General features: G+C 43.2%; 5 protein-coding genes and 1 non-coding gene across 17 annotated transcripts; 3 read left to right on the top strand and 3 right to left on the bottom strand.

The window, feature by feature from the left end:
* Positions 1-21296: 21296 nt before the first annotated feature.
* On the bottom strand, positions 21297-70157 carry METTL6 (methyltransferase 6, tRNA N3-cytidine). Of its 6 annotated transcripts, none has more exons than XM_072651289.1 (6): positions 69152-69311; positions 67471-67838; positions 66682-66816; positions 63158-63328; positions 62263-62404; positions 21297-21621 (listed from the first exon to the last, which is right to left on the bottom strand). In XM_072651289.1, exons 2-6 carry the CDS (start codon positions 67741-67743, stop codon positions 21551-21553), a joined length of 792 nt encoding a protein of 263 aa, XP_072507390.1. In that variant the 5' UTR covers positions 67744-67838; positions 69152-69311; the 3' UTR covers positions 21297-21550. The 6 variants fall into 6 exon arrangements, with proteins under 6 accessions (XP_072507390.1, XP_072507387.1, XP_072507385.1 ...); XM_072651286.1 differs by having other exon boundaries at positions 69156-69309; XM_072651284.1 differs by lacking the exons at positions 21297-21621; positions 69152-69311 and adding exons at positions 44944-45239; positions 69956-70157.
* Positions 45963-46036, top strand: TRNAT-AGU (transfer RNA threonine (anticodon AGU)). Its single transcript has one exon. It is a non-coding gene; the product is annotated as a tRNA-Thr (tRNA).
* EAF1 (ELL associated factor 1) lies at positions 69398-79440 on the top strand. The gene is made up of 6 exons (XM_072651290.1): positions 69398-69741; positions 70352-70446; positions 71949-72085; positions 72964-73130; positions 74819-75052; positions 76420-79440. The coding sequence occupies exons 1-6, from the start codon at positions 69639-69641 to the stop codon at positions 76464-76466; spliced, it is 783 nt and encodes a 260-aa protein (XP_072507391.1). The 5' UTR covers positions 69398-69638; the 3' UTR covers positions 76467-79440.
* A 12311-nt stretch (positions 79441-91751) lies between these two features.
* Positions 91752-161190, bottom strand: COLQ (collagen like tail subunit of asymmetric acetylcholinesterase). Of its 7 annotated transcripts, none has more exons than XR_011976601.1 (17): positions 138144-138339; positions 131701-131813; positions 130640-130741; positions 127149-127193; positions 126067-126093; positions 124411-124482; positions 122831-122893; positions 119897-119923; positions 116899-116943; positions 116504-116539; positions 113845-113925; positions 104583-104670; positions 102488-102627; positions 102061-102180; positions 100897-100983; positions 100106-100208; positions 93379-94472 (listed from the first exon to the last, which is right to left on the bottom strand). XR_011976601.1 is itself a non-coding variant. In XM_072651276.1 (17 exons), exons 1-17 carry the CDS (start codon positions 161154-161156, stop codon positions 94403-94405), a joined length of 1356 nt encoding a protein of 451 aa, XP_072507377.1. In that variant the 5' UTR covers positions 161157-161177; the 3' UTR covers positions 94119-94402. The 7 variants fall into 7 exon arrangements, 6 of the variants coding, with proteins under 6 accessions (XP_072507382.1, XP_072507377.1, XP_072507383.1 ...); XM_072651276.1 differs by lacking the exon at positions 138144-138339 and adding an exon at positions 161054-161177 and having other exon boundaries at positions 94119-94472; positions 100897-101017; XM_072651282.1 differs by having other exon boundaries at positions 94119-94472; positions 100897-101017; positions 138144-138453.
* Positions 161191-182713: 21523 nt separating this feature from the next.
* On the bottom strand, positions 182714-221254 carry HACL1 (2-hydroxyacyl-CoA lyase 1). Its single transcript, XM_072651274.1, has 17 exons — positions 220696-221254; positions 220410-220514; positions 216566-216606; positions 213953-214033; positions 209026-209098; positions 206004-206081; positions 204069-204163; positions 201250-201362; positions 199757-199892; positions 197139-197244; positions 195412-195495; positions 194175-194276; positions 193397-193551; positions 192710-192868; positions 190143-190250; positions 186101-186287; positions 182714-183169 (listed from the first exon to the last, which is right to left on the bottom strand). The coding sequence occupies exons 1-17, from the start codon at positions 220780-220782 to the stop codon at positions 183137-183139; spliced, it is 1743 nt and encodes a 580-aa protein (XP_072507375.1). The 5' UTR covers positions 220783-221254; the 3' UTR covers positions 182714-183136.
* Positions 220970-244963, top strand: BTD (biotinidase). The gene is made up of 4 exons (XM_072651275.1): positions 220970-221051; positions 234575-234809; positions 239503-239652; positions 242412-244963. Exons 2-4 carry the CDS (start codon positions 234591-234593, stop codon positions 243570-243572), a joined length of 1530 nt encoding a protein of 509 aa, XP_072507376.1. The 5' UTR covers positions 220970-221051; positions 234575-234590; the 3' UTR covers positions 243573-244963.
* The last annotated feature ends 5901 nt before the right edge of the window (positions 244964-250864 follow it).

Here is a 250864-nt window from a genome sequence, read left to right as displayed (position 1 = left end):
TGTATATACATACATACAACCTAAGTATCTTTTAAAATGCCTTTTTAGAGAGGGAAGAATCTGTTTGTCTCACTATTTAACCTTGGGTAATGGGGCAGCAGGAGACACCTGGTTTCTAAACCTGCTCCTGCCACTGGAGCCTCATGAGTTAGAACAGGAAGGAGCCTTAGGGATCGATCAAACAGTCCAAGAGATGAGGGCTGCTGGGTGGAGGTATCTCTGAACTTGGCGGGGCGGGTATCCATCTTATTTTCACTAATCTCCAACCGAAATCCAGCATTTCTTTCAACTACTTAAAAACTGTGACTCTAAGAAGGGGTCTATAGACTTTTTCAGATGGGCAAAGCAGCATATGAATCAATAAATATTTATGCTTAATATTTATGCCTACTATGTACCAGGCACCCAGTGCTAAGCCCAGAGGATACCAAAAGATACCCCACTAAAATGGTCCTTGATACAGTCCAACCCATGCCAGGTGCTGGGGATACAAACCATAGGCTCCTACATCCAGACTTGGAAGGGCCCTCAGAGAAGGAAACTGAGACCCAGGTTGAGATAATACATTGAAATGCTTTACAAACCTTATATAAATGCAGCCTGTTATGCTTGAGTCACATGCCCAAAGTCACACTAATAGTAAGCATTCAGGAGGGCTCTGAAGCCTCTGTGACTTAATAGCTAGTCTTTCCACACCTACCCTCAAGACAAAAAACCACAGTCCTGGCCCTCAAGCATCTCCCTTTCTATATGGAATACATTTTTATAGCTGAGAAAACCAGGTGCAGAAGAATGAAGTGACTTGGCCCAGTTAGGTATCTGTAATCTTGTTTCTAATTGACCCTCCTGAGGGGTTTGGACTAAAAGGTCTGAAAGTTTCCTTCTCATTCTGTATCGGTACCTGGAATGGAGCCCCCCAGTATGAGTCTATGGTGCTCCGTTCTCCTTCATTTACCTTCTCCAATCATCCTCCTTCCAGACTTCAGTCAGACTGTTCGTGAATATCTCAGATTGGCCAGACCAATTTCCTGATACAAAGGGGTGAAAGCAGGGATGTGCTGGTAAATGTTTAACACCCAGCTCTCCTGTGGGGAAGGAAATGTAGTTAGACACATTTTAAAGTTTTATCTGCATTATTAACATTTTTTCCATCACTTTCTCAAATCTAGACAATCAGCAAATCAATACATCAAGCCATAACTTGTAGTTTGCCAATTTCCAAATTATGAAGTCTCACCCTTTAAATAGTCTGGATTTGAACTTGTGAAGATGAATTTTCCTGACTCCAAACAGGGCACTCTATCCACTATGCCATCTAGCTGTCCCAAGTTGATCCATAGGTCCATCCATTGATCTGACCTTTCCAGAAGCAATTAATCAATCAACAAACATCTATTTAGGCCTACCACGTGCCAGGCTCCTTGCCAGGCTCTAAGGACAAAAGTACAAACAATGGAATGATCGATACTCACCATGAACTCATGTTCCATTGGGGAGACAAGAAGGACATTTAAAAATAGATAAAACATAATTATAAAATTTATAAATACATGTTGACAAATAGACTAAATACAAAGTAGTTTGGGAGGGAGGCCACTAGTGGTTGGGGAGATCAAGAAAGGCCTTATGCAGAAGATGGCACCTGAGCAACGTCATAAAAGAGAGGGACTTTACGTTGGAAAGAATGGATTTCATGAATGTTGGACAGTCAGCACAAGAAGATGGCCTGGAGATGGGAGGAGAGTTGGTATTGATTTGATTACTCTACCCAAAGTAAGAGATAAAAAGGTACAGGACACCTCGTAGTGACCAGACCAATACAAGAGGGCTGGATGGGATGTGCAGTCTGGTCTGCTCTGGGGCCTGTAGTCACCAAGGGGAATTCTCTCACCAATCCCAGCTGAGGGTCAGAAGCCCAGCCTAGGGCTGGAGCTCCAAAAGCTGAGTAGATTCACTCCCCTAGGGACTTGGGGCATAGTTTCTGGAAGTATCAGTGAACCACTTCTTTACCTGGATGAAACACTGGAGAAGGACTTTAGTGAAACAATTGTCCATCTCTCTGATTCATTTGATGCCAAGTCCTCAGTCACAGGCACAATCTTAAGCATAATATAGTTGTTACTAGAAAATACAAACTGGGAGCCAAGATGGCAGAGTAACAGCATGGACTTGCTAGTGCTTTCCCCCCAAACCTAGCCAAATATATGTAAAAAATTACTCTAAACAAATTATGGAGCTACAGAACCCACAGAATGACAGACTGAAGCAAATTTCCAGCCCAAGACAGCCTGGATGGTCTCCAGGAAGTGTCTATCATGCCACACTGGGAGCAGAACGCAGGACAGTGTGGGCCATGCCAGCACAGATGGGACCTGAGCAAGCCTTGGAAGGACTGAATCTCAGGCACCTGTGGCGATTTCCAGACTTCATGACCCCAAAATGCTGAGGACAAATTGGAAGGTCAGTGGAAAAAACCTGTGAGACCAGTGTGAGAGAGTAGAGTGGTCTGACCCCAGCCCCGGGGTGGTGGAGGGGGTGGAGCAGCCTGCAGAGGAGGAGCCCAAGGCAGCAGGAGCAGGGGCAAGGGCAGCAACAGAGACTGTTTCTGGAGCTCTAGGTCCACAAATTGTGAGGGGATCAATCAGCTGACAGTACACCCCCAACACCACTGGAATCAGAGAACTACTATGACAAAGAGATCACGAGTCAAGTAAATGGCTGGGAAAATGAGCAAAAGCAGAAAAAGAATCAGACTATAGAATCTGACTTTTGTGACAAGGAAGACCAAAGCATACAAACAGAAGATAGCAAGGTCAAGGCTCCTACATCCAAAGCCTCCTAAAAATATATGAATTGGTCTCAGACCATGGAAGAACTCACAAAGGATTTTGAAAATCAAGTAAGAGAAGTAGAGGAAAAATCAGGAAGAGAAATGAGAGTGATGCAAGAAAATCATGAAAAAAGGAGTCAACTGCTTGCTAAAGGAGACCCCCCCAAAATACTGAAGAAAATAACACTTTAAAAAATAGACTAACCCAAATGGCAAAAGAGATCCCAAAAGCCAATGAGGAGAAGAATGCCTAAAAAGCCAGATGGAAGAGGAGGTTTGAAAGCTCACTAAAGAAAATAATTCCTTAAAGATTAGAATGGAGCAGATAGAAGCTAACGGCTTTATGAAAAATCAAGAAATTATAAAACAAAGCCAAAGGAATGAAAAAATAGCAGACAATCTCATTAGAAAAAACAACTGACCTGGAAAATAGATCCAGGAGAGAAAATTTTAAAATTATTAGACTACCTGAAAGCCATGATCAAAAAAAGAGCCTAGATATTGTCAAGAAATTGTCAAGGAAAACTGCCCTGATATTCTAGAACCAGAGGGTAAAATAAATATTGAAAGAATCCACCAATCACCTCCAGAAAGAGATCCCAAAAGGAAAACTCCTAGGAATGTTGTAGCCAAATTCCAAAGCTCCCAGGTCAAGGAGAAAATGTTGCAAGCAACCAGAAAAAAAAAACCAATTTGATTATTATGGAAATATAATCAGGATAACACAAGATCTAGCAGCTTCTACATTAAGGGATCACAGGGCTTGGAATATGATATTCTAGAGGTCAAAGGAGATAGGATTAAAACCAAGAATCACCTACCCAGAAAAACTGAGTATAATACTTCAGAGGAACAAATGGTCATTCAGTAAAATAGAGGACTTTCAAACATTCTTGTTGAAATGACCAGAGCTGAATAGAAAATTTGACTTTCAAACACAAGAAGAAAGAGAAGCATGAAAAGGTAAACAGGAAAGAGAAATCATAAGGGACTTATTAAAAGATCATGTTTGTAACTCTTGAGACTTTTCTCATTATTAGGTTAGTTGGAGGGATTAAATACATATAGACAGAGGGCACAGGGTGAATTGAATAAGTAGGGATAATATCTAAAAACATTAAATTAAGGGGTGAGAGAGGAATATATTGGGAAGAGAAAGAGAGAAATAGAATGGGGCAAATTATCTCTCACTTAAAAGAGGCAAGAAAAAGCTTTTTCAATGGAGGGGAAGAGAGGAGAGGTGAGAGGGAAAGAGTGAATCTTACTCTCATCACATTTGACTTGAGGGAATAATATGCACACTCAATTTGGTATGAAAATCTATCTTACACTACAGGAAAGTAGGGGAGAAAAGTGGGTGATACAATGGAGGGCAAATGGGAGGAGGAGGTAATTAGAAGTAAACAATTTTGAGGAAGGATAGGGTCAAAAGAGAGAAGAGAATAAATGGGGGGCAGGATAGGATGGAGGGAAATATAGTTAGTCTTTCACAATATGACTGTTATGGAAGTGTTTTGCATAACTACACATATATAACCTATATTGAATTGCTTCCCTTTTCAGTGGGTATGGGTAGGGAGGGAAGAAGGGAAAGAAGCTGGGACTCAAAGTTTTAAAAACAAATGTTAAAAATTGTTTTTATATTCAATTGGGAAATAAGATAAATAGGCAATGGGGTATAGAAATCTATCTTGCCCTACAAGAAAATAGAGGAGATGGGGATAAGAGAAGGGAGGGGTGTGATAGAAAGGAGGGCAGATTGGGGGAAGTGGTAATCAGAATTCATGATCTTTTAGGGTGGGCAGAGAGGAGAGATGGGGAGAAAATATGGAACTCAAAATCTTGTGGAAATGTCTGTTGAAAACTGAAACTAACTAAATAAATAGTAAGAAAAGAAAAGAAAATACAAGCCACTTGTTTATGATCCACTCCTGAAACCCACTGCAGCAAAACCAAGGGACCTCCTGCAGCTGCTTTTATTTACAGTGAGTTAGGCTTGCTTTGAAACAACAAACAGCCTTGCCCTTGCCCCTGGGTGTGGGACCAGTCATATTGGTGCCCAGGCGGAAGCAAATTGACAGATAGCTGAGGCCCTGTGGAAAATTCTGAAAAATGATGTTTGGATATGGCATTTCTGGCACCTACTGAAATCCTATTTATTTTTGTAACTTCATTTCTGTTTGTTTCTGTCCTGAGAACACTGGCACAGAAATATGGTATGTATCTCTTCCTTGTCCCCTCCCTCCCTCAAGTCACAACTCATACTTGGCCCCCTAGAGCCTCCATTGGCCATTTAAAATGAAGAATGAAATCTGGCAGGAAGGAGACACGCAATATGTGACTGTGTCTATGTTTTTATCTGACTGCTATGGGTTCTTATCAGTTTCAAGGTCCTGCTCCTGCTGTAGCTCCCACAATGCCACAGCACCCTGATGTCTAGTGGGATGGATTTAAATTTTGAGGCCCAAAACAAAGACTTTGGAAGAAGCCATTTTATTACCCTTTGATAACTGAAAATTGAACAGGACCTTAATAGATTGAACAGTTAGGATGCTGAAAGGTCTTGGGTCTATGCCATCTCCAAAAAGGTTGGAAGATCAACTTAGAAAAGGCCCCTAATTTTACAGATGTCCAAACAGAAGTCCAGAAGGTTAAATGACTTGTCCAAAGGGAGTAAACACTAAGATGCAGACTATGAAACAGGTTCTTTGACTCCAGAACCAGAGTTCTTTCCGCTGGCTTAGCCAATCAATCAATCAATCAGTCAGCACGTATTCGTCACACCTCTACTGTTTCAGGCACTGTGCTATTTTCTAAGGATACAGACACAATGAAAAGTAATAGCTAATTGTTTTATAGTGCTTTAAGGTTTACAAGGCATTTCATAAATATCATCTCATTCGATATTCACAACAATCCTGGAAGAAAGGGACTATTATTACTTCCATCTGACAAGAAACTGAGGCAAACAGGTTAAGGGACTTGCCCAGGGTCACACAAGTCTGAGGTTAGATTTGAACTCAGGTATTCCTGAATCCTGATCTAACTGCTTCAAAATAATAAATACAATAAATCCATCCTACTCCAAAGGAGATCACTGTCTAACGGGGAACACAAGAGGTATGTAGAGCAATAAATACTGCATAAATTTCAAGTGAATAAATGCAAATATATATGCAAGGTTGCTTGGGAAGGAAGAGAGACGCTAGTGTTCGAGGGAATCAGGAAAGACTTCTTGCAGAAGACGGGCCGGTCAGCCTCTTGGATGGTGAGAAGTGGGGAGAGAAGAAGGCAGAGGATAGGCCAGGTGAAAGGCTCTCCTTCTTGGCCTCAGAAGGCAGGACCAAGAGCAGCAGGTAAGAGTGACAGAAACAGATTTTGGCTGAATATAAGGAAGCACATCCTAACAATTAGAATTCCCTCCTCCTCCAGTGTCATGGGCTGCCATTAAAGAAGAAATTTCACTCCCTTGAGATCTTCCAAACAGAAGCTGGATGATGATTTTGGGGCATGTTGAAGGAAGAGATTCTTATTCAGGTAGGGTTTGGACTAGTGGGCCCCAGAGATCAATCAATCACCATTTATTAAGTGCCTACTATATACCAGAGGCAAAAGGACAGGCCCTGGGCTTTGAGGCTTGCTCAAACACTAGTGAGAAAGAAATTAAATCTAGGTCTTACTCGTCTTACTGACTCCAGAGCCAGCTCTCTACTCACTGTACCACACTGCCTTTTCATGTCATTCTATCCAACTACAAAGCCATTACTCTACTTCTGTCCCACAGAACAACGGAGACCAGTTTGGCCTATCAGTGTTTTCCTATACCCTACATAGTCTAAAAGGTCTTCAAGTTTTCTTTTCACGGCCAAAATCAATCCAATATTTATCAGCAGAGCCTTGTCCACGGCCCTGTGCCAGATTTCACAAAAGAAGTCGGGCTATCGTCTGAGCCCACAAAGAGCTCAGGGTTTCTGGAGGGAGTTCACACAAGCCAGACACCCCGGACACATTCTGAGAATGTGTCCGTCTGTTCTTCCAAAGTCTCTTCATCATTTTTGGTTGCTTTTCTCTGGTCTTTCTCCAAGGGGCGCTAGAAATCAATAATAATTACAATAGCTAACACTTATATGGTGCCTACTATGTGCTAGACAATGGGCTCAACACTTTACAGATATCATCTCATTCGATCCTCCAAGCGGAGCAGTGACTCTTCAAAATGTCCGACTCTAATGGCCTGGTGGGCACAGGAGTTCAATCACACTTGTATTTTTGTCGATGACATGATCTTATCCTCTTGAACTCTTCTTCCTGCAGTAACCCCAATCCCACCACAGCACCTGAGGGCCTAGTAGGGTGGGTTTCACTTCAGGACTCCAGAGCAAATATTTCAGAAGGACTTTTTTCTTTTGAGATTGGGTCTCCCTATCTCCCCCAGTCCGGAAATATTGCTTCCGTTTTGTGGTGGGTCCCATTGCAGATCAGTTGGGGAGCATTCACTTACCCTGTTTCTATCCCTTCTCAAGCAGCCTAGTGTTTCCTCCCCCACCTCCCACCCAAGGGGCCCACCATGTTGGCACATTCTTTAGGCCTGGTCCACTGAAGCTCTCCAGATGAAGAGGTCCACCACCCTCAGTCTCCCCTGGAACAGATGTTACAGGTCTGCACAACCATCATCAGGACAGAATGGACTGTTTATCTTTCAATTACTACAAGCTGTACAGATCTTCAACAGAAAAGGCAATGAGTAGGATGGGGATCTTGAGTCCTTGACACTTGACAATTAGTTGAAGGAATGGGATGGTACAGCTTGGAAAAGAAAAGGCTAATGGAAGGGCTTCCTGTGGAGGAGGGGTTACCTGGGTACTATTTGTTCTCTGAGGGTAGAACCAGGAACAGCAGGGGGAAGTTACAGAGAGTGAAGTACAAGGGCTAAGTCTGGAAAAACTTCCTGAAAATTAGAGTTATTTGAAAAATGCAATGGGCTGTTTTCAGGAGGCCCCTCCCTCATCAGTGCAGACGTTAGTCATGTTAAAGCAGGGTTGGACCAGATGGCTATGAAAGTCTGTGATTATGAAGTAGCTAACACAGTCTGGGCAGCTAGGAGGTGCACTAGTGTGCCAGAGCCCTGAGTCATGAAGATCTGAGTTCAGATTCGGACTTTAGACACTTACTAGCTGTGTGACCCTGAACAAGTCACTGCCTCAAACGAGCTGGAGAAAGAAATGGCAAGTCACTCCAGTATCTTTGCCAAGAAAAGCCCATCAGGGGTCATGAAGAGTCAGATATGACTGAAACAACTGAACAACAACACAACAGATAGTCCCCTTCCAATGGCAAGCCAGTGTTATGAAGTGGGTAGAAAGCAGGTCCTGGAATCAGAGAGACTCAGATTTGAACTCCTGAATTTGAAGACCTGAGTTTAAATGTGGCCTTGGACACTTACTAGCTTCATGACCTGGGGCAAGTCCCTTAACCTCTCTGAGACTCAGTTTCCTTATTTGTATAATGGAAAGATTTTGGCACCTACCTCACAAGATTATTGAGAAGATCAAATGGGGTCATGACTATAAATCAATTAATGACCAACCATTTATTAGATGCTTACTATTTGCCATGCATTGTGCTGGGCTCTGGGGACACAGAGACAAAAGTCTAACAATCCTTACTTCCAAGGAGTGTGTATTCTTTTTTTAAATTAATTTATTTTTAGTTTTCAACATTCATTTCCCCAAGATCTTGAGTTCCAAATTTTCTCCCCATTTCCCCTCTACCCCAAGATGGCATGCATTCTGATTACCCCTCCCCCACTCTACAAGGAGTGTATATTCTATAGGAGACAATATTATACATATTGTGTTATACATACGTGTGTATGAGATAAATACATGGTACTTACTGTATTTATTTAATAAATACATCATTACATTTACTAATACATACATGGTATTCATGATATAGGGCTTTTAAGGAAGAAGTTCATTCCAGACCTGGAGACTAGTTCAAGGATGGATAATGGTGCCCTGTGTCTGGGGAAAGCCAAAGCCAGCTTGGCTGGACCACAGAGTTGATGAAAGGGTGTACAACATAAAATAAGTCTGGAAAAGCAGGTTGGATCCAGGGTGTCAAGGGCTTCCCAGGACAAATAAAGGCGTTTGTGTTCGATTCTAGCAGTAATAGGAAGCCTCTGGGGTTTATGGAGCAAGGAGCGTGACAAAGTCTGTCTGTGCTCTATCCTGTGTGGGGTAGGAGCCAAGATATCGTGCTTCAGAAATATCCCTGTAGGATCCCAATGGTGGAGGAGAAACTGGAGATGGGGAAAGCCTTGTGCAAAGAGACCAGTTAACAGGAGATAGACTGAAAGAGTCCTGATATGAAAATGATGAGGCCGAAGCCTAGGTGGTACTCAGAGGGGAAGGCTGGAATGGAAGGCATCTGGCAAACTCTTAGAGCCATAATTCATGGAGAGAGGGCTATGTGTTGGGTGGGAGAAGAAAGTCAGTAGGTATGGTTTTTGGTTTTTAACATAAGCAGTCTCTAAAGACTTTTTCTCTTTTCTCACCCCTTCTATCCAAACTATGGTTGGTAACTGCCTTGGGTAACTTGAATAATCCCACCCAGTTACCCTAGAGAGATTCTTTGGGATTTGAGCAAGACAGTTGAGGAGAAATCCAGCTGTTTTGTCTCCCTGTCTTTCCAGGCTGATTCCACATTCATTTCCCTTCTCAATCAAGCAACAAACATTTATTAAGCCCCATCCCCCATGGCCTCTGTGCCCCAGCCATATGGACCTGCTCACCGATCCAGGGCACATTCTGTCCCACCTCCGGCACCTGAATGTTCTCCCCCTTTGCCTCTATTCTTAGACGGCCTCAATACCCAGCTTGAGGCACTTCTCACAGGAGGCCTTTCATGCCTCCCCAGTCATTAGCCCATCCTCCACCAATTCCTCTGCATTTATATGGTACTTATGTGTTTCCCCTCTACAGAAGGTAAGCTATGGGAAGGCAGGAACATTTTTGTCTGTATCGTAGTACTGTGTCCGGCATACAGCAGGTACTTCATAAGTGCTCAGTGAAATAAACCTAAAGATGAATCAGACATGGTTCTTCCCCTTCTCCCGTCCTGCACAGAGACCTTACAGTCTGGTTAGTAGATAAGACACGGAAAACAATTAAAATCTAGAGCAATAGATCAAGGATGCTGCCGCTGTTTATTTGGTTGTGTTCAGTCATGTCTGACTCTTCGTGACCCCATTTTGAGATTTTCTTGGCAGATACCCTGGAGTGCTTTGCCATTTCCTTCTCCAGCTCATTTGACAGATGAAGAAACTGAGGTAAACAGGGTGAAGGGACTTGCCCAGGGTCACATAGCTAGGAAGCGTCTGAGGCCAGGTTTGAATTCAAGTTCTCCTGACTCCAGGTTAGGTGCTCTACCCACTGAGCCACTTACAAATTCCTAAATACCAAGCCAGCTACTCTTCCACAAAGTTTTGTTGCCCTACCAGGGACCTGAGCTTTGTCAGCTCTAGGTGAGAAGAGTTACACATCTGTTTATATTACAAAGAAAAAGATCCTGCAGCTCCCAGGAAGGTGTGGTCTAGAAGGAAAGTGTGGCTGCTGTTGTCTACCAAAGAAGGAGAGGTTCATTAGGCCTGCTGTGTCCTGACAGAAGCCCAGTGCATTTAGCGCTTTTTCCACTGTGATACCTTGAGAGATAGAGCTGCTTCTTACCTCTGGGCATTCCCTTCCTCCCAACAAAAAAATATGATGAATAATAAGTAGCCAGGAGGCCAAGAGAGGATTTGCCAATTAGGTTCTAGGTAGTAGGAAGAGCCTTGAACTTGGAAGACCTGAGTTCAGAATCTGCCTCTCCTACCTACGTGATATTGGCCAAGTCCAAATTCTCTCTGTCTCAGTTTCCTCATCTGTAAAAAGAGGAGATGGATCTTTAAGGTCTCTTCTCATTCTGATTCCTGTGGTGGTGACCTTATCGGACATGCAAGTTACTCAGTCAGGAAATGATTATCTACAAATAGGTATCTAGTTTCATCTTTCCCAAGAGACTTATAAAGAACCATCATTTCTAAAGATGGAAAGGACCTAGACGTCATGTAACCCAATCCTCTCTTTTTACAGATGAGTGATTTTTCCCAAATCACAAAACAAATAAATGACAGAACCAGAATTCAAACTCAGGTCCTCCAAAAGCAAATCTAATACTGTCCAGCCCAGTACATGCATGTAAGTGGCACTGTGCTCTCATAGGAACAACTCAGGAAGACTCACCTGCCTAAGTTCAAATCCAGCCTCATATTCCTACCGACTACGTGACCCTGGGCAAGTCATTCAACTCTGTTTGCCTCAGTTTCTTCATCTGCAAAACGAGCTGGAGAAGGAAGTGGCAAACCACTCCATATCTTTGCAAATGGGGTCACAAAGAATCAGACACAACTGAGCAACAACTGTGTTCTCAGACAGATAGTTTTTCCTCAAAATTGAGAAATCATTTGGATCAGCAATAAAACACGTTCATTCTCCCTGCCAGCTTTGTTCCTCACTCCTATCATTTCCAATCACCTGTTTCCTCAACTATAAAATGCAGATAAGTGCATCTGGCAACCCTACTTCTCAGGGTTGTTGTGAGGATCAGATGAAAAGCACTTGCCACAGTGGCTGGCATACAGTAAGTACTTAATAAATGTTTGGTTCCTTCCTAAATCCAGGGATAAATACAAGTGTCTGTGCCCGTGGTGCCCAGAAACACAAACAGCAACTGCAACACAGCCGGCAAGCACTTTTCTACCCCTTGGAAAAAAAATGTGATACAGAGAGCAGAGAGCTAGTCGTGGAGTCAGGAAGACCTGAGTTCTAGTCCCACCACCTGCTGGTTATGTGATCCTAGGCAAGCTGTCGGACCTCTCCATGCCCAGGTAACATTCTCAGACTAGAAATCACAGAGGAGTGGCCCATCTGATTGGTGGAGGGAGTTTTCATCCCTGGCATTCCATAGACCAACATAATCCCAAATTCCAGCAAAAAAAAAAAAAATTCAAGAAATAAAAAAAAAAGGCAAAGTTGAGTTTTCAAAAGACTTCAAGAAGAAACAGGAGCCAACCCTTAAAAAAAATCCCAGAGGTCGAGTTAAAGGTTTTCTTGCATGACCTCACGCCTCACCAAACTTCCTGTTGTTCCGAGCAGCCTCTCTGAGGCTGGCCTTGATTTGGGCTTCGGGCTGCACCAGCTTCCCCCCTGGGTCCAGTTTCATGCTACTTGCCATCCAGCTGTTGATTAATTTCATCTGAGCAGCTCATCAGTATGCGGGAAGCAGCCAAGCACAAATCCATCTTTAGATACACCATAACGATGGGGAACAGAATCACAGAAAGGAGTCTGCAGCTGCTGAGAAGCAAGAGATCTGCAAATTGGCTTTTCCCATCTGTAGGGAGGCTAACCAGCACATGCCCCAGTGCGCTCCTTTCTTGCTGGAGGTGGTGCTGCCAACCTGCCATGGATGCTTTCCCAAGGACACTTGTGAGCACAGCCTTCTAGCACTGGCTGTTAAAAAGAAAAGGGGGGCTCAGTGAAAAGCAAGACAGTTTTCACAAACAAGGCATTGATTTTTTTGTTGGAGAATCCAAAGCGATGTTTTCTTCTCAACATTTTGCTATTTTCTCTGGAAACTCTTGGATTTTTGTGGCATATACCCAGGATAGCACATGCATGTACACACACACGTACACACACACACAGAGTGATAGGGAAACAGTAATTGAATATAATTGTGTCCAAGCACCAGATTCTGAATATAGAATATAGTCTAGTTGTATTTCCAGTTCAGATCATGGGTTGGGTCAAATAGGAAAGCTGTAGAAAATTGCATGATGGGCCCAAGAGTTTGTCTGGAATGAACAGTCACAGTGATTTTCTTCCATGGACAGAAATCAAAGAAAACATGATGTAAGTAATCCATTTATCATTAGGTCTTTTGAACTTGAGAGGCAAGAAGCCTAGAACACACAGGCAACTGCCTCCCATGAAGTAGACTGGCCTTTGCCCCCAACCAACCCCTGGACCCATCTAAACTTGCCCATAAGTCTGCAAGCTGTTGACTGCTGTCACAACTGCCTGCTCAGCTCATGTTGCTCCCAAACTCAAGCTGCCTGGGAGTTGCCCTCTTCCGCAACAAACCTCTCTGAAGTTTGGCACTTCTGGGCTACCAGGAGAAGAGCGATGATTTGCCTCTGCAACGTTAAGAGCAGAAGGTTTCGTGAAAGAATGAGGTCACTGTCACACGTCAGGGTGGGAAGGGATCCTAGAGGCTCCTACTGGAGCAACCTCCCCTCACTACAGTCTCCCGACAAGTTATCTGCAGCCCTCCAGTGAGGGGGACCCCAGTATTTACCGATTTCACAGAAGGGTAGTTCTGGTTGTTAGGAAATTTTTCCTGGCTTTAAAACTAAGTCCCCTCTCTGTAACTTCTACTCACTCCCTCTGGAGCCAAGCAAACAAAACCAACACCCCTTCCACATGACCAATGAGCAAATTCTTCAAGGCAACCAGCATGGCCTATCTAAGGATTCTTTTGTCTGGTCTCAACATGCCCAGTTCCTTCAACCTGTGCTCATGTACCATGGGTTAAAGGCCATTCCCAGTCCTAATCACCCTTCTCTGGAACCCTTATTAATGCTCTTCCTAAAATAAGGCACCCAGAGACCAAAATGTCTCTCATCTAGACAGAATCTCAGACCAGTAAGGTGGCCTCACATATCATCTCATGATAACAAGATTTTACACCTAACAAATGATCATCTAGCCTTTGCTCAAGGCTTTTCAAAGAGGAGGAACCCAAAACTTCCCAATTATTGGGATTTTTCCCCCAATTCATCTGCCCTTTCCCCTGCCTCCAACTCCCATCCATTCATCCTCCTTCTGCATACTAGACTGAAAGTCAGGAAACCTGGTTCTCATCCCAACCTTCTCATAGACTGGATTCCCTTAAGCAAGTTACTTAATCTCCCAGTGTTTCCTTTTCTGAAAAATGAGGGTGTTGCACCAGAGGATGACCAAGTCCCTTAGACCTGTAACATCTGATGATTCTTTAAGTAACCACTAGTTCTGAAGGCATCACAGGAAGTGGGGAGGTCATTATCCCATGGATATTATATTAGCTTTGTCACTTTCATCCAACTATGTTGGCCTTGTGCCAGCTTCCATTCATAACTGAAATGTATGGTTTCCATCTAAATCGGCTGCCTTACAAACTGGCTGTCAAGGGATGTCCAAGGACATGGCCATCCAATCCAAAACACTGATCTGCAAGTGATGTTCAAGGTTGTGGGTGATGCTGACTTTCTTTTCATCTCTGCTTTCAGACAAAACCAGACACAGGATTAGGAGACTATGAAGGAAATAGGGAACACAGACTCATAGATTTATAACTGAAAAGGAGTCTTAAAGATCATCGAAGTCCAGGGGTTCTTATCCTCTGGAGTTCATGAACTTGTTTTTTCAACATTGCATTTCAACGTAAATATCAATCAATAAATAAATACATACGTGTGTGTGTGTGTGTATAAAATCCTATATATTTTATTTTATATATTTAAAAAAACTTGCTTCTGAGAATGGTCCACAGGCTTACCAGACACTGTCATAAGTTGCTTAAGAAATCCTCGTTAGTCCACCCCATCTGCCTTTTACAGATTATGAAACTGAGGCCAAGAGAATTGAAGTTTCTTGCCAACATCATATAGGCAGTAAACGGCACTGATTAAAGGTCTCTGGACCTCAAATGTGTTCATATTCATAAAGTGCTTAGCACAATGGCAGGTGCTTCGTAAACGGTTTTTCCTCTCCCTCCCCCACTTCTCCCTGTTAGCTTTGATCTGACATTTGGTAAACTCATGGTCCACTGAGCAGGTACCATGGTATCATGAAAAGCATGATGAATTTGGCAGTTGGGAAGATGTGTATATTGAAATCTCTGCTCAGCTATTTATTAACTTTGTGACCCGGAGCTTATCACCCACCACCCTCAGTTTATTTACCTGTAATGTGAAGGAAGTGAACAATTCAATTCAAATCAATTTCACAAACATCTATTAAAAAGTTAGTAGTGCCAGGCACTACTACGAGATTGGTCAAGCAATCAACGAACATTTATCGATTGTTGCTACGGGCCTCTGTGCTAGGTACTAGGGACACAGAAACAAAAATGAAACAGTCTTTCCTCTCAAGAAATTTACAATCTATCAGAAACATATTTACATAAATTTTAAATTTTATGTATATTTATTTATATAAGTACACATAAATGTAAAAGTTATAAAATAAAAAATATTAAAAATTTGAATTTATGTATACTTATTTATGTAAATAGCTACACACAAAACATGTATTAAATAGTAGATAATCTCTAAGGTCTCTTCTTGTTTTAAAATATTATGATCCCTGCAGTACCCAAGGTTTTTTCTCAGGCCTTTCAGGAAAGGTAGGGTCCAAAGAAAGCATTAAGTAGGGTTACTGTAATGGTTCCCTTTTTATACCCTGAAACTTTCTTTTAGTTGTTGTTTCAGTCATATCCAATTCTTCGTGACCCCATTTGGGGTTTTCTTGGCAAAGATACTGGAGTGGTTTGTCATTTCTTTTTTTTTTTTTTTTTAATTTATCTATTTAACTTTTAACATTCATTTTCACAAAATTTTGGGTTCCAAATTTTCTCCCCATTTCTCCCCTTCCCCCACCCCAAAACGCCAAGCATTCTAATTGCCCCTATCACCAATCTGTCCTCTCTTCTAACATCCCTCCCTTTCCTTGTCCCCATCTTCTCTTTTGTCCTGTAGGGCCAGATAACTTTCTATAATCCATTACCTGTATTTCTTATTTCCTAGTTGCAAGAACAATACTCATCAGCTGTTCCTAAAACTTTGAGTTCCAGCTTCTCTTCATCCCTCCCTCCCCACCTATTCCCTTTGGGAAGGTAAGCAATTCAATATAGGCCATATCTGTGTAGTTTTGCAAATGACTTCCATAATAGTCATGTTGTGTAAAACTAACTATATTTCCCTCCATCCTATCCTGCCCCACATTGCTTCTATTCTCTCTTTTGATCCTGTCCCTCCTCAAGAGTGTTGACTTCAAATTGCTCCTTCTTCCCATTGCACTCCCTTCCATCATCCCCTCCACCTGCTTGTCCCCTTCTCCCCCACTTTCCTGAATTGTAAGATAGGTTTTCATACCAAAATGAGTGTGCATTTTATTCCTTCCTTTAGTCGAATGTGATGAGAGTAAGCTTCATGTTTTTCTCTCACCTCCCCTCTTTTTCCCTCCACTGAAAAGTCTTTTGCTTACCTCTTTTATGAGAGATAATTTGCCCCATTCTCTTTCTCCTTTTCTCCTCCCAATATATTTCTCTCTTACTGCTTAATTTCATTTTTTTAAGATATGATCCCATCCTATTCAATTCATTCTGTGCTCTCTGTCTCTCCTTGTGTGTGTGTATGTGTGTGTACAATCCCACCAACTACCCAGATACTGAAAAGTTTCAAGAGTTACAAATATTGTCTTTCCATGTAGGAATGTAAACAGTTCAACTTTACTAAGTCCCTTATGACTTCTCTTTGCTGTTTACCTTTTCATGCTTCTCTTCATTCTTGTGTTTGAAAGTCAAATTTTCTTTTCAGCTCTGGTCTTTTCATCAAGAATGCTTGAAAGTCCTCTATTTCATTGAAAGACCATTTTTTCCCCTGAAGTATTATACTCAGTTTTGCTGGGTAGGTGATTCTTGGTTTTAGTACTAGTTCCTTTGACTTCTGGAATATCCTATTCCAAGCCCTTCGATCCCTTAATGTAGAAGCTGCTAGATCTTGTGTTATCCTGATTGTATTTCCACAATACTTGAATTGTTTCTTTCTAGCTGCTTGCAATATTTTCTCCTTGACCAGGAAACTCTGGAATTTGGCCACAATGTTCCTAGGAGTTTCTCTTTTTGGATCTCTTTCAGGCAGTGTTCTGTGGATTCCTTGAATATTTATTTTGTCCTCTGGTTCTAGAATCTCAGGGCAGTTTTCCTTGATAATTTCATGAAAGATGATGTCTAGGCTCTTTTTTTGATCATGGCTTTCAGGCAGTCCCATAATTTTTAAATTGTCTCTCCTGGATCTATTTTCCAGGTCAGTTGTTTTTCCAATGAGATATTTCACATGATCTTCCATTTTTTCATTCTTTTGGTTTTGTTTTGTGATTTCTTGGTTTTTCATAAAGTCATTAGCCTCCATCTGTTCCATTCTAACTTTGAAAGAACTATTTTCTTCAGTGAGCTTTTGAACCTCCTTTTCCATTTGGCTAATTCTGCTTTTAAAGCATTCTTCTCCTCATTGGCTTTTTGAACTTCTTTTGCCAGTTGAGTTAACCTATTTTTCAAGGTGTTATTTTCTTCAGCATTTTTTTGGGGTCTCCTTTAGCAAGGTGTTGACCTGCTTTTCATGCTTTTCTTGCATCTCTCTCATTTCTTTTCCCAGTTTTTCCTCCACCTCTCTAACTTGATTTTCAAATTCCTTTTTGAGCTCTTCCATGGCCTGGGCCCATTGAATATTTATTTTGGATGTTTGGGATACAGAAGCCTTGACTTTTATATCTTTCCCTGATGGTAAGCATTGTTCTTCCTCATCAGAAAGGATGGTTCACCAAGAAAGTAACCTTCTATAGTCTTGTTTTTTTCCCTTTTTTGGGCATTTTCCCAACCAGTTACTTGACTTTTGGGTCCTTTATCAAGAGCAGGGTATACTCTGGGAATCTGTGAGATCTCAGTTCCTGAGGTGGCACGATCGAGCGTGTACTGGTCTGGATGCAGAGAGGGATTTTTATACCCAGAATCTTAACATTTACCTCTCCACAGCCACCTGGCCTCCAGTTCCACTAAGTCAGCACTAGGGGCTGGTTTTCAGATAAGCTGGATGGGCAAGCTCTCCATTCAGTGTGAGACAAAGACCAGCTTGGCCAGAGCCTCCACCCAGGGCTGAGGTAAGACTCAGCTCTTCAATGCCCCCAGGGGTTTTTACACTCCAACAATGGAGCTTCCCTATGGGCTTCTGTGCAGCCTCTGTGGCCGCTGCTTGCTGCCAGAGCTATGGGAAAGCCATTCTCCCTTCCTGGCCAGCTGATAAAACCCTGTCACTGACCTTTGGTGCCTGTGGGTTGAGGGATCCGAGGACCTGCTACCGGGACTAAAGATTCTGCCCCCAAGGTGTCCTCCTCCCAGAGTCTCATCGCGCCACACGGCTCAGCCAAGGCTGGGCTGGGCTCTGCGCTGGGCTCTGTGTCCAGTGCAACCAACCTTTCCCGTGGGCCTTTCAGGTCACCCTGGTCTGGAAATCTCCTCCACTCAGTTGTTCTCAACTTCTTCTGCTCCAAAATTTGTTTAGAGTCCCTCTCTACGGGTATTTTATGGGCTGTGGGGAGAGACCCTGCGTAAGTGTGTCTTTCTAGTCTGCCATCTTGGCTCCACCCCCCCAGTTTGTCATTTCTTTCTTCAGTTGATTTTACGGATGAGGAAAGTAAGGCAGGGTCACACAGCCAGTAAGTGTCTAAGGTCAGATTTGAGCTCAGAAAGATGAGTCTTTCTAACTCAGGCCAGGTGCTCTATCTACTGCAGCACCACCTAGCTGGTCCTGCTACTTTCTAGTTAATCACTATTTATGCATCAACAAACATATAGAAACTCCCCCCCACCTCCTCCTCCTTACATTTGAAAATAAAGTTGCCTGTTTATTTAACAAGAGAAAAAACTCACTAGAACCAGGTAGCCAGGCTGCCCATGATAAAAGAAACAGAAACTCTGTTCTGATCACTGAGGAGAAGAGTTCATTTAAGTTCATCAAATTTGGGGTCAGTTAGATGAAAGCTTTAGGTTCAAAGGGCCCCCTCCCCAATTTCCCAGGAATCCTGGCGACTCTAATAACAAGGGTTAAGAAAGCATCCTGACCCCAGCTCTGTTTTTATGAGAGAGAAAAGGAAGTGAGACCTTAAGAAAGGGCTAACAGAAGGCAATCATGAGGAGTAAGGCAGCCCCCTCCTCCCAGGGGCCTCCTTTCAATTCACAGAAAGGAAGTACCAAGCCCATCATTACTATGGGCTGTTCCAAGGAGAATTGGCAATAACCTGAGAAATCAAGCCATTTTCAGCTTCTCTCTGGGTGATTTCAGGACAAGTGGTCATTTGTGGAACCGTGGTTCAACAAAGAGGTTAATTTCTGAAAACTTCATTTTCTAGATGAAACAAAGGCAGATCTCATTTAACTAGCAAATAACCCTTTACAAACAAAAAATTCATCTGACACTCATAAATGACCCCCATTTTACAACAGAGGAAACTGAGGAGCTTAAATAACTTTCCCAAGGTCATTTAGCTGGTAAATGCCTGAAGGAGAATCTGAATGTGGATTTTCCTGCAGATGCAATGCTCTAACCGTTATGCCACACCACCTTTCAGTTCTTCAAGCGGTACAGTTGGATGACTGAAAGTATATTGATGGGGACAGACTAATTACCCTTTACTAGTGAGGTTGTCTGCTAAAAGAGAAACTTCTCTTTAGACAGTTCTGACATTGCTTAGTAAAGTAACTATCACCCAAATTAGCCTTCAGAACAAAGCATAGGATGCCCCTGTTAAAAAAAAAATGAGGTCTTCATTCACAGCCTTGCATTCTAGATGACTATCAGCTTTCCTATGAGTAATTCTAAAAATCAAGTAAATCTAATCAATAAAGTAAATCGAGTAATTACAGTAATCAATCATTCCAGAGAGATAAGACCTGTCATGTATCCAACCAATAAACCAATTAACAAGTCTTTATGACATAACTTATTGTGGGCCAGGCACAGAGCTAAAGGCTAGGTATACAAAGAGAAAAATTAAACAGCTCCTACCCTCCAGGAGCTTACCTTGTAATGGATGAGTCAACCCAAACACAACTAGAGATGTCTGCAGAGAAAATGGAAGGTTGACAGCAAGGCCCTGACTGTAATCATGGATGGAAAGACCCAGGCAGTTGGGGAAGCAGAAAAGGCCTTCTGAAGAAGGCAGTCTGGTAGCTGAGTCTTGAAGGAAGCCAGGGAATCCAGGAGGCAGAAGTGAAGTGAAAGAACATGAGGGAAAGCCAGTGGAAAACAGATGCAATGGGGTATACAAGGAAAGCAGGTCATCATATTTGAACCAAACGTTGTGCAGAGGGGGAAATTTTGTAGAAAAATAGGAAGGGGGCAGGTTGTGAAACCTTTTAAATGTCAAATGGAGAAGTATGTATTTGAGCCTAAAGGAAAGAAGGAATCATTAGAGTTTATTAAGTAGAGAGTGACATGATCAAACCCGCCATTTATGAAAATCACTTGGGCAGCTGAATGGTAGATGGACTGGCACTCCTGAAGCAGGAGACCAAGGAGAAGGCTAATGTAATAGCATCCAGGTGACAGGTTATGAAGACCTATACTAGGGAAGGTCCCTGTATGTAGGGAGAGAAAGGGACATCTCTACTGAGAGATGTAGAGGTGGAACAGAAAGATCTGGTATCTGATTGGATATATGAGGTGAGAGAGGTTGTGAACCTGGGGACTAGGAAATTGGCAACACTGGACAGTAATATAAAAATTTAGAGCAGCTTTTAAGGGAAATGTAACGAGTTTTGTTTGGGACATGTTATTTTTGAGCTGCCTATGGGATATCCCATTCAGAACTGGAAGGAACTTTGGACATCATCTAATGGAATCCCATTACTTTACAGATGAAGGAACTGAGGTCAAAAAAGGTCGTGACTTGTCCAATATCCTACTGGAAGTAAGATATCTTTCTGCTGTATCTCATTACTTCCTTTTGTCTATTACATAGAGCAATATTACATAGATGGCCCCCTTATTTAACAGATGAAGAGACTGTGGCCCAAAGATGTGAAGGAATTTGTCCAGGGTCACTCAGGTTGTAAGTGGCCAAGCCTGGATTCCAACCCAGCCCATCTGACCGCAGAGCAAGCCCACCATCTTGCCTCCCATCAGTTCTGTTCTACCGGGATAGGAAGTCAATCTTTGGACAAAGGTTATGATCTGACTGCAGTAACAGGCCCCACTTCACAACATTTGGCTTCTCAGGAACAGGAATGTGATCCATATGGTCAAAAAAGAAAGACAAATGTCCAGAATATAATTCATTCACTGGGGATCACTCACCATCCACAAAAGAAAACCCCCCAAAAATCTTAGAAGAGATAAATTTGCTTATGTCAAATAGACTTTTGACAATTAACTTTTTTTCTTTTAAATTACTTGTGGAACTTTAATAGTATGTGGATTATAGAATGACCATCTATGGTTCCAGAGGCCCAACAAAGCAGCAGGCTATCTACCTCTTTACTGAGAGACAGCTGATTAATTCAGACTGCAGAAAGAGACACCCATTCTTGGACACAATCAATGTGAGAATTTGTTTTGCTTGATTCTGCATATTATTACATGCATTTTATTTTTCTTTCTTTTTTATCTACTGTGAAATAGAGAGGAAAAAAAATCAATGCTTGCTAATTGAAAAAAAAGTTTAAGAAATGGTTTTAATTTACTGCGGACATTTAGAGGCAAGTAGAATCTCTCCAGACAAGTCTCTCAGTCCTTCCCATTAGGCCAGTAATCTTCATGCTTTGCAGCAATGCAGCAAGATGCTGACTGCTGTTATCTTGCACTTAAAATCCACTCTGACGTTCCCCATTTTCCAGCCTTCCGCAGTTGTGAGTTTCTTTCTTCTCCTGAATCTCTGAAGTAAACAAAGATGGATGGGTTAGAGATTCTGTGAAATGATTCAGAGGCTTAGTCTCTGAGCTAATCCAGAAGACGCACCGAGGTCAACTATAAACACAGACTGAAAAAACAAACGAAATGAGCATCATGCTGCCCTCTGCTACTGACCCACCTTCAATGTCTGTGCTGTTTTCGTACATCAGTGACAACAGCTTTGTCCTCTCCCAATCAGGCCCTTGCTCCAGAGGCCTGCTGGGCCCAAGGGCACGTCCATTTTTGAGATAGCAGGCTGTGGACGTGAGCCAGCCAGCTGGGCCTTGTCAATCACGATCCATAACCTTGGCCTTCTTTACCCTTAAAGCTGCTTTTTAATTTGACCCCAAATCAAAACATCATGATCCAACAACAACAAAACGAGCAAGAGAAGCTGGCAGAGGAGTTCGTTTGCTACATTCATGGCGCTCGGAATGAAATGTTTCTAACGTCCTTATCCTTAATATAAAACATATGCGGAGGTGATCTTCGACTCCTCTGTGTGAATCAGGAAAAAATAAAAAAGATCGAATCCATTGAGATGGTAACTGACACCTTAATTCTGCAGAATGAGAGAGGGTATGTGACTGGTGCATGATCCCACGGCTAAGAAATGTCAGGGACAAGGTTCAGAACCAAGTCTTCCTGAGTCTAGTTCTGGGACTCTCTCCGTGTCTCAAGCTAGGCAAGGTCTCCACAGAGTGGATGATTACAATTCTGGATAAGCACATCTTCCAAAGCAAGAGATCTTAATCTTTTTTGTTTCCCAGATCCCTTTGGCGTCTAGGGAAACCTAGAGGTCCCTTCTCGGCATCATGGGTCTAAACCCATAAAATAAAATACAAAGGCATACAAAGGAAATCAATGATACTGAAGAACATTAATCCAAATATTTCTAAAACCAAGTGGTCAGGCCCCAGGTTATATTATCTGACATGTAACAGACCCTCTAAAAGCTTAGGAAGCAACACAACAAAAATCCAGGAGACAGAAGTAAAATAGAAGTTAAGAGGTTTATAAGGACATGCCAGTGCCCATACACACATGCACACATACCGTTCCATTTTAATCTAATGAAGTAAAAGAAATCCCGTCTGCTTCATTTCTCCTTCACTCAATATTTGCAAGTATGGTTAAACCCACATCCTCTGCCAGGGCTCTAGAGTTAAAGCTTTGAGAAGTCACTACTCTGATTTCTTAGCAGAAATCTTTGGTTTCCCTTTGACAGGGGTCAGGGAAGAGCAACCAAAACGAAAAGAGAGGGCTAGCATGCTCTCTGACGGTGTGGGGCAGGGGGACTGGCTTGTCCTAGCCCTTAACTAAGCCACAGGTCACTGGTGGGCTCAGACCACAGCTTGCGTTCATTTGGCTACTCTTGTCTGCAGAACCTACCTCTACCAGAGCACCGTTGGTAGTCAACAGCTGCTGGGCAGCTAGGTGCTGCTATGGATAGAGCTCTGGCCCTGGAGTCAGGAAGACAGCCTCAGGCATTCACTAGACACTTATTGACCCTGGACAAGTCACTTAACCCTGTCTGACTCAGTTTCCTTATATGTAAAATGAGCCGGAGAAGGAAATGACAAAGCACCCCAGTATTTCTGCCAAGAAACTCCCAAATGGGGTCACAGAGAGTCAGACATAACAAGAAGTCAACATGTATCAGACTGATTCGTTCTTTCATTGATTTAGCCTTTTAATCCTGAATGCAGGAAAAGATTACAGGGCCTTTAAGAGGACATTAACAGGCTGCTATCCATGTCCACGAAGGGCAAAATTAGGATCTTAAACTGCAGTCAGCACCAGGAAAATAATATGTTTGGACCCAAATAAGGGGTATGAGAAAACATTTCATCTCCCACCACACATCCACCCATGGGGATGTCAGTGAATGGGGAACATTGCCTATGTTGTCAGAAGTTTTTTTATTTATTCACTGCTTTTGCTGGATTTTTTCACTCTTTTTCTTTTAAAAAAATTATTTACTATAATGGATGGCTTTCTGGGAGGGGGAAAAGGAAAGAAGTAGGGAGAAATTTTGTTGTTGTAAAAACGAAAGCTATCAATAAAAAATTTAAGAGAAACTGAATGTTGTAAAATTATAAAGAATTAACCAGCCCCACAGAAGAAATATAAGGAGACCCCTCTCCCCACTCCTTTGCAAAGATCATGTTCCATGGGAATGAAACACTTCACATAATGCCAGCACTTTTTATGTTTTGAACATTTTGTTGATTTTACTCTCTCTTTTTCCTTTAAAAAAAGTTCTTTGTTATAAGAGCTGGCTCTTTGGGAGGGGGAAAAGGGAGGTATACAGGGACATTTTGTTCACTGAAGAACAAAAGACATTGTAAAAATCTATTTGTAAAATATTCCAAATTTGAGAATTTCAGGATTGGGACCTTAAGTAAGAAATTCCCTGATCTAGTATGCTCCTTGGAAAGAGAATGGGATTGTCCAAATGGTTCCTATGCAATACCCTATCTAACTGGAGAGCAGTCAGTAGTTTGTTTGGATAGAAAGGAGTTATAGAGATGAATGGTGGCAACCATATAGGGTTGGAGGATCAAGGGTTAAAACCATTTCTGCAGGGCTACAAAATTCCCAACAGCCTATTTAGGCAAGAGAATAGAAAGAGTGACCTATTAACAAGGAGTAATAAAGTTTTGCATGAAAATAGAGAGAGAAATCTTGCTACCCCCTTTGTTCTCAAAATTCTACAAGAATACTTTGGTCTATTTTTCCAGAGACATCCAAAAACCTCTAGAATATGTTGATATCTGGGATCTTTGTCCTTGTAACAATTTTGTACATGTTACATTATAAAGTGCCAAATCTAAAAAGCAGTAGAGCAAAGATAAAAGTTTTTGTGGGAAAAAAAGTCAAAAAACTTAATTCTATGTAATTTGTGGCCTATGGTTGACATGGATTGGATACTGGGGAGATATAACTCTAAAGGGTCAGGTCCTATCCTTGGCTCATTGTCCCTACTTGGAATGTTCCAGGAAAATCTTTAAATTTATTAATGTATAGCTAATGAAAATATTTCCCCAAATATGGATAATAGGGTCCCCTACTCATATAGAAATATTCATGGGACAGCTTTGATTTTTCCTCATAGAAAATGCAAAAGATACAAAATAAACAGATGCACAAACATATAGAATATTCAACGAGCTCCTCTCAAGGAGAGAAGTACACCAGGAGTCACCATCAGGGCAGCACTCTGACATTCCAGCAGAATCTCTCTCTGCCACAGCATCATTTATGATCTATCCTTTCCAGACCCAAAGTGCCATGCTGCTGCTTAGACTCCCCTAGAGGTTCTGTCTACTTTGAGATCGGTTGAACAAGCAATTACCTTTCTATGGGACTTGGTCTTGCTCCCCAGATAGGATGCTTCTCAGGAACTTTTGTGAACCATCTTTTCCATACTGTACCAGAAAATCTCTTTCTAGAAGGTCCAATCCTAGAACTCGTGGACTTGAGAGCTCTCAGACTTGGAATACCCACAAAGGTAATGCTGCCTAGGAAATCTCCCTTCTCTGGTCAGATTAGATTCCAGGATGAAGCCACCCTCTTCTATGCAACAGTATGGGGTTCAGGAACAATGTCCTTGAACTCCTCTATGCATGATAATCTTACAGATCACCACTTCCTGACTCTGGGATGGAATGAGTGAAGATGGGAGAGAGGAAGAAATATCTTCCTTTCTTTGCTTCACTCCAAAAGGGAAAGAAAAAGTTCTGTAAAGAGTGAGAGCCATCCTCTAGCTGGCTCCCTTTCATAAGGGAGGCAAGGGGTCAGTCAGATGTTCAGTCAGACATCCATTCAGACGATGGTCTCCACCATTTTTATTTGGTTGCTTCTCATCCAAAGAACATTGTGCTTGGCAAAGATAACAGAAGACAAAAAGAGCTGAGCATCTCTGCTTTCTCTCTCTGTTGTCTGTTATTGTCTATCATCCCATCCTTACCATACAGAAAGAAGATCCCCTGACAAAAAAAAGCCCAAACTCGTCTGCTGATCCTAGGTTTTCCTCATCAGCCTTTGTTCATCGCATTTGCACTCTTGACAATGATCTTGCAAAACCACGACATGTGCTTGTAGCCTCCTTGTGTTACATGCCCTTCCTTTCTAGCTTCACTACATGCCTGAATATTAAATTGTTTAGAGAGCTGCCTTAGATGGTCCCTCTTTTTATTTCTGATTAGAGTTTGTCTTGGAGCTGAATGATACCTTAGAGGTCATCCAATCCAATCCCCTCATTTTACAGATGAAGAAACTGAGATTCAAAGTGGTCAGCTAACTAACCCAAAGTCACACAAATAGCAAGTGGCTGAGCTGGTAGACTTCAAATCCAGCCCCTATTCCATCACTTTCTTTTTTTTTCCTTTGTGTCACCAACATTTCATTCTTGAAAGTGTATTGTCTCTGCTAGGCTGACTCTTGGGCCAAGTGATCCTGCTTTTCCTTTCTATGAACACTATGAAATCTGTTTTCCAAAAGTCTAGACTTTTGTGAATTTAAATGTAAAATTATGCTAGGTTTTTTTCTCTTCTCTAACAAATTCTTCAGTGGAACAGTCACAAACCCCAAGGTTTGTATCATTTCCACTTAAACAACCTTGTTGTTGAAAATCTGGTTCAAAGTAGAATTCCCTTCTTCTTGGTTCATTAATTTTTTAAAGGAAGAAATGATCATTAGAGGTGTTGACTTGAAAACTTTGTTAAGAAAAGGCAACAGGCTGAATGCATACATTTTATGATTTAATTAATTAATCAATTAATTCCCCATAAAGAAAACAGTTACATAGCGCTATGGAGTCAGAGGTGACTCTGACTACCTAGTACAGAAATTATCTGTCTTAAGTACATTTTGGCGTGAGAAAGAAACTCTCCTAATTAAGCAAATCATAAATTCAGTAAGACAGGACAATTAACAAAGAATGTCAGTCAGGTCTTGAGATTCCAAGCTGGGTAAACATATGTCTCGGAAATCCCACCACTAGTAAGTGGCAGGCTTCCTGCCCCAAACAGATAACTGATGCAGGAAAGGGCAAACAATGTTCAATAGAAACCCAGGATGCCTATTTTTCTTTACCATTAATATGCCATAACATAGTATGTGTCTATAGATAATAAGATACAAAGGAAAGTCCCATTATTCAAGATATGTCATAGGTTAAAGGTCTCCCAAGGAGTGCAGAGTCAGCTTTGGCTGGCTTTTGCTGACATAGGAAGAGGCATTCTCTGAGTTTGCTTCAGAGAGAACAAAGAGATTATTCCAAAATTTTATATTAAACATTATCAGAGGAAATCAGGAAATTATTAACTGCTTTTCTTTTGCCTACACCAGAATTCCAGCAGAATTGAAAGAATTAAAAGAAATTCTCTAATCATTATATAATGCCTCAGTGCAAGCTTCTGATCTATTTTCTAAACCAACTCTAGACAAAATGGTAGGAGGCAAAGTTTATATTGACTAGTAACTAATTCTCATCTTGACAGTCCCTTGCTTTTTCGGTATCTCCCCCTATATACTACCCAAGTAACTTGCATCCATACACTGATCCATGGATCTCCATCTCTCTCCTCCCCTCATCAGCCAACACACACATAGGTATAGTCACACTCTTTTTCCAATGCCACCCTAATCTACCACCTATGGAGTAGAAAGAACATTGGATTATAGCCACAAGCAACTGTTCATACTTCAATTCTACAAAAGTATTGTATTGTATATGTTGTTACATGTACAATAACTACAATTCTGGAAATCAAGACCCCAAAAATGGAGACAAAGTGTAGGTCAAATACAATGATCAAGGTTGGTTCCAGATGACTGAGGTTAAAACACACCTTTCTTTTTTGTTAAGAAATGGTTAACTCTGAAGAGTGGGAAGTTATATGTGCTATCTGCACAAATTGTCAAAATTATTTTTCTTAACTACTATTTACAGGAAGGGAGGGTGGTTCATTAGGAGCTGATTGATATGTCAAAAAATGCCAATAAAAATATTTGTTAAATTCTGGTTCTTTGAGTTCCTGTCAGCATGACTTGAGCAAGTCAATCCTGCCTGGTCTTTTATATTTCTTCATCTGAAAAATGAAAGAATTAGATTAGATGATCTCCTAGTTACTTCCCTTCAGTAAAGCTAACTAATCTGATAATCTATGCTAATGTAAGTGGGCATTTATGAGATTAAGAGATTCCGAGATGGGAGTTAGAAGTGATTAATCCCAGGATTAATGAGAGGAGACCATCAGTAACTGGCACCCAGGCCTGCCCTCCTGGGGCCACTTGGGTAAACCCCAGCACCGGCCGTGCTGTTTCTTGCACACACGACTTCATGTCCCTGGTGTGTGTCTTTGTACCAGTCCTCTCCCATGCCTGGAAGGCTCTCCCTCTTCTCCTTTGTCTCTTGACTTCCATCATGACTCAGCTCAAATCCCCTCCTCTACAGGAGGCCTTTCCCACTCCCTCTAGTTACTAGAGCCTCCCTCTCTCAGACTGCCTTCCATTTGGGCTGCAATTGTCTCACGTTTACATGTGGTCTCTCCCAGTAGACAGTGACCTCTCTGAGGACAGGGACCATGATTTTGCCTTTCTTTATATTCCCTAACATATAACCTGGAGCATGTGGTACAGGCCTGATAAATGCTAACTGACAGACAGTGACTCCAGCCTGACCTGGAGCTATATCATGGCATCATAGACATAGATCTGAATGGGACCTCAGAGGTCATTTAGCCCAGTTCCCCTGAGGCCCAGGGAGATTATGTAACTTGCCCCAAATCACATGGGTCTTAAGCATCCAAAACCGGACTTGAACTCTCAGATCCTAGTGCTGGTGCTATCTGTATTGGACAATATGGCCTCCCTACAACCTTCAGAGATAGATGACATGACATCCCTTGGCCTCCTTTACAGAAGAAATCGAAGTGCTTTCCACATTCATGGTTAAACTAATTCTAGCTGGCTTGCAGTCATTCAACTCTAAACTCAGCAGAAGGGAGAAAAGAGGAGACCCACCTAAGGAGCCTGGGAAATGGGCTAGGCTTCCTGACCTCTTTACCTTGCCAGATCAAGGAGAGAGCTCTGTTTTTCCCCTTGGCCAGCTCCCTGCTGGCTGCCCCTGAGTGTGCTGCCAGAAGGACCCAGTCCAAATTCCTTAGCTTGAAATTCAAGGTCCTTCCCAACCTGGGCCCACCCTACCTTGATTTATTGCCTTATCGCCTTGGAACATTCCCACCTACAATACACATGAACACACCCTGGATTCTAGCCACAGGAGATGCCCCTGTGCTCCCCACCTTCACTGATGTCATTCTCCACTCTAGAAAGATGCTTTCTCCCTTCCCCCTCCCTCTAGTCAGCCAATCAATAAGCCGAGGTTGGGTTCAAAGACAGACAAAAAATAATTCTAAAACCCGGGAGGAGGCTGGAAAATCTTGGGCTGAAGAAAGTCTACAGAATGTGGTATCTGAACAGAAGTGAGAAGGGAGAGCATTCTAGGTATGGGGGAAGGTGAAGACAAAATCTCTGAAATGGGAATCCAGCACGCTTGGAATCACTGATTGAGAGCTGGAGCTGATCTCAGAGGTCTTCTAGTCTGGCCCCCTCATTCAAAGGGGAGAAAAGCACCTACTGTAAAAGCACCTGGGGCAGCCAGGTGGTGCCATGGTGTGCAGAGCCCAGGGCCTGGAATCACAACTCAGAATTCCTTTTCAGCCATGGGTTGGACCAGACAGTCATGAACAAGACTCTGACTCTGTGACAGGGTTCATCTTCCTGGGTCTTACTTATCAAATGATGAGTCAGAGAGTGGGCTTGAAGCCAAAGCAAAAAAGTAAACCTGAAAACAAGCTCGTGGTGTCCCATCATCTGCGGTGGCTCCTTCTCTGTGAGGGCTCTGTCTTTATGATCCGTAAAAGCCTTCTTTCTTGGTAGAAATGCAAGGTAATTATTCAGTGGTGTGAAAATAACACAGTCATACTGGAAATAACAGTAATTGTGGAGTAACTCCTCTTCAGTCCTGTGACAGCTCCCCAGAGTCCCAGTAATTATCTTCTGACTTGGATTTGCACAGCCCACCTACCATCCTTGTTCCAGGACACTGATGCTTATGCAAGCTTCTCCCACTGGCACAAGCACCCAACCCCAGTGGACGGAGGGAAATAACCAATGCCAAGGAAACTAAAGATGCTCTCAATAGCACATAGACCCATTGGTCTTAAAGATGTCCCCGTTTTCAGAAAATGAGAAATAGCTCTCTGTTGGCTTTTAGGTCATGATTGTCCTTGGCTCTGTACTACTGAAGATTTCTAGGTGGCACAGTGGACAGCTCTGGAGTTAGAACGACCTGAGTTCAAATCCAGCCTCAGACGCTTCCTAATTGTGTGACCCTGGGTAAGTCACTTCACCCTGTTTGTCTCAGTTCCTCATCTGTGAAATGAGCTGGAGAAAGAAGTGGTAAAGCACTCCAGTATCTCTGCCAAGAAAACCCCAAATGGGATCACAAAGAGTCACCCATGACTGACAAACAGCCAAACAACACCACCACCACGGATGTGGATAATAGAATATATGAAATATTTATCAAATTTGTTGATGACACAAAGCTGGAAGAGTTAGCTGATGATAAAGTTAAGATGATAAAGTTAGGATGATAAAGCTGAAATTTTAAAAAGTACTGACAAGCTAGAAATAAAACCTGAAAGAAATAAGATGAAATTTAATGAGGATGAAGTCATACATGTATATCCAAAGAATCAGCTTCCCAGTTGCAAGTTAGGGAAGGTATAGTCAAACAACGTTTTATCTGAAAATGATTTGGGGGTTTTAATGAGTCTGTAGTGTGATATGACCCACAAAAACAACAAAAAAAGGCTAACACAATCTTAGGTTATGTTAAGAAAGGAATATTGACTGAAATTAGGAAAGTAGTCCTCACTCCCAGTACTCTCCTCTGGTCAGTCTAGACCAGGGGTGGGGAACCTGTGGCCTGGAGGCCACTTCACAAAGTTTGTATTCTGTCAAAGGGATGCACTTGAGGACCTAGAGGGCCATATGTGGCCTCAAGGCCGCAGGTTCCCCACCCCGGTCTCAACTACTGCATTCAGTTCTAGGCACCTATTGATAATACAGGGAGCATATAGAAGAGAATGACCAGTACAATACAGAGACTTGACATTGTGCCACATGAGTTTGGTTGATGGAACTAGAGAGAGTAAACCAGAGAAGACTGGGGAAGAGGTAGGGATCTAGTAATTGTCTTCAAGTGTTTGAAGTATTCTTTTGTGGAAGAAATATTAAACTTCATTTTGCTTTGTTCCAGACAGCAGAACAAGGAACAAGGAGTAGAAGAAGCAAGAGACAAATTTGGAATTCATATAAGGAAAGATTTCCCAAGTACTTGAGTCATCCAAAAGCACAAAGGGATTCCTAGAAAGGTAGCTGGTTCCCATTCACTATGGAGACTACGTAACTACCTGGGTCTGTTCTAGAGAGACTGATGTTAGGAGGATTGAACAAGACATCCTCGAAGGACCCTTCCAAGGCTGAGTTTATGGGCCTACGATTTATCATTTACCAGACATTCGATAGCATGCAAAATTTTACAGAGATCAGAGCTGGACACAGTCCAAATCTAAGAGATGGACCAAACCTGCAGGCAGGGAAGAAACAGAAGGAGAGTCCACTTAAGGGTATCACCTCGTCCTACCTAGCCAAAATAAACCAAGAGTTTGTGAAGGGAGAAGACTCTTGAGGGTTTATGTTGGCCAGGGTGAGAAAACTCTCAGCTGAGCACTACCAAACAAAAAACAAAAAACAAACCCTGGATACAGATGAAAACAAACAAATTCAGATGGGCATCATGGAAAAACTTAGCAATCTGTATAATTTAACAGTATGAGTCATCTCAAAGATTTGGGAAATTGCAAAATTAGAAAATGTGTAGGTTTGGCAATAATTATTTAAATGAGCTGCTTACTGGGAAAAAAGCAGCATACTGTTTGCTTTTTTGTTTTTTAATTTAAGTATTGAGCTGTGTCGGGATTGGGAGGATGATTCCCTTGAGACTTCAGCTAGTTAATGTAAAGGAGAAGTCTTAGGTTATTTCTGTCAGTTTCAATTTTAGAATCAATAATGCTCTAAGATACTCCAGACCCACATACAGCTAGTGAAGAGAGATTGCCGGTCTTGGAGTCAGGAAGACCTGAGTTCAAATCTGGCCCCAGACACCAATTAGCTGTGTAATGCTGGGAAAGTCACTTCACTTCTGTCCGCCCCAGTTTCCTCATCTGTAAAATGATAATAACAGAATGTTCCTCCCACAGTTGTGAGGATAAAATGAGGTAATATTTGTCAAAGTGATTTGCAAACCTTCGAGAACTATATAAATGCTAGCTATTATTATTATTTTGATTATGGTACAATACTGTAAAAATGAGTTACCTCCAAGTCCCTCCAGACCTTGGCAAAAACTTGCAAAGAAATTTTGTTCTCCCAGAGCCATGAAAAAGCAGAGCCATCTGCCCTGGCCCAGAACCCAAGACATTGGTCCAAAATGAAACACACAGCCTTCTGATACAGGGGGAAAGGGATCCGTAGACAGAGATTACCCAGGAGAAGAAATACACTTCAGGCAAGCTCTCCCCAGCTCTTTACCAAACTGAAGCCCAGTCCTGCCAATGTGGCAGGAGCAAAGGAAGGTTGGCTTTTCTGAAACTGGAAAAGGAGGGCATTTTATGCTGGTTCTTCTCAACTGTGGTGGGAAGGACCGAAATGGGCATGGGACTTGAGTCAGGAAGACCCGAGTTCTGTTACTAACTCAAATATCTACTAGCTGTGTAACCCTGGACAAGTTATGTGCCCTTTAGTGCTTCAGTTTACTCATCTGAAAAATGCGAGGACTGGATATAAATGACCATTAGGGTTCCTTCCGGTTTTTAATCTGCAATTCCCCTCTGTTTCCAGGTGAGGGAGACTCCTTTATGGTCTGTCAGCTGCTTTCTGTGGATGCTCCAGGATAGATAGTTCATTCTGCACTTAGTGCCACAAAAGTGACAGCTTCAGCTCATGTTGCTTCCTGTCCCCATACTTATTTCTTACCTGGGTATCACAGAGCTTCAGATTTTACCATTAGACATTCATTCCCCTTGGGTTAAACATTGATCAAGTCTCCTCTTTTGAAATGTTATTTAATAATACATTAGAATGTTGGAATATAAACTTGAGTAGAATATAACCTCGTTGAGGGCAGGCACTTCATCGGTTTGTGGGGGGTTTTTTTTAATCTTTTTTCTTTCTGGAACCTTAGCATAGTGCCTTTCACACAGTAGGTGCTTAATAAAGATTAATCATATTGTACTGAACTTTAGAGCTAATTTCTCTACCAATTTGCTTTCTTCCCTGAAGGGAAAAACCTGAAGTTCCAGGAAAAGATCCAAGAAATTATCAAGCTCAATCAGAATCATTGATTCAGAGCCATATGGAAGATGGAATGCCTACCTGCTCCCCATGTTAAAGGGGCAGAGGGGCTTTCCTGGCCCTCTTGACTGGGCTTATGAATAGATGTGATTTCAGGGTGACAGGAAAGCCCACTGCAATGTATTTCATCAGCCTTATGTAAATCAAGCCCACACAGGATCCCAGTTGAATGAAGTCCAATAATAATAACAGCTAATATTTATATAATGCTTTCAAGTTTGTAAAGAGCTTCATACATGTGCTCTCATTTGATCTCCCAACAACCCTGTGAGGTAGGTGCTGTTTTTATCCCCATTTTTCAGATGAGAAATGAAGTGGACAGAGGTTAAGTGACTTGCCCAGGGTTCCATAGGTAGTAAACGTCTGCCGCAGGATTTGAATTCAGGTCTTCATGACTCCAGGTCCACCATTCTATCTCCAAGGTGTCACCTCCTACCTCTAAAGACCTTTAGGGTCTTTTCCGACTCAGAGATTCTGTGATTCTTGGGTCCCAGTGTCCCCTGAGTTGGGAACCGACACTTGCGGGGAAGCAGCAGCAACAGAATATCAGAGAGTTCTGAAATGAAGCATCTTCTGCTGAGTGAAGTGAGCAGAACCAGGAGGACGCTGTGGGCAGTAACAGCAGCATTGGGCGATGATCAGCCTTGAGAGACTCAGCCCTGCTCAGCCATGCAATGATCTAAGACAACTACAAAGACTCCTGATGGAAAATGCTGTCCACATCCAGAGAAAGAGCTATGGAGTCCAGGGCCGATTGAAGCAGACTCTTTGCTCTCTCTTTTTTCTTTCTCATGGTTTTTTCCCTTTTGTTCTGCTTCTTCTTTCACAACATGACCAGCGTGGAAATGTGTTTAATATGATTGTACACGTATAGCTGTTTTGAGGAGGGGGAGGAGAAGGGAGAGAGGGAGAAAAAAATTTGAAACTCTTTACATGTAATTGGAAAAAATCAAATACTATCAAGAGGGAGAAAAAAGAAATTAAGCATCCTCTAGGTCATACTCTATAAAGTTTGGCTGAAAAAGCTGGGGATGTGGAGCTAGAGAAGAATTTGAGGGGGAGGGCCTGAGCAGATCATGGTTATCTCCAAATATTTGAACATATGTCCTGTGCATATAGGATCAGACTTGTCCTGCTTGGCCCCAGAAGGCAGAACTGGAAGCAACAGAAGTTGCAGAGGAGCAAATTTCTAGTGAGATTTAGATTTAGAGCTAGAAGAGTCTCTAGGGACCACTGAGTCCAACCCCCTCATTTTACAAGTGGGGAAACTGCGGCCCAGAGAAATTTAGTGACCTGCCCAAGGTTACACAGGGAATAAATGATCCAACAAGGACCAAGGTCCCTTGACTCCAAATATAACTGAGTATTTGAGGAATAACCAGCAGTCAATGGAGCCAATCTTGCCCAGATATATGTCACTCAAACACAAGGTCCTTAACCTCAGGTCTATAGACCCTCAGGGGACCATGGATGGATGTCAGAAGGTCCATGAATTTTGATGGCCAAACAAAATCCTTATTTTCTTTTTAAAAAATATTAATTAATTTTTAGTTTTCAGCATTCACTTCCATGAGATTTTGAGCTTCAAATTTTCTCCCCTCCCTCTCCTTCCCCCATCCCAAGAGAACATTCAATCTGATACAGGCTCTACATATACATTCATAAGAAATCTTTATTTTTCACTAGCCTCTCAGTGAAATTTAGCATTTCTTTCAAATATGAATTTTAAAAAAAAACCACACCATTATTCTGAGATGGGTTCCATACTGCCATAGAGGTCCACAATACAAAAAAGGTTAAAAACCTCTGGTCTCCTTGAGGAGATGACATTTTCCAGTAGGGACTCCCTGAAAGGCCCTACTGCCTTAGCATCAGAGAGGTGGTGTCCTTTCCCAGGGGAATTGCTGCAGGTCAAGTGACTTCCTCTCTGCAGGGACACTGAGTACAAATGCCAGGCTCCACTTCCTTGTAGTTCCCCATGTGATCTACATGAATATTCACGACCACGAAAGCCTGTGGTAGCCAGTCAGCAGATGCCAAGAAAGGAACATGTGTATGTGGTGCCATTAGAAAGTCACATAGGGTTTCTGAATAGGACAATAATCCTGAACTTTGCCGTTAGTCACTCTTCTCAACATGATATTCAGCTTAGCCAACGTGAGAACAGACCCACAGAGTGGATCAAGGAAACTTTAGGTCTGGTTCTTCCTATGAATTTAACTTTATGTGTGACAGTTCTTAACAAAAATAAATAATAACAATCCCCCATATACGTAACCGAGGCTTGTAAGTTACTTGTGTCATTGCTTTCCACTACTACATACTACCAATCAGTCAACAAGCATTTATAAAGCACCTACTATGTGCCTGCTATGTGCTAAAGATATAAAAACAAAAATGAAACAATCCCTGTTCTTCAGGAGCTTAAAACACCTATTCAAGAATGAAGTACTACAATGTACCAAGTACTGTGCTAGGGATACAAAATCTAAAATGAATCAATCCTGGAATCGGGAAGACCTGAGTTCGAATTCAGCCTCAGACACTTTTTAGCTGAGTGACCCTAGGTAAGTCACTTAACTCTGCTTAAAAAAATGAATCAATACCTGTCCTCAAGGAGCTTAAATCACTCAATCAATCCAGGTGGATACATCTACTATGTGTCAAGCATTGTGCTAGCTATATCAAGAGAAAAATAAAATATTCTTTCACTCAAGGAGTTTATATTTCATAGGGGAAGACAGTAGGTATAATCCTCACTCAATCAAGGATTTAGGAAGCACCTACTATGTTCCTCGCATTGTGCTAGGTATATCAAGACAAAAATAAAAATCCCTTCCCTCAAGGAACTTACCTTCCGTAGGTGGAGACAGGAGGTCCAATGGCTCAGTCAAGCATTTATGAAGTACCTACTGTGTGCCGTACTGAGTATACAAGTACAAAGAATGAAGTAATCCCTACCCTAACTGGGAGATAAGTACACGTAAAAATGCAAATGGTATACACATAAACTAAATAAATACAAATGCATACAAAGTAGTAAAATACAAGGTGTTTTGAGAGCAAGGATGCGAGCTTTTTGGAGGGATAAGGAAAGATTTTTTGCAGAAGATGATGCTTCAGTGCATCTTGAAGGAAGAGGGGCACTCTGTGAAGCAGGGATAGGAGAAAATGCATTTTGGGCATGCTGGAGGGTGGGGAGGGCAGGACACAGGTAGAGAGGTGGTAGAGGGAATGTCTTGTGTGAAGAACAGCCTGAAGGTAGGTTTGGTTGAATCCAAGAGCCTGGGAAGGGGAGCAGCATCTAATAAGACTGGAAAGATTGCAGCCAGGTTATGAAGGGCTTTGAATGTCAAACACAGGACTTTGTGTTTGATGCTGGTGGATGGAGGCAGCCTACGGCATTTATTGACTCCAACTCCAGACAGCAAGTCCTTCTTCGGTCCCCAAGTTGGAGCACATTTGGCCCATCGGATGTGGCCAGAGTGCAGGCCCATCATGCGTGGCCCAGCTCCCAGGCCACCAGATGTGGGTGGATTCCCTGATTAGCCCCATCACAGATACAAGAATCACTCAAGTCTAGCCTTAAGTCTGTGACTCCCAGAATCTCATGAGAGCAGCAAGCAGCCCCACGGCAACTGATCTCAGAGGCTTCTGTCCTGTCTCCCTCATCTATGGGCCAGGCCCTGAGTAGGCTCCAATCCAATCCCCTTGGAAGAACAAAGTGAACCAGAAGCAGATGAGCCTCAGATTCAGGGGGTAGTGTGCCAGGTTGTTCTTCAGGCAGGGATGGTACTGCCACGAAGTGGAGAATGAACACCTGTCACTCTCCTGAGCAGCATGTAGCATGGGCTCAACAGAGGTTCCCCCACACAGATCCTTTCCCTTTCTTGCCTTTTCTTCTACCTTTCCCCAAACCAAAGGTCATTTCCTGTGCTTCTGGATCTAAGTGACCTCTGAAAGTGCTGAGATCAGAGAGGTTAGAGCCTAGAGGGACCTCAGATGTTACCTAGCCTTATTCCTTTATTTAGTGGTACAGTGGATAGAGCCCTGGTCCTGGAGTCAGGAAGACCTGAGTTCAAATTTGGCCTCTGACACTTACTACCTGTGTGATTCTAGGCAAGTCATATAATTTCTGCTTGCCTCAGTTTTCTCAACTGTAAAACAGGGATAATTATAGCACCTAGCTCCCAGAGTTGTTGGGAGGATCAAATGAGATAAAAATTGTGAAGCACTAGAACACAGCAGTATATAAATGATAACTATAATTTTTATTAGTATTACAAGTGAGGAAACCGAGGCCCAGATAGGCTACAGACTTTACCAAAGTCACGCTGGGATTTAAGTCCAGGTCTTCTGACTGGGGGTTAAGCATTTCTGCTATTTCTCTCTATGATTTTTCCTTAGACGGCCAACAACAAAGTACAACGCGATAAACTCCAAGCAGGTAAAAGACAGAAAGGTCCCATATATAACAAAATAGTCCTCACAGAACTTTTTGTAGCAGGAAAAAAATGGAGATGTCATCAATTAGGGAATGGCTGAACAAATCATGGCACGTGGACTAAAACCTTATAAAGGCAAGGGTATTATCTGCAGCATGATACAGTAATTTTGCCATCAGGCAGGAGGAAGGTGACCAAATCCAAGAAGCATGGGAAGACTTGTATCAAGTGCTATATAAGAAGAAAGGATCAGAAGTAAAATATATATGATGACCACAAGTCTGGGAAGGTAGCTTGGAGCCTGAACGCAGATGAATTGCAATAATTAATCTTGAACCTTGAAAAAAGATAATGAAACACATTTTCTGCCTTAGTAGAGAGGTGAAGAGCTGGGGGACCAGACTGTTACGTACACTGTGAGATCCAGCCTTTCAGCAATTTGTTTTGCCTCGCTGTTTTTTTTTGTTACCAGGGATAGTTCACCAGGGAAGAGTGGGGAGGGGATGGTCTATTGGGAAATAAACATTAGGTAAAAATAAAAGAGCATTGACAAAAGTCTTTAAAAACTTGATGCAATTCCAAAGGACTCATGATGATAAATGCTATCCACCTCCAAAGAAAGACTTGATGGAGTCTGAATGCAGATCGAAATACATTTTTTTCACTTTCTTTTTCTTGGTTTTTGTTCTTTTTGGTTTTCTTTCACAGTGTGACTAATATGGAAATACATGCCGTGTGACTTCACATGTCAAACTGCTTGCCTTCTCAATAAGGGGAAGAGGAAGGAGGGAAGAAGAGAATTTGGAACTCAATATTTTCAAAAATGAATGTTAAAGTTTTATGCATGTAATTGGGGGTAAAAATTTAAGCAAAAAACCCCAACCACAATGCAAACATTTAATACTAAAAAAGAACCCCATACAAATGAATGGATCAGCTTCACCAAGGAGTCAGCTCAGGTTTATTTAGAGTTTATGCTGTATTTTAACCAATCACCCTTCTATTATCTGCGGGGACAGACCTAAGAAAGGATTGCTCCATGGGGATCCTGTGGGAGGTGCTGTCAGGAAATTAAGTGGGACATGTCACTCTAAAGAGATATCCTCTTGGGAGCTGCTAATCATGGCGAAAGAGCCAAAGCCACAGGACCATCTGCCCTCGCACCTCACTCCTACAATTTGGCCCCCAGAGATTCCAGGCCCTTGCTCATAGACAGCAGAAGGTCCGGGTGAGCAGAGGGCATGGTGGGCACTCCCCCATTCCTAACACACTACAGTGACCCCAGATCAGACAAGGGGTTTTTCACCCTGGTTGTCACTTTGGCAGGGCAGTTGTTCCTCTTTGAAATGAATCCTAGGATTTAGGACAACGAAAGGGGCTTAGATCTCTTCTCGGGCAGTCCCCTCATTTTACAGAGGAGGACATGCAAACAGTCCCAGAAAATCCAGGATGGATGGTTGTGGTGATTTTGACATAATTGTTAGTGTCAGAGACACCACCAGGAATCTTGGCACCCAGGGCAAATCGAGTTGGCATTGGGATGTAGAAAGGTGCAGAAATACCCACTGGCTCATAGCCACTGATCTCAGGAAACCCCTGTGAAAGTTAGGTTGTGGGTCACAGGCCTGGCAAAGGTATGACATGGTCCTGGTTAGGTATAATGATACCAGGAATGGAGTGACACTCCATTCCAGAAGCTCCATCCACCTGACTCCCTGGCACCACCAACAGTTCTCAATTCCCAACTTTCCAAACCCCAGGAGCAAGTGGGAGACACTGCAGTGGGTATGGGGAGGGCAAGGGAGCCCCAGGAGAGGGGTGTTTGACAGAACTGGAACCCTAGAAGTGGCAGCCTAGAGGTGAATGAGAAAATAGGAGCAGCCAAGTGTCTATACTACACCTCATGGAGCTGACGGGCTGGAGGATTGTAACTGGGAGGGTGTGCACTGCCCCACTGCATGCCAGCTCCTGATTACCCCAGCCTAGTTAGGGCTCTGCATGCTGGAGGCAGCACGGTATCCTCAGCAGAATGCTGGACTTGTCAGGGAGACCTAGGCTCCAACCCCTTCCTTCACACGTATCAGGTGCATGGTCAGAACCTCTCTGGGCCTCAGTTTCTTCATCTGTGAAATGGGGATAACAGTAGTACCTTAACATGTTTATTGTGAAGCCCAAGTAAGATAATGTATACAAAGTGCCCTGCAGACATCAAAGTACCACATACATGCCAGTAATTGTCATTATTATACCCTGCCCAAAGCCCATGTGCCCAGTGACGATGTTAGGGCTATCCTGAGGGAGAATAGGACTAGGGCCCAAATTACACTGTGCACCCACCCCACCCCTGCCACCTGCAACATTTCAGTTTGGGTGAAATCAGGTTCAACATGAAGACCAGCCACAGAGGAACAGCATTAAACTTTGGGAACTGGAGGGCTCTGGTGGGATGGGGAAGTCCATGGCACAAGATTCTCTGCTCACTGTATCCAGGAAAAGGGCTGAGGGGCAGCTAAAGAACGGGGGTCCCACAATGCTGACAGATCTGGATCCATGTGAACGTGACAGTGTGGTAAGGTGTTTGGGGCCAGATGGGAAATCCAGAGAGTTGAGTCTGAATCTCAGTTCTGCCCCTTGCAAGCTGTAGGCCGATTGGCTAGCCAGTTAAGTTATCTCTCTCTCCCTCAGCATCCTTATGTGTAAAATGAAAATAGTAATATCTGGACAAACAGTGCCAATAGGAAAAGGAGGAAGGGAGAAGGTTGGACTGCATTTAGGAAACTGTTCAGTGCTTTAAGTGACTGAAATAATAATAATAATAGCTTGCATTTATAAAGTACTTTAAAGGTTGCAAAGTACTTTCCATGGTATGTCATTTAACCCTTACAACAACATGGTGAACTAGATGTTACTATTATTCTCTTTTTACAGATAAGGAAACTGAGGTTGAGAGGTGTTAAGTGACTTGCCCAGGGTCACACAGCCAGTAAGTGTTTGAGACTCCCATAAGTAGGCCCCAAGTGCACAGCTCTGGGGAGTGCTGGCCAAGGATGCCCCAATCTTCCTGGGAATGATGAAGAAAACTGGACTAGGATGAGGGAAGCAGTCCTCAGGTTTGTGATGGCCCGTGCATATTCCTCAATGACAACCTTGGCGGGACTGTGATGCCCTGACCGTTTACCTCCCACGGGGGAAATGCCCTCAGACTTGTCTGGTACTTAAAGAGACAGACTTTCGATTAAATGCACAAACTTGCTTTTTTAAAGCACACAAGTAGTAACTCACTACTTGGCAGGATTGATCCCAGGTTCTTGAAAGTCAACGATCTTTCCACTGTACCATATTGCTTTTCCAATGAGGAAATCAGGAAACAGAATTCCTGAAAGCAAAACCTGTCTTGTGTCACTTTGCTTCATGCTCAACCAAGGTTTCCCTCAGAAAGAATCTATGAGACATTAGAAGCATTGCTTCACCAATGATGATCTCTGGTGACTTGGGAGGGGAGAATCCTGAGGCGAAAGTTCTTGATTTCTCCCCGTAGGGACTTGAATGTCAGGACATCTGTCCTGCCAGAAGCTTTGGGGAAGGGAGGGAGTAAGGAGGTTTACAGGGAACCAGAAAGATCACAGGCTGGGAATGCTCATGTGGTGGGCATTAATATTCACCTGCTATGATTTACCATTCTACCATTACCATCAAAGCAGGGCTTTATGATCTTGGGTCTATGAACTGGTATATTTCTATGTGTATACACACACACACACACACACACACGTATGTATATAAAACTACTTCAATATAATTGATTTCTTTTGTAATTCTTTGTACTTTATTTTACATATTTATCAATATTATCCTAAGGAAGGTCTAAAGGGGTCCATGACACAAAAAGTTAAAAGCCCCTGCATTAAAGTTTTGATACAACTGGCTTTGAGGAAAGTGCTGATGGTGAAAGGCAGTGGTTATCTGAGCAGTGGGGTAGGGGGTTTATAAGCCCTGAGACAGGATCAGAGGATGAAGACATGGCCCCTGTCCAACCAACTCCATGAAAGGATGGAGCCAAAGAGTGAATGACTGAGATAGTGGGAACTTGGTGGATGCCCCAGAGCGCCCTCTGGTGTTTCATACTGCTCATCACATTAGCATCAATATTCTGCTCCTCATGGTGTGTGGCTTCATTCACTGAATCATTTCATTTATAAATACAATGGATCAATAACTACAAGTAATTGCATATTATCCAAAATGCAATTATAATAAACGTAGGGTGGGTGTAAGTACACTGCGGCATACTGCCAACGAATAATTGTGCAAGGGATGAGGTAACATAGTGTGGTTGATAGAGAACAGGAGAACTTAGATTGTAATAGTGGACACTTGGATAATGTCCCCAGACACTGGCTGTGTGATTCAGAGCAAGTCATTCAACCTCTCTGGGCCTCTGTTTCCTCATTTGTAAAAAAAAAAAAGGGGGGGGGGTTAGATTAGAGGACCTTTAAGGTCCCTTCCAGCTCTAAGTCTATGATCCCATGATAAATGGGAGACTGGATCTCGTCAGAGACATAATTCCAGAAAAGAGGGTGAGATGATCACATAACAAGAGCTTTTGACAAATGATGCCCAACCTGAGCATCCCATTAGTGTCTGAGTAACATCAAGTGATCATTCTAGGGGATGTGCCCAAGCAAGGTGGGTGGACAGGAGGATACTCACAAGAGTCATACACATGAATGGGCTATATTCTGCCTCCTGGAGGAAGCACCCATCAAAGTATTCAATAGTTGTACCTTCCACATGACATTGCTATGAGTAAACTGACTCATAAATGTATCATTTATTTAATTTATTTATTAGCATTTGTTAGCAAAATCACCTTCCTTCCCTCCCCTGCTGTCACCAGGTAGTGGGAGGGAACATGAACTCTGGGGAAAGCTTAGTCCTGCTGGGGATAGGCTGGAAATCCACCTGCCTACTTCTCTATATATACTGTCTTACTTGATCTCTTCACCGCCCAGGGATTCAATGATCATTCTCTGAAGATGATTCTCAGATCTATTGATCCACCCCCTCCCTCTACCTTGACTTCCAATCTCCAACTGCCTATTAAACACCCTGAATTGGATGCTCCATAGAGCAGAACACCTCAAACGCAGCAGATCAAAAGTTGAACTCATCTTTTCCCAAAAAGCCTCCCCTGTTCCAACTTCCCTATTACTGCTGAGTGCACCCACAGCCTCCCAGGGTCACAACTATGTGCTGCACTCAATTTCCAATTCTCTCTCACCCTCTCTATCCAACTGATTGTCAAGTCCTGTCATTTGTACCTTTGCAACACGTCTTGTATAAACTCCCTTCTCTCTTCTGACATTGCCATGCCCTCTGGTGTAGCCCCTCCTTGCCTCACACCTGGATCTCTGCAGAAACCTGCCACAAGTCTCTCTCCATTTCAGCCCACCCGCTATTCAGCTGTCAAACCTGTCAAACAGGTCTGACCTCTGTAGTTAATCAATTCCAGTGACGCTCTATCACCTCCATGGTCAAACACAAAATCTTTTGTTTGGCTTTTAAAAACTCTTTATGCTTTTTATAACCTTTCCCACCTTTCTAGATTTCTTACACCTTACTCCCTTCAATGTACTCTGCAATCAAGTGGCTCTCTCTTGTACAACTCTGCATTTCCACCAGCCATCCTTCATGCCTGGAATTCTCTCTGTCTCCTGGCTTCCTTCAAATCCCACTTTCTTACTTTTCCCAAATCCTACTTTCTACAAGAAGCCTTTCCCAATCCTCCCTCAAGGCTAATGCTTTCCCTCTGAGATTTTCTCCAATTTATTCTGCATTTATCTTGTACATAGTTATTGGTATGTTGTCTCTTCTATTAGCATGTAAGCTTCTTGAGGGCAAGCATTATATTTGCCTTTCCTTAAATCTCTGGCATCTAGCATAATGCCTGGCACATAGTAGGCACTTAATAAAGGCACTTATTACCTTAATAAAGGTACTTATTAACTTGACATAAAGTGTTACAGAAACAAGAGCTCTTAACATTATTCAGGAGTGAGATACCACTTCAAAGAGAGGTGGGAAAGGTGGACAACTACCTGTGTATGATACAACACACATCATGTAGGGAGTAGTACATGGCAGGGCACAGTAGACCCTTTCTGAATGAACTTTAAATTCTAGAAAATTCTTCTTTCCATGGCATGGTGGTATTTATTTATGTTAAGCCAAGTCATGTGAGTTACACAAGGAAGAAGTCCCACATATTGTGAAGACTGTGTGGCCAGGGCCTGCCTCCCACCTGTAACATGGGGGTTGTCTATGCATGGCTCCAGTGGAGGCAGAACAGACATCTCTAGCATTGTCTCTCCCCACCCTTCTCTAACAGAAGCTTTAATTCCTATCAGGAGAGGAAGGTTTGCTCTCCTCAAAGAGAGGGGCTTCTGGGCTAGAATTATATCTATTTGCTCCCTTAAGTAGTATTAGTGGGAGGGGGAGGGGATGTTTGAACCTTGGGCCTTGAGACTGCATGTGGCCCTCTAGGTCCTCAAGTGTGGCCCTTTGACTGAATCCAGACTTCATAGCACCAGTAGACATGTGGCCCTACACATGGCCTCCAGGCTGCAGGCTCCCCACTCCTGGTAGGAAATATGATCAGGTTCAGTTTCTAATCACTATTTCTCATTATTAGGAGGAATCAATCAATGACCATTTATTAAGTGCCTATTATATGTCAGGTACTGTGCTAAGTGTTGGGAAAGAAGGAAACTTATATCCAAGCTCTCTATCCAAGTCTTGACCCTTTCCCCACCAAAAACAAAACCTCCACAATGAATATACATAGGTGAAATAGCAAAGAAACCCATTTATCCAAATCATAGGAAAACACAGATCAGAGAAGGTATAGATACACACATATGTATGTGTATGTATATATGTGTATATACATACACCTACATATGCACATATATATGCACATGACAATACAAAGGGCAGGAGCTCTCCCACTGGGATTGAGGTAACTCAGCTCACCCAAGGGAGTGAGTTCCAGATCTCCCCCAAGGGGGAACTCCCCCAAGTCTCTACTGTGGTAAGTTCTAAGCGTTGGAAAGACTGAGCAGCGGCAGGGCAGTATCCCTAAATGAAACCTGTAGTTGGATATTTTTCCTCCCTGACAGAGAGGAAATGCCTTCATCTGCCCTGTTTGGGTTTAGTCAGCTCCCAACCCCCTCCCTCTTTTATGCAAACGCTCAGTTCAGTAACTGGGTCCTGCTAGAGATCCACATTGTACTGAGTGTTGAGGAAGCCACAGACCCAGGGCATGCCTCCTTGGGGTTTTTAGGGAGACCAAAGTGCAGACAAGACAAGAAAATTAATCTCAATCAACGGGCAAGAAAAAAATGGCTTTTAGAGCTGGAAAGGTGTCCATAGGGAAGGCAAGGAAACCAAACTAATTTGTGTATGTTGCCTAAGAAACTCTGGAACCCAAGACCACCAGCGACTAAGCCATCGCCCTCTCCACTACACTTACTGAGCCGGCAAAAAAGAAAGGCCCTCTGCAGTCTTTGTGAATTTAGGATTTCACTTCCGAATGATTTCCCACTGTCGGTCTCCGCCGGCATCTCCCCCCAAACAGCTTTTCCTCTGGAGTTGCCCGAGTCTTCTAGGACCAAGAAAGAATATGAAGCATTTTAAAAAGTGATCGATGGGGCACGGGAGTGAAGGAGCCCCGTGAAAGAGGGGAAGGTGGGCATCTTCAGGCAGCTTTGGGGGCCAAAGAGAAAGAAAGAGGGCGGAAGGGGCCAGTCAGGGCATCCCTTGGAGTTTTTAGCTTGCAGCTTTTCTTACAAAAAAAAAATATTTATCTAATTTTCAGTGGCTTTCTTCTCCAGGTGCTAATAAAAATGAAGAAAAAATAAAAACGAATGGGGAGGATGTTTCTAAGATTTTAAATGTATGTTTAATTTTTAAAATTCACCTATCAGTGAACAGAAATCCTTTCTGGGAGGGGTCCTTTGAAGAACCACCGAATGACCCGTTCTAGGTCAGTGTGAACGCTGGGCTCTACAGCACCCCGAGAAAACAAAGACAAAGCTCTTCCCCTCCCCCACGTCGGCCCCAGCCTTGACAAGCTCTGGGGCCGCCTCCGATACAATGTAACACTCTAGGGCGCCCACCTGGGGCTGCGGCGTCTGCGCGTAACTCAGGGGCAGTTTCCCCTGACTCTGTTGGTTTCGACTTGAGACTTTCAGGTAGCTGATCGATTTCTTAGCCGAACTCTCGAGCTCCTTACTCCCCTTTCCCGCCGGCTCCTCGTCGGGCCCTAACCTTTGGACTTAGGCTTGCTTTCTTTCTTTACCATTCATCTCCTCCTTTTGTCCGCAGCGGCGCCGTGGCTTAGTTGGTTAAAGCGCCTGTCTAGTAAACAGGAGATCCTGGGTTCGAATCCCAGCGGTGCCTGGGTTCCTCTCGAGGGAACGTGCATCTTATTATTCCCCCTCTGTATGTCACGGTCGGATAAGGGCCTCTTGGGAATCGTTAAGAGGTGGGGGGAGCCGGTTCCATTACTAGAAGGTTAAAAGTCCCCCAGGTTCTGAGGCGTTACCTCTTCCTCCAGCATCCCAAGGTCAAAGTGTCGGTCAGTGGGAAGTGTCCCAGCTCACATCCACCCCTTCTCTAGCATCCTTGAACTCTCCCTGCAGACACCGACCAAAACTATTTTCTCGCCTTCTATTACCCACAACTTCTACGTGCTCAGATCATGAGCGGCATTAATCATCTTCTAGTCTCCTAAGTTTTATCTACTTTCCCCCCACCCCCCAACCACCCTACATATATTATTTGAAACTTCCAATCTCAGGCCCCTCCACACCTAACGCCGCAGCTGTGTCACCTCACCTAGATATAAGCCCAGGCACTCTTTGGTCATTGTCTCTTCCCAATCAATCAAGCAATCAATCAGTAAGTAATTAATAAATGCCTCTGGGGCACCGGACTCTCAAGTCCGGAAGCCCTGAGTTCAGATCCCGCCTCAAACTTACTAGCTGTGTGACCCTGGCAAGTTAATCAACCTCCTGTGCCTCAGTGTCCTTAGATGTAAAAGTAGGGAGTTGCAGCAGCTGGCCTCGAAGGTCCATTCCAGTTCCAAACTTAACAATCCTATTATCATACATGTGCGAGACTATAGGGATATGAAGACAATGGGTTGACATCTACAAAACACATATCAATTACAGATATAAATAAATATAAGGTAATTTATATGTAAGGTAATATAAGATAAATATAAGCTAATAAGGGAGCGGCCCTTAAAGGGGAAAGCCCTAGCGAAAGGGGCAGGAAAGCTCTCCAGCAGAAAATGGTGCTTGAGCTAGGCTTTGAAAGGAGATCCTGGACAGACCCCAAATAGTAAAATATTAGCACACCTGCAATTCAGTTACTCTGGCTCCAGCAATACTGGGGGGTTCTTTCAGTCAAAGCAGCAACAAACATTTATTAAATTAATGAAAAAGGTATTAAGATAGATAACAAGTATTTATTAAGAACATACTATGTGCCAGGTACTTCATAATTACTATCTCATTTTATCCTCACAACAACTCTAGGAGGTTGGTGCTATTATTATCCCCATTTTACAGATGAGGAGACTGAGACAGACAGAAGTTAAATGGCTTGCCCAGGGTCACATAGATCAGAAGTGTCTGATACCAGATTTGAATTCAGACTTCCTCAATGCAGAGTTCCATCCACTGGACTATCCAGCAGCCTCTTGGGCCCTTCACCATTCTGAGAGTGGCTATATTTCTTGCTCAAAGAACAAGCCTTAAGCCCAGTTCACTCTGGAGCTCATAGATTGGACACCAGGTCCCTGCCTACCTAGCGCAGAATGAATATAATTACTAAATAGTAACTATTTCTCTTTTACCCAGGAACCCTGAGGGTCTTCCTCTCCCAGTTTGATTTTCTTTGTTATTTTTTTCTTTCTTAAAAGGGGCCATCCTTTGAATAACTACTTAAAGAGGCCTATTCATGGAATGGGTGTATCTCACTAAAAGGGAGAGTCTGATAATACCTTAGACTAAAATGGCCAAGGTCCCACATTGCATCCTGGGCCATCTCCAGTTGTCCTGATGAATATCAGGCCACTCGACCCAGAAGGCTCAAGGGAAGACAGTGAGGTTGGTGACCTTGCATAGCCCTCCCTCACTCAAATCAAAGTCAACTTCAAGTCATGTCATCATTTCGATGTCATGGTCCTCTTTGAGAATGAAGCACAAACACAAATCTGAAATACAAATATAAAAGTGATGCAAATACCTGAATGAATGGAGCTGACATTCTAGCCTGGGCCCTTCCTGCCTTTCCAGTTTGATCCAGTGATACAGGTCTCCAGGCTGTTCCATGGCTCTGGGCATTTTCCCTGGTTGTCCCCCATGCCTAGAAGACTCTCCCCTTCTTTGTCTGACTTGGCTTCCTTTAAGTCCCACGTAGAATCCCACCTCCTCTACGAAGCATTCTTCAACCACCCCCTGTACTTCTAATGTCCTCCTGCTGTTGGTTTTTCCTGTTCATCCTGTATATAGCTTGCTTGGTATATATTGATTTGCTTGTCATCTCCCCCATCAGAGTGTGAGCTCCATGAGGCCAAGGAGTAAGCCCAGTGCTTTCCACAAGGCCTGGCTCTTAGTAGGTGCTTAATCAATGTTGGTTGATTGATTGGAGAGTCCCTTAAAGGTAAATGGTCTTGGAGGGGTATTTCAGAAGGTTACAGGAATGGTAAGGGTAGTCTTTAATGGAATCAAAGATTGTTTTTCTTGATAGGATTATATAGATTTAGAAATAGAAGAGACCTCAAAGCCTATCTAGGAGACAGCTAGGTGACTCAATGGATAGAATGCTAGGCCTGGAGTCAGAAGGACCTAGTTCAGATCCAGCCTCATACACTTACTAGCTGTGTGACCCTGGGCAAGTCACTTAACTCTGTGTACCTTAATTCACTGGAGAAGAAAATGGCAAACCACTACAATATCTTTGCCGGAATGGCCCACAGATGTGACTGAATTGATAGAAGACTGAAAGAAGAAAGTCGATCTGGTCTAGTTCCCTCATATCCCAGAGAGCCTGAGTGACTTGTGCACAGCCACTGAATTGGCAAGCATTAGAAGCAGAACCCAAACCCGGGTCTTCCTAACTTCAAATTGAACATTTTAATCAGGGCACCCCAGAGCCTCAGAGTATAAGCATATTCTCTTGAACATAGTAGGCATGTTTATTGAATTGCTGAATGGGGACTTTTTCTATAAGACAAAAAAAAGTTTGTTGAATTGAAAGTAACAGTGGGAAACATGATTGAGGTGGTGGGAGCAAAATGCAGAAAACAAGGCTTATTTTTTATGATTCTATTCAATGTTTCTAGATCTTGGAAGAGAAGGTGCAGTTCAACAATTTAACGGAAGCATTCATTTAAAACCTGTTCTATGTTAAGTACTAAAGGTTACAATGACAAGGCAAAGCATTTCCTACCCTAAAGGAACATACATTGGGGGGGGGTGAGGGGGAGAGAAGGGAGATACCTTGTACTGGTGAAATGAATACAAAATATATGCCAAGTAATACAAAGTCATTTCTAGTGGAAGAGACCAATTACTAACTGGTGGCTTGGTGGTTGTTGCTTAATTGTGTCTGACTGTTTGTGACCCTGTAGACCATACTGTCTATGGGTTTTCTTCACAAAGATATTGGAGCGGTTTGCCACTTCCTTCTCCAGATGATTAAGGCAAACCAAGATTAAATGACTGGTCCAAGATCTCACAGCTAGTGAATGTCTGGGGTCAGATTTTGAACTCAGGTCTTCCTGACTCCAGCTCTAGCCACCCAGCTGCCTCCAAACACAAACAGGTTAAGTGACTTGCCCAAGGTCACAGAGCTACTAAGTGTGAGGGGCTGGATTTGAACTCGTCTTCCTGGCTCCAGGTCTGATGCTCTATCCACAAGCTGTTCCATGGTCCTGTGGTCCTAGTGGTGGATCAAGAAAAGCCTCTGGAGATGGGTGGTACCTGCAACTGTGTCTTTTTAAAAATTCCAGCTCCAGGTATTACATTTTTCTTCTCAATTTTATTTTTAATTCCTCCAGTCACATCCTGAATTTTAAAATCTTTGACACCCTGCCTCTTAGTATAATGCAGCAAGAAAAAAACAACAGTGAGTAAATAAAACAATTATGAACAGGAGAGAAAAGAAGAGAGAAGACAAACCAGTGTGTTATTGAAAGAATGTTTGGCCACATGTCGAATCGTTTCAGTCACTTCCTGCTCTTTGTGACTCTCTATTTGGGGTCTTTCTGGCAAAGATACCAGAGTGGTTTACCATTTCCTTCTCCACCTCATGTTACAGATGAGGAAACTGAGGCCAACAGGATTAGATGACTTAGGGTCACACAACTCGTGACTGAGATCACATTTGAAGGAAGGTCTTCCTGACTCCTACTACATCTGTGTTATTTATCCCTGCCTGGGCTTCTGCCTCCCTGATGTTCTGCCCTCCTAACTGGTGAGTCCCCAATCCTGACCATGACGTCATGAGAGGCTTCAGCAATGTTCACCTCACTATGGGTTTTGTGCTGTGGGCTGCTAAATGAAGTCGCAGGTACTGGAGCAGTAGGGTACTGGCCCATTCAAATGTGCACCCAACACTGACTTTTCCACATACCCCCTAGTGGTTACAAGAGGACTCAAAAGAGTTCGCAAAGCCTGTGGACTTTTATTTTGTTTTAAATTGATACAACTTGACTCACTCTTCTGACTTCCCCATCTCCTTGGCGTCAGCTACTGTTGCCTGCCCCATCCTCTAATGCAAGCCCCTCCCCCGGCATGTCTTCCCTCATTAGAATATAAACTACTGGAAGGTAAGGATTGTTTTGCTTGCTTGTATATATCTCTAGCACCCTGCCTATGGGGCTCTCCACATACTAAGCCCTTCAACCCACCCTTCTAATCTATCTGTCCATCCATCCATCCAATTATCCATCTATTGCAAAAAATGGAATTAAAGGCAATTTCTTCAATTCCTCTTTCCCACAGCCTTGTTTTTCCCTCTAGAAATTGGGCTGCTAAATAAAGTACCCCCTGCAAGTGGTCTGGAAAAATGAATCCTCAGTGCCCCATTCAAATGTACACCCTCCAAAACTCAGACAACCTGGGTATTGGAGATAAGGAGATCCTTCAGAACAAGTAGGCAGCATCAATCTGCCACCCTGCCATTTTCGCAAAATCTTAAGAGCTGGAAGAGACTTCACTGGCCATCCAGTCTGACCCATACCTGAACAAGAAACCTCTCTCTTTCTTTAATAATACTTGCTGATTTGATTTTATCAAAGTCAACACATTGACAAGACGTGAAAATCCAAAATGTGCACAATTTTTTTAACCAAAAACTTTTTCCCATAAACTGAGGCTATTCAAGTATTCATGAAAAAAAGTCACAATTTCTATCATGGCTCCAAATTATTTATTCTATAATCTTCTCTTCCCTGGCCAGGAACTGTAAAAAAGAAGCAAATCCTGACTGAGATAAAAATGACTAATGTGAGGGAGGTACGTAACCAGACTGTTGACCCTCTGGAATCTTTGCCTGAACCACCTATGAATCTACAGATGAAGAGTAAATGTGTTTGCCTTCCAAGAAAGGAAACCTGGACTTCAGGAAGGTACTTTCATTATCCAAGTGCTAGGAAGCTGGCAGACAGTATAGAGGTTGGCATCTGCTAATTTAGCTATCATTGGCAATATTCTCATAAGACTGACTCCATAGCAATGCTGCACACACACATACACACACACACACACCCCACGACCCCATACTCCCTAACAAACATACATTCAGTTCTCACTGAATTGGTCTCAGAAAATAGTAGTAGCTGTAATTTGTATATGACTGAATTGAAGATGCCACTATTTGCTGTTCAGAGGGTTTGCTCTCAGTTCTAAATTGGCCTCTTCCTTAAAAAGGGATAGACCCTTCCCTCTAACAACCCCACCCCCCATAACCTCTGAACTTGGCATAGAACTTGAAATGCACAATGTTCAACTTTGCTTCCATCTCTCAGGAAAGATTGAAGAGTCTATGATGACCCTCATAAGAGAGAATGATTGATTACACATTCCTTAATTAGACCAGAGGTAGAGGAAGAATTTTAGGGAAGGTACACAAAGACTTTCTGTCTCTCTCTTTTTCATTTCTGTCTCTATCCCTCTTTGTCCTCTGTCTCTTGCCTTTTTTTTTTGGCAGGTCAATCATTCCTTTCTCTTGAGGAATCTCCATTCTTGCTGCCCAGAAGTCACACGGCTACTTTTTCTCAGGCATCATCCCCCTCTTTCTGTGTGACTTCACACTACGCATAGAGGCACTTAGAATGTAATTCCATTCTGTCTGCAAGAATGCTTGGATGTCTACACAGTTAAGATTATCATTAATAATTACGTCTCCAATTTAGAGAACTCATTTTGGAAAGATTTACATGTTTCTATTGAGTTAAGAATTTCCCTGGAAGTCCATAAACATGTAAATATCCCTTCTCTCTTGGTAACAGACTGGTAGAACACAATCATGTCTGTTTTACTGAGTGAGATTCGACTCAACGTAACAGCGTATTGGCTATTTACTAAAATATTCCAAGAACCACAGGCTGGGAAGGGAATTCTTGCCCATTCCTGAGCAATAGTCATAAAAGGGTAATGGGGAGATATGAAGCAGTGTTGGTAGCAGACCGGGAAAGGAATGTGGTTAACATATGCTAATATTCCAGATCAGTTAAGAAGGTAACAAATGTCACTAAGATTCAATGGAAAACAAATCATGTAAGCCTTGAGTTAGGTGGCCTCGGTTTTGTGAAAAGACTTCTCTGTTTTAGTGATGCCTAGACAATAGTCACCTGCCAGGTCAAAAGCATCACAAATTCTCAGTGACAGGAGATGGTAGACAAGGGCTTTGCCAGGATTTGTTGCTTTTCTGTATCACCAAAGAAATGGATGATAGTGTTTGTTGTAATGGTGACTAAGGTGAGGATGGAAGAAGGGAAATGAGAGTGACTGGCCTCTACTGCCACCTGGTGAACACAACACCAACGGCAATGCTTTTCAAGCCCTTTTTGGACCTTCTGTGAAATCTTGGAATGAATCCTGGGGTCCAGTTAACTTGGTTAAGGATGAGTAACTCAAACTTGCCCCGCCTTCTCTAATTGACCTGGTCCCAGGTCTCCCCAGCCTGAAAGGAATGGACCTTTCCCTTACTCCTACCGTTTCCAATCTTTCCCCCAGACAAGGCTAATTAATCTAGTCAGCAATGAACACTGGCTGCCTTGTGGCTCTACTCAGAATCCCTGAGTTTGAGATATAGATTTTTTTCCCCCAAACCTTCCCTTTGTAGTCACCACTGTCAGGTTTCTTGCACTCATCCAGGTCATATCCCATCCTTCAAACCCCCACAGGGGGTTCCTATCTTACTTCTGGAAGTTCTGTCCTACTGACCTCCAAGAAATAACGTTCCATGTATGTTGTATTTACTTATATGTGTGTTTGCCTCCTAATAAACACCTTGAGCTCGGGGTTTATTTTATCTTGTTTTTGTAGCCCTAATACTTAGCATTGTGCCTGGCACATAGTAAGAATTTAACAAATAGTTACTGAATTTTTTTTTTTTGCTATTCTTTTTTTCCTTTTTTTAATTGAATTATTTTATTTGTTTTCAGTGTTTGACAATAACTTCCACATATCTTAGATTTTTTTCTACTCCCTCCCCTTCATTTCCCCCTCCCTCCTCACTCCTTCCCTGAGATGGCATACAATCTTATATAGGTTCTACATAGACATTCCTATTAAATGCATATTGCACAGAAGAATTAAAATGAATGGGAGAAACCATAAAACAAAAAAAACCATAATACTAAAAAAATGGTCTGCTTCTATCTGTGATCCAATTTCATAGTTCTTTCTCTGGATGTGGAAGGCATTTTGCCTCAAGAGTCCAATGGAAATTTTTTAAGTCCATGCATTTCAATGAAGTACTAAGTCTACCAGAAAAATTCCTCACACACTGTGGTTATTGCCACGTACAAAGTTTTCCTGGTTTTGCTCCTTTCACTCAGCATCAGTTCATATAAGTCTTTCCAGGCTTCTCTGAAGTCTTCCTCTTCATCATTTCTTATACTGCAATAGTATTCCATTACATTCATATACCACAACTTGTTCAGCCATTCCCCAATTGATGGGCATTCCCTTGATTTCTAGTTTTTGGCCACCACAAAGAGAGTTGCTATAAATATTTTTGTACATGTGGGACCCTTTCCCATTTCTATGATCTCTTTGGGATAGAGTCCCAGAAGCAATATTGCTGGGTCAAAGGGTATGTGCATTTTTGTAGCCCTTTGGGCATAGTTCCAAATTGCTTTCCAGAATGGTTGGATCAGCTCACAGCTCCACCAACAATGAATTAGTGTTCCAACCCTCCCACATTTTCTCCAACATTTGTCATCTTCCTGTTTTGTCATGTTAGCCAATCTGACAGGTGTGATGTGGTACCTCAGAGTTGTTTTGATTGCATCTCTCTAATCAATAGTGATTTAGAACATTTTTTCATATGATTATAGATACCTTTAATTTCTTCCTCTGAAAATTCTGTATTCATATCCTTTAACCATTTATCAATTGGGGAATGACTGTATTCTTGTACACTTGGCTCTGTTCTCTATATATGTTAGAAATGAGGCCTTTATCACAGATACTAGCTGCAAAAATTCTTTCCCAGTATTCTGCTTCCCTCCTAATCTTGGTTGCATTGGCTTTCTTTGTGCAAAAACTTTTCAGTTTAATGTAATCAAAATTATCCATTTTGCACTTCATGATATTTTTTATCTCTTGTTGGGTCATAAATTTCTCCATTTTCCATAAATCTGACAAATACACTATTCCTTGATCCCCTAATTTGTTTATAGTATCAATCTTTATACCTAGATCATGTATCCATTTGGACTTTATTCTCATGAAGTATCTGACCTTAGTCTATGCCCAGTTTCCGCCACACTGGTATCCAGTTTTCCCAGCAATTTTTGTCAAATGCTGAGGTTTTATCCCAGAAGCTGGGGTCCTTGGGTTTATGAAACAGTAGATTGCTACATTCATTAACTACTCTGTCTTGAGTACCTAACATATTCCACTGATCTACTCCTCTGTTTCTTAGCTAGTACCAAGTGGTTTTGATGGTTGCTGCTTTATAATACAATTTAAGATCTGGTAGGGATAGGCCACCTTTCCTAGCATTTCTTTTCATTAGTTCCCTTGATATTCTAGACCTTTTGTTCTTCCAGATGAATTTTGGTATTATTTTTTCTAGCTTGAGAAAATAATTATCTGGTAGTTTGATTGGAATGGCACTCAATAAGTAAATTAATTTAGGTAGAATTGTCATTTTTATTATATTAGCTCGGCCTACCCATGAGCAACTGATGTTTTTCCACTTACTTAGATCTGACTTTATTTGTGTGAAAAGTGTTTTGTAATTGTGTTCATATAGTCCCTGGGTTTGTTTTGGCAGGTAGACTCCCAGATATTTTATAGTGTCTACCATAGCTTTAAATTGGATTTCTATCTTTTGCTGTTGGGCTTTGTTAGTAATATATAGAAATGCAGATGATTTTTGTGGGTTTATTTTGTAACTTGCAACTTTACCAAAGTTGTTTATTATTTCAAGGAGTTTTTACTTGATTCTTGAGGATTCTCTACGTATATCATCTATTGTCTGCAAAGAGTGATAACTTGGTTCCTTTTTTGCCTATTCTAACTCCTTCAATTTCTTTTCCTTCTCTTATTGCTACAGCTAGCATTTCTAATACCATATTGAATAACAGTGGTGATAAGGGATATCCTTGTTTCACCCCTGATCTTATTGACCAAACATGCATCTAGCTTGTCCCCATTGCATATAATGCTTGCTGAGGGTTTTAGGCACATACTACTTATTATTTTATGAAAAGTTCCATTTATTCCTATGTTTTCAGTCGGAATGGGTGCTGTGTTTTGTCTGAAATTTTTTAAAAAGTCTAATATGACAAATATGAATAGCTCAGGATTGTAAAGCACTTTGTGGTTTGTCTTTCTCTCACAATAAGCCTGTAAGACAGGCACTAGCACTAGACAGCAGTATCCAGCAGTGTTCTTTAAAAGTATCATGGAATATACTTCACATCTCTCTCAACTCTTCCTTCTTCATGTGGATCTGTGGACTCCTAGTGTGGTCTGGTGGATAGACTTAGAATTAGGAAGAACTGGGTTCAAAGCCTGTTTTTAATAGTTCCTAGCTTTGTGGCCCTGGGCAAGCTAGTCACTGGTCCTCTCTGAGTGTCAGTTTCCACATCTATCAAATGGGATGGTTGGATTAGGTGGCCTGTACTTATGCCTTCCGGCTCCAAAGGTAGGATCCAGGAGAGAAATTTTCCTGTGAACTATTTCCACTATTTAGATACAATGATGGATGGTTATTTTCTCTGGGTTGATCTGGAATTAGGATTATGCAGAACAGCCAAAGAATGGGGATTCTTTGACTGAACGAAAATGCCTTTACTCAGTGTCAGGCCCTGTACTAGGTTTGGGGGCAACAATTACAAAAAAGCCTACCCCCAAGGAACTTTATACTCTTATCAGGAAACAGCATATAGAAAGGAATGAATGTTTGGGTTTGGGAGGTCACAGTAGAGACACAGGGCAGGTATGTTTGGAGAATGGAGAGGAAAAGTACATTTAAATATTTAAATGTGTGTGTATTTTATGCCAGAAAAGCCTGTTTTCTCTGCCATGGATTTATCTTGTGGTAAGTCAAGTCCCATGACTAACAAGGAAGGCTCCAGGCTTCAGAAATGTACATGAGCACGGTTCTCCAAAGCAGGTGGTGGGATGGGGTAGGGAGGCACAATCTGTCCTAGCTCTGACCCTGGAAAACGTACACTGCTTTTAAACAATGCCTTATTTCTCTATCAGCTCTGGATTTGTCTGCCTCTCCATGAAGACAAGTCAATGTTGCTCCAATCTCTTCTGACCATCTTTTCTCACCTGTGACCGGAGTTTTGTTATTGGATTATCCAAGAGTGTCCTGGATTTACAAGAGGGCCCTAATGGCCCCTGGGTATTCAATCTGTGAAATCAACTGTTCATATGTCATCTTGCTTTGTGACTAAGCCTTACTGCAATTGTCAAAAGAAGTACTGGCTCAGGTAGCTGGGCACTAAAGCCATCATAGCAGATATAATGAAAACCAGGCCATGGAGAGAAAGGAGAGTTAATGCATTCTGCCTTTATTCTGTTCCCTTTTAGGCTTTTCTTGAAGCATCTGTGTTTGTGGCCAAACACTGTATTTGCTGGAGGCAGATACATCTGCTCCTAGCCCAAGGATGTGGGGAGCAACAAGAGAACACACTTCCGTAGTTACCAGCAAAAGAACAAGTGACAATAACAAGATTCAGAAAACGCCCACAATTCCCCATGCTGAAACATGCACTTGGAGGGTTTTTTCCCTAAAAATGTGTTCCTTCCTCTTCCTCCCATTCCCATAAAAGTTCACAGAAGATTCTGAAATATATTTTATTAGAAAATTTTCCTTTTCAACAAAAATATAAAAAACCTCTACCTTTCTCTTGGCTTGTTTTAAAACAACCATTTCTAGGATCTTCTAGAGCCCAGCGACAGACAGGACTTGGGAACCTGAAGATGGCTATGAAGAACAGAACGATGGCTCTTCAAGCCAGGATGTGGCTGCCACGCTCTCATTGTCCTTCATGCACAGCCTCCCTCCGAGGTCCCGTCATGTGCTGGGGAGGTCCACATTTGTGGTACAATTCAGATGTAATGGGATCCACCCTTGCAAACCAAGTTACCGAAGGTAAGTATATGCTACTTAGCAGCAAGGTACCACACAACAAGACAAGAGACACCAAAATCCTGTCTTTTTGGGCAAGAGCTCTCAGAGGTGTGGGCCTTCTCTTTCTCCAGACTTGGAAAGTGGGACAAAGCCCCATTTCTTTTGTACTCCATTCCTTCCAGCCCAGCCCTGGTATCTCCTGTTGGCATACACACCTTGTGGTGCTGCGTTCCTGAGGGTTAAACACTCCAATATACCAGGGAACTGGCATCACATGACTTCCCCCATCCTTAAGTGATGTCAACTTATGAGAGAAGATGTGGAAGATGATCCAGGCGAGCACAAAGCCATAATGGTGTAACTTAACTTTTCTAAGTCTCAAGTTGCTGCCCATCAAGTTTGAAATATCCTCTAGGAGATGCCTGAACAAGGAGGTGGGCCAGCTGCATGACAGAGCGTGAGGGTTAACAAACATCATAGGCACTGTGGAATGTCAAAAGACCTGGAGCAAGGGTCCTAAACCTCTCTCTGTGTCTCTGATCCCTTGGAACTCTGGTGAAACCTAAACACCTGTTCTCAGAATCATGTTTTTAAATGCCTAAGATACATAGGATTGCAAAGGAGACTACTTATACTGAAATAGTTATTGAAAAACGTTCACAGACACAGGGTAAGAAGCCTGTCCCAGAAGAAGGCCTCCACTGTGCAGTAGGGACTCTCTGTAAAGGAACAGTGAAGAATGAGGTATCATCGATGGTCTGTGTTCTGCACCACTGGAGGAAAGATCCCCATTTGTGAGATAAGAGATTCCCTGAAGAAGTGTATTTCTAAACTGTGACAAAAACATTAATTTTCACTGTGCATCTCTGCCCCAAATTGTGCATTCTGTGAAGGGTTGAGACTTGTGATTACAGCAGTGAGCATCATGGTGTCTTTGGAGGCTTCCGAAATTTGCTCTGCAGAAAAACTCTTGGCACACACAGGCCTTCTTTCTTATTCACAGTTTCTCGAAGCACATACTCATTGACCACTTCTGCATATCCTGCAGCTCTGAAGAGCTGAGCCAGGAATACTAGAAGAGAGAAAGGTAAATGGCACCAACATTCTCTGCCTGAAGAACTTTCCTATCATCTCCCCAGGTCATGGCAGCTGGGAAGTTAAGATCGTGCTTTTATTTTAAACAAGTGAATAGTTTACTTTGACATTTTAGGGTAGTTTTGGCTTTAATGGAAAAGGAAGCTTACATGGTCCCATTTCCTACAAGTTCATTGTTTTTCCTACAAGTTTATTGTTTTTACACACATGGAAATTTTAATTCCCAAGAAATGACTTTCATGGGCTGGTGAGCTAGAAGGGACCTCAGAGATCATAGAGCAACTCCTTCCAAGGGGCACAGTGAAATGACTTCCAAGGCCACATAGGTGGTAAGAAGAGAAGTCAAAAACAACAGAAAAGTTTCCTGACTCCAAGTTCTGAGTTGTTTCCATGACCCCCCTGGTTACTCATCCAAAGACTCCTCCTCCAGACCACACATTTCTAGTATAAAATGGGGTAGCTCAAACCTGCCCCATGTAAGCTGCCTTCCACATGTCCAGGGTAGGCATCCTGTTTTAATTCAATCCAATTATCATCTCAGGGATACCTACTCTGTGTCCAGCACAGCAGACTAATGATTCCTTCAAAAGAACCAATGAACAAGCATTTATTAAGCACCTACTACAATGCCAGGAAGGCACTGTGTTGAACAATGTACAATGTCCCTATTTAACTAAAAAGAAAAGACATGAATCTCAAAGCTGGCTGTGTTAGCAAAATGGCTTTGCACCCTGGAGTGCTTTACTGTTTTACTCTGAGCACATCATTTGTTGTAGGACTCAGGTGGCTGGGCAGGGAAAGCGCATGCGTGCGTGCGTATGTGTGTGTGTGTGCGTGTCCTAAAATCCTTCCCCTGCCAGGAAAGTGAAGGCGAAATCTAAACCACAGTTTGCAACACACAACTGGTCCTAACACAGCAGCCTTGGGATTCAGCTTTACACTTTTTACGTGTGGCCTCCATTTCATGCCTTCCTTGTGAAAAGAAGCAATAACGTCGAAGGCACCAAACACCATTAACAAACTTTCCTCATTCATTTCAACCTTACGACATTTCTATTTTCCAGGGCATCTTTCCCCATCACCCAAAAAGCCTCCCTATCATCCCAGCCTGTTGCCCCCAGGAGCTCCTGCCAATGAAATGTAGCAAACCTGATCACTGCAGCACCATTTCTCTCCTTCTCTACAAGCATCTGTGTTTGCATTTCCTCTTGACAGTGTCCTCCTAGAGCCTTTACATTTGACTCCCCTCTCAACCATTCCACAGAAGCTGCCCTTTGAAAGCTCATGGATGACCCACTGACCCTCAAATCCAGCGCCCTTTTCTCCCCTCTCATCCTCCCTCACCTTAGCTGTATCTGTCCCTACCATCTGTGGTAACATGGATATCTCTTCCTCTCTCACTTATTACTCAGCATTCTCCACTCTGCTTTCTCCATCCACTGTCATGGCATCTACACAGACACCTTCCAAATTCCATCCCACCTTCTTCCTAATCCTTTATCTCTACAGTCTCAGACATTTCTGTTAGATGGCTTGGTTTCACCTCCAAAAACCAAGCTCACTCTCTTTTCCCTGAAGCCAGTTTTTCACTAGCACCGCCATTTCTCCAGGTCCTAAGGCTGCAATTTTGGATTCTCTCTGCCACCCCTATCTTTCATTAATTTGACAAATACTAATTTAGACTTTTCTATGCACAGACACATATGGAGTAGAGATAAATGTGGTCCAGATGAGAGCACCCACCATCTCAAGTCTCTTCTAAGGTGAATCCTGAAGTTTTCAGACTTTTTTTTGGTTGTCAGAAGCCAGGTGCCCCTCACCTGGGCTCTAACTACTCACCTAATCAGTCATTGTCTTCGGGACAGGGAAGGATCCCCTTATGTCTTTGGTGTCTTGATGTCCCCAGTGCCTGATCCCTTGATGAACCAGTCCCACTGCCTTTTGTTCTCCAGGTCCCTGCCCTCTTGTCCTATGGCCCATCTTGCTCTGCCAAGCCTCATCCTTGACTCGAAACCATGATCTGCCACTCTCACTCCTTTTCATGTGCTGTTAAAGAGAAAGTCACAGGACAATGCCATCTGGGTTCTCAACTTGTTTATGTGATGGCAACTCACCTGGACTTTCACTGCCTCAAGGCAATCCTTTCACACCTCCCTGAATCACTCTCCCCCTCTCTACAATGGCTCTTCCAAGCCTTCTCACTTCTCCTCAAAATTCCCATGGCTCTCCCTGCCTCTCCCTCCAGCCAAGACCTTGCCTCATGTTTCATTAAAACAATGGAGGCTCCTTGCCAAGAGCTCCTTCCCCTCCCTCTTCCTCCTCATGCTGCATCACTAAGATGCTTCCCAAGACTTCCTCCTCCTTTACCCCATCTCACATGAAGGTGGTTCTTTCCACTGACCAGGCAAACCCCTTGGCATGCATGACTGAGCCCGTTCTCTCCCTTCTTTTTCAGCAGACTGCCCCATCTATCATCCCCATTCTCTCCCTAATCGCTGTTTGCTCCGAGGCTGCTTCCCCATCACTGCCTATAAACACGCCCATGTTTCCTCCACCTTCCAAAGCCTTCCCCCGACCCCTTCTGGGTTCATTCCTCCCTTTCTTTACAGCTCATTCTATCCAATCCATCATTCAGTGCTACTGACTTCTCCTTGGACACCTCTCCTGACCATCCCTTGTTCTCCATTCTCACTGCCTACCTAGTCTATCAAACACATAGCATTTATTAGGCACCTATTGTGTGCCAGGCCCTAGCAATACAAACACAGCAGCAAGCAGGACCTCATCCAGGTCCCTGCCTGGCTCTTATTTCAGCTGGATGACTTCAGGACACCACACGCTGACTCCAATACACAGCTCACCCCGTCTGCCATCTCCCCTCTCCTCCCCGCAGCTGTCCCCTGACTTCTTAGATGCTGTCTCCAAACTTCTTGGAGAGCCCTGTCCTCTGTGATCCTATAACAGTGTGAGCCACTTCCATGCAATCTACCACGTTACATCCTTGTCTTATATTGAGCTCTCAATGCTTCATGCACATGTATACAAAGACATACAGATATATAGCTGTAGATGGAGAGACAGACGGATCTTCGGATTGTACAGCCTGGTTTTGCCCTGCCACCAACATTAGTGAGTCTTTGAAGGAAGGGACCTCAGCTGTGCCTAACAGAAGGCATTAAATAAACACTTCTGGTTTGATTGCCTTGGGTTCTTCAAGTTTATATGCCCTGTCTACATACAAAGCAGTAAAGAACAGAGGATTTTTCTTGTATAAGGTCTGGCTTTTGTTTCTACAACTATACAAAACAGTAATGTGCTGAGGGGCCCCCTTGGGAGGGCAAAGGATACATTTCAGGCCCTGGATTGTGGAGGTTCATTCCACATCCACTCCAAACACTTATTCCTCACTGCCCTCTCTTGCCTTCAAAGTCCAGAGTTCAGTTAGATGTGTAAATGTTCTCTCTCACGCTTTCCTTTGAAATGTGAAAATCTGACCGGTAAACCATCGGTCTGTACTGATCATGTCATGATCTGTCTAAACACCAGAACAGAAAGGTGAAAAGGGGTTGTACAAACCTCTCACGCACAAACGATGTGAGCTACAACATCAGAATTAATTATAATTCAATGAACAACTGAAAGTGCACAGAAAACACTTTAAAGGGAAATAGCCCTTTCATTTCTCTTACCATCAGTAAAGAAATAGGCCCTGGTCCCGTCTTGTCGAACGTAAAAGTTTTCTGCCAGCTTGTTTCCAGCTTTAAACCGAAGCATCGCATGATCATTCAGCCCATAGTCTCGAAACAAGACACATTTACCTGGCTTTAATACCTGGTGAACACAAACACATATTGCATATTATTTTCATGTATTAAGTAAAAGCACGATAAAAATTGCATGTCAACTGAAATCTCCTTAGCTCAGATACCACTAATTCAAGCTTGTGTAAGTTTGAGGCTGAGTTAAACTGGAGTATTGATGTGACATGTGGCAGAGCAATCAAATGACTGGAAAAAAGGAGATTGCTGCCTCAGCTGTTTAAGAGGATGAGTTTGAAACACTCCTTTTAGTGGGTGTATCCATTCCTGCAAACCTCTAAGAAATGACAAACCACAATGCTGAAAAAAGTCTATGTTTAGGACTTTGCCTGTTACAAAGTTTTCCTCCAAAGGCCACATTCCCCCAACCGTCACTAGAGTCCAATTCATCTGTAGTTGGCCTCAAGCTGACCAGCTTCATCTTCCGGGGACCAAAAGGCATGGGACACTCATTTGCAAGTCATGCAATCTTCCTGTTAAATTCCTGAAATTTGGTACTCTATGTCTACATGGGAAATAGTTTAATTCTTCTTTAAAGTTTATCTTTCGGCAGTACAAAATAATTATTTAATTTTTACAGCAAATTTTCTATTTACAAAAATGGATTTGACCCACATCATCACCTGAGCAAAATCAAAGACCACAGTTTCTGATGTCTGACACATACAGAGCACAACGGACCAAAGGAAAGGTGGTTCCCAAGGGCTTTCCAGAGAGAATGATTTTAAAGCCTCCTCCCCCGATGACAGATCAGGCTCTCATCTACCTTGTAAACATTTTGCAAGACCAGGTGCATCTTGTCTGGGTGAACAGCAGAAAGCACAAATATCAAGGTGACAACGTCGACAGAGGCTGCTGGGACGTGTTCCAGGAGATCATCTTGGGTAAGATCACAGCGGAACGCCTTGCACCGCTCAGCGTCATACAGAGGGTTTTGCTGTTCAGCAGGGAAAAGAGGAAAACATGACAAACGATTTCGTCATTAAATCATGGCCGCCCTGAAGTAATTCAGATTCCACATTTACTGTGCGGACTGTATGTAAGGCACCGTATTAGATGCCAGGGGAACAAGGTTAGAAATGATACTGGCCTTGCCTTTATTCCATGGGGGGGGCAGGAGCTGAATTAACCCAACAGCATGAATTAATTTCATGAAAACATGGTGTCAGGGGAAGCCTTTTGACAGCGACTTTGGTAATAACAGGTATAAATCAGGTAGCCAAATAAATCGATAGCCAAATGCTCTCGGCCGTTTCATTATATTATGGATGATACTAATCATTTTATAACCTTGCACCAAAGTTTTGTGATGTCATAAATTTGGTCACAACACATGTAACTGGTACTATGGGGAGTAAATGTCAGAGCAGTGTTATACAGGATATGGCCATGCTACAGAGGACAGAGAAAAGATTACTTAACAATTGATTAAACAAAGAAGGTGGCAAATTCTCACAAAGTAGCTAGCTCTCCAATGCTCCTAGAAACCACAGGCTCTCATTCCTGCCCCAGGCATTTTATTTACAGAAGTCTTTAACACTTAAAATGTTACAAGTAACAGGATTTAATTGCTACATGTTGCATTTTACTAAATGGCCAACAAAAAATGTGCATTTCATAAGCCTATAGCAGCAGATAAGCTCCTCAAGGTTAGGAAACAGCTTCCCTGTAACTGTAACCTGTAACTCTAGACTGCCTAGCATACAGTACATGCTTGGGAAATGCTTGGTAACTGAGGGATATGGGGCCAAAGAAATGGTAAAAACCCGGGTTACCTCTCGTCAACTCTTGGTCATTTAAGGGCTGACTTTTTCCATTTGGAAAACTAAATCAGCATGGTGGGTATGAGCAAGCAATCAGCAACCAAGGCAGGGTGGGCCCTCGCCTCCTCCCTCCTGATGAGGGTCTTCTGCTCCTGGGGAACCTCATTCTCAGGAACCAAAGGCCGGAGCCAGCTCTGGAGAAGGTATTAGGGCTGGGGGTGGGAGGGGAAGAAAAGTCCTGCTCCTTTCGTTGTGGGACTCAATTGGTCTCTTCTTCCCTACCCACTCAAGTTCTTCCCATCAAGAAGGTACAAATCCACCTCCTCCCCCACCTCTCCCCACTGGCCTTTCTTTCTCCTCACCCAAGCCCCAAATGGTAAATGAATCAAGGGAGAAGGTCCAGACATGGTTGGTGGTTGTGGTGTCAGCTGGGGCCCAGAACTGGGCCATGTTCCCTTCCCTTCCTTCCACACTCATGGCTACCTTGGTATTTGGACTCATGTGGCCCTTAGGCTCTCAGCATGATTTTTTCATGTGTCTTGCTCTTGAGAGATGGCAAAGAACAGTGGATAGAAAGCTGGCCTCAGAGTCAGGAAGACCTGAGTTATAGCCTTGCCTCTACTGGCCCTGGTTGACATGGGGAAAGTCCCTCAGGTTTTCAGGCCCAGGCAAGCTGGAGTGGCCCGTGCTTCAGGTCTAGTATATATACATACAAACATACACATATATGAAGGTGATATTTGTAGAGATGCACCCGTATATGTGTTCTAACATGTCACAAAATATACCTTTCTGCCAGGACAACTTACAGCTTTGTGAAGATATACTTTTGGTTCATGTTTATGACAAGTATTTTCTTCTCTAAAGTTCATTCAAAGTATTTCAACTCTGAGGCTGAAACACACACACAGAAACGCAAATGCATACGAATATACCCCACACACAAATATATACTAAAAACTTGTACGTACTTTTTAATCATAAAGCAAAAACATTTAAAAAAAATTTCTTCAGGCAGGATAAACAGAATATTCCCTGTAAATTTGGTGAACATAAATGCACTTTACACATCAGTTACCTGCTGTCATTTCTACATTTTGCTCCCACAGAATGTGATACTACCTTTCTTATATATCTTACAGTTTGAATCTCTCTTCTGGCAAACAGAGGGCTTTTTTTTTTTTTTTAATGAACAGACAGCAGAGCTTTCAGGCTTCCAGGCTCTGGGAAGGCCTCACGGTGAATCTTCCTCCCCTAGACAGTTTTCTGAATGCTCACAGTCCACCTCACAGTCATCCTTTCATTCTCTTTGAAGCATGGAGGATTGGCAGGGGATCTTTTCCTTCTAAGACTGAGAGGTTTTTCAATGTATTGGAATCCCAAGGAACTCTAGTATTCCTTTTCCATTATCAATAAGGTATCCCAGGACTGTATGTCTTACACCCTGACAGTATGGCTGTAACTCCAGGACTGGGCAGAATCCTGAACTCATAAAATATTTAGACTAAGATTTTCAGAAACCTATTTTATTGATTCTCACATCTATATATTCATTAATCACTGACCAAGATGGAGCAAAAGTCCTCTGCTGGGATCGTAAGATGAGACTAACAAGATGAAAACTTACAGGGAGAAAAGGAAAGACCTGAGTCAAAATCAGCTAAGGGGAGAAGTTTGGGGCACCCAGGCAGTGCAGAGAGTGGTGCTGGGCCTGAAGTCAGGAAGACTCAACACTGGGAGTTCAAACCTGGCCTCAGGCATGTACTGGTTGTGTGACCCCAGGCAAGTCACTTCTGCCTGTTTGCCTCAGTTTCCTCATCTGCAAAATGAGCTGGAGAAGGAAATGGTAAAGCCCTTCAGTGTCCCTGCCAGGCTTCTGGAGCCCTTTTGAAAAGTCCTAGGACAATGACTGCGACGCTATGGGACCTGGTACCACCCAGGCCAAAAGATGAGTCACTGAAGGAAGTGAGTACTCCCTGGGGACTTGAGAGCTACAAGCCAACATCTGAATCCTGACACGTAGCTCTGTCATGCAGGCTCGTCCTGCCTGGCCCTCGGGAATGGAGGGCAATTACAGGAAGGCAGATTTCAAGAAAACATAAGGAAAGATGTTTCACAATCAGTGCTGACAGGCAAGGATCACTGAGACTTCACAATTCACTTGAGGATCCCTCAGCTCGCTTTGTGCTTTGGGGAGGAGTTAAGGCAAAAATTACTTCAAAAGTCTCTTCTATCTGCCACTCTGTGCTTCCAATTCAAGAGTGAGATGTCATGGGTCACGGGAGTGACAAAGTGGGTGAGTAAACCTGTCACCTTCACTCTGCCAGTTACCAAGGGGGTCACCACCTAAAAGCTGCTGGTCAGAGTCTCAGTATATGCATACAACCAACTTATTTTCCCTTTCACAATTTGCACTAATTGGTAACATCAATTGTAACAGAAAAGGATTAATTTAGCCTCCATTGTGCCAAATCAAATGTACATAAATGGGCTTAAAGAAGTATCATCACAGACCTACTATACCAACCTTAACATACTCCACAGCCCGGGGTGAGAAGTCACACGCATAAGCAAAGATATTTCGATCTTCTTCTAAAAGTGGGAATAAACAGTTTCCAACCCCACAGCCAGCTTCAAGGATAATCAACTTCTGATCATCAAACTGAGGGGAAAAAAAAAAGAGTAGATGTTATATTTGCATGATCAGCAAATGAAACTGCTAATTCTCACCTATTCAAAATCTAGGTCTTATTGCTGAATAGAAAGCATGTGATAATTCTATGTTCTATTTGTGTTGTCTTAATTTGTGTTGGATTAAGTTTCACTAGCAGCTTCGAGTAAATGGTTTGCTGGCCAACTGTATTTTTCATGTCACAAGCACCAAGTAAGCCAGATAAGATGTGCAGAGTTTAAGACAGCAGGACAGCAGAAAAGACACCTTCAAGTAGACTGCTAAGCATTTAACGAATCTCCAAAACCTGAGACCCATTCACTGGCATTTACTTAACGCCCACAAAAGCAGAGTCAACTAGCATTCGTTAAATGCTTACTAGGTGCTGGTACTTCTGAGCTAGAGTTGGCCTCAGAAGTCAGGAGGACCTCGGTTAAGTCCCGTGAGTAACTTAATCGCTAATACCATAATTTACAGGGATGTTGGATCAGCACGTTTCCTCCCCAGGAGTCCCATTCAGGCCTTATTTCTCTTATCAGCCCTCCCTCACAAGTCATCATTATTTCTCTGATGGCATGTTTTTCTTTGGCAACGAAAGACAAACACATACTATCTTTCTTATACAGGCAGTATTAGTTGACTTACCTCCCTACATGCCCTCAGTTCCTCAAACTCTCTGGTGGTCCAGTGTCTATCTTTGAAGAAATTTGTACTATTTCTCTTGTAAAACAGGTCCCAATTCTTCTGGGCCTCCTTTTCTAGTTTTGCCTGTTTAAAGGGAGACACAACTGTACCATCTCTGTCTTGAGGCCTGCTCTCTTGTTCTTTCTTCCGAAGTAGATTCTCTCCACTGGTGGACATTACCACGTGTAATCCCATTAAAGAGTCTTCATCCTTGTAATTCCCAGATGAATTCATCTTCCTGCAGCCCTTTTGAGGATAATTTCTTTTAGCTAGGTTTCCTCATGTTCATTTTCAGGCAGCAATTCCCCCGACTCAAACAGGATCAGGAGCTAAAAAAGGAATAAAAATGAGAATACGGTCAGTTGAACATTTTAAGGTGGATAAAATGAGATAGTATTTGTAAAACTGTATTTGCATCACCCAAAAATCAAGTGGGGAAATCCCACTCAGCAAAAATCCAGGTCTTCCTGGATTGTTGAATGAGAGCATGTGATCATTTTATATTCTATTTCTGTTGTTTTAATTTATGTAGATTAGAAGCGACATAGTAACGGGTTCATTGCTGGGCTATAGCTTCCTGTGTCACAAGCGTACAGTGCCTGCACACAGTAGGCACAATATAAATGTTTATCCAAATGAGACGACTACGAAGCAATTTTAGCACAATGTACGTGGCACACAGTCATATAAACAGACGCAATTATTATTGTTGTGGTGATATTTTCTTCCCTTCCCCAGAGGATGGTTCAGCAGAAACAGAATTCCTGAAAAATCCAGTATTTAATAAGTGCCCACTATATGCCAGACTATGTGCCAATGTAATTTTTGTCACACCCACTGTGTGGGAACAAGAAGGAAACCATGGCATCTATTGGGGGAGGGGAGTCTAACCTCAACATCCCCCACCCCAGGCTGCCCCCCTAAACCCTGCTCTGCACCCTGCACCCCAGGCTGCCCCCCTAAACCCCACTCTGCACCCCCCACCCCAGGCTGCCCCCTTAAACACCGCTTTGCACCCCGCACCCCAGGCCACCCCCCAAACCCCGCTCTGCACCCCCCACCCCAGGCTGCCCCCCTAAACACCGCTCTGCACCCCGCACCCCAGGCCACCCCCAAACCCTGCTCTGCACCCCCCACCCCAGGCCGCCCCCCTAAACCCCGCTCTGCACCCCCCACCCCAGGGGGTACAGCCACGTTTTCCAGACCAGGTACCACGGGCCCTAGGGAGGTGCGGCTGGCCTCCAGGGCCTCGAGGGCCTGTCCAAGCGTTACCCCCTGGGGGCAGGCTTGCCTTTGTATTTCCAGGGCTGGGTACCAGGGGCCAGGCTGGGGGCTGGACGGCCCCTCACCCCCACTTTGGCCAAGCTCGTGGGGGGAGCAGAGCTGCAAGGGACGTGGGGTCCAGCCCCCTCGTTTTACAGAAAAGGAAACTGAGGCCCAAGAGTCAGAGAGCCGGGGCTCCTCCCACCCTCATCTTGGAACAGAATTTTTACAAACCGGGAAACTGAGGTCGGGGGGGAGGAGAGGGCTTGCGTGTGGCCATGGGGCTAGTCAGTGGAGGGGCCGGGATGAGGACTCTGGGTCTCCAGGGCCTCAGCTTCCTCGTCTGTAGGATGGGCACAACCTCCCTAACTGGCCTTACCTACCCGGCTTGTGGCGAGCGGCCGAGTCGGCCTGGGGCCGGGGCCGGGGCCGGGGCCGGGGGCGCACGGACAAGGCCCAAGGCTGGCGGAGCAGGTGCGCAGCCCTGTCCCAGAGCAGCTCAGCCCGTACCCTCCCAGGCGCGGACCGGAAGTGTGCTCAGTCCCGGGCCTCGGTCGGAACGCTTTCCCTGTAGCACTGCTCCGCCCCACTTCCGGTAGGGGCGGTGACGCCGGAAGTTCCCTCCCTATTCCCCATAGACCCCGCCCCTGGCGCGGCGGAAGCGTAGAAGGAGATTCCGGCCTCTTTTGGGGGTCGCCCCCGCCCCCGCAGCCTCGGAGCGGAGCGGTGTCCCAGTTGCACCATTCCCCCCTGCCTCTGCCGGAAGTGCCGGCCGGCCCTCAGGGCGGGGGCGGCGCTGAAGAAACCGGCGTAGGGGTCGGACCGGGCGGTAACTGGAGGCCGCCTCCCCCGGCGGGGAAAGGGCCATGAACGGCACCGCGAACCCGCTGCTGGACCGCGAGGAGCACGGCCTGAAGCTCGGCGAGAGCTTCGAGAAGAGGCCCAAGTCCTCCTTCCACACCATCCGCTGTGAGTACCCGCGGGCCGGACCGGCCTCCCGCCCCCGACCGAGCCCCCTCCCCCCCCGCCCCGGGCCCCGGTGGAGTCCTCCGCTCCGCCCTCCCGCTTCCCGGGACCTTCCCAGCGCCCCCCACAGACTCCTCGTAGACGCCCCCGGCGCCCCTCCGCCCCGCCCCCCTCCCGAGGCCCGGCCCAGGGGCTTCCTTTAGCGTCCCGGTCTGACCCGTGAGCCCCGCGCGGGGCGGGGGCGGCCCGGCAGTCCGGACGCGGGAGCGGTCCGCTGGACCCTCCGGACAAAGGAGGACACTGAGGCCCGGGGTCGCGGAGCTCGGCCCGTCACTCCTCGCGCTTTTCTCTCGCCGTCATATCGGGCTGTTGGGTTTTCCTCTTACGCCTCCCAGAAAAGCCCCGTCCGACCCAAAGCCTTCCTCGTGGAGACTCGGGGCGGCTCCGCGCGGGCTCCGTGTGGGGGGCGGCCTAAGACGGCCCCCCCCGTCAGCGGGGGCTCGTGGTGTTGGGCGCTCACCCGAGCCAGGGCGACGTCCGAGCTCTCAGCCGGGCCCGCCAGGGGGCCCCGGGTCAGCGGCCCGGCCGGGCCTGACCGTGTCTGTCCTCCCAGATGACTTCAAGCCGGCGTCCATAGACACCTCGTGCGAAGGAGAGCTGCAGGTGGGCAAAGGGGACGAGGTCACCATCACGCTGCCGCACATCCCGGTGAGTGGGCCTGTGTCTAAGGCCGGGAGTGCCCCGCTGTGCCAGGGCTGTGTCTGTCCTTAATGGTTTTGGGTGGTAATGGGGTAATATTCCTTACAAGGGTCAGCTGCTTAGAGGAAAAGTGGCTAGCACCGCCTTCACCAACACGTGGCTGCCCGGAGCCTTGGGCCAGGCTGGGAGTCACCTGGGTGGAGGGTGGTGGAGGGTGGAGTCCCCCATAAGCACCTAAAGCCCAGGCCGTGCGTGGGTCCAGAATTAAAGGGGATGGACAGAGATGGCAGGCCTAAGGCCACAGGGTCTGGGCAGCTGGGATGGAAGCAGGACGTCTCCGTAAGAGGAGCCCGGGATCAGAGATCAAATCGAGGTGTCGCGTCCCAAAGCAGAACTGATCCAGAGAGGTTTGAGCCCAAGATGCTGAAAAATGGGCACCTGAAGGAAGGTTCCTTGAGAGGGAGGAGACGTGTTTTTGTCCCTGAATCTCCAGGCCCAGTTTGGGGCTCTGCACTTTTTTGTCCAGAATGGGGATGCCACTGGTGTAGGGAATTCTTGGGGAGCAAGGTCTACAGCTTTGGGGGGGAGGGGATGGACCAGAACAGAGAAAGATTTGACTCAGTAAGATAATAGAGATAAAATGCTTTGGCAACTTCGTAGCATGTAACCGATGTCCATTGTTACTGTCTCTGTTAATGAGACAGCATACCAAAATTAATGGGATGCAGCCAAAGCAATTCTTAGGGGAAGTTTTATATCTCTAAATGTGCAGATGAGTAAAATAGAGAAACAGGAGATCAATGACTTGGGCATGCCACTAAAAAAAGCTAGAAAAAGAACAAATTAAAAATCTCCAATTAAATATCAAATTAGAAAATCAAAGGAGAGATTAATAAAATTTGTTTAATTTTTAAAATTAAGAAAACTCGAACTAATGAATAAACCTAAGAACTGGTTTTATGGAAAAAAATCATTAAAATAGATAAATCTTTGGTTAATTTTATTTAAAAAAAGAAAGTCAAATTGCAAGTATCAAAAATGAAAAGGGTGAATTCACCACCAATGAAGAAGAAATTAAAGTAATAATTAGGAGCTGTTTTGCCCAATTGTATGCCAACAGATCTGACAATCTAAACAAAATGGATGAATATTTGCAAAAACATTAATTGCCCAGATTAATAGAAGAGGAAATAAAATACTTAAATTATTACTGTCCCTGTTTTAGGATCATTTAGTCCGCTCAGGGATAATAAACATCATATCACTATTTGTCTTGATCCCCAGGGGGAACCAAAAGCTATCCCAGAAATCAGTACATTTTGTTCTATATGCACAACTTTAACTGGTAAGAAAAGGATGGAAATACTTTAAATTAGTTGGGAGGGCTTTTTAAAATGAGTCTGAGTTACTCATGCTAGCTAACCATTTTAAAAGATAGTCACCTTTTTCTAGTTAGTGGCACATTCCATGTGTCATTTAAGATGACTGTCTTGTGCTTTTACTTTAAATAGGGATCGACACCTCCAATGACTGTGTTCAAAGGAAACAAAAGACCCTATCAGAAAGACTGTGTTCTTATCATTAATCATGACACTGGTGAATACGTGTTGGAAAAACTCAGTAGCAGCATTCAGGTCAAGAAGACAAGGTGAGTATCTGATGAATCCATACCAGCACACATCTGCCATGGGGCAGTTGACAAAGCCCATCCCAGGACCTCTGGTGACATGGGATCTCTGATATCATTAGTTTGAAGAGCTCCCAGCAAAAAAAATGGTTTAGTAGATGATTCCTAGCGAGTTCCCCGAAGCCCCCAGATGTTGGTGACCTGCTCAGGGGCACACAGCTTGGAAGCATTCAGTCCATGGCTGTGCTGCTTCTGTGGGATACCAATGAAGGGACTGAAGGTCAGAGAAGGGCCTCCAATCCAGGCTGTCTCCCTCTAAGCTCTGTGCTCCACCGGGAAAGATGCTTACCTTGTCCTTGATTGCTTCAGTTCAGTAGGCAGGTTCATTTATTCATCTGTTTTTGACTGTCAGTTACTGCTTTTGGTGTAGCTTTCCCTAAACAAAATCTGGACTACACAGGAATAATTTTCTGAATTGTCATTTTGTTGATCTGTAGAAGAAAGCAAATCATTTTCAGAAAGATTGTGTGTTCCAAAGATGGTTAATACTTCATTGATATGTTGTTGTTGAAACAGGAAAATCTGAGACAAGGTTTTGGCACCTGAAGTTCTAATGGCAAAAAAATATTGATTATTATAGAGACCATTTCAACAGAGTGAAAGCACAAACAGCTTTCTAGATGACTATATCATGAAAATAAAACTTCACTGAAGATCTTTGAGTAGTGAACACTATTTCACATGAAACCAGATATTTTATGAACACACTCTTTAACATGCATAATTTAGTCTTTATGTGTAAAAGAACCAGTGAGCTTTAGTTCATTGTAATACAAGACCACATTCCTGGTCTGAAATGTATAATCTAGTTCCATTAAATATTTTTGTCCTTGTTTCAGAGCTGAGGGAAGCAGCAAAATCCAGGCACGCATGGAACAGCCCCCTGCTCGGGCACCACCACCTCCGGTGCCCTTTAGAGCCCCAATGAAACCACCAGTTGGACCAAAAACCTCTCCTGTGAAAGATAACCCTTCACCTGAACCCCAATTAGACGACATTAAGAGAGGTAAGTAATAGTGTGTGGAATCTTTCTCCTCAAGAAAAATAAAAAGGACAGCAGTAGCTGCTAAGGGGTTATATAAGCATCCACGAGCCTATGCTTGCAATTTCCACCTAAGGATTCTGCCTTATAGGATACGCAGCCATGAACTGTACTTGTTCCTCCTGGGGGCCTCCCAGGATGCCCAGGAAGGTTCTTCTGGCTTGAAGTTGGGCCCCCTCGGAAGCCTCATACCTTGGACATGAAACATAAGGCAAAGTGTTAAAGCTCTGCAGTCATTTGTGAGGCCTGAATCCCCTGCAGTTTCCTCTTTTGGGCAGGATGGTCCTGGGAATACAAGGTCATCATCAATGTGGATTGGTTAGTTCATTTACAGTTACCTTATTCCTTGTAGAGGAATGGGTGCAAGAGAGAGCAGGAGAGTGGAGCATTAATAAGCCCTGGTGAATCAGGCCATCTTTGTATGTACACATCCATTAAAATGTAAGTTCTTTGAGGGTAGAGATTGCTTTACTTTTGCCTTTCTAAAAAGGTGGTAACTTTGGGTAACGCTCCCCAATTCATGACCCTCAGATGCTTCCTCTGGAAAATGTAGGCTTTTCTTAGCTTCCAGTCTGAGGGATATTTTGAGCTTGAGCCACGCTACAAGTGGGTAAAATGCTTTAAGCACTGTAGACACTCATGGGCCAGTGGATAGGAGGGGAGTTGATAAATAGCCTCCTCTGGCCAGTGTCCTCTCTGTTAGCAAGGGACTCTACCAGTCAGATAATGAATATAAAAACCCAGGCCCCAGTGTTCAGCTTCAGCTTCCAGCCTCTAGGATCCCGCTGTGACACTTTCCACTGCAGGCATTAGGAGCATGTTTTTAGAGTGCTCAGTCTATTTTTCTGACTTTTTGGGGTGTTAAGGACTCCCTCTGTTTACTTGGATGAGAATTTTGGACCATGAGTGCCTAGGCAATTCTGGTTATACAAAAGAGTGTTGGAAATAAGTGAATAGATTGCATCGTGTGCACGGGAAGGTGTGTTTTATACATGAATGTTAACAGATTTCAGCAATGGATAATGTGTTTGCAAGAAGACCTCACGTACATTTTTTATTTTAAATCATACAGAATAAAGAGTCTTGCAGTTGCATATTGGCCAAATCTGTTGGCAAGACATGGTTCATAAAATGTTAAAGCAGCATTCTGGAGATGATCTTAGCAGTGGAGTTGATGGGGTCACAGATCTAGAGGTGGTGGTGACCTCAGAGGCCATCTACATCTAGTCCAACCCCCTTAAGAGGTGGAAACTGAGTCCCAGGGAGTTTAAGTGACTCACCTGCTATCACCCTGGTGTAAACATCAGAGGCAGGATTTGAACCCAGGTCCTGGACTCCAGAGCCAGCATGCCAGGTTGCCTCATTAGTCTGGCATTTTCTTCTTCGCGTAATCAGCGTCATTTACTTCTTGTTCCTTCTGTTGCTAGAACTTTAAAATACTGTGAGCAGATTCATTCAAGCCCACGAAAAGCAACATTGTATATTGGTGTCTTTCAAGACTTGGACTTTTTTGGCCCATACTTTGAATTCTTTTTCCTCATTAAGAAATTGACAAACCTATAGTTTGAAAAAATTTTTAATATTATGTTTTAAGCAAAGAATGTAGTTTGACTTATTTGTCTTCTGACCCCCAAATTGCCATTTTGTTCCAGAGCTGAGAGCAGAGGTTGAAATCATCGAACAGATGAGCAGTAGCAGCGGGAGCAGCTCATCGGACTCCGAGAGCTCCTCTGGCAGCGATGACGACAGTTCCAGCAGTGAAGGGGACGAGCCAACCGCTCGGGCCTCCCCCTCCCAGCCTCCTCACCAGCAGTTCAGTCACAGAAACCCTGTGGCTAATGGCACTAGCCGGCCCCCAGGAAACAACCAGCTGATGAACACTCTGCGTAAGTGGGGAGCATCCGAGGGTCACTGCTCCCTCATCTGTGACATCCACAGGACTCCCATTAATGTCCCAGCCCAAGCCCAGTCTCTTTTGTGATTGCATTTCACAGTGTTGACTCAGTGCTTAGGAATGTCAGGATTAAAAGGAACATCCTTGTTCACTACAGTCAACCAGAAGGAATATCATGGAGTATCACCAGTTGTGTGTGAACTGGAGGAATCTGGGGGTTGTGGGAGAATCTGGTCATGAAGAGAACTAGTTCTTGACTCAGAATATGTCAGTGGGAACCAGAGGGCAACTGGTATGTTAGCATTCCTCCTGCGTGCACAACTGGATTGCAGATTTTGCACAGCCAAGCATAGGTCCGGTCTGGCCTAGATTAGGCCCTTTGGACTTTTCCACATTTCCTTGAGGGCCTCAGTTGTTCAGCTTGATAGTGGCCTCCCACAAACCCCTCATTTCCTTCAGCGCTCATCTCAGAGGGCACCTCCTCCCTGAGGCTGCCAAAGCCCATCTTGGGTTCCTTGTAGATGCTCCCCAGCAGAGTGCAAGCTGCTAGAAGCAGGGACTGAGTCATTTTTGTGTGGTTAGGCCACCAGCATGTCCCCAGCAGTTGGCATAGGGTACTCCCCATACTAGCCAGTACAGAACAGCAACTGTTGTGGTCTTCTGGGACACAGTCCACAAGACTTTAATCTAGGTCTTCCAGCATACATCCCTGCCTCCTCAGTGGAGGGCACCTTCATTGGCCCAGTGGGCTCTGGCCATGAGGAGTGGACACAGGAAGGTCAGGCATTCGCAGTGTTTGACAGCATTTTAAAAAGAGCCAATTAAAAAGAGAAGAGAGAAGAGGAAGAACACTCTGGGGAGGGGAATGAAAGGATATGTTGGATCTTTCTGTACCCCTAACCTGATTATACTGCTTGCCTTTACTGATAAATACCCTATGCTGGTGTGTTTAAGCTGTGGAGGGATTGGAAACTCTGACAGTAACAGTGGGGAAATTAATTGAGTTAACTTTGCTCCTATTACATGAATTGGTGGTCCAGCTGAGTTAACTCATCACAAGCAAACACAGATTAAGTGTAATGTCTCTCTGCCTGCCCAATACCCATTGTTGATATAAGGATATAATTATAGGCTTTTTACAGTCTCAGCATTACTGAAACCAAGCCCAACAGCATCAGTACACTAAATTAATATAGTTTTGTGATGTGTCATAATACTACCCAAAACAATATTTAAAAAAAAAAAGTGTCCTTGTAAGATTTAAAAGAGAATTCTTAGTGATATTGAAGAATGCGGTCAGCCAAAGAATCTTAAGGGACTATCTTAATTCTCTGATTTTGTTTTGATTTGTTCCTACAGGAAATGACTTACAATTGAGTGAGTCTGGCAGTGACAGTGATGACTAGCCTTGGTGCTTCCTCCATCTGTCTCTTTGGTAAGAGAACACGTGGAGGCAGCGGAACTGGAGCCGAAAGCCCAGCACCAAGGAGAGCACTTGGGGATTAATGAGCATCGAGGAGCTATCACCAAGCTTGAGCAGGAGCACTCTTGTATATATTATGTGAATACAGTTTTACAAGTTTTACCTAGGTCTGTAGAACAAATAACTAGGATGGCTGTTTTTGGTTAACGTTGTGGATGGAAAGCAGTTGCGGGAGGAGGGATCTTGGTTGTTCAAAGGTTCAGTGATAGATATCTGATAGATATCCTTGGCAGTCACAGTTTGGACGTGTCATCTTCATTGCCAAAGCAAATTATTTGGCCTTTGCGGGGAAAGGAGCACCCCCAAAAGTGTGTTCAAGCCTCTTCTAATTACTGCCCATGTGGAGATGAAAAGGCTATAGCCTTTCTTGCCTAATAAGACCTGACCTGATAGGTCAGTGGAGACAGACTTAGGCATAGACTTTCAGAAGTAGAGAGAATGTTGTATGTGATCCAGTCCACGCAGGGAGGCTTAGAGAGGCAGATACACACAGCTGGTTAACAGAGATGGGAGTAAAACCCAAGGCTCCAGCACTTTCTCTGTTGTACCATAATGCCTCCCATTATATTTAATCAAATATTTATTGAACACCTACTGTGTGCAGAGCTTAGGTATGTAGCAAAACCAATGATCTGTGTACACAGAGCAATCAGATACATATTGGAGCTTTGTACCTAGACTGTGAAAGGGATGACTACCATTTTGCTTCTAGTTTGAATGTGGGCCAGTAAAAGTTGGCTCTGTACAGGACAGAAGAACCGCATGTAGTGATGTAGTGATGCAGTGACTGGATGAAATTGGAGGTTTGAATACAGAGTTGATAAGGGAAAACCATGAGCCCATGTTCAGCTTTCATTGGACATAATTGATTCAGTGGATTTTAAAAAAAAAAAAAAAAGAAATAATAGGAATGGCTCTGAGTAGTAGGGGTTAGAGGAGAAAACTACTGAATGTATGAGCTAGAAGTGAGTTTTTAAAAAATATCCTAGGAGGAGTTTGAAAGTATCATATGAGGACCACAACTCTCCTTGATTTGGAGATTTTCCCCTTGTGCTTTTATACAACCGTTTAAATTACAGGTTGTATTCTTATGTAGCTGGAAGCAAGACAAAACATGCCCTGTTTTGAAAAGATCTGCAAAATGCTTAAAATACTGACAAAAATGAAATGTTCTAGGACAGCAGTCCTAAATTACAATTAAGTGTACCTTATTAAGTGAACATGCAGGAGAACTCCATACAGTCTATGTGAACATCACATTGCCTATAATTAGAATGCATATTTCTTAACATGAGAAAATTCTCTTGCTTATGTTCACTGTGCATATGGATTTTAAATTTCTAACCTATTGCCTCCCTGACTTATGCCTCCTTTTCTACCCCACCATTCCCCCACCTATCAGCTCTTCAACACCAGTTAGGAAGCAGAAGAATTTAATTGAAGACATGGGATACAAAACACCTGGGGGAAGCTCAAAGGAATACAGTTAAGTGGAGCCATAATTAGGGGGCAAGAGGAAGGGGAGAAAAACTCTGCTTTCCCCTTACAAATTGTCCAAAGAAAGTTGGCAGTTCAAGTGAGGGGAAATAAACCTCATTGCCTTGTGACCTTTTAAGTACTTTTTGGTTCTTACCCAAATCTCAGGCTTTTAGATTGAATTTAATGGAGTATAAGAATTTATTTATAATGAATTGATAATTTATTTATAATCTGTTGGTAGTGTTGACATTAGAAGTGGACAATACCATTATCAGTTTATATTGTTGCTGGTAATAAGGAATATATAAATATTTCACTGCTATTATTAACTTGCCCAATTCTTTGAGCCAGATTTCAGTCATTTGAACTAAGGTTTCCTGTGTAAGCTTTTAAATTTTAAATAAAAACAAATGCTAAAGGAAACAGGCAGGGCCTTCGTTCTAACATCTCCAAGTCAAGATGTTCATTTGCTAATCTCAAAAAGGATTGTGTAAACGCATTATTTGCACATAGCACTATGGTTAGTTATTCAGATCTAGTAGACTGGTAGGGAAAATATGGAGGGTAGGACATTCCAAGAATATGCACACTTTGAATGACAACTTGGACATGGGAGCCATGGATGTTTTCAACATTCTGAAGCATCTTATGAAATTTTTCAAATTTTCTTTTAATTGTTATTTGTCTCCCATCCTTTTGTGTTTGTTTAGAGACTGGTGGTCATAGTGGATAGTCAGAAATCTCAGAACCCTGCCTTTTGGAAGTATTTGTTGGACAATGCTTAAATTTTACATCTAAAATCATAGTAGGGTTTGGATACTAGCAAACTCGAGATTTTTAGCTGAAACCAAGACTACTTATTCTTTATTTGCCTTTTGTCTATAACAATCTCATGTTTTCCTGTGTGTGCTGTTTATATTTGCTTATCTTTGGTGGTGGGAAAACTTAAGACTCCAAAATCCCTTTTCCTTGATTAAGATAACAGATTCAGTAGGATATGTGTGTGTGTGTGTTTGTGATGTATTTATATGTTGTTTTGAAATAATTCTCATGTGGATGTATATTAGGTTATAGTAAAAATGGAATTATTCCAATGTGGTGTGTGGTAGGTGGCATTTTGGAAACTCAGGTGTAGATTGAAGTAAAAGACTGGTAAGAGTAATGATCATCACTTGCTGTTGCCATTTCCCCATCATCACTTTTGTCCCAAGTTTAACAAGTTAACTTAAAGTTGTCTGGCTCTGTGATTACAATTTTTAAAATCTTGTGCCTAGAGTTTATTTTCATAGCTGCTTTACTATAGGGTAGAAATATGCATGTTTACATTTATGTAAAATATTTGCAGTGTAAAGTTTTATAGTTTACTCTTTTAAAAAAATCACTATATTTAAATAAGAAATTAAAGTCAGCAGTTCTTCTTTTGGCGTCTGTTTTTTTTCCTTAAGGTAGAAATAATGGAAATAATTTCTTACAATAACCTTTATACTTGGATCTAATGATAATGGAATCTTAAAAATGATTCTTAAAACTTGATGTCACTAAATTTAGAATATTTACAAGGCTAGTAAAATTTGAAAATGAATTGTTAAAGGAATGATTTATGAGCACGTTGAAATAGACAAAGGAATGGCTAAGAGCCAGCATGGATTCACCAAGAACAAGTTATGCCAGACTAACTTAATTTCCTTTTTGACAGTGTCCCTAGAGTAGGACAGCAGGGAACTTCCGTGGACACCTAGGTATTAGCAGTTCATTCACCAGAGTTACAGTCTCCTTTTGAACAAGACAAAGGATATGGATTGTAAGCAAAATGGTGTAAGTAAGCTGGTTGGAAAAAGTTGATTGACTAAACCCAGAGCGTGTGAGAGGCCAGCATGAGGTAGTAGAAGCAGCGCTGGATTTTGGGTCATTCAGAGGACTTACCAGCTCTGTGACCCTGGATGAGGCATGGCATCTCTCTGCAATGAGGGAGCTGATTCAAGTGATTTCCGAGGTCATGAGGGGCAGCCAGTTAATGAATGGTACTAAATGGCAATCAGATTGGACAGAACTCTAGTGGAGGGCCACATGGTTCTTTTCCTTGGCTATGTTTTGAACACCTGAAAAAAAATCAGTGACTTGAATGACTATCAATTTTTATGTTTTTTAAATGACAAAGCTAGCACTAGTCATTATATTAGATGATAGAATTAGAATTCAAAAAGATCTTGATGAGCTGGAATGTTAGCTAATGCCAACATGATGAAATGAGATAGGCATAAGATGAAGTCATTCACTTGGGTTAAGGAAAATCAACTACCTACGTGCAGAATGAGGCAAATGAATTTAAAAAGCAGTTCATAAGGGGGAAGGGAAGGTTAGTAGATTGAAAACTCAAATTAGGGGGTTTAAGAGTCAAGGAGGTGATAATGTTATTTCTTTTCCTGGGTCAGCCTAAATATGATCAACTGTGGCCAGTTCCAAGTAAGTATGTTCTAAGGATCATTGACAAGCAGGATAGTTTGGAGGCTTGAAACCATGACACAGACAAGTGGTACAACATGGTGATAATTGGAAGAAGAGAAGACTTTACTAGGGAGGTGATTGCTCTCTTCAAATATTTGAAGAATTGTCATTTGGAAGAGGGATCAATGTCATGCTTCAGAGGGCAGAACTATGACTAATAAAATAAAAAATTAACAGAGGCAGATTTAGAATCAACATAAAATTCCTCATTAGAGGCATCCACATGGGATTAGCTGTCTCAAAAAAGTAGAGAATCCTCTTCACTGGAGGTCTTCATGGAGAGGCTGTATGACTACTTCCTGGATATGGTAGAAAGGATTCTTCTTTTAGCTGATGGTCAAACCTCTGAGGTTCTTCCCAACTCTGATTCTACAATTTTAAAAAGGACAGCTGCAATCTACAATTTTATCTGTTTCACTGATTTATTTTGCCAAACAGGCATGCGAGCAGTAGAAAAACCAAGAACTGCCCTTGGCATAAGCCTGAGATTTGGGAATCCAAAAGGGCTTTCTGGCAAGTTGATCATTTTCCTACAAAGGTAGGCACCCATCCTCAAGCAAGTGCATCACTGGAGGGACTTGTTTTTCGTTCACTCAAAGGGCAGTGGAGAGGCATATGGGATTTGAACAGACCTTCAATCCATTACCAACAAAGACTTTCAGATCTCTGATTAAGAGGGTGATTCTCTCATAAACATTCCAGCAATGATCTCTAAGCACACCAGATTGAAATCCAGAGACCAAAGAGAAACATGAATAAACTCTTCCATCTTGTCCAGGACTGTCCAAGAAGGTGGCCAAAGACCTGCAGGTGCTGAGGGGAGGTAGAAACCAATGCAAGCTACTGTCCTGAAATCGGTGGGAGTTTCAAGCTGGGATGCCCCAGGAGTAAGAAGCCAGGCCAATCTCTAGCAAACTAGTATTGTACCTTGTAGGGTTATGTCTTGGGGATGTGAAAGAAGTGCAAGTTCCCACAAACAAGGGAATCATAACTCTAACCTACTGGAGCAGCTGGTAGGTACAGAGCTAGCTTTTTGATAGGACAGTACAGGGAGACAGAGCCAGGGAATGGAGAACTAGGAGGCAAAGAGGGCAAGGGGAGCTCAATGACCAGGTGTGCAGAGGGATCTTTGCAGGAGGCCTGAGACTTGCCTGTCAATAAAATTTGACTACAGCTTGACCTGCTATAGCAGGTGACAGCGAAGCCCAACATCTGAACTGAACCACCAGGAAAGGGACTGGAACCTTGTACCAGCTACTTCACCTAGAATCACAACAGAAATGGCATTCAGACTACTGAGGAGATAGGACCAAAATTGGGCTTGCCCATCTCATCCAAGAGTGCAGGATAGGGAGTCTGGTCCTGGCATGAAGTCCCCCTCCACAAACTGAGATTGGAGATAGAATTGAATGAAAAATCTCCCAACACAATGAGGAAATGCTATGGGTCAAGGGAAGTCAAGAGGTAAATAGAAGAGAGTGACTCCATAGCAAATGCAAACAGGGCTTGACAGAAAATAATGGTTTGAACACAGGGGCTTCCAAGAGTGACTAGAAGAAATGAAGAGATTTTGAAAATGAAATACAATGAAACAACACTGAGGAAAAAATAAGATGAATAAACAGCTTAGAAGAGAAGGTTGAAAAGCTTACAAGAGAGCTTTTTAAAAAAGAGAATGAACAAACAGAACTTGGTGTCCCAAGTATTTCTTGTTTCATAGGGTCACAGATTTCTGTTGATGCAAATCTGATTTTCAAGGACTCTCTCACTTGAGTTTGGGTTATATCTTGTACTATCGCTGCTTATCCTTTCATTTCTTTCCTTTTCTGTTTCATTTATACTTTCATTTAAAAACTTTTGCTTCATTTTATCAAAGAATTTCTAGTACAGTTTATAGCAAATCTGTGATTTTCTTTTGAGGGCTTGTAAGTAATAAGGATTTGAGTCTCGAGCCTCCCAGGCTCCATAAGATTTCCTTATCATTGATGTTTTCTTCTGTTTATTCATTTTCTAGCCTTTCTAAATTGGGACTTTTATTTTGGGCCAGGCTCTGTGTATTTCTAGAAGGATTGGAGGGGGCCTTCTTTGGCACTGATTCTTATCTGGGTAAGGAGTGCTGTATTCTTTAGGGGTTTCAGGAGCATCTGGCCAGCAAGGGCAGTCTATATTGTGTGAGAAGAAGGAGACAGAAGATGTGTCACAGGCCAGTACCTGACCTGGACCACTGGGAGAGGGAGACAGAAGCAGCCTTCTTATACCATACTTCCTTCCATGAACACTGTACTTGCTGTTCTACAAACACAGCACTCCATCTCCCAGCTCTAATGAGTGTCTTCGTTAGCTGTTGCCTATGCCCTGGAATTCTCTCCTTCGCTCATCTGACTTTTTCCAAGTCCCAGCTGAAGTGTTCCCCACTACAAGAAGCTTTTCCCAGCCCTCCTAATCTTCGTTCCATCCCTCTGAGATGACTCCCAGTTTATCCAGTACATATTTTGTTTTACATAATTGTATGTATGTTTTCTGTCCTATTAGACCATGAGCTCCTTGAAGGCAAGTACTGTTTTTTTGGTTGGTTGTTTTTTGCTTTTCTTTGTATCCCCGGTGCTTAGCATTGTGTGTTGCACATTTTTGTTACTGTTCAGTGGTTTCAGTCTTGTTTCTTTGTGCCCTCTTTTGGGTTTTTCTTGGCAAAGATACTGGAGTGGTTTGCCATTTTCTTCTCTAGCTCATTTGACAAAGGAGGAAACTGAGGCAAAGAGGGTTAAGTGACTTGCCTAGAGTCACATAGCTAAAAAAATCTCTGAGGCCAGATCTGAACTCAAATCTTCCAAACTCCAGGCCTGGTGCTTTATCAACTGTGCCACCTAGCTGCCCTATGTGCCTGGCACATAGTAGAGACTTAATAAATGCTATTTGACTGATTGACTGACAGGCTAAGTACTGAATTGGTCTTCTAGTCCAAATTTCATAGATTTCTGAGCCCTGGTTTAGGGGCAGAACAACATAGCTGTAGGTTCCAAGGGTCCTTGGTTACATTCTGGTTTTGGATCCTTTCTTTCTGCCCCAAGACTAGATTCTAGGCTTCCCTGATTTGCCCCTTGTCCACCACTGTGAAACTTCCATTAAATATACTCTCAAGCCAGCCTTTTCTGTCTGAACCCCTTCTCAGTGCGTGCAGAATTCTGAGCTGCCAAAAATGTATTTATTGTAGTTTCTCCTTAAATTTCTTGTCTCAGTTCAATGCAATTCCTTTTCCTTTTTTTTTTTTTTAAAGCTCTTGCTGGAGTAGTTGTGAGTTATTGCTTAGTCATTTTTCAGCTCTGACTCTCTGTAACCCTACCTGGGGTTTTTCTTGGCCAAGATATTGGAATGGTTTGCCATTTCCTTCTCCAGTTCATTTCACAGATGAGGAAACTGACACTGCTAAGTTACTTGCCCAGGGTCACAAGCTAATAAGCGTAAGGCTGGATTTGAACTCAGGAGGATGAAGTTACCTGACTCTAGACCCAGGACTCTATCCACTGCACCATCTAGCTGCCCAATAGTCATGAGAAAACTTGGCTATTTTGTTTCTCCTTAGTCTACCATCTTGAGGAGACTGATCAACAATTTCTTGAGGAAAGAAACACTACAACAAACTCAAAAGACTAAAAGATTAAAATGTGTGAAGGAATATACTATTGAGAACACAGACTTTAAAAACAGTTCAAGGAGAGATCATTTTAGGTATCACCAATTCTGAAATTTGTGACCAAAAAAACCTGGATATCATATTTTAAAAAAAGACAACTTGCCAGTTCTACTGGGAAGGGCAAGGCAAAGCAAAAATAGAAACTACCAATCATCTCCAGAAAGAAACCCCAAACTGAAAACACCGAGAACCAAAATCCAGAATATCCAAGTCAAAGAAAAAAAATGCAGCAAACAGCCAGAAGTAGAGTTCAAGGTCCAAGGAAACACAGGATCACACAGGACTGCTATACGTACTAACAAAGGAGACTCAATCTTTTAAAAGGTAAAAGAAAGGGCTTTTTATCAGGAATACTTACCTGCAAAACTAAGCATCATAAAACAAAACCAAAAGAATGAAAAAATGGAAGATAATGTGAAATATCTCATTGGAAAAACAATTGACCTGGAAAATAGATCCAGGAGAGACAATTTAAAAATTATGGGACTACCTGAAAGCCATGATCAAAAAAAGAGCCTAGACATCATCTTTCATGAAATTATCAAGGAAAACTGCCCTGATATTCTAGAACCAGAGGGCAAAATAAATATTCAAGGAATCCACAGAACACTGCCTGAAAGAGATCCAAAAAGAGAAACTCCTAGGAACACTGTGGCCAAATTCCAGAGTTCCCTGGTCAAGGAGAAAATATTGCAAGCAGCTAGAAAGAAACAATTCAAGTATTGTGGAAATACAATCAGGATAACACAAGATCTAGCAGCTTCTACGTTAAGGGATAAAAGGGCATGGAATAGGATATTCCAGAAGTCAAAGGAACTAGTACTAAAACCAAGAATCACCTACCCAGCAAAACTGAGTATAATACTTCAGGGGATAAAATGGTCTTTCAATGAAATAGAGGACTTTCAAGCATTCTTGATGAAAAGACCAGAGCTGAAAAGAAAATTTGACTTTCAAACACAAGAATGAAGAGAAGCATGAAAAGCTAAACAGCAAGGAGAAGTCATAAGGGACTTAGTAAAGTTGAACTGTTTACATTCCTACATGGAAAGACAATATTTGTAACTCTTGAAACTTTTCAGTATCTGGGTAGTTGGTGGGATTACACACACACACACACACACACACACACAGAGCACAGAGTGAATTGAATAGGATGGGATCATATCTTTAAAAAAATGAAATTAAACAGTGAGAGAGAAATATATTGGGAGGAGAAAGGGAGAAATGGAATGGGGCAAATTATCTCATAAAAGAGGCAAGTAAAAGACTTTTCAGTGGAGAGAAAAAGGGGGGAGGTGAGAGAAAAACATGAAGCTTACTCATCACATTCGACTCAAGGAAGGAATAAAATGCACACATTTTGGTATGAAAACCTATCTTACAATTCAGGAAAGTGGGGGAGAAGGGGATAAGCAGGGTGCGGGGGATAATGGAAGGGAGGGCAACGGGAGGAGGGAGCAATTTGAAGTCAACACTCTTGGGGAGGGACAGGATCAAAAGAGAATAGAAGTAATGGGGGGCAGGATAGGATGGAGGGAAATATAGTTAGTCTTACACAACATGACTATTATGGAAGTCATTTGCAAAACTACACAGATATGGCCTATAGTGAATTGCCTGCCTTCCCAAAGGGAATGGGTGGGAAGGGAGGGATGAAGAGAAGTTGGAAGTCAAAGTTTTAGGAACAACTGTTGAGTATTGTTCTTGTTACTAGGAAATAAGAAATACAGGTAATGGGGTATAGAAAGTTATCTGGCCCTACAGGACAAAAGAGAAGATGGGGACAAGGGAAGGGAGGGATGTTAGAAGAGAGGACAGATTGGTGATAGGGGCAATTAGAATGCTTGGTGTTTTGGGGTGGGGGAAGGGGAGAAATGGGGAGAAAATTTGGAACCCAAAATTTTGTGAAAATGAATGTTAAAAGTTAAATAAATAAATTTAAAAAAAGAAAGTCATTAAAATGGGGGCGTTAAAAGGAGAGAGCACAAGAATCAGCCCCAAGGGTCTGGACCAGGAGAGACAGAGGAGTGACATCAGACCATTTTAGTATAGTTTACTAGGATTGAGCATTTCTCTCTTTCACCATCATTTCTCTTTGTAAAGAGGGGACTGGGAGGCAAAGAGAAGGAAAGGTGTGAGGTTTAGATGGAGGGGAAAATCTCTATAAAGAATGCTGAAGAAATAAATTCCTCTGTCAGAAGGAATAGGTCGCACAATGGATCGAAAAACATGTTCATAAGAAACAGCTCAAAGAAGGACAGCGTTGTAGTGGAATTTATCATGCTTTGAGCCAATTTCATAAATCAGGGAGTAACAATTATAATCTCAGACATGAGTAAAAATACATGGTTAATAGAGATAGTAAGCAGGGACGCTTCATTATATTTAAAAGTGTGGCGGGTAATAAAATAATATAAATAATTTATATGCATGGAATGACATGTCATTTAAGTCAGGGACTTAATGTAGCCTCAAGGCTACATGTGGCCCTGGAGGTCCTCAAGTGCGGCCCTTTGACTGAATCCAAACTTCAGAGAACAAATCCCCTTAAAAGAATGTGTTCTGTAAAACTTGGACTCGGTCAAAGGACCTCATCCAAGGACCTAGAAGGTCAAATGTGGCCTCAAGGTAGCTGGTTCCCCACCCCTAAGTACTCAAAGGAAAAGTTAACCCAATAACTACCAAATTACAACAGTTGCAGACGCAATGTGACTTTTCCAGATTTGGACACATCGAACAAAAAGATAAGAAAGTTAAAGACCTGAATAGAATTTTTAAAATTGGATGTTATTGATCTGTGGCAATTACTGAATGGGAATAGAAAGAATTATAGATATCACTCAACTGTATATGGCACATTTACAAAAATCCAATGTGTTATGGCATTAAAAAAAATTCCAAAATTAGAGAAGTATTTTAAGGAAATTTTTATTTTTATCTTTTGTTTTTCCATCACCTACATTTCCTCCTGCAACTCTTCCCTCCCTCCACTCAGAGAGCCATCCCTTATAAAAAAAAAGAACTCCTTTTAAAAAGCAGGAAAAAAAAATTCAACAAAAGCAATGAACACATTTTTTACAAAATGATGTTCCATGAAATGTCCCACACCTGTGCCCCACCTTCTACAAAAGAGGTGGGGAGATGTGTCTTTTTGTAGTTTTGTTTTTGAGACCATGGTTGGAGCAATATCTAACCTGTCTCTCCTATATAAATTAGGAGAGTTTTTTCCTTAAAGGGTATTGAAATCAACCTCCAAGACTTAATTGGTTCAGGGGACTAAAGGTTAAGGCTGTTGATAACACCTGGTCACTTGGGTATAAAACAGCTAGGAGGAGCTCCAGAAGCTAGAGGGCATTAGCAGTTAAACTCAAGAGGAGAGTTTCACTCAACATGAATCAACTTGATCCTTAAATTATATGCCCTTGTTGAATGTCCCTCTGCTATAGTTCAGTGAATCTTCTTTTGTTTACCCTTAATAGTCTATGACTGTCATATCATTCCATTATCACACAAAAAATGACCAGGGGGGACTGGCCTAAGGAAGGGGCCAGGCACAGCCTTTGTAATTTCACCAAACACAACTTCATGTGTTTTAAGGTTGTTCTGTCATTATGTATATTGTTTTCCCAGCTCACTTTCCCATGAGTGTGTTATGGTACTGTAATATTTTATTGCACTGATGAACTGTAGTTTACATAGCCATTTCCCAATTCATGGGCATCTACTTTGTTTCCAGTTCTCTTTTAACACAAAAAGTGCTGATATAAATATTTTAGTGTATATGGGGCCTTTTTAAAGTCACTATTTCCATACTTCCAAATTGGAAAAATGAATTATCAGACATTCTTTACTCTCCCATAACACAGTAAAAATATACAATCAAGAGCTTGTGAAGGAGTCGAACTTAAATGAAGACTCATTAATCCTAAAGGATAAGTGGATCAAAGAACAAATCAAAACCAACAGCTAATTTCATGAAACCAATAATGAAACAATATATGAAGACTTTTGGGATGCTGCCCCCATAGTCTGTGGGGAGAAGTTTATATTTTGAAACGCTTATCAACAAAAGAAAAAAGATCAATAATACAGGCATGGTACTTCAAAAAAAAAAAAGCTAGAAAAGTAACAAATCAGAAAACTTCAACTAAATCAGAAATAAAAATTTGGAAAATCATAAATGGTGAAGAAATGAAGAAAACAACATGCTGAGTTGATAAATGAGGTCAGAAGCTGGTATTTTGAAAAAAACAAAACAAAAACCTAATAAATCGCTTTTAAATTTAATTTAAAAATAGAAGAAAACCAGATAAGCAAAAACAAAAATGGCACAAAAAATAAAGAAAATTATGAATTATTCTGCTCAATTTTATGCCAACAAAAATGGTAAATTAAATGTATTAATATTTATTTAAAAAATGTCCAGATTAATATAATGAAACAATTTAAACAACCCCTAAAACTTTTATGTTTTAAATAACAAAAAAAAAACCCTTTAAATTTAATGAATTCTAAGGGGACATTTCCTTAATTTTGGTAAGCAGCATCTTTGTAAAACCAAAAGCTAACATGTATAATGGAGATTTGCAAGATGCCATTCCTGTAATATCATGAGTCAAACAAGGATATTGACTGTCACCAGTATTATCTGCTACAGTTCTAGAAATTCTAGCTTAAGCAGTAAGACAAGAAAAACTAAGGGTCTAAGCATAGACAAAAAAGAAAACAAAATTATCACTTTTTCGGATGATATTTTACTTAGAAAACCCTAGAGATTCAAATAAAACTGAATGAAACAATAGCCAGCAAAACATATGGTTATAACATAAGCCCACAAAAATCATCAACCTTTCTATATATGACCAATAAAACCCAAAGACATAGAAAAATAAATTCCATTTGAAATTACAATAGAATGTATAAAATATCTCAAATTCCACTTTCCAAAACACACAGAGGAATTATATTAATATAATTTCAAGACACTTTCCAGAAATACAAGAAGACTTAAATAATTGTAGAGATACTAATTGTTCATTGTTGAGTCAGGCCAATATGATAAAAATTACAATACTATCCAAATTAATTTATAGATTCAATGCCATGGTAATCAAATTACCAAATAATTATTTTACAGAACTATACACAATAATAGCAAAATTAATCTATAGGAACAAAATATCAAGAAGCTCAAGACAAATAGTGAAAAAAATGGGAATGAAGGGGGCTTAGGAATATTAGATCTCCAATTATACTATAAAAGCAGTAATCATCAAAACAATCTGACACTGGTTCAAAAATAGAAAAGCTGATCCATGGAACAGACTAGGTACAAAAGCCCCAGAAGCAAAGAACGTAGGAATGTATTTGACATCCCAACACACAACTATTGGGGTAAAGACTCACTTTATGACAAAAACTGCTGGGAAAATTAGAAAGCAGTATGGGAGAAATTAGATTGAAACTGGCCTCTCACACCATCCACCACAATAAACTGCAAATGTATCCCTGACCTAGATATAAAAGGTTATGTAAACAAATTAGAGGAGAAGGAAGGAGGTACCTATAACAGCTATAGAGAATTCTGGACCAAACAGGGAATATGGATGTTCATAAAAGATAAGATGACAATTTTGATTCTGTAAAATCAAAAAGTTTTTGTACAAACAAAATGAATGCAGTTAGAACTTGAAAAGAAATAGTTAACTTGGGAAAAATCTTTGCAGCAAATTCTCTGATAAAAAAAGCTAATATCCAAGACACAGGGAACTGATATAAATATCTAAGAACAAGAGCCATTCCCCAATAGATTTAATAAATTATCAGAGAATGTGAACAAGCATATCTCAAAAGAAGAAATGTAAGCAATCAACAATACATGGTTCTGGGGAAATGGTCCAAATCATGAATAATAAGAAAAATGCAAATTAAAATGACAGTTTCTATTTTACCTTCATCAGATTGGTAAAGCTGGCTAAAAAAAAAAAAAAAGGTAAATGACAATTGTGGGAAGATCGACACACTGCTGACATATTGGGGAAGGAGTAAATTGATCCAACTAGATTGGAAAGCAGTTTGGAACTATATCCCCAAATTCATTAAACTGCATTACCTTTTGGCCTAGGGATACCATTTCTAGGCACATATCCTAGATAAGCTAAAAATAGATGGAAGGACCCATATGTACACAAAAATATGTATAGCAAAAGTTTTTTGTAGCAGCAAGGAACTGGAAACAAAGTCTGAACCAATGATGGCATTTGAATGTAACATAATATTATTGTGCCTTTAAAAATTATCAAAAAAGGACAGATTTAAAGAAACATGGGGAAACTTGCATAAACTGATGTGCAAAGGAAATGAATGGAACCAGAAGAACAATTTATACAATGACTACAGTATTGTAAAGGAAAACAACTCTGAAAGACTTTAGAACTAATCACAACTTTATATGACTGATGGTGAAGGATTCTTTCTATTTCTTGCAGGGAGGTAGTATGGTAGAATGTGAGTGCAGAATGAAGCATATTTTCAGATACAGCCAATGTATAAGTTTGTTTTACTTAACTGTACTTTTAGTTATGTAGGGAATTGGACCGAGGGGTTAGTGATAATAATAATAATAATAAAATTAAAGAAAAACATCAAGAAACATTTGAAAAACACCTTCTGTGTTTTTTTCTGAACATTATCAGAAACGTTCAGAAGGGGAGAGGGAAACAGTGGACAGTGTTGATACCACCATGTTTAATTTGATCTGTTTTTAAAAAAAACAAATGTGATAGAAATTGATAGTTTCATATACAAATTTTTGCTGCTCTATGAAAATATCCATGTTTGTCAAATTTATGAAAAGGGAAAGAAAGACAAGACCTCCCCAAATTATGAGAGATTAGCTTATTCGGCAAGCCTTGATACGCTTAGACAAACGAAAACCTGAACAGCATATTTTCCAGATGATGGCCCAAGGATTCACATGGGGTGGGGAGAGCTGCAGGGGTCAGAGGGGTCACACTGGTGAATTTGATTTATCTCCATCTCTACTCCCCAACCTTCCGGTTCCATTTCACATTGGGTTCTGAACAATGCATGAAGAACGCTGAATCTGGAGTCAGAAGACAGGGACTCAATCTGTCTCCAAGGCTCTTCCCTCTGGACCTGGTCGTTATGAGGAAATGATACTAAGCTTGGACATTTCTATGGCAAGTTCAAGTTGACAAAGGGCTTCTTTGTTCACTTTCTCATCTGAGTCATCAGTGCTGGGGCTGGCCCTACAGCTATTACTCTCTGCACTTTGAAATTTAGGGGTTAACTGCCTTGCCCTGGGCACACAAAGGCAGCACATGAACCCAGTTCTGCTTGACCCCATCCATGTTGTATCCATTACAACAAAGGAAGTCTTAAAGCATTTTTACAAATGTGGCTCATTTTCATTATGTAATTTTATAACAAACACAGGTAGCCCAAAGAACAAAAGCTGACTGCGTCGGACATGGAAGGAGAACAGACATTAGGAAGGAGGAGACCGTATTTCAAAGAGATGGATTTTATTGTGTGTAGATTGTGCAATATGGTCAGTTCCAAAATCTATATGATTGATACATTAAATGTGTATTACAAGATTACATGACTCATAGGGAAAAGCACATGTAATGGGCAGGATGTAATACACTGACTCCTTAGCTCCAGAGGCATGGAGGAGAAGCTAGGAGAAGGGCAAGAAAACGGGCCTCCAGGGACATTCTGGTGCAGAGACAGAGCAGCCAGTAATAAGCCCGTGCTTAAGGATCCCCATGGCAGCAACACAGTCAGCAGCAGAAGCCTTTTTATGGGGCAACAAAAACCCAGGATGGTAGACAAAGTGGATGGCCATCCAGGAGGAAGTCCTGCTGGGTATACAGTGTGAACACGTTCATCCATTCATATCTCCCATAAGGGATGTACCCAACAGAATAAGCTGAAGACTTTCCTCAGATTCATTCTCTGTCCAAGAGGGGAGCAAAAACACAGATGTGTCCTTAAATATGATTTTAAAAAATCTCCGTAGACCTGCCCACAGTTTCTGAGCATGCAGGTCCTATCTGTGATCACTGAAGAAGATGGCCTTCGTCACTATAAAAAAGGCATAATGCCCATGCTGCCAAGGATTGGATAGTAGTCATAGAGAGTGTCAAAGGACATTTGAGGTGGAAGGCCTTCGAAGTCAACAAGTTCACCCCATCACTTTACTGATGAAGATGAGTCCTAGAGTGGTGGACAGGCTGACATAAGATACTACCTTGCTCCACACCACCCACAGTCAATCCTTGCTCTGGCTGCCTCTGTCTCCTGCCAAAGTGCTATATGCTGTCGTAATTAAAAAGAACTGAAATCCTTTTTTGTTCTTTCCTTAAAAAAAGAATTTCAAATCACCCCTTTAAGACAATAGGAGCTGATCTGTGCCAACAGAGAAGGTCAAGAAAACAGATTTAAATCCAGACTGTTACACCTCCACCCCTCCGGCGGTGTTTAGCAACACTGAACTGGTTGCAAACCACTAAGCAAAAGCAAGTCACTGAGAGTAAATGAACCACCTTTATTCCTTCTGCATCCGTGAATTCCCGTGTCAGTGGGGAACAGCAATAGCTCCTCCCCACTTGGCGAAAAGGAAAAGTGTTTTGTTCATTGATATGAATCAAGGACTTCCTCACCTGCATCCAGTTTTCAGGGAGACAGTGACAAGACTGAATCTAGCCATGCTGCATCCAGCCCCAGCCCTTGGAGTCTGTCATAAACTGGGACACCAGTTACATCAGCGTGTAGTCTACAGACATGTGCACTGCATGGCATATTCCTTGCCCTTTTTGTGATGGGTTTGCATGAAACATACAGAACATTCATCCTCCTGCAGAGAAGAAGTCATTTGGTAGTTCTAGTAAATGGAGACATCGCTATTGTTAATGCCACAGGGACAGATACAATATCACATTTGACCCTTCTTTACAGGACACAGCAAAGACCTCTCTGGCCAAACTAACTGAGAGACAATTCACAGGCCTGTTGGACTCACATGTAAAGAAATCAGGAGCTCCCATCTGTAAATATAACAAGATCCACATGATTCATACACCTGGAGAGGTGTCACAAAGAATTCACTCAGGAAAGACGAGATGTACAGAGACATCATTTTCAGTGGCAAAATACTATACAGTTAAGACTGGGGACCAGGTTTCCTGAAGGACTGAAAGACTATGACGGACTGCATCCTGGTGCAGAACCACATGTGTGAACTTGACAAGAGAATGGTGTGGAGGTGTGGTCACTAGGACATGGAACCAATCAAGAGAAAAGAAGGCCTGGACACAGAAGTGGGCTCCCCCTTCAAGGGAATGCCAGGAAAATGAACACGTACCTCGGGGACAGTTCTTTTAGCTAGTCCAGAAAACTCTCAGTAAGCATCTGTTCTCACAGGAGTCAGGATGGGAACTGACCTTCCAAGTTTTTTTTGAAGCTGGCTCTCCAGGAGGCTTAAGGGAGATAGTGACTGCTCAGTCTGGGGCTGGGAGGGATGGTTGGATGCCCTCTGCAGTTTCATTACATTTCAAGAGTCTCCTGGGGTTGACCAGTGACCAAGGGTCCCTTCCACAGTGGCATGGGAGCATCACTCTGTCAGTTATTGGCATCCTTGGTATTTCAAGTCACTGGTGCTGAAGTCTGTACTATTGTGTGGTCCTGACACACAAAATCACAGAAGGGTAGAAGAGTGCTGTCATGACCTCCATGCCTGGGCTATACCCAGAGACAATTGAAAGCTGCAGATCAAAACTCAATTCAAACAACACCCCCAAAAGTCTGTGTATAGATAGCGCTAAACTGAGGTATCATTGTCTTATCACATGGTTTTCTGGGATATGCAGATTTGTTGTTGTTTTCCAGTTAATTTGCCTTTACAATTGGGCAGCAGACCAGCTCCCATGAGTGAGTCTATGAGATGCCATCTGTATTTTGGATTAAGACAAGGATAAGTGGTCCATTTTTTCTTCCAGTCAGAACTAATTAAGCGTACATCTCCAACAGTCGTCAGCAGCAAGATGGTTGGTTTTTTTCTTCATGCAGAGGTTTGGCATGGCTATGCCAGTCTGAATTAGTGTCATGGCAGCTGCTGTCCACTGCACAGGGGATAATGCCCATGTTGCATCCCTTCATGTGAAATAGCGGCATGGTGTGGAGTCAATGGAGCAGTGCGAATTACATCTCAATTCCCCATAGGACCTGAGGCGAGAAAGAGAACCTTGGGTCAGAGAGGATTCCACGGGTACCATGGGACCTTAGGATGTGAGAATCAGAAGGAAGCTGAATGATAATGGCTAGCATTAAGAGTCTAACAAAAGCCACCTCACTTCATCCTCGGGACAACCATGGGAGGTAGGTGCTATTATTATCTCCATTTTACAGGAGGGGAAACTGAGGGATTGACTTGCTAGGGCTACATAGTCAGTAAGTAGCAGCACTCTGTGCACTGGACCACCTGGATACCTCCTTAGAGACCATCTAGGCCAAGTACTCTTAAGCCTTTCTGTGTCATGGACCCCTCTGGCAGTGTCCAGTCAACCCCACAGTCCCCTTCTCAAATCCTGACTTCATATGCATAAAATAAAACACAGAGAATTACAAAGGAAATCCATTATATTGAAATGCAGTCATCCAAATATTAAAAACAAGTTCACAGACCTCCCAGAAATTTGTCCATGTCCCTCTTAGGCATCCATGGACCCCAAATCCAAGACCCCTGGTCTAGTGCAATGTTCTCACATTTACAGATGAAGAAAAACCAGCCCAAATAGGAGAAGTTGAAGAACTGGGATTTGAACCGGACCTTTTGGATCCCATGCCCATGACACGCAGTCTCTCAAGAAGCTCCCTCCTGATAGAGGAGTTGTCATAACTGATCGATCAATCAAAAACATTTATCAAGTATCTATTATGTGCCAGTCCCTGTGCTAAGTGCTGGGGATACAAAGAGAGGCATGAGACGAGGAGTTTACAGTCTAATGGAATCCATCTTGCCCATCGTCCCCACCTTGGCTTCTCTTCATTCTCTCCATTCCAACAGCCTCCTTTGAAGCCCTTCCCTCCTCATTGCCCCGTTCTACTGTTTGTGCCTGCCAGCTCTTGGTCCTGGCTCTCCCCAAGCTGCTGAACAGTGCTGAAGGAAATTACACAGGTGAGTACCTGGTCCACTAAGGATTCTTACCTCGTTTCACTGCTCACTTGTTCTCCCAGTCCTTTTCTCCTTTTTTGGCTGATGTCCTATTGCACATCCACAGCGGCCTTTCTCTCTTCTAAGGCCCCCCATGGCACCCCTACCCCAGCACTCTGCCTTGCACCCAGGACCCTGGCTCCTGCTCTAGTGAGTGACTGAGGCCCTGCACAGTGACCGCCCCTGCTGCTGCTGCCCTCAGCCCCAGACTTTCTTCACCTTGGCCTTCTCTCTGTTGCTCCAACCTCAGAGGAAGTGACTCTTCTCCTTTGTTAAAGATACAAGTTCAATAACAAAGTTAGCAGGTAAATGCCTCTAACTTGGCCCCTTGCTCCAATCTCATTTTCTGGGAGTTTGCCTCATTGATTATTCCATCTCTCCCTATGTACTGAGGCCTTCCCTGCTGCCTGGCCACACGATGAGGTCTCCTCATCCTTAAAAAAAACAAAAAACCCTTTCACTTGACCTTACTAGCCCCTTAAGCCCTCTCACTGCCAGACTTCTAGAGAAACATCATCTATCCTCACTGCTTCCATTTTCTCACAGGCCACCCCACTCCTTCACTTCTTGTAATCTGGCTTCTGATCCCATCATTCTACAGAAACCACATCCAAATGTTACCAGTGACTGTTCTTTTCTCAGTCCTCTTCCTCGCTGACCTCTCTCCAGTTCTGGACATTGTCAAATACACACTCTTTCTGGAAACTCTCTCTTCCCTTAGCTTTTAGGGAGCTGAGTCTTCTCCTTCTCCTAAATACATATGTGACTATTCCTGCTCAGTCTCCTCTACTGATTACCCATCTCTTGCCCCCCCAAAGATGTCCCCCAAAACTATGTTTTGAACCATCTTCTCTATCCACTCTCCCTTCGGCTCCCATGGATTCAGTTATCCTTAGGCTGAGGATTTCCAAATATACAGCCTATCCATCCATAATCTCCTGTATTTCCACCCAGGTGTTCTGTTCAGACAGCATCTTCCTCCAAACTTCCCTGTTTCTGATGGCTGCACTCCTGTGTTCATGTTTACAACGTCAGAGTCCTCTGTAAGTCTTCTCTTAGTGCTCACCTCCTACACAGCCAGTCATTGTGCTCTGACTTTTTTCTCCACGTGCATCACATACATCCTTTTTCCCCACTCATGTGACCATCACCTACCTCAGACCTTTATCACTACTCCCCTCCACACTGTAAGAGCCCCCTGATTGGTTTCCACAGTTCTAGTCTCTGCCCTTATAAGCCTTGAGTGATCCTCCCAGAGCACAGATCTGAGCATGTTACTACTCCCTTGCTCAAATACATTCAGTGACTCTCAATGGCCTCTAGAACAGAAGACATGTTTCCCAGCTTAGAACTGCCAGTTCTTAACAGTCTGGTTAGATACTCTACATTCATGTCTACCTGGATGATTAGCTTTCCCTGGCCTGAGCATGCTGTCACCTCGGGCCTCCCTTAGTTCCTACAAACCCTTTCCCATTTCTGTGATGTCCTCCCTGCTCATCTCTGCCTTTCAGTTCTCTTATTTTCCTTCCATGAAGCCTTCTCTGATATCCATAAGGTAGGAGCCCTCTCCCACCTCAACTTTCACTGGATTTGTCCTGAGCCCCTGTATCATGTGTGTAGAGAGATATGCTCAGCCCCTCTCCAGCCTAGAAGAACAGGGCTCCTGGAGAGCAGGGACAGTTTTGTTTCTGTCTTGGCATATTCAGTATCAGCACAGTGCCCTGCATAGAGTGAGCACTTAATCACTGTTTGTGGACTTGGAGTTTGGAACAGAATCCCAGTGTGGCCCAATGTCCCACAATCCACCTGCAGGCTCCACAGTCTGACTCATTAGTGGTTCCTGCAAGCTCCCCCTTCCACAGAAGGGTCAGCTGATGGGAAACAGAAGGTCAAACTGATGAAGGAGGAATTGTGAGGAGGGGACCCATGAGGCTGGTCAATCATCAGGAGATAACATGGTGTGTGGCTCTGACTAGGCACACCAAATGTCCCCCATCAGGCTCCAGAGCCCAGTTTAGCTCCCCAGAATGATATGGTCCAGCAAAGGTCATGTGCTGTCCTGGGAGAGATGGGAGAGCCACCTTTTGGGAACAAGGCTGCGGTACTCAATAGCCGGTTACCGTGGGCCGGCCTTCAACTTCCTACAAGAAGCTTAGCTCCTTCAGCCACAAAATCAACAACTTCTGGGCTTCTTCTTTGATCTCATTCTATACAACCCACTTAACTCCTTGCCTCTGGGATGGTTGTGATGTTTTTCTAGTGTAGAAAAACCAAAAGTCTACCAAGATAAAAAACAAACGCTGGGCCTGACTCCTCCACCCCTCCAAGAAAACACTGCATCCCCTTTATCAATGAAAAGCATTATTCCTATTAGACTCTGAACTCCTTGACAGCAAGGACCAGGAGGGTTTGCCTTTCTGTGTAGCCCCAGTGTTAAACACAGTACCTGGCATTAAGTAGGTGCTTAAAAAATGCTTGTTAACTTATTCATATGGAATACAGAAAGGAACGTACTACTTGGTACAGCTACAGAATTTGAGAAGGTGAAAGTACCCTCAGGGTTATCTAGTTCAGCCCCTTCTTTTTTTCAGATAAGGACCCTGAAGCCCAGAGAACAAAAGTGATGGGCGGCTCCCCCTCTGCCTCGATGCCTGTCTAGTCTCCTCCACTGAAGTCCCACCTTGACCTCCTGACAGAAGGTGGAGAACACAGGCCCTAGTCCTCCCTCTCATACAGGACCAGACCCTCTTTTTTTTCCCCCTAATCATGCATTCTGGTATAGCATCCACTCGGACTGCTGTTTCTTTAATATAATCTGGTGCCACCTGCTTATAGCCCTTAACTGTCCTTGCTGGGTAACCTTCAACTTGAAATACCACTCCTCTCCTCTAACCTCACATTTGGTCCCCTTTCAATGTATAGGGGAGGTGGCTCAGGGGATAAAGTACTGGACCTGGAGTCAGGAAGCCCCAAGTTCAAATCTGACCCTGGGAAAATGACAACCTCTGAATGCCTCCATTTTCTCATCTGAAAAATGGGGATAACAAGGGCATCTGCCTTTGAGGATCTCTTAGCACCTGCCTGGCACAGAGTAAGGACACCAAAGCACTTTTCAAATCTCCAAAATCTACAGAAACACTAGTCATTGTTGTTCCTTTGTCTTTCATTAAGAAGATAAACTCCTGGTGGGTAGGGATTGTTTCTGTCTCTCTTTGTAGCCCTGGCTCTTTACACAGTGCCTGGCATACGGAACTTCCTCTACCAGGGCAGACTGGCACCTGTCCTTTAACTTGGCATCTTCTAGAGTTCTCTAGAGAAGGGACCCCTTTTTCGCCTGGGACCCCTTCAGCAAGAGGTCACAATCCACAGCTTAAGTGCCGCTCTAGAACACTGAGAGGCTTCAGGTCTGTATATATTGGAGGTAGCACTCCAACCCAGGCCTTTGTGCTTTCAAGACCAGGCTACTGTCATAGGCACAGAGCAAGCACTTAATAGTTGCTCAATGACTGACTGACTCTTCAGAAGAGGTAGACATTCCATGCTCATTTTTTCATCTTATTTACATTTCCCTTTTCAAATGAGAAAACTGAGCTGCAGAGAAGTGACAGATTTATCAGAGATTATAGTTCCTGGTGGTAGCAGGACTAGAATTCAGTACTCCCAATTCCAGCCCATTCTGTTTTCCCTAGAGGACACTGCTGAGGATAGGAACAGGACCCAGAGTGGGAGGGGAAGTAGCCAAACAAAGAATTGTCTCTGACAGAAATGCCAGCCCTGATGGCTTCTCGATGAAATAGGTTCTCTGACAGAGTTAAAGGGGCAGATTTCAGGGAAGGTTTAATCAGGATGTCAGAATGGACAGGGGCTACTGAATGGGTGGCCCAAAGGGCAGGAATTTATGGCCTTTAAAAAGCAGTTTGTGACTGGATGTCCACTTAGGATAGGTTAATGAAAAAGCTCAAAACATGGGCCCATGCGATCTCTTTTTTTAATCTATTCCTCTGTCTTGCTCAACACCTTGCTCAAGGTAGTATCTTATAAGGAACTGGGTCCTGTCAGTTTTCATAAAACACAGCCTACCTCTATTCAATACTGTCTACTCCAGCCACCTAATTTGGGGCTACCAGGCAGAAGGACAATGAGAAAATATCTCACTTTTAGAAACGTGATCCTACCAAGGGTATGCAAGGACAGTATTGTCTTCTTCAGCATTTACTACAGTATCTTCAGTATGTGCTCAATATGTATTTGTGCAGCTGAATGGGATCTGGTGCATCTGCTTTGTTCACTCAACTCTCCTGTCTATTCGCTTCTCCTTTCCTTCTCCAGTCCTATGGTCAAGGAAGCACAATCCATTCAAGACCATTTGGGGTAGGGGTTGGGGGGGGTGAGAAGATGCTTTTATCATGAAATAAAAAAAATAAAAGAGGTTGTTTAGGAATAGATAGCTTTGTCCTCCTGCTGGACCAAGGGTGATGCAAACTGTATCCTTGCTTCCCCCTCCCTCTATCTCTTTTGATGTCACCTGCTCGCAGGAGGAAATAGCTTTTGCTTTCAAGTAATTGTGGCTCTATTAGGACAGACAAAAGTAGACTTTCTCAAATCCCTTTTACATTCACTCCACCATGCATCATTTTATCCCTACCCGGGGAGATAGGTTTCGCAAGTCAGATAGCCAAAGTCTCTTCCATCACAGTCTTCCACACCTTCGTGTCGGTAACCATCTCCACAATACGCTCGATGACATCCTACATGGACACAAGAAGGCAGTAACGCTAAGGTAAAGGCTAACTGTGGTGACTGGTCTTGGGTCACACAAATGCTTGCTTTGTGAGGATGCTGTGTCAGCAGGAAGCAGTTTTGTATCTACAATGCCTTGTGTATTGAGATCTATCAATGGGCCATGTATGAAACTGAGAGAATGGGCTAAGTTCAGGATCAGAGCCAAGCAGGGTTCCAAGAGACCCTAGCAATCTGCAGTGGGATTCTGTTGTTTAAGCGAGTCTAAGTTGTTAGCAAGTATGGTCCACTCATGTATTTGGGAAGGAAAGACTTAGCTTATGGACTATCCAGACCCTTCCCTGCCCCAAGTCATTTCATTGCTCATCTGTATCTCTCTTGATGAAGAAAGCAGGTAGAACTCCAATCTACCTATTTGGAGGAGGCTCTGGCAAACATATTCTCCCCACCCCCTTAAAGAAAAGTCACTTCTCCAGTGATTAGATAAGTCCCTTCATGGGAGAAGACAACTCATGATTCTAAAGGAGCTCAAGCCCTCCTTATTACACTTCACTGACTTCCCCTACACTTCTCCTCTCTCCTCCCCCACCCCCTTTCTGAACTTGGAACTGCTCCTAATTATGACTAGACTGAGCTGAAAGGAATTCTGGATTGCACTTGCTCCTCCTCACCCAACAGAGCTGGCCGATCACTCACTTATGCAGTCATCAGCCACCACGTTGTTGCCATCATCACACTCCTCCCCAGGCTGTAGGATCCCATCTCCACAAGAGCTGCCATCGTCTACAGGGTAATCCACAGGATAGAAAGGGGTAAGCTATCCAAACAAACACACAACAATTACCAGGAGGGGACAGTAGATGCCCCAAGGAACAAGAAAGAAAACATTGGAGTTGGGAAATAAAGACACTCTGGAGGGAGGTGCCAGAGAAACACTGCCCCCTTGGCAATGGGATTTCACACACCATTGAAAAGTCGAGTCCATTCAGTGACTGAAATAGTTTTTCATTTGTTCCTTCTCTATAGACTCTTCACCGATTTTAGAGCAGAGGTTCTTAACCTGGTCTCCATGAACTCGTTTTTGTTTTAATATTTTAATGACTGTTTCAATATAATTGATTTCCTTTGCAATCTATGAATTTTGTTTTCTGCATTTAAAAACATGATTCCAAAAAGAGATCCATAAGTTTCACTAGACTGCCAAAAGAGCCCTTGGAACCAAAAAGGCCAAGGATCCCTGGCCTAGAGGGAATCTGGTGAACAAGATTGAGACTCAGGAAATCCAGGGTTCATTTCCTGCCTCTGATCTTCTGTCCTGGCTATGTGATTGTGGATCAATCATTTAACCTCGCTGGGCCACAGTCTCCTCATCTCTAAAATGAGTATGATGCGGGGAGGAGCTGAGAGAAGGAGAGAATTTGGAACTGAAAAAAAATATTGAATTAAAGAAAATTAAATGAATATAGTCATACCTATAGAGTAGGTACCTCACAGGCTTGTAGTGAGACTCAAGATTGTAAACCCTGAAGCATTATGTAAATGCTGTGGTTATTTCCAGAGGCTGGACAAGTGTGACCTCTGTCACTGAATCCAGGAAGCTAGTCTGGTATTAAAGAGGTTAGTGTGGAGCTGGCAAATATGGCCTCTGGAAAACCTCCACCTTGAGCTCACCTATAGGCTTTTGTCCAAAAACATAGAGAAAAAGCCTCAAAAGAGAAGTGAGGTAGTATGCCAGAGGGTGGGAGCCAAGGGCCAGCTTCCTGTCCTCTGGGAGCAGGAGTCAGGTGTGGCCAAATCTTGGGATCTCTCAGTTTCTTTAAGGCTCAAAGACTGGGTCCTGAAGTGGTCCCCCTGGATTACCTGGATGGGGAGCCAGCCAATGTTGTCCTTGAAATAGAGAGCTCTCTGGTCTTTACGAAAAGCAATCGCATTTCGGGTGTTCAGCCGCTCCAGTTCATCCCCATTGTTCACCACAAAAATCTGTCCAAAGAAGAGATCAATGAGGACTCTGGCCAATGGTTTTCTAGAGCAGAGAACAGAGCTTGGATGGGATGGCTGGTAAGGAAACAAAATCCCCAGCCCCTTGGCCCTTGATCAATGGATCCTAAGAGCTTTACATGTGATTTCTTTCCCCTGGACACTAAGCTTTGAGTTTTCACTAGAAAAGTCCATAACAGATGAAATCACTCATTTAGATGGTTATCCCTAGGGAAATCTGCTGAGGGTGTCAAGGAGCATGACACATTCACCATCGGTTAGCCACTGGCATCAAGCAAAGCAGCCTTACCACAGGCACTCTGGGGTAGTTCGGGCCATGCACATAGTCCTCATAGGACGGGTTATTCACATTCACGGAGGATCTACAAAGACATCTTCCTGGAGGCCCAGGAGGTCCTCTTTCCCCTTTGGGTCCAATTACAGATTGTCCTGGGAAACAAAATACCAGACTACCATGTTTTATGGCAAAAGACCAAAAAGCCAGTTCCTAGAAAAGGAGTACTATATTTTTAACAGAATGGTTAATAATAGCTGGCATTGATACATATGCTATCTCATTTAATCCTTACAACAACCCCAAAGAGAAAGGCATTATTAGCTCCATTTTACAAATGGGGAAACTGAGGCAAAGAGAGGGTAAGTGACTTGTCTGGGTTCACACAGCTCATAAATGCCCGAGGCTGGATTTGAACTTCGGTCTTCTCAGTTCTAGGCTCAGCACTCTATCCATTTTGTCGCCAGCCGCCAATAGTTAAAATGGAAAGAACCTTGGAAGTCGCCTGAGTTCAAGATGGGCCTCAGGGAGAGTGATTTTAAATACTCTTTTTAATTTTTACATGTTTAGAAAGAATGAAAGGTAGTGTGGTATAGTGGGTAGTGTTGGCTGGTCTTGAAGCCAGGAATACTCTGGTTTAAATTTCACCTCTGACATGTTGGCTGTGGTGCCCCAGGCATGTCATGGCACCTCAGTGTTCTAGGCAGCTTTCTCAAGACTGAGGTTCAGAGAAAGGTGCCAATCTATATTGGTGGAGAGAGTTCCTTTACTTAGAAGTTCCTTCTACCATTGAAATCATAAATCCAGTCCCTATTCCTGTTCCTATCCCTTAGAATCAATCAAGCAATCAACATTTATAAAGTTCCTACTATGTACCAGGCCCTGTGCTAAGTGCTGGAAGATGGGTTTCTGCCTAGATTCCCTTCCACATTACAGAAATCTGACAAAGGAGTTTCATGAGATGGGTTTCTTTATTTATGTTGACAGGGAGGGAGTGACATTTTTGCAAATAACCAGGCCATTGTCCCTCATATTAGGTAAGACACAACATCACAAAATCCCTGAGTGTCTTGAGTGTGACTGTGGGACCTCAAAGGCTGGGCAAGCAGAAGACAGGGCTGCCAGGTCCCCCTTGGAGGGCAGTACCAGCAACAGGCAGGGCCTGAGGCATTAGAGGACCAGTCTAGCCAACTACCCTCCAAGTGACAGTCATTGGTGTGGCGATCAGTGAAACAAAATAAAATATGGTGGCCCCATCCACATCTGCACTGTGCAGGAGAAGGGGGCACTGATGATCACTCCATCATGCTATCTCTACATGTGGACTGCTTGCACTCTCCAGGTGAAATCTTGGTTCAGCAGTTTTCATAATCCAGGAGGAACCGAGCCACATCAATTCTTACATTATGATTATAAATGAAAGCCAGAGGACAGAACAAGAGGCAGCCAAGTAGACATGTGTCTTTGGGGAGACCAGGAGGTGGCAAAATCCAAACGCAACAAGAAGCGTCACACGAGACATGTGTTCACCTCTCTTTGCTGGAAAATGAGCGAGAGAACCACCATGAAACGGTGGCTAGCTCATGAGCAAACGTGTTGCCAAAGATGGAGAATTCAGCTGAATTCTAAAAGTATTCGTTGTACTATGGGCAAGGCATCATGGGTACAAAGACCAAAACAAAGTTATCTCTGTCCTCATGGGAGGGATCCCTCATGCACATGGATAATATTTCAGGAGGGACAAAGCACTAACAACTCTGGGAAGCCTTCCTGTTCTGGGAGGCTCCTGAAAGGAATGTAAAGGAAGCAGAGGTGCTAAGGAGTGGAAATGAACTAGGGTACATTCTAGGCCTACAGAAGCATGAGGAGCGGCTCCTGAAAACAGCCAGGTCCTCTCCCATCACAGCCCTTCTGGAGGGGGAAGACAGCCAGCAGTCATGGCTTCACCAACATCAGTGCTGCAGACGAGGTCCAGAGACCCACTTCCTGTCCTTACCTGCTCATGGCAATGATCACGTGACCCCAAAGCCAAGGCCCATGAGCATCCATAGGAGTAGAGTGAGTGGGCCAGGTGGAGGGGAAGGGCTCACAGGCAGCAGCCACTCCTTACCTGAAGCTGGTGCTCCTGGGGGGCCAAGCTTGCCGGGAGGTCCAGGGCGGCCAGGTGGACCTGTGACTCCAGGATCACCCTTTTGTCCCTGGCAGAGAGGAAAGTGTGACCTGTTAGGATGGTTGGGAAAGAAGTCAACACTCCTAATCACACAAAGTCTCTGATGAAGCCCAGAACAAGAAAATGCAATGTACAGCATGAAACTGAGTAGGCTCTTTGGTCAGATGTGAGAAGTCAAAGGTGAGAAAAAGGTGAGAAAAGCTTTGGGGTCAGACAAGGAGATGGCAGGTTACAGACCTCAGGTCATTTTACTGAATAAGAACAAGAAGAGAGAACTTTGGAAAGGCCACCTGATGGGAAGCTGCTTCTTCTGACTGTTCTTCCTCTGCCATAGACCCCCCAACCAATGTGTAACATCACCCCAACGTCTGAGTGGCACAGTGGATCTGGAGTCAGGAAGACCTGAATCAAGATCCAGCCTCAGACATTTAGTAGCTGGGTGACCTTGGGCAAGTAACTTAACCATGGTTTGCCTCATGTTTCTTCCTCTGTAAATTGAGGACAATAATAGCACCTACCTTGGAGGGTACTGTGTGGATCAAATGAGGTCATGTTTGTAAAGCACTCAGCCAGTGCCCAGCACACAGTAGGTGCTGTATAAATGTTTTTGTTCCCTGACTCCTTGTCCATCCCTCCTTTCCCAGTCAAACAACATTAATGAAACAACCAGACCATTATGAGATGTGCTCACATGGCGGGAGTCCAGGAAAGGCTTTGTGGGGGCTGAGACTCAGATGGGTAAAGAGGAGGCAGAGACATTCGTTACAGAATAATGTGTGATGGGTCAGGAAGAGGGAGACATGGAGCTCCTGCGGAGGAGATCTGGTCTTTCCACTGTAAGGAGAAGAAGAGGATTCTCTTTCTGCTGTGGATGTTGGTTATCATTCTCTCTGGTTTTGAGGGTCGCAGGTAGTGGGAGGAGGTGATCTTTTGCATCAGTATATCCTGGGCATTCCTTGCGGTCATCTAGAACCCAACATCTTGGGGCAGTGGCCAGAGCACAAGATGGAGTCCCAAGACTCCAGTCAGTTCTGGTTCTACTGCTTGTCATCTGAGGTAAACCTCCATTTCTCTGAACCTCAGTTCCCTCATCTGTAAATTGAGTATAATAATCCCTGCCCAGACCCCTCACAGGGACTCTGAGAGATTCAAAGGAGATAATATATGTTAAAGTGTTTTCATGAGTTGCCTCAATGCCCAAAGAACAAGGCTCCTCTCTGAGCCTCAGTAATCTTATCTGTGAAGGAAAGTTACCTACCACGGGAGCATGTGTGAGGAAAAATTCTTGGCAAACCCGAAGACCTATGAAATTGTCATAGAGCACTAACCAAGTCCCAAAAGTCCAACTCTGGCCCCACAGTAGAAGAAAGTGAGGGCCAGCCCCTTGGCTTATCAAAAACCTCCAGGTTCTAGCTCAAATGCCTCATGTTCCACTGCTGTCCACTCAAGGAGAAAATAAAGCAGGGATTTTGCCACAAAGGCTTAAGGGGCAAAAAACAAACCAAGAATGCAATAACCAGCAAAGGCCATGGTTTATACAACACAACAACCAACCCTGCCCATGGCGCTCAATGGGGGCATGCGTAGACATGGTCCATTTACTCTATTTCCCAGAGTCCTCTCCATTCCCTCCAACTTGACCAAAGAAGAAGCTCTTCTATAAACCTCACACTAAAGTGTCTACCATCATAAAGACAGCTGTGAACACATGGCAGGCATGTCTGCCTGATATTTGAATGAATGAACGGTGATGCTGCAGAGCCAGATGAATCACTTTATAGGGGTAAGTACACATGTCTAATGTGAATTCCTATTCCCCAGTTTAGTTGCTTTACAAACCTGGATTTTCCCATTTTCCTATCAGGGCAGAGACAACTGTTATTACAGTAACACCAAATCCCAAAAAGGCCCATGCATCATGGAGTCCTGGTTCCATTTTGTTTCTGGCTGCTCTCTTCTGTTATAGGAATGATTTTGCCAGGTGCCAGCATTTTGGCCTTGTGTCCAGAGACTGAGACGTGGTGATTGAGATGAGCTGGGTTCACTCCCTGTAACACCAGGGCTGAGTACTCAGCTATGCCCTAATGACTCTTCAGGGCCTAAGCAGTACAGTGATTTATGCCCCCAGCACCTTTGGCCTGGATTCTCTCCCCACAAGTCTACTTTGGCAGGCTTGCCCTCCTGATGAAATACAATCTCCCCTCTAGTAGAGAAGCAGCCCCTTCACAGGGCCCTTTTCCCATCAGGCCTGGAAGGGATGACATTCCTCCTTGGGAAGGCTGCTCCTTCTTCGGTCTTCACTGGCCTATTTCCAGTCTCTGGCAGGGGTGTTTTGGGGGTTGGGGAAAGAGGAGTGAGGGTGACATTGGAGGTCCCAATTCAGTCCTACTTTGAACACTCCTTCTGAGCTAAAGTATTCAATGAGATCACTGAGATGGATCTCATAGGAAAGGAAATCACACCTTCTTAATATAGCTGCCCAGGGGCTTTTTTTAGTCAGCAACATGAGCTGGATCCCAGGACCGGAAGCAAGGCCTAGGGGAGCCGGCCATCACCCCCCACCTCCGCCCCCGATTCTTACACAAACAGCCACTGACTACTGGCTTGTTAGATAACAAGGAATGCCTCAGTGAGCTGCATTCATGTTATCTAAAAAAACATTTCCTGGCAAGACACGCTAAGTGATTAGGTGCTACCTCCAGAGCACCTCTTTGGATTGCCTACCTTGGACCAAGAAGTGGTGGACTCTGGGTGCAGAATGAAGACCAGATGAGGAAATCTGCTTTGTTTGCTTCTGCCCACCCCCAAAATAATAGAAGGTGGAAGGGAGAGGAAATCTATTTTTAATATTTGAGAAATTAAATTAAAACAATATTTTAAAAATTCTTTCCCCAGAAGATTACAAGAAGCAGGTCCCCTTCCAACCTGAAAACAACAGGCTGAATTAGCTGACTTTCCTTTTTCGTTTTTCTCTGAATCTGTGGTTTCTTCCGATCTCACTGGTTTGAAAGCTTCCTCCCCCTGTGCAGACTGGCAGCTCCAGGGGAGTGTTCCTAAGGGAAGTCCCCTGATCACACACAGCCAGTCAGACTAGAACCCAGCCTTTCCTGGCTCCAGGGTGCTCAGCCCTTGTCTACCAGGCCTTTAGTGATCTATGACCTCTACAGGAGATAAACTGTCAACCAGCAAGCGAATGAGATCTTGAAATCTCACAGCTACCCATGCGCCCGTGGAAATGAAAGCCCCCAAGAGTCTTCCCTGCCCCCTTCCCTCCTGCCCTGAAGCTTGGTTAATCAGCCTGCTGCCACCCAGGGAGGGGCTGTGGGCTGTGGAGCACACTTGAGTTTCCTGGAAATGATTATTTCATTGGACTCATTTATCTGGCTTTCTAGCACTCCCCGTCCTTCTGCTGCAACTTTTAAAGGAGCAGTAAACTCAGGGCAAGGCAATTAGGTGGCTCAGTGGATAGAGTGCTGGGCCTGGAGTCAGGAAAACTTCTCTTTAAAGTCTGGCTCAGACCCCCTCACTAGCTGTGTGACCCTGGACAAGTCACTTCACCCTAATCCCCTAGAGGAGGAAATAACAAACCACTCTGGTATACTTTACCAAGAAAACCCCACAGACAGTATGGTCCATGGGGTCACAAAGAGTTGCACACAACTGAACAACAACCACAACAAACTTGGAACCCCAAGAGAAAAGATACCATGAGATACTGCCTGGAGTGGTGGAAAGAGTGTGCCAGCGAGAAGGGGCTGGGCCTGAATCTTGACTTTTCTCTTTTCTCCCTGGGTAACCTGGGGAAATCCCTTCAACTCTCCAGGCCTCAGTTTCTTCATCTGTTAAATGAGGGGCTGAACTTGATGCCCTCTGGAGTCCTTTTGGATCTATCTCTATGACTCCAGGATCATCTTATCTCAGGCGCTTATCTTCACACAAGGTTGACCATCATTGCTTAAGAAAGGAGCCAGAACATAAAAGAGAGTACCAACTAGCTCCCTGAACCATAACCAACCGCACTGACAATTATCAGACACCTATTGTGTTGAAGGAATCCTAATAAAGCTAACCCCAGCCTCAATATTCTAACTTCCTTACAGACCCCCTGAACAGCAAGGCAGAGGCATGAACTGATTTAACCATGCAATCTGACTTTAACCACACCACAGGCCCCCAAATTCCACCACAAGCCTCACTGAACAGCAGGCCCACTTCCCCCAGTGAGCCACTGCCCCGGATCCAGTTCACATACTTCAAAACGCGTATCCTTGCACTCAACCACAGTCCCATCATCCCTCTTAGCCCAAGACAGGACCAGCATACCTAACTATCCATCTTGACCAGACAGGACTACAATAGCTAGCCAATCGGAAAGCAGCACAACCACCGAACCATAGAAGGAACCCCTTCTCATTACCTAATCCCTTAACAAATCCCTCCTGCCTTTTTAATATTCACAATTTCTGTCATATAATCAGCATCATTACACTATAAAATCACCTGTGTTATCGTTATCAATTTGCTGGTTCCTCTTGGATCTCAGCCTATTGGGGGCATCATTCCCAATAAATGCCTATACTCGGATTAGAGGTGGTCTGACTTTGAATTCTCTCTGAGAAAGTGTCACCACAACACACCATGAAACCCAACAGGGTACAGGGGCAGCTAGGTGGCACAGTGGACAGAGTGCTGGGCCTGGAGCCAGGAAGACTCATCTCCCCGAGTTCAAATCCAGCCTCAGACACTTATTAGCTGTGTGACTAGCAAGTCACTTAATCCTGACTGCCTCAGTTTCCTCATCTGTAAAATGAGCTGGAGAAGAAGATGGCAAAGCACCCTAATATCTCTATCAAAAAACCACAGATGGGGTCACCACGAGTCAGAAACAACTGAAAACAACTGAACAACAACATCATGTTCTCTGATGCCTTTGGGACACAGCCTCAGTCTGGCTGAGCTCTGTGGAAGCTGTGTCCAGGTCATACAATGCTACACTAGACCTTTGCTTCCTAGGATGCGTGCTAACCATCCAAGGCCATTTTGGGTATCTTTATGGGAGCAGTACAACAGTGGGCAGAGTATTAGGCTGGGAGCCAGGAAAACCTGGGTTCGAATCTCACCAAGGATGCTTGTTTTCTATGTGACCCTGGGAGAAGCGCTTATACCCAGAACAGAGCCTACTCAGTCCAGGGGAGGGAGCCTCCACACCATCAGTGCCCATTGATCAGAGTGTATATTTGTGTTAGGGGGCCAGGGAGACAGCACTAGCCCCAATGCCCATGATGTAGAGGGCATCCGTGTGGGCCCCGTGAAAATCAGGGAGCTGGGTCAAAAGAAACTCAGTTCTCCTCCACCTTTCTTCTTCAGAATTCCTACTGATCAGGCTCTGCTGAGTCTACAAGCCCAAAGGGCAATGGGCGGGCCCTTATTCAGCTGACTTGCTCACAGCAGGAAAGCAAACCAGAGGATTATCCAGACTGGTTGTCTAGTTGGTCTACGATTGTACCAGAAAATGAGCTGTTCTTTGCACTGCCAAAGCTGACTGGGCTGGCAGCACTGACTTCTCCTAGCCTAGTGACAGGGAAAGGCAGGGATGAAAGAGCTGGAGCTGGGAAGGGAGGTTTCACATCCAAAAGAACCTCTCAGGTCCATTGATTTTAGACCGATGGAATACCCAAGAATCATCATGATACAGGAAGAAAAGCAACCAGCCTAGAAGTCAGAAGACCTGGATTTAAGCCCTGGCTCCAAGGTTTATAGGGAGTATGACCTTAGGCAAACCTCATGACCTTGGTTTACCCATCTGCAAAATGGCGATCTGAACACTGGTCTTGCTCACAGTTGAATGAGAAAATCATTTCGTAAGCCGTTAAATGCTCCTGTACATGTAAGCTATTACATAAGGTGGGTTGGTGTAGTGCAGTGGGGGAAGGGAATATGCGTTTATTAAGTATCTACTATATATCAGGCTCTTTTAACCTTATCTGATGAGAGAGTCAGAATGCATATGGAGTCAAAAGACTTGGGTTCCTATCTGAGCTTCACTGCTCATGAAGGACCTACTGAGATAACCTGATCTTGGGCAAGTCATTTCCAGCTTTAGATCCTAGGATTTGTAATCCTATTCTTAGGCTCCAAAAGAAAGCATCTAGTGAAACCTCTTTACAAAACACACTATATAATGGATCAACCACAGAGCAGCAAGCCCTAGATTAAGCCTGTGAATGAACATCGGCCTAGGCCAGCCAGGGCAAAGAGGGGACGCACCCCTTTCCCCCTCTTCCAGAATGTCCTCCCTTCTAATGTGAGGGGCAGGCTTTTGGTGCCCCCTGCCATAGCCGTACAGTGGCAAAAATGCAACACCTCCATGGCTCATTCTGCATGGCTTAGCCCCAGAGCCAGCTGCGCCAACTAATGACTGAGAACGAACATTTCTCTCTTGCCCTTGATGACGAGAGTGAGAGAGAGACTGAGACAGAGAGACAGAGAGCCATAGATACAGTAAGACAGAGAAAGAGAAATAGAGTGATACAGAGGAAGAAGACAGACCCTGAAGAACATGGACACAGAGGAAGAGGGAGAGGAAAGAGAAACTGAAAAATATCGGGAGAGACAGAGAAGGGGAGATGAGGAGAGGGAGAGAGACATCCTTCAGTTACATATGAGGATCCCCAAGTGTAAACAATCCCAATGACCTCAGGCATGAACAGAGCTAGGAGCCCGCCCCTCTTGTTAGAGACCTGCCCCACTCTGCTGTGGGTTGCCAATGGACCATTCATTCTGGCTCTTGGGGGTGGGGAGGAGAGATGTAATCCGTCTCCTGAGTCTGATGAGTTGTAAAACTACTCGTCAGAGCCTAATCTACCCCCAAGTGAACAGTTTATGAAGCTGATGAAAGGATATAGCTTTGAACCGAAGCAGAAGTTAAAAATAAAAACAAAACCCCAAGCATCTATGATGAAGGTATCTGGCCTGCTCAGCCTCCATGAGGCTATCGGAACAAAATCAGCCACCTTTCTTCCCAACGGGATGCATGTGTACCCCTAGCCACCGTGTTAGCTGCCCAACAACAGTGGAGCCCTCCCCTACCCAACTCTAATGTTCAGGACTAAGATGAGTTTACCCATGGCCCTATTCATGGTAAAGCATCAATGGGTCAACACACATAACTCTGTACTGAAACAGGAAAACTGATGTATGTCCCTCTAAAGACTTCTTTCCAATATCTAGCACCCAATACAGTGCTCAGCAAACAGTAGGTACTTAATAAATGCTTGCCAAATGCATGAATAGATGCATTTGTGGGAAATGTTTCTACTCATCTGGAGCTGGTTTTCTCCAGATTGCTTCTGATGAATAAATGCATGACTGTCCGGTTGGATCCCAGCCATCTTCATGACGCTGAAAATGTGGAACAAGGTCAAGTTTCTAGGCATTTGTTTAATTTAAAAGCTAGTACCTACAAAGCACTTTAAAGCTTGCAAAGTGATTTACAAATATTATATTATTTTATCCTCACAATAGCCCTGGGAGTTGGGGGCCATTATAAGCCCCATTTAACAGAAGAAAGGACTGAGGCACAAAGCATTTACAGTATCCAGGCTCACAAAGCCAGGAAGTCTCTGAGGCCTCCAGATGCAGTGCTCTACTGAGGCCTCTTCCAGATTTAGACCTGGGATCTCCTGGCCCCATGTATAGCTGGGTCCCTTTCAGCTGTAGCATCTCAGGATTTTGTGAACTAGCTTCTTCTCTCTGAAGGCTTCTGGAAAGGCACAGGAATGGGTCATGTGACTGGAGGGACAGTTGTTAACAGGATTTGACTGAAAATGGATTTGTCTTTTAAAAAGACAAGGGGGGCAGCCTCCCCCCCAGAAACTCTCTAATCTAGCACTGCCCAGAATGCAGAAAGGACAGTTTTGCCTACATGTCTTGAAAGGTGGGACAGAAGAACAGACTGTGAAAACTCTAGTGAATAATTTTTTTTTTAAAAAGTTAATGATGTTAACAATAATTTTAAAACAAAAACTCTAGGAAGGAGGAATGTGGCCCATCAGACTGATGGAAACAGCATGAGGATGCAATGGGTCCACTAAGACCTTTAGCTCCTCGTGGAGGGCAGCTCAGGTGGTAAACTCTGCTCACCTCTCTCTCGGTGGGCAGAGCAGCGGCTGGTAACAATGCCCTGTATTTCAGGGGGAGGTATCTGGGGTGTGTATGAGCAGGGAGGGGTGGGCATGCAGGGTTTAAAGCCCAGAGACCCCCCTGGCCTCGTGTTAAGGTCAAACTCACCCACTGGACCAAGGGGAGTCCATCTAATTCCATCTTTTTTGTAACCATGCTTTTATGTCTAATTCTTTTAGGATATTTAGGACATTAAGAACTACGTCTTCTATCCACGGGAGTGTTATTAATGTCTCTGGATGTCTGCACAGACCTAGCCATTTTCCCCCAAATCTTATTAAATGCATTCCTCCCTCTCTCTTGCCTCAGTGGTGCCCTCAGCAACATCAACGCCCACTGTGGCAAGACCCAGAGCTGCTTAAGGCAGGGGCAGAAGTCGGCTGTCCCCAAATCCCTAACAGGGACTGCACTGTTCATACTCTGGCCAAAGAAAGGAAAGACAACAGAACAGATACCTGGAGAGCGCGTATTTTGCACAAAATCGACACTTAGCTGGAAAATTAAAGCAAAGAGACCCAAAGAGACCCAAGTCTGGAGTCCCCTGACCCAAGGTCAAGCCCTGCCTTGGCCATTTCCTACTTCTGTGGCCTTGGGCAAGTTACCACCTCTCTGGTCTCAGTTTCCTCAAAATGAGGACGTTGGCTTAATGGCCTCTGAGGTTCTGTCCCGCTTTAAATCTATGATCCTCTAACACCCTTGGTTTCCCCCTTTTGATTCCCTGAAACCAGGCCTGAAAAGTCCATTGGACCTTGTTGGTGTGACATAGTGTTAACTGTCCTGTCTCCACCTGCTAGCAAGTCAAGCAGCTGGTGGCAGGAGGTGACCCAGGCAGTAACTTTCGGCCCATCGTTGGAACACGGAGCACTGAAGTCCACATGCACTCAGAGATAGCAATATTTTCCTTCCTTCTTCAAACCAGCTCAGTTGTATGTGTGTCCACACCTGGGATCATTACATAGACTGCCAGAAGGTCACTCAAGGTCACACAACTGAAGGGAGGAGGTAAAGCACAGGCCCTTACTTGCTTGCCTCGTTTTCCTGGTCTTCCTGTAGGTCCCCTGGGTCCTGATGTACCTGGCTCTCCCTTCGGACCCATTTCTCCCTGCAGAAAAGACAGAGAAGGGAGAGAGAAATCAGGGAGAGAGCTGGATTCCATTTAGCAGCTCAGGAGGACATTCTTCCAAACTTACTAGTCATGAAGAAAAGGTGGGGGTAGAGGGCAGGGTACCAGAGATGGAAGACAAGTCTTCCAAGGAAGAGAAGGGAGAAGGAAGGTGTTTGATGGCTGGAGCCGAGAGAGAACCTGAGCCACAGAAATCTGATGACCAAGTTTGGGCAAGGGATTCTCCTTCGTGCAGAACCTGTCTGAGACAGATAAAAGGCCAGGAAAACCACTGGGTCCTATTTGGTCACTCTGCCACCATGACCTATCGGGCAAATGCTTAGAATAAGTTCAAAAGAACCACAAAAAACTCAGAAAAGAAGTTTATCAGAGATTCTTATTATTTCAAATTCCAATGTTTTTGACCCAGCAAAAATCATCTAGGGATCTGGAACAATCCTTGTCAGTTCCTATAATGCTCTTTCTGAGCATGGTTTTAGAGTGTTGGTGACCTCATATCTAGACCTTTATTAGCTCTCTTTAGAAAATTGTTCTTCTCCCCTTAAATCCAAGTTATTTTGATTATTACCTCCATTCTATTTTAATGGAACTTCCGCAGGGGGGAGGGAGGCAGAAGGACTAAATTTTTCAGACATGCCTAAAAGGTGGGTATAAGTGGGCTACAACACAAGATCAGTGATGATGAGGGTAAGAATGGAATAAGAGAGACTTTAAAGTTAACAGGTGATTGGAAAAGGTGGAGGATAGGTAGGGAAGATAATAGCTGGATACAATGGTGCCCTTCAAGTGTAAAGGCATCTCCAGTGCTGGGTAGACATTGTTGATAGGATTTATGGGAGGAGAAGGACAATATGGCATTGATGTACTGTGGTCTGATCCCAAAACCAGTTGGGTGTAGCCACGTGATTTCATAGTGGATATTTTTCATTAAAAGTCACAAAGGGAGGGCAGGTATAAAGGCGGTAAACGGTGACTAACCAAAGATCTGCCCATTGGCCAACGTCAACTATACCGACTACAAAAACTTAGGGTTTTCAAGCAAAACCTTAAAATAGCCCATTCCCCTCATTATGCCCTACGTCTCTCCCCTGTTTCCACCCAAGATTCCATAGGTCTGACTGCTTGTTACTATTACTTTTTGGACATATCTACCAGGCGACAGCTAGCTCATCTTCTCTGTTGCCTATGACCCTAGATGTCCTGCCAATGTTTACGGATTTATAATTACCACCCCAAAGACAAGGTGTGTTTGTGAGAGGTCAGGCCAGAGCATACAAGCCAAACAGCTGCCCTGATATTTATCAAGCCTGTGTTCCTGAGGTTCAGCAGCATGAGAAGAATTCCCAGCAAGAACAGCATGGAAGAATGATGTATTTTTAAAGACCAAGCTTATAAATCTGAAATTAGTTTCAATAAGCGTAGTCAATTCTGAGTCTGTCCCTTGCTAGACATTATGTCCCTCCCCAAATCCCTGGGCACCCCCTTAAAACATATTATTTCCTTTCTGGACTGTCATTCCACTGTCAGCTTCAGGTAGAAGGGAGTGAGAAAATTCAAATGGATAAAAGTTAAATTTGTTGCAGTATTAAAGACATTTAAATATCAGATATTCATCCCCTCCCCATCCCTTAAATGTTTTAAAGTTCATATTTAAACTAAATAATCCAGTTCTCTAAGAAGTTAGGTCAAATAAAAGGCTTATTCACCTAACATCTCTGAGGCCTCTTTGTAAGGAGTTTGTTGGGCAGTGAGATATAAGAGAAGAAGGAAAACCAGACTCAGGCAGGATGAAAAGTGACCTGTTTTTCCAGAATAGTAGTCACAGGGAAACCTCTGGGACTACTGCCCCATTTGGGGACTTTCTGGTCCTGCAAAAAGTTCTGTGTGCCTGCATACACACACACGTGCACACACACATGCACACACGTACACGCACACGCACATATGTTACCTATACTTTTATGTAAAACTCCTGCTCCTAGGACTCTATTCCTGCCTTCTCAGCCTGCTCTTTCTCCAGCCGGAAGTGGCCAGCATTTTCTTGATCTAATTTCTCTCCCAAGACTCAATTATGAGGATCATCTATAGCCCTGTCTTAAAGAAGCCTGTCCAAGGATGGACAAGAGCATTCTTTAGATGGCTGTGGTAATTACCAGCAGATAACAGGGAGAGATCTGCTGCACTCGGCTCGCCTGTTTTCTCTTAGTTGCACTGAATGGAAATTGCTGGAGAATTATTTAACCCAGTAAGAAGTCTTTTTCATAGGTTATCAGGGCAGTGATGAAACATAACATTTTAAGCAATAGGACAGCCCTGCCTATGAGATCAGACTAGAATAAAAATGAGCTAAGAATCTGAAATATGGAGACTTTCTTTCTCCAGAAAAGGATTGTATTAGTTTGTCCTAAAGACAGCATTCTCTGAAGAGATGAGGCTTTTCACAGCCACTGCCCAAAATCCAGAGGAAGCCTCTTCATATAGCTAAGTTTGCAGACAATAAACAGGGACACACGAATCTTTCCCCCTTTCCTGATTCCTCCAGCCTTCAGGTACTTACTTTCTGTCCCAGCATCCCCGGGAGGCCTGGAAAACCCTGTGAAGGAAACAAAGGTGGGGATCACCTGCAGATGGGCAGGATCAATGCCAGCTGTAGAGGAGCCAGCTCCAATCAGGCCTTCTCCAAAGGCAGCCACCCCATCAGTCAGTCAGTCACTGGCACAGCTGCTCTCCCATCTGGGTAACTGCCCAAATCAGGGCTGGGGAAGCTGCAGCCTTGAGGCCTCACTTGGCCTTCTAGGTCCCCAAGTGAGGCCCTTTGACTGAGTCCACCCTTTCATGAAGGGGGTTTGTTCTGCAAAGTTTGGACTTGGTCAGAGGGCCACACTTGAGGACCCAGAGGGCCACGTGAGGCCTTAAGGCTACAGCTCCTCCAGCACCAGCCCAAGTCATTACCTTTTCTCCTTTGGGGCCCAAGATGCCCTTGTCGCCTTTGGAGCCCTGGGGGAAACCACAGAAGAGACAGTTTGTGTTAACGCCACATAAAAGAAACACAGAGCCCTAGATCAGAGGAAGATCTGGAGGGGACCCTGGATGCGGTTTGGATTAGCTGCCCCTCCTCTGACAAATGAGGAAACTGAGACCTGGGAGGGGAAATGACTTGCCCAAAGTCACTCAGAGAGTACAGCAGAGGGGGACGGGATCTCAGGTCCCAGCTTGTGTTTGGATGTGTGGGGCAGGACACAGAGCAGCCAGGTGGGAGCCCGGGAGACCTGAGCACACATCCTGTGGCCTTACTCACGTACTAGCTGTGTGGCCCTCTGTGCCTCAGTTTCCTCATCTGTAAAGGAGTTGGACTCAGTGGCCTCTAAGTTCCCTTCCAGCCCTAAATCTATGATGCTGTGGCCCAGACCATCTTTCAGGGAATAAGGACATTAATCCCCAGAGAAGAGAGCCCGTCCTACAAGCCCAGCCTCCCCAGCTCTCAGCTCCACCACGTAGCTACGCATGGCAAGGCTCCTCCCTATGGACTCTGGGTCTGGAGCAGCTGTTGCCCACTAGAATTTTGCTGTATGTTACCTTAGTGGGGGCATGGAGAATGGATGCTCTCAAGGCCACACCACGTGGGTAATGGTGCAGAGGGAATGTGGAGATTTTAGCTCTACTTTCACCTGCCTTTTTTGGTTGGGTGGGGGATGGGGGGAGACAATCAGAGTTAAGTGACTTGCCCAGGGTCACACAGCTAGTAAGGGTCCTAGCTGCCCCCTCCCTCTGCCTTTTGACTGGATTGGCCAGACCCTAAGTCTAGCGCATGCCAGCCTTCTCCTTCCCCTCCGCAATCAATTATTCCTGGATCGTGTCTCAGGAGGAGGCATGTGTATCCTAATGGGGTCAGAAGTAGATGGAAGTGGGGCTGCTCTCAGAAGCGGCCCTGGAACTGACCAAACTGATTTCTAAGCAGCCTTAGAGAGACTGGTTGAACTGGGTGTCATGTAGAGGTAGCTCAAGATGAACTTTCAATCATTTTTTTATTATTTCACATGCTAAAAGTCTGGACTATTTTTCAGAAATTAACCCTCCTATGAGAAGCTTCTGTTGACATGTTTATCTTCCACAGAATCTTCCTCTGGTGCCTCTGGGGGCAGGGAGGAGAACCTGGGATGCTCAAAGGCAACAGATGCCAGCCGGGCACAAAATCTGGCACCTTCTCCCAAGTGAAGGAAAGGTCCAATGTGATGCCCTGGATTTACTCTGTCTACAAGCCAAGGACCAGTCTAGTTAAGAGTCAAAAGAGATGGGAGACATTTTTCAACCACAGCTTCTCATGATATGAAGACAAAGACAAAATAACCCCCAGTCCTGTGGGAGCCTCTCTGCTTCTACAGGGACAATGGCAGAAGGTGGAAGAAACTGGTGAGGATAACTGTGAACAGGAATCTAGTGGCTCGTCCTCTGAGTCAAACATCGAACATCGTTGCCCAATGGCCAGGTCCAACTCTCTGTGACCCTCCCTGTATGGAATTTTTTTGGCAAAGATACTGGAGTGGTTTGCCATTTCCTTATCCAATAGATTAAAGCAAGCTTAAGTGACTTGCCCAGGGTCACATTGCTAGAGAGTGTCTCAGGCTGGATTTGAACTCAGGTCTTTCTGACCCTGGGTCCCAGTGCTCTCTCCACTGTGCTACTCAGCTGCCTATGAGGCAGACAATTACTGAGATCTTCTGACCTGCTCATTCCAAAAGAAACTATCTCAATCTCCTTCTAAGAGAAGTTTGGGGGTTGTCTCATCAGGGGAAAAGGTGAGAAGTGACTTGGAATGTTTATCACAGGACATGGACTTCCAAGGGGCTCCAGGAAATAGAATCCTCTGGGAATTCTGGGTGGCACAATCAGGTAGGATGTGGGGATTCCTTTTGTCTGAAGAGCTGATCTGATTTTAGAGTGGGCGCTTGAGAGGGAGGGTGCTCTCCTTCCAGCTGAGGTGGAATGACCACTTCTTGGGAATGAAAGGATCCTTTTGGGCAAGGGTGGGACTACTAGATGGCCCCCAAGGCCTCTTTCACTCTTGAGCTTTTTGTTTCTGGGGCTTGCATGCCACCCTATTGTCTTCCTCCAAAATTCCTGCCAATCCATTTCCCATGATTCTGAGAAGGGATCCATAGGCTTCCCAGCCAAAAATGTACATGACAGAACAGAGGTGAAGCACCCCTAATATGGAGACACAACCCCACATTCCATTGAACTAGCTATGGGGCTCATGGATAATCTGCAAATAAATTTAATAGACAAAGGATTTTGTTGATACATATGACCCAATCACCTCACTGCCACTATATAATATAGAGGTTTCTATATTAATTATGGTTCTGAGAAATAGTCTCAGAAGAAAGTAGGCCTGTCCAGGACTTTGCAGGTCACTAAGAATGGCCCACAGGAGTCAGGGCCTCAAGGCAGTAAAGGAGATGGAAGCTCTTCACACGCCTACCAGTCTAGGATAAGAAGACCCCTGGCACATATAATTCCCCAATCATAAATAGGTCAGATAAGGATAAACAAAGAAGCTGGTAGGATTCCTTTGGGTATTATTACTTAAGGGTTGCAGCAGTCATCCTAGCTCTCTCCAGCTCCATGTCCTCTCTCTCCTTTCTCTGTGAGGCAAGGGGCCTGGTCAGTGATTATCATTCTTTACACTTACATGAGGCCATTGTCAACATGGCTCGTTAGGAGCCTATGGCTAACCTCCATGACCTGTACTTATTCACCTCTGGACCATAATACTTCTGTACTCTCATCAGGGCCCCTGAGAAAATGCCAATTCCTAAAGCAATGCCTCCCAGCCAAACCTCCAACCCTCAGCCTCCCTCCATCCATCCATCACTGCTAGTCTAGTCTCAAACGCCCTTATGCACTTACGTAACCAGTCTCTAATGGACCATCTTACTGTCACACTGACCTTTTCCCCTCTGGTTCCAGGGTAACCCTGAAAGAAAGCAGAAAAGCTTTTCACAGTCCACACACAAATCTGCTGCACAGCCTCTGAGATTAGCATACTCAGTTCTTACTCACAGGAAAGAGACTGAGCATGCAATGGTTCACATACATCCCCACATTGACTGAAGTTTTTACTAGCACCTGTGCTGGTCAGAATTCAGGACACACAGGTGTGACTCTGCTGCTCGTTGGGTTTCCAAGGGTCTGAAGGAACATCATGTTCCTTCTTACTCTCTATAAGGTGTAACAATGGCTTCCCTTCAGCCCCCCCCCCCCCCATTATTCTGCTCTCCTGGGCTCCTTTTGCAAGAGAAACAAACAGGGCCTGCCATTGTGAGTACGAACCCTCCCCTCCCTTTTTTTTGCAAGAGTATGACCACTGAAGATAGTATTTATAGAGAAGCACTTCAGAAGAGGACAAAAAGCATCCCTGAGTTAAAGCACTGCAGCTACAACCATTCTCAAAGCACAAAATAGCAAAGTAGTGATCTGACTGTGAGACCTTGTCATGACTCAGAGGTGACCTTGGGGCTGGGAAGGCTATGCCATCCCAGCATAAGCACTGGAGGCCTACCAGGCTGGAAGGGCTTTGGGGATGGGCCTGGCAACAGATGAAGTCTGGTTTCTGAGGGACAACTGAGCTAAGTATGGAGAGCTTCATCACTCTTAGGGGAGCCATTTGGTGAGGAGTTCTTTGTCCATGACCATGATGACATTCTCTCTGTTCCCCCCCCCCCCCCGTCTCTCTCTCTCTGTCTCTCTCCCTCTCTCCTGTATATGTGTGTGTGTGTACGTGTGTGTGTGTACGTGTGTGTGTGTGTGTGTATATATATACATATATATATATATACATATATGGAAGAAGCATTTATTAAGTGCAGAGCACTGTGCTTGGTGATAACAGGTAAAACAAGACAGTCCCTGGTTTTTAGGGACCACTGATCCACTACTAGGACTTATATAAGCCAAAAATATCATGGACAGAAAAAAATCTGACCACCAATCTATCTAAAAAGATATCTAGTAAGGATGATGTTATTCAAAATAATAGATGAATTAAAAAATGTAAGCAGTTCATATTATTCATAGTGGCAAAGCACTATTATTCATAGTGGCTGAACAAATTGTGGAACATGAATATAAGGGACAGTTTTGTGCTCTGAGAAATTACCAATGTGAAAAGTATAAAAAATACGAGATCTATTTGACTGAGCAAAGAACCAGAGTGTGCACGTTGACTACAAGTAGGGAAATAATACAATTTACTCTTTCCATGTGTCAAGGACTAACACTAGCACAGCTCCATCGATAACTTCGAGACTCAGAGGGCTGCCAGAGAACCATGAAGGTTAAGTGATTTTCCTGTGATCAGCCTGCTAGTTGGTATCAGAAGTGCAATTTGAATGGAGGACTTCCTAAAGCCAAGGCCAGGACTTTATCTGCTAGGCTGTTCTGCTTTTCAGTGATGAAAACAGTAACAGAATCCATGAGAACAGAAGGGAAAAAAGGTCAAAGGAGAAGAGAGGGAGAGAGAGACAAATCAGCTGGCTTAGCTGCCATCTTGGATGTCTTTAAACAAACTGAAAATGATAGAAGCCTGTCATTTCCTGTACAATCATTCTTTTATTCACATTTGTTCTTTTACAAATCACTAAATTGGTTACAGGTCCTATATCTCCTATGAGAACCAATTTTTACAAATTACTAAATTTTAAATAATTTTTTAAAAACACCACATTTTACTGACAATGTTGCCCTTAGTGAACCTTTACCCAGAATAAGGAACAAGTAACCCCAAGGTGTTCTTTTATTTCCAGCCCACCTTCTGGTGAAGAGGTTCAGAAATAGTGACTGGTATGAATGTGTCACAAGAGCAAGCAAAAACGAGCCTGGAGCCTCCACAAATAGGTCATTTGCCCCTGAAGAAGTAAGAGCTAATTGTGAGACCAGGATGAAGTATGAGGGGACCCAATGAACAGTCACTAGCCAGTGGCATGAATACTGAATGATCTCTTCCCACCAGGCACTCAGTGAACCAGACATATGAGCTCCCCTTTAGGTCATCTGTTCCATCAAACAATACATGGGAGGCTTTCCCAAAATAGAGAAAGAAAAGTATAGACCAATTTCTCTAATGAATATAGATGCAAAAATTTTAAATAAAATTTTAGCAAAAAGAATATAGCAACTTATCATGAGAATAATACATTATGATCAGGTAGGATTTATACCAGGAATGCAGGGCTGGTTCAATATTAGGAAAACTATTAACATTATTGATCATATCAACAACAAAACTAACAGAAACCACGTGATTATCTCAACAGATGCAGAAAAAGCTTTTGACAAAATACAACACCCATTCCTACTGAAAACACTGGAGAGCATAGGAATAAATGGAGCTTTCCATAAAATAATAAGTAGTATACACCTAAAACCTTCAGCAAGCAATACATTGGAGGCTTTCATACTGAAACCGGGAAACTGATAATAATGCCTGCACCTTAGAGTTGTTGTTCTTTTTAACCAGATCTGAACTTGAGGCTCCAAAGCATGTGGCCAGCCCAAAGACACTACTGATAGCTGTGAGATGGTCTCTGGATTCTCTGCTGGCTACCCTATGCCATTGATTAGGTCTAATCTGTGACACGAGGCTAAGCCTGGAAGGAATGTCAGTCATGGGGGGCAGGAGGGGCTTAAAAAAGCATCCTGAAATCTTAGAGTCATTTTCTCCACCTTTATTCCCTCCCTTCTCTCTCCCCCTATATTCTGCTGCTATTCAGTAGGGAGAAGAAATGTCCACAGTCTGACTAGTACTAACCTCAGGGTCTACAGCCCAGGTTGGCTTCAAAAGAGAACTAGAAAACAACATCTGAAAATGCTCCAGTTCACAAACCTGAGAGCCAATGGGTCCTCTTGTACCTGGTAATCCCATCAAGCCCAGATCACCTTTTTCACCCTGCAGAGGTTGGAAGAGAGAGAGAGAAAAGGTTACTGCCCAGAGCAATCAGACCATCATTGAGCAAGGGACGTGGAAACAGCAAGACCAGCTCATTCACAGACAGAATGGACAGAGACTTCCAAATAGGATGGGGGCAGAGCTTGGAAGGCCCTTCACACCCTACACCTCCCATACCTGATCACTAAAATCCCTAGAAAAGGGGATAAAACCTTTCATTTTCCTGAGCGATCCAGATAAAAACGTAAATATCCTTTCACAAGGTCAGAAGTCCTTGATTCTCAGAGTTCATAATCCCCTCCACATTTTCCCCCACAAATGGCATCCAGCTTTTGCTTAAAGAGCTCCAATAAGGGGGAACACATGTCCCATTCACTTTGGAGGAACTTGAACCAGAAGTATGTCTCACCAAAGTTTAAATTCACCCTTGGCAAACCTGGTAGCACATGAATCATTAGAGTTTCTGGTATTGGCCTAGATTTCATGTCTGGAATTTTTACTTTGAGCAAAGCAAAAGACAATAGAAGCATAGATTTTAGACTTGGAAGAGACCATGGAAGCCATCTACTCCAGCCTTCTCATTGTACATATAAGGAAACAGAACCGCAGAGAAGCTGACTCTCTAAAGTCTCTAAAACCAGCTCCTAGGTAGTCAGGGATAAAAAAAGAATTTAGGAGAATGTATTTCCAATTTCATAATGGGAATTAGCAAGAAAGACATAGAACCTCAGAGCAGAGAAGGTCCTCTGAGGACATCTACTTCACCCTCCATCCCAATAGAACCGAATTCCCATGGCTGAAATTCACCCCATGGCTCCAGAGCAGTTGCCTACAGCACTAAGGAGGGATCCCTGCAGATACCTCTACTCTGCCCTCCCCCAGTGCCCACTCTGCCCTTCTTTCTTTCCAATTTTTGGGTTTAATCAAATGCACTCCTGCCAGAAATACCCCTTGGTCTTGCCAAAGACCCAAACTTTCTCCTTTTCAGCTGATGCCCTCCTTTTCTGACACCTGGCTGATGTAGCCTAACTCTGCTCCATTGCAACAACAGGCCACTAAACCCAAGGCCACTAAAATTTGTACCAAGGTGTAAAATGGCTGCTGTTTGGCTTCAGCTAGATGAGAAAGCCACCTGCAGTTGTCAAAATGTGCGCTGAAGTGTAAACAGCCGATGCCTGATCCTCTCCTGAGAGCAGGTTTGAGTGAGGATGGGAGAGAACCTGGGGCAGCACCTGGAGGTGGCATAGGAGTGCAGAGATGCTCTGGGGGAGACCCTGAGCAAGGATCCTTTCTAGAACTTCCCCAGCCCCTGTTTAGGCTGCTCCAGAGAGTGAGTCCATCCCTTAGACGGGCTGTCGTTCAGGATTGAACCCACACATCCTGTCTCTCCATCCCCCTTCAAGAAAAGATGGTGGCCCCTCCTCCTTATCCCTCTGATGGCACACCAAGCTTTTCTGCATGAGTCCCAGGGGAGCTCGTGTGCCATCTTCCTCTCCCCTTGCAGATTTGGCACTTACCTGAGGTCCAGCAGGGCCTGGCCAGCCAATAGGCCCAGGCATTCCGGGGGCACCTGGAGGGCCGGGTCTACCCTTCAAAGACCAACAATAAGACAGCTGGGTTAGATTCCCTCCAGTGCTGTCTGTCTCTCACTACAACCCTGGGAGGGCAGTGTGATGCTTCCCATTTTACAGATGACAAAACCGAAGCTCTTTCATGTGGGAGGCAGGAAGCCCGGCCAAGTGCGTCTTCTCTCCCACTGCTCCAGGCTGATTTTTTCAGCGTAGACATGGAAATAAGGGATTGAACTCCCTCAGATCAAAGCTCCTGGCTCCCCCAGGACTCCTAATAACTCACAAAGGATTTATCTGTGTCCAGTTCCCATCTAAGCCAAACTCTCTGGCATTTTCACTCCCTGCCCCCAGGTTGACATTTAGCAGAAATGATTAATTTTTGGTGTCATTGACCCTTTGCTGTCTGATAAATTTCTCAGGAGAATATTTTTTAGTGCACAAAATAAAATTCGTCTACTAACAAAGGAATTCAATTATGTTGAAATAGTTATCAAAATGTCTCAAAAACAAGTTCACAAACCCCAAGTTAAGAACTCCAGTCACAAAGGACGGGCTGATTGTGTCCACTTTGAAAATGTAGTGAGAAAGGGAGAGAAGGCACATGGGTCTTCTGGTATTTCTGTTTCACCTGGAAATCTCCCTACCCCTGTCCTCAGGGGGCTCTTCCCAAGCAGGCACCCTGGGATGCTGGTGAGAAACAGGGCAGTACCTTTGACTGTACAAGAAGGGAGGGAGCGCAGCAAAAGGGGATAGGGAGAAATAGTGAAAAGAAAGATAGATTCACCTTTGTTTATAAGTTATGGAATATAGACCTGAAGGGCTCTTATTGAAAACGATTTCCTACAGATAAAGAGGAGCTTGGCCAGGAAACTGAAGTAATTGTGAATACATAACCTAATTTATTATGCTTCTCTTTGTCACTGAGGCCTAGCTTTCCAATGTTAGAACCCACTGGCCCCGGAAAGTAAGGATGAGCCCCTATCTTTTCTTAGGGATGTCTCATTTACTTGTCATTCTAGTGAGGGCCTTGTTCAGAGTTTAGTTGTTGATCATGATTTTAAATGAACCCTCTTTATTTCAGCTAAAGGAAGAAAAATGACACTCCCAAATGCCCTTCAGGTTGCTTGGTACTTCACTCCTCCTTAACTGGCCAGTTTAGAAGGACCAATTCTGTTAGTGATTTGAGGCCAAATGACAGTGAAGTGAGAGAGTCTGTAGAGGACTGGCAGTCCTGAATCAAAATCAGATAGGTCTAACTATGGTCTGTGGCTTAAATTCAAGTTACCAAGCCGTTGGCCTGCAACCTCTGGTTCCACTGGAGATTCCACTACGTTGGGCTCAGTGTCTGTACCAAGTCACTGCTAAGGGACAGGGTGACATTGTACATCACTACGACCATACTGGTAGCACCATGGACACCATGCCTGCCAACAGCACTGGTGTCAAAGGAAGGGAATTCCTGGTAGCCAACAAAAAATAAAGATGGAAGGAAGGAAGGAAGGAAGGAAGGAAGGAAGGAAGGAAGGAAGGAAGGAAGGAAGGAAGGAAGGAAACCCAGAACCGGGTTATTTACTTGAAACCGAACTAGAAAAATACACTTACCTTTCTTCCTGGCTGGCCAAACTCTCCCTGTGGAAGGAAAGGACACATCAGCTATACTGGAGTATCAGAGGGGTTCAGTAATTCGAGATTCACACACTCATGTTCTCTGCTTTGATCACAGATCTAAAACTGCAAGAGAACTTAGCTGTCATCTAGTCCAACCTTGTCCTTTAAAAGATGAGTAGCCTTGGGTTCACAGAGACAAGGTGACTTGCCCAGGGTCATTCAGTCAAAGCCTCTGGCATTCAAACCCAGATGCTCTGATTTCAAAGCCAGCTTCTTCCTACTTTGCTAGTCATTTCAGAACACCCAGGTATTTCAGTAGTACAAGACGAAAGGCCAATGAGCAGTTAAAAGTCCATGTAGCCCTAGCAAGTCTACCCCAAGGGCCATGGTGTTTCTGCACCTCAGTAGGAGGTCACTAGGCAGAAGAAGGGCTTTAAAGTTGTCTGGGTCAGATGATGTGGTTTTCTCCAGTGGAGCCAAAGAATATATGAATAGCTCAGTGGCGGCCTGCCTTCCCTTTACCTGATTCCTATTTGTCACTTCTCTCATTGCATCCTGGGCCATCTCCAGTCATCCTGATGAATATCTGGTCACTGGATCCAGATGGCTCAGTAGGAGAAAGTGAGGCCAGTGACCTGCACAGCCCTCAAAACAAAGTCAAGTGCAAGTCATGTCATCATGTCTCTGATGTCATGGTCTTCAAAAATGAAGGACAAACACAACAACCACTACAACCAACAACTGATGGCTTGTCTATTAGATCCTGTCCAGCCCTCAGCTTACCTTGTTGTGGGGCAGAAGGCCCGGGGCTGATTTGCAGCAATACCCTTGCTTACATCCCTGGACAAGACTTTTAAGTCTCCTTTGGTAATGGGTCAATGTCTCACTACCCTTAAAGGCCCAAATCTGAGCCAATCTGGACTTGCCCTTTCCCCCCTCCCCACACCCACACTCAGACACACAGACTCACACTCAGACAAACTTTCTCTCTCTCTCTCTCTCACATGCAGGCACACACACACACACACACACACACACACACACTCACTTAGCCTGAAGAAAAGGTCAGTACTCACTTTTTCCCCTTTCAGTCCCCTCACTCCAGGAGTCCCTGGGGGCCCCTAGATGAAGGACAAAATTAAGTTTAACAAGTATTGAGGATGTCTCCGTTTCCCACCCTACTTATGGATGAGAGAACCTCACTCATTTCAGGAAATAAAGCCAGCCCATGGATGCTCTCTCTACAGAAGCTATGACAACACCAGCCCTGAGCATGGAGAAGCCCCGTGGTATGCTGAAAAGACCCCAGATGAGAATCAGAAGATTGAATCAAATCTCTGCTCTGTTGTTTTCTATCTGTATGACTTTAGGCAAGTCAACTCACTTTCCTCATTTGTAAAATTATGCATTCTCTTCTAATCTGTGCCCCTTTGAGGCAGGGCTCAGAAGGGTAACTGTTATATGACCCGTGACTGGCTAAATGGACATGCTTTCCATAGCAGACACGTGGCCCCAGGAAATACCCCCAAGTTCCTATAGAACAAACTCTTTCCAACTCCTCTCTATGCCTGCTCGGGTTCCATTCTGGACTTTGTTTCTTGCTAGACCACCATGTTGGCCATCTTTGTAGATTTCCTGCTCCTACCTCCAGTTCCTGGGACAGAAATTCCTCTATGTTTTACTTGCCTTTCTGGGCTTTTGAGTATGTCAGTAATACTGGGAGTATCTCTGCGCACTTGGTAAGAATCTTTCCAGAGGCATAAAATGACCTTACCTTCCAAAATGAGCAAGTGTGACTGGGGCTCCTGTCTCAACAGCTGATCTACCCAAGTTTTCCCAGGCTGCTCTGCTTCCAACCAGGAAATCAGACTTTGGTTTCTGCAGAAATGCTGTTCTCAGAGTTCCCCTAGTCAGTAGCAACCTCAGGAATCTTCTTGCTCCCTGCCTCATTGGTAAAACACCTTAAAACAGCAGGAACTGTCCAAACAAATCTGGCATTTTTCTTCCCTGGGTCAGCCACAGAGCTAAGATGAGCTCTGACTTAGAAACGGGGAGTCATGAAGAGTGAGTAATATTACTGCTTCTAATGACCCTTCTGAGGGAGAGGCTATTATCTGCTCTGCCTGTCTGGGAGAGGCTCACTCAGCTAATTGCCTTTTAAAGTCTCCAGAAGGGCTGGGGAGAAGGGGTAGAAATCCATCCAAATTCCCAGTCTGAGTCCCTCAGGCTGCCATGAGGACCAAGAACCCTCTATGAATCATGGTAACAAAGAGGTTTGGCCAGGATGCCAGAGGTGGCCCCTCCCCACCCTTGCCCCCACACTTCTTTGGGGAGGTTTTCATTTCATTCCTAGGCAAAACACTTCACGTTTCTTTTCACAAGAGCTGTAGTCAACAAACATTCTATATTCAGCCCCAGAAGTCTGTGTTTTCCTTCATGCCAGCTGCAGATTCTAGAGTGATCTGTGCTTTCTTTTATATGGGCTCAGGGCTCTAGAACAGTCCAGATTTTCTTTCAGTCAAATGACAAGTTCTAGCACATTCTGCGATTCAGCTGATTAAAACAGCCACTTTCTAAATCTGTAGCACTCTCAACTTAGTGAGGCAACCAGTGTAATTACTGATCTCCATTTTACAGATGAGGAAACTGAGACTCATGGAGGTTAAATAGCATGCTGTGTCACCCCTATACAATAAACTTCAATGTCTCCCTATTAGCTCTAGGATCAAATATAAAATCTTCCTTTTGGCTTTTAAAGCCCTGCATGATTTGGCCCCTTCCTACCTTTCCAATCATCTTACACCTTATTCCCCCCAACACACACTCCTGTATTCAGTGGTGCTGACCTCCCGGCTGATCCATGAACAAGACCCTCAATCTCTTGGTTCTGGCTATCCCCCAGGTCTGACGCACTCTCCCTTCTGGTTATCACGGCTCTCCCCAAGTCCCAGCTAAAATCCCATCTTTCACTATTCTTTATCCTTCCCTCTGAGATGACCTCCGATTCACCCTGTCTCTATCATGTTTCTACCTAGTTGTTTGCACATGTCTCCTCCATGAGACTGTGAGCTGCTTGAGGGCAGGGGCTGCTTTTGTTTTGTTTTTGGCCTTTCTTGGTACCCCCAGCAGTTCCTGGAACACTGAGGACAGTTAGTAAATGCTTGCTTATCTGACTTGCTCAGGGTCACTCAGAAAACAAGTGTGAAAGCTGAGATCTGAACCCAAGTCTAGACTTTTCCCACCGAGCCACTATACTATTAATGCTCACAATAAAAAGCACTTCCTGTAGTAAGAGGTGCAGAGGCATGCGTTCACATAGAAATGCTTTCTTCTGATAAACTGTCTGACCTGCCTCATTTTGGTACCTTCCTTCTGCAAGCATTGAGAGGAGCTCAGAGGCAGAGTCAGGCAGGTCTACCCTCTGCTACCCACAGGAGGGAGATGTATTTGATGCTTTAATATCTCCCACTCATGAAAGCAGGAATTGGAACCCCAGAACCACGGGTGCATTCTCCCTCAGGTGCCTTGGAAAGAATTTCTATTAAAAATAATTGCTCACAAGTTGGAGAGAGGCCCTGGGCCCAAAGGTTTTGAGAGAGTGGATGTGGAAATTAGGGAGTTAACAAGCATGGATGTGCTTGGCATGTAGAAGGTACTAAGACTACAATGACAAAAACAAAACTGGTCTTGCCCTCAAGAGTTTCACTGGCTCTCACGCTCTCCTTTATCCATTTCCCATTTTCAGTTTATTGTTTCTGCCAGCTCCTTAGCGTTCGTCTTCATTTTTATGGGGAAAAGTCCTTGATGCCAATTCTCAGGAGCACCCCAAGGGTGGGAGCTGGCAGAGAGTCCCTAGAAGACCAGTTCTGCGCATACCTCCCTGATATTGCTTCTGCCATCTCCCTGATCCTAGGTAGCAGAGAAAGGTCAGGAAAAGGAATTTACCTCCAGCTAAACTGGGTAGCCAGCCCCTCCTCTAACTCAGTGTGTCACCTTACACACCTGTAATGTCTTTCTTCCTCAGTGAAGCTTTTCTTGATTCTGCCAGCTGAACAATTCCCTCCTTCTTTAAATTTTCCTTTAGCATTTTGTCTGGATCTCTTCTTAGGCCCAGCACTCCCTACCTCATATTAGTCTTATCTGCACACATGGCATATTTTCCTTCTAGATGTAAACTCCTTGAAAGTAGGAGCTGTTTTGTTTTGTCTGTATCCCCGTTACATAACACACTATCTTGAATTGAACTGAAATTGAAATTTCAGTATATAATCATGGCCTGGATGATGGAGCTGGAGGCACAAACTAAGAAGTATCAAGATAAATCTATTTTTAAAAATAGAATGTTAAGGAAAGCAAACATCAGTGTAGAATAAGTCCCATGTAGAATGTGAGCTTCCTTGAAGGCAGCAACCACTTTCATTCCAGAATTGTATCCCCAATGCCTAGCATAGCAACCCTGAGCACAGAAGGTACTTAATAAAGATTTGTTGAATTTTATTTCATTGAATGTATCTTAATGCTTTAATCAGAAAACACCAAGAGAGAGGGCTTGGAAGATGATACTAACCTGGGGACCTGGAGGCCCAGGGGGGCCAAGGGATTCTTGAACACATGGAGACTGGGTTGTCTGTAGCTCTAGAAAAATGTTCGGCATATCCGGAGACAGAAACTTCAACAGAAAAAAATACACAGGGTGAAAGGTTAGAGCCAGTGTCCAAGTGACACGGTCATCAACTCATCAGATGGACCTACTTAAGAACTAGTCAGTTACCCGTTCCCTTCCTGGTTTCCAGCCTCCTGCTGCCATGTGTGTATTCTGCCATCTGTTGTGTTTCTGGGATCTTTAAAACCAAGGATGGTCTGTCCTGATGGCCAATGGCAACTTTTAAAGATATTCAGGAAGTTCTGACTATACACCTGTATTACAATGTTTTTTTTTTCTTTGTTTTTCATTGGTGAGGAGAGGGTCAGTAGGGAGAGAAAAATCAGCGTTTGTTCACTGAGGAAAAAAATGTTTTAAACAAGCTAGGAAACATGTTGCAATGTCCCTCTCTCACCAAACCTGGGAGCTTGTTGGATGGCCTGAGAGCCCCAGGGAGACGCACACAACTCCTTCACCTAGAGGGCCCTACTCTCAGATGGAGACCCCAGGCAACAGGAATGGGAAACTAGGATGACTATGTCCTTTGCCTCCTTAAAATGGCTGATATGTTTCGGCAATAAGAGAATTTTACTGGTTAGTTGATATTTAAGGCAGAACAAAAAGCAAAGAGGGAAATTCTGAGGTAAAGCCGACTGGAGAGAAAATCAAAATTTATAGGCAAACTTCATTTCTTTTAAGGGGCATTGGCCCCAGGGAGACACTGATGACTTTACACTCAGAATAACAAATGAGAAGAAATTTCCTGCATGTTGAAGTCTTAAATGGAAAGCCCCCAAATCCCTCAAACTCATGGAGAAGCAAAGCAAGACCCAAACCTATAGAATACTACACTTTTAGGGACCAATCTGAAGAACTGGGGTAGCAATGTTTTTATACTGATTGGGAAAAGGCACTGGGAGCAGAGAGCTTTTTGTCTGATGAGGAATTCTGTAACTTGCTCCTCAAACGAGGCCCAAGATACTCACAGAACTTCGGTCCCCTCTGAAAAATGGCGGTGGAAACATTGGTGGAGGAGGAGGGGTCAACAGGCAGCATCCTTTCTGACTACCCCGTTTCTTCTCTTCCAAACCAGGAAGGGCTGTGCAAAGAAAGCTGTCACTCAGTGCCAGGGTGTGGGAAAGAAGGTTTAGAGTCAGGGTCCTGTGCTTTACAATAGGCAGTATAGACGTACTAGGAAAACGAATTCTGTCTCCCTTCCTATAGTCATCAGTGGATCTGATTTCATTGGATTTTGACCCACCAGGATAAGACCTGATTAATAAGATATGATTAATAAAATGCTTCATAACCTGTCTAGGCTTGATTAGGAGGTTTAACAAATATATTAATCAACTTTGTCAATATGTGCTAATTCTATCCCCAATAAATATCTATTTTTTATTTTACATACTAAAAAAAACAAACAATAGCTAAAAGGAACTCATATTAATAATAAAGATGATTACTCATAGCATTTAAAGGCTAACAAAGCACTTCCAAGAAAGTGGTGAAAATATCCACATCCCCCATTTTACGTATGAGGAAACTGAGGCTTAGAGAAGTTAGGTGATTTGTCCATATCACACGAATAGTAAATGGCACAAATGAGACTCCAACCTTACTCTCCTGATACAAGTCCAAAGCTCTTTCCACTATTTTATTCAATTTGACAAACTTTTACTAAGTTCCAACTATGTGCCAGGTACTACATTGTGCTGTTTAAAACCTGATGGGGATAAGTGTTGAACACAAATAACATCAGTAGAAAGCAGTCTGGTGTAAATGAAGAATTCAGAGGAGGGATGAAGGATTCCTTCTAGCTGGGGTGATCAGGGAATCTATCAGAGGACACAGAATATTTGAAGTGGGACTTAAGGTAGAGGTTCTTAACTTGGATAGACTTCAGGGGGTCTGTGACCTTGGATAGAGAAAAAAATTTACATTTTTATTTTCATAAACATTTCTAACCAACCCTATATATTTTATTTTATTCATTTAAAAACATGATTCTTAGGAGCCTTATCAACTTCAGCAGATTGTACCAAAGGGGTCCATGGCACAACAAAGGTAAGGACCCTGAAAGAAATATTTCAACAGGCAGAGCTGGAACCAAGGATCAGAAAAGGAAGCAATAGTCTAGAACATGACTGGTCACAGGCACATAAAACAGGACATTTCTTCTTATTATTTTTCTTAAATGCACTTATATTTAAGGCCAGAAAATCCCATGCTTTGTGGAACATAGGTATTTGTTTTGTGATAACATTTAAGACTCAAAACCCTTCACTGGACAGCAAGGAATAATTTTTGAACCTTGCCCAGGGAGCACAAAGTCCTAATCTAGGTTCTTGGAAGGAGGGTTAGGAGGCTGAAGGGATGGCAAGACCAGAGCAAAGATCAGGAAGTATTATCACAGCAAGGAAGTCCATTCAGAGTGTGATGGCGGGGGGAGGGGAGAGAAGGACGAAAGGGGGAGAGAGAAGGGTGGGGAGAAAGGAGAGAGGAAGGAGCAGATGCAGCTGTTTGCACTAGAAGAGTGCACTAGAGTATCTGTCTTCACCAATACAGTGCATTGTGGTATACTTAAAGTGACAAAACCAAGAGTCACTGCTGGAGTATTTTAGACTGTAATTCTACCGCTTGACTCAGTAATAAGAAAGAGAGGAACAGAGACAGATACGGGGTGGGTTGTGGGGAAGGCAAGTGGCAAAATTTAGGTCCTCAGTGTGTTTCTATCCTGGCTGGGGTGCTGTGGTATTCTATGTTGTACAGGACTCTCCCCACCCCTCCAACCCCCACTATACATATCTCCCTAGGATGCAGAGCACCACTATTCAGATACACCCTCTGAAACAAAATTTGACCTTACAGACTTTTCACCATTGTTTGAGCCCTGTGGAAAGAGGGTGGAGAGGCACTAACAACCAGGACCCTCACTCACTGTATTACCCCCACCTCTTCTTTTTCATAGTCTTACATTGTCAAGGCCTGTCAATTTCACCTCTGCAGCATCTCTTGTCGATTTCATCTTTGTACATCTCTTGTAGATTTCATCTCTGCAACATCTCTCCATTTCTCCTCTGACATTGCCACCTCCCTGGTGCAGATCTGCCCTCATCAGTTCACATCTAGACTATTGCGATAGCTGACGAGACATCTGCCTGCCACAAGTCTCTACCTGCTCCAATCCATCCTTCACTCACTCAGCTGTCAAACTGATTTTCCTAACACACAAGTCTGACCATGTCACTCCTCCTACTCAGTAAATTCCAATGGCATATCTCATTTTATTGCATTTTACTTTACTGCCCTTTGCAAATACCGCATTTGTTATAAATTGAAGATTTATAGAAATCCTACATGGAGCAAGTCTATTGGTGCACTTTTCCAACAGCTTGTGTTCACATCATGTCTCTGTGTCACATTTTGGTATTTCTCACAATATTTCAAACTTTTTCATTACTATTACGTTATGGTGACTTGTGATCAGTGATCTTTGATGTTATTATTCTAATTGTTTTGGAGTACCACAAACTGTGCCCATGTGACCGTGAAGGTCAATGATAAATGTTGTATATATTCTGACTGCTCCGACTGGCCATTCTCTATCTCTCTCCCACTCCTTGAGTCCCCCTATTCCCTGAGACACAACAATATTGAAATCAGGCCAATTAATAACCCTACAATGGCCTCTAAGGGTTCATGTGAAAGGAAGAGTCAATCAATGGGGCAAACTCCCTTGTTGTCTTATTTTAAGAAATTGCCACAGCCACTCCAACCTTCAGCAAGCACCTGATGAGTCAGCAGCCATTAGCATCGAGGCAAGACCTTCTCATCAGCAAAAAGATTAGGATTTGCTGAAGGCTCAGAAGATGGTTAGCACTTTTTAGCGATAAGATATTTTTAAATTAAAGTATGTACCATTTTTAGATGTAATACTATTGCCCATTAACAGACTACAACATAGTGTAAACAAAACTTTTATATGCACTGGAAAATCAAAAAATTCATGTGATTCACTGTATTATGACATTTGCTTTATTGTTGTGGTCTGGAACCAAAATCACAGTACCTCCAAGGTATGCCTGTATTTCCTATTGATCTTGTATGTATCGTGTTTCCACATATTTGTTTGCATGTTGTTTCCCATTAGGTTGTAAGCTCCTTGAGGGCAAGGACTATCTTTTGCCTCTCTGTATCCCCAGCACTTAGCACAGTGCCTGACACATAAGAACTTAATAAATGTTTATTGATTGTTGATTGACTGATTGACCTGACACCACCCTCAGGGTGCTGTGCTGTTCACTCCTCAAATACCCCACTCTTTTACTTTCCAGTTTACCCAGCCTCAGGCTAGCACCAGCTTCTCCACAGGATCATGCCCAACAACTAGAAGGGGCCCAAGAGGACTAGTCCAGCCCTCTTATTTTACCAGTGAGGAAACGGAGGCCCAAAGAGAGGGAGTATCTGGTCCAGGGTCACTCAAATAGTAAGTGGCAAGGATTTGAACTCAGATCCTCTGACCCTGAATCCAGCAGTCACTTCCCCTGAACCATGTTGCCTCTGAGCAGTTATGTACAAGAGATTCTCAGATATAATAAAGCCCAATTATCAAGCTCCTACAGTTTTCTTTAGCTCCCTTCCTAAATTGATGCTTTGCCCGAGTTAGTTGCCAGGGGAGGTTCAGAAGAGAGGGCTCCTTTTTAGTAGTGGGAGAAAACATGGGGAGACATGCAACAGGCCAGAAAGCCGGGACCCCTTTTAAGGCCCCAGCTCCCATTTGTCATTAGTTTCTTCCCTGAGACTATAATGACCAGAACTACCTTCCTTGTGAGAAGGGGGAGAAGCAAGTGGGAGCAAACAGCTGAGGCCCAAGGGGGCAATTTTCCGTGGTGTTTCTGGAAACCCCAATCAGGAAAGCTGGGGGGAGGGAGTGGAAGGGAGAGGATCCCAGAGCTAGGCAGATTAGAGGGGCTATTTGCATTTGCTTCAATTTATCGATTTTCCAGTCCATATATAGCCTCTGAATCTTGTCTTCTCCCTACCCACTAATGGAGGGGCCCAAGGCATCCAAGGCCCTTTGTGACTTACATCTAATACCTGGGCTTCCCCAGAAGGGTGAAATTTGTCCCTGGTACCCTGCAATGGAGTGGCCTCTGTGCTGGGGCCGGCCAGAAACCCCTCCCTGTCCTTCTGGCCCAGCACCCTCCCCCTCCCCACTGTCCATGTTGCTCTGCATCACTGTGCTCAGGCAATCCCAATCTATTTCTGCCCAAGCTGACTCCATGGAGCTGTTTGTTTTTAGCACAGTCTAGTTTATTTACGGCTCGTTCCAGCTCGGAATATTTCCACCAGGTGGACACGGTTGAAAACAAGGCTGTCCTGTCAAGTGAGCTCAGAGCTTCAAGTGGATTCTGTCTGCAGGGGATCATGTGGGCTTTTCCCCAGCCCCTGCTGCCTACGAGTCCCACAACAGAGCCTCTTGGATTCTGGCTACCAGGACCCCCAGATATCATGTTGTCATGGAAACAATGATGTACCTCCTGTGGCATGGATCTGAGGCTTAGCGCTGTAAGGGCCCCTACCCAAGAAGCCTTCCAGTCCAATCATCTCATTTGACAGATGAGGAAACTGAGGCAGGCAGCTGTTAAGCGACTTGCTCAAGGACACACAATTGGGGTTTAACCAGAAATTGCAAGAAAAAAATAATAAGAAACCAGTTCTTCTGACCCCCAACCTAGGAGTTTTCCTACTCCACCATGTTGACTTCACACTGGCTTCTCATTCAAGTGTTCTCAGTCCCAAATAGCACCTTCCCCACCTCCTCCAAGCTCAAATTGGGGGAAGGGGTTAGAATTGCTCAATATCCCTCAAAGTTACTTCATTCCCTGCCAAAATGGTTAGAAATAACAGTGATTCTGATTGTGGGGTTCCCAAAAGCCTTTGCTCCTTGGGTGTGCTAACAGTCTTTAAGAATCCTTCCCATTGTACAGCATGCAGCAGGAGAAATTGAGGGACAGATTAATGAAATGATCCAGCACAAATCAGCAAGGAAACCCAGGAGATCAGGTCAAAGATCAGGGGAGTCGGGGTGAATGGATCCACTCAGCTTTTTCTGGTCCTCTGTTCTCAGCTGTAGAACAACGGCTTTTGAGAAGCCTTTCAAGGCTCCTTCCAATGCCCAAAGACTTCTGGCTGTATGAATGCCAACCCTGGCCCATCTAGATTTGCTAGTATGCAAATCTCACATTAGTCACACCCATAATTTCCTATAGCCAATTATTTCTAGTTCTGCTCTTGCTCCACCAAAAACAATGAGAAATTAGGAGCCACTGAAATAAAAAGGGAATAGAGGGTTCAGCATTTGGGGACCCTGCTTGCACATGTGTGCAAAGATGCACATGTGAGGGCAAGGGAAGAAAAAAAAGGGGGGATGCTTGAATCAACCAACTTTCTTGCATAGTAACCACACCAGGAAAGGCAAAAGTTTGGGCTCAAACACAGAGGAGGGAGTTCAGGAAATTTGATTTCCCAAAGGTCCCCTTCACTGTACGGCCACCTGATTTACTCTGGTCCCCCCTTTCCAATAAGGGCCTTTAGAGGGTGGGGAGCCCCAGCTCTGCCAGGAATGTTAGAGAAGCATTTGCACTTTAGAAACAGCAGGCTGCCGGTGCTGGCCCTTACAAAAGTTCATTCTTCCAGGATTTGTTTGGGGAGGTGCATCACAGGTAAGGGAGTGTATGTTGAAGGGATCAGGACATGCAGTGAAGCAAGTGGTCAGCTTGCATGTTTGCTTTCAATGGGTGGGGGGGGGGGTGTCATGCCTAGAAAACAGGCAGGCTGCAGAAATAAGGCAGCAGGATTCTCAGCTGGTTGCAGCCTGATACCCACTATCACAGAGGCAGCCCCATGGGAAGGAGGAGGGCTGAGTCTCAGTATAACCTTGGGCAAGTGACTTAACATCTCTGGCCTTCCAAGAGGAGGAGACTGGATCGGAGACATGGAAGTGGGGTAGGACGTTGTGGCTGCCGAGATGGCGTCTAGCTCTAGTCTGCTGCTGCTGCTACACTCCTGTGATCTCTGAGGACCTCCAAGCTCTTACATTCTACAGTTCTATGATGATCTACCTGCTGCAAAGACAGCTAAAAGGAGAAAGGCCCGACCAGCTGCTTAGAGCCAAACCTGAAGTCCAAGCAAGCATCTGGGAGCACGCACAAATGCACACACCTGCCAGGGAAATACACACACACACACACACACACACACACACACACACAGAATGATTCTTGCAAAATCTGTAAATCCATGCAAAAGCTGTAAGGACACCACAGATTTCCCAGAGTCTGTCTCCTTTTGGTTTGTTGTTTTTCCAAGAAAACACACACACTATCATTCCCTCCCTCCTTCCTTCCTCCCTCCTTCAACTCACCCATACAGGTGGAGTAATAGAGCAGCCCCGAGATGGTGAAGAGATGAGAAGTCCTGAAAGATGGGCTGGCCATAGTGGACCCCAGCCACTCAGGCTGGCCCAGGCCAGGAGGAGGGGGGAGGCACAGGCTGGGATCAGAAGCCCTGTTCTCTGCCTGCTCCCTGAGCCTGCAGCATGTGCTGTGTGCCGGGAGCCGCCTTCCCTGACCAATGAGAGCTTTAAATATCTCTCGCCGCTTGCTGCCCCAGAGGCCAATGGTCCAAGGGCCAGCCCAGAGCTGTCTCTCCCCTGCATGAATGGGTAGACAGCCTGTCCTGGTGGTGAATGAACCAGGGGGCGGGGCGATGGCCAGAGGGACCAGAGAAGAGTCTCTCCCTTCCCCTCCCCTCTAGAAGTGAAGGCCAAGTTAGCCTGACCGCTGGGAAAGCAGACACCACCAGAGTGGAAGGTCCACTGTTCTGAAGGACTTTTCCGCTTGCTGTAAGAACTCGGCAGGCCCTCATCTCTGGAAAGGACTGGGCCAATTTCGTCTTAATTAAGGCCTGGATATTAATGAGGCCCTTTCTGTCGGCACCCGGTTTGGTCTGAGTTACAGTTCATGAAACTCAGTTCAATCAAATAACCAACCCAAAAGTTATTTGACCAGATGACTAAGGAAGTAGTAACAACGACAGCTAACATTAACATGCTGCCTGAAGGCTGGCAAACCACTGCCCAGGGTACAGCCAGCATTTCCGTAGGGCTTACAAAGCACTTTTAAAATATCTCATTCCATTTGATCCACATGACAACCCTGTAAAGTAGGTGATAGCATCTCTATTTTACAGAAGAGGAAACCAAGGCAGAGAGAGGTTAAGTGACTTGACCAAGGTCACAGAGCCAGTAAGTGTCTGAGGCAGAATTTGAACTTGGATCTTCCTGACTCCAGGCCCAAATCTGGCTCCAGTCCACTTTTCCAAGCTGACCTTTATCCCCCTTGCCTCTCTCTCCCCCTGGAGGTTCTAGCCTTCCTTCAAGGCTCAGCTAAGCAGTCACCTCCTGCAAGGGGCTTTTCCTGAGTGATGAGCATCCTCCTCCACCTCCAAGTTACTTGTATTTACTTATTTGGTTGTGTGGCGTCTCCCCTGAAGGAGGAAGCTTCATTTTGTCATTTTTATCTCACTCCTTAGTTTAATAAATATTCGCTGTATCAACCTGCATTTCATTTGATCCTCTCAATAGCCTTGTGAGATAGATGCTATTATCCCATTTTACAGATGAAAAACTGGAGAGTCAGGGAAGAGGGTCACACAACTAGTCAGTGTTAGGGTCAGGATTAGAACTCAGGTATCACTCAACTCCAAAGCATCAGATCATAAATTTAGAAGTAGAAGAAACCTTAAAGCCTTTCCCCTCTCCCTACTTTGTGGAAAGGGAAAACTGAGGCCTAGAGAGAATGGTTTGCCCCAAATCATGTAGGCAACAGTAGGTGGCAGTGTTGGGATTTGAACCCAGGTTTTCTGACTTCAATCCCAGCACGTTACCCTCCCTGCCCCTAAACACCATTGCTCCTGTGCTCTTTTCCCATATGGATGGGAAGTGGGCATAAAAGAAGGAGACCACTTCTCCAAGCCATGCATTGGCTAATCGAGTTGTGAAAAATAATCTGCATTACAGAAGGCATAGTTCAGTGGTCGTTAATCACAGTTATTTCAGACTGGCCAGTAAGTAGTACAAGACACATTATGTATTATACAAGAGAATAGGTCTTAAACCCAGTTAGAAAAAAGAAATTTAAAAAAAGGACTCTGCTCTGTGCTTTGAGACACAGATTTCTTTCGTCTTCCTCTTTTTTCTTTTTCCAGAAAACTCCATCATAAACTTTCTGAGAGATCAGAGAAAGTGGGAATAGGACAACACAGATCTCATTCCACTTTCAGAGACAACTGCCGAAAAATTAGCTATGTCACCTTTCCTGAAACTGTCCCAGGGTGGTTCTTGTTAACCTAGATCTTGGGCCAGCAGTCCTCAACTTTGTTGGCCAAATCATCATGATTCTTTCCGAACTAACTCACCACCACCACCATTGTTGACACCGTCATCGTCATCATCATCGCCATCGTCATCGTCAGACAGAACAGCTAAGACCCTGGCTACTTGGAGACCACAAAGGATGAGTCATTTTGGATTATTAACGTTTCCAAACAGCCAAGAATCTACCCCCCCCTTTAAATACCACAACTTTCCTTGTAATCCTTTTGCATAGAAATCTTTCCAAAATATATTATAGACATCTCTGCCTAATTAAGGTGGATATGTTGAACATTAGGCTTGGGGTTTTTTTGTTGTTTGTTTTTAATAAAGCAGTTGGATTAGATGACCTCTCAGGTCTCCTTCAGCTCTGAAATTCCCCAAATCTATAACTGTGCCTTCTCTCAATGTTTCAGGTTTATCATTAGGAACATTCATTATTATTCTGTGTGGCAATCCAGTGATGCTCTTGGGGCTTACTGAGTGAGATATACTTTTTTTTTTATTTGCTCAAATACTAAATGGCTCCAGACTGTTATGTCTTTTACTTTTTATACTTTTAATATATAATTAATGTATTTAATTTATATTTTTATTTTTAAAATATTTTCTGACTTTTACGTTTTATATTTTTAATTTATTATTATATAGTTAATATCTTATATATAATTAATATATTTAATTGAAGTTATATTTTTGAAATATATTTTCTGACTTACTTCTTGCTGTCCTTGTTCCTTTGCTGTCTACCCTTTCTCTCTGGGGTCAGCGTGCCTGCCTAAGGACAGACACTGTTTACTATTTATTTCTTTTGGTCAGTTCTGGACTGAGAAAACACACTAGGTTTGATAAAACTGCGTGCAGGGTAAGAGTACATTGGTTCATTAGTGTACTGAGATTATTAGAGTCATACAGGGTTATTGTGTGGAAGGGCCTTCGAAAACCACCACGAAGCCCTCCAGATCCTCCAGACCAAGGGATGCCTGGCCTTTCATTGTCTCCGCCATAGAGAAGAGGCTCCCTGTTGTGCTGGAAGACGTGCAGCTAAATGAAAAGGTCACAGTCACAGAGTTCTTGGAGGTTTCTGAAAGCCCTTCCCCTCACTAGCCCTGACTCTGAGTCCTCTGTTCCTTCTGAGATGCTAGCCCGCTTGTGCTCACGGACAGACGCTGACTGACACCAATTGAGCACGGTAAGAAGAACCCTAGATTTGAAGTCCCCTTAATAACTGTGTGACCCTGGGCAAGTCACTTGTCTCTCTAGGGCTCAGTTTCCTCATCTGTAAAATCAGAAGATGACCTCTATCCTGCTTATATCTCTGTTCCAGCGACTTTAGAACTTATCCAGAACAACATTGTTATTTCACAGATGAGGAATCTCAAAACTTAGCCAATCACCAAGCATTTATTAAGCACCTCCTCTGTGCCAGATAATGTATTAGATATACTGGGCATGCAAGCACAAAAGAAAAAAGAATCCCTCCTACAAGACGCTCACATTCCATATTCACATGTGACTATAAACATAAAGTGACTAACTACATACCAGTACGTACAAAGTAGTTAAATATAAGGTGGATGGGGGGCGGGACGGGCATGAGCATTTAGGGGAAGGGGGAATAAGCAAAGCTTCCTTGCAGAAGGTAGACTCCAGGAGCAGACTGAGACATTCTCACAACCAATACAGGAATTTGTTTTGCTTATCTATATGTGTTCCTAATAGGGGTTTTATTTTTCTTTCTTGCTTTTGTAATGGGGAGTCAAGGGAGAGGTGGGAGGGAGATAAAGCAGATTTTTGTTTACAGGGAAAAAAACAGATTTTAAGTTAAAAAAAAAAGATATGACACCTGATTGGATATCTTGGTACAAGGGAGGATATGACGAAGTTATGAGCCTGGGAGGCTGGAAGGATGATGGTAACTTTAACAGAAACTGGGAAGTCTGGAATAAGGAACGGTTTGAGTTAATGAATTCAGTTTGGGGTGGGTTGAGTTTTGGATGTCTCTGGGACATCCAGTTTGAAATGTTCAGTAAGAAAGGATAGCAACAAGTAAATGCCTATGTGCTAGTCACAATTTTAAGTAACTCACAACAACCCTGGGAGGTACATATTATTAGGCCCATTTTACAACTGAGAAAATTGAGGCAGACAGAGGTGAAGTGACTTACCCAGGGTCACACAGCTAGTAAGTGTCTGCGGCAGGATATGAACTCAAGTCTTCCTGAGTCCAGACCCAGCTCTCTACCCACTGTCCTTCCAAGCAGCCTAGGCAGCCAATAAACGGTTGGTAATGTGAGAGGCTGGGCTAAAAACAGAAATCATTTGGGAGTCACCAGCACAGAAATGATCACTTTTGGTGTCTAAATGCAGATCAAAGAGTAAATGCTTTACTTTATTTTTCCGGGTTTTTTCTTTTTGGTCCATGTTCTCTTTTGTAATGTGGCTAATATGGAAATATTTTTGCATGACGGCACATGTCTAATCTATATCAAATCACTTGCTTTCTCAAGGCTAGAGGGAGGAAAGGAATTTAGAACTCAAAAATTATTTTTAAAAATGTTAAAAATTGTTTTCAGGTATAATAGAGGATGAAAAAATTAAAACTTTCTTTAAAAAAATGATTATTTAAACTGATATGGTTACTAAATGAGACAATGTCCAAGAACCTTGGACAACCTTCACTGGGGTGAAATAAGTATCAAATAGTATACGTAAAGCACTTGACAAACCTGAAATCCCTACACAAACGAGTTCGCTATTACTATTCAGGGCTGAAGAGGCCTGGAGGAGCAGAGCTGGGATTTGAGTCCAGTCTCTGCCTATGGACTCAGAGAGGGCTCCTTCCACCTGACCACACGACCTCTCCTCCCAGCTTAGGAGTCAGCCTAGAATTCAGGGAATGGGCAGATTGGAGCCTGACACACAAGAGCCGGGCACGGGCTCTTTATTCATGGGCACCCTCTGATTGCCTTGCTCAGACAGGTGGACAGCTGAGAGAGCAAAGGTCAAAAGGCTCTGGCTCCTAGATCCCTTCTATAAAGTTCAAGGCCTAGCTGGCCATGACAGCTCTCCTGTTGGGGGATGGATGGCATCAGGGGCTCTTTGCTTCTCATTGCGCTTGCCTGAGTTCTGTCAATTATCTGACTCCTCATTCACGGTTCCCTAGACTCTTCCTTCATTTGGCTGTTTGTTATATCACAGGCTATACATAAGCAAATTACCCCTGGCCTGACAAGCTGTGCAAAAACTCCGCTTCAAGGACCAACAGGGGCTGGAGAGGGGGAATGAAGGACGAGGGCCTGCATTCTATCGCATTCTTCTGGTTTGGAAAGTCCCAGCTGAGCCTGCACAGAGTTTTTAATCTTCCCTAATCCTGGGTCATCGCCCAGTGTGACTGCAAGCCGACCAGCTGGGTTTGCAGTCAGAGTTCAGATCTTCTCAAGGGCAGGGTCTTTGGCACAGTCTGCCCCACATGTGGAGCAGGAGTCACCCAGATTTATATAACTCTTCAAGGTTTACAAAACCCAAGACTGGACACTCCTTCAAAAGGGGGTGATCCCACAGAAAGCTGGGAAGATTTGTGTGAACTAATGCAGAGTCAAGTCAGCAGGAGGAAGACAGCAGTTAACACAATAAAAACGACACGGCAAAGTCCAGCTATCACTGGGGGGCCCATGCTGGTGCCTGCTTCTCACCTCCTGACTGAGAGATGAGGAGCCCGAGAGGCCGAAGGAGACACAGAAAATGGCTAATCCAGTATTTATCCGAAGGGTTTGGTTTGGAGAGAAGGGAGAGAAAATACATGCTTGGTGACTGAAAAGAAAATTTTTGTGCCCTTCTTGAGGACAGAGACTCCCCCCACCCCCTGTGCCCTTTTTGGCTTCGCATTCCCAGCCCTAGTAGATCCTTAACAAAACGTCAATAGAATTCAGCTGGTGACTTGGCCTGACATTACTCTGACTCTTCCCATCTGTACTGAGGAGGGGGAGAAGAATGATCTGCCCCCATCATCTGACCCATGCCTGTTCCGCTGGTAGCTGGATGACAGCCTGAACTCTATTTCTCTCCATCCCACTCCCACCTACCCAACAAAAGAACCTGTGAACGAGCTAACAGCCTTCTGCACCTCTCTAGAAATCAAAGCACTCCTATGGGTCAAAAACCTCTCTGGACTGGGTGCCTGACTGAACTCAGACTCACCACGATCAAAACAGGCGTCTTTCCTCTCCCTCCAATGCGTCTTCCTACGAATCTTCCTATTCCTCTCAACGGCAACACTCTTCTCAGTCACTCTGGCTTGAAACCTTGGAGGTACATTTTACTCCTTTGTCCATTTACCCAGACTCCCCCCTACACCTGGGGTGCTTCCTCCTCACCCCCACCTTTCAGAGCACACCAGCCAGACTCCTCATGCCACGCCCCCCACACCTTTGTTCTCAATGCACTCATCAAAATCCGCCTTCCCACTGATTCTGAAAAGGGGATCTCAACTGATTGACTTTTAGAGCAACTCCCCATCCCATAAACCCCCCAGACCTTACCTTCCAGTTACCATTGCAGGTGCAGCTTTGGGGGGGGGGTGCGCGTTAGGGGGATGCACATTGTTTCCATTGTTAGACTGTGTCTCCTTTTTATTCCTATCCCCAGGCACAGAGCTGAACCCCTGGTAAGCATGCTTTTTCAATGGGAAAAGGACCCACATGTACAAAAATATTTATAGCAGCTCTTTTTGTAGTGGCCAAGAACTGGAAATCAAGGGGATGCCCATCCATTGGGGAATGGCTGAACAAGTTGTGGTATATGAACGTAATGGAATACTATTGTGCTCTAAGAAATGATGAACAGGTGGACTTCAGAAAAACCTGAAAGACTTACATGAACTGATGCTGAGTGAAACGAGAAGAACCAGGAGAACATCACATACAGTAACAATGACTAACTTTCATGGTCCTTCTCAGCAACACAAGGATCTAAGACAACTCCAAAAGACTCCTGGTAGAAAATGCGATGCACGTTACAAAAGGACTGTGGAGACTGACTGCGAGCGAAGCAGACTGTTTGCTTTCTTTTTCTCTTTTGTTGTTTTGTTTTGTTTCTTTTTTCTCTCCCGTTGGTTCCAACACTTCTTTACAACATGACTAATGTGAATGTACACGCAGAGTCCATATCAGATTGCACACTGGCTTGGGGAGGGGAGGGAAGGGGAGAAAACTGAAAACTCAAAAGCTTGTGGAAGTGAATGTTGAAAACTAAAAATAAATAAATATTTTAAAAAATGCTTTTTCATCGACTCACTCATTCATCCCTTTTGAACAAGGCTCTGTTCAGAAGTCCTGTCCCCCAGCAGCCCTTTATGATGTCCTCAGCTTCTTTTTCTGTCATTCTTAGAGCTTTTTGTCTGTTACCTCCTATTTGTATCCCCCACACCTTGCCTTTAGAGCTGATAAGGATCCTAGGGATCATCTAGTCAACCCCTCTCATTTTAAAAATTAGGAAACTGAGCCTCAGTGACTTAAGCACCAGGTCAAAGACAGGATTCAAACCCAATCCTTTGTACCCAGAGCCAGTTAACTTGTTTGGTTTTTTTCCTCCATATCATCCCCACATCCTGAACCAGGACACTTTCTGCTCTCTGTCTCCCCCATCTGTAAAGTGAATGGGCTGAATTAGGTAACCTTTAGAATCTCTCCTAACTCTCTACCTCTGAATCTCTGGTTCTAATTAAAGGCTGAGATACATCTTTCAAGCGCATCTCACATTCTCTTTGTCTCAAATGCTACTTCCTCCATAAAGCCAGTCCTGATCCCTAGTATGAAACCATTTTTCCTTCCTCAGCCTTTGCATAGGCATCATGTGCCTCTCTTAGGTACTTATGTTCTATTTGGTATCTAATGTATTTATAAATGTGTCATATACCATTTAGAGACTATAAGCTCCATCTGGGATTCCTGACTTACCTAAGCTTTGTCCTCTACCTGTCCATTCCACATCCCCCACCATCAGTGCCTTGCACAGGGCTCTGTTGAATAATTGAATCTGCTGAACTTCCTCCCAGTCTGGAATTCACCACAAGGCCACCTGCAGAAATGTAATTCTTCAAAAGTTTCCAGTGGCTGCCCAGCAGCCAGCCAACAGGTGTCGTGTTTATGGTGTTTTGTGTCTATCACAGCTCTGGGATTCATCAGCTGACAGAGAAGGCCGCTTCTGGGATATGGTTTCCCTGGGATGCCTTCCAGGAGCTGTCTGTCCTTGTCTCAGATGCAGGCCTGCTTCCACTCCAGGCTGGGCTCCAAGATAACATCTTCTCGGAAGGTTTCACTTCATTTACCTTTCTTAAGAAGCCTGGTTTGCATTAGGGTAGCCTTTGTTTGGGCTCTCTGCCACAGCAACATTAGCTTGAGGGATGGAAGGATTCTGACCCTCAAGGGGGAGAGGTCCCTGGGACGGTGCTTGGGCTACCTGGCTTCTTTGGTGGCCCAATCCTGGGCCAGTGTGGGTCTCCACTTAGCCTCATCAATGAACTGAGAGCCCTGGGTGGTCCTGAAGGTCCCTTCCAGGTATTCGGTGTTCTTCACAGATATCCTTTCATCTGATCCAGATACAGAAGCTACAGGTACACAGCACAAAATAACATGGGGGTATGAAAGCACAGGATCACCGAGAACACTTCACTCCAAATCTCAGCTCTAATTCTCCCATGCATGATCTCAAACAAGCCACTCAAAGCCCTCTGGAAGTCTTAATTTCCTTCCCTGTAAAGGGAGGGATCTTTGACTCAATGGCTTCTGAGGGTCCTTCCAAATTTGAGGGTTATACTCCAATGAGTAATCAATTATCTAATTAGGATTGTTCTCATTAGAGAGCCCAATCAGATAAATCATATGTAATATGTTCCCTCCAAAAAAGTGAGGTTGTCTAGGCCTGAATTCTTAGCCTAGGCTTTCTGCACTGAGCCACCTAACCAGATAGCAATCCAATCTTCACTCATAGGGAGCTGTGTAGACACAGTCTTATTCACTGATTCACCTCCAGGTCACAGTTACAGCCTCTGACACCCTCTAACCTGAGGACAAAACTATTTGGTGCAAGAGGTGAGACACTTAGAAAAGCTAACCTGTGCCTCACTTCCTCAGACTCAAAAATGGGGGATCATAAAAGTGACTCCCCCTAAAACATTTGCCAAGTGGACCACCAGAGGTCAGTGTGGCACAAAGCCCCGGCTGAAGAGTCTGGGGTCATAGGTCCAAATCCTGCCTCTGACATTTCCTAGTGGTGTGAGTTCTGGCAATCTTCAGTCAATCTCCATAGGCTTCAGTTTCCCCATGTAGGAGGACAAAATGGCCTCAGAGTTCCCTTTCATCTCTGGAGCCGTAATGAACCTTTTAGATGCTCCCATGAGCACCTCTTTGTAAATCATGGGAACAGAATAACAAAATGTTAGGGGAATTACAGGAAAATGAACTTACAGAGTGGTAGAGCTGTAAGAGCCATTCAGAGGTCATGGGGCCAGTCCAACACCTTTGATTTTACATTAAACCCCCTAGAATTTCAGAGCTGGAAGAGGCCTCGATGATGATCCAGCCAAACCCATACCCAAAGAAGGCTCCCTTCTATCACAACTTGACAAGTAGGTGGTCATCTGGCTTTTGCTGGGAAATTCTCTCCTGGCCCCAGGACACTCATTCCACTTTGGGGTGAGCCACAGGGTATTCTACTGAAGAGAACACTGTATTTGGAGTCAGAAAATCTGGATTCAAATCTGAACATTTTAAACTGTGTGATTTTAGGTCAATCCTTTCAACTCAAAAACATGACGATCTTCAGTGACTTATCCAAGGTCACATATGTAGTTATCAGCAGAGCTCAAACTGGGTTCTGGGCCAGTTCTCATTCCATTAAGAAAAAGAACTAACATGCTTACGTAGCACTTTAAGGTTTGCAAAGTCCTTTACAGATTTTATCTCATTTAATAATAATAGCTAACATTTACACAGCACTTACTATGTGCAAGTACTTTACAATTATTATTTCATCATGATCCTCACAACAACCCTGGGAGGTAGGTGCTGTTATTTTCCCCATTTTACAGATGAAGAAACTGAGGCTGACAAGGACTAAATGACTTGCTCAGGGTCACACAGCTAGTACATGTCTGAGGAAGAATTTGAACTCAGGTCTTTCTACTCCAGCTAGCTGCCTCTTTCCCTGAGAGACTTCCAGGTAAACAAAACCTCCCTGTCCACTTCAATGAGATTTTTTTCAGCTCCCTTTCCTTCCCGCCCATTTTTTTTTTTAAGCTCATGCTTACTCTCAGCGTCCTGGAGCTTGGCTTCCAATCACCCTGATTTGGAGGCGAAGGACTTAAAATTCGGGTCTCTATGTGGCCACTTGATAGCTGTGTATCACACTGAACAATTACTTAAATCTCTGCGTGTTCAGAATGACATGCTGGGCTCCCAGGGTAGGCTGCCCACAGCTCAATGAGAAGGGCCATGTAATCAGAAACTCAAGTTAGAGCTGGCCTCTGTGTCCTGCTCACATGGGCAGGCTCTGCTCCCAAGCTGGGTCCCTGCTTCTCTCAATGCACCTTGAAACTCTCCTGACTGACAGGTCCAGCCTGCCCAGGCCTCTTGGCCAGGGCTGACACTGCCACCACCACCACCACCACCACCACCACCACCACCACCACCAGCAGTCACAAGCAAGCCTAACAACAAGGCAGCCCGGCCAGGCTTTCCATGGATCCTCCCCCTCACCTTCCATTCATCTGGGAAGAATGTTCTGATGCTCCCAGAAAAGCTACCAAGTCTTTTCTGTGAGGCTGGGGCCCAAGTCAAGGCCTTCCTATTGCTTGTTTCTGCTGGGGTTTTTCATTCATTTTCTACACTGGCCCTCTTTCCACTGAACCATGGGAAGTTATGCCAAGTTTACCAGATGAGAAACTGAGGCACAGAGAAATTTAAAAAATAATTTCTGTATGAAGATAAAAGTCATAAAACCCCCCGAAACTTCCATAGACGTGACCATGTTTGAACCTCAAAAGAACTTGGGCTAGAGCTGAAAAAAGAGGATCTGGGTTCAAATGGTAGCTCAGTCATTTACTGGCTGTGTGACCTTGGGCAAGTGACCTAGGTTTTCTGGGCCTCGTTTCTCTCATCTGTAAAATGAGAAGGCTAAACCGGATGACCTTCAAGGTCTCTTTCTATTCTAAGCCCATGATCTCATATGAACATACTTACATACCAAAAAAAATCCAGAAAAAGGGCTGCCCATCAAACAGTGACTGCAATGGGACCTTTTAAAAATAAATCTGAATTAAGAGCTTTTATTTTTACATTGCCCAGATTTTCCCCTCTATCTTTTCCTCTGTCTCCCTTCCAAAGAGCTGTCCTTATAACACAGAATTTTTAAAAGAGAAAAAAACTTAGCAAAATGAATCAATGTCATAAAAATGCATTGTCATTAGTCAGATTGTCTGCGCAGAGCTTCCTATCCATGGCTCCCCACCTCTGCAGAAGAGCGGGGGAGGCATCTCATTTTTGGAGACAAGTTTGTCATTTATAACTCTGCCTTATTCCACTTCAGTAGTTCTGTGGTTATGGCTTTCTCCATTTACACTGTTGCCGTCACCATGTATCTTGTATTCTTGGCTCAGCGGACTTCGCTTTGCATCAGTTCGCAGAAACCTCTCCATGCTTCTCTGTATTCACTGTGTTTGTCTTTTTCTGTATCACCGTCTGTTTAGCCAGACCCCAATCAGTTGTCATCTACTTTGGCTCCAGCTCTTTGTTACCACAGAAAGTGCTGCTGTAGATATTTCATTGTATATGGAGCTTTTCTCTTTGTCAATGACCTCCTTAGCGTTTATTCCCAGCAGCAGAATCTCCAAGTCAAAGGCTAGGGACTTCACTTCCACAGTTTCAAATTGCTTTCCCAAATATCAATTAACAGCTCCATCAACAATGCACTAGTGTGCCCAACTCCTCCAACACGGACCATTCCTGTCATTAACCACCATTGCCATTTTGCTGAATGTGAAGTAAAATCTAAGAGCTGTTTTTATTGGCATGTCTCTTATTATTGGTGTACCAGTGCTGATCTGTAGCTTACAAGTATTTATTTTGATATCATCTATACTTCCTCCAGTATCTTTCCCTCCTTCCAATCCCAGAGTACCATCTCTTATAAAAAAGAATCACAACTTACAAATATTCTCTTTATAGTATGGCCTTGGCCAAATCACTTGCCCTCCCTGCATCTAGTTTCCTCATCTGTAAAATGAGGGACGGGCTCAATGGCCTCCAATGTCCCTTGGCCAGCCCTAAATCTACACCTATATTTTTGACAGCTCTGGGAAAGATATGTGAGATTCAGCCTGTGGGTTCACTATTTCCTCTGTGTGCCTCTCTCCTCATATACTGGATAACTGTCCACAAAATAATAATAGCTCATTTTCCATAGTACTTGAAGATGAGGTGGATGCTATTACTATCCCCACTTTACAAAGGAGGAAACTGAGGCTGATGTCAAAAGACTTGGCCAGTGTCACAGAGTGAGGAAGTCTAGGAGGCAGGATTCAAACTTGGGCCTTCCCAACTCCAAGTCCAGCACAATGTCCTCTGGATCGCTTAGCTAGGTTACCTTTCGAAGTGAGCAACAAACTGGGGATTGGGCATCCACATGGAGGGCCTTAACTCCTCTGATTGGCCCCAGCATCTATGGCTGCTGCTGAGGTGACTGTGACTCATGGAGTAGATTAGAGATCCCTCATCATTTATTCCTTTAAGGGACTAGAGATGGTGGGCCCTGAAATATCTTGTGCTCACGTGACAGGGACTGCAGGGCTGCTTCCCAGAGTCTGTCATTAACGAATGTGTGACCAGTGTGACCTTCTATTTCCCTTCTGAGGATTCTGTAAGGAAGCCACTTCAGCTATTCAAATACATGGAAATCCTCTTAAACATGTCTTTGTTTTATTACCGCTACTAGTAATAGTAATAATAGCTAAGCCTGATATATTACTTCACAATTTGCCAAACATTTTAGATACTCTACCTCATTTGAACCTCATAATAACCCTGTGAGAAGGATGTTATCATTATCCCCATTTTACAGAAAAGAAAGTAAAACTGAGAGGAGTTCAATGATGCCCCCATGCTCTTACCACTTAGCGTCTGAAGTTGAATTTGTATCAGGCCTTCTTACTTCCACTCCAAGTCGTGAATCATGAAGCAACTGGCTACTTTCAGCTAGTATAACATTCAAGCAGGAAAATATAGCTCCTTATTTTTAAAACCACTGTTGCCCAATGGTTAACCGATGCTCCAATGGTTAAACCAATGGTACATGAATTAATGAAATATTATTGTGCCACAAGAAACAACAAATATGAGAAATCTCCAAATATGGGGAGAGTTGGATAACAGGACACAAGTCAGGGGACCTACATATAGAAAGACAATAGAAAGAATAAGAAAACAAGCAAGCTCGACCCTGGGGAAGAGAGAAGGAAATGCACCTCCTGACTTTGGCTGAAAAGTGGGAGGCTGTTGGTGTGGATGGTGGAACACACCATGAGCTGTGGCTGATATCTGGTTTGCTTTGTTTCCTTCTTCCTTGTAAGAGAAAGTTCATGGGAGGTGATGGGGAGGGGGTGGATAGAAGATGGGCATATTTGGAAATGATTGTGATGTCAAGCCAAAAGACATCAATACAACTTACAAAGCAACAAGGCTCACTGAGGGAGGGAGATTATTGCTGAAGGAATGTTGTTTGACCTTATCTAGGAAAAGACATCAGCTTTGAGAATTTGAGTCATCATTTGTCCAAATGACCTAGGGCAAACGAAGAAGGAGACAATGTCATTACAAGGCTAAGGGAACAGAAAGAAACCTCTTAACTCTCTTGTCTGTGCCTTTTTTCTTAACTTAATTAAGGGGACAAGCATAAATCCCTAAGTGCTATTAAAATGTCTGGTCAGGAGGCATGGGCAGGGCATGAGAGTCGGGGGACCTGTTTTATAGGATAATTCTATAGGACTGGTTATAGGCCAATAACAAAACTCCCTGGCCGCCTCCCACATCAAGAACAGGCTATTTCCAGTAACAGAGGCTGACCACAACAGCTGAATGGAAAGACCCTCTATTTCCAGCTTTTAGGCTCATCTTCTGTTTTTATCTTTTTTCAAGATGAGATTTAAACTAGGAAGGTGTTCTACTGCCAAATGTCTTCAGTACTACATGGTTTACTTAGCTTCCCTCCTAGAACTTAATTCTCCTTGGCCCTTGTGGTATCCAACATGGATGGGTGGCACCCATAGTAAGAAGATCCGGGCAATGATTGGTTTCATCCTTGGAAGCAGGTCACCATGTTCCCAGGATTCTGTGCAACCTGAGACAAGTCCCTCAATCTGGGCCTCTGTTCCTTACTCTACCAAATGAGGGTATTGGACAGGATGGTCACTGAGGTCCTTTCCAGCTTGAATTTCTGTGATTCTGTGATCTCCAGCTGGATGGCCCATGGTAATCTCAAATTTAAAATGACTAACACAAGATTCATTATCTCTTCCCTAAAGTCACTGATCTTCTGAACTTTCCTATTTCTATCAAAAAGTACCCCCATCCTTCTAGTACCCAGTTTCCATCCCTTGTATTCAACACTTTACTCTCCATATTTGGAATCTAACCAATGGCTGAGCCTCACTGATTCTACTCTGACCACCTCTCCCTCTTCTCTCCACCCTCATGGTCTCATTGTCTCTTACCTAGACCAGTGCAAGATCCCACAAGGCCTCAATTTTCTTCTCTTGCCAATCACCCTCCATCCGTATTCTCCCAAAACACAGGATCCCGATCCTGGCTCAGGAAGCATGAGTGATACCCTATTGCCTCTAGTATAGAACATCAACTTCTTTTGACATTCGAAGTTCTGTGCAGGCTGGCTCCTTCCAGGCCTCATACATCATACAGGCTGGTCAAAGTGGCACATCTGCTTTTCCTAGGACATGATGTCCTGTCTCCATCCTTGCGTGTTTGCCTTGGCTCTCTGTTGGGACTCAGAATGTCCCATGTCCTTACCTCTCTTTCTTCTAATAATCCTTTGATTTCTTCAAGGTTGAGCTCAGGTATCACCTCCTCCAGGTCGTGTCCCCTGATACTCCCGGGCACTTTGTATTTGGGATTGGGCTTGAAAGGATTTTAGAGGTCGCCAAGTGGAGACTCTTCATTTAACAGATGAAGCCGAGGCACAGAGGTTTAAATGGCTTCTCTAAAGTGCCACTAGGAAGTACCTGAGGCAGAATTGGAACCTGGGTCTTCCTGGCTTCCTGCTTCCTGGAGCTCCTTGAAAGAGGGACTGTTTCATTTTTGTCTCTGAATTCCCTGGTCTGTGTTAAGTGTCAGCAGCTTCATGAATACTCCCTGATGGGTTTTATAGAGGAAGGAACTGAAGTCAAGAGAGGTAACAAGACTGCTCCCAGGTCATGGAGCAGGTGAAGGGCAGGGCCAGACAAGGCTCTTGCCCTGACAGCAGACATGCAACCTTCCTCTCTCGTGCCCTTTTCCAGAACCCCTGGTGCACCTGGTGTGTCTGAACTACCCTGTATGTCCCCCCCAACCAGGATCTTTGAGCAGCAGCTTTTTGTTGTAATACAAATGCCATCGGGCATGAGCCAAAACCAGCCAATATAAAAAGGGCAAGATTCAAGCAAGGACAAAGAAGACATTGATTTATGCTGTGGGTCTAATCAATAAGAAGCCTTTCCCCACTTAAAAACAGCAAAATGGACAATATATTCCTCAACAATAGAAATGTGGCTTCTCGGTTGGGTCCTTCACGTCTCAGCTTCAGGCCTCTGATCAATGTATCCTGAAGGAATTCTATATGATTAATCAGTGAGGGAGACTTGAGTCTCAGTTTCCAACTCTGTAAAATGAGAAGGTTGAACCTGACATTGGCCAGGGCCTCTAGCCCAGACCCCTGTAAGCTTGGGCCCCTCTTGGTTAGCTTTCATATTATCTGGTCCTGACCATCTCTGCAGCCCTCTCACCACCACCACCTCCCAACTTGAGCTCCATGTGCTTCTGCTATTAGCATGTAAGCTCCCTGAGGCTTGTTTCTGTAACTCTCCCATCCCCGACCCATGCTTAGCACAATACCTGACACATAGTAAATGCTTAATCAATGCTTTTTCATTCATTCAAACAAATGGTGCCCTGGAAAGATTGTCTCTGAACACTGATATTTTCTGCCACTCAGGTAGTGCGTTACTGGAGCCTCCTACCCAAAGCGCTGTGTGATGGAAGAGAAAGAAGTCTACCTTGGCTGATGAGAGGCCCAGCTTTCCTGCCTGCCTCCCCATCTGAGAATGTCCTGCAGCTGAGGGCTAATATTCACTGAACAACACATGTGTTGAAACTAGGCATTATCACTAAGGAGGCCTTCTCTGTGTGCCAAATTTCCCCCCTCAAAGTCTTTCAGTAACTAGATCTTCAAGGTCATCAGTTACCAGACCATTTGCTATATTCACAGACCAGATCAGCAAAAAGATCTAGCACCACATCTCTATTTAGATGCATAAACCTGAGCATCATTCGGGGGAGGCTCCTCCCAGTGACACCCTATGAACTAATTAGCCCAGGATAAGCCTCCATGTTCACACCTCAGATGCGGATGTGCTGAGGATGCTCTGTCTACACTGGAAGAATAAAGTAAGGAATCAGTGCAAGTGGCCAGATAACTCAGGCAGGCTCCTAACCCTCTCCCAACACTGGCCCCCAACACACAAAATCCCTTTTTCTTCATTACTGATGAGTTTGAAGGGCCTGGAATATTCAAATAACTGTCTCAGTTCTCATATATGAAAATAAGACATCCTGGCATTATGGGAAGAATCCTGGGAGTTGGGAGTCCGGGGATCCAGGCTCAGCTCTGAGACTCCCTGCGCCACAATGACAAATTCCAAGTTGGCCTCTGCCAAGCTGATTTTTCCATTTGGTCCCTTTCTTTACAGAGCCAGGACTAGGGATAGACAAGGTGGGGAGCTGCTCACTCTTTCGAACTACCAATATCTTCAGGGTCCCCTCACAGCAACCTTTGGGGGCACAGCCTGATCCTCCTGCTCATCCCCCACTAGCACTAATGCCACGGGATGCTTCTACTACAATCAAAAGTTTAACAAGACCATCACTCTCCACCGTCCAGTCCCGAGATGTGGTCCACTCTATCATCCTTCTGGTGTCTCTGGAATGCGGCCTGATGGACAGTCGAGCCAGGCAGTCTGGGTGACAGGACAGAATTGGGGGGGCCTCCCTACAATGCCCACTTCACTGTGGCTCGCCTTCCCAACCCGACAGCCCCACCCCTTGCAGATATCTCTGCTAGGAGCCCTACTCTCCTGAGATGACTCCCCAGCCCCAAACACCACTCCATGAAGTCCACAGACCACATCAGTTTCATACTCAGCTCAGCCCACCCTCTTCTGCCCCTTCAAAACAACAATAAAGGTTAGCGTTTCTATGTCACTTTGAGGTGTTTTATGTTAACTCACTTGGTCCTCTCAACAACACTGTGAGGCTCATGCTGTTATTATTCCCATTCTACAGAAGGAGAAACGGAGGCAGAGAAAGAGGTGAAGTGACTTGCTCAGGGTCACAGGGGTAGGTAGGATTTGAACTCAGGTCTTCCTGACTCCAAGCCCAGCGTTCAATCCACTGCACAATCCAGCTCCATCATGAGTCCTTTCCCTCCTCCCCCCATGCTCCCCGTTGTGTGTGGTTTTAACCTATCAGAAGGCAAACTCCTTGAAGGTAGGGATGATAGTGCTCAGCACAGTGCCTGCCTGCCTGTCAGGCTGTCTGGTCCACTTTCTGAGATGTACCTGAGCTGTCATCTTCATGAGGCACCACCAGGAACACACTTCTAAAGACAGCTTGTCTAATGGGCACATATGCCCCATCTTGGCAGTTTCTCTGAAGGAAGAGAGTGAGAGCACCCACTTTTGACACCTCTGAGATAATGACCCATCTCAGCAGGACCATCTTCTGGGAATGAGTCCAAAAGTCTGTTACAACCAAGAAAGGAGCAGGTGATTTGGTCTGATTCAGCAGAGGGCTGGGCAGGGCCATGCTAGGACACAGAATGACCGTCCATGCCCCAGGTCACTGTGCCCTCCTCCTGAAGCCTGATCCCACGCCTTGGCAATGTCTTTCCTGTGACACTTCCTTTAGAAATGGACTCAGAAGCCGGAAAGCTGACAGGACATTTCCCAAACTTCTAGGAAGGCAGGAAACTGTGTGTGCTCAGCAGAACTTCCGGAAAAGGAGACAGAAGAGCAGGGAGAGCCAGCAGAAAGGGAATGTGTCAAACTCACAGGGATCAGGCTGTTTTTCCCCCCTGTTCTTTTCTTTTTTAACCATCAACCTGACCTTCAGTTGTACAAGAGGGTTTGCCCGTGATGATCTCTGCTTCCCAGGTATGACATGACGAGATGTGATGACTGGCACAAAACTGCTTTCCCTCATCCCACCCCTCAGGCTCTCAAAGAGAAAAGGGACAAATGTCTTTTTTTTTTAACTACTGTAGGGAACCCAACCAAGAGGCCTCCACCTACAACCCTCCCAAATCAATAGGCCTCATGGTAATGGCTGTGTTGTCCACCTACTCCCAGGCAGTAAGTACAGAGCTAAGACACCACTACTGCTCCGGTCCTCAGTTCTGCCCAACCCACGTGAGGACTGACCTAAGGGAAGCAGGTGTTGCAGCAGGAATTCAGCTTTTCCCCTGTTCACACCAGCATCCTTTAAACGGGAGAGATGTCGTTCTTCTCTACAAGCTCTTACCCCAGTGCAACCATCTCTCCTCCAACTTACTGGCAAAGGTTTTTATTTGACTTGAATAATGATCTGGGAAAGAAGCAAGGAAGTCAGAGCAGCCCTGAGTTCAAATTTTGCCTCTGATATATACTAGCTGGATGACCTGAGGGAAGTTACCACTGCTCTCAATGCCCCAGGCAACACACTAGGACTGGAATTTTTAGGGGAGTTGCTGCTTTCCATTGGGGAAGGCAGTTTCCCTACACGCATGAAATTAGTAAACATTTATTAAGGGCCTACTGTGTGCCAGGCATTGTGGTAAACACTAGGGATACAAAAGAGGCAAAGATAGTCCCTGCCTCAAGGCCAATTTTCTAGAAACAGTCATGTTGCTTCATTTAGGAAGTATAGACATCACCAGACATAAAATATTAACATCTGACCTCTGTGGAAGGAAGCAATAAGTCCCATGAGCTATTTTCTGGGGATTGATGAAGATCCTCCAATCATTCTCCTGACCCTGGGGGACCAACCACAGGTTATCAGAGGTTTGGCACACAGTAGACACTAAATAAATGCTTGTTCCCTTTCCCCTTGAATTTTATAATATAATAATGTATACAAAATTTTTTTTGACATATAACATAATTTAGTGGAACGAGCACTGGAACTGAATTCCAATGACCTGGATCCAAACGCTCTCCTGTCATTTACTACCAATCTAACCTTAGCTAAGTCAATTCATGTTTTTTTTTTCATATTTTAATACATTTTTGTATATTCTGTTAAATATCTCCCAATTACATGTAAAAATTTTAACATTCATTTTTTTGAATGTTGTTTCAAATTCTCTTCCTTCCTCTTGCCCATCCCTCCCCCTCCTCGGGAAGGCAAACAATGGGATATCGATTACAGACATATTTCACATTGTTTTGAGCCAAAACCTTCTCATCTGTAAAGCCAGGACAACATAAGTGGTAGCGCCTCCCAGCCCACATATCTCAGGGGGTCTGTGACTATTTGGTGATATGTCTGTCCAGTTCCTTGCAACCATAGAGTACTCTCTCCCTAAATGATAGGAAGTCTGGCATTATTATTCCTGAAAACCACAAACTGAGGCCAAAGCAGGTGTTACTGTGAGGATCAAACTTCATCAAGGCAAAGGCACCCTAGAAGTGCAGGGTATAATTGTTACTCCTGCTACTAATAAATTCCATCAACTCACTGATTAGACGTCTTTAGGACATATGACACAAATATAATATATATAATACGTAATGTAACATAACAAAATCAAGCTACCGCTTCAGTGGTGACTCATCCAAAGTAACACAGGTCTTTCCATTCATTCTGGAGAATGAATCTATATAAAATACCAGATAATATGTAAAAATAATATGTAACATGAAGACCCAAAGGAATAGATATCCACAGTGGCATGCAGATGAGAGTGGAAGGAAAAGGAGACTGTGAACCAGGCAATGAGCTCACTGATAAAGGAGGCAGAATGTCCTAAGGACCAGCAGATGATGGTCCCAGGATCTGGACTGAGTGATAAATCTGGAAGTCAGAATAGAGGTAAGCATTTAACCTCCGTGATTCAGCTTCCTCATCCATAAAATGTAGGGCCTGGATGAGAAGACATTCAGCTCCAAATATACATCCCTATGTTTCTTCATATGACTAGAAAAGGAGCAGGGCTGGTCGTAGAGTGAGGGTGCCTCTGAGCAAGCCAATGGATGGCTAGGATGGCTAGCCCGAGTGCTGCCTGAACAGCCATGGGACGGACCCGAGGGAAAGTCAACCAGCTGAGGAGAGTCCCTTTAGAGCTGGGGCTCTTAACCTGGGGTCCATGACTGCTTTCTCTAAAAATATTCTGATAACTATACATTCCTATAATTAATTTCCTTTGCTATCCTATGCATTTTATTTTATGCTTTTAAAAACACAATTCTCAGAAGGGTCCCTAGGCTTCACCAGCCACCAAAGAGATCCATGATACCACAAAGATGGAGAACCACGGTGTAGAGCATTGATGGGGAGAGAAGACCAAGGGTCCCATTAGATGATGCATTGGAGGGAATAATCATTTCAATGAAGTCACATACCCAGTGGAATATGGAAGGGATCCCTATAACATTTATCTCTCAGAATTATCGTAAGGATTAAAGGAGACCCCATAAGTATTTCTCAAGCCTAGGAATGTTCTGAATGGCAGGTATATTATGACTAGTTTTCTACAGAACAGAGTGGGTAGTGAGTTCAGCAGGATGGGGGAGTGGGGGTCTGTTCATGAGGCTAAAGGCCTGATAGGCAAGGAAGCTTAGAACTTCTTGGAAGGCCTCCTTACATAAATACAAATGATTGTTTTATTACCTAGAAGAAATATGGATATTTGAATGGGAGAAGAAGGCTGGGAAGTCTATTAGGAGACCATTTAAAGAATAAACAATTAGCATGGAGCACAGACAAACAGCTCTGCCACATGCCTGGATAACTCCAGCATTCCCTTCCCCCAACAATTCTCTGGCTACTTTCCATGGCCAAACTGTAAATATCCTTAATATTACCTTTGTCATGGAGGATAAATATACAGGCTCTGCCTTTGAGACTAAAAGCATTCAGGCAGCAGATGTTCAAAAATTCATGGATGTTTTCCCGGCTCTCTGGCCCCTCTGGCTCTCCTGCTCCAGTGACACACCATATCTTTTTATTATCAGATCTTGGTGGGGAAAACCACTTTGTCTGACCATTCAAGGATGGAATGGTTTCAGCACAGGGTCCTATAAATCCATTGCTCCAAGGGTTGTGGGTTTCCTAATGGCACCTTAGGGAAAAGACAGTTATTGGGAGCAGATTGCCAGCTGAGTTGACCGCACTTGGGGGCACTTTACTGAGGGGATACAGATCTAATGTCAGATCATTTCAGACACTTCCTAACGAAGGAATGTCAGCATCTCCTGTGGCAATCCCATGGCTTCTGAGAGGAGCATTTGGGGGACCAAGGCCTTTGTGATTTGGGGGATGGAGCCTGGGAAGGCTTCCCCCACCTTCAAATGCCTCCCTGCTATGAAATGACACAGAATATACAGAAGTGGAGCCAAACCACAGAGGATTACAGATGGGGACTGAAAGCTGTGGAGCCTCGACTGACCAGACTGAACCAGGACCAGAGGCCTCCAGGGTTCCACTTTGCAGCCTGCTCTTATCCCTCCACTTTGTATCTGTCTTGCCAAGCTTTTCATTAAAACAAGACACTATGGATCAGTACGAGGACACCTGGCCCCACAAAGCACTTGTCAGTGCAGAGAACCTTCCCATCTGGGAGTCGCCTGATAATGCTGTCCCTTCTGGATGCCTGACTCCCTCTCCCCAGCTTCCTTTTACTTGGGGGGTTACAGGACAGAGAACCAACTTCCTGGCCTCAAAGGGGAAAAGGCAAATGTCCCACCTCCAGGTCAATAAGCCCACCTCTCCTCCAGGCACTCTGTCCCTTCTTGCCAGCATCTATTACCCAGAAGGGAAAGCCCAAACCCAGAAGCCACCCATCCAGGACCCTCTTCCCCTGCTTTGATTAGTCGGATTTTCTAAGCAGGAGATTATGGATGACTGTGAAAATCATCTGAGTATGGGTTAGGGGCATCTTCTCCCAGACCAGATAGTGGTCACTTTGCAGACATCCACTCAGTTAAGGCCAGCTCCAACGGACTAGGTCAGGGGCTATTTTTAGAAGCAGTTTTACACAGGGGCTCATTTTATTTTCCTTCTCTCACTATCTCCCCCTGGCCACTCTCATCTCTCATTGAAATAGATGGCCACATGCAGTAAATGTGCAGCCAGCCAGACTTTATCCCAGGGGGCTGAGAAGGCAGTGGGTTTTTAAAGGATGGCTTGGGTTGGATAGATTTAGAGGTAAACTGGAACAGGGAGTTGAGGGTTTTTCAGGGAAAGAGACAAGAGACAAAGCCACCTGGGCCTTCGTTCCAGCCCAAACCCCCACTAGCGCCTGGCTGAAGGCTAACTGGCTGCTTGCTAAAGATCCCAAACACCACATTCAGCAAACAGATCAATAGCACCCACATCATTTACCTTCTGAAATGGGCAAGCAGCAGTCGAGGAAATCAGTCTGAGCCAAAACAAGGGAGAAAAAAATTTGAAGATAAATCCCCAAAGTGACTGGATTCAGAATCATGCTGGCTGGTCTAGGAAATTCCAGTCTAGCAGCAATGCTGGTCTGGATTTGGGAACCTGTCTTTGCCTCTCTCTCTTACTGTCTGTGTGATCTCTCCCTCTCTCTCTCCGCCCCCCCCCTTCACCCTTCCCACTCCGTCCCATGCCATTTGAAAGAAAGAATGCCAACCATTTCCCATGAAATCTTCTCCTTACACTAGACAGGGTTATATTTAACTCAAGCTGTGGATCAAATGCCCAGATTAAAATTAAAATCTTGGAATTCTATTTTTCAAACACTTATCTCTAAGTAGATGCTTATAACATCATGGGGGGAGATGGACAAGAATGCAATCCAAATTGTTATAGTCAAATCTAGAGTCCACAAACATCTGCATGATACAGATGGGTTGGTTATCCTCCATCATTTAATCAGTTCAGACTAGGCTCACACAAACACAGCATCAACTCAATTAACTGGTCCAGTGACAATGAGGACCGCACATTTTCCCTTTGACATCCCTCTGGTGACAAATGCTATAGTTTAACTTTGGAGGGTTCTACAACTGTCCCTTTAGGTCTGGAGTCTATGAACTTGTACTTTTTAAAATGATAACTATATTCCAATATAATGAGTTTCCTTTGCAAGCTTATGTATTTTTTTTTAAATTTTATTCTAAGAAAAGGTCCATAGAATTCCCTGAACTGTTAAAGAGGTCCATGATATAACTGAGAAAAATGATCATTTTTCTCTCATATTAATAACCAATTACCATTGGGGAGATCCAGGATTTCTTCCTCTCCTATTTCCTCATTTTCTATTAGGTCAAATCAAACTCTGAAGAATAAGGCTGATAACGAGACTGGATTTAACATTTTCCTCTCTCTTGTTCAGAACCCACCCAACTGAGGAAGTTTAATTATGATTAAAGAGTAAAAAGACTCGACTCTACTAATGTGGATGTTCTGCCCATTGGGTTCTCTCAGGCTAGGCACTGTGGGATGAAGGCTGGGCTAGATCCTTTATCTAGATTGGCCAAGGCTGGGGGTGGTCTGGGAGTAAGAGACAAAATCAAAGTGAGGCCTCCAGCTCCTCATAGGTCCACCCCTCAGTAGAATATTCATTCCTCAATTATTAACCAATCAGAGTTGATTGCCACCTGTCAGGAAGAGGCCTCCAGGAGAGGTCTTTGGTTTAGGAGAAAAGGCCAAATGACCATCCTTTTATTAATTATTTACTAGCCATCATTAATAAAATGATTAATTACCCAGAAATTATACCTCTTGAACTTTTTGTATTCACATAACAAAAGTTAAAGATCCCTACTTTTAAAAGAAAGTGAGTTAAATTTTAAGATAATATCTTCTATGAGGATATTAACATTTCTATATGGAAGTTGGGACTCTTATTCATGTCCAGAACCAAGGACAAGATATTATCAGGCTGACTGATACATAAGGACCAATTTATCAGTTTGTATTTCCAGAAATAGGATCATGTTACAGTCTCTCTTAAGTGATACACAATTCTCCATATGAAAGTTTTTCCATCTAGAAACAATTACCTTTAAAGTCAGTGCCTCAGTGGATAGACAACTGGTCTGGGGTCAGAAAGACCTTGACTCAGGTCTACACCTGGCAGACCCTAGCTCTGGGCTCCTCTAAGTGCCCATTGCCTGGGTAGAGGGAGCTCCTTCCCTGGAAGGTTCCTATGTTAACGACATTACAGACCCTGTTGCAGTGACCTGAGGATAAATCAATTCAGAAATGAAAAAGTTGCCAATGCAGCGGATGGTTGGGCTGAGGTGAATTTTCATGTCTTCAGTGTCTTACGGTAGTTCCGCTAACAGCCCCTAAAAATTAGGATTTTGTTCCTGTGGCAGCTAAGGGGCATGACAGAGGAAAGAGTCAGGAAGACCTAAGTTCAAATTTAGCTGACTATCAAATAATGACTCTCTGAATGACTCTGGGCAAGTCATTTAACCAAGGTCTGCCTCAGTTTCCTCAGTTGTAATATGGGGACAACAACAGCACTTACCTCACAGAACTGTTGTGAGGATCAAATGAGATATTGTAAAAAATGATTAGCACAGTGCCAGGCACATAGTAGGTACTTACTAAATGCTTGTCTCCTTCCCCCTCTGGAGAAGGAAACCAACTATGTTCTAAGGGCAATAGCGGGCATAGTGAGGGCCCCCTGCTCCCTAGTCAGGACGAGTCAGGGAGAATGATACCCTTGTAGTTTAGGACAGCGCTTATGAACGTTTTTTTGTATCTTGTACTTCTTTGGCATTCTAGGGACCCCTTCTCAGAAGAATATTTTTAAATGCATGAAATAAAATAGGATTACAAAGGAAATCAATTATATTGAAATACAGTTATTAGAAATTAAAAATTTATGTTTGCAATTCAGAACCCCCTGCTTTGGAAGGAAAGGCTATGTTTTGGAGGAAAAGCAAAAGAACCCACTCCTTTATTACCAGAGCCCAAGGAAATGAGCCAGGAACGACGGCTTCTGTTCGGAAAGCTCGCTCTTGAAAGATCTGGCTGAAAAGACAGGATCGTGGGCTGAGCCAGGATGAAGGAACTCCACAGCTTTCCCTGTTTACTACCCGGAGTGGGAAAGAAGGCTGAGGACAATTTGCTGGGGGAAAAGGCATGGGATTTGCTGACTACCCAGGAAGGGGAGAGAGCCCTGGGCTTGGAATCAAGAAGAATTGAGTTAGAATTCCGCCTCAGACGCTAGTCGTGGGACCCTGGCTGCTGCCTCAGTTTCCCCATCTGTAAAATGAGGGATAACCAAAACACCTACTTCGCAGGGGTAGTGTGAGGTCATGGAAAGCACTCGGCCAAAGTAAGCTTTCCATAAATGTCAGCTGCTATTATCATTGTTACTGTGGTGCCATCCTTGAAAGCAGCAGAAGTAGCCCTTCCAACAGCTGGCACGTGCAATGGAGTCTACCTACTTCAGCAACCACGTGTGGGGCTCCTGGTACACACAAAGCTCTGTGCTGGACCCTGAGATTCCGGAGGGGAAGAACAACACAGCCCGTCCCCAAGGGGCTTATCATCTGCGTCTACAACCTGCCCACACACACCCCAGAAAGGCCACAAGGACAGAAGGACTGGAGAGGGCGTCAAGCCCAAATCCCCTGCCTGTGTCACAGCAGAGGAAACAGTGGCTCAGAGACAGCAAAGACAGCTCTAAGCCATAGAGCTGGAATCTGAGCCCAGGTCGTCTGACTCCAAAAATAAAAGATGAGTAAGGAAGAGGAGGCCACTTGTTGTGGGGGAGAGCCCCAGGCTTGGAGTCAGGAGGACCCAAATCTGATTCCTGGTCCTGTCACTTACATCTTCGATCACCCCTCCATTAGCCTCAGTTTCCTCACCTGTAAAAGGAGAGGAGTTGGCCTCAATGATTCTAAGGTCCCTTCCTACTCTGAATCTATGATCCTATGAAGAATACTCTCAATGAACAAGGTCTCTGTCAATCTACCAAAAGATCTTAAAGCCCAAGTCAACAAGCTGTTTACTGTTATCCCACCTCGTTGACTGGGGTTACCCCCAATCCCAGCAGGGTGAGGACAACAGCCCAAAGCCGGGGCTGTGTCCCCCATGGTCCTCAGAGTCTTGACTAGGAGCCCTCCACCTGCCCACGCCCTCTAGGGACTTGGCTGGCAGCACGCCCTGGCCCCCTGGCGTCTCAAGTCTTGGAAAAAAAGGAAAAGTAGGTCCCCCTAAGGAAGAGAGTAAAGCTGCCTGCCCTGTGGTGCAATTTGTTAGGTAGACTCGGCACTACTGCAGTGGGTACACATTACACGAGATCATAACAAATTAAACTGGAATTCAGAACCGAAGCCAACTTAAAACCGCAGTGTAACATCCTGTGTAGTATGCTCCAAGAAAACACCCAAGTGGACTTGAAGTCAAGAGGACCCAAGTGTGAAGCTGAGGCAAATGTCTTCCATATCACCATGCTTTAGCCTCTGTTTCCTCCTCCGTAAAACAGGGCAAATGACAGCATTTGCCTCCCAGAGATGTTGTGATGATTAAATGAGATAATTAATAATTGCAAAAAGCCAAGGAAGCCCTAAAGCTCTGTGTAAATGCTAGTTCCTGTTATTTTGTTATTGTTATCTCATTGGGCACACTGATCACTGATGCCCAGACTCCTCATGTTTTTATTTGTTTGATGCAGCAACATTTAAAATTCGGAAGATGCAAGGGAGGTCTGAAAATGTGACACAGATAATTTCACTGAAAATTCAACAATAACCTGCCCCAAAGACTGGGCTATTAGCCAAATGTCACCAGCAGCATCGAACCTCAGAAGACCCGTAGTCTAATGCAGACTTGCCCCAGAATCTCCCGAGAACACAGGATCCGGAATGAGCCAGAGCACCTGAGTTTGAATCCCACCTCAGATACTAACTAGCTGTGGGACCTTTGATGAACCATTTCACCCCTCTCATGGTCAATTTCCTTCTCTTAAAATGGGGTTCACTAAATAGTCCCAGACACAGGGATGGGGTCTGGATCAAATAAGGTCACACATGGAAAGCACTTGCAAACCTTAAAGCAATATAGAAAAGTCAGCAATTATCACTATTATTATATTAATTATGATACTATTATATTAATATATAATTATAATAAATATATATAATTTATATTACATTATATGTTATTAGTATTACTCCCTCACAAGAGGCAGTGTGGTGTAGTAAATAGTGAACCAGTCTTGAAGTCAGGAAAATTTGAATTCAAATTTCACCTTTGTGACTATGGGACTGTAGGCAAAATCACTTACCCTCTCTGGTGCCCAAACAGCATTGGTAGAGAGAATTTCCTCACCTGGGAGCTCCTTATACTAATAAAATCACAGGGCCACTCCCAATTCCCTTTTACCGTTTCCACTAAACTATTCCTAGCTATTTGGGAACCAAACAGAGTGACTTCCATCCTTTTTAGGGCATAGCCTCTACACCCAAATAATCACATGGACCTTACTGTCACTAATTCAGGTGTGCCCTCCAGCAGGGCAGATGCCACTCATCCCCGGGTGCTCTTGGCCGTGCTCTCTCCCACATCCTCCACAGTGGGTTCGTCCAACGCATTAGGGTTCTTCCTTGACTTCCTCTGACATTGTAAGGGAACCAGTGGAATACACTGGCTGTCCACCTAGCATCCCCTCACTCATGTCACAAGACCAGTCTTTTCTTTCTGTCATTCAATCACTGATGATATAATTTATTCCTGTTCTTTGGAGTTCCTCATTGGTTAAGTTAGAGCCCCCTCACTCCCATCACATTCCTTTCCATTGCCCTCTGTGGGGGGGGCTCATCTTTAGTTCTAGGCTTTGGTGTTCTAGATCTCGGGGCCTATGGCAATACTGGTAAAAATGTCTGTATTGAAAATATCTATTGTTATGGGGAACTTGGGGTTGGTAAAAACTGCTTTGCAATTTCCTAAAAAGAATCTAACCCACTCTCTTCCTCCTTTTCGACTCTGGGCCCAGCTCCTTGTCACCACATATATACCCATATGAATATACGCCATATATATACCACATACATACTTTTGCACATGTTCTATTAGGTGTCCTCTCAGATATACATGTTGAAATTTGGGCAATAGATATTCCTCATCCATTTAATGTTCCCTGTGTAAATGGATGGGCCAAACTCCTTTGAGTGATTTAAAATCTCTTCCAAGAGGCTCTGCAATGTCTTGAGGTTTGATGGAATTAACACAACTTCATCCACAAAGTGGAACATCTGGAGGACTTTCTTATCTACTCTAAAGCTGTCCTCAGCATGGACTCTTCTACAACGGATCGCCTCCATCACAGTGGCAAATATGTTGGGCAAGTATACACATCCCTGTTTCATGTTTCACTTGACACTTATCAGAGGGACATTGAACAACAGCCATCACAGCTTCAGAGAGATCTTGAATGGTCATGACACGGATGGGAGCCACATCATTGTACAAGAACCTAGAAGGCAGTGGCTGGCTCTTCCAAGCTGAATGTTTTTTTTCATAATCAGCAGGGAGGATGACGGCATCTCATATCTTCTACATCTTAGAGTCAATTGTGATGTTGTCCATCATCGAAATAATTTACAGAATTCTGCTTATCCTCTGCCAATACGCTCATTGAGGCTGCCCTTGATTCATGTGCAGAGAGCCCTCATGAACATTTTGTATAGATGAGAGGTTCCTGATATTTTCTTGGTCACCTCTTTTTGATATCAATTAAGGTCTGAGGGTTTCTTCCCCACACCTCTGGCACTCTCTCTTCCTTTAGGTAATGTATAAATTGGTCTCTTAGTGCTTCCTGGTTGAACTGCCTCCTGCAGTGATCTCCTTTCTCTATATTTAATTCAATCCAGCTGTTCTCACCTTTGTTCTGTTTAGCACAATATCTTCTTCTTCTGTAAGAAACAACTGTGATGTTGGGGTCTAAGTGTAGTGGTTCCACTGTCCTTGATGAAGAAAATAATTTGTTACGATCATTTCTGCAGATCTTTTCCATTTTTCTTCTATTAGTTCTTGAATACCCTTGGGATGACTCTGCTTAGTTGAATATCTTGGATATCTTGCTAAGCTTCCTTTAGATTGGTTTCCTCATAGTTTTGCCCTCTGGGGCGAAGCAGAATAACTCTGATCTCTCTTTTATGTCATAGACATTTAAACACTTGAAGATAATTATCATAACACTCTCAAATCTCATCTCCAGGCTACTCTGCCCCAGTTCAATCCACTGATCCTCATAAATGTCAGGCCTTTCACCACAGTCCCCTCTGGAAACTCTCCAGTTTATCAATGGCCTTCCTAAAATGTGGTACCAGAACTAAACACAATATTCTAGACATGGTCCAATCAGGTAAGACCACAGTGGTATTATCACCTCCTAAGAACTGGGAGCGTTGTGTCTCAGTGCTGCCCAACAGTGAATCAAAAAAACTTCTTAGACTAAAGGCAGTCTGGCCACCTATCCCCTATTTTGTATTTGTGAAGTTGATTCTTTTAATACAAGGGTTAGATGTTCATCTCTAAAGGTCTCCTTCATAGAATGGCCCAATATTCCACCTGACTTGTTTGCCATGAGGAAAACTACAGCAACCATGGGTAACATAAGTTTAGATTGGAATATACACTAATCTGTAAATTATTTACAGAAGAGGATGGTGAAAGATTATATGCAGCATTGTGGTGGCTCTGACAACGTTTTAATTGATTTTCTCTTGGTATAAGGGAGGGCACAATTGAAAAGTGACACTGGAATAAAAAATAAAAATCAGCAGTATAACAAAAGAGAAAAGAGAAGGAAAGAAGAAGGGAAGGAAGAAAGGGAGGGGGAGGGAGGGAGGAAAGGAAGGAGGGAAAGGTGGAAGGAAGAGACATAGAAGAAGGGAGGGAAGAAGAAAAGAAAGAAGGAAAGAAAAGAAAGAAAGCACTGGTCTTGAAGTCAGAAGACCTGTCCTGGTCTGCCTGCTATTACTCTCCATAACCTTGGGCAATGACATTTGTCATTACTGCCCTTTGGTTTTCTCCTCTGTTGCAATCAGGGGAGTGGAGTTGGTTATCTCTAAGCACCTTGCAAGCCCTGACATTCTGGTCTAGCAGAAAAAAACCACTGGATTTAGAGTCAGATGATCCAGATTTAAATCTCTGCTCTGCTTCTCATTACGTGTAAGAGTGTGGCCTCAGTTTCCTCCCCTGTAAACAGATGGGGTTGGACAACCTGACCTCCAAGGTCTAATAGGCACAAATGTTGTGATACTGGTGTGGATTATTCCTTTTGGGCCACGAGGGGGCAACGGTGCAGCAGTAATATACAACTGGAGTCCCAATCTGTGATGGGCCAGTTTGGCTGAAATGCACATTTAACAGGGATTTCCTCTCTCTGCTCCCCAGGGTCCTCAATTCCTTCCTGGGATCTTTACATAGAGAGGTAGAGTTAAGAAGGATGCTCCTTCCTGGAACAGCCCTTAGTGCACTGAGTAGCGTGGCCACAACCTCCCCAGACATGGGCAATCCCTGCATTTCTGTACGATCCTATTACACTTCCACTCAGATACCACAATTTTGAATGTCATTAGTAGTGAAAGAAGTGAGAACAAAAACCAAGTAGACCCTCCCCTTCACCTTGGGGTGAGGATGGGGGGCAGGATTCTTTCTGACCCTAGGAACAGAGCCTACAAAACTCCCAGCTCAGAAGGCAGGGCTGATAATGGCAGCAGAGGGTTATTGATTAGCTCTGGTCTGGAAAAGGAATTACAAACCTGGCCTTCCTGCCTACAGATTAGTGATGATTCAATTAAACTGAGAGTGGGTCTTGTGGGCCAAGTCCATCCACTTACCCTTGGCAGATGTGTTCTTGGGCAAGGAGAGAGGACTGTGGCTGAATCCTGAGTCCCCAGGAAGCAAACATTTATTTAAAGGACACAAGGGACATGGGTTTTTTTTAGTTCAAAGGACAGAGAATCTGCACAAGAGTAGGAAGAAAATCAGAAGAAGAAGACATGTCCTATGAATCCAAGGATTTAACATCTAGCATATCTCCAAGTTTTCACAACTCTGGGAAGTAGACATTGCAAGTAGTATATGGTAGGGAGGTGGTACAGAAGCTACAGCACCAGGCTTGAAGGCAGGAAGACTTGAGTTCAAATTCGGCCTCAGATACTTACTAGCTGTGTAACCCTGGGCAAGTCACTTAACTTTTCTCTGCCTCAGTTTCCTCATCTGTAAAATGGGGATAATAATAGCACCTATCAGGGTTTTTATGAGAATCAAACGAGATAATATGCATACAACACTTTGTAAAACTTAAAAAACTATATAAACACTATTATTATTATTAATTATTATCATCCATTTTATAGACAAGGGATCTGAGACTAAGGAGGTGAACTGACCTTTTGCCCCATATATGAGGAAATGGCAAATGTAGGATAAAAATTCAGATCTTCTGACTTCATGGCCAAGTTTCTTTCCCTAAACCATGCTGCTCCATTTCCTCCGCTGTATCCAGCAAGATGACACCTCTATTCTCTTTACAGATTTTCCAGAGCAACCAAAGTCTGATCTGGACCTGGGTCATCTCCAGTCTAGAGGATCTCAGAGAGATCAGCTACAGTCTGGGGGACCTTCTGGAGGGTTCTGCCCTGCTCGGCAGTCCTGGGCTTGTTATAGAGGCCTTGGACCTAACTGAGCCAGAAAAAGGCCTCTTAACTTCCTGAAAAGTCAAGTCAATAAGCGTCCTTCTTTCCCTCAACTGGACCCTCACTGCTGCGAGGCAATCCTTGTATGATCTCCCTTTCTCACCCTCATTAGTGGCTCTTCCAAACCTTTTCATCCCACCTCAAATCTCCCACAGCTCCCCACCCTTCCCCCTCCTCTGTCTGCTGAGAACCTGGTCTCATATTGTAACAGGAAAAAAGTCAGGTCATTCCCCAGGATCTCCCTTTTCTCTCCCCTTCCTCATGGCATGTCATTGTGAGGTCTTCTCCTTCACTGGGTCCTGAATGACCAAGTGGCCCTTCTCCTTCCCAAGGCCAGCCCCTCTTCTCATTCAAACACTGCCATCCTATCTCCTCCAACAGACTGTTCCTCAATCATCCCACGCTGTCACTTATTTTCATTCTCTGTCTCTCTGCAGGCTCCTGTCCTGCTGTCTACAACACACCCAGGTCCTTCCCATCCTGAACAAGCCCTCGCTGGATCCTTCCCTCCCTGTTATCCTCCTCTATCTCTTTTGCCCTTTGTAGTGAACCCTGAAAAGGCCATCTGCAATAGGCGTCTTCACTTTCTCTCTTCTCACTCTCTTCTTAACCCCTTATAATCCAGCTTCTGACCTTATCATTCCACTGAACCTTCCCTCTCCAGGTACCAGCAATCTTAGCTGCCAGATCCAGCGGCCTTTTCTCAGTCCTTTTTCTCCATGTCTCTGCAGCCTCTGTTGCGCGCTCTCTCTCTCTCTCCTCAATACTCTCTTCTCCCTAGATTTTCAGGCCCCCTTCTCTCCTGGTTCTCCTCTTACTTGTCTGACAACTCCTCCATCCAGATCATTCCCTCTAAATACAGACGTCGCATAGGATTCTGTCTTGGCTGTCTTCTCCCTTTATACTTCCTCTCACTGGGTGATCTCATTGGCTCCTAAGGATCTCATTACCAGAATCTCCATGCTGACGATTCTCAAACCCACCCAGCTTGCCCCAACTTCTCTGCTGACCTCCAAACTCACATCCCTGGCTGCCTTTCAGACACCTTGAACTGGCTGTCCAGTGGACATCTTAAATGCAGCATTTCCCAAAGAGAACTCATTCTCCTTCCTCCCAGCTTCCCCACGACTGTTCAGAGCACCACCATCTTCCCAGGTCCTCAAGTTCACAATCATGGAGCCATCCTGGGCACCTCACTACCTCACATCCCCATATCCAAGCTGCTGCCAAGACCCAGCAACATCTCTCACATATGCCTCTGACACTCACCACCATGCTGATGCAGGCCTGCATCACTTCCCACCTTGACTACACTTCCCACCTTGACTACTATAATAATCTTCCAGGAGGGAATCAGCCTGCCTCAAGAATCTCTTCCCCCCAGTCCATCCTCCGTTCAGCCACTGCAATGATTTTCCTAAAGTGCAGATCTGACCTTATCACTCCCACACTCAATAAACTCTGGTGGCTCCCTATCACTTCCAAGATCAAATACAAAATACTCTCTTTGGCACTGACCTTCATAACCTAGCTGGGAAAGAGTTATAAAGTTTGGACATAGGGAACTTCCATAAATTTCCCTTCTCAGAGGCAAAATAAGTCTAGCTGTAGAATAGTGTTGTCATTAGAGTTCCCTGACAGGCCATTTCTCCTGGCCCTCCAGAATACGTTGGGGCCAGGCAGTGTTGCAAAAGAACACAAAGCACTTTTTCTTGAGGTCCTGAAGACCAAGCTTCTTCCAGTTGTCTAAGAGACATCACAGGGGTGAATCTCAAAGTGTAGAGGGGGATTGGCCTGTCCTTTTTGACTGTAAGCCTATAGAGCTCCTGTAGACTGTTCACTTGGACCAGAGTACTGGAAGAGGGACAGAATGACAGGCAGATGTTCCCAAAACAAGACGAACCTTGTCTGGAGGGAATTCTGCCAGAGTCTGTGAAGGCTTGACCCAAAGCCCCTGCAAGTCTTCCCAGGTGCTTGATGGGAGAAACCTGACTACAGGGTACAGAGGAGAAGGGAAGCTTAGGAAGCTTAGGGGAGCTTACCTTGACACAAAGAAGGCTTGAGAGGTTCACGGATCCCCCAAAGATCAGAGCACTGGACATGAATTCATGGACTCAAGCATTCTTGAAGTCAAGGTGGCAAAGATTTATTGTTACCCTATTATAATGAGCAGCCTTCTTAAGGAACATGAATCTAACAGGAATGATGCTAAAGCTCATTGAGGAAAAGCAGTGGATTAAGTGACAGATACGCTAATTACGTGATAACTTACAATCCTGGTCACAGGTCTCATTCACTACTGGAAACTAGGGGAAGGGGCTGCTCAGGGGTGCATTTTTGGTCTGTTATGTCTGTAGCAAGATAAGCCTTGAGAGTTGATGTCTACAGTTTGACCTCTGGACTGAATGATAACTTTGAGAATCAATACATGATAATTCTATAGTTACAACACAGTCCTGTTTTTACAGAAGAATTTCTGTTTTTAAAAAATTAATTTATTTGTTTTCAGTTTTCTACAATCACTTCCATATATCTTAGTTTTTATCCCCCCCTTCCATCGTCACTCCCCCCTCCCTCCCTGAGATGATGCACAATCTTATATAGGTTCTACACATACATTCATATTAAATACATTTTCACCTTAGAAAAGAAGAATTAAAATGAATGGGAGAAACTATGAAAAAAAAAAAACAACACAAGAGAAAATAGTCTGCTTCATTCTGTGATCCAATTCCGTATCCATATCCAATTTTCTGGATGTGGGAGGCATTTTGCCTCAAGAGTCCATTGGGAACTTTTTAGGTCCTTGCATTGCTGTGAAGAGTTAAGTCTACCAGAAAAATTCCTCACACTGTGGTTGTGGCTGTGTACAAAGTTCTCCTGGTTCTGCTCCTTTCACTCAGCATCAGTTCATATAAGTCCTTCCAGGCCTCTCTGAAGTCTTTCTGTTCATCATTTCTTATAGCACAATAGTATTCCCTTACATTCATATATCAAAACTTGTTCAGCCATTCCCCAATTGATGGGCATCCCCTCAATTTCCAGTTCTTGGCCACCACAAAAAGCTGTTATAAACCTTTTTTACATGTGGGACCCTTTCCCATTTTTATAATCTCTTTGCGATACAGCCCTAGAAGCATTATTGCTGGGTCAAAGGGTATGCACATTTTTGTTGCCCTTTGGGCATAGTTCCAAATTGCTCTCCAGAATGGTTGGATCAGCTCACAGTTCCACCAAAAATGAATTCCAAGTTCCAACTCTCCAACATCTTCTCCAGCAATTACCATCTTCCTGTTTTGTCATGTTAGCCAATTTGATAAGTGTGATATGGTACCCCGGAGTTGTTTTGATTTGCATCTCTCTAATCAATAGTGATTTAGAGCATTTTTTTCATATGACTATAGATAGCTTTAATTTCTTCCTCTGAAAACTGCCTGTTCATATCCTTTGACCATTTTTCAATTGGGGAATGACTTGCTTTACAAGAGAATTTCTTCAGAGGTCAGCTTGTTCTTGTGATGGGGAAAAGATAGATTGTATCATTGGGGCCCATCCATGAGTAATTGCTAGGCACAGTGTTCTTAGGCTGGGGAGAAAACTGTCAGGGATAGCGTTTGGAAGCTATGGAAAATGTGATCTTGGACTTGGGATCGAAGCACAAGCATCCAAACACCCCATCCTCCCTCCAGTCATGTCTTCCTTAAGTTTACCTCATGGGGTCCTCTCACCCTGCTGGGACCTTCCTGGATTTCTGATGATACCATGAGGATACCAATGGAGCGCGCTTGCCACTCGGTCTTGCTATGGGACTAGCTCGTCTTGTTTTTCGTTCACATGCTTCTATCCCTCTAGGCCTCTCTTTCCCAATTCCTCGGTTGTTATGGGTTATGGTCTATTTACATCCACTATTCAGCTGCTCTTTGAGCAATTCTCAATTTCAGTTCCTTGACACTGCAAAGAGACATTACTCACAACAACAGAAGGACCTTGTATTTTACTCTGTACATAATTTATATGAAGATGTGTTGTCTCCCTTGATGGGAGATAGCTCCTTGAGGGGAGAAATGATTTCCTTATATCTCTGTCTGCAGCATCCTGCATAGTGCCTACCATAAAGTAAGCTCTTAATGGATTAGAGGAATATTGGTATGGTGCTTTACAAAGTTTCATTTTAAAATGAAATCAAAATATAACTTTACAAAGTTTAATTTGCACATTTTCATGGAAACTCATGGATTGGCATTGGTTCTTCCTTAGAATTCAGAGAAACTGGAATACTCCATCCATTTCCACCATCTTTACTGGTCTCATCCCAGGGCCCTGGACTGAAGGTGATGAAAATGTATCCTACGTGTGACTTGAGTAGAGAGAGAGGGTTAGGGATGAGGAGAAAATAAATGAACTGTTAAAGAAACTGGGGCACAGTGGGGAAATACCATGTACTTGACTGATGTGATGAGACCTCAAGGGGTGGTCCTGAGAAGGACTGCTGTTGAGGGAAGCTGGCCTGTTCTGGGAAGTTTCTGGACAGAAGAGAACCTTGACCTGGCTCAGCACATTAGGCTTGAAGCATAGCCAAGATAATGAAGAATCAGAAAGGGGCAGAGGGGGAGAGGGCCTTTGTTTCCCCAGATACCAGGAAAGCTAAGCCATCAAGTGAGCATGATGCCAAGCTAGGAGTAGAAGGAAGAACACAGGAAACTAGAGGCGACTGAGAGCCTGGTTAGGGGAGGTCAGACCAAATTAAGTGGAAAAATGGGGCTGGCCTTTTATCATTTAGCTTCTGCACTTGGCTCATGCCCCAGATTTACTCACACTGTAGGGAAGAACCTTGGCCCTCTGACTAGGTGACAGAGCATGCATTTGGTTGAATGTGCCAAGAGGGAGGGCCAAAGTCCCAAGGTCCCAATATTTGGAGGAAGAAACGAGCAATGCCAGGAGGCAGTGGCTGTGGAAAGTTACTGGCAGCAGAACGATGGGAAGCCAGGAGTCTGTATCATCATGAAAATGAAAGGACTTCCAGAGGAAAAGACTAGGCACCCACCACTGGAACAAAAAGAGGCCAACAGAGTGGGATGGGGAGGAGGATTCCCTGGGAGAAAAGCCTTGAAGGCTCATAGAATCATGACTAATAGAGAGATGCCAGACTAAAACTGGGAAAGCATTCTGCTCGAGAGAAGCCTGAACAGGAAGAGAAATGTGCAAAACACCATATGTCACTGTGTTATACAAGTTGATGGCTTTAACTACTTGTGGTCTTGCAATGGCGGATACGTAGAAACAAAGACTGGCAGCTCCCAGCAATTTGTCATAAATAAGGCTCCTTCCTTCCTTTCTTCCAATATTTGTAAAGTACTTCTGTGTGCAAAGCACTGTGCTGTGCAATGGAGGAAATAGATGTTTCCATAAACACTAAGCTAAGGAAATGAAAGTGAGAATGGCTGCTCATGAAGTTTGGATTTTGAAAGTCGGACCTCAGTGAGTCAGGTCAGCAGCTGAAGCTGGAGGCATTGGACATGAGAGCCCAGATGTCTGGAGCTGAGCTAGATGTTGTCTGAGTCAACAAGAAGGTGAAAGGAATCTAGCCCATCACCTCTACTCACCCCCCACGTCCCAATCAATGGATCATGAAGTGTGGGAGTTGGCTGGGCCCAGAGCCCCACTGGTGTCTATATTTTTCCACCTCTCATTTGTTTGCCTTTGCTCTGACTCAACTGCATGCCCAGAATGCTCCTGGCCCCTCACCTCCACCTTCAAGTTTCTGAGGAGAGTCTAGGGTCCTGTTCTCCTTGGCCTGCCTCCCCATTACACAATTCTAGTACACTTAAGGTTTCAGTGGCACACAGTTCTAGTGAGAAGTGGATGCCAAAGTTCTCCAGCAAGCATGCTGGTGTGGCTTTGTTATAATTCCACTTTCCTCATCCTGAATAGACCTTTCTGGTCAATTTTTAGAGATCCTGTTTTTGATAATGATCCACACTCCTTGCCTCCATCACCTGACCTGTAATATGACAACAGACACAACAGATTGTGTCTGAAAATCCTATGTAAACCCAGCCCATAGTGGCTTTGGGTCTCCACTATTTGTCCCAGCCACCCCTAGCATGCTGCCTCAGGAGAAAGGGGGAGAGATGGGGGGAGGGGGGGGAAGGAAGCCACATTCCTGAAGGGCACTGCTTGTATCAATATTCTAATCTATCCCAATGTTGCTGCTTGCCATTCACCTGAATTGGGTCCTAAATCTGAGGACACTTTCCTTGGCTTCTACCAAGACCCAGCTCCAATACTGCCTCTTGCTAGAGACCCCTCGTGGCCCTTCCAGCTGCTAAGGCCTTTCCCTTTCCTATTACCTTCATCTGCACTGTACAGATCTTGTATGTGCTTAGTCACTTACATACTGTCTCCTCCGTTTGAATGGAGTTCCCTATGAGCTTTTCAGTGTTTTACACCTTTCTACCTGCAGCTTTTTAGTGTATTACATGTACAAAGTAAGCACTTAATAGTAAGCACACATAGCAAGCTTGATGACTGACTAATCTCCTTTACATGTGGTTTAGGCCTCATTCGAGGTCTCCAAAAAGCTCCTGAAGGTCACCAGCACATCTAGCAGATCAGCACTGTAGCAGAAAGCATCCCGGCATACACAGGAGGGCCTGCTGCACAGGTTCTTAGATCTGCTTCTCTAAAAGGCAAGCAACCTTTGAGAGGTCAACAATCTTCTTTAGTTACCTTCATCAACAGAGAAAGTACAACAGAGACATACAGACCAACAGACAGGGCTTCTGTCGGACCATAAGCAGTGCATACATCACAGACCAACAGACAGGGCTTCTGTCAGACCATAAGCAGTGCATACATCACAGACCAACAGGCAGGGCTTCTGTCGGACCATAAGCAATGCATACATCACAGACCAACAGGCAGGGCTTCTGTCAGACCATAAGTGATACATACATCACGGACCAACAGACAGGGCTTCTGTCAGACCATAAGCAGTGCATACATCACAGACCAACAGACAGGGCTTCTGTCGGACCATAAGCAGTGCATACATCACAGACCAACAGGCAGGGCTTCTGTCGGACCATAAGCAGTACATACATCACAGACCAACAGACAGGGCTTCTGTCGGACCATAAGCAGTACATACATCACAGACCAACTGTCTGACCGTTACATACATACCAGAGAGAGAAGCACCGACATCCGGATTTTCAAATCTGGGGGCCCCAGTCTCATCCAGCACACGAACCTTCTCCCAAAGAGTAAGCCCCCAAAGCAAAACCTCACCTTGAAGGATATATACACTTTTCAGAGCCCAACCCTCATGACCCAGTGCCTCATTAATTAACAAAAGGTGTGGGTCTTCCTACAAAACAAGCTTCCCCTGATCAAGCCTCCCTTAATGGCTCCACCTGAGGCGTATTAAAAGGTGGGGAAGATCTTTAACTCTCCTTAACATTACAAGCATCCACTCAGAGCCAGAGCTCATGAGCCCCCACAAAGGCTCCTTTCTCTAGACCAACCAAACTACTACTTAAAGCAAAATAATAATAATAAAGCAAAATAAATTACAAGAAAAATCTATTTCCCTTGCTATACATGAACAATAAAAATCTTTCAAAGTAAACCACTTCTCTGACTTCCTATTATAAGGCATGGTACAGTAGAAGAGCACTGAGTCCGGGGGATGAGGCAGTGTCTAGCGTCTGCTACTAGCACAAGCTCCCACAAATTGTGTTCCCTCAATTTTAGGGGCCCTTGGCACCCCAATTTTCTTCAACCACTTAAAAAATTAATTTTATAAAGGAATATGACCTTTTTTTCAAACCACCTACAATCTGATCTTTTTCACTTAATGTGCCTTTTTCATACTTCACCAAGGCATGGAGGGAGTGTAAAATCAATATAGTTCCTATCAAGCTGAAGTCAAAAATGTAGGCCTGGATGAGTGAGGGAGAAACTGCACAGATAAGTTTAGAGATTCTCATCAGTTTCCTCAACTGTAAAATGGGGACAATAACAGCACCTGAAGTCTCAGGGTTGTTGTGAGGATAAAAATATTTGTAGCGCACTTTGCAAAATTTAAAGAGATTGACAAATGGCATATAAATAAATATATGATAAATACATGAAAGCCATCACCATCACTATGTAACGAGTGTTTTTGGCCGCAGGAACACATGGGCACCATCCAAGATGCATAAAAGGCTTGCCCTCTGCATCATGGTAGATGAATTCATGAATATGATCTTGGGTCCTGGAGAGGTATTGAAGTTTGAGGGCTCACTGATGAAGTCAAGCTGGGAGGGAGGGCTAGCTAACACACTGGACAACCCCTGATAGAATGGAAGCTTTCTGAGGGCAGGGGCTGCTTCACCTTTTGTCTTTGTATCCCAGCACCTAGCCCCGTGCTTTGTCCAAAGAAGGGACTCGATAAATGCTTACTGATTGACTATGACAGTCAGAATTCAAAAACATCTTCACAAACTGGAACATCAAGAAGGAAGAAGGAATACGAGAGACTGACGTAGTCTGACCCTTGGGCTGAAAACTCTTCCCAAGAATATGGGTAGACAGCAAAATGTACCAATTGGAAGGAACCTTGGCAAGCACCTGGCTGGAGTCATACTGGACAGGGCTTCTGAATGCCAATTAGATGACTTGGTCTTTATCCTAGAGGGAGTCACTAAAGCTTCTGCAACAGGGGAATAAGAACAGAGCTTCAGAAACATTTGACAGCAGTGTGGAGCACAGATCGGAGTCAGGGGAGATGATGTAGGAAGACCAACTGGGAGACATCTGTAATGTTACATAGGGAGAAATAACGCGGGCTTGTGTGGTGGTGAGGGGGTGAATGGGGAGGAGATGGCAAAGAGGCAAACTGAAGCTCGATGTTCAGAAAAGCTTTCGAACAATCAAGTGTTCCACAAAGGAGGCTGCCCCTGGAAAGAATGTGCTCTCCTTCATTGGGAGTGTTCAAGCAAAGGAGGGATGCCCCTTTGGTGGATAAACTGTGAAGGGGACACTTGTTCAGGCAGAGGCTTTGCTATGTGGCCACCAACATCTTTTTCTGGGCCATCTCCAGCCTTCCTGATGAATATCAGGTCACTGGACCCAGATGGCTCAGGAGAAGAAAGTGAGGTTGGTGACCCTGCACAGCCCTCCCTCACTCAAATCAGAGTCATGTCATCATCTTGATGTCATGGTCCTCTTCGAGAACAAAGGACAAACACAACAACAACCAAAATTCCTTATTAACAATCTGAAAATCTGCTGTTCTCCAAGGAACTATTTTCTCTTTTGCTTATGTCAGCTCACAAGAACAAAATGAAAATAATACTAACAAGATTACATGACACAGCAACCCTCATTTTTTCCCCTCTAAGGCAGCACAAAGCAAAGGCAGAAGTGCTGGAGTTGGTGGTAGGAAGACAAGTTCAAATCTTTCTCGACCCTTTACCAGCTGTCTGACTCTAGGCAAGTCACTCTATTTGTTTGCTCCAGTTTCCTCAACTGCAAAATAGAGACAATAATTGTTTAGTTGTTTCTGAGTCCTTGTGTCCCCACGGACCAGAACACACCAGTCCCGTCCATGGGGTTTTCTTGGCAAAGATTCTGAAGCAGTTTGCCATTTCATCTCCTGTGGATTGAAGTTGTTGTTCTTTGTTCTCAAAGAACACCATGGCATCTGGCAGGTGATGCCATGAGGGCAAGTAAATTGGATTTAAGTATGGGAAGCCTGGGCAAAGTCACCAGCCTCACGTTCTCCTCTGAAGCCATCTGGGTCTGGTGGCCAGATATAAAGCAGGACTTCTGGAGATGGCCCTGGATGCAGTAGGGGGAGGGGGGGGGGGAATTAAGACAAATAGAGATTAAGTGACTTGATCAGGGTCACACAGCTAGTAAATGTCTGAGGCTGCATTTGAACTCAGGTCTCCCTGACTCCAAGTTCAGCACTCTGTCTACTGTCACCTAATTGCCTAGGAAATCAAGATAGGGAACCTATTTTGGAGGGACAGAGAGGAGTTGTTTCTGATTGCTCATCTATCAGCTGTTAATCCTAATACTTTAGCTTAAACTGTCTCCCAATGACTCAGTCAAGTAGGTGATGAGATATAGACAAACAGTTAAAAATCTCAATTGTGAGTATATAAGAAGGGATTCCTTAATAAAGAGAATTCTTTTGTGACTGGAATAGTCACTCCTAACTTCAGAGGCAGCAGGATATAGTGGAAGGAGAACTCAATTTGGAACCAGAAGACTAGGGTTGAATCCTACCTTGCTCCTCATTCCTGGTGTGACCCGAGGCGAGTCACTCACTCAGGTCTAAGGTTCCAAACGAAAGGCTTGGGATTCGATGACCCTCAAGGCCACTCACAGTTCTAGATCTTGTGATTTCTGTACATTGGATCCTTAAAGGCTGCAATCTAACACTCTTTCTAAGACATGAATAGGCTTGGCTTTTCTGTTGTGTTTAGACATTCTGCACATTTGGACTTCAGTAAAAAAACACTGGTGCAGCTAGGTGGTACACTGGATGGAGTGTTGGGCCCGGAGTCAGGAAGACCTGAGTTCAAATCCAGACTCATACTTGCTAGCTGTGTGACCCTTAGCAAATCACTTACCCATGGTTGCCTCAGTTTCCTCATCTGTAAAATGAGCTGGTGAAGGAAATGGCCAACCACTCCAGTATCTTTGCCAAGAAAACCCCAGATTGGGTCATGACTGAGCAACAAAACCATATACTACAGCAAAGAGGAAGAAGCAATATTACAGTCTATAAAATAATTATTGATGTTACAATACGTTTTCCTTTTGAAAGGTCATCATAAATGCTTATATTTTTCTTAATATTTATGGATTAAAAGTGACCCAAGGAAGAGTGGCATTCTCCCTTCCCCTTTATGAAGCAAAAGAAAGTGAGTTCAGAATAACACTGACTGAATCAACTGTCCCGTCAAGTCAACGTTTCAAACTTGTTTCTCGGGATTCAGGGAAACATACGTAGCAGGCTTGCCTCATTAAAACATTTGGGTCAAAGGTCAGGGCTAAACGGTTTGATTCTCTCCTGTTACGTATCCCTATTATAACCCACCCCCACCACGGGAAAAAATGTCCGTGAGGGCAGCATCACTTGTTGCTGTGGTGACTGGTTAGTCTTCATGACCCCACCTCCCTACCCCGTCCCCAGCTGTATATTCTGTATGCTCATCTGGCATATACAATGATCTCTAGGCCAGTGAGGGAGGTAGACAGTGGGCTTCATTTCATCTACGTTCTAGATGGCCAGATGAATTCATACAGAAATCCGCAAGCCTTACTCATGCCAAACAAAACACTAAGTGAGTATCATTTAAGACAAAGAACTAATGCAAATCAATTCTTTCATCATACCAAACAGAAATTCATCAGTAACTTCTTGGCTAGGGACAGGCACCGATAAATCTTCCAGCTGGAATCCCTGACTTCTCTTTCTGTATTTAAGGTCATATAGTACAGGCCTCCCCACACCATGTAGTATGAATTTATATTCATCTAGTAAATTCTAATTCATGTATACATTTAAGCAACTATCTGGAATGATGCTGAGAAATAATGCATTTGACAGCTCAATAGTTTTACGCGACATCGCACTATTATGCTGTTTCCCCCCTTAGATGATAACGATGATAGCGGCATATGACCCATGGTTGCCTCAGTTTCCTGGGCCTGTGTCAGGGACTGTGCCAAGCACTTTACAAATAGTAATTCATTTGATCCTCACAAAAGCCCTGGGATGTCGGTGCTCTTATCATCATCACCTGTTTTACAGATGAAGAAACTGAGGCAGACAGAGGTCAAATGTCCTGCCCAATGTCACACAGCTAGTAAGTGTTTGAGACTAGATTTTAACTCCTATCTTGCTGACTCCAGGCTCAGAGATGAATCTAGGGCACCATCCAGCTGCCTCGATTTATTCTGTCTCTGTCTTGTTTGTACATAGTTGTTGGCACGTTTTCTTCCCCATAAGATTGTGAGACCTTAAAAGCAGGGCCTGGGTTTTTTGTTTATTTTTAGCCTTTTTTTTTGGTATGCACAGAGCTTAGCACCATGCCTGAAACACAGTGTTTAATAAAGCCTGTTGACTGATCTGACTGCATTAAATTAAGTCTCAAACAACCTCCGGCTTCCTTTAAAAAAATTAAGCTTCTCCTGATACCACTCATTTTTCTTTTGTGAATCATAAAGTGCTTTTGAGAAAAAAAGTTTACAATAACCTTGAGGCAGGGAAAAGGGAATAAGTAACTCAATTTGCAAAAGAGGAAACTGAGGCACACAGTAAATAAGACGAGACACAGACATATAATTTAGGAGTCATGATTTGTTATATATATTATGTGCCTAATATATGTATAATCTATATATCATATGCCTAATACATCCGTTAGGCATCTGATAAAGTTTTTTGCTTTTTATTAAGAGATGTTTCAAAAATGTACCTAACTTTAAGTAAGGATTCAAAGAGATGTTAGTTTTATGCAAAACAAAAAGGCTCATTATTCCATTATTTAAAAGATTCTCATCTTCACCATATCTTCAAATAGCTATCTGCACTGAATAATCTTGGTAAAAACATTGCAAATCCTTTTTATGCTTGATTCTAAGTTTGTCCTCCTTTTGCTTAGTACAATTTGAAAAACTGTGGTACTGTTGCTTTGTGCTGTGGATAAATAGCCTTCATCTGGCTGGAAAGGATAGACTCCTCAAGGCGTCCCACTGGCAGCTTCAGTCACATATTAGAACGAGTTAGCCAGTGAAAATCCTAGGAAAAGAGAAGAATGGTTAGGCCAGTAGACATTCAGCCATGAGCACAGTCATCCAGGCAGAAATATTAGTCACAGGCTGTCCTGTCCCCTCACTGTCCATTTTTGCTCTGTCCCATTTTGGCCAGAATGAAGATGGTGGTTTAGCCTTGTCTATCTCCTTCACTTTCTTAAATGGACGAGTCATTTTAAAGCTGTGGATATCCCCTCATCAGAGGAGACTCTCAATGCTGCCATACTTTAGAAGATAGTCTTCATGAGCTGCTGTGGCCAAAAACAAAAACAAACCCATCATCTGGTGGTCAGCCCTCTGCTGAAATGCTCCCAACTTCATCGAGTTAGATGATGGACTTCAGGCACAAAGTACTTCATTGGGGCCTGCTCAGTCAGTATGCATCTGTTAAGTGCCTACTATGTGCCAGGCACTGAGCTAACTGAGGACACAAAAAAGAGGCAAAAGGCAGTCCTTGCTCTCAAGTAGCTCATGATCTAATGGGGATGGGAAGCCAAGGAGGTGAGCAGTCAGAGCAAGGGCTAGAGAATGTGCCAGAGAAAGCATCAGTTAAGAGACTGAGCGCCTTGTTCTTTGAACAGCCAGGAGGCCAGTGTCACTGGACTGAAGAACACGTGGGAGGGAGAGGAATGGGTGGATAAGGTGTAAGACAACTGGAGAGGCAGGAGAGGGCTGACTACTGGAGAGTAGCAGTCTACTGAAATAGTTCAGACAAGAGGAGATGAGGGCCTGCACTAAGGTGGTCAGTGCTCAAAGCATGGCCTGCTCAGCAGGATGCACCAGAGTTCATACTTGGCTGACGTAGGACTCCCATCAAATCACAATGAGCTGGCTTTCAGAGCAAGATACATTTCAGAAGTCATTCAAACAAGGACTAGTAGGCCCTGTGGCTTGGTTCTCTACACCTTCCAAGGATATGTTTCTAGCTCCTTCTCCATTAGCCATAGTTCTTGGATAGAGATTAAAGGTTCAAAAGCCATTTGAACCCCAATGATAGGTCACAGATGACTAAGACAAAACAAGTTATAATACCTACATCAGGGAGTCCTTGGACAAAGGGTAGGATTAATTCTCTGTAAGAACTATTCCCAAACAATGTAGATTTTCAAGAACGAAGGACAAACACAACAACAAGATTTTGGTACAATTTAGTAATTAAAATAATCCTTGTAACTCCTTGTAACCTCAAGAAACAATCTGAAAACTTGAATTTCAAAATGTTATTAAAGTATTCTTGTTGAGGTTTAGTCAGGCACGTGTTATAGTGCAACTGGCTGTCAGATTAATGTGAACGAATCAACCCATTCTTTACATCCATTAAAAGGAGGAGGAAGTTCACCACTCTGGAAAGTGTTAGGTCAATGTGCTGACAGAGGTTCCCAAACCCTGACCCTACTAGCAACGATGAAAAGCGACTGTCTATGGAATTCATGGGCATTCTGGTTTATGTACCAGTCTTTGGGCATTGGCCAGGCTATATCAGTTCTGGTGAAATGAAACAAGCCAAAGATGGGACTGTGGAGGTCTTGAGGTCTCCAGAGGACAGTTTAAAGGGCCTTCTTATGTCACTCAGCCTTTAGGGCTCATCCCAGCAGCAGCCCTCTGCTTCCCTCCTCTTATCAGCATCTGGTTGTCTTCCCTTTCTTCAGCTTCTCTGAACTTGCCCCTGGTTAGGCAGATAGCCTCTGACAACTGTTCTTATGGAGATAGAGTCCATGTTATATACCTATGTGGTTGCTACAGGGAGAGCACATAGAAGGATCTTCCCTCCAAGGTGGTAGAGTAAAGGCCCCACTCCTAACTTACTAAAAGGAAAAAAGGAATTGGGAGCATAAGGCCAAAGCACAGAAGACAGAGGCTGGGTCTGGAAATGGTGGAGTGCAGAACTGAAAGTTCACAGCAAAGATAAAAGAACAGGCAATGCCAATGGAGAGGTAACATCCTTCTGGGCAAATATAAAGGCCTCAAGATTAAAGGGCACCTTCCCTTCTGTTAGAAATCAGTAACAACAATAGTTATAACAGCTAACATTTATTTGGCACTTTAAGGCTTTCAAGTACTACAAAGTTTACAAAGTGCTCTACGTGTATGGTCTTAAAATGTACTTTTTCTGAGAGATTTGTCTGAGTATTTGTTAGGAAGCGTCATTTGTGACAAGGCAGTTGTGATGTAGTGGATGGAAAGCTGGCCCCCAAGGCAGAAAGACCTAGATCCCCATCCCACCCTAGCCATGCCCTGGGCAGCCCTAGACAAGTCACTGAAATCTCTCGGTATCTCAGGCCACACTCTAAGACAAGAAGTGACAAGCTTCTTGGCTGATCTGCATTGACAGAGGGAATTTCCCCACCAGGAGTTCCCTCTACAAATGAAATCACAGATTTAGTCCAAATAAAATCAGGTGTACCAAAACAAAATATCAATGATTTTTTAAATGGTGAACAAGACAGAGAACTGTGCTATAAATTCACATGGACTGGAAACAGAATTCAAGGAAATGAAGCAATGAAAATCTATAAAAGGCAGCAGTGTTTAATACCCTCTCTATTTGTCTGGTTACTATTTCTCCTGCCTATGATATTAATCTAAGGGGCAATACAACTACAAATTGTTGTAAATCTTAAAAGTGGGGAAGAAAAAAGCTAAAACCTCTATGGAATCCATTTCTTAAAGAGGCCACAAGAGTGTTAAAAGCCTCCCAGCCTATTCTCTGCCCCTTTTCTAAGAAGGAAGTCAGAGTTAATTGAAATCACATCAACATGGGGACATTTGGGTGATGTAAGATGCAGTAACTGGAGGAAGCACAGTTGGACACCTATTGGCCACTGCTAAACACCAGCCTTGGGAACAAACATAGGAACCAGAGGATTCTCTGCTTGGCATGTGCATTTTCTTCCTCACTCACATGGGCAGTACTTACCTGCTTCTTCCTTGACGCTTGAGGCTGAATCATAACGTTGATAAGGGATGGCCCTGTTTTCTCAGCTAAGCTTGCTGTCAGAGCATTCTGCAGCTCTCCTGGAGTCTGTACAAAATATCCTTTACCTCCAAATGCAGTCATAATCTGCTCATAATGGGAATTTGGCAGGAGAGAAATCGGAGGACCCCTGAAAAAGGTGAGCAAATGGTCACCGATGTTTGCCTTCTCTAGGTATGTTCTGAAATAATTTGCTGAATTGGAATAAAACACGTGTGCTTATGCTACATATAATTCTACAAATTTTTTTTAAAGCTTGTAAAAAAGTTCATAAATCAGTCAGATTGCTGATAAAAATACAAAGTAATTTTAAAAAAGCTAACTAAACAAGAGTTAACTAAGCAAGGAAACTATCATGAAGTAGGAGAATTCGAGAAAGTTACTAGAATTTGGTGGGCTGTTCAGCCAGAACAGTGAAAAACTACACCGCAGAGAATTTTGATAGAAAAACAAAATTTTTATGAAGATTTCTGAAAAATTTGGAAACCAAAGGCAATTACAGTCACTGCCTGAGGAATATCAATTATTCAACATGGAGGTGGCAGGCACCAATGTGGGAGGGAGAGTCCAGAAGTCAGACTAATCTGGACCATACAACATAAGTTAGGGCAGGAAGTCAAGTCTTCCTGATGATTCAAAAGAAGAAAATCCAGTTAGAATGCCAAAGGAATTACTACCACTTTCCTTGGATCGTTTACTCTGTGTGTGAGGTAACACTACTACTAGGATTCTGGCAGTCCCCTTCTTTGCTTCGTTCAGTCCTTATTTCAAATTCTGTATATACAAGTCTAGTAAGCTGATCAAGCCTTGGATACTTACTACCTATCCTAATTAATGTTACTGAGTTGCATTCATTTCTTATGGAAATGGCAAACCACTACAGTATCTTTGGCAAGAAAACCTCAAACGGGATCATGGAGAGTCAGACAGGACTCAAATAACTCAACAACAACAACACTGGATTCTTAGATTAGACTATTCCAACCTTTACAAAAAAGAAACAAAAAAGAATTCCAACTCTTGTGTCGCATAGGCCTGGGAATTGGCACACTTGGGATCCAAGCATCAGGGGCCTTGGGGATTATTTTCACTTCTATAGGCCCCAGATGAAGACTCTAAGTAAAGGGTGTAGGAAGGAAAATTTTGGCTCAAGGGGTTTTGAAGATTAGTTTTATCACTTTCTAAAATAAGCTTTTCTCGCTGTCTTTGTTTTTTACATCATCGCAGTCTTCCCTGGTGTCAGACCCTTCCCTTTCCCAAAGAACCACCCCATATAAAAATTAATATTTTGGGAGACAAAAAAAGGAACAAGAGAAAAAATCAGTACAACTGATCAATACATTGAAAACCTCCGAAATCTTGCAGTGAGCACAACCTGTCCACCTCCCACTGTCACAGAGGAGTCAGAAGCATCCTCTCACATCTCTCCTTTGGAACTCATTTGTTCTTTATAATTTTTCTAACGTTGCTTGTGATTTTCTGGTGTGTTGTTCTTTCAGGGTTAAATGACTTGCCCAGACTCACACAGCTGGGAGGTATCTGAGGCCAGATTTTAACTCATGTTCTTCTGACTCCAGGGCCAGTGCTCTATCCACTGCACCACCTAGCTGCCCCTCATATCTTATCTCTTCTAGCACAGCAATGCTCCATTACATTCATGTCCTTTGATTTGTTTAGCCATTCCCAATTAGTGGGCATGTACTTTATTTCCAATTCTTTGCTATCACAAAGAAGGTTACTATACATACTTTAGTATACAAGGGGACTTTCTTTTTATCAATGACTTCCTCCGAGTAGATGCCTTGTTGTGGAATCTTTAGGTCAAAGGGTATGGATATTTGAGTCACTTTATTTTTATAATTCCAAATTGTTTTCCAAAATGGTTGTATCAATTTACAGCTCCACCAACAATGAAGCAGTGTGTCTACCTTCCCAGGACACCTCCAACACTGACTACTATCATTTTTTGGACAAATATGCAGGGCGTAGGTGAACCTCAGGGTGTATTTGACTTGCATTTCTCTTATTATTAGGAATCTGGAGCACTTTTTCATATGACTGTGAATACTTTGCAGTTCTTGAGAACTGACTGTTCCTCTCCTTTGACCATTTGTCTTTTGGGAAACAGCTATCAGTCATACATACTCCCACATACACATTGTTTATATATCTTGGATACCAAACTCTTATGACAGAAATCTGATGTGAAGATTTTTTTACTCATTCGACCACTCCCGTTCTTACTAATGTGGTCTACATTAATGTTTTCTGTGCAGAAGTTTTTCAGTTTTATGTAATCAAAATTATCTACTTTCTCTTTTGTAATTGCCTCTGTCTTTCACTAAAGACTACATCTCTTACCCATAGCTGTGAGAGGTATAGGATCTGGTTTTTTTTAATGTCTTTATAGTATGACCTTTAATATTAAGGCCACGTATCCATTCAGAATGTATTGTGAAATGTGGCATAAGGTGTTAGTCTAAGCCTACTTTCTACCAGGCTGCTTTCCAGTTTACCCAGAGGTAATATAGATAGAGAATTCTTTCTTAAGTATTTTATGTTTTCAGTTTTATCTAGTATTGGGATATTGAGCGCCATTGTTTCTGATTCCCCCTTGTCTGGTCTGTTCCATTGATCTGCCTTTCTATTTCTTAACCAGAACAAGATGGTTTTGATGACTGTGCTTTATAATGTAGTTTGAGGTCTAGAAGTGCTAATTTCCCTTCATCCCTAGTTCTTTTTCCCTAACATTCTAGATTTTTTTCAAATGAATTGTTATCATTTTATTAAGTTCTATAAAGTATCTCTATAATATTTCAGTATAGCATTAAAAGTGTCAATTAATTTTGGCAATATTATCATTTTTATTATAGTGGCCCTTTAGTTTAAGTTTAGTTTAAGTGTTTTTAAAGTTTTAAAGTAGCTTGCAGCCTTCTGAACTTTCCTAAGCAAGAAAAGTCTCAGTCCTGGTCTACAAGATATAAATTATTTTAGTTCAGCCATTGGAAATTTATACAAATCACTGTATTTCACAGTGTGATTCCTGTGATATTTGGAAAATGAGGAAGAGGATGAGGGAGATAAGGCAGTTGTGGGAGAGGTAGTTAACTAAGATGACCTTACAACAGAACACACCCCAAAGTACGCTCGTCTAAGTGGTACATCCCAAAGTAGGCCTGCTCCTGCCAGAGCAACTATCTAACCACCACACACTGTGAGAGAAGGAACCTGTATTGGCAGAACTCATATGAAATGGCACTAACGAAAGTCTTGTATACATGTTTAAAGCCATGTCAACTAAGCAACTGTCAATTACATGCACTAAATGGAGAGAAATGCAGACAGGCTAATTTTAAACTGACAACCTCAAATCATTTACATTTGGTTTTGGAATACAACACAAAATGCACCCACATACACACATTCACAAATTCAACATGTCTCCCTCCACATCCAGGGAGGATGATGCCCTTTTAGTCTGCCCTTACATCAGCAGGCCAGGACTCAGCAAAGTTGTAAAGGGAAGGAAGCTCCAGGGCATTATGGATTATGTACAAAACATAACACATGTCTAAGTGGCCTGCTGCACCAGATTAGGACCCTAATGGGTAGATTCTACTAAGCTGGACAGCAATCTTATGTTTAAACAATGGTTTTATAATTTCTTTTCACTTACAAGATCTAGACAATTTGTCTTATCTGAACTTGACAAACACTTTAGGTTCTAATAAAACACTAATTAATCCCTCTCAACAGAGGAGAGCATTTTGTGAAGAACTATATTGACATCCTTGCCCTTTAGAGGAGGTAACATAGTCCAGGAACTTAGAATTACATTTCTTACACAGACTGTACAAAAAACTTTTAAAAAAAGAATTTAAAAACTAGAGCAATATGACAATGAAAATATACTGGGGCTCTTAAAATCTGTTTCTCAGTGAGTTAACTCAGTGAGTTTCTGAGTGAGCTCAGGTTTGATACTCACACTTGGGAAATTTCTCCAAGCTTTGTTATCTGTTTCCAGGTTTCTGCATCACAGCCTTGATAAATCCCATTATTGTTCACCACAATGAGAAGGATTGGCAAATTATGCCTGAAACAAATGAGAGGAAACCAGATTTAGTGGCCAGGGTTCGAATCTTGGCTCTTATGTTTACTACGCCTGTGTGTCCTGAGCCTCAGTCTCCCAACTGTGAAGTGAAGGAGTTGGACCACATGACCACCGAGGGCCTTCAGCGCCACCGTGATGATCCTAGGAAATACTTCTTTCATAATTCTAAAGTAATTTCCTCTCTTTAGGAAGGCATGTTTACACAACGGTGGACACAGCTCTCTATGTTGTGTGCACACTACAGTCAGACCAGAAATCACATATTGTTATTATCTGAGTAATCCCCACTCAGCCCTCCCCTCTCCTAACGTCTCATCCTGGTGCAGAGCTAGTTGGCCTTGGATCCTCAAAGGCTGGGTCAGCACAGCATAAGCTTGGGGAGCTGCCCCTCTTCCATGCTGGACAAAACACTATGCACAGTCATGCTGACATCCTCCCTGTCTTCCAAGGAGCAGCCAGGCTAAGTTCTGAGAGGCCTGTTATCAGGCTGGCCACCAGGCGAGGAGTCTTTTGGCTACTGGAATCTTCAAAGACAATCTTAGAGAATATGCATGGGGAGCACCCGAACCAATGAAATCACAGATCCTAGGACTGCTGGAGTTTTGGCCTAATAAACAGCTAAAGTATTTGTTGAGTGGCTCCTATACGTCTAATACTGTGCATGAAGGCATAGAAGAAAAAAGAGAAGCTTCTCTGCACTCTAAGTGCTTTACAGTATGGCTAAGAAAAAAACAAAGAAAAAGACACATTAAGAAATCAAGGAAAGCAAGACAAAAAAACCCCAACAAACCCTAAATGAAATCTCATTAAACTATTCTAGTGAGTAATAAAACGTAAGAATTCCATCATCTGCATACCTATTTTTTGCAGTCATTTATTTATTTCTAGTAAGTGAGTGGCTCTTTATAAAGCTGTGGTATTTGCTGTCACATCTGGCAGCAGGTTATGTTTTCTGGAGACCTCTAACATTTCTCAGTTTGTCAATACAAACAGGCATCCTAACAAGGGACTGGTAGTTACTGGGAGGCCAAGCTAACACTGAGGCAAGAACTGCTTTTTAAAGATATTAAATGCTCATGGTCTCTCTTTGGAACTTAAAAGTTTTATATGCTAAACTTTAAAAAGTCATCACATATATAAATTTCATATTAAGACTTGTTCCTAAGACTCTGAACGGAACTGTGAACTGATGAAGTGTGGACTGATAAAATAATCCTACACAGCCTCAGTCTGCTTGTGAACTGTGTCCTCTGATTTCAGGGGAATTGTCCAGAAATGAAAATGGCAGACAATAAGAAAATGAATACTATAGAAACTACCACTGGACTGTAGACCCCCACAAGGCCATAAAATTATTAGGAGTGGTCTGTACATGCATCAAAAAGCAAACATACCTTCTCTCCCATGCCCCCCCCACCAACAATGGGGTTAAGTGACTTGCCCAGTGGCAAGATCTTTCCCACTCATTAATAGGTCTATGCCACCTGCTCTGAGCTTTGGCCCAGCCCACAGCCTGAGTCACATGGCATGGTGGGAGGAGCTTGCCAAAGGAATGGAGCAGGGAGTAAGAGCCAGCCCAGCTCAGGCAGAGCAGGCAGTGGAAGTGAGAGAGGGAGGAATTTTGCCTAGGGAATCTTGTTTGTGGGGAGGTCTAAAGGACGGAAGGCTTGGGGATGTTGGTGCTCCCTACATTGGTCACGTGTATAAGCTTCTTTGTTACCATGGTAGAATTGGCTTTCTGGTATCTGAATAAATATTTTGGTTTTGCCTTCATGGAAGAGAGCTATTTATATTTTGCGAATTTACCCTGGAAATACACATGCATATTCAGAGGGGCTGCTATGGGTATTGCCTTGGCTTCACACAGGGTCACACAACTCATAGAGAGTCAAGCTGTCTGAGGCTGAATTTGAACTCTGGTCCTCCTGACTTCAGGGCTTGTGCTTTACTCACTGTGCTGCCGAGTTGCCCCTAAACATACCTTCTTTACACTGAAGAAAGATTTTCTGAAATCACACTTCTGATTATTAAAATACCAATCCAATTAAAAGTGAAAAAACCAAAATTTGGGGAAAAATGTTAAAAAAATATTTTTTTTTAAGTTTGCAAAGCATTTCTGCATACATTATCTAATTTGAAAGAATGATCATTATTCAAATTTGAGTCCTATAGGACTTGAAGAACGACCCTGGAGCGGAAGGCAAGCTGTGATTTTGTAAGCCATCAGCACTCTTCAAAGAAACAACATGTTGTATAGAATCTAAAGTAAAGTAACCCCAGACAAGGCCTTGGGATGACTTTGCTGGTGGCATTAGGACTTAGCAACCATATTATCAGGATCTTGACAGATATTTTTATAGCAAGGGATAAAGTACAATTAGTATGTCTATACACACATTAATTCTTCATATACAGGAAAAAGTGCAATGTACCATTTTTACCTGCAGATAGTTTCTGCCTCCATGCCAGAGAATCCAAAAGCACTGTCTCCTTCCACACAGACCACACGTTTTTCCGGATTTCTATCTTTCGCTACCACAGCAGCGGCGATAGCAAAGCCCAAACCGACTCCCATTGTCCCAAAAGTACCAGCATCCAATCTACAGGGAAAGAGTTCAAATAAATGATTTCCTTCCTCCAAAGAAGAATGAACTCTACTGAACAGGGAGACACAGAGCCTCACAATCCTTTGGATCTTGGCCAATAAACTACTTGAGAAAAATCTTAAAAATCAGATAAATAACATTCCAAGTTATTTTAGAATGGAAGTTATTGTATAAATGTCAGACAGTCAAAAGAAAAAAATTCCATGACTACAACTGTTCAAATTTTAAAATTAACTTTCACAAGGTAAGAAATATATGTTTATACTTAAAAAATTAATTTTGATCTTAAAATTAAATTTAATAAAATTGATAAAAGCATAGTCATTGAAACTTTATTTATAGGGATCTTCACATAAAAACACTTTAGAATGTCAAGATATTTTTCACTAAGCATGTACAATCATTCGAAGCTTTAGTAATCATAAGTTAATTTATCAATACTCATATATATATATATAAATATATATATATGCGCACATAAATAATGGCAGATATCTTAAAAGAAAATTTTGGTTTTTTTACCTGTGACGAGGAAGGTAGCTCCGAAGCACAGTCCGCCCAATATCCATAGTATTTGCTCCTTCACTTACTATAATACAGTCTCTTGGTAGCTGCTCTTGAACATGGTAGAACACTGTGTAATAATTCATAGGTAAAGATTTTTGTGATGCTAATTCCTAAAATTATAGGGGAAATCATTAAAGCAGATTTGTTAGTGGAGTAAAGAGTTATGGGAACGTTATATTATTATAATATGTATTATATAATTATAAATTCTTATTTTGCCCTTTATATCTCCTTAGGGACTGGCACACAGGAGGCACTTACTAAATGCTTGCTGATTGATGGCGTGAGTGTATACAAATGAGTGTATCTGTAAAGATCAGCACAGACAGCACAAAGCCAGGATAAAAAGAGGGAAAGATCTATTTCCTCCTCTCGAACTAAGGGGCTTCCCAGGGAAAAATCTGATTCACTAATGATTATTAATTAGAGAAGTGTCACTGACCAAAAGCTTCAGCAGCTGATCTAATAATGAATGAAGTGAAACCGCCAGAGCTTATGATAGTGGCGGACGTGTAGTGTTCCATGACTGCGTTAGATTCTCACAGCAGTCTGTACCACTGCATTATTTACCCCCCCTCTACAGGCAAGGAAGCAGAGGTTCAAAGGGCTGATGTCATTTCCCCCAAATGCAGAGCTGGTAAGTGGGCCCAAGTGGCACTCTGGATTTTGCCCCCATCTGGCCAGCTCCGGCCCAGGGGTCACATCTGAGCGCCTTCCAGAGGCTTCTCCTCACCTTGGATGCCTCTTCATTGCTCCTCATTTTTTCTCTCAGTGCCTTCCACCATTCAGCATCAGGAGGATACTGCCATGGCCTTTTGTTATAGTATTCTAAAAGCTAAGAAATAATCTTAAATTAAAACACTAGCATTAAAAGCCTTTTTGTAGGATAATATACACATCACTTGTGTTGTAACTTTTTTTTAAAGGCAGAAAATTTTTTAAAAACCTAATTTAAAAATTTTTTTAAAGTTAATTTATAAAATGTGAAATTTATTCTATATCAATAAAGATTCCCTCCAGATAGTGGGACAGGATAGGAGATATTGCTTCATACTTCTCCACACCTTCAGACTGGCTTATCAAAAGGAAAAGCATTCCCCGGCTTATCACATACCCTCTAATGGGTAAAGATGGAACTTCATCCTGTCATGTTCAATCCTTCCAGGGGACCAGGTTCCTCTAAAATCACCAACCAAAGGAAGAGGCCCACACCGGTGTGAAACAGTACTTAGTTTATACTTCTCTATCATGCGATGATGATAAATACCACACTTTGGCTAGGAGAGCTATTCTGACAAAAGCAGCATGGCTAAACCAATGCTTGTCACATATAAGTTAAAACACTGCTCTATGATGTTATATCACCCACAAAAGTTGAAGAGAACACCAAGATTTGACCAGTCTCAAATTACAAATGGTAAATCTGTATCAATGGAACTTTTTTGCCTAAAGAAATATTGAGAGACCTTCCTAATGTCTGTAAATTACATTCGTTTCAAAGTTAAATTACATTTTTCAGGACCCTGAATGACTAAATAACACTCTTCTTGCACCAGAGGGCAAAGTAAAAGAGAGAGAGAGAGAGAGAGAGAGAGAGAGAGAGAGAGAGAGAGAGAGAGAGAGAGAGAGAGAAAGAGAGAGAGAGAGAGAGAGAGAGAGAGAATTTACAGGTTACCATCAGAAAGAAATCCTAGCTATAACACCAAGAAAGATGGTTGTCAAACTCCAGAGCTCCCAAAGGGAATATCACTGTACTCTTTTTGCTCTTAATTCATACAGTTTCCAGAAGTTCCTAATTCATATAAATGTGGGTATAAGGAGCTCCAATTTCATGTTTCCAAGTGAGTCACATAATTTCGATTTTTTAAAAACAATAAATATTCAAACTCAATTGACTCAAGAAAGAAAGGTTTTAAAGAACGGAATGTTCTAAAAATGCCCATACAAGGAAGCTAAAACCAAGGTCTCACCTGTGCAGTGACCGCATTTATATCACCTAATAGAGCTGCTGCAGGCTTAACATTATTACCCAGCTCTTCTGCACAGATGTCAACCTACAAAGAGATGCCATTAGTGGGAAAACAAGGCAAGTTAGTCTTTTAACAAGTATCATAATTCCATCAGAAAATTTATATTCAGCTCCATGCAACAGATATTCAATGTTGCTGAAGAAGGCTTTAGGAGGCAACAGGTGCTTCTAAAAGTGGCCTCTTAGCAAACAACAACAGCACTAATACACACATACAAGAGAAAAAAAGCATGCCACAACAGTGCACCTTGGTCTGTGTGAATGGGGGCCTAGTTTTAAGTCTTCCTTTCTGAACTCTGACAAGGTCTTATTCAGCATTTACTGCTATGAGAGCAGTAAATCTGATTACTTCAAGCCTGATAGGGAAGAAAGTTTTATCAAATCTGTACAATTTCTACCTCAACCATAACAAAGCAACAAGTCACTTCCATTTGTCTAGGTGAGAATTTCAGATGATCCTAACAACTGGAATACATGTATTAGCCCCAAGATAAGCAAAAATAGCCTCTGGGGGAGCCCAGACCTTTGTACAATACTCTAATCAAATTTAACTCAACAATTCAACAAACACTAAAAGCTGTATGTCCAGCACTAGGGACACAAAGGCACCAGGTAAAAAAATGAAAACTGTCTTTGCTCCCCAAGCAGCAAAAACGGCATGTACAGAGATAAGTAAATACGAATGATATACTGATGAAACAAAAGTAATTTGGGAGGAGAAGAAATAGAACGTTAGTGAGGTTAATTAGAATCTGTGTGGGAGCACCACATGAGCTGAGCTTAGGCATTCCAAGGGGGGGAGGTGAGGAGGGAGAGCGACCCGGGCATGCAGTCACGTATGGAAAAGAACACTCAGGTCAGTTTGGCTGGAACGAAGAGGACATGAAGAGAGGTGATGGGAAATCAGTCTGGTGAGATGGGCTGCAACCAGAGCGGGACAGGCTTTGAGGCAGTCTACTGATTTAGCTTAATTTGCTATAAAATTCTAACTGTCAACATGCTTCATTATCTAGGTTAATATGCAATAGAAGGGTGGGACTGCTAGAAACAGACATACTGACAAATGGCAACTGCTCTTAATTGGGGGGTGGGTTCTATGGTTATTATTAGCTATAAACCAGTGGAATACTATTTAGGAGAGCAGAAAGGGCTCTACACGCTTCAGCAGCCTCTGAGTATAACATATCCAATTAATATTCATAATGATGCTCTTGAGTCATCAAGAAAAGGTTAAGTTTTTTATAGTATATAGTGCAGAAATGTCTAACGTATCTAGAAAGGCAATCATCAAAAGGAATTAAAATTTGGAAGAAAAATTAGCGCTTAAAAAAGTAATTTATTTGTTTAGAAAAAATTACTGACGTGGATCACATTATTTCTCAGTGATGCCAGATGACATTATTCCTGTAACTGTAATCTTCTTTACTACTTAGAATAATAACCCTTTCTTTCACAGGACAAGGAGCTGCTTTTCCCCTTATTTTGTAATGTAGCACATTCGCACCAGCAGATTTGACGTAGTAGTTTTTGCTCAATCTAGCTTTTGAAAATTAATTAAAAGGAGGCTTTCCAAAAGGCATCTACATCTACCCACCAGCAGAGATTATAAGAAGACGGTACAAGGATTATAAAAGAGAACTCTCATTTCAGTTTGTTTCCTACTCAGACCTGGATAATCTGCACATCAGCTCGATATCTTGGAGGGAGGCCAAAGTGCAAAATCCAATTTAACCTGGCACCCAGTAATATGATTACATCAGCATGTTGCAACGCCCTGATGAAAGAATGAAAAGATATAAGATGTGAAAAAATATCTTATATTTATAATATGAAAATACTTAAAAGTTACTCTCAATTATTTGGAAAATCTAATAAATAATTTGTCACTACAAAGTGACATTCTGCATTCTAAAAATGTCTAACTAAAATTCGTTTTTTTATGAAAATGTCCTTATTGATTAGTGTGTTCTAATTAAGGGAACACATAAAAAAAATCGCAACTGATGTTTGTTAATCTATTTTCTCTGACTTCTCAATCTTTATTGTCACAAAGATCCATCTCTCTATCTACCTATCTTTAATTACTAAAGCAATTTAAAGTCTGTTTTGGGCTGAGGAAATGCCCTTGAATTAAGCTTGTGTCATGAAAACATCCATTCACCATCATCAGACCTTACTTCCTAAGTGTGGTCCATGATACTACACTAGGCAGTATGGAATTACAAAATTCAGGCTAAGACCTTGGTCCTTACAGATTCTTTTAACCTACCAAGAAGACAGCATGATTCCTTTGATTCCTCAATGGCCTCCTAAGCTTCCTTGCTGTTGTCTCTCTCCTCCTCTATACCATCCATCTTCCGGGGTCTCTCACACATGCCTTGACCTGGCCCACAACGCCCTGCACAGTAATTCTAATACAAATTCCCTTCACAGTCTATGTTCCGGTCAAACTCAGCCCCGATTCTCACCTGCCTTAAGGCCTTTTCAGAGGATACAAAGGTAAAAACAAAGAACTTCCTGCTCTGAAGGACTTTGATGCTGCATTCGTTTTCTAATCAGACTACAACCAATTTTATTTTTATATCTCCAGAACACAGCACAATACACAATACTCTGCAAATGGTTGCTGAATTCAATAACAAATGCATTAAAATTCATTAATTTAGGACAACTTCAAGATCAGACTAAAATATAAAAAGTCTAGGTTACAGACTATTTCTTGTATTCAATACTTTTTCAGTCATGTCACTCTCCCTGACCCCATTTGGGGTTTTCTTGGCAGGGAGGCTAGAGTGGTTTGCCATTTCCTTCTCCTTTGTTTTCAAACAGATGAGGAAACTGAGGCAAACAGGGTGAAGTAGCTCGCCCAGGATCACACAGCTAATGTTTGAAGCCAGACTTGAACTCATGATGAGTCTTTCAGACTCCAGGTCCTGAGCATTATCCATTGCGCCACCTAGATGTCTCAGATTATTTCTAAAGAAATACAATTTTATTCATTTCAAGTATACACTAACTACTAATAAAAGCTTTTTACATCAAAGTCCTATGAAATCTGATTTAATTGACAGCAAAAAGATGTGAAGACATCTGTTTGTACACAATGTAGCAATGGCTAATTATCTTTAGTTTTAAGTGGTTTGTCAGTTTGTAATCTGGGTTATAGTATTAATTTGCTTATGAAAAAATCTGAATCAGTGGAATAGTGATGGCAGCTAGGTGGCACAGTACGTGTATACAGTGCATATGGCAGCTAGGTGGCTGGGCCTTGAGTTTGAATTTGGCTTCAGATACTGAAGGTATGAGTCCCTCTGGGAAAGTCACTTAATCTATGCAAGCTTCAGTTACTTTGGATTTTAAAATGGGAATATATTTAGCACCATCTTCAGAAGGTTGTTGTGTGGGCAGTGAAACTATTTTCGTAAAGCACTTTGCACATCTTAAAATTCTGTCAGTACTAACTATTATCTTTATCATCAGAGACCAGAAAAAGTGTCACAGGGTGTCCCAGTTGGAAAGGACCCTCAGCAACCATCTAGTCCAAGTCACACCTGAACAAAATCCCCTCTCTAGCACAGCTGGCAAACGGCCAATCAGCCTTTGCACGAAGACGTCCATTGGGCCCCCACCACCTCCACGATGGCCCATCCCACTTCTGAATCCCTCTGCTTGTTACAAAGCTTTTTCTTCTATCTAGCCTACACTGATCTCTTCACTATTTCTAGGAATTTCTCCTAATTCTGTATTCTAGGGACAAGCAGAACCCAGTTCTTTCCTCTCTTCTACAAAAGCCTTTTTAAACCCTTGCCAACAGATACTAAGATGACCCCAAGCCCTGGGCCTTTTCTTTCCAGACCAAACATCCCCAGGTCCTTCAACTGATGCTCAAGTCAAGTCTTGGGTCCACCTGCATGGCTGGAACATGCTCTAAAAGTTCCTCACTGGTCTCAGTAATAAGCACATTCAGGATGTTTCTGAATACGCTCCCTACTAGCTTACTTACAGGACATGGGTTGATTTATAGCTCACCAAATATGCTTTTTCCTCAGCTTACTTCAACTTACCTTCCTAAGCACAGTGTGCCAGGTTTCATAATAATTGCCAAAGGAAGCCTCCTTTTTATTATCCACAAGAGCTGAGCTGCAGGGTGTGTCTCAGGAAGCTTAAAAGGTGGCTGTGATTTCATTGCATGATACCGGTTTCAATTCTAATGAACTCTTCCTGGATTCATTAAGGTCACAAAAGCCTACCTAAACTTAAGCCAGCTAACTTGGTGGCCCACAAACCTGGATCTGGCTGCAGCCACACAGTTGGGATGGTTGTCAGGAACAACACCCTTGCCCATGGGGGTGGGCAGAAATGGTAAGCCACACTGCTCCACCAACTTTTTGATGTTATCTTCAGCATGTGCATAAGCAGCACCTGGAACAAGAAATGTGGGATCAGCTCCTTGGGAGATCTCTGGGTAAACATCTACTGTATAGCTTGACACAACTCATGGAGAATGGCTTGTTTATACACCCCAAGATGTTTCCCCCCATCTTCCCCAGGCCAGAAGAGCAGCAGCTCCAGGGTGTCCTGATTCCCCAAATAATCAATGTGGAAGCTTGAAGCTCCTCTGGGCTGTTTCACCTCACCCTCCTTGGGCAATCTGGTGCCCTCCTTTCCTCCTCAATCCCAGGGGCTCATAATGTCGATTCTGGACTTAGTGCAGACCCCTCATTAATGTGGCCCATAAAGCACAGAACTCCAGAGCTCAAGCAATCCACCAGTACTCGCTTCCTCCAGTAGCAGAGATTATAGGGACACAATACCACACCTGGCCTTCCTATCTCTATTAAGGCTTCAATCTAAAACTATTACTATGATTTTGCTTTTACTTTTAAATACTCGAAAAGTTATCAATATTATTATCCCCAATACTATTTATCTCCAATGTTTTAATGTTTCTGTTTTCACCATATCTAAAAGTGTCTATTATATTCATTAATTCTTTTAGGCATAATTATTTTCCACATATTTCACAGATAAATACAACACTAATAACTTGGGGAAAGCAAACAAATCAGGTAATTTTTGTTTTCCAGACCTGTGATTTCCCTGTGAGGAAACCTTTCCTGTGGTTACAGAGCACCAAGGTGTTGGGCCACTGAGAGGGAAGTGGAGCTGACTGGTCACAGTCACGCAGGCATCAGAATGAGGCCAGTTGTCTGGCTACCAGGCCACAATACCGCTCATCTTGGTGACAGTAAATAGATAATAATACACTGTTGGTATGTCTAAAAATACTTATTTAGAAAAATTTCTGATTCCTATTACTTTGTTCACAGTTTCCTGGAAATCTACTAAAGTGACAATTCCTTTAAAAAAAAAAAACCTCTTTGAACTCATAGGTAATCCTATAACACGACTAACAAAAGAAGTCAATGGATAAAAAAACTGTATTCCAACTCCCAAAGTCAAAGTGTTTGGTAAACAAGGAAGGTGCACCAGGCCTGGGGTCAGGAAGACCTGAGTTCAAATCCAGCCTTAGAGCCTTAGTAGCTAGGTGACCCTGGGCAAGTACTTAACCCTTTTGCCTCAGTTTCCTCATCTGTAAAAGGAGCTGGAGAAGGAAATGGAAAGCCACTCCAATATCTTTGCCAGAAAATCCCAAATGGGATCATGAAGAACGACTGGAAAAGACTGACTAACCAACAAGGAACACTGGAAACGTCCCAATGGGATTTGCATTCTTTCATATGCATATTAAAGCTCAAATGCCTGTTTCCTTCATTACCTTTTCCGATGATAAGAAGGGGCTGTTTTGCCCTCCTGATGATAGAGGCTGCCACAGATACAGTAGAAGTATCGGCCATGGTGATTGGAGGAGGCATGTAGCACTCCACATACCTGCAAAGAGAATCTTCACTCTTGTATCACTTAAAACAATGATCTTCGGCCATCAAATACTAACATGTATGACATTCTGGCAGATGCCTTTACGCTGAACTGCCCAGTGTTAGTGCCATGAAAGGGTGAGTTTAAGGAAGAAAAAGGTTAAAGCTGGTTATCATATTTAAAGACAATTGTTTTATTTATTAAATGAATGCAATATAAGACCATCGTTGGTTTTTAAGACAAAATACTCCAAAATAAGCTTGACTAGACTGAAAGAACCTCAGATTTTATTATAAGTTTTGTTCCTACCTACTTCATGCCACTCAGATTAACAGCATCACCTAAAGGCAGCAGGACTGTTCTGTCTGATTCTCCCATGTACAGAAACACTCCTTGGGAAATCTGGGACTTAAGGAAGGAAACAAGAGTTTCTTCAGCACCCCCCATGTGCCAGGCACTGTGCTAAGGAAGCACTCAGTTGATGCTCTCAACCACCCTGTGAGCTAGGTGCTAGTATGATCCTTATTTCACAGTTGAGGAAGGAAACTTAAGATGATTTTTTTTTCAGGTCACTACATTGTTATTTGATAAGATTACTTAAGACAGGCAAGTCAGTCTAGCTGAAGCATCATGGCACTCTAAGACAGAGGGGAAACAGAATGTTCTAGGCAAGTCAATACTATTATTACTCCACAAGTAAGCCAACCTTGGCTGAATCATCAGGGCATGCTAAAGGAAAGAAGGGAGACAGCACATGCCAGACAAGTGATCCCCTCACGCCCAGGGGGAGGGCACCCAGCTGTACCCTTGACCTCAGAGTCTCAGGAATGGCAGTGCCTCCCTTGACCTTAAGCCCTGCTTCCAGTCAGGTACCCATCATCATCAAAGGGAGAAAACACTGTGGAGGAAGGACTCATCTTCCTCACCATCAATACCAAGTGTTGACCAGCTTTCACTGACTGACAGATAGATAAGCCCAAGAATCCTAGGAGTGGGAGTCCTCACCAGGCCAGCAGAACTACTTCTAGCCCAGCCACTAGAGTCACTTTTCTGGGAAGCAATCCCCATAAAGATTAAACTGGGGAACTGTTTCTATTAAAGCCCCAGAAAAAAAAAAGTCTTTCCATCAAAGTCCTTGACATTCTCAAGTGGTTTGGGATACGATTGTCAGTGGAACATTAAAGCAGAGGTAGAACCATCTTCTTTGCTGCTGCCCACCCCCCAACCCCCCCGCCCCGCAGCTCCAAGTTGCTCTATGTGTCATCTTCCTGAGGAACATGAGTTGCTATCTTACTGGTCTATTCATGTCCTTGGTGCCCAGGCACAAGTGTTGTATACACAGTAAGTGCTTCCTAAATGCTTTTTCATTCATCATGAAGGGTAGCAGCAATGGACTAAATGGTGCCCTAGTCACAAGACCTTCCTTAAGTGGTGAACAAGACCAAGAAATGAGAGGAAGACTGAAACAAGCACAACTCAATGGTTGGTTGGGTTTCTTTTAAGTTGAAACAAAAGAAACATGTGTCATTGAATGTATCCTGGAATTCTGACCCTAAAGTAGACTCAGATGTGAGATGCTAACTCTTTTTTTCTTTCAGTAAATATCTCTATATGTACATCTTCTATACCTCCAGGATCTATCATTCCACCAATGTGGGCACCCACTTCCCCAACACAGACGCCAAATCATAAGGTGTTTGAGAGTTGGTACAGACTCTCAAATATATCACAGGTGCATGTGAGTGTACGTGCACATGTACACACGCGCGCGCGCGCACACGCGCACACACACACACACACACACACACACAGAGCTAGGTCAGTCTTCAGACAAAAGCTCAGTCAGGATTTGCGTGGGATCCTGTCTTGCTAGAATGACCTCTAAACTTTATTAACTTGAGGTCCATGAAAAACATTCTTTCAATGTAACTGGTTTTCTTTCTAATCTTCTGTATTTTCTGGCAAAGGGATCCATGAGTCAGCCCTCCTACTCCACATCAAGATTAGGTGTCAAAGTAGATTAGGTGGAGAATGCCAGTATTCCACAACGTAAAGCAACCCTGCCTCTAAACTGGTATATATAATCTATGGCTATTGTAAAAAAAAAAAATGATTTGTGGAGGCTTTGGGTAACTCCTTTCTAGTGATAATAAATCAATTAGTAAGTGGCTTACTACTGTTCTCTAAATGTTACAGTAGTGTAATTTTATTGGGAAAAGAATGATCAAGATACCTTTGCTAATATGTTTAAAAGATCCTTTTAGCCAAAAGTTGAACTCAAATCATTCCCATAACCACAGAATATTAGAGCAGGAAAAGACAACACACAATCCATTTTACAAATGAAAGCCATGAAGGACTGACCAAGCTGTAAAGTGACTTGCCCAAGGTCAAGTTAGTGGCACAGCCTGATCTCCAGCACGGCTTTGTCCTCGATGGAATCCTACGTTCATCATCAATTTTACCTAAGTCTTAAATTATGACATTCAACAGCACTGATGTTATGGCCCATCATCTTCCCACACAAAATATGAAAAGCTAACATACAAATGCAGTCAGACTCTATGCCAAGCTTCATTTAATTAAAAGTAAATAGGCTTAAAGGATTACAAAGAAACTTTAAAAAAAACTTATTTCTTATTATTTCTTAAAAGGTTAAGCAAATATTTGGAAATACTTTAATCTCATTAGAAAACTTTCACCCTAAAAATGACTCACTTTATCGAGCTTGCATTCACCTGGAAGTTCACAAAGTCTCCAGGTATGTCAACATAGCAGGCCCCTGGACGACCATAAATACTGCTTCTCACAGCCTAGATTTATTACAAAATAGTAGGACCACATATTAGTTATCTTAAAAATCTTAATCTGCATGATTTTATTCCATCTGACTCTTTTAAATTTATGAAATGAATAATTTTCTAAATTTCCTAGCTATTTCATACCATCTTAGGAATACAGGTTACATGCCTAAAATGAGGGGTCTTTGAAAAGTAACAAAATACAATGAGCCTACAATGAAAAAGAAGAATGATGGGTCACACTTAGGTCATACAAGCCAGATTTGAAGAAGAAATGTAGCCTGTATTTGGACCATACTGAAAAATGGTGTAAAAGTAGGGAAACCAGGAAGCTAGGGGGCACACTGGGGAGAATGCAGGCCTTGGAATCAGGAAATCTGTGTGACCCCTACCTTAGACCCACTAGCTAGACCCCGGAAAAGTCATTGCACCTCTCTCTGCCTCAGTTTCTTCATCTGTGTTGTTATGAGAATCACATGAGTTAATATATGTAAAAGCACATCACAAACCTTAAAGTGTTACATAAAAACTAGTTGGCATAATTATCAATGCAGAAAGAGAGGTAGAGAGTAAGCATTTCTATAGTGCCTACTATGTATCAGGCACTGGTAAGCACTTTAAAAATATTTTCTCATGTGACCCTCACAACAACCCTGTGATATAGTTGCTTTTAATTATCCCCATTTTACAGCTGAGGAAACTGAGGCAAACAAATGAAAAAAACAATGGAAAACACGTTGAAATTAAAATTCCTCTCCAATGGTACCGTCTTTAATTAAAAAGATCAATCTATATTACTGAGGTCTTAACCCTTATTTCTCATTATTTTTACTCTTAGAAATGATCAACTGCCCCCTGAATCCCAAGGTTCTACTGCCACCATGAATTCACATTTTTGCCTCCAAAGTGGTTTTTATGGTGTCTCCCAGGCTAAGGGAGCTGCGGCATGCCAACTGTGGATGAGCTTCTGCGGCTCATTGTTTAGAGTCAGCTCAATACAGAATCACACATATCAAAGTTGGCTAACAGTTTTCCCTTGTAAAGTGGTATTTAAAGGTGTTCATCATTTATATCAACTACAATGGGTATTCCCAAAATGGAGAATACAGCCAGAGACCATGAACGGAGAAGAAAATGTTTTTCATGTAAAATCTTTGTTCTCCGTGTCTGTCATATTGCTTAGCTTCTTTAATCACGATAAACGATAAACATCTTTAAAACATGCAGCAGAGTAACGGCGATTTAAATGGGAAGAGCTTTCCCATTCATTTACTAGGCCCATGACCTTCCAGGTCACATGGAAGCCTGAGTCACATGAACCTGTGGTGGGAGGAGCTTGCTGAATGGGTGGAACCGGAAGAGGCAGAGCTAGAGCAGAGCTGGAATTGGTCAGACTTGTCAGAACTGGGAGAGAGAGAGAGAAGGCAGACAGCGGGCTGGTGTGAGTGGGAGAGCTTGCTGGGGATTTTGTTTAATGGAGCTGGTTTGTGGGAAGCCTAGCAGAGGAAGACTTGGGGATGGGGACGTCCTCTGCATTGTTACTGTGTATGAATTTCTTTGTTACTATGATGGATTTGACTCTCTGGTGTCTGAATAAATGTTCTGGTTCTGTCTTCCATTCAGTACTTCGTGACTCAGAACTGCCCCGGCATATTCACGGCTGCCGTAGGCGCTGTGAATATCGCATTAGGGCTACCAACAGGCAATTAATAGTCTATGAAAAGTAGTGCAATTCTGAACTGACAGTGTTCCTACTAATTGGAACATAACTTAGGGTAGTAAAAACCAAGATTTCAGGCATTAAAAATAAATAACCCAAACATTATAGATAACTTGTAAATACATACTGTACCTTCTCAATAACAAAGGGAATAGCTGATATGCTGCTTGGTCTGACAGACAGCTTGCTGTATAATCTACAAGCTTCCACCTACACACCAAAAAAAAGTTTCAGATTCAGTCTACAAACCACAAGACTCTTCTACACAGAAACAAAATTAATAAACTTTGGGTTTCCGTTACAGAATATAAGTGGCTAAGGCTCAAAATAAACAGTCACTATAAACCCAGGCTACTTAAAGCTTTGGAGTCAGAGGGCCTAGGTTCCAATCCTGCCTTGTCACTTATTGCCTCCATATCCTTGGGCAACCATTCTGGGTATCAGTTTCCTTATCTATTAAATAAGATATCTGAACTAGAAGGCCTTCTGAAGTTCTATCCAGCTTTATGAAGAAGCAACAGTATTTTGTATTAAAGCTAACATTCATAAACAGGCAGAGAAGAGAATTTTGAATTCATCTAGTATTTCCACTTTTACAGAACTCAGTGTTTCTCATAACACATAACTTAATCATGAGAAGGTAAGTGTAAAATACTATGAAAATATTTTGAAATTGATAGTGAGATTCTGGGTTCATGGAAGCTAAAGAACAACAGATGCTGGTTAAGCATGGATGTCTCCCAGGGTTTCATCCCTGCTTCTCTTCATCTCTCTCTACATGTTCTTTCATAGGTTCCACTATCACCCCAAAGCAGCTAAAGTACACTGTGCATAGGGTGCTGGACTTAGGGGATGAGGAAGACTTGAGCTCGTATCTTGCTTGACTCCTTAGTAGCTGTGTGGCCCTGGACAGGTCACTCAACTTCTCAGTTTCAGTTTCCACATCTATAAAATGAAGATAATGGGTAACAGCATCTACTTTCCAGGCAGTTGGATTAATGAGATAATATATGAAGACCCAAAAGTGCTACGTAAATGTTGACTTTTATAACGAAGATAATTCCATCTACACATAAAGCCCCATAAGCATGCCAAGCATACACTAATATTTCAACTTGTGGGGCTTTTGGCGTTTTGTGTCTCATTTTTAAAGCTGCATTTTAAAAGTAAAGTTTAGTTATCTTTTTGTTATTCTTTTTAGTTGTTATATAGTTGTTATTCTTTTTAAATTAAAATTTTGTGCTTCTTTAATTTGATGAATAAAAACATTTTTATGATTAAATATTCACTCAATATTTGCCTTAGGAACAATTCCCTGGGGACATAAGCACCCAGATGAAATGTGCTAGGCCTCTGCCTCTTTCCCAAATTCCAATCTTGCAGCACTAACAACCTGTTGGACACCTTGACTTGGCTATCCTACCAGTCCCCCTCAAAAGCTGAATCCAGGGTTTTTTCCCTTAAACTTGCCCCTCCTCCCCAAATTCCTGTGTAGCCAGGCTCCTGACCTTGGTCACATCTAACTCTTCATTCTCCTTCCCTTCCAGTATCTCGTCAGTTGCCAAGTCCCATCCCATCTACTTCCACATCTCTTGCTCTCTCACCAGGCTTGCAGCCTACACTACACTCCCACTCCCTCTCTTCTGCCCACAGCATCAGTCTCCCATTTCCCACGCTCTGATCCATCCTTCCTGCAGCTGCCTAAGTGCACATCTGATCATGATGAAGTCTGTCCTTCTTGCTTGGGCTCATCTGCACAGAAACCTTTAGGCTAATACAGAAACTCTTTACTCTGTCGTCTGGTTCTCCTCTGCCTTCTCCAACTTTATTTCATAGTAACAACAAGCAGCATTTGTTAAGTACCCACTATGGGTGAGGACAATACAGACTCATTACTCAAAGGTTTGGTGATATCATTAATTCGGAGTCCCTTCAGTGATGCAGATCATAGCCCATTCCTGCCTGCTCATCCAGTGTGTCTCTTGTCCACCTCCTCCCCTAAGTTCACCACAGGGTGACAAACACAGTGCGTTAGAGACTTTTTCAATTTCTCCTGACATTGGGACACTTGTCCTGTACACCTGCTGGCCTCTCTTCTCTTCCTAAATCACTGTTTTCCTGCTTTCTTCTTCAAAGTTCCTCTCTGTGGCCTGCTCCCATCTGCCATGTACCTTCCCAGTGCTCTCTGGGTGATATGCATCTTTAACTCTCCAGAGACAAATTTATTCCAAGTCTTGTAGCCATACAGCAATGACGATAGAATGTTGGTGTTAAAAAGATAGGGCTTTGAGCCTGTGGGAAACTTGGAATTACTAAAGAAGTCCTGCAAGTTCCTGAAAGCAATCCAGCTTGTTGTTCTCCTGCACCTAACTCACCATAGTGCATCCATCTTCCCTTCCCTAGACACACACACTGACAGATAAGGCTGTCTGTTCAAATGTATATCACAGTCTAGGTAAGAGACATTCTTGATCCACTCAGCCTTTCCTATATGGATGGTCGTTACAAATCGCTTCCAGGAGGCTCTGCAATATTCTAGGAGCTGACACCCACAGATGAAGGCACTTGGAGGACCTCAGTATCCACAGAAAATCCCTCTTCAACCTGGCCTCTTCAATGGAGCTTCTCTAGAGAGTAGAGATCATTCTGTTCTATGTTTCATATACGTAAGACCAGTCAGTCAAAGGGGTTACTTGTGTCTCTTTAATGGAACTGTGGGCAGTGAAGATGTAGCAAAATGTTGGTCAGAGAGGGAACATCAGGGGTTTGAAATCTTTTGGAATCCAAGGACCCCTTTTTTTTTTTTTTACCATCAATGTTTCTTGAATACATTGAATACATACAATAATGTGATTAAGACTGATTAAGAATGATTAAGAAAAATACATAATGTCAAAAAGCTACTGATTCCAGTAATATTTTAAAATTAACCTGTATTCTATTTGGACTTACAAGAACATCTACATACATCTGAAAAACACTTAACGTACATACGTGAAAGACATGATTTACTCAGTCCCTAGGAGGTGGATTCACTTATGGATTTTTGTATCTTTCTGCACAGACTCCATTGTCCCCAGAGACAAGTAATGGCATCTATACATGATATTAAATTTTACACTGAATTATACATGGAACACCTAATGCTAAGTACCTGGGGGAATTCCTGGAAGGCTCCCATCATTTCTTGATCGCTGTCAGAAGACCCACCAATAACAATCAGAGGCCTGAAATAAAGAATTGTAAAACGAAGATAAATTTCCTCAAACTCCCCTGAGTGGCTAGTTTGAAGAGCAATAAAGAAAAGTCTAGAGGTAAAGCTTTGTACTAAGCACATCAAACCTAAGGAAATGGCTGAGTGATACTAGAGAACGTAAAGAAAGAAGGAGAAGGGTTGGGGAGCTACAACCAAACCATGGGAAAGAAGATGGGAGAAAATCACCATGTCCCATGTAGTCTTCATAGAGCCAAATGGAGTGTTAGAGATGGGTAATACCTTAGAAACAGTGAAGCACAAACCCCAGGTGAGAAATGGGAGTCCCAGCAAGGGAAAGGGACCTGCCCCCCCCCAGCCAGAGCCAGTAAGTAGCAGAGAGGACATCTGCACACAGGGCCTCTGACTCCAAAGCCAGAGCTCTCCAAGTCATAAAACAAACATTAAACAAAGTCATGTAATAAAATACTGCCACGTGGGAAACCCACAGTAGAACTGTAAATATTTCTTGAAAAATGGGCTCCGTCAAGACACAGTGGGCAATGAATATAGCAATCTACTGTTTGATAAACCCAAGGATCCCAGCTTCTCGGATAAGAACTCACTGTTTGACAGAAATTGCTGGGAAAACTGAATAACGGTATGGTGGAAACTAGGCATAGACCAATGCCTGATACTGTACACAAGAACAAAGTCCAAATGGGTACATAATCTAGTATAAAGACTGATACTATAAGCAAATTAGTGGAGCAAAGAAGAGTGTATTTATCAGATTTATGGAGAAGGGAAGAATTTTTGACTAAACAAGAGATAGAAAACATTATGAAGTGCAAAATGGATAATTTTGATTACATTAAATTGAAAAGTTTTTGCACAAACAAACCCAATGCAACCAAGATCAGGAGGGAAGCAGAAAACTGGGAAAGAATTTTTGCAACTAGTGTCTGTGATAAAGTCCTCATTTCTAAAATATATAGAGAACTGAGTCAAATGTACAAGAATACAAGTCATTCCTCAACTGATAAATGGTCAAAGGATATGAACAGGCAGTTTTCAGAGGAAGAAATCAAATCTATAGTCATATGAAAAAGTGCTCTAAATAATTATTGATTAGAGAGATGTAAATCAAAACAACTCTGAGGTACCACATCACACCTATTCGATTGGCTAACATGACAGAACAAGAAGATGATAAATGTTGGAGAAGATGTGGGAGAGTTGGAACACTAATTCATTGTTGGCGGAGCTGTGAGCTCATCCAACCATTCTGGAGAGCAATTTGGAACTATGCCCAAAGGGCAACAAAAATGTGCAGACCCTTTGAGCCAGCAATACCATTTCTAGGACTTCATCCCCAAGAAATCATAAAAATGGGAAAGCACCCCACATGTGCAAAAATATTTATAGCAGCATGCTTCATGGTGGCCAAAAATTGGAAATCAAGGGGATGTCCATCAATTGGGGAATGGTTGAATAAATTGTGGTATATGAATGTAATGGAATACTATTGCATTATAAGAAATGATGAACAGGAAAACTTCAGAGAGGCCTAGAAAGACTTATATGATCTGACGCTGAACAAAAGGAGCAGAACCAGGAGAACTCTGTACACAGCAAGAATCATACTGTGTGAGGACTTTTTCTGGTAGACTTAGGACTTCACTGCAATGCAAGGACTTAAACAATTTCCAACGGTCTTTTAAGGCAAAATGTCTTCCACATCCAGAGAAAGAAATATGGAATTCAATCACAAATTGTAGCTGATCATTTTCTTTTGTATTACATTTTGGTTTGTTATATGATTTCTCCCTTTCATTTTAATTCTTCTATACAACATGACTATGGTGAAAATGCATTTAATAGGAATGTATGTGTAGAACCTATGCAAAATTGCATGCTGTCTTAGGGAGGGAGGGAGAAGGTAGGGGGGAGAAGGGGGCAGGGAGAGAAAGAAAAAATCTAGGTTGTATGGTAGTGATTGTGGAACACTGAAAATAAATTTAAAAAGAAAAAAAAAGAAAAAAATGGGCTTCAATTCAGTGTCCCAGAGCTGCAAGGGGCCTTGAAGCTACACAGTTCAATCCACTCCTGAGTAGGAATCCTCTTTACAATATCAACAGCAGGTGTCCTCTCTCATCTGTCGCCTTTTACCTGCTCCTGGAGCCTCCAGTTTAGTTCAAGCCTAGTTCAGCCCCATATCAGTGATCCCTTGTACTACTGCGAAAGCCTCCTAACTGGCCTTTCTTCTCAATTTCTACTATAAAGTAACCCAAGTGATGTTCCTAGAACACAGGTCACCACCCAGCTCAATAAGCTCCAGTGACTCCCTGTTCTGCTGTTCAGCATTGAAATCCCTTCACAACCTGGCCACACCTAGGTTCTTGGTCTTTTTTCTGTACTGCTGCCTTTCATACACACATTGGTCCAGTCAAAGTGGCCTTTCTGATATACCTCACACATAATATTCAATAGGCTAAGTCTATCCTTTCCCACGAATAGTCCCCCATGCCAGGAAAGCAGGGTGGACTCATCTGGGCCTCACAGAATCTCTAGTTTTCTTGTTCAAGGTCCAGTTCAAATGCCCTCTTCTGTGTTACAAAGGCTTTCTTGGCTGATTAGTGTCTTCCTCCCCAAAATTGCCTTGTATTTATTTGTTTCCTCTGGCAGTATATAAGTTCACTGAGGGCAAGGACTGCCGCATTTTTGTCTTTGTAGCCCAGAATCCAGCACAGCGTGCCTGGAACACAATGAATGCTTAAAATCTGGCTGACTGATGGCTTTTTTGAGAAGACTATTAGTTAACAGCCCACCATATCTTAAAATGATGGTGAGAACACCACGTAGAATGGGGAAAACACTGCTCTGGCTTTGGATGGCTGTCATAGTTGGGAGATTTTTTCCTTTTGTCCAACTGAACTGCCTCTCTGCAGCATGGAACTATGATTCTGTCTTCTAAGACCTAGCAAAATACATCTAACCCCTCTTCCACCTGAGGGCTCTTCAAATAGCTAAAGAAAGCTCTCATGTCCTCCCAGTAAACTTTTCTTCTCCAACTAAGCAGCCACAGTCCCTCCATCTGATACCCAGAAAGTGTGGTTTCAGGTCCTGCTGGCGTTGTGATCAATCTCCTTAAGCCATGCTCTAGTTTGTCACTGTACTTCCCAAATGTGACACAGAACACAAAACTTCAGATGTGGAGGCAAGAAGGATTCTGACCCAGGAAGAGAACAGCAGTGTTTAGCCTCCTTCACGCTGGAGACTACCCTTTCACAGCAACCTAAGATTAGGTAAGCTTTTTTTGACTGCAAAAAACATCTACATTGTTGACTCAACTAGAGTTGGCTGTGCCTGAAAAACTGCAGATCTTTTCACACACGCTGTTGTACCGCCACATGTCCCTTCCACCCCCATGCTGCACATCAACAAGTGTAGGGCTTCACATTCTTCCATTCCTACTAAGACTATTAGATTTGTCTCATGCTTCTAGTCATATTAGCTTTGGGTATTTGGCAATTTCAACAAGCATGCCTTGATGGACATAACAAGCTAAGGGCAGATGCCAGTGCCACAACACTGGGGACTTTCCTTCAGGCTATATAGCATTTAGAACTAGACTCCTCCCATCTGAAAGATATTCCTTTTAAGCCAATTTTTTCTTATTTTTTTGATCTTTCTGTTTTTACATAATTTTTATTTCCAGATATGTCTCTTTCTCTTCCCTTAACTAGAAAGTCATACCTTGTAACCAAGATTAAAAGACAAAAAAGCAGCTCAGCAAAGAAAGCCACCTCTCAGCCCTGCCTGAGAGTGGGAGCAGTATGACCCCAACACAACCCTCTTCCTCTGCAGTGAAAGAAGAGGGTTCATTCTCTCCGCTCACTTTCAAGGCCAAACTTGGTCACTATAATCCCCAATGGTCAATTAGATGGCCTGCTCTGTTTACATTTTGGGGGTCCTTGTGTACATCACTTCCTGGTTCTGTTCACTTCATTCTTCATTAAGTCATATTTTCCTCTCCCTTCTGAGTTCTTGACTCCACCAGCTCTGTCTTCTGAAGTGAATCAATGATGCCACTGACATTTTCACTGTGCTTAGTGCTAGAAACCATCATCTATTGTAACCCTCGCTCTACACATATGTCTCCTAGACATAACTGCGTCTTCTGTCTACACCACAAGATTTCATGAGCTTCTAAGTGGGCTTCTTCACACTATGGCCACTTGATTTCTCATCTGAATCTTCTGCTCCACCAAAGTTTCATTCTTGAGTTTTCCATCCCTCCTGGGAAGACTCTGGGTGTAGCCTCTTAAATCCAGAATGCACTAGCTATCTTTACCCTGAATTACCTGATGTTTACTCTGGAAAAAAATATAAGTAGCAACAATGTCCAGAACTTAATGGGCCTGTTTCCTCCTCTGTAAAATAAAGACATTCCACTGGATCTTTTGAAGATCCATTCCTGTTCCCAAATTCTATAAAAAGACATCTAAGAGCCAGGAGCAGACTTATGCGATATCATTCTACAGACATAAGGCATTTTCACATGCCCATCCCCACATATGCACTTCAATTTCACTTCATAGCAATGGTAAGATCAACATGCTGAAAACGTCAAGACTTTCTCAAGACGTTGAAGTAAATCCCTTCCCTGCTCTGGGCCTCAGAGCTCTCAGACATAAAAAAGGAGGGAGAACTGAGGATTCCTTCAACCCCTCAACCTACAAACCTATGAAGACCATGGTCAATGAGACTGGGAGTCCACTCACCTGAGGAGTTCTCTTTTACTAATCATTCAGTCACACTTAGTAAGGATAAAAAAAATTTACAGGACTTTGAAAAGAAAAGGTTAAAATTTAAACTGACTTACCAACAGTTCATGTTTGCATTTGCCATTCCACCAAGTGCATGGATAAGACCTGGACCAGAAACCACAAGGCAAACTCCTGGCCTAGAAGAAAAAAGTCATGAATTAAAAGATATGTGTATAACATACACACATACATACACACACACACATACATATGTATACATGTACTGCTCTATAAATTTTAAAGTGCTATATAAATGTTAATTGTAATGGTAACAATAATAAGCCTTCAGAGGAATGACATCCTAGGCCTTTTTTCAACTGTATTTCTCCACAATCTGGAATGAGAAAATGCACCAGAGGATATGAATATGCTTATATCGATCAACAGGATGTACATTCTTTGAGAGCAGGAGGTTTCATTTTTCTCTTTGTCTCTCAAGAGGCCCACACTTGCTTGACACCCAGCAGGCTCTCAAATGCTTGCCAAATCTTGTATTTCCCCTTTTTGGGGTATGTATATCATTGTGACAAAACTTCAATTATCAGCCTACTTTTGAGATCAGAATTTAAGAGCGATTTAGGACCTATGTTTCTGTAATTTTACAATGCATTACGTGAGTATATTCAAATGTTGGAGAAGATGTAGGAGAATTGGAACACTAATGCATTGGTAGTGGACTTGTGAAGTAATCCAACCATTCTGGAGACTAATTTGGAACTATGCCCACAGGGCTATAAAACTGTGCATGCCCTTTGACCCAGCAATACCACTACTAGGTCTGTATCTCAAAGAGATCATAAAAAGGGGGAAAGGACCTACATGTACAAAAATACTGATCACATCTTTTTGTGGTGGCCAAGAACTGGAAACTGAGGGGATGTTCATCAATTAGGGAATGACTGAGCAAGTTGTGGTATATGAACGTAATGGAATAATATTATTGTGCTATAACAAACGATGAGCAGGCAGATTTCCGAAAAACCTGGAAAGACTGGCATGAACTGATGCTGAGTGAAGTGAGCAGAAGTAGGAGAACACTGTACACAGTAGCAGCCACATTGTTTGATGACTGACTTTGTTAGACTTAGCTTTTTTTAGCAAAGCAAGAATCTAAAACAACTTGCCATCCACATCCAGAGAAAGAATCATGGAGGCTGAGTGCAGAGAGAAGCAGACGATGTTCACTTTTTTTTTTTTTTTTTGCTTCTTGGTTCTTATGGTTCCTCCCAAAGCTTCTAATTCTCCTTTACAACATGACTAATGTGAAAACATGTTTAACATAAATGTATATGTAAGAGCCTATATCAGACTGCATGCTGTCTGTGGGGAGAGGAGGGAAGAAAGGAGGAGAAAATTTAGAACTCAAAATCCTACGGAAGTAAGTGCTCAAAACTAAAAATTAATTAATTTTTTTAAAAAAAGGTAGCAGATAGCTGGCCTGGTCACATCCTGAAAGCCTTGGTCAGATCCAGTATCTGGAGAACTGCACTCCTTTCTGGGCACTACCGTTTAAGAAGAACCTGGATGAACTAGACACTAGATGGTTTCCAGATAATGGAAACAGTGATGGTGAAAGGCAGTGAATATTTATGAAATGCGAGGAGGAGCTGAGAGATGTTTGGTGTAAAGAAGAAAACCTCTGCCAAGTGCCTGAGGGGCCATCACACAGGGGAGGAAGCCTTGCTCTGTTTAGTTCTAGAGGGCAGAAGCAAGGGACACAAGGTACAAGGAAGCAAATTTAGCATGTGTTGTCCAGAAAAACTTCTTCACAATGAGGGTAGTGCAAGGTCTTCCTCCCCGAAAGTCTTTAAGCAGAGGCCAGATGACCAGACACTTGCTGGCTATTTACCATGGGGATTAGGTATGGGTTGGACTAAGTTCCCTCCAAAGCTAAATTCTGTAAAATTTCTTTGAGTTTGTAATTTATATTCTAGATTCAGTAAGGAGTCAGAGGGCCTTTGATCAGGAAATATCATAATCATAATCAGCTACATGAAGGATGAATTAGAGAGAAGCAGCTGGAGGCAGAAATATCAGTGATGATCCAGGTAAGAAAGGACAAGGGCCTGAACTAGGGCAAGAGCTATGGGAACGGAAAAAAGGAAGTAGATCCAAAAGATGGTGCCTGACTTGGCAACTTATTTAGGAAGGTAGAGTTGATGAAGTAGTAAAGGGAAGAGTCCAGGATGCCTATAAAGTTAAAAATCTGGGTAACTGGGATGTTGGGGTACCTGCTATTGTTTTATGGATTTAAAATATTCAAATTCCACTTTAAAACCATCAAGAAAAATGGAAAAAATGAAAACAATTATCCTTATTTATAGGAACATAACAAGATTTATCATGGGAAACTGTCAAATTACATGAATGTTTACCAGTGGTATTAGCAGAAACTAATAGGGAAATTAACTTCTTATGCTCAGCTCAAGTTCAGTCTGTTTCACGAGATAAGGTGAGCGACTAAGCTGTTGGACAAACTACTCCTTCACTGGTTACTATTCCCAGTAACTACATTACTCAGAGAGCTACCCCTTGGTCTCACCTTCAGCATCGTTGCCCGCTGGCACCAATTCTTCCAAACAAGTAACACTTCCAGTATAAAACAGACACTAGTTTTGCTCAGTTAGCTTTGGTTACCCATGATAATAAAATAGAAATGCTCACGTTACCTGCCTGTCAGGTATCCCACGGCAGAGGCAGCATAAGAAGCCTAAGGAAAGCAACAAAAGTAATCAACCAAGTTAGAGCCATGGGAACTACACTGTTGATGCATTCAAGCTGAAGAAGAAGGCCATATCCATTGTCCTCTCATGTTATGATCCTAGGTTTAGCAGCATGCCAGGCACATGGTAGATGCCTAATCAATGTTAACTGCTATTTACTGTGAACTGAACTCATTAAAGCATTTCCTGCCTATTTTTCAGCATTATAAGGCTGAAGGACAAATAAAAAATTTTTTGAACACAATAAAAAGAAGGCATTTTACATTTAAACTATAGATAAAAGATTTCCTTGTCAATCTAATTTCAATTAGGAAACAAACTTTGGTCTAACTCCTTCTTGCCTAGAACATGTTCACTTTGTACTCTGGGAGTCTGGAAACACTTTTCTTGCAAGTCCTGTTTCTTCTCATTTATTTTCAGGGAAAACTAGCCAAGTAAGCTTTTGTCATCCTCCTGTTGCCTACAATAATTTCAACACATGATAAATGTTCCACCATTCCAGAAAAAAACCCAACAGAATAAGCTGAACTATGGAATAAGGCCACACAGAGAATGTTAAAGTCAATACGCTAAATAAATAGGCACAAACCCTAATCTTCATCAGTGTTTCAAGTGGAGGTCAACTGAGACATCTCCAAGATTTTGTAGACTTTTTTTGTGTTTTTAACAATCCCTCTCAACATTTAAAAATGTATTTCAGATGAGCAAATCTTCTATCCTTTCTCAGCCTGGGGCCAGCACATCACGCCACCATTGCAACAACCCATACATTGAGAAATAGCATGTTTGGGTGGAAGAGCATGAGCTCTGGGGTCAGGAGAGACTTCAGTTCCAGCTTAATGGCAGTATGGCCATGGGCACCCCAAAGCTCTGTTGTCTCAACTCTCTATCCTAACTATTTGATTAACTAGAGAGATTAAATGATTTGTCTTTTGTCCTACAGACAATAAGAGTGGGTCCCTACTTTCTGTCCCCGTCCACACCAGGCTGCTTGCACTCTGGATCTACTGCTTCCCCACTGGACCACAAGGTCTAGAGGTGACCACTCTCCTGCTCTATTTTCCCCCATTTTCCAACTCTGGCTTTTTATGTGTTCTCTTCCACATTAGAATAAGGACAGCTCAGTGGTGAGAGAGCCAGGCCTAGAGTGAGGAAGATTCATCTTCATGAGTCCAAATCCAACCTCAGATACTTGCTAGCTGTGTGACCTTGGCAAGTCACTTCACCCTGTTTGCCTAGTTTCTCCAATGTAAAATGAACTGAAGAAGGAAATGGCAAAGCACTCCAGTATCTTTGCCAAGAAAACCCCAAATAGGGTCACAAAGCCTGGGACACAACCGAAATGACTCAACAACAAAATCCTTATTAGAACATATATTTCTTGAGGGCAAGGACAGTCTCACTTTCTGTATTTGTATCCCTAATCCTGAGCAAAGTACTGAGCACTCAGTAAGGACTTAATAAATGCTTTTACATTTATTCAGTCACAATAACCACAGCACTTAACTTTTCACAGGGTTGTTGTGAGGATCAAATGAGATAATACAGATACAGTGCTTTGCACATCTTAAAAATATATATAAACATCAGCTCTTATCATACACTGAAATAGGATGATAAGAGGAAGATAAAGCCAGTGAAAATACAGCAAAATTATGGCATCATGGAAACTGTGCTAGCTCGGGGTAGGAAGCCTAGATTTGAGTTCCAGGACTCACACAAGAAGTTTGCTGTAGGAAAATCAATTCCATTTTCAAAGTCACAGTTCCCTCATCTGTCATGTAGGGATAATAAGACTTGTACCACATTGTGCTCAGATTTGTACTTTCTGAAGAAAGTTTTTTTGTGTAATATTTTTAGCAGATCTATGATTTCTTAGGGGAAGGAGCCACCACAGAGGACTGTCCTTTACCAAGAAGACTGGCACCTTCTTGTGACACATCTGCTGAGGGGTGAACTTGCTCTGGGCCACACAGCAGGCATGCATCAGATGGTCTAGATCAAGGTCTTCCTGACTGACTCTCCCTATTTACTAAGCTACACTTCCTCCTCTATAAACACACATAATTAATAAACAATAAATGTAAATTATTATTGTTGGAACATCGTACATAACAGTAAGTTTCCAGTGGGAGGAAGGCAAAAAAGTGATTATGAACTAGCTTTATGATTAATATAAAGATACCTTATTTACTCCAAAAATGAATGTCTCTTACAGCTTTCTGACTTATTCAAAGAATCACATATTTAGAACCAGAAGGGACCTAAAAAATCATCTAGTACAAGGACCTCATTTTACTGGAAGGAAACTGAAGTCCAGAGAGACTGAAAGGTAGGAAGGGGCAGAGCTTGACTTGAATCCAACTCCTGTGACTACAAATCTAAGCTGTCCTGCAAAGGAAACCAAACTTCAGAGATGCCCAGCCATCTGATGGCTACTAGGAGGACACACGTGAGAGTGCCTTATTAAATGCTTGTTGACTGCATAATAACCTCAAAGACCTCACTCTTTTATAACAAGAGCTCATACTCTATACCCAGCTCACTCTGACCATAACTACCCACCGAAGGCCATCAGCACATGCTGTGAACAGCCTGAGGTAGGAACACCTCTCTTCTCTCTCCCTCCTTCTGTCTCTGTCTCTCTCTCCTCTCTCTCTCTTCTGTTAGCTCTCAAATGCAAAGTACAACCCACTCTCCCTCCTTAGTTGTCCTGGGAGTCAGGAAGATCTACTTCTCATATTTCCTAGCTGTGTAGCCGTGGACGTGTCACTTAATTTTCCAGAGCCTCAGTTTCCTCCTCTGCAAAGTAGCATTAATAACTACAATTCCTCCCTCTCAGATTTGCTGTGAGGTTCAGATGTGGGAACACTACGTCAAAGCTTTGCCAAGGTTCCATGTCTGTGACTGCAGGGGGGCTGTCACTCTAAACCACTCTTACCGTGGGGCTGGTAACTGGTTTATAAAAATCATTCTGACCAACTCTATTTCAGTCTCTCCGGTTTCCTCCGCAGTCCCCCACATCTAAAGCACTCTCTTCTGGCAGGGATCCCCAGGCTTCTCCAGACCGTGACCCAGAACAGCTGAGGAACTTACCCAAAGGGCTGGAAGAGGACAAGGCCCTGCCCTTCTCTGGTCCTGTTTCTTCCTCTCTAAAAATGCACCCTCCTTTGGCCTCAGTTTCCTCATATGTAAAAAATGAGGGGGTTGGGGGGTGGCCAGCGTTGGCGATCCTAAAACTTACCCAAGTTTAGATGTGCTTAGAAGTGAAGGCTGGGGGCTGCCCCCCATGACCCGCAGTGACCCCGGCAGCGGAGGGGGCGGGGCTGCCCCATGACCCGCAGTGACCCCGGCAGCGGAGGGGGCGGGGCGGGGCTGCCCCCATGACCCGCAGTGACCCCGGCAGCGGAGGGGGCGGGGCGGGGGTAGCCCCCATGACCCGCAGTGACCCCGGCAGCGGAGGGGGCGGGGCGGGGCTGCCCCCATGACCCGCAGTGACCCCGGCAGCGGAGGGGGCGGGGCGGGGGTAGCCCCCATGACCCGCAGTGACCCCGGCAGCGGAGGGGGCGGGGCGGGGCTGCCCCCATGACCCGCAGTGACCCCGGCAGCGGAGGGGGAGGGGCGGGGCTGCCCCCATGACCCGCAGTGACCCCGGCAGCGGAGGGGGCGGGGCGGGGCTGCCCCCATGACCGGCAGTGACCCCGGCAGTGGCGGGGGCGTGGCGGGGCTGCCCCCCATGACCCGCAGTGACCCCGGCAGCGGAGGGGGCGGGGCGGGGCCCTGCACTCACCGCCTGCTCGTTCCTCATGCCGATGTACTTGATGCCCACGGCCTGCGCCGCCACGGCGATCTCGGTCACGGGGAAGCCCACGATGCCAAACATGTACTCCACATTCTGGGGGAAAGAAGACGGCGCGCTCAGCGGGGCGTGCCCAGGGCGTCCTCACTGGGCGCCCTGGGCCTCAGTTTCCCCTCCGGCTCCAATCCAGGACCCCCGCACGGCTCCCCCCTCCCCGCGGTCCGGAGCGAATTCCCAGGTGACCCTCCGCGGGCTCGGCCCTCCTCCCTCGGCCTACCTGCTTTTTCAGCGCCTGGGCAATGACCTCAGCGCCGGACACCGTCTCCTCGCCCTTCCCCTTCCCCGTCGCCTGGTTTGAAGACATCTTTCTTCAGGCCACGGCTGGGCCGAGGAGGGAATCCCGCGCCTTTAAATCCTCCTCCCTTCGCCTCCGACCTTTCTCCACCAATAGCAACACGCTCCTTTGTGACTGACACCAAGACCAACCAACCCCCGGGGAGGGGGCGGGGCCATATCGACACACACCCTTTCTCCAATCAGAGCTCAGCTCTCCCGGAGGGCCGAAGTCCTCGTGGGCGGGAGGGGGCGGAGCTGAGGGTGAGGAGACACGGCTGACGTATCCGCGCTGCACAGGTAGGCAGCGGGACGGGGGTAGTTCTTGGCACGCGCGCGTCGCCACGCGGGCGCATCCGGATTCCGCCGCTGCCCCGTTCCGGCAGCGTGCCGTGCAAGGAGGGCTCGCGCATACCCGAGCTCAGGGAGAGGAACCTGTCGGCCTTCCCCGGCGGCCCGACTCTCCAGGCCCCGCTTGGCTCCGCCCCTGTCCCCCTCCCACCGGCCGGCCCAACCCGGAAGGCCCGCCCTAACTGCCTGTCTGTTGCGTAACCTCGCCAATGGGAGCCCGCCTTGCGGTACCCGCCCACTCCTCCCTCCAGGCTGGCCCTCCTCCTTTGGCCAGCGCCCAAGGTTGGCCCGGAGTTCGGCGGATCTGAGCCGCAAGGGGGCGTAGCCAATAGGAGTGGGACCTGAGTGAGAAACCTGCGCCAGTCACTACCTGGGCGTGGCTGCGGCCGAGTCTGGGAGCTCCTCCGAGCGCGGCTTCCTCTTGCGTATGACGGGCCCCCAGGCTTGTTGTAAGGGGCGGACGCAGACCTTACAGAGAGTGTGCACTTATATAGCGCTTACTGTGTACCAGGCGCTGTGCTCATTTATCAAGAAACTTTCCCTGTTATAACAACACATTTATGTAGTGCTTACTGTGTACCAGAGGCCATGCCAATTTGTGAAGACGCTGTCCGTTACCTAGTTATAATAATAATAGTAAGAATAACGATAATGGTGACGATGGTAGCTAGCATTTATATAGCACTTACTGTGTACCTGGTGCTGTGCTCATTTATGAAGAAACTGTGGTTCACCCGGTTATAATGATGATAGTAATAATGACAAGCAACATTTATGTGGCACCTAGTGTATACACCAGCCACTGTGGTAATTTATGAAAAAACTGATTCACCCCGTTCTATAGTTAAATACTAGCATTTATATAGCACTTACTGTGTACCTGGTGCTGTGCTAATTCTGGTTCGCCCAGTTATTCCAGTAATACCAACAGCCCCTGGCATTTATGTAGCGCCTAAGTTTGCAGATCACTTTCCATAACAGGATCTCCTTTGATCTGGGGGACAACCCTGGAGGCCAGTGCCCTTATCAGCACTGGCGTCTGACTCTCTGTGACCCCCTCTGGGGTTTTTTCAACAAAGACCCTGGAGGGGTTGGCCATTTACTTCCCCAGCTTGTTTTACAGATGAGGAAACTGAGGCCAACAGGGTGAAGTGACTTGCCCAAGGCCATGTCTGGATTGGAACTCGAGTCTTCCTGACTCCAGGCCTGGTGCTAGCCCAGCCTCTATTTTACCTGTGAGGAAACCTCTGCCTCTTCTTACTGCAAAACCGTAGTCAGATCAGTAATTTATTAAGCGCTTTCTCTGTGCTCAGCACTGGTGTTTCAAAGAAAGGTAAAGGCAGGCCCAGCTCTCAAGGAGCTCCCGGGCCTGTGGGGGAGACACGCAAACAACTGGGTAGAGACCAGCTATGGGAGGGATCCGTAGGAGAGAATCAGCAGAGGGAAGGCAGCAGCACTCGGGTTTGGGCCACGGGGCCTTGTAGAAGGAGATATCTTAGCAGAAGAGGGAGGGCATTCCAGGCCTGGAGTCTGGAGAAGGGCTGTCTTCTTGTTTCAGGATCAGCACCAAAGATGCTGCAGCCAGGTCACAGAGCTGGGGGGCAGAGGCCCAAGGTGCAGGAAGAGATGGTTAGGAGGGGCCAGGCTCCTAAGGGCTTTCAAAGGTTTTCCATTTTATCTAAACCCCTCTTTCAAACGCTCATGTCACACATGGGGAACAGATGCCCAAAGAATTCGAGTGACCCATGATCACACATTTTGTGACTCGTCCTTATGACCTTGAACAGAAATTCCAGTGGAAATGGAAACATGGAGGTGGGAAGATTCCCAGCCCAAGGCTTTCCTAACTTCAGCTTAGCAGGCGTCCCAGGGAATCCATTCTCAGCAGCTTGGGTTGGATCACCGAGCAACACGTTCATTAGGAGAAAAACAAGGCTGTGTTTACTTCAGCAATCTCTGACCTTAAAGCAGTTTTCAACTCACGGTGCAAAGTTCCCTTGTTCAGTCGGACATTCTACTGTCCAGAGTTGGCCTGAGATAACAGCAGCTGAGTTTTACTCATTTTATGTCATGGAAGACAGAGACAAAGACCGTGTTTGATTTTTTCCTGGATATCCCCAGCAGTTAGCCCAAAGTAAACCCTTACTAAGCGTTTGTTGATTGACTAATTATTGTTGTGATATACATCATTACAGTATTCTGAAGGAATATTTCATAATTATTTAAGGATTTTGTAAAGAACATTATCATCATTTCTTTATTACTTCTTTTGGGGTAAGTTCTAGAGTATTTTTTTCATCCCAAATTATAAAAGTCTGTTCCTCTCACACTGCTGGATTCATTCAGTTCATTCATCAGATTATGGTAGGTAGGGCTGGCCCTCATTTGGCCAGTTTGGGAACATTTCCTGAGAATTTCTTTGAATGCCTTCTCTCTGGAAAGAGTGCCGAGAAACTTGACATGCCTTCTGGGTAGGAGGAACCATCTTTGGTTTAGTTGGTTGTGTCCAATTCTTCACGACCCATGGACTGCATCACACCAATACTGTCCTGGAGGTTTTCTTTGCCATTCCCTTCCCCAGTGGATTAAGGGAAAAGGAAGTAAGTGATTTGCCCAAGGTCACACAGCTAGTAAATGAGCTCAGGTCTTCCTGATTTCAGATTCAGCGCTCTATCCACCCAGCCACCCAGATGCTCCTTAGTTTAGGTTTGGTTTCTTTTTTTTAAGTTTAGTTTTTCAGTCATATTTGATTCTTTGTGACCCCATTTGGGGGTTTTCTTGGCAGAGATCCCAGAGTAGTTTGCCATTTCCTTTTCCAGCTCATTTGACAGATGAGGAAAGTGAGGAAAACAGGGTGAAATGACTTGCCCAGGGTCACCCAGCTAGGAAGTGCTGAGGCTGGATTTGAATTTAGAAAGGTAAGTCTTCGCTACCTAGGCCCAGTGCTCTGTGCACTGTGGTACCATCTAGCCTCCTTAGTTTAGTTTAATTTTTAAAAGGTTTTGTCATTCCATTTAGGTCAGCAGTCCCTGTGGGGCCTCATCCCACTCAGACTGACACACGGTCTTTGACCTGCTTCATTTCACATTTGGCCCACTTTCCTCCTCCTCGGGTAACCTGAGACCGTTCTATTAATGCTGAGCTTAGGGTGAATGCCCACCCACCGAAGCCGCCCTGGGTGCACCCCCATGACCCACCATTTTGGTGGTAACTGACACACTAGGAATTCTTAGCTATTCAAAAAACATTAGTAACAAAATCCTTCCACCTCTTTAAAGAGCATCTAAACCTCACTGGTCTTTGGAGAGTAAAGCTCTCAAATGGCCTAGAAGACTTAGGGTGCCTTGAGGGGCCCCATGGCATCAGGGTGCAATGAGACAGACCTTGCTTTTTATTTGGGTTCTTCCATTTATTTTCTGCGTGACCTTGGGTAAGTCCCTTCTCTAAATGTCAGCTCATCCAAAATGAGCCCATGAGCTAGGTAATCAAGATTATGTCAAACAAATCATTCCGTGACTCTTTTAAAACCAGTAGGATTATTAACCCCATTCCTAATTCCAACATCAAAAACTACTGAATAGCAGGTTAACGACCTTAAACCTTAAATCTGACAGATATGATGTGTAGTGGGAAAAGATCTTTAAAAGTTTAAACAGAATTTCAAGGACCCAGGGTAGCATGAATTTTTGGTGTGAAATTTGTGTTGTGTAGGAATGGCGCCAACCTCAAATCGAAATGGAGGCCAGTAAGCCATACATAAGGAACCCAGGGGACTTAGGGAACCACACTCGTTTCTGCGGTAATGTCTTTGTTACTACATCAATACAATAAAATCAGAAAGGACTTACTGCATTTTAGTCTGTTTGGAAGCATTGTGGGCCACATGTCTGATGCCTCTGGCTTCTGAACCTGGAGTGAGGAAGACCTGAGTTCAACTGCCCTCTAACTATGTGCCAGGCAGGGACTGTGCTAAGCACTTTACAATGACTATTTCTTTTGATCCTTTCAACAACTCTGGGAGGTAGGGGCTATTATTATCCCCGTTTTACAGACAAGAAAATGGAAGCACACAGAGGTTGTGATTTGTGCAGTGTCATCAGTGGCTGAGGCAGGATCCAAACTCGGGTCTTCCTGACTCAGGGTCCGCCATTCTCTCCACTGCAGCACCCAGCTGCATTTCAGATGGATGTGCGACCACAAGTTTAAATTCCCCTGGAGGGCTGGCTACAGTAAGAAATGTGAGATAATGTCACCCAGATCTCTCCCCTGTGCTTTGTTCTGTCTTGGACGCCCTGCGGGACAGCTCTCTATAGCATGCCACAATATCACCTCAAATTCTACATGTTCATCACCTACCTCATTTTCCAGCCCCCCTAACTTGCCTTCTCTATACAGAAACACTGCCGGGTTCTGCATTTCTGCTGATCACAGGAGCTCCTTCCCACTCCCCCACTCTCAGACCTTAGCCTTGTTATGCTCCCCACCTCTCTGGGTTCCAAAACCTGTTGATTATACCCCTACATCTCCCCGATTTCTCCCTTCACACTGACACCACTTCTGTTCAGGCTTTTATCTCCACTCACTTGAATTAGTGTCAGAATCTCAGATCAAATCAATTCATCCAATGAGACAATCTTGGTAAAGTGCTTAGCAGAGCGCCTGGCACATAGTAGGCATTATGTAAATGTTAGCCACTACTACTACTACTACTGCCACTACTACTACTACTGCTACTACTACTACTACTACTACTGCCACTACTACTACTACTACTACTACTACTACTACTGCCACTACTACTACTACTACTACTACTACTGCCACTACTACTACTACTACTACTACTACTACTACTGCTACTACTACTGCTACTACTACTACTACTACTGCTACTACTACTGCTACTACTACTGCTACTGCTACTGCTACTACTGCTACTACTACTGCTACTACTACTACTACTACTACTACTGCTACTACTACTACTGCTACTACTACTGCCACTACCACTGCCACTACTACTACTACTACTACTACTACTACTACTGCTACTACTACTACTACTACTGCTACTACTACTGCTACTACTACTGCTACTGCTACTGCTACTGCTACTACTACTACTACTACTACTGCCACTACCACTGCCACTACTACTACTACTACTGCCACTACTACTGCCACTACTACTACTACTACTGCCACTACTACTGCCACTACTACTACTACTACTGCCACTACTACTACTACTGCCACTACTACTACTACTACTGCCACTACTACTGCCACTACTACTACTACTACTACTACTGCCACTACTACTGCCACTACTACTACTACTACTACTACTACTACTACTACTGCTACTACTACTAACTACTGTTACTGCTGCTGCTGCTGCTATTGGCCTCATACTTGACCTCTTTGTATCTAGGCTTCTTTCTCTGTAATTCATCCTTCACAGAGTTGCCAAAATAACCTTCTTTTTGCTTAAATCTGACCAGCTCATTGCCCAGCTCAACAACCTTCCGTGACTTCCTATTGCTTTTAGGATAAAACACAGACTTCTCAGTGGGACACCTTGTAACCAAGCCCCAGCTGACCTTTCTCTTCTCATTCTGGATCACTCCCCTTCACACACTTTACCTTCCAAGAAATCCAGATTTTGGTTTCTCAGCCTCCACTTGCTTTATCTCTGTGTACTTGCATAGGCCATAGCATGCTGATTTGCTCTGGATGACTACTTCCATTCTGACTAAAGTGTTTGGGGGATGCAGACCTAAGTCTTGGGGTCTGTTTGGGTGACACAGACAACCCCAGCACCACGACTCAAAGGGGAGGACAAAGGATAGAGGGAAAATTAGTTTTTCCCTAACTACTGGTCTCTTCCTTTTTGCCTTTAACTTTGCTTAAGAGAAAAAAAAACCCTTCATTAGAGCCTCTCCTCCCTTTCTCAGCCAAACTCCTAGAAAAAGCTTTCTATACCTGCTTCTTCTACTCAACTCACTTCTTAACCCTTTGCAGTATGGCTTCTGATTATCAGTGCTCAATGACTTCTTGATCTTCAGATCTGATGAGTTTGTGCACAGTCCTCACCCTCCTCCTCAACTCGCCTGCTGTATTCAATGCTGTTGACCACCCCTTCCTCCTAGACTGGCTCTCCTCTTTGGGATTTGTCACTCTGCTTCTCCTGGCTCACCTCACATAAGTCCAACTGCTCCTACTCAAGCTCCTTGGCTGGATCTTTGGCTAGACTTCTGCTCCAATTGGCAGGTTGACCGCCACACCTCCTAACCGTGGGTGTGCCCCCAGGCTTTGTCTCTGCCTCTTTTTGACCTTTCTATGCCAACGATTCCCAGATCTCTATTTCTGGCTCCAGTCTCTTGCCTGAGCTTAGTCCCACATCGCCAATTGCCAGTTGGACATTTCAAACTCATCTTTCCCCACAAACTCACCCATTCTTCTTTCTGTGGAAGGCATCCCTCTCCTTCCCATCTCCCTGTCCCATATGCCAGGAACGCTCTCCTTCCTCACCCCCATCTCATAGAACCCCTTCAAGACGCAGCTCCCAAACCATTTCATATTTCTTCTCGTTATATTAATGATCTCTACGCTCACAGATGTTCTTGCAAGCTTCTTGCCAGTAGGGACTTTTCATTTATTGTGCTTTTTATTCCCAGTACCTGGCATATAAGTAGCACAGATTCAATATTTATTGCTTCATATAAATGTTTATGAATTGATTGTGGGCCTTAGAGAAACTGAGGAACCTTGGTGGATCCCCATGAGCATCCTATCTCCAAGGCAGGCAGCATCAACGGTGACTTCTCTCCCAGCAGACTGTGAGCTCTTTGAGGCAAAGACTAGTTTCTTTTTCATCTTTCTTTGTGTGCCAGATGTATTTCTACCATATTCCCATCTGCAGTGTGGCACATTTGGTATCCAGTGACCCTCTGGACTCCCAGGCTGTCCACTGGCTTCTGGAGACAGTATAAGTATCTCAAGCTTTCTCCTGTTTCACAAGGATCAAATTTACATCTGCAGGATATAGGATGTAAATTAAACAGGTAGAGATGTAGGGGAAAGTAAGCAAGACAGAGCTCACTTAGGTTAGCCCATTTTGGAAAATGCCCCCTGGGTTTTCAGGTTATAATTAGGGTGATGAGAATACAAAGGAAGAGTAGGAGAAAACCCGCTGCCCCGATGACTGCTTAAGCATCGCTGTGTTATGTGTCTCACTGAAAATGTCTGGTCATCTGCATTGGCAGTACTAACCTTCTCCATAAGGTGGCAATAAAGAGCTTGAGCTTGGCTGGAGTTTTCCCAAGTACCAGTAACCAAATGAAGAGCCAAGACTATGGTTGTCCTTAGTGTAATAGGGTCATACACATACGAAATGGAGAACTCTGGTAGTCTTTTGGGATATAACAAGAAAAGAAAGGCTGCCCAGGTGTTTCATGTGGAAGTATTTTTGGCCTTAATAATGTATGAATAATTGGTCAGTCATTAGTCAGTAAACATTTATTAAGTGCCTACTATGTGCCAAGCCTTATGCTAAGCATTGGGGATGCTTCCTGTAGAAGAGACTTTAATTGGGACGTGAAGGAAGCCTGCGAGGTCAGTAGGTAGAGGTGAGGAGGAGAGGCATTCCAGGCTTGGGAGGTGACCCGAGAAAATGCCTGGAGTGTCTTGTACCAGAAACGCCAAGAGGGCAATGTCACTGGATCGAAGAGACGTTGAAGGAAGGTGTGACAAGACTGGAAAGGTAGGGATAGGGCTACGATGTGAAGGGCTCTGAGTGCCAGAGAGAGCATTTTGTATTTAATCCTGGCCCTCAGGATCAATTATTTTATTTGTTTTAGTTCTAAGTTTCTTAAATCAATTAGAGTGAATCCAGGTATTAAGCTTTTCTCGCTGATGTTGAGCTAGAAATCTGGCTTTTATCAAAGGAAGAAAAGTTAAAACCTTTCGTTTATTTATCATTCCCGGTTTTGAGATTAGTGATTGGATTTTTTTGATGGTTTAATTTTTTTTAATGAGTACAAAGTTTATGAATCTATACATGTTTGTCTGTATGTGTATATATATTATTAATGTGGTGACATGATTATAGCAATTACTTTATTCATTTACACTTTCGGAGTTCCTCAGTTTTAATGTCACCATTTGCCATTCAGAATGTGTGCACTCAGTGGAACTGAGCCCGCAGGGACTGTTTCTGATAGATATGCTTTTCATGGAAACTATCAAACTGGAAGGTGGAAACCTTCTAGAACTATTGAGAAGCATCTTCTTCAGGAGCAGCATTGACGAATCCTGTAGCCTGTTACAACCGGCATTTGAGCTGACATTCTGAAGAACTAGAAAACAATAAATATCTTTGTATACTTTTTAAAAATAAGAAAATCTATTTTCTTTTCATTTCCTTCTAAATTTTGCTTAATATGCACAGGCAAAGCTATCTATTATCTTCCATATTTTCCTAGTGAAAGAAATAAAATTCATTAGTCTCAATGATATTGCTTGGATATAAAAATATTCTTAATTTTATTAAAAAAACCTTTATTTTTCTGTCAGATATACATCAAAAATATAACCCAAGTTATTGGTAACAAGGCAAATCCCCTAAGACTTGATCTCCTTGATACAACATTTCCTCTGCTCTGCTTTTCATCCTCCTTTCTTATTCTTGGGAATAAAGGAAAAGATAGAGGCAGGTTCAGGTTGACAGGATCCTTCACTTAAAATAAGTTCAGAAAAAAAGGCAAATGGGCTATTTATAAATTTCCAAAATGTGTATGACTGTCTTTGCATTTTGCTGGAAAAAAAATGACAGTGTGGATGAGGATGGTTTATGCAGCCTTAAACAAAAAAACATCCAATTTTCCTTTCTGGACATTGATTCAGATTCCATATAGAAAAAAAGTCGTTTTATTATAGTGATTAGTGCCAAGTGAGTGCTTTTCATTATGAAGCAGAAATGTATAAATTAATCTCCTCTGGCTTCAAGGTGTGATTTCCAAGAAAACAATAAACTCCACTTTTAGAAACACAAGCTACTTTTTGACCTCATTTTGGTAGCTAACACCTTCACAGTAAGGATGATTCACCAGCCTCCCAGGTAGGAGTGGTAGGAGCTGTCTCTCACTTATGGTAGCTTGACATCTCACTTGTGGGACTCCCAGATTCTTCTCCTCTGTTGGTTGTCACTCTGATGGTACCTAGCACCTGGCCAGTATCACCTTTGACTCCTCCAAGCAGGCAGGTTTAAATCTTTTACCTTTGCCCACAGCACCTGCCATTTTTGATGTCCTTTATCACCTGTTAACACATTGCGTTGTCCCACGGGACAACCTATCTATACAGGGAGAAAGTGGATCTTATCCCAAACTTATTTTCCTGTTGTTTTTCTTCAAGCCCAAGCATACACCTGCATTGGTTTTCTCTGACCTCATTATGGTTGTATCTCTTCCAGCACGAATGTTCAATACTCCTTAATTCAGTTCAGTTCCACAGAGATTGAAGAAACATCTGCTATATGCAAGGCACTGTAGGGCTTGGGGCTTCAAAGACAAGTCTATGGACTTACCAACTTTCAACTGTGGTGATATAAGAAATACTACAGTAAGTGGTAAACTGCTGTTGGATTTGGCCACCGTCACTACACTTTTCTAGTAGAGGGGAGCCATTCCAATGTATATAAATGATTAACAGCCACCTTCTGGATGACAAACAAGACACAAACATCCATGATACGCACTCAGCCAAAAATAAAAAAGTTGTAAAACAAAAGGGGTTTCTTAGTGTGACAGGATTCTTATCCCTTATCTAAAAAAATTTCCTCTTTGCTCACTTTACTAATGGAGTTAGACCAGCTTTTTTGCCTGAAAAGTGACTAAGCTTTCTTTGAGACTTGATTGGCCCAGGGGCCAAGGTTCCAATAGAGCCTCTATTGACTAACTGGTTGCCTGAGGGCATAAAAGACCCACCTGGGGGAGTCTAAGCCCTTCCAACTTGTCTTCCTGCCCGGTTAGTCTCCACACCCTTGCTGGCTGACCAGACTTCCTTGTGGTGGTACGGTAAGATTCCTCCCTACATCTACTCCAGCTGTGGCTGAGTAAACTTCCTTCTGATAACTATTGAATGACCTTCAAATGTTTTATTTTGTTCCATCACCAAACCTAGACTATCAGCAGCCTGAGTCAGCCTCACCCACTACACTTGCTAGTTCAGCTGGCTCCTTCTTTTGCCAAATTGCAAGTCATCCTTGATATCAAAACAAACAATATACAAATGTATTGTATATAATCTTCTCCACAAGAAAAAGGCTGTATTGCAAAACCCATTTGGAGAGCCCGGAAGGTTTCTGGCTTCACCTCCACCTTCTGGGAAGTCATTTAACTGTTTTTGCTCAAAATCTCAGTTTTTTCAGCTCTAAAAATAAGATCCTTTCCCTTGGGACACTGAGTATTACGAATCTTTCTTAAAAGATGTTCCTTATTACAATCAGTCATGGAGGTAGAATTATTGTAATAGAAAAAATGAGTAAAAGATGTCCTTTAACATTCTGGATTTGTCCTCTAGCTTAATTCAGATAAAAGAAAGCTTATCAATTCTACTTTGTTTCGTCCTAGAACTCGTGATTGGTCACTGAAAGACTCTTTGTTCATCCCCTCAATGTTGTTCTCAAAATCCCTAAGTAGGATGCCAACCAATCTTGGGAATTAACATTCTGGATGTTATATTTATTTGGATGAGTGATGAATTGAGATGAGGAGAGAAGGATCTCATTCTAAGAAATGTTGAATTCTGAACATGTGTACTTGGTACAGATTCTATTACTGTAACTTGTTAGACTTGTTTATTTTCTGAGACCTTTGCTAAGAAAAAAAAGAAGAAATCTATCCCAGAGCAGTTTGGTTTTATAATGAAAATAAAGGCAAAGTATTTCTCTCTACCAGTATAAGTTGGCACCTTCTCTGAAACTGATTGTCTTAGAGAGTAGTCTAGAACCCTGAGAGGCTCTGTGACTTGTCTGACCTTGAATTCAGACTTTCCCATCTCTGAGGCTGAATTGCCATCCACTAACTATATCATACAACTGTTCAATCTAAAACATTTTAAAGGGCTATCCAGTCAGGCTATAAGCAAAGGAGTGACCAAGATTGGGAACTTGTGGGGATGTTTAGGATGTTTGTCTCCATATGTGATTGGAGACAAAACTCTATGTGACTAGACCAGTGATTCCTTATGCATCAGGCACCTCAGATGTGGAAACTCCCTCCATTAGTTTAGATCAACCACCCTTCAGTAACAGTCCTGGAGAAGTGTCCGGGGCACTGAAGCCTGACTTAGGTGGTCCGCCTAGAGTTTGATAATCATTTAATATCATTTTTTGGACTTTAATAAGTGCCAGAGCCTGAATTAATCAATCAGAAGATGAGACTGGACCTCACAGCCTCTTTGTTCTCTGAAGTAAACTCAGAAAATACTTCTTCTTAAGTCAACGAGGCCAGCAGGGGCCGACTTAGCATTCTTTATGAGACCTTAGCCTGAGCCACTATCTTGAATAATAGGACTTTTTCCATATCTTAGTATTTTGTGGACAATATACTACATTATGGCATGTTAATGGTAAAGAAAACGCAGATATCCTGGATCGTAATTTCAATCGATACTTTGTCAACACTCTTCTCTTATTGTATTTACAACTTATTCAATTAAGAAAATTCCTTTCTCATGGTATAATTAATTAAACACATATAGAGACCATAAATCTGAGGGACATGGACATCCTTGGACTGTCCTAAAGCAGACTTAAGCCTGGCCATTCTTGTATTAGTCAGTCAGAAGTTTCCTTCTGGCTCCATGATCATGTAACTGCTAGCTTTAAGGGAATAAACAATATGCATTCAGCCTGTCTGCCTCTTTTAACCAAACTTTCAGGTCGACAAGTTCCACAGGCGCCTGTGTTCCTTCTGTCTTTCCTTACACCTACCTTCCTTCTTCTAAAGCCTCTTCTTCACTGTATTCTCCCCTGCTTCAGCCTCACTCTCCTCCTTTCCCAGTCTCCACTCTTTAATTAACAGTCAAGTAGCCATTGCCCTGTCCTCCAAATCTCATTGCTTCCTTTCACCTTTGAAGCCTTGCCAAAAACCCAACCTTGGATTATTCCAGTCGCTGCCTTGACTGCTGCATGGAGCTGACCACTGACTTCTGACCTCACTGGGTTATCATGCTGATCAAATGAGATAATATTTATAAAACACAGCCGGCACATAGTAGGTGCTCTATAGTACTTATTCCCTTCTCTCTCCCAATAAGATTGTCTCCTTATTATTGGCCTCCCTGCCTTCACACAGCTGACAAGTGTATGTCTGATCATGTCACTTCTTTATCAGTAAACTCCTGTGGCTCCCTCCTTACTTCTAGATCAAACATCAGGTTCTCCCTTTGGCCTTTAATGCCTGCACCTGTCACGCCGTCATAGTCTCTCTCTGTAGCCTTATCAGACAGACCTTCAATCCCTGCTCAAGCTTCACTTTCTACAGGAGACATTTCTGATGCCCCTGCTGCTCTTTCCACATGGATCACCCTCTCTCCCTTTTACACCCACCCTCACCCCCTTACCCCCACAGGTGGGTATGCTCTTACCTGAGACCATATAAGCTCCTTGAGGTCCAGGTGTCTCAGATCTGTCTTTTTATCCCCAGAATTCAGCACTATTCCTGAAGGCCCACAGCAGGAAGTTAACAAATGCTTGCAATTAACTGATTCCTGATGCTAAAACCAGCCCATTATCCACAATGCCACTTGTTTCTTGGGATAAAATAAAGTTAAATTTGGTCATTCCTAAAGGCAGGGAGGAAAAGCAGTGCTTACATGGGAAACTTTTTTTGGCCTGCTCATAAATGTCATCTTGAGCTGGTCAGCATTTTTTTTCTTCAGTATTTTTTGAAAATCTACATACTAAAGGAATTGAGATTTAGCTTTAAATTCATTACTTACTAAGAGAAATGCAGGGGAAAACTGTAATTCATTTCTGTTTATAGCTGTGGTTTTTATAACTGGTCATTTTATAGATTTTGGCCAGTGCAGATGGATGAGCCATAATAAAAACTGAGTCCTGTCAATTATAATCAATGTTATTAATTAAATATTGAATATGGAATGAGAGAAGTAATGAGAGACAGCAATTTTGTTGAAAATTGAGTAAGAAAACTACTGCCAACATTGGGCCTTTTTTGGAAATGGCCGGGAATGAGTGCGCCGTGCCATTTGAAACTTAGCTTGGGATGTGTTTAAGAAGAAACACATGCCCTTTTATGAGGGATGTGAATCAAACTCTTTCAGTCCTAGTTTAGTTGGGTGTCTGGCTTTAATTGTCAGGATTAATCAGTCACAGCTACAAATTTTAAATTCCTGACATGATTCTTCATTCAACAGTTTTCCCCTTGTCCATTATGTTCCAGATTTATCGTCCACATTATGTTTGGAGCCAGTTATAAACTCGGTCTTCTCCTCTTGTGCCATCAACTCATCTCCTTGGAAGGCCATCCTGAAGGACTTTATGTTGCTGCTATCTATGAACATCGGTCAGTTCTGAGTCCTGATTCTACAGCCCTTACAGATCGAGAGTCAGCATTGAGACTAATGAACCAGAACCTAGATCTCTACGAAGAGCAAGTAGCGGCTGCAGCGAAGGAGGTGAGACAGCACTTGTCCATTTGTAGCTCGCTGGCCAGCAAGCCCATGGAAACATGACAGCTTTTGTGTCAGGCTAACTATAGGAGTCCCCAGATGATCCTGGGATTGATAACAACTAGCCAGGATCTGGTTGGAGGTTGGAGAGCATAATCCTTTGCAAGCAAGCATGCACATCTTCCATTTATAGTCTAGGGAACTGACATTGGGATCATTTGGTGATTAAGTATTTCAACTGATATTTAACCCAATGTCTCCTGACTCCATCTCCATCAACTAGGTCACACTGCCTCTTAAACAGATGAACCAAACCAACTTTTTAAGTCAAATTAGCCAAATTACTGTCATCTTCATTGTGGCCTGAGGCATTCAACAGTTAAATTGAAAGGTAATCATTCATAGCCAGTCTGTTGCCTTCAGATTATTACACACAACATTCTGGGCACCATATTTAAAAGAAATGAATACTCTCAGTCCTCAGGCAGTTCACAGAACAAACTAATTCAGGCCAATCCCGGCTGACTTTGCTCATGGTTCATTTCCAAGGAGGATGGATAGCAAAAGAAATCTACTCACTTGGGGCACAGAAAAGGAAATGGTTTGGTTTTGTTTGTCAGATATTACTGCAAGGATACATCTTGTAAGGAAACATATTTAGAGAAAAATTAAAGGCTTTAAATCTAGTTAGGAATTTCTCAAACCTAGCACTTGATTGATTGGGAGCCCTTGAGGTGAAGTTAGCTACATCTGATAGCCAATGAGTTGAAGAGGTATAGACAGCAGTTTTTCTTCCAAGGAGAGCCTTAAGACTACTGAGGGGACCTCCAATACTCCAGAAGCAGCCTAACTATTAACCCTGGGACTATCCAGCAGTTTGGCTGAATTCAAGGAATCAAGAGAGATATTCATGGAGGGACAGTGGTTTAGTAGAAAGGGTTCAGTGCTTGGGTTTGAGCCTCATTTCTTTGATATTTGTATGGAGAGTCACTGAAGCTTCTTCATCTGCAAAATGACAATAACTGAACTTACCCCCAAAGAGTTGCTGTGAGAAGAAGCTGAGATCATGGTTTTTTAAAAAACACTTTGCAAAACTTTTAGAAGCACTAGATAAAACATCGGCCTTTGTTATTCACTACATTGGATGTCTATTTATATCTTTGTTGAGAGGCCAGAAAAACAAAGGAATTAAAATGATTCATGGGAGGGAGCCTCCTAAGTGCTGGTTGCCATAGCTTGGCTCCTCTGTACTGGAATTCTTCATTCCCTTTGCAAAGGAGACATTTTGTTATACCTGGTTAATGTTTAATCCTGGCTTCATGAGAGCAGGGGCTGAATTTTGTCTGTATTTGTTTTCCAAGAGCTTAGTAGTTAGTAGGTGCTTAATAGATACTGGTTAACTTGTTGACTTGGTTTCCCTATTCAGTTTCTCACTCTACATATAGGAAATCAAAGCTCATTTTAATATTAACCTGAGCAAAACATAATTTGGTGGGTAATTTTGCCATAAAAATCCACTTCAGAGGGAGGAGCCAAGATGGCAGAGTAGAAAGACACACATATGCTAGCTCTGAACCCACAGCCCATAAAATATCTGTAAAGAAGAACTCCCAACAAATTCTGGAGTAGCAGAAGCCACAGAACAATGGAGCGGACAAGATTTCTGTTCCAGAGAGACCTGAAAACCTGACGCGAAAGGTCCGTCGTGCACCCAACCCGGAGCAGAGCCCAGCCCTGCCTTGGCTACGTGGTGCCAAGAGGAGCAGATCCGAGCAGGCTTCAGGGATAGAATCTCCAGTGGCTGCGCAGGTCCCTCCACCCACAGGTGACAAGGGTCGGTGAGAGGGTCTCTTTGGCTGGTCAAGAGGGGAGTGGGGTGTCCCCATAACTCAGGCCCCCTCGGGAGGCAGCAGCGGGGTGGTGGACAGGGGCTCCCCAAGCAGGCAGGAGCCCAGATCCATTGTTGAAGGTCTCCTCATAAACCCCCTGCGGGAACTGAGCCCTCTGTGGTGGCCCTGCCCCTACCTGAGCACCTGAACTTAATCTCACACTGAATAGCAGCCCCACCCCGCCCAAAGCCCTGAGGCTGGGAAGCAGCATTTGAATCTCAGACCCCAAGTGCTGGCTGGGCAGATCTGGAGGCAAGGTGGGTGTGGAAAGAAAACTCAGAAGTCAAGTCACTGGCTGGGAAAATGCCCAGAAAAGGGAAAAAAAAATACTTTCTTGGTGAACAAATAATTCCTCCCTTCCTTTCTGATGAGGAAGAACAATGCTTACCATCAGGGAAAGACACAGAAGTCAAGGCTTCTGTATCCTACACATCCAAAATAAATATACCATGGGCTCAGGCCATGGAAGAGCTCAAAAAGGATTTTGAAAATCAAGTAAGAGAGGTGGAGGAAAAACTGGGAAGAGAAATGAGAGAGATGAAAGAAAAGCATGAAAAGCAGGTCAATACCTTGCTAAAGGAGACCCAAAAAAATGCTGAAGAAAATAACACCTTGAAAAATAGGCTAAATCAATTGGCAAAAGAGGTTCAAAAAGCCAATGAGGGGAAGAATGCTTTAAAAAGCAGAATTAGCCAAATGGAAAAGGAGGTTCAAAAGCTCACTGAAGAAAATAGTTCTTTCAAAATTAGAATGGAACAGATGGAGGCCAATGACTCTATGAGAAACCAAGAAATCACAAAACAAAACCAAAAGAATGAAAAAATGGAAGATAATGTGAAATATCTCATTGGCAAAACAACTGACCTGGAAAATAGATCCAGGAGAGACAATTTAAAAATTATGGGACTACCTGAAAGCCATGATCAAAAAAAGAGCCTAGACATCATCTTTCATGAAATTATCAAGGAAAACTGCCCTGAGATTCTAGAACCAGAGGGCGAAATAAGTATTCAAGGAATCCACCGATCACCACCTGAAAGAGATCCAAAAAGAGAAACTCCTAGGAACATTGTGGCCAAATTTCAGAGTTCCTGGGTCAAGGAGAAAATATTGCAAGCAGCTAGAAAGAACCAATTCAAGTATTGTGGAAATACAATCAGGATAACACAAGATCTAGCAGCTTTTACATTAAGGGATAGAAGGGCCTGGAATATGATATTCCGGAAGTCAAAGGAACTAGGACTAAAACCAAGAATCACCTACCCAACAAAACTGAGTATAATACTTCAGGGGAAAAAATGGTCTTTCAATGAAATTGGGGACTTTCAAACATTCTTGATGAAAAGACCAGAGCTGAAAAGAAAATTTGACTTTCAAACACAAGAATGAAGAGAAGCATGAAAAGGTAAACAGAAAAGAGAAGTCATAAGGGACTTACTGAAGTTGAACTGTTTACATTCCTACATGGAAAGAAAATATTTGTAACTCTTGAAACTTTTCAGTATGTGGGTAGTTGGTGGGATTACACACACACACACACACGCACAGACAGACAGCACAGAGTGAACTGAATAGGATGGGATCATATCTTTAAAAAATGAAATTAAGCGGTGAGAGAGAAATATATTGGGAGGAGAAAGGGAGATATGGAATGGGGCAAATTATCTCTCATAAAAGAGGCTAGCAAAAGATTTTTTAGTGGAGGGAAAAGGAAGGGAGGTGAGAGAAAAACATGAAGTTTACTCTCATCACATTCAGCTAAAGGAAGGAATAAAATGCACACTCATTTTGGTATGAAAACCTATCTTACAATACAGGAAAGTGGGGGAGAAGGGGATAAGCAGAGTAGGGGGGAAGATGGAAGGGAGGGCAACGGGAGGAGGGAGCAATTTGAAGTCAACACTCTTGGGGAGGGACAGGATCCAAAGAGAGAATAGAATCAATGGGGGGCAGGATAGGATGGAGGGAAATATAGTTAGTCTTACACAACATGACTATTATGGAAGTCATTTGCAAAACTACACAGATATGGCCTATACTGAATTGCTTGCCTTCCAAAGGGAAGGGGTGGGAAAGGGGGGATGAAGGGAAGTTGGAACTCAAAGTTTTAGGAACAACTGTCAAGTACTGTTCTTGCTACTAGGAAATAAGAAATAGAGGTAATGGGGTATAGAAAGCTATCTGGCCCTACAGGACAAAAGAGAAGATGGGGACAAGGGAAGGGAGGGATGGTAGAAGAGAGGGCAGGTTGGTGATAGGGGCAATTAGAATGCTTGTTGTTTTGGGGTGGGGGGAAGGGAGAAATGGGGAGAAAATTTGGAACCCAAAATTTTGTGAAAATGAATGTTAAAAGTTAAATAAATTAATTAAAAAAGAAAGAAAGAAAGAAAAAAAAACAAAAAAAAAATCCACTTCAAACTGAAATGCTTTCTGACTTATCTGCTGTTTCAGATTATTCTTGACTTTGCCCCTCTCTCTCTCCTTTGACCCCATGTTGGTACCAATAATCAAGAACTGAAATATGGAGTCATTTAAGTAACATCTTAAGGAGACACTGATGTTTGAAGGTTGCCACCATTCCTCCAGATCTTCATCAGAGATACCAGGAGTCCCAGGCCTTCTTAACCAGGCACTTGTGTGCTCTGTGCTCTTAAGAGAACCTTGCAATCCCCAGCTAAAGGTGGCGTCCATAAGTATCACTTGCTTGTATACCCTGTAATGTAAATGCTTTGTTCCTCATATGACAATTAAAAGTATCATTCTGGCCTTTTCTCTAACCAAAGATTGTATTTTAACATTCTGGTTGGCAGGGGGTGCAGATTATTGTCTTTCCAGAAGATGGGATTCATGGATTCAACTTCACCAGAGATTCCATTTACCCATTTCTGGACTTGCTTCCATCTCTCCAGTCTGGGAAGTGGAATCCATGCCTGGAACCACAGAAGTTCAGTGATACGGAGGTGGGTGCGACAAGCTTTGCCTCTTCTGAAAGCCAAGCAGATAGACCTTAGTTCAACTCTGGGGTACAAAACAAGAACAGAATGATTTTAGTTCAAAGAGAAATTCTGGAAACCCCATAAGGAGTTTTGGGGGCATTCTGAAGATTACTCACCTGTGTCATGAAATAAGTCAAAATCTAGGAAACCTTTTGCTTTTTTAAATTTCCATTTACTGATATTTTCCTCATTCCTTACGATACAAAATGTATTACTGGAAATCCTCCATAGGACTGGACATACAATAAATCCTCTTTAACTAATTGGGAGAATTATTGAGAGGTGATCATTCATTCATTCAACAGATATTTATAAAATATGAAGTATATATATACATATGTGTGTATCTATGTATACACACACACACACACATATAGCATATGACATGGGGCTAGGTGTTATGGAAGATAATGTTACTCAGCTAAGATAAAGTCTCTGCCATCAAAGTGTTTACCATCCCACAATCAATAACTGTACTCTGCAGTGTCACATGGTAAGTGCATTAGAGTGTTCTAAACCAGGTGACTGGGTGGGGATTCCATTAGTGGCTTTTTGCCTTTCTTAGTACCCATTGCACTTAGCTGAAGGCCTAGCACCTTGTAAGTGCTTCCTACTACATGCCTATTAGGTGACTGAGGAGAATTCAATTTATTTGGCAGGTGTTTTAGCCTTCATACACTATGGACTATTATTATTTCTCCTCCAAAGATTCCTCTGATGCCTTATCTGTACATGGAGGTGACCCTCCTCTCTTGAAGACAGCAGAGAACAAGCTGTGCCTGCTGCTACCAAGCTCAGAACACTTGGATCGAGTGTGGAAAAGCAATTCTTATCTGTGGCCAGCCTAGCAAAGTTCAGAAAACTAATAACCAGAGAGGAAGCCCTAGAGGAGGTGGCTTTGGCCCCAGCTGCTCCCATGGGATGAAAGGATGGCTTGTGTTCTTCTCTGGTGTGGGATGAGCATACCGAGATCACAGATCTCCTGGCATAAAAACATACAGTATTATGATGTGTGAATTTTAGACCAATTAAACTTTATTTCATAGAAATTGGTTGTAAGAGTTTTGAGAGGACAAAGGTTTCTCTTCACTTGGTGAGATATTGCCCCATGCCATCTTTTTTCATTTAAATTCAGCTAGTTATCAAGTCCTGTTGATTTTACATCTGGAATTTCCCTTACCTGCATCCCCATCTTTCTCCTGCTTTTTCTACTTTCCTACAGACATCACCCTGGAGTCAGTCAGTCAACAAACTCTCATGACCTGTCCCTTAAATTACTGTGATAGGGAGTAGGGGCTGGTCATGTGATTTCCTTGATGTAGAAAACTCCCAAATGAGGTAATGCCCTGTACCAACTCACACTGGCACCTTCTCTGTAACTTACAGCCTTGGAGAATTGAGCTGAGAGGTGAAGTGATTTCTTTGATAGTCACACAGCCAGCCTGTCAGAGATGGCACTGGAATCAAGGTCTTCAAGGCTTTGAGGTTGGGTTTCCTCTCATTATGTTGTGGTGCTTCTTTAACCAATCTCCTCTTCTCTAGTAGAATCTCTCCTGCACACTGATGGCAGCTTAATTTTAGCCACGTGTGGATCCCATCCTCTTGTTCCCCTGCTAAAAACTTTCTAAGGCTTTCTACTGCTTATTCCCTCAGTTCAAACTCTTTAACTTGGTATTCAAAGATCCTGTAGTCTGTTCCAACCTTTCAAGTTTCAGTTTCTGTAACTCCCTTCATGTGTCCAATGCTCTACTTGCTTATCCCTCACCCTTTCCCATCTCCTATTCTCTGTGTCTGGAATGTAATGCCCCCACCCTTACACCTGCCACTTAAAATTTTACCTATCCTGTAAGGATGGAAAAAGGAAATGGCATCTTCCTAATAGACCATATCATGATCTCTCAGATAAAAATGGTTCTACCCTGTCTGCCTTTGGACTTCCAAAGCATTTTATACATCTCTTAAAATGTATAGACTCTTCTTGTTCAGTTGTTTGGTTGTATCCAGCTCCATGTGATCCTATGGACTTTGTCCATGGGCTTTTCTTGGCAAAGATACTAGAGTGTTTTACCCTTTCTTTCTCCAGTATGTCTCCATTTTACAGATGAGGAAACTGAGGCAAACAGGGTGAGGTGGCTTGCCCAGGATCACATGGTTGATGCCAAGTCTGAATCTTCCTGACTCCAGCTCCATCACTCTATCCACTGCCCCTAGGGATTTCTATGTTTATCTTATATGCCTCCTCTTCTTTCTGGTTAGATTTAAGCACCTTGAAGGCAGGAGTAGCATGGTATGCACTTTTGTGTTTCCTTTGTCACCTAGCATAGTCCTTCACACATAGAAGGCGCTCAAGAATGACTTGCTTTTTTGACTTAAATTTCCACAAAAGTAAAAAAAAAAATTTTTTTCCTGGAAAGGTGGCCAGACAGTACAGTGGATAGAATGCTGGGCCGGTCTGCCTCAGACACTAGCCCTGGACAGGCCACTTAACATCTGTCTACCTCAGTCTCCTTATTTGTAAAATGGGAATGATAATGGCCCCACCAACAATCAGAGTTGTTATACGGGTTATTATTTGTAAAGTACTTTGCAAATGTAAAAGCATTATATAAATTTTACTATTATCATTCGTCATCAATGAGTTTCTTGATATGAGAGGCCAGTGACAAGTGCTCTACACCAGGATTCTCCATATTTAGTTTTTATTTACCAATTTGGTTTTCTAGGTCCTCCAACGCTTGAGTTGTATGGCCATCAAGGGCCAAATGTTCCTGGTGGCTAACCTGGGAACCAAACAGCCTTGTAATGGTAGTGACCCACAGTGCCCATCTGATGGACGATACCAGTTTAATACGAACGTCGTGTTCAGCAATGCTGGCACCTTTGTCACCAGCTATCGCAAGCAAAACCTCTATTTTGAATATGCTTTTGATACCCCTTCTGAAGTTGATCACAGCACCTTTGATACACCTTTTGCTGGCAAATTTGGCATTTTTACTTGCTTCGATATATTGTTCTTTGCACCTGCTGTGAGCCTTGTGAGAGACTATGGAGTAAAACATATCGTGTTTCCAGCTGCATGGATGAACCAACTCCCGCTCCTGGCAGGTATTGAAATTCAACAAGCTTTTGCAGTTGCTTTCAATGTCAACGTTCTGGCAGCAAATATCCACCATCCATCCTTGGGCATGACTGGCAGTGGCATACATACTCCTTGGAAGTCTTTTTGGTACCATGATATGGAAAGCCCTGAAGGCAAACTGATCATAGCCCAGATATCTAAAGACCCACCAGATGTAGACCACCTGTGGACTGGCACAGGTAGAATTTCTGAGTCCCACAGAAAATTCTCATCAGAAGAGCCTAACTGTGAGAATGATGCAGTTGCTCACTGTAGTGAGTCCCCCAAATGGAGCCAGAAGATGCCACTTTCGTTTCACTCTGAGATGATGTATGACAATTTCACCCTTGTACCCGTTTGGGAAAATCAAGGCAGCCTCCAGGTCTGTGCCAATTCCCTCTGTTGTTACTTGGATTATCAGAGGCACATTTTATCCAATGACTTATATGCTCTTGGGGTCTTCGATGGTCTTCATACGGTACATGGGACTTACTACGTTCAAGTGTGTGCCCTGGTAAAATGTGGTGGCCTCTATTTTGAGACCTGTGGACAGGAGATAACAAATGCTACTGATACTTTTGACTTTCACCTCTGGGGAAATTTCAGTACCTCTTTTGTGTTTCCTATACTACTGACTTCTGGAATGACGTTGGGATCCCCAGGCCAACTGGGCTGGGAGGGCAGCTATTACTTCATGAGGAAGAATCAGTTATCTTCAGGCTTAGTGACAGCAGCTTTATATGGACGCTGGTATGAGAGGGATTAGTAGAACCAACTAATTCATTTGATGAGTGCTAGGTTTGTGGTCTAGGTCATATTCATCAGTAAATACATGACTGGTGTTCAAAATGGAAAACAAAAATCATCTTCGTTGTTCTGAGCTCAGGGGACAGATGAGAACCAGCCAAATCCTCGGTTGCTGCAGCATCTAATGGTATAAGCCACAGGAATGCAAGAGACTCCTTTCTGTTCTAGCAGGATGTCATTTGGCACCATGGAAAGAAGTAGTAACATGGGTAGAACCTCTTGGTTCCATTTCTTTTAAATATACATTCCAGAGATAGTCTCAAGTAACCTGTGGTCAATTTTTAATATCCTTTAAAAGCTACTAACCATTTAAAACCAAAACGAGTACCATTTTCTCATGCACATTCACAAAACGGCATTTTGCCTTTTTTGTCATATTATTAATTGATGCACTCAAACAAAAATATTTTAGAAGATTAGAAAGATTCTTAAAGTAATGAACAAATGTGGAATGTGCAGTCTTGGTTTCCAGAGAGCCCCTGGAGACATCTTCTACACAGAAGTAGAAGTGTATTGAGATGCCATACCTAGGGAAATAGAAGCTGTATCACAAATGAGTGTACAAAACATTGTTGAGTAAAAAAGAAAACACAGCATGATAGGGCTTCCTTGTATCCACATGTTTTACAGGAAGAGGATGTATGAGGAAAGACCTGACATCATGAAATTTAAAACTGCAGAGTGTCAAGACGTTAGGAGACACTCTGTTTTTCCAGAGCTAAGGCCCAGCAAGCAAGCTGTACCCTGAGCCTGGCATAACAACAATCCTTTACGCTCACCCTTTGGATGATCTCACCTTCTGGCAAAATGTATTGCTTTGGCCAGCACCAGGTGTTCTTTGAGGGATTTATGATTTTCATATTAATCATACCTATTTAAATGTGTTGGAGCTTCCCTATTTCCCAGGAACCTGAGGGCCAGGAGCAGCCAACATGCTGCAGCAGAAAGCAATCAATCATGCCTCCTGACACTGAACAATTCCTGTGCTCGTAACTGCTGAGCTGAACCAGGTTCCGCACTCCTGCTCCTGTCACACTAACTCTGGTTATGTACCCCGCTGAATGATCAGAAGACTCAAAGCTCCTTAAGACCTGAGACAGTCAACTTAGGGTCTTTTCCTACAGGACCAAGAATGTATGTGTTGGACCCCAAACGCCTGCACGTGTGGGCCTGCCATAGGAACTGTTTATTCAAGACCTACTAATGACTGTGTTGGGTCCTGCTTTTTTGTGATTTTCAGGGTTATAAACCCTACCCCCACTGCAAGTCCCATGCTCTCCTTCCCAGGAGAACTTTGGTTTGCAAGCTTGTTTTTCTCATTTTCATATTAAACTTCTGTTTGATTCCTCACTTTCCTGTCTCTATCCTGTTCTGTTTGGCTCTGGCCACCCACAGGTTAGAGACCAATTCCAGTCCAGTTGACCAGTGTGATGAGGGGAAAACAAGGCAGTAGGATGAGAAGAGAGCAGTGATGGGCAGATGTGACTATGAGAATTCTGCCTGTGAGGCTTTGATTTGCTCTGGGGCTTCTGATGGCACGAATAAATCACTTAGCGTTTTTTTTACAGATGGTTTACAACTGCTCGGCTCCCTGAATAGAATTATCCGGGTGTAATTCAATCATGAGCCCTTGATGAAAGTCTCAAGTTCTTAAAGAGACTGAGCAAATTTGAGATTCAAGATAGTTGCCCCAGTTGGGGATGCCAGGAATTTTAGGCACAGTTGTAAAATTGAAGCTTTTGCTTTAACATTGAATACATAATAAATTTAATGTGTGAAAACATTAAAAAAAATTTTTTTCTTTACTATTGTGGTAAAACTTTTCAAAGTCATTTGAAAAACAATTTTAACCCTATGCCTAATAAATGTTTAAATGGAATGATTTCAGATTATTAGTTGAGGAAAACTGATTGCCTTATTTTACTTGGATATAGAATGGTTTGGTTTCCATTTCCTTCTCCTGCTCATTTTATAGATGAAGAACTAAGGCAAATAGGGTTAAGTGACTTGTCCAGGGTCATGCAGCTAGCAAGTGTTTGAGGATGGATTTTAACTCGGGTCTTCCTGAGCCACCTACTGGCACTAAACTAGTATAATACCTACTGGGATGGGGGGGACACGGTGAGCTTAGGAGTAGTTATTTCATTTTAAAGGCCTGAACTGTTTCTAGAAAACACTACACACCCCACACTTCCCAGGTTCTCCCAAGGGTGAGGAGTTGGCCCAAGTTGGCCTTGGGATGGAGGTGACCCAGGAGGAATCAAGGCACTTCCAGCTCAATCCCAAGACACAAACTGTTGAGGAAGGAAGGCAGGTCTGAACTGGATCAGGTCCTTTATCAGGAAGTAGGCTCATGAGTGACTTGGGGAAACCCTGAAGTCATCCCTCCATGCCAGGAGGGTCCCATAACAAGATGCTAGCCAGATCAAGAGCAGATGACCCATGACAATAATATTCTTTCCTACTTCCTCCCTAATCCACAGTATACCAGGCTTTAGGGGATGGGATGGATAGAGGTCAGGATAAGCAGACAAACAAGAGATTGCTCTCTGCTCTGCAGCACAGTGAATGCCCAGGGACCCCTCTGTTGCTGCTGGATGAGTGGACACCCTGAGGCTACCTGCTGTGACCTCTAAATTTCTTGGTGTCAATCTACATTTCTGAAATGGAATGTACATTGCAGCTTTACCCATGGTGTTGGGCTCAGGGCACCGTTAAAACTGTAAGACCTGTGGTACAAACAGGACTTGTTTAAATGAGCACTGTCCTCAGAAAGGGTGCAGTTTCACAGATTTTATTCCAGTTTCCTGATGATTTAGAAAAAACAGCTCATAAATTAAAAACAGGGACTGTAGACAAACAGCTGAGTAGAAAATATATGTTTCAGAAAAGTACAGTACCAGATGGTAGGACATAGTGGAAGGATGAGTGGAGTATTCAAAAGTAATAAATTGGCATTTTAAGAAAAAAAAATCTGATGGACTCTTGTAACTTGCCTCAGACAAACCATTATCTTGTCACCTAGGAAACAAATGGGAAAGGAGATCGTGACAAAGTGATGGGGAATCAAAGAGCAGGAAGTTTGGGTTGAATTGAGTTTGGGCTATGTGGTTTTGGGAAACAAAGTAGTAAAGTCGATTTTAGGCCATAACATATAACTGTGTGTCTGCACCCGTATCGGGTGCTAATCTCCTACAAGGTCTGCTAAATACTATGTGACAAGCAATGTTACATTTGGAAAACATGATGCTGCCTTTGCTTGCACTGGAGATTAGTAGATACAACACGATTTGTGATATCACCTACTTTATCAATGAAAGTGCTATGAATTTTAATTTAGATCATATATAATGGAGAGGGTGAAATCTTGTTATTTCAGTTATTCAGGAGAGCTAACACTTTTGTTCACTTCCAGGGTCAGAAAACTAGCTTTGAAATGTATTTTCCTACCATTTAATGTCATTTCTAGAAGCTCTAAGAATAAAACATTTAATACTGCTGTTTATATTTTTTTAATTGTGTTAAGAATTTATTAGGCTCAATAGTAGCCAGGCAATTAGTTTTACAAACATGCCATGGGCTTAAAGCATCAAAGTATTCTTATCACCTGATACTCAGGATGGTTAAAATCATACAAGATGGTCTTTTAAAGTTTTCTACTCAGCTCATCATCTTACCAGGTGACTGTAGCATGCATCTTTTGACTAGGGTGTACATACTGGTGGGCTATCATAAAAGTACAAGTAATGCAAGCTCCCTTTTACTACTGAAACCTAAACTGGCAAACAAATAATATAGGACTTTTTTTCCAGTGTTGTATATATTGTAAGCATCCATAATAACGACCAAAGGTCCTTTCAGGATTTGGAGGGAATGGGGAAGTGAAATGAGCAAAGGTTTGATGTGCAGGGTAAGGGGTAAGGGAATGGGAAGGATTTTTTAAAAGTGGTATTTTAAGAGGACTCTAGCAGTGTGTGCTGAATGTGTGGCAATAGAGGCAGGAGACCCTTCAGGAGGTTCAGGTGTGGTGATAAAGGCCATGGGAATATGAAGGACTGGAAGGGATGGATGCAGAGATTATTCAAAGAAAAAAGCAGCAGAATTTGGTGATCAGAGAGGGAAGTACAAATCAAAGATGCAGGTTCATGGCATTTATATCTGAAAGTAATGTCAGAGGTCATTGGATACAAAATTTCTTAACTGTTTTTGTGCCATGGACCCCTTTGGCAGGTGGGTGAAACCCAACTCTATGGTGGTTTGTTGCCAAATTTCGTCATGGAAGTAAATACTACATGGCAGGGGTTGGTGAAAATAAACATGAAGTTTGAGGTTTTTTATTTTCTCCCACTCAAGTTCACGGATACCTTGAAATTTAGCCATATACTCCAGTTTAAGAATCCCCTATCTAATTAAGACCTCTCCATAACATAGATGAGAAGATACCCAACATCACACATTTAACAGCAGATTCATAATCTGAACTCAGATTTGTGACTTCAAATCCAGTATTCAAATACCCTTCCCTATTTCTTATTTAAAAATGATTTAATAAAAAGTTAACACTAAGTATCAACACAAATCAACATACTTACTGTCTATATTTAAATGACAAAAAAACAACTTTTCAGTCACTCTGAGTATCCATCAGGATTCTTTGTCTATATTTATATACTGTATTTTGAGATACCATTTAAATTTTTAACAGCTCTTTATGTATTTAAGGTATCAAATTTGTCTGCCACAAAGATTAGGACAGGAACTGGATCTGTAATTTTTTTGGTATAGGCAACTATCGGATGAAGGAATTCCTTCAACCAAAGCAGGTAAGCACCTTTTCTGCAACATACAGTCTATATCAAGGGGTAGAGAACTTGCCCATTTGTGGTTGTCTTTACAGTGTGTCTGACTATCTGGGGTATTCTTAGCAAAAATACTGGAGTGGTTTGCCATTTCCTTCTTTAGCTCATTTTGCAGATGAGGAAATTGAGGCAAACAGGGTGAAGTGACTTGCCCAGGGTCACAGAGCTAAGAAATATCCGAAGCCAGGTTTGAACTCAGGAAGATTCATCTTCCTGACTTCAAGGCTGGCACTCTATGCACCATGGTGCCACCTTGCTGCCCCCTAACTTGCCCAGAGACACATAGTATGTGTCAAGAAGAAAGACTTAAAGTCAGGTTTTCCCGGTCTGGGACTGGTTCTCTCCACTCTATCATCCTGCTCTCATTTATCTGCCACATGTATTTTTGCCAATGTGCTTTTTCTGTAATAAAAATTTTGTTATTTATGTTACAGATTTTAAAAATTTTACAGTAGTGATTCACCATTTCTATTTTGTTCTAATAAGTTCTCATAATTGTTGAATAAGAAAAAACAAAGGTGTTTTGTTTTCCTATGAAATTTTTTTGAAATGTTTAAATCTGTTGTCTAGCTGAATTTCAGGTGTAAGACATGAATAAATTCATTTCCCACCAGATTGCCAACCAGTTTTCCCAAAGGCCATTTGTTACCTCATTTTTTTCCTGGTTTTCATTTTCTTCAGATTTATCATTAATCTTGTCTACATTTGGCTGGTTATTTTGTGTATTTATTCTGTTCCACTTATCTGGTTCTGTTTTATTCCCCCGTACTAGCAAGTTTTTATAACTGCTTTGTAATACATCTTAAAGCCATGCAGGAGTGGTAAGATCACCGTCATCAACTTTTCCACTGTCATGCCTTTTTTGCTCACTTATTTTTCTATATAATTTCATTATGGCTTGATAGTTCTATAAATTTTGTAGTGATTTGATTGATATTGTATTAAATACATAAATTAATTTTGGAAGACTTTCATTTTTATTATATTAAACCAACTCATTCATGAACATCGAATGCTCCTCCAAGCATTTCTTTTCGTCTGTTTCAAACATTATAGTCTTCTAGTTGTTATTATACAAGTCCCATATAATTTCTGGGTAGGTTAATTCCCAAATATTTTATGTTTTTGTGGTTATTGTAAGTGGAGCTTCTTTTTTTATCCCCCCCTGGCAGATAAGAATAAAAATCTTGTATCTTTGCAGAATACAGTTTCCATTAATTTTTTGGGTGAGACAGTTGGATTTTTAGATACTTTATCATTGGCAAATGTTTTGACTTCTTCATTTTCAATATTAATGCCAATACTTATTTCCTGTTCTACTGTATCAAATAAAAGCAGTTAGAGATCATTCTTGTTTTGAACCTGGTTTAAGGGAGAATGCTCCACTATTATGTTGACATCTTATGGGAGATATTTTTGTGTGGAGAAAAACCCCTGTATATTTGTTCCTTTTCGTGAGTTTTTAAAAATCGTGAATGAATATTGGATTTGATCAAAGGCTTCTTTCCTGCATTTTCTGATATTATGTGATATTGTTATATATGTTTTCATTTACATGTTCCATTGTATGGATGGTTTTTCGGCTGTTGAACCATCTTTTGCGTGCCAATTATGAAAAAGGTTTCAAAATTTATTTAATGAACAGAAACCTATTTTCTCTCCTTCCCCTACTCTATCTCCTCCCCCGACCTGACTGGAAAATTTCTAGCAAGAAACATGTATAGTCAAGTCAAACAAATTCCCTTATTGGCTCCACTGAAAAGCATTAGAACTCATTTTGCACCCTGAATCCAGGGTAAGGGTGACTTGTGGTTTTCTCTGGTGGTCAGTGCTCTAGATTGGATTCTGGTAGTCTCCCCAATAGCCCTAGCTACTGTTTCCCAGTCAGCTCTTTTTTTCAGCTCCAGCACAGTGTTGTTGGCAGAAAGGGATCTCGTGCCACACAGTGAAGTTTCAGCTTGACTTCTTTTTCCTACTTTGTGTTGCAGGGGAAGCGCCCAGTCTTCCAGTCCCCCATGGCTGCAGTATGAGAGTCATGGAGGACCAGTGAAGCTCCCAGCTCTCCCTCTTCTATCCTAAAGCATGATTCATCTGGGTGTCCATCACAGAGTTTTTTGCAGAACCAAGTTTCTTCCTTGGCCAAAAACCCTAGAAACTTCAGAAATCTCTGTGTAATGCCTGTTCATTAACATTCTCAGGTCACCAAGTCTCCATGAAAATGGCCCTGGGGGACAAGTTACATAAGAAATATTTCAAATAATACTTTGATATTCTAAAATTCTGAAGCACTAGAAATATTAAACCCAGGAAAATATTTCATCCAATAAAGACACAATTCATAAACAACAGCACGATATTTGTGCTCAATTAAAATACTTCTTTCCAAAGAGTG

This window comes from Notamacropus eugenii, chromosome 3 (genome assembly GCF_028372415.1).
Source record: "Notamacropus eugenii isolate mMacEug1 chromosome 3, mMacEug1.pri_v2, whole genome shotgun sequence".
Classification (NCBI taxonomy): Eukaryota; Metazoa; Chordata; class Mammalia; order Diprotodontia; family Macropodidae; genus Notamacropus; species Notamacropus eugenii.
This window is presented reverse-complemented; position numbering and strand designations above follow the sequence as displayed.

Excerpts from the sequence above, each read along its gene's own strand:
- BTD (XM_072651275.1), top strand. The coding sequence starts at position 234,591 with ATGTTTGGAGCCAGTTATAAACTCGGTCTTCTCCTCTTGTGCCATCAA. Across the intron at positions 234,810-239,502 it reads TAGCGGCTGCAGCGAAGGAG|GGGGTGCAGATTATTGTCTT; the intron begins GTGAGACAGCAC and ends TCTGGTTGGCAG. Across the intron at positions 239,653-242,411 it reads AGAAGTTCAGTGATACGGAG|GTCCTCCAACGCTTGAGTTG; the intron begins GTGGGTGCGACA and ends TTGGTTTTCTAG.
- COLQ (XM_072651276.1), bottom strand. The coding sequence starts at position 161,156 with ATGATTCTGAATCCAGTCACTTTGGGGATTTATCTTCAAATTTTTTTC. Across the intron at positions 130,742-131,700 it reads TCAGAGGGGACCGAAGTTCT|TTTCTGTCTCCGGATATGCC; the intron begins GTGAGTATCTTG and ends TTTCTGTTGAAG. Across the intron at positions 113,926-116,503 it reads CGGGGATGCTGGGACAGAAA|GGAGAAATGGGTCCGAAGGG; the intron begins GTAAGTACCTGA and ends TCTTTTCTGCAG.
- HACL1 (XM_072651274.1), bottom strand. The coding sequence starts at position 220,782 with ATGTCTTCAAACCAGGCGACGGGGAAGGGGAAGGGCGAGGAGACGGTG. Across the intron at positions 220,515-220,695 it reads CCCAGGCGCTGAAAAAGCAG|AATGTGGAGTACATGTTTGG; the intron begins GTAGGCCGAGGG and ends TCTTTCCCCCAG. Across the intron at positions 195,496-197,138 it reads CTGATGTGCAGATTATCCAG|GTTGACATCTGTGCAGAAGA; the intron begins GTCTGAGTAGGA and ends ATCTCTTTGTAG.
- METTL6 (XM_072651284.1), bottom strand. The coding sequence starts at position 67,743 with ATGAATTCATCTGGGAATTACAAGGATGAAGACTCTTTAATGGGATTA. Across the intron at positions 66,817-67,470 it reads AACTGAGGGCATGTAGGGAG|TTTGATGATCAGAAGTTGAT; the intron begins GTAAGTCAACTA and ends TTTTCCCCTCAG. Across the intron at positions 63,329-66,681 it reads GGGCTGTGGAGTATGTTAAG|CAAAACCCTCTGTATGACGC; the intron begins GTTGGTATAGTA and ends CCTGCTGAACAG.
- EAF1 (XM_072651290.1), top strand. The coding sequence starts at position 69,639 with ATGAACGGCACCGCGAACCCGCTGCTGGACCGCGAGGAGCACGGCCTG. Across the intron at positions 72,086-72,963 it reads ATTCAGGTCAAGAAGACAAG|AGCTGAGGGAAGCAGCAAAA; the intron begins GTGAGTATCTGA and ends TCCTTGTTTCAG. Across the intron at positions 75,053-76,419 it reads CCAGCTGATGAACACTCTGC|GAAATGACTTACAATTGAGT; the intron begins GTAAGTGGGGAG and ends TTGTTCCTACAG.